At 42.4% G+C, this 268,647-nt stretch overlaps 7 protein-coding genes across 23 annotated transcripts; 3 read left to right on the top strand and 4 right to left on the bottom strand.

The window, feature by feature from the left end:
- Positions 1–5,390: 5,390 nt before the first annotated feature.
- Positions 5,391–30,097, top strand: LOC115150455 (uncharacterized). Of its 2 annotated transcripts, none has more exons than XM_029693767.1 (6): positions 5,391–5,631; positions 12,458–12,523; positions 12,743–12,781; positions 13,217–13,378; positions 13,681–13,764; positions 29,342–30,097. In XM_029693767.1, exons 1-6 carry the CDS (start codon positions 5,533–5,535, stop codon positions 29,999–30,001), a joined length of 1,110 nt encoding a protein of 369 aa, XP_029549627.1. In that variant the 5' UTR covers positions 5,391–5,532; the 3' UTR covers positions 30,002–30,097. The 2 variants fall into 2 exon arrangements, with proteins under 2 accessions (XP_029549627.1, XP_029549626.1); XM_029693766.1 differs by having other exon boundaries at positions 12,740–12,781.
- A 5,414-nt stretch (positions 30,098–35,511) lies between these two features.
- LOC115150454 (ras-related protein Rab-5B) lies at positions 35,512–40,151 on the bottom strand. Its single transcript, XM_029693765.1, has 6 exons — positions 40,046–40,151; positions 38,937–39,272; positions 38,501–38,652; positions 37,984–38,106; positions 37,779–37,872; positions 35,512–37,397 (listed from the first exon to the last, which is right to left on the bottom strand). The coding sequence occupies exons 2-6, from the start codon at positions 39,094–39,096 to the stop codon at positions 37,273–37,275; spliced, it is 654 nt and encodes a 217-aa protein (XP_029549625.1). The 5' UTR covers positions 39,097–39,272; positions 40,046–40,151; the 3' UTR covers positions 35,512–37,272.
- Positions 40,152–48,076: 7,925 nt separating this feature from the next.
- On the top strand, positions 48,077–173,463 carry LOC115150452 (nck-associated protein 5-like). 12 transcript variants are annotated; one of them, XM_029693754.1, is made up of 20 exons: positions 48,077–48,331; positions 88,493–88,694; positions 97,665–97,772; positions 99,757–99,894; positions 100,020–100,194; positions 100,386–100,589; positions 125,666–125,735; positions 135,824–135,860; positions 135,951–135,972; positions 141,797–141,931; positions 151,241–151,309; positions 151,500–151,538; positions 151,701–151,820; positions 158,019–158,123; positions 161,757–165,031; positions 165,288–165,456; positions 165,568–165,646; positions 165,749–166,036; positions 166,298–166,431; positions 170,276–173,463. In XM_029693754.1, exons 6-20 carry the CDS (start codon positions 100,497–100,499, stop codon positions 170,519–170,521), a joined length of 4,881 nt encoding a protein of 1,626 aa, XP_029549614.1. In that variant the 5' UTR covers positions 48,077–48,331; positions 88,493–88,694; positions 97,665–97,772; positions 99,757–99,894; positions 100,020–100,194; positions 100,386–100,496; the 3' UTR covers positions 170,522–173,463. The 12 variants fall into 12 exon arrangements, with proteins under 12 accessions (XP_029549614.1, XP_029549615.1, XP_029549613.1 ...); XM_029693755.1 differs by having other exon boundaries at positions 99,757–100,194; positions 165,315–165,456; XM_029693753.1 differs by having other exon boundaries at positions 99,757–100,194.
- Positions 173,464–186,980: 13,517 nt separating this feature from the next.
- Positions 186,981–189,910, top strand: LOC115149794 (ly6/PLAUR domain-containing protein 1-like). The gene is made up of 3 exons (XM_029692625.1): positions 186,981–187,660; positions 189,373–189,510; positions 189,681–189,910. The coding sequence occupies exons 1-3, from the start codon at positions 187,609–187,611 to the stop codon at positions 189,908–189,910; spliced, it is 420 nt and encodes a 139-aa protein (XP_029548485.1). The 5' UTR covers positions 186,981–187,608.
- A 1,035-nt stretch (positions 189,911–190,945) lies between these two features.
- On the bottom strand, positions 190,946–201,629 carry LOC115150451 (probable Bax inhibitor 1). Of its 3 annotated transcripts, none has more exons than XM_029693752.1 (10): positions 201,516–201,629; positions 199,895–199,993; positions 195,582–195,690; positions 195,227–195,347; positions 194,540–194,588; positions 194,347–194,444; positions 194,013–194,092; positions 193,737–193,837; positions 193,014–193,089; positions 190,946–192,729 (listed from the first exon to the last, which is right to left on the bottom strand). In XM_029693752.1, exons 2-10 carry the CDS (start codon positions 199,948–199,950, stop codon positions 192,706–192,708), a joined length of 714 nt encoding a protein of 237 aa, XP_029549612.1. In that variant the 5' UTR covers positions 199,951–199,993; positions 201,516–201,629; the 3' UTR covers positions 190,946–192,705. The 3 variants fall into 3 exon arrangements, with proteins under 3 accessions (XP_029549612.1, XP_029549610.1, XP_029549611.1); XM_029693750.1 differs by lacking the exon at positions 201,516–201,629 and adding an exon at positions 201,022–201,246; XM_029693751.1 differs by lacking the exon at positions 201,516–201,629 and adding an exon at positions 201,022–201,246 and having other exon boundaries at positions 190,946–192,726.
- Positions 201,630–204,778: 3,149 nt separating this feature from the next.
- On the bottom strand, positions 204,779–228,083 carry LOC115150449 (advillin). Of its 2 annotated transcripts, XM_029693748.1 has the most exons (21): positions 227,637–228,083; positions 227,095–227,217; positions 226,915–226,989; positions 215,055–215,251; positions 213,762–213,812; positions 212,526–212,634; positions 212,300–212,410; positions 211,026–211,231; positions 210,708–210,786; positions 210,494–210,592; positions 210,169–210,322; positions 208,486–208,586; positions 208,230–208,367; positions 207,945–208,103; positions 207,564–207,743; positions 207,132–207,283; positions 206,759–206,903; positions 206,362–206,550; positions 206,097–206,165; positions 205,667–205,777; positions 204,779–205,414 (listed from the first exon to the last, which is right to left on the bottom strand). In XM_029693748.1, the coding sequence occupies exons 2-21, from the start codon at positions 227,152–227,154 to the stop codon at positions 205,301–205,303; spliced, it is 2,499 nt and encodes an 832-aa protein (XP_029549608.1). In that variant the 5' UTR covers positions 227,155–227,217; positions 227,637–228,083; the 3' UTR covers positions 204,779–205,300. The 2 variants fall into 2 exon arrangements, with proteins under 2 accessions (XP_029549608.1, XP_029549609.1); XM_029693749.1 differs by lacking the exon at positions 213,762–213,812 and having other exon boundaries at positions 227,637–228,080.
- A 6,193-nt stretch (positions 228,084–234,276) lies between these two features.
- Positions 234,277–268,009, bottom strand: LOC115150448 (carboxy-terminal domain RNA polymerase II polypeptide A small phosphatase 2). 2 transcript variants are annotated; one of them, XM_029693746.1, is made up of 8 exons: positions 267,510–268,004; positions 253,863–254,014; positions 246,294–246,332; positions 244,302–244,403; positions 243,615–243,671; positions 237,003–237,095; positions 236,562–236,747; positions 234,277–236,302 (listed from the first exon to the last, which is right to left on the bottom strand). In XM_029693746.1, the coding sequence occupies exons 1-8, from the start codon at positions 267,568–267,570 to the stop codon at positions 236,177–236,179; spliced, it is 816 nt and encodes a 271-aa protein (XP_029549606.1). In that variant the 5' UTR covers positions 267,571–268,004; the 3' UTR covers positions 234,277–236,176. The 2 variants fall into 2 exon arrangements, with proteins under 2 accessions (XP_029549606.1, XP_029549607.1); XM_029693747.1 differs by lacking the exon at positions 246,294–246,332 and having other exon boundaries at positions 267,510–268,009.
- Positions 268,010–268,647: the final 638 nt, after the last annotated feature.

The following is a 268,647-nucleotide window of genomic DNA, read 5'->3' as shown; positions in this document are numbered from 1 at the left end:
GTAATGACATTAAAGGAGTAATGACATTAAGGGAGTAATGACATTAAGGGAGTAATGACATTAAGGGAGTAATGACATTAAGGAGTAATGACATTAAGGGAGTAATGACATTAAGGGAGTAATGACATTAAGGGAGTAATGACATTAAAGGAGTAATGACATTAAGGGAGTAATGACATTAAAGGAGTAATGACATTAAGGGATTAATGACATTAAGGGAGTAATGACATTAAGGGAGTAATGACATTAAAGGAGTAATGACATTAAGGGAGTAATGACATTAAGGGAGTAATGACATTAAGGGAGTAATGACATTAAAGGAGTAATGACATTAAGGGAGTAATGACATTAAGGGAGTAATGACATTAAGGGAGTAATGACATTAAGGGAGTAATATGCCCTTAGTTCTTTTTTTATTGAGAAAACTGGAAATATCTGTTTTAACAAAATGGTCAAGTAATGTGGGTCTGGCAATTAGTGATCTATCACTGACTTTTGTTGTAGCCTAAAAATTATGATTTGCTGTCAAGTCTTACCATATTTATCCAATAAGACAATCTATGATTACTTGAACCATTATGTGCATGGTCAGTGCATTAGGAACAACTGTTAGATTTAAATACAGTATCTCAATTTGACTGACAAATGCCAGTTGTCAATGTTTTGGTCTTTCTAAAGAATATTCCAAACTAGCAATGATGCTAATCAACCAAACCACATCAATCAATAAGTCAACTAATCAATCAATCTATATACTTTATGCATAATTCTTTTTAAATGAATCCCTTTTATTATTTTCTAAAGTCCTCATTTTCTCAATAAACATTCAAGTTATATTGTTACTCAATCCTGGAATACACAATTGATAATTATAACTTTAGTGAGGGCTCTATGTGAAGCCACACAATTGAACGTCTAAAGTAGGCTAACTTCAATTCACTTGTAAATGAAGTTCATTACCTCTGCCTGCCATAAAGAACTCCCAGCTATTACATGCTAAATTCTCTGAATCAATGTAATGACTCTTAATTAAGTTTGTGATTATCTCTGGCTAGTTCTTAATGTTAAGTATTGCACCACTTATGGTAATGACTTGTTCATCAGTTGAGTAGCCTGCCATGTAGTGTAGTGCAGAACTAGCTTACTACTGTCACCTACTGGTAGAATATACAGTTGCAGTTTTTTTGAACAAGGTATATTCACAATTTAGTAAGATTCCATATGGAAACGTATCCTTGGTAGAGCATATTCACCATAAGTCTTCTGTAGAATTTTGGATTTCTGACACTTTAAAGAATTCTATACAATAGGTAGAATTCTAATTGATATGTAATGGTGCCTAGTGGCACTTGTTTTAATGAATCCTAAATTAACCAACAAGTAATTGATAGATTAATACTTTAATTTTACCATGTACATTCTTTATAAATACATGGCCATTTCAATATCATGACATAAAGTGCTATCCAATTATTTTCCTCAAAACGGTCTCTGGTAATGTGAATGTATTTATTGGTTTGCATGCGAAAGTAGTAAAGGAGTCTGTGGGCCACTGTATTTCAGACTTCCACAAAAATTGGCACAGGTGAACTACACTGAATGTACAAAAGATAAAGAACGCCTGCTCTTTCCATGACATAGACTGGCACCTACTACCATACCTTGTTCAAAGGTACTTAAATCTTTTGTCTTGCCCATTCACCCTCTGAATGGCACACATACACAATCCATGTCTCAATTGTCTCGAGGCTTGAATCCACTTCAATCAGTGTAGATGAAAGGGAGGAGATAGGTTAAAGAAGGATTTTTAAGCATAGAGACAATTGAGACATGGATTGTGTGTGTGTGTGCCATTCAGAGGGTGAATGGGCAAGACAAAAGATTTAAGTGCCTTTGAACAAGGTATGGTAGTAGGTGCCAGGCGCACCAGTTTGTGTCAAGAACTGCAATGCTGCTGGGTTTGCTCAACAGTTTCCTGTGTGTATCAAGAATGGTCCACCACCCAGACAACTTGACACAACTGTGGGAAGCATTGGAGTCAACATGGGCCAGCATCCCTGTGGAACGCTTTCGACACCTTGTAGAGTCCATTCTCTGGCAAATTGAGGCTGTTCTGAGGGCAAAGGGGGGGGGGGGGGCAACTCAATATTAGGAAGGTGTTCCTAATGTTTGATATACTCAGTGTATAGTGGTGATTGAAAGTATCCACCTGCTCATTTAATAGCCTACATGATCAAACTAGTAACTATACCAGTGCTGCTCAAGCAGATACTGCTGCTGCGCAATTCCATGGTAACCGAATGATGCAGAGACTCAGATTTCTCACTTTAAAATGTCAAACAAAAACCAATGACTGCAAAGTTAAACCATACAACTCTATGAAGAAGGACTACTTTTAACAATTTCCACAGAAAATGTTACAAAAACACATTTACCTGAAGAACAGTGCAGAGTTAAAGTTTGGTACGGGCATTTCCATCAAAAAAGGATCCATGAGCACCAACATGTGAAGTTCATAGGAGTATATCAAATTGGCTGTCAAATGAAAGCGAACAGTCTATATTTTTGGGAAATGAAGGCATAGATATATTTTTCAACCATTTTCCATCTTAAAAAGTAAGCGTAACTGAAGGCTTTGATTTCTGGATAAACAGATGGAAAAGGGGTCTTATAAAACATCTACCAGAAAAACTCTTCAAAGGTATCAGAAATGCATCAAAACACAATAATGTTGACGTAAAGACCCCTACCAACTAATCTCAACACTAATATTTTGTTTTGGAGAAATTGTTAACCTTCTGTAAGTTGAAGAAATATTGTTTTAGTTACTGATTTTACTGATATCAAATTGATTTATGAATTATTAAGTGATCAAAGCTCGTAATTATGTTACCAAATTGGTAACAGAATTACCAAAATATCTGTAACGGAATTACTGCAAGTGAATTGGCTACAAAGGGAAATCATAATAGTCACAAACTACAGTTGGGTCACCTGCTATGATAATCCAGAGAATGCCAGGCTTTAATCAAAGTTTGATGACAAAATTTCCACATGAAGGACATCCGCACCACTTTCCTGTTCAAGTGAGCACAAAAATATATTGCATGCTTCTACATAAATGATGTAATATGCCAGGGAGATATGTATACTGTAGCTAAGAAAGTAATACTAAGTGTATGCTGTGTATTAAGCTGTTAGTAGTCTATGTGCCAACCCTAATCATTTCGTCCCGTTTCCCCTCCTAATTTTGCCTACTGTTTTGCTGCCAGACAAGGCTCCGCTGATAGCCAGGTGTAGCAGTGGTAAGGTGTTGGGATTGCTGTTGGGGCTCTGCTGTTGGGACAGCATTATGTAGGCCCTAACAGTGTATGGGCACTGTTTGTCACCGTTATAGTGCAATTAATGTATTGTTTAGTGTTGTGTAGTGGGTTTGCTGGCATGCATCTAAACATTTTTTTTTTTTTTTTGCCTCGCCAAGATTTACATGCTTAAGTCGCCACTGATCGATGCAGTATTTGGCTGTTTTGGCTTCTTCTTCTTCTTCTTCTTCTTCTTCTTCTTTGGTATTATGTAGGTCCACAAACAAATGTTATAGGTGCATGCCGCCACCTACTGTATTGTGAAAAAATTTGCCCTACCAACTAACCCTACACCCATTAAAACCTCATCACTATTCCACTACTTTGGTCCTGTCTGATCCTGCACCAGGCCAGCAGCCTGGGAGGACGGGACACTATCCTTCAAAACACCTTCTCTGCAGCTGTCACCACAACATCTATCCTCTGTGATTTGCATTCCATTCCTGCGATACAGTTGAGATCCATGGCCATAAATGCCAAAAAACAAACCGTATTCCTGTTATTCCAATCAATCTATTGACCTCGGCCTACTCACAGGGATCTTCTTAGAATCCTTCACCCTGGACCCATCTTCCTCTACTACTCTATACACTGCTCTGATTCTGGCAACCTCAACCTGACTTTCTCTCACAGGACACCTCTGATCCTCAGCACCATGGGTACCCCTTCAGTTTACACACAGCACTTTTTCTAACGATACTACACATTCCTTTTTCTCATGTCCTCCTGCACACTTCTCACATCTACGAATCACCCTCCTACACACTGCTGCCACATGACCATAAACTTGACACCTAAAACACCGTAATAGGTTCGGGGAAAAAGCTTTCACGGGATAACTGACACATCTTAACTTGACTTTATCTGGTAAAAACTCTGCATCAAAACTCGACAGTATCTTCTCTGTTTCACCACGCTCTCCACCGGGTCTGCGTCGCACCAAACGGCGGGCATCACAGACACCTGGAATCTTCAACTTCAGTTGACCCTCCTCAACACTTAACGCCACTCCAGTCCTTTCAACGGGGCCCTGCTCCGGAGAGGAAAGCAAGTCACAGTTCTTGTCCCCAGTTGCATGGTGCGGAGTGGACACTCCCTCTGGATGACAGAAACACAAAAAAATAACACGATTCCACCTCGAGTCACTTTCACCTACCCAACATTTCCCAACCTCTTCTCCACCTAACCTGACATCACATATGGATCAGCCAGAAGGCAAGCATCCATTCTCTCCAAAAAAAATCTCACTCCCACTGGGCAAAGAACATCTTTGTCACCATCAGGACAAGGCTCAAACTCTGTGTTCTTCACCACACCTGCCACCGCAGTGAATTCATCCTCACTCTCGTCATGTTAAATTTCCTGATGCAGCACTCCATATTCACTCTTAATATGTTCCACCTCCGTCTTGGCACTCCCCCACCATTGTAAAACCTTGGGCTCCCGAGTGGCGCAGCGGTCTAAGGCAGTGCTAGAGGTGTCACTACAGACTCCTGGTTCAATTCCAGGCTGTATCACAACCGGCTGTGGGAGTGCCATAGGGCGGTGCACAATTGGCCCAGTGTTGTTAGGGTTTGGCCAGGGTAGGCCGTCATTGTAAATAAGAATTTGTTCTTAACTGACTTGCCTAGTTAAATATAACATTTGGAAGCTATAGAAATTAATTTACTAATGTCTACATTTGTTTTTGCCATGTTTATTATATTACAGACACCTTAATGCATACTTATAAATGATATTATGTGAGCTAAACATTAAACAAATATGAAACATTTTCCTTCAAGTATAATTTTACTGTCTCCACTACAACAACAAAAATACTTGCATACATGTAATTTTGTCCTTGAAACATTAAAATGAAATACTGTAGAATTCCATTCATTTCTATGGAAGACTGCTTTTCTGAGGAGTGCCAATACAGCCGACCATAGGTTTCATAGCCTCAATGTCCAAAACATACTGTGGGGAACAGCAATCCAAGGTTTATGTACGTCATTGGGAGGCAACCCAGAGAAAAAAACATTCCGCCCACAATCTGGGCGTCAGTTCATTCTGTCGCGATCCCTTCATCCGCACAAAACAAAACATTACTCGTTGACTACAGTACTCATGTCATCTAGTTCTTAAGAAAATGATTTCTATTTTTTGTGTATCGTAGGTTACTATAAAAATGCATTCCGGGACTTTGGAAAGAATCGGGTCGCCGATAAAAAGGACGCTTTCTCGGGGAGTGAGTGAGGACGAGTCACTTCGCAACATTATCAAAGAGGTGAGCGTCGAACAATCACGTTGTGATTGAATATTGCGACATTTACAAGAGTCATGCAGTCTATTATCTGTAGGCTATTATCTACTTTTATAGAGTCTAATTTGACATTACTAGGCTACAGTCGAGAAGATTCATCCTCGAGCGTTACAGTAAGCCACTGCATGTGTTTTATATTTTTAAGATGTTTACTTTGTTTTTTTTACTCTTGTATAGCCTACTCATTTTCATTTAGACTCTCACCCCAATGTTACTGTAGCATTCGGTTTTACATTGTTTCAAGTTCACTGACAGAAAACGTTAACATTGTTACAATGACTTCCTTTCGAGCAGTGTTACATTGTAGGCAGCCTACCAACAACTAAATTGCCTTCAAATGGCTTTACGTTTAGCTAGTTACTTAAAACACCAGAGAAAAATGGCTTCTAATCTCTGACTAACCTTAGTGTCTCCCGTTAGGGCACAAGTAAAACAGAATGGCTACTTCGTTACAGTGTGCATAGAATAGGGACGACACATTGACATTGCATGACTAATGTAGTTAGAATTCAGTCATCAGTGGTTCATCATCAGTTTCTTTTTTTAATCATTGGTACAGTACAGTAAACTTACAGTCCATGAGAACTGGACCTAGAGGTTTGCCAAATTGTGTTGATATGTAGCCTAAGGGTAGGCAAAATCCATTTGAATTCAATCACTTTTTTGACAGCATCCCTTTTGATTTAAACAAAACATTCCATACATGTCTGTCCATGGAAGTGGTTAGAAAGTCGCTTTTTGGACCTGAATGACAAAACATTCACGAAATAAATGTGCTCAAAGTTGACCCATTTTGCATACCCCTCCATACCATAGACATCCATGTCTCCATTACTGGAAAAGATAATGGTTGAGTTTGATATAAATGTTTTCAAACTATTTTATTATTTATTGAAAAAAATGAATTTTAAACCTTTAATGTCAATTATCTAAACTGATTTCTGATTGTTTTCATATTCACATATGTTGTAGCTTAGACCCTATTTAACATCATTTGAGTTTGTTGTGCCTGCCATTGGTTGAGACACAACATGCTCTTGAATACAGGGTGGGTGGCATTTCAATCATAGAAATATAATTCATAGAATGGACCTATCCCTTCAGACCACTGCAATTTAGCTAGTACACCATTGAAATTGAATTAAAATTGTAACTTTTAATTATTACCACAAAGATGACCACCAGTCCATCCACTGTTGAATGTTAACTTAAATGGTAATGTGTATTCTATTATCTATATTTCTATGATTGCATTAGGTTTCCTATGGAGGATTGCCAGTATGATTTAAAACAAATATTCCCATTAAAGTCAACATTCTCATCTTTGCGGTACTATTTGAAAGTTTAAATTTCAATTGTATATTTGTATTTATTATGAATCCCCATTTAGCTGCTGCCAAAGCAGCAGCTACTCTTCCTGGGGTCCAGCAAAATGAAGGCAGTTTATATAATTTTAAAAACATTACAATACATTCACAGATTTCACAACACGCTGTGTGCCCTCAGGCCCCTACTCCACCACTGCCACATATCTACAGTACTAAATCCATGTCTACGTATAGTGCGTATGTTATCGTGTCTGTGCCAATGTTTGTGTTGCTTCACAGTCCCCGCTGTTCCATAAGGTGTTTTTTGTAACTGTTTTTTTAAATCTAATTTTACTGATTGCATCAGTTACCTGATGTGGAATAGAGTTCCATGTAGTCATGGCTCTATGTAGTCCTGTGTGCCTCCCATAGTCTGTTCTGGACTTGGGGATTGTGAAGAGACCTCTTGTGGGGTATGCATGTGTGTCCAGTAGTTTAGACAGACAGCTCGGTGCATTCAACATGTAAGTACCTCTCATAAATAGAAGTAGTGATGAAGTAATTCTCTCCACTTTAATCCAGGGGAGATTGAAATTAATATTATTAATATTAGCTCTCTGTGTACATCCAAGGGCCAGCCGTGCTGCCCTCTTCTGAGCCAATTGCAATTTTCCTACGTCCTTTTTTGTGGCACCTGACCACACGACTGAACAGTAGTCAAGGTGCGACAAAACTAGAGGCTGTAGGACTTGCCTTGTTGATAATGTTGTTAACAAGGCAGAGCATCGCTTTATTATAGACAGACTTCTCCCCATCTTAGCTACTACTGCATGTTTTGGCCATGAAAGTTTAATATCAGGGTTACTCCAAGCAGTTTAGTCATCTCAACTTGCTCAATTTCGATATTATTTATTACAAGATTTAGTTGAGGTTTAGGGTTTAGTGAGTGTTTTGTTCCAAATATAATGCTTTTAGTTTTAGAAATATTTAGGGATAACTTATTCCTGGCCACCCACCTTGGAACTAACTGCAGCTCTTTGTTGAGTGTTGCAGTCATTTCAGTCGCTGTAGTAGCTGATGTGTATAGTGCTGAGTCATCTGCATACATATTCACATTTTAGTAGATTTATCAGCCAAACCATGACACCCACCCTCTATTCAAGAGCATGTTGTCTCAACCGATGGCGGGCACAACACAAAAACCTTCAATTAGCTGTTCCAGGCGACTGTGTGATCACACTCTCCGTAGCCGACGTGTGTAAGACCTTTTAACAGGTCAACATACACAAGGCTGCGGGGCCAGATGGATTACCAGGACGTGTGCTCCGGGCATGTGCTGACCAACTGGCAGGTGTCTTCACTGACATTTCCAACATCTCCCTGATTGAGTCTGTAATACCAACATGTTTCAAGCAGACCACCATAGTCCCTGTGCCCAAGAACACAAAGGCAACCTGCCTAAATGACTACAGACCCGTAGCACTCACGTCTGTAACCATGAAGTGCTTTGAAAGGTTGGTAATGGCTCACATCAACACCATTATCCCAGAAACCCTAGACCCACTCCAATTTGCATACCGCCCAAACAGATCCACAGATGATGCAATCTCTATTGCACTCCACACAGCCCTTTCCCACCTGGACAAAAGGAACACCTATGTGAAAATACCGTTCATTGACAACAGCTCATTCAACACCATAGTGCCCTCAAAGCTCATCAATAAGCTAAGAACCCTGGGACTAAACACCTCCCTCTGCAACTGGATCCTGGACTTCCTGTCGGGCCGCCCCCAGGTGGTGAGGGTAGGTAGCAACACATCTGCCACACTGATCCTCAACACTGGAGCTCCCCAGTGGTGTGTGCTCAGTCCCCTCCTGTACTCCCTGTTCACCCATGACTGCACGGCCAGGCACAACTCCAACACCATCATTAAGTTTGCCGATGACACGACAGTGGTAGGCCTGATCAATGACGAGACAGCCTATAGGGAGGAAGTCAGACACCTGGCCGGGTGGTGACAGAATAACAACCTATCCCTCAACGTAACCAAGACTAAGGAGATTATTGTGGACTACAGGAAAAGGAGCACCGAGCACGCCCCCATTCTCATCGATGGGGCTGTAGTGGAGCAAGTTGAGAGCTTCAAGTTCCTTGGTGTCCACATCAACAACAAACTAGAATGATCCGAACACACCAAGACAGTCGTGAAGAGGGCACGACAAAGCCTATTCCCCCTCAGGAAACTAAAAAGATTTGGCATGGGTCATGAGATCCTCAAAAGGTTCTACAGCTGCAACATCGACAGCATCCTGACTGGTTGTATCACTGCCTGGTACGGCAACTGCTCGGCCTCTGACCGCAAAGCAATACAGAGGGTAGTGCGTACGGCCCAGTACATCACTGGGGCTAAGCTGCCTGCCATCCAGGACCTCTACACCAGGCGGTGTCAGAGGAAGGCCCTAAAAATTGTCAAAGACCCCAGCCACCCCAGTCATAGACTGTTCTCTCTACTACCGCATGGCAAGTGGTACCGGAGTGTCAAGTCTAGGACAAAAAGGCTTCTCAACAGTTTTTACCCCCAAGCCATAAGACTCCTGAACAGGTAATCAAATGGCTACCCGGACTATTTGCATTGTGTGCCCCCCCCCCCCCTCCCCAACCCCTCTTTTACGCTGCTGCTACTCTCTGTTTATCATATATGCATAGTCACTTTAACTATACATTCATGTACATACTACCTCAATTGGGCCGACCAACCAGTGCTCCCGCACAGTGGCTAACCGGGCTATCTGCATTGTGTCCCACCACCCACCACCCGCCAACCCCTCTTACGCTACTGCTACTCTCTATTCATCATATATGCATAGTCACTTTAACCATATGTACATACTAGCTCAATCAGCCTGACTAACCGGTGTCTGTATGTAGCCTCCCTACTTTTATAGCCTCGCTACTGTATATAGCCTGTCTTTTTACTGTTTTTTATTTCTTTACCTACCTATTGTTCACCTAATACCTTTTTTGCGCTATTGATTAGAGCCTGTAAGTAAGCATTTCACTGTAAGGTCTACACCTGTTGTATTCAGCGCACGTGACAAACTTTAATTTGAATTATGAAAAAAATAAGTTTACACATTTTTTTGAAAATTGTGGTTAAGGTAAAAAAGAAGACAATTTTCATCCGTTTATCTTTTCCAGTGATGAAGACATGTCTCATGGTATGGTGGGGTATGCAAAATGGGTCAACTTTAAGCATCTTTATCTCTTAAATGTTTGGCATTTAGGTCCAAAAAGTCATTTTCTGAGCACTTCTACAATGGGCAAATATGTATGGAACTTTTCGTTCAAATGAAAAAGGGGTGCTGTCAACCTAATTTTAATTCAAATGGATTTACCCATAGGCTATTATACAATTGCAATAGCCCACTCATTTGATTGCGCTTCATTCATGAATCCATCTGTAAAACAATCCTCTGGCATCATTGTCAATCCTTTCGCCGAAATGCTAATATTCATTAACAGTGGGTAGGCCACTCATTAGATTGACCATCACAGAAGACTTCATACCTTAGCAAGTGATAATTCCACATCAATCAGTGTAGATGAAGGGGAGGAGACAGGTTAAAGAAGGATTTTTAAGCCTTGAGACAGATTGTGTACAGTATGTGTGCCATTGAGGTTGAATGGATGAGACAATATTTAAGTCCCTTTGAACGGGGTATGGCAGTAGGTGCCAGGAGCACCGGTTTGTGTCAATCACTGCAACGCTGCTGGGTTTTTCATGCTTAAGTTTTCCATGTTATTCAATAAGGGTCCACCAACCAAAGGACATCCAGCCAACTTGTCACAACTGTGGGAAGCATTAGAGTCAACATGGGCCAGCATCAAGGTTTCCGTTAGGAAAATACGGCGCCGGGCAACGTGACTGGACAGATTTTAATTTGACGGACATTTGAGAAATTTGCCAGATACCCATATGCATTGGGTGCATAACGCGTTAGGGCGTCCACCCACTGTGCTCAAAATCACATTTGGATTATTGTAATTCATTTTAACAGAATAGAATTTAGCCTGTAAAGTTGAACATTGTTTTTGTACCAAAATTACAAGTTTTATTGAAAACGTTAGCCGTTGTGTCGTCATCCCTGCTATAAATTATATATTTGTATAATGTTATTTGCAAGAATTAACGTAGCAGGTTAGGAAAATTAGGTTAAGGTTAGCTAAAATGCAACAAAAAAACTGTGTCCCTTCTAGCCATGACCGGGCTGGCCTGCCCCACTCCCCCTGCGATTCAGCACCACAGCAGTGGAAAGAGGACACTCTTTGGTGTCTACAAAATGAAGAAATTATAAAACTGATGTTGGACAATCAAATTCGATATGTAAATAAACTAAATTCAGCTGGTTCATTGAGAGAGCTTATTTTACAATGCTCCTGTGAAACTAGGCCCGCGCCGTGCATTTATGAAAGCACGTGTCATGTGATATACATGGCTTATTGATAACAACTCTGTTTCCTACTGTAGACAGTTGGCTGCCTAGTGATTGTAACTGTCCGACGTAAATAGTTGGCAATGATGTTTAGTTTGCAAGTGCTACTGAAGAAGCGCAACTGAAATACACATCATTACTCTACTCCAGTCTATTAATCCATTCCATATCTTTATACTATACATGACACATGGGCGGCATTTGGTGATCTTGCCTATGGCTGTAGTATAACTGCTTGGACCAAGCGAGATGAACACAATAATTTGCTTCTAATTTACTTGCGTTTGCGGCGGACCTTGGTCTGCTCAAAGTGAGCTGTCAGGAATTCAAAACGGTCCAACTCCTTGGAGCAGCTTGCTATGCCCATCAGCCTTGTCACTTTGTCCTCAAGGCCGTTTTTACTCTGTTTTGGCGAAAGAATCCCCTCTTGGCAGGCACATTGGAAACGGGGATAATCAACACAATATTTGCCAATTTTCACCAGTCAGGATACACTTAGCTGAAGTCCCTTATGAGGACCTCGTGTCTTTTGCGTGAGTAAAAATAGAAACACACCCGACACTAATTTTCAAGCAGCGTGAGAATTTATTAGCCTATGAAGTATATTTGCCTTTGAAGTTGGAGTACGTTGACTTGTATTTCCATCAATGAATAAAAAACATGATTTTGCCATTTGGCCGGAAACAGTTTTATTTATAGGCATTTCATTTTATCTGCCAAAAGCCGGCATTTACCAGAACCTGACCAGCATCCCTGTGGAACGCTTTCGACATCTTGTAGAGTCAATGCCCCGATGAATTGAGGCTGTTCTGAGGGCAAAAGGGGGTGCAACTCAATATTAGGAAACTTTTCCTGTGTATACCAGCTGACTATGGGATGTGGGAACAATGTAAAAAGTATGCAAACAGTTATTCCCACATGCTTTGTAGACATTATTATTATTATTATTATTATGGCTCTGTCTGATATGTCTTTTGTTATTTTGTAAGACGGAGAGTTCGGCCAGGCGTCTGACACGCAGAGGGGGGACCCTCGAGAGGAGAAGTGGGAGTCAGGTATAATAAGAGCAATGGATGAAGCTACTGGTATTTAGTATGTGTCCCAAATGGCACCATATTCCCCACAGGGCAGCCCTACACTGATCTGACATTTAAACATGATTACCTCTGATTCTATCTGTGCTATGAACCATACTAAGATTATGCTAGAACTTGTTATTATATTACTTGTTTGAGTGTTGTTGACCTTTCTCTTTGTCTTGTTCCCTCCAGCAGTCTGAGGATCAAGAACTAATGATGGAACTCCCTGAGATGGTGATTATCTGCACAAGCTTTAAAAAAACATTCACAATACCTTTTCTCATATTTGATCAGTATAACCAGTTGTACTGGATGTCAAACCTTCTCACTGCCTGTGCTGCATATTCAGAGGGTGCATACTCTTTATGAAACTCCCACAAAATAACCCAGGAATAAAGAATTTAGCTCCAGTGCAATTATGTGTTGTTATGCCAGCCACTTGTTGCTGAAACCTGGTATGACTCAAATAAGGACCATAGACCAGCAATAGCTATCAAAACAATTACATTTCCATGAAGCAATATCCAACAGTTGAATATCAAATTACATGTTAATTATACCAGTATTGTTGTTAGTGTGACTAGATGAAGCTGCCCACTGCCATACCTGTGTTTGTTGGGAGCGCGATGACTAATTGGATCTTCCCACGGATATGCCTGTGTTTGTCAGCTTGATCTGCAGGCGAGCTACGACGAGATGTTGCAAGAGCTCCGTGGGCTGGAGCTGCAGCGGGAGACTGTGTTGTTCCAGGTGGACGTTTTGCACGACGCCCTGGAGGGGGCCGAGGAGATGCTGGCCGAGGCTCAGAGAGAGGCCAGCCATGCCACCATGGTACATACAGTAATACTCACTTGCAATGACTGAGATATGTGGTTGTCTTACCTACCTTAGTGAAATGCACTGACTGTAAGTCACTCTGGATAAGAGTGTCTACTAAATTACCAAAATCTAATGAACATGTAAAAAGATCCTGGAGGAGCAAAACAATGTTTATAGTAGAAACCCAGTAGGAATGTGCTATTTCCTGTGACCCAACTGTGGTTTTCCTACTGTTGAAGAATCACTGCTCTAAAACAATTCACAAACCTCAGCTGCATTGAGTCATAAATGGATGTGTCTTTCTGTATTTGTAGGAGTTGGAGCAAGCGAGAGAAGCCAACAGGAAGTTGGAGGACATGGTCAGCTCTCTGATGCAGGAGGTGGAGAGGCTAAAAGAGGTAATGAAGTATGAGGAGGAGGGGCTTACATAATCATACAGAGAGAGGCACGTACAGCAGGATTCCTGGTTTTGGACATATCCACGGCAGGTAGCCTTGCAGTTAAGAGTGTTGGGTCAATAACCTAAATGTTGCTGGATCTAATCCCTGAGCTGACTAGGTGAAAAAACAGTCTATGTGCTCTTGAGCAACCCTAATTGCTCCTGTAAGTCGCTCTGGATAAGAGCGTCTGCTAAATTACTAAAATGTAAAAATAAAGACTGACTAGTAGCTTCATGCCAGCTCTGGTTTATTGTGTATCTCTTTCCTTTGTCAGGGGAGTGTTCTCTCTTTCTCTCGGCTCTGTGCTTTGCTGAACTTGACAGAAAGAAGTGTTTCCACTGCTGGGAAATTTAAGCCTGGGGGACAACCTCCCACCATACCTGTTATTCTCAGTGTGTGTACATTACCCTTCCTAAAATAGGGCAATGTAAATGATTGATAGATATTTGTTCTGTCCCAAAGGATATGTTTGATAAAGGTGTTATGCTTGCTAGATGTTGACTAATGTCATGTGGAGTACATTTTGTGTTCTAATGAACAGCACATTTCATTTGGGGTTACATTTACATTATATTTTAACATTTACAATTTAGTAATTTAGTAGACGCTCTTATCCGGAGTGACTTAGTTCGTGTATTCATCTTAAAACAGCTAAGTGGGACAACCACATCACAGGCATAGTAAATACACTTTTCCTCAGAATAGCTATCAGCAAAGTCAGAGCTATCTGGTTGTTATCTGCTACTGAGGCTTGTGGCAGGTTAGAAGGGAGTTGTCTGTTTGCAATTAAATGGGATAATCCACCTCAAACCTACGAAAGTCCAGAGAGGGCATATGGGACAAAAATGTATTCCCTTGTTATGTCGATCACAATTTATTTATTTCATCGTCACTACATAACAAAAGTTGTTTTGTCGACCATGAGATGATTGACATTTAGGGCTCCCAAGTGGCGCAGCAGTCTAAGGCACTGCATCGGTGCTAGAGGCGTCACTACAGACCCTGGTTCGATTCCAGGCCTTCATTGTAAATAACAATTTGTTCTTAACTGACTTGCCTAGGTATTTAAAGGTTAAAAAATAACAAAAGTTGTTTTGTCTAGGTCAACTCTATAAATAGGAATGTACTTACTTAAGATAGATTGACAGTATGGTTGAGGCGGCAGAGCCCACGGTGGATCAGCTCATACGTTGTTATTGATTGCCACACTGATGGATGGTACATTTCATGCTTTCATTCGTGTTTGAGCTCAGTTTATAAATTAGAAGGTTGGCAAGCTAAATGTCCATTACCTTGCGCTAAGAGCTTGTGGGTGATTTAAGCCCTCAGGCTATATGCCAGGACCACAGCCAATCGCATGCAAGCAACAATGCAGCTAACTTGGCTGGCAAGGTAGTCTTGCTAGCTAGCTAGTTGTTTTTGCCGGTTGTTAGTTTGCATAACTGATATGTGTATAATTGTAAGGGACACTTCATGTTTTATGGATAATATAAAAATGTACAGAGTGGGTGAGCTCCATTCCTGACAGGCTGATCAGATTCAATAGCAGCCTCTGAGGTTGATATGTTAGGATTCTGCCTTGTAGGCTGTTTCATAAGTAAAGCTCCTTGCAGGCAGATTAACAGTCAGTGCATCATGTAGATGATCAAGAGTCGGTGTGCTCTATTCCTGACAGGCTGATCAGATTCAATAGCAGCCTCAGAGGCTGATGTCAGGATGCTCTATATATTGATAAACATCACATTGTATTTACCCCCCAAAAAGGAAATGTTAATTAGCGGCTTATGTGGCTATCATACAGAACTACAAATGCTCGTCTCAAGCTTCACGTCACTTACCATGGCCATGATGATCTGGACGAGACTGCCGAATCGAGGCAAAAGTAAGTTTATCTTGAGATTCTATCTAATGTTAGCTAAATATGGTAATTTATAATTTGTTTAAATGAAGAAGTCTGAACTGTATTGGGCAAGTAAAACATTTACACATACCTGATATCTAGCTAGCTAGCTCATGGTTAACTAGTTAGCAATATTAGCCTGGCTAGATAGCTACATTAGCAGTCTATTTGGCTAGCCATTTAAATGCATGAGAAGTTCACAAAAACGAGTTAAGCTTTCATAAGCCAACAGTTTAGCTTGCTACTGAACTAGCTAGCTAACTTAGTTTCACCATCTAACATTCTAGTTCATGTTTGTTTGTGTCTGTGGGTAGTACTTGCCTTGCAGCTATCCTAGCTAGCAGTATTATTTTGGTCTGGCTTTTTTAGAGGTTTCAGAGATGGACTGATTAGCATCCTAATCATTAGCAAGTGTATGTACTTTACTGCGAGGAAACATTGACCTGTTTGCTGTTTCCCTTCTAGACAGCATATCATTAGTATAGCTAGTAGGGAAGGTTATGTAACTTTATTTAGTCCTACCAACTATGGTGGGTTTTAAATGAATAGTTTTTTTAAGTGTGTGTGTGTGTGTGTGTGTGTGTGTGTGTGTGTGTGTGTGTGTGTGTGTATATATGTATATACACTTTTTACCCCTTTTTCTCCCAAATTTCGTAATATCCAATTGGTAGTTAGTCTTGTCCCCATCGCTGCAACTCCCATACGGACTCGTGCGAGGCGAAGGTTGAGAGCCATGCATCCTCGAAACACGATCCTGCCAAACCGCACTGCTTCTTGACACACTGCCCGCTTAACTCGGAAGCCGGCCGCACCAATGCGCCTGAGGAAACACCGTACAGCTGGCGACCAAAGTCCGCGTGCACTGCGCCCGGCCGCCACAAGGAGTCGCTAGAGCAAGATGGAACCAGGACATCCCAGCCGGCCAAACCCTCTTCTAACACGGACGATGCTGGGCCAATTGTGCGCTGCCTCATGGGTCTCCCTGTCACGGCCGGCTGCGACACAGCTCGGGATCGAACCTGGATCTGTAGTGACGCCTCTAGCACTGTGATGCAGTACCTTAGACTGCTGCTCCACTCTGAAGGCCCCTAAGTATAATTATTAACCTTATTTGCACCTTCTGTATTCCAGAATCAATAGGTCTTATCACTTCTCAACTAGGCAAGCTGTTTTGACCTGCTTTGGTCTGTTTCAGTCATTGCAGCAAGTCCTGAAGAGCAGGAGTGTGTGCGTGTGTGTGCGTGTGTGTGCGTGTGTGTGTGTGAAGGGTTTTGTCGCAGCCCAGCCCTAAGACCTGACTTAAATGATCAACATGACGAATCACAACGATAGGTTATGATTTGTAATCAGGCATGAGCTGGGCTGGAACAAAAGCTTATACACCCTCTTAAGTCATTATTCAGTACGGGTACAATTGGGGGGGGGGGGCAACGCGGCAGCTGCTAAGAAGAAGGTAGCAGCTGCGGACTAGAAGACTACAGCCAAGGCAGCACTGGTCCACACCTGCCCTGTCTATCGGGAAAGTAGTATTGGTTGGTACTGTATGTGCCTTTAGGTTCCTCTCCATCTGTAGGCTGTTGTACTGACCTGTGTGGTACAGTCTTTCATATGTGTAGTAGTGTGGCATCACATTGCTTAGTTTATCATTTGTGTCAACTTTGAATTCAATCTAAACCACAGATTAACTTCCTCCATTTTGTCTTTCACCTTTTATAGATGCAGACATGAAGACATTCAAGCAGCACTTTGAGAACAAGCATCCCAAGTCTCCAAAGGTCCCAGTACTGGTTGATGTGCAGGCCTAAGTGACCACACACTCAAATGGACCTACAGCTGGGATAAGATTCTTCCATCATTCACACATAGTATAAACCATATTGTCAACAAAATGTTGTCATCAATGCTTAAGTTGTATTGTGCATAGCTCAATTGGTGGAAATGCTGTGATCACTCATTGTCTTTAATTGTGATTCACAGACATAAATTGACCACGATTTGAATTCTGCAACTGAGACAGAATGATGTCGAGGGACCAGCTGAGACCCCATGTGTAACTGGACCTGGGCCGGATATTTGTGGCGACAACCTATAAGGGATGGAGAAGCACACCAGCACCCAACCTTATGTTTATTCCATGGCCAACCATCCCTCTAGCGACCCCTTAGTCCACACTGCCTTTTATGCCCCATGGTCCCTCAACTTTGGAACTCTCCATCTCATCTACCTTCACCCATTTTTCCTATGCTGCTTCCTTCACTCCTCCTGATTTGATAACATCTATACTCCGTAACACGTTTAAAAGTGTTGTGGTGTACTGTTTTTGCCAACTTTTTTTTACTCTGGTAATGCTGGCCTCCTGCTTATTCTGAGGTTCAGATTGAATGCAGTGGTAAATGTGCTGCTCACAATTGATAGCAACAACATTGACCTGTTAAGTTGACAAGAAAGCTGGTGATATAGTTTAGTTTCAGCATGTCTTCCTTGTTTTGAGTGTTTCTCATTCTGCTGGAGTTGACCTAGTATTTATATTAAACCTACCTTATGCATCCAGCTGTTTCTCCGTTTGTAACTCATCCACCAAAAATCACAATATGCTGTTTTACATTTTGTTATTTTTGCTGATCTAGTTTCTAAAATGGAAAAGCAGAAGAATCTGTGCACTCTCTGGTAGAAGAGCACCGTATGAACTATTATTACTATGTCCCAGGTTTGTGGCATTGATTAATATAATTACATCAAGTCAGATGTTTATATGTTTACAAGGCATATGTATGCATTGTTTGCTATTTTGATTTCTTTAAAACAATGTAATTGCTGGAGTTCAGGTGTTTGATGTGATTGATGGAGGACTAGGTGCATTCTTGTCAAATAAATATGCTTATTCATTCATGATTGTGGATACATTCTGCAATTAGTTAATCTGGCGTTGAATCTGCAACAGAAGATGTCAACAAGTTCTGAATTGCTTTAATACAGCAGTGCATTCTGACACCATACATTTAACCAGGTAAGCTAGTTGAGAACAAGTTCTCATTTACAACTGCGACCTGACCAAGATAAAGCAAAGCAGTGCGACACAAACAACTACAGAGTTACACATGGAATAAACAAGCGTACAGTCAATAACACAATAGAAAAAGAGTCTATATTCAGTGTGTGCAAATGGCGTGAGGAGGTAAGGCAATAAATAGGCCATAGTAGCGAAGGAATTACAGTTTAGTAAATTACCACTGGAGTTATCAATGAGCAGATGATGATGTGCAAGTAGAAATACTGGTGTGCAATGAGCAGCAAAGTAAATAAAAGCAATATGGGGATGAGGTAGGTAGATTGGGTGGGCTATTTACAGATGGGCTTTGTACAGCTGCAGCGATCAGACAGCTGATGTTTAAAGTTAGTGAGGGAAATATAAGTCTCCAGCTTCAGCGTTTTTTTTTTTTTGTTTTTTTTGTTTGTTTTTTTTTATTTATTTTTTTTTATAATTTTTTTTTTTTATATATATATATATTTTTTAGATTTTTTTTTAATTTATATTTTTTTTAAATTTGTAATTTTTTTTTTTTTTTTATATATATTATTTTTTTACATTTCTTATTTTTTTATTTTTTTGCAATTCGCTCCAGTCATTGGCAGCAGAGAACTGGAAGGAAAGGCGGCCAAAGCAGGTGTTGGCTTTGGGGATGATCAGTGAGATATACCTGCTGGAGCGCGTGCTACGGGTGGGTGTTGTTATCGTGACCAGTGAGCTGAGATAAGGCGGAGCTTTACCTAGCATAGACTTATAGATGACCTGGAGCCAGTTGGTCTGGCGACGAATATGTAGCGAGGAACAGCCGACTAGAGCATACAGGTGGCAGTGGTGGGTGGTATAAGGTGCTTTGGTGACAAAACAGGTGGCACTGTGATAGACTGCATCCAGTTTGCTGAGTAGAGTATTGGAAGCTATTTTGTTACTGACATCGCCGAAGTCGAGGATCGGTAGGATAGTCAGTTTTATGAGGGTATGTTTGGCGGCGTGAGTGAAGGAGGCTTAATTGCGAAATAGGAAGCCGATTCTATATTTAATTTTGGATTAGAGATGTTTAAAATGAGTGTGGAAGGAGAGTTTACAGTCTAGCCAGACACCTAGGTATTTGTAGTTGTCCACATATTCTAAGTCAGAACCGTCCAGAGTAGTGATGCTAGTCGGGTGGGCAGAGAACGGTTGAAAAGCATGCATTTGGTTTTACTAGTGTTTAAGATCAGTTGGAGGCCACGGAAGGAGTGTTGTATGGCATTGAAACTCGTTTGGAGGTTAGTTAACACAGTGTCCAAAGAAGGGCCAGATGTATACAGAATGGTGTCGTCTGCGTAGAGGTGGATCAGGGAATCACCCGCAGCAAGAGCGACATCGTTGATATATACAGAGAAAAGAGTCGGCCCGAGAATTGAACCCTGTGGTACCCCCATAGAGACTGCCAGAGGTCCGGACAACAGGCCCTCCGATTTGACACACTGAACTCTGTCTGAGAAGTAGTTGGTGAACCAGGCGAGGCAGTCATTTGAGAAACCAAGGCTGTTGAGTCTGCCAATAAGGATACAGTGATTGACAGAGTCGAAAGCCTTGGCCAGGTCGATGAAGACGGCTGCACAGTACTGTTTTTTATCGATGGAGGTTATGATATTGTTTAGTACCTTGAGCATGGCTGAGGTGCACCCATGACCAGCTCGGAAACCAGATTGTACAGCGGAGAAGGTACGGTGGGATTCAAAATGGTCAGTGATTTGTTTATTAACTTGGCTTTCGAAGACTTTAGAAATGCAGGGCAGGATGGATATAGATCTGTAACAGTTTGGGTCTAGAGTGTCTCCCCCTTTGAATAGGGGGATGACCGCGGCAGCTTTCCATTCTTTAGGGATCTCGGATGATACGAAAGAGAGGTTGAACAGACTGGTAAATAGGGGTTGCAACAATGGCGGCAGATAACTTTTGAAAGAGAGGGTCCAGATTGTCTAGCCCAGCTGATTTGTACGGGTCCAGGTTTTGCAGCTCTTCCAGAACATCAGCTGTCTGGATTTGGGTGAAGGAGAAGCTGGGGAGGCTTGGGCAAGTAGCTGCGGGGGGTGTGGGGCTGTTGGTTGGGGTAGCCAGGAGGGAAGCATGGCCAGCCGTAGAGAAATGCTTATTGAAATTCTCGATTATCGTGGATTTATCGGTGGTGACAGTGTTACCTAGCCTCAGTGCAGTGGGCAGCTGGGAGGAGGTGCCCTTATTCTCCATGGACTTTAGTGTTCCAAAACTTTTTGGAGTTAGAGCTACATGCAAATTTCTGTTTGAAAAAGCTAGCCTTTGCTTTCCTGACTGACTGCGTGTGTTGGTTCCTGATTTCCCTGAAAAGTTGCATATCGCGGGGACTATTCGATGCTAGTGCAGTCCGCCACAGGATGTTTTTTGTGCTGGTCGAGGGCAGTCAGGTCTGGAGTGAACCGAGGGCTATATCTGTTCTTAGTTCTACATTTTTTGAAAGGGGCATGCTTATTTAAGATGGTGAGGAAATTACTTTTAAAGAACAACCAGGCATCCTCGACTGACAGGATGAGGTCAATATCCTTCCAGGATTCCCGGGCCAGGTCGATTAGAAAGGCCTGTTTTAGGGAGCGTTTGACAGTGATGAGGGGTAGTCCTTTGACCGCGGACCCATAGCAGATGCAGGCATTGAGGCAGTGATCGCTGAGATCCTGATTGAAAACAGCAGAGGTGTATTTGGAGGGCAAGTTGGTCAGGATAATATCTATGAGGGTGCCCATGTTTACGGATTTAGGGTTGTACCTGGTGGGTTCCTTGATAATTTGTGTGAGATTGAGGGCATCTAGCTTAGATTGTAGGGCTGCCGGGGTGTTAAGCATATCCCAGTTTAGGTCACCTAGCAGTCACCTAGCAGAACGAACTCTGAAGATAGATGGGGTGCTTGCAAGGATTTGTAGTCTTGCATGATGTCTACTTTGATGATAATTACCATTTTCGAATCTGAGTTAATAGAGATGGATATATTTATAAAAGTTACGTTGTCCGATAAGTCTAAATCTCCATGAAAACATCACGGCAGGGAAGCCTACATGAAACACAGACCTTGTTTGAAGTGGTTCTGAAATCCCCTATGGAAAAAACGATTGGAACCATTTCTGTGTTTCACGGCTATGTTTTTATGGGTATTATGACACGTCCACTGTGGAGCTGCATAGAGCAGGATCAGGTATGCATCTGCCCATAAAGCACTTTGACAGCTAATCTGCCAGCAAGGAGCCTTGCCTATAAAACGGCCTGCAAGGCAGCATCCTGACTTATCAGCCTCTGAGGCTGAAATTGAATCTGATAAGCCTGTAGGGAATGGCGCTCACCCACTTAAAAATGTTATATCCACAAAACATTTAGTGTCCCTTAATTATACACATATCAGTTATGTAACGCAGCTAACAACCAGCATTGATAACGAGATCGCTTGCTTGCCAGCTAGCCAACAAGACTACCTAGCTTACGAGACTATCCCAGTTAGCTGCATTGTTTCTTGCGTGAGATTGGCTGTAGTCTTGCGGGCGTACACAGCCTGGGAGACCGCACTGCCTGTCACAGGCATTGTTCAGGGATTAAATGCCCCACAAGCTCATTTGTGATCAACGCAGCCACAGGGTTTCTTAACAAATTAATGGATGATCCGTGGTGCTTTAGATTTTCTTGCAATCTTGACAAAACTTTTAAATCAAATTATATTTGTCACATACACATGGTTAGGAGATGTTAATGCGAGTGTAGCGAAATGCTTGTGCTTCTAGTTCCGACAATGCATTAATATCCAACAAGTAATCTAACCTAACAATGTCACAACAATTACCTTATACACACAAGTGTAAAGGAATGAATAACAATATGTACATAAAAAAATATATGAATGAGTGATGGTATAGAACGGCATAGGCAAGATGCATTGGATGGTATAGAGTACAGTACATACATATGAGCAATGCAGGGTATGTAAACATATGAAGTGGCATTGTTTAAAGTGGCTAGTGATACATTTATTACATCAATTTTTCCATTATTAAAGTGGCTGGAGTTGAGTCAGTATGTTGGCAGCAGCCACTCAATGTTAGTGATGGCTGTTTAACAGTCTGATGGCCTTGAGATAGAAGCTGTTTTTCAGTCTCTCGGTCCCTGCTTTGATGCACCTGTACTGACCTCGCCTTCTGGATGATAGCGGGGTGAACATGCAGTGGCTCGGGTGGTTGTTGTCCTCGATGATCTTTTTGGCCTTCCTGTGACATCGGGTGGTGTAGGTGTCTTGGAGGGCAGGTAGTTTGCCCCCGGTGATGCGTTGTGCAGACCTCACTACCCTCTGGAGAGCCTTACGGTTATGGGCGGAGCATTTGCCGTACCAGGCGGTGATACAGCCCAACAGCCTGCTGAGGGTGAAGAGGCGCTGCTGCGCCTTCTTCTCCACGCTGTCTGTGTGGATGGCTCATTTCAGTTTGTCCGTGATGTGTACACCGAGGAACTTAAAACTTTCTACCCTCTCCACTACTGTCCCGTCGATGTGGATAGGGGGGTGCTCCCTCTGCTGTTTCCTGAAGTCCACGATCATCTCCTTTGTTTTGTTGAGTGTGAGATTATTTTCCTGACACCACACTCCGAGGGCCCTCACTCCTCCATGTAGGCCGTCTCGTCGTTGTTGGTAATCAAGCCTACCACTGTAGTGTCGTCTGCAAACTTGATGATTCAGTTGGAGGTGTGCATGGCTACACAGTCGTGGGTGAACAGGGAGTACAGGAGAGGGCTGAGAACGCACCCTTGTGGGGCCCCAGTGTTGAGGATCAGCGGGGTGGAGATGTTGTTACCTACCCTCACCACCTGGGGGCGGCCCGTCAGGAAGTCCAGGACCCAGTTGCACAGGGCGGGGTTGAGACCCAGGGTTTCGAGCTTGATGACGAGTTTGGAGGGTACTATGGTGTTAAATGCTGAGCTGTAGTCGATGAACAACATTCTCACATAGGTATTCCTCTTGTCCAGATGGGTTAGGGCAGTGTGCAGTGTGATTGCGCCGTCTGTGGACCTATTGGGGCTGTAAGCAAATTGGATTGGGTTTAGGGGGTCAGGTGGGGTGGAGGTGATATGGTTCTTGACTAGTCTCTCAAAGCACTTCATGATGACGGAGGTGAGTGCTACGGGGCGGTAGACATTTAGCTCAGTTACCTTAGCTTTCTTGGGAACAGGAACAATGGTGGTCCTCTTGAAGCATGTGGGGACAGCAGACTGGGATAAGGATTGATTGAATATGTCTGTAAACACACCAGCCAGCTGGTCTGTGCATGCTCTGAGGACGCGGCTGGGGATGCCATCTGGGCCTGCAGCCTTGCGAGGGTTGACACGTTTAAATGTTTTGCTCACGTCGGCTGCAGTGAAGGAGAGCCCACAGGTTTTGGTAGCGGGCCGTGTCAGTGGCACTGTATTGTCCTCAAAGCGAGCAAAGAAGTTTAGTCTGTCTGGGAGCAAGACATCCTGGTCCGCGACGGGGCTGGTTTTCCTTTTATAGTCCGTGATTGACTGTAGACCCTGCCACATACCTCTCGTGTCTGAGCCGTTGAATTGCGACTCTACTTTGTCTCTATACTGACGCTTAGCTTGTTTGATTGCCTTGCGGAGGGAATAGCTGCACTGTTTGTATTCGGTCATGTTTCTGGTCACCTTGCCCTGATTAAAAGCAGTGGTTTGCGCTTTCAGTTTTGCGCGAATGCTGCCATCAATCCACGGTTTATGGTTTGGGAATGTTTTAATAGACGCTGTGGATACGACATCGCCGATGCACTTGCTAATAAACCCGCTTACCGAATCAGCGTATTCATCAATGTTGTTGTTCGCCGCAATGCGGAACATATCCCAGTCCACGTGATTGAAGCAATCTTGAAGCGTGGAATTCGATTGGATGGACCAGCGTTGAACAGACCTGAGCGCGGGAGCTTCCTGTTTTACTTTCTGTCTATAGGCTGGAAGCAACAAAATGGAGTCGTGGTCAGCTTTTCCGAAAGGAGGGCGGGGTAGGGCCTTATATGCATTGTGGAAGTTAGAATAACAATGATCTAGGGTTCTGCCAGCCCTGGTAGCGCAATCGATATGCTGAAAGAATTTAGGGAGCCTTGTTTTCAGATTAGCCTTGTTAAAATCCCCAGCTACAATAAATGCAGCCTCAGGATATGTGGTTTCCAGTTTGCATAGAGTCAAATGAAGTTCGTTCAGGGCCATCGATGTGTCTGCTTGGGGGGGATATATGCGGCTGTGATTATAATTGAAGAGAATTTTCTAGGTAGATAATGCGATCGCCATTTGATTGTGAGGAATTCTATGTCAGGTGAACAGAAGGACTTGAGTACCTGTATGTTGTTACGATCACACCACATCTCGTGGCATACACCGCCGCCCTTCTTCTTACCAGAAAGATGCTTGTTTCTGTCAGCGCAATGCGTGAAGAAACCAGCTGGCTGTACCGACTCCGATAGCGTGTCTCGAGTGAGCCACGTTTCTGTGAAACAAAGAATTTACAGTCTCTGATGTCTCTCTGGAAGGCTTCCTTTGCACGGATTTCGACTACATTGTTGTCAAGAGACTGGACATTGGCGAGTAGTATGCTCGGGAGCGGTGCGCGATGTGCCCGTCTACGGAGCATGATCAGAAGACCGCTCCGTCTGCCCCTTCTACGGCGTCGTTGTGTTGGTTCGCCGGCTGGGATCCGATTTTATGTAGTGATTATGAGATAAATAAGTTGTAATCTCGACATAACTGATTTTATTTTCTGGACTTCCATACAAACCACATTGTTATGATTAACAATGTTAAACAGTGTTAAATAACAATAAGAAACGTCCTCTCACTGTCAACTGCATATATTTTCAGCAAACTTAACATGTGTAAATGTTTGTATGAACATAGGATTCAACAACTGAGACATAAACTGAAAAGGTTCCACAGACATGTGACTAACAGAAATGGAATAATGTGTCCCTGAACAAAGGGGGGGTCAAAATCAAAAGTAACAGTCAGTATCTGGTGTGGCCACCGGCTGCATTAAGTACTGCAGTGCATCTCCTCCTCATGGACTGCACCAGATTTGCCAGTTCTTGCTGTGAGATGTTACCCCACTCTTCCACCAAGGCACCTGCAAGTTCCCGGACATTTCTGGGGGGAATGGCCCTAGCCCTCACCCTCCGATCCAACAGGTCCCAGACGTGCTCAATGGGATTGAGATCCGGCTCTTCGCTGGCCATGGCAGAACACTGACATTCCTGTCCTGCAGGAAATCACGCACAGAACGAGCAGTATGGCTGGTGGCATTGTCAGGATGAGCCTGCAGGAAGGATACCACATGAGGGAAGAGGATGTCTTCCCTGTAACGCAGAGCGTTGAGATTGCCTGCAATGACAACAAGCTCAGTCCGATGATGCTGTGACACACTGCCCCAGACCATGACGGACCCTCCAACTCCAAATCGATCCAGAGTACAGGCCTCGGTGTAACGCTCATTCCTTCGACGATAAACGCGAATCCGACCATCACCCCTGGTGAGACAAAACCGTGACTCGTCAGTGAGAGCACTTTTTGCCAGTCCTGTCTGGTCCAGCGACAGTGGGTTTGTGCCCACAGGCGACGTTGTTGCCGGTGATGTCTGGTGGGGACCTGCCTTACAACAGGCCTACAAGCCCTCAGTCCAGCCTATCGCGGATAGTCTGAGCACTGATGGAGGGATTGTGCGTTACTGGTGTAACTCGGGCAGTTGTTGTTGCCATCCTGTCACTGTCCCACAGGTGTGATGTTCGGCTGTACCGATCCTGTGCAGGTGTTGTTACACATGGTCTGCCACTGCAAGGGCGATCAGCTGTCCGTCCTGTCTCCCTGTAGCGCTGTCTTAGGTGTCTCACAGTACAGACATTGCAATGTATTGCCCTGGCCACATCTGCCTCCTTGAGGCATGCCTAAGGCACATTCACGCAGTTGAGCAGGGACCCTGGGCATCTTTTTTTGTGTGTTTTTCAGAGTCAGTAGAAAGGCCTCTAGTGTCCTAAGTTTTCATAACTGTGACCTTAAATTGCCTACCGTCTGTAAGCTGTTAGTGTCTTAACAACCGTTCCACAGGTGCATGTTCATTAATTGTTTATGGTTCATTGAACAAGCATGGGAAACAGTGTTTAAACCCTTTACAATGAAGATCTGTGAAGTTATTTGGATTTGTACGAATTATCTTTGAAAGACAGGGTCTTGAAAAAGGGACGTTTCTTTTTTTGCTGAGTTTATGTGAAAACAATATTTTTTGTGAACAAGTTTCATTTTGTCATTATAGCAAGGGTGGTAGCAACCAATGATGTATATCAACCATGAATTGCTGATGCTACAGTATGTTTTGGCAAATGAGAAGCTTTGAAGTCACCAATCGGTCATATTGGCACTCCCCAGAAGAAGCAGTCGTCCATAGGATGAATGGAATTCTACAATATTTCAATTGAATGTTTCAAGGACAAATGTACATGCATTTTTGTTGTTGTAGTGGTGACAGTAGCATTACAACTTTGGACATTTTATTGTACTTTAAGGAAATTATACTTTAAGGAAAAAATATACTTTATGTTTAGCTCACATAATTCAATTTAAAAGTATGCATTAAGTTGTCTGTAATAGAAAAAATGTGGCAAAAACTAAATATTTCTTACTATGGTGGTGGGGGGGGTCAAAATGGAGGCACGCTGGCTTTAGAAAAGCGCCTCCTCTTTGTCATCTAGTAGCAACGTGAAAATGATTGTGGAAATATGTTGAACTACAAAACCCACAATAATTAGGTAGTTAGCTAGCAAATGTATCTACACACAATAATACCAAAGTCAATATTAGCATGTGAATTAGCTGGCTAACTGCACTATCAATTTAGGAATGTTATTTCACCGAGTTCAGCTCGCAGTTCCTCTCTGCCCAGAGCGAGTGCAGAGTATGTTGCTTTTCGGCTACTGTCCCAACGATCTTAACGCTAGGCTATCTGCCGCCCTTATAGAACTTTCCTACAAGATTTCCTGATTTCATAGATGGAAGTAAAATTTTACCCCCTGATAGAACATAGGTTTTCACCAAATTAAGGAGTTTCATGATTTTTATTTCTGGGGTTTTATTATCCCTTTAAAGCGCTAAGAAGTGCTAAACAATGTATTCTAGCTGGCAGTCTATATCCTCCTCACTTTAAGAAACCTCAGTAGATTTTCAAACAAATAAATATTTGCAGTGACTCAGAGACTTTGGTTGTAATAATTTGGTCATCTGATCATCAGCATGGTCTTGTGGTTGGGCAAGTCCAGTGTGACCCAAGACTGTGTGTGAGTGTCTTGTCAAATGGCATTGGCCTTGTACCCAGCACGAGCTCTGCCGTAGGATGGCTTGCCCACAGCCCACTTACTGACAGATATGCAGATGCTGTCTGTTTCAAATCAAATCAAATTTATTTATATAGCCCTTCGTATATCAGCTGAAATCTCAAAGTGCTGTACAGAAACCCAGCCTAAAACCCCAAACAGTAAGCAAAGCATGTGAAAGAAGCACGGTGGCTAGGAAAAACTCCCTAGGAAAAACTCCTGAGAAAGGCCAAAAACCTAGGAAGAAACCTAGAGAGGAACCAGGCTATGAGGGGTGGCCAGTCCTCTTCTGGCTGTGCCAGGTGGATATTATAACAGAACATGGTCAAGTTGTTAAAATGTTCATAAATGACCAGCATGGTCAAATAATAATAATCATAGTAGTTGTCGAGGGTGCAACAAGCACGTCCGGTGAACAGGTCAGGGTTCCGTAGCCGCAGGCAGAACAGTTGAAACTGGAGCAGCAGCATGGCCAGGTGGACTGGGGACAGCAAGGAGTCATCATGCGAGGTAGTCCCGAGGCATGGTCCTAGGGCTCAGGTCCTCCGAGAGAAAGAAAGAAAGAGAGAAAGAGAGAATTAGAGAGAGCATATTTAAATTCCTATTGTTTCCTATTGTAATCGGGAAACGGTAATGTGACAATTGGCCTGGCTACTTTCCCAGCCCATGCCTCAAACCTACGTTGAAGAAATACAGGTGAAGACAACGGGATTCTAATATCCCATAACTTTGCAACAATGGGACTAACTATGCTAGTTAACAACAGCGCTAGTAATTAGCAACGGCACTGGTCCGAGATTAATGACGACGTTGTCTTAACCTGTATATTTTCGACTTAGCCTCAAACCATGCAAATAGAGCTATGAATATATTGATAGTATAGCACAAGATGTACTACAGGCTATAAAATGTATTTGACAGAGATTTGGAGTCATTTGTAATAGTAACAGCCCAGACTGTGTAAGTCATTATAATACGACTGTTCTTGTTGAATTTGGTTTTCATATCACCCACTTCTAGCCTGGAGTGTCCTGTTGAAATGTTCATCTATTTTTACAGTATGAAAATCTAAATGTAAAGATCTGTGAGCTTCAAGATGTAACACCTGTCTGTTTCCCTGCTGTAATGAGGTCTGTACAGGGTTTGCATCCCTAATGGCGCCCTATATAGTGCACTATGTGAAAATGGTTAATATAGCTGTTATATCATCCTGTTCCACAGGAGAGGAAGACCATTCCAGCAGTACCAGTGTACACACTTGTCAAGGAGCAGGAGGAGGAGATGGCTAGACAACAAACACAAGATATGAAAATAAAAAAAGAAGCACAGGAACAAGTCAGTGATGCACCAAGGGATGAGGACAATTCTACCAAAGATGCGCCTCTCTCTATTATCCGATTGGACAGTGAGAGCCCCGGGCCCAACAACGGACTACCATTGGAGACCAGCGCTGGAGGACTGATCGCCGCCTCCTTCAAGGGGAGGGGGGAGCAGCCCTCTGACAGTCCAACCCGGCCCCCTCCTCTCCACGTCGCCCGGCTGTGGTCCTCTGTGGACTCTGAGGACATAGAAGAAGGGGCAGACGACAGCTTCACCAAGTTCACTAAGATGGTCAACAAGACCTTGGGACCGTTGATGCTGGGTAGCCAGACCCCAGGGAACAGTCAGGAGGAGAACAGGTGTGACATCTTTCCAGATAGGAACAACGACACAGACAGCATCAGCGCCTACGAGGATGCCTGCACTGACACGCCCGAGCTGGATGAGGAAGACGGGCCAAGGCTGCCCCATGATGAAGGATCCCCGGTGGATGATGATGAGGGAGAGCCGTCGAATGGCAACGATCCCAAGAACCCCAATGATTCTTGCATTCTGTCGTAAGAGCTGCAGAACTGTTATGGTACGAAAGGTCAAATGTGCTCTCACTCTGTCTGCCCTCTTGATAATATAATATATGCCATTTATCTTTTATCCAAAGCAACTTAGTCATGCGTGCATACCTTTTTTTACGTCTTGAAAAAGGGTTAAAAGAAATCTGTTCTTGGATCAGTGCGCTCATACAATCCATCGACACCAATTGTTTTTTTTAAATATATATATTTTAAATGTACCTTTTATTTATGCAGGTTATCTCATTGAGATAACATCTCTTTTCCAAGAGAGACCTGGTCCAATAGCAGCAGGGGGAACAACATTTCAGACAAAACAACTTACATACACTAACACATCATTAAACACAACTATAAACACACATACACTAACACAACATTAAACACAACTATAAACACACATGCAGTACAACAAAAACATTTTACATTAAAAACACGAAGGTCTTGACTAAAAACAGCTGCCCTAAAGACAATTACACTCTTCTATGATATATACATCGATCAAGTGTTTATAAAAGGGTAATGTCAACATTGGGAGTTGTCTTAGCACAATCCGGCACGGTGGAATTCCAGTAATGTCTACAGACGTCTCTTTAGTCAATCTTTCTCCCTTGGCATGACTTGCAAGGTTGCACTTACATGTTTAGTTTTCCTGCCGTTCGGCACAAAGGGCAGATTGCCTCCCTCTGTTTATTAGTGACTGATGACCACTTAAGAGTGTTTGCGTACACTGAACAATCAGATATGTTTCAGGACACACCACAGACCTCTAGCATTCTAAACAGTCAAATTATGTGATTTATAGATCACATACTGATAGCGCTGAGCGATTAACAAAAATGTTTAAGGTTCAATTATTTGAATTCCATTTCATTCAGTTTTTTTTCTATGAGCTCAATGCGCAGTTTCTCTAGAGATAAATCCGATCAAGCCGAACTGTGCGATCTAGTAGGGAGTTGTAGTTTCCAACAGGCCAATATTCTACTTAGTTTTGCGCAGAAATGTGGTAATTAACTACAATGACCATAATCCATTGTGCGCATACTTGGCCAGTCTGTGTGGGGCAGACACAGATGGAGAGAAGAGACAGAAGAACGTGTGATTGAGAGTGATAGAGCAGTTGCTTCGCGAGGTATCTCTATCTGAAAATACATGATCTAAGCGATTGATAGTTTGTATTCAGCAGTCATAAAAATATGCCTTATTTACTTTGAAGAACTACTAAAATAGTGATTTTGTCAGACGGCATATACAGCAGCTCTATAGAGATGAGATGATGACATGGAATGAAATAATAAAGTAATCAAATTAAACAAATGTAATATACACAACTGAAATATTTTTTTAAAGTAAAGTGATTAAATGATGGTTAATAAATGATAAGCAGTAATTGGCAGTCACTACCATCATGGGACTTTATTCATTGTTTTGTTCTGTGTTGCAGAATTCAATCCACATAGTGCATTTCATGTCTAAAGAAATGATCTAAACCAAAATCAAAAACCGTGATTCTTTTTTTATAGTCGAACCAAAACGACCTCAAAAAGCACTAATTGCTCAGCTCTATATACTTTAGAGTTGTGAGACGATTATAGCTGTTTTTGTGCTCTTATAAGATCAGATGCTGGCAAGATTGTAATCACAATAGCAGGCAGCCAAGGAGCTAGCTACTATACTACAGGGAATGTTTTTAGGGAATTTATGGTTATAAAACCATCATTGTTTCACGTCAACATTTATTTTATCTAAGAAGTACTTGGTGCCTTTCCTGCCTCACCTTAAGGCATTTTATAAATATGAAAGATGAACTTGAAAGATTGAATATGAATTTACTGATTTTAATCTAGCTTTAGTTATTATCAGACATCCATCATTTGAAGTTAGTATGATACTAGCATGATTGACAAAGGGAACAATCCATTTAATTGTAAAACTTTAATGATACCTGATAATATTTTCTATTTACACGTACAGTAACAGTACTGCATGCTACTCAGTGCTTTTAAGGTCATGCTTGCATGGTTGTAGTGAAACTACTGAATTGGGAGAAACTTTACATGTTATCTTTTTGTATCTGACATTGCTGGACAATATATCCTTTGTTTTTATTATTTTTCTACCCCTAACCATTAACACAAGACCTGATGATAATCTTTTGACTTGGAGTTGCTACCTATACATTTTCTTATGGCCTAAAATGAATCCCAAATGGCACCCTATTCTCTTTGTAGTGCCTTATTAAGGGAATATGGTGCCATTTGGGACGCATACTTTATCAACATTTCTGTCCATATTTGAAGCTAGCGAAGTCAAATGGAATTGATCTGTTTTCCAATCCTCACCTTTTGAAATTGGCTAAGTTTCCATGGCTACCTAGAAGTCTTTTTTACTGCGTGTGTAATATGAATGTGAACTTGGGTGCAAATCTTACACTGCCATCAACACTAGGTTTTGTGTATTGTTGGGGCTTTGTGTGTATCTCAAGTCAGAATGGAGCTCTTAGTGGAAGGGATGTGAAGTTAGGAATAAGATTTACATATGTTACTTTCTAACTTTGATACTTGTGATTTACATGTTTACTACTTCTATTCTGTTTCTGTTGCCTGAATTTCTGTTTCTGCTGGAGATACACTGAACAAAAATATAATCACAACATGCAACTATTTCAAAGATTTTACTGAGTTACAGTTCATATAAGGAAATCAGTCAATTGAAATACATTCATTAAGCCCTAATTTATGGATTTCACATGACTGTGCAAGGGTGCAGCTATGGGTGGGCATAGGCCAACCTACTTGGCAGCCAGGCCCACCCACTGGGGAGCCGGGCCCAGCCAATCAGAATGAGTTTTTCCCCATAAAAGGGCTTAATTACAGACAGAAATACTCCGTAGCTGATGTGGAGGTCCTGGACTAGCGTGGTTACACGTGGTATGCGGTTGTGAGGCCTGTTGGATGTACTGCCAAATTCTCTAAAACAACATTAGAGGCAGCTTATGGTAGAGACATTTTTATTATATTCTCTGGCAACAGCTCTGGTGGACACTGATGCAGTCAGCATGCCAATTGCACCCTCCCTCAAAATGAGACATATATGGCATTGTGTTGTGTGATAAAACTGCACATTTTAGAGTGGCCTTTCAATGTCCCCAGCACAAGGTGCACCTGTGTGTAATGATCATGCTGTTTAATCAGCGTATTGATATGCCACACCTGTCAAGTGGATGGATTATCTTGGCAAAGGAGAAAAGATCACTAACAGGGATATAAACAAATTTGTGCACAACATTTGAGAGAAATAAGCTTTTTGTGCGTATGGAACATTTCTGTGATTTTTTTTAATTTATTTCAGCTCATGAAACATGGAACCAACACTTTACATGCTGTGTTTATATTTTTGTTCAGTATGTACTTAAGGTTTCTAAACACGCAATACAGTACCTGTTATGTTGATGAACGGTTATGTGTCATATTTCTAATGCAACTTGTCACAATTTATCTTGAGAAACATTTAAGTATTTTCTGAAAAACTACTAATGTACAGTTGAAGTCGGAGGTTTACATACACCTTAGTAAAATACATTTAAACTCAATTTTTCACAATTCCTGACATTTAATCCACGAAAAAATTCCCTGTCTTAGGTCAGTTAGGATCACCACTTTATTTTAAGAATATGAAATGTCAGGATAATAGTTGAGAGTGATTTATTTCAACTTTTATTTCTTTCATCACATTCCCAGTGGGTCAGAAGTTAACATACACTCAATTAGTATTTGGTAGCATTGCCTATAAATTGTTTAACTTGGGTCAAACGTTTCGGGTAGCCTTCCACAACCTTCCCACAATAAGTTGGGTGAATTTTGTCCCATTCCTCTTGACAGAGCTGGTGTAACTGAGTCAGGTTTGTAGGCCTCCTTGCTCGCACACGCTTTTTCAGTTCTGCCCACAAAATTTCTATAGGATTGAGGTCAGGGCTTTGTGCTGGCCACTCCAATACCTTGACTTTGTTGTCTTTACGCCATTTTGACACAACTTTGGAAGTATGCTTGGGGTCACTGTCCATTTGGAAGACCCATTTGCGACCAAGCTTTCACTTCCTGACTGTTGTCTCGAGATGTTGCTTCAATATATCCACATAATTTTCCTACCTCATGATGCCATCTATTTTGTGAAGTGCACCAGTCCCTCCTGCAGCAAAGCACCCTCACAACATGATGCTGCCACCCCCGTGCTTCACGGTTGGAATGGTGTTCTTCGGCTTGCAAGCCTCCCCCTTTTTCCTCCAAACATAACAATGGTCATTATGGATTTTTGTTTCATCAGACCAGAGGACATTTCTCCAAGAAGTACGATCTTTGTCCCCATGTGCAGTTGCAAACCGTAGTCTGTCTTTTTTATGGCAGTTTTGGAGGAGTGGCTTCTTCCTTGCTGAGCGGCCTTTCAGGTTATGTCGATATAGGACTCGTTTTACTGTGGATGTAGATACTTTTGTACCTGTTTCCTCCAGCATCTTCACAAGGTCCTTTGTTGTTGTTCTGGGATTGATTTGCACTTTTCACCCCAAAGTACATTTATCTCAAGGAGACAGAACGCGTCTCCTGAGCGGTGTGACGGCTGCGTGGTCCCATGGTGTTTATACTTGCGTACTATTGTTTGTACAGATGAACGTGGTACCTTCAGGCATTTGGAAATTGCTCCCAAGGATGAATCAGACTTGTGGAGGTCTACAATTGTTTTTTCTGAGGTTTTGGCTGATTTCTTTTGATTTTCCCATGATGTCAAGCAAAGAGGCACTGAGTTTAAAGGTAGGCCTTGAAATACATCCACAGGTACACCTCCAATTGACTCAAATTGTCAATTAGCCTATCAGAAGCTTCTAAAGTCATGACATAATTTTCTGGAATTTTCCAAGCGGTTTAAAGGCAAAGTCAACTTAGTGTATGTAAACTTCTGACCCACTGGAATTGTGATACAGTGAATTATAAGTGAAATAATCTGTAAACAATTGTTGGAAAAATTACTTGTGTTATGCACAAAGTAGATGTTCTAACCGACTTGCCAAAACTATAGTTTGTTAACAAGAAATTTGTGGAGTGGTTGAAAAACAAGTTTTAATGACTCCAACCTAAGTGTATGTAAACTTCTGACTTCAACTGTATCTTTAATACAAAATGATTTCTATACTTGGCACAAATTGTGTGATACATTAGCAGAAGCATTCTACAGTAAGTTTGTACAACTAGTTTTGTGGTTTGCACTCGCATACAGGATTTGCTGCTAACCACTAGGTAGCCTAGTGGTTAGAGCGTTGGACTAGTAACCGAATGGTTGCAAGATTGAATCCCGGAGCTGACAAGGTAAAAATGTGTCGTTCTGCCCCTGAACAAGGCAGTTTACCCACTGTTCCCTGGTAGGCCGTCATTGAAAATAAGAATTTGTTCTTAACTGACTTGCCTAGTTAAATAAAAATCATATGACATGCTCTAAAATGGCACAAATAAATGTTTCACAAAAAAACAGCTTTATTCCTTCCTGAGTGGTAATGCTTATGCTTTATCATCATGTTTTCACCAAATAGTTATCTAATAAGAAATTGTATATATTTTTAGAATGAATTTCATTATTTTAAAGAAGAAATAGAGAAATGTGCAGGTGTATAAAATATTTCATCTTACAACATGTTATCACATCAATTATGTATTATCAAACTGCACATGTATAGACCAACAAACAATTAAAGATTAAAAAAGAAAGGCACTTATTTGTAAACATTTTAAAACAAGGCATTGAGACTGCGATATAGGATATGCATACATGGGCAATGCACATTGTTATAAAAAGCTTGATAATACAAGACTTGAAATGAGATCCAGTGGGCATATAGTGCCTGTTATGATGCTATATTGGAACACCATTAGACAAATATATACTTTGTGTTTATAAAACAATACACAGCCAGGGAATTCTATGAAACTATAACACAGTAATATTTGCAGTGAGCAATGCGTCTGTGGTAATTAAAACAGGACAGAAACAAGAGGCAAATCGGATAAAGGACATTGATTTTGTCAAACCACAAGAAATTATCTTCTCATTGTCTTAGTACCACTGTTTTTATCACCATCTCTATGCAATTGGCCAACAATTTTGTTCAACCATCACCGATGAACAGTCTGTAACATTAGGATTACCTGTACTGTACATGGTTCTATACATCCTATTTCTAACTGCAACATAGAAAACATTCCTATAGTACAGGCCAACTGAGTACACCTTAGTATTGCACGTTTATTAGTAGAGGAGATGTGGTGAGAAAAAAATAACTTACATTTGATGTCACTTCCTCTTTTAGGGACTACATAGTACTGGTGAGAGGCTCAGAAACTGTAAAGCAGAGCTGATAATATAAATGTCCAACTATGATAGAGAGGCAAATGAACATGGATAAAAGCAATTTGCTATGCAGTCATAGGAGGGACTGCTGGGCGCTTTGACCATGTGTTCTCAGAGAAATGATCTGTGTGCTTTGTGCAAACAGACATTTGGCCTCCGCCTCTGTTTTAATCGCTTTGGCCTAGTGTGACTGTACCGCCTGAAAGACCAATGTGATGTCACTTCCTGTTTGTGTCCTCAGATTGGCAGCATTTGCCAAGAACTTCATAACCCCACACCACGTGTTCAATAGGCCTTCGTTTCTAGCCTACTGGGAGAACTGCTGAGTGTAAACACCGAGATGGGACAATGCAGTCTGTATCTCAACATCATTTAATTTATTTTCATAATATCAAATAAACCCACGAAAATGTGGAAAGGTTAGAGGAGTGTTATGATAATAGCTAAGACTAAAGAGCATAAAGATCACGTACAGACCATACAGTAAGTGTATTTTATCTGGCTGGGTCAGTGGCTGTCCAGTAGTGCCGAGTTGACAAAAACATGTTGGGATGTGATAACCTTAATAGAAGTTCATCTTATTGTAGTGTGTGCTTTCCTCCCATTGATCTACATACACTGAGTATACAAAACATTAAGAACACCTGCTCTGTCCATGAAATAGCTTGACCAGTTGGGTGGGTGCAACTCAATATTAGGAAGGAGTTCCTAATGTTTTGTACACTCAGTGTATTTGTCCCTTATCATTCCTTTAATTCATTTGCATGCAACACTTCTCTCTTTTACGCTCCTTTCTTTTCTCTGGAAAATCTCTTTAAACTTCCCTCCTCCCTCAGATGTGAGCTTGCTTCTCTTCTCCCCCATCCCTCCTCAGTTTCCACAGCACTGGGCAGGGCTGGTCTGGGTAGGCTGTCTGAGGTCCACTGGAGGTCCTCCTCGAACCCCAGCACTGCCAGCTACTCCACCCAGTGGCTCACTCTTGGGCAGTTTCTTGGCTAGAAAAAAGAGAGACAACAAATCATGGTACTGTATATCAACATAGAGGACCACATAGAACAATTATAGTATGTGTTGCTTATAGTTGAGATGGAAACGGTATAAACAAGGAGATCGCTGCTCATATTTGGGTGTACAGTGAGGTTTTATCACCCTCTTGTGGATACAGAGGGACATTATCCCTTAGATGTGTCAAGGTAAGGAGTAAACTATCCTAGCAAAAACAAATTCTCCGTTAGGAATTGTGTTATGATGAGTTTTGACTGATAACGAGTACATAACATTAAATATGAAGCCCTCGAGAAAGAAAGTCAGTGTCATCTCCAACAGCCCATTTCAACACTATGAATTTGGATGATGGCGCGTCAGACGTGACTCACCTATGGCCAGGAAGAGGTTGTTGACATTCATGGCTGTCTTGGCAGAGGTCTCCATGAAGAGAAGACTGTTGTCAGCAGCATAACCCTGACCGTCCTGAAAAAACACCACAGACATACAGACCTGCTACACACAAACACATCACTGCACAAGCATTTGGCCATTATCTCGCTATCTTGGGTGTGAGGTATACACACAGGAGCCTACCGTATACTCCACCGCTCTGTTAGCAGACCAATCGGCTTTGTTGCCCGCTAAGGCTATCACCATGTTTGTACTGGCCTGTTTCTGGAGCTCGCTCACCCAGGCTTTGGCTCGTACAAAGGTCTCCTATCCAGAGAAGGAAATAAAGATGAGATATGGCCAGAATGAACAGGGAAGATATACTAGCCCGAAATGCATGTCCTTTTCAAACATCTGGCTCAAACCTCTGCACAAGTGGTATAGTGTAAATGTAGGATATTTGCGAAATTTAGGGCGAAATTTATGGCGAGAATAATTAACAGACGCTAAGCATTGTTGGTGAAAGACTTCACTACATATGAGTGGAAAAAGTGCGAGGAAGAGATGGGGAATTGAACAGGGAAAAGATAGGAGTCATTATGCAGGAAGGAGAAGGGCTGGACAGGAGGATTGTGAGAGTGGGGATGAGAGAGAGAGATAAAGGGGGAGATGGACCATTTGATAAAGGAGAGGGATATGTTATCATCTAAGATGTACATACTGTGTTGGTAATGTCATAGACCACTATGGCTGCCTGAGCTCCTCTGTAGTACATAGGTGCCAGGCTGTGGTAGCGTTCCTGACCAGCCGTGTCCCAGATCTCAAACTTCACCATGGCACTGTCCACACTCACCATCTGAGTCAGAAAGGCCGCTGAGCGAAGAGAACATGGGAGATGCTTTAGCCTACAAAATAGTAGTGAGAGGAGTTGATGGATACGTAGATTGAGGAAAAAGAAAACTTTGTGGGTCAGATAGAAAGAACGATAGAAGAAAAGTGTGCAAAATGTGAACAACTCTCTGGAAAATGTTATCATATGGACAAACAGAAAGGAGGAGGTCAGATGACCAGATGTAAAAGTCTGAAAAAAATGACCTGAAGAAGAAGTCATATTGGTCTACAGAGGAGAGTATTCTGGTGTATGGTTGGTACTCTACCCCCAATGGTGCTCTCCCCGAAGTCCTGGTACTGGCCTTTGACAAACTGCAGCAGCAGGCTGGACTTCCCCACTGATGTCTCCCCCAGTAGAACCAATTTAAACTGGCTCACCTTACTGGACTGGGGCTGGCCACTGGGTCGGGATGGGCGCACTGCCATCGGGGCTGTGTGTCCGTGAGGGGGTTGTTGGGGAAATTGAGGGTGGGGGGTGTTGAGAGTGGGGGGACAGAAGGAAAAGGAGGTTCAAGTGACAGCTGGAGAGAGGAGCAGTGTGCGGGGGGGGGGTACCCCTCTCAAGGACAATGGAACCCGTCTGCCAGATGTAAAATGGAAATCTATAAGACAAAAAAATACAAAAAAACAACAGATGTATCCCAGAATCTGGACTTTTATCATAAAGGAAACCTGTCACACAATCACCCATGAAACACATATTAAATCAAAATATATCTACACTCTAGTTTGCATGCTGCTGTAATCAGTTTTAATCTAGCGAATAGCCACTAGTAGTTAGGAAGCATTAAAAGCCTGGGCTACTTACTAAAACCTGATTTATAAAACCATCTCTTATTTGTTAACCTACAACTGAACAATGAGTGAAAATAAAAGGATTCAATAGCATCAATAATTACGTGGCAAATGTAGCAGACAATATCTTTCAAAACAGACTTTCTCTTCTTATCTTTCTGCAACACTGAGTTGACCATTAGGCTTATAGGTACCCCAGCCTGCCCTCGCCTCAAAGACTAATTTACGTTGACTATAGGCCCCACGTCGACCGCGGAGTCCAGGTTGGCTACCCCGCAACAATGTAACATGTTACTTACTATTCCCTACTAGGAATAGGCCTACAGATGGTTGGTTGACATAAAGCCTATATGCTATACATATTTAATAACCATTTAATAAGTTATCAACCCTCCCCCACTTCTACAGTCCACTCATTAGTGATAAACCCCATTCCTGTCCCTAGGTCATATACCGCAAGTCAACACGACCCCGTCCGTAAGGAATCTGTCGACAGCGCCCCAGAGTGGTCACATCAGAGCGTCGTTACACACAAAATAACTTCAGATTTTGTTTGTTTTAAATTGCATTGCGACTATACCTGGCAAATGTTGCTGTTTATCCTTTGTCTTTTTAGTTGAGATACAGACTGCGTTGTCCCATCTCGTAATTCCGGTGTTTTGGGGCGGTAACAGATTGACAGCTTTTTACCCAATTGTCTACTGGTAAAAGTCTATCCTTCCTCCACAGAAACTTTCGGGGAAGAGATGTAAGCTATTGAGTGCAAAGTAGTCTCGTCCTCCAGAGTAGTGTTCTGAAATGAACCCCCCAGAACAAAACTCCTATGGTCGAGGTAGTGAAGGTTTTGGTGGGCAAAAATTATAAAATGCTCTACAACAGAATAGATCTGAGCAGAATAGAATAAAATATCTATCAACTCTTACTCGCATCATAAACCTTTGTCATTTGAAACAGTTATCAAAATGCCATTACTTAATAGTGAACGAAAATGCTAGAACAGACTAGGACTATATCTGAGCATAATAAAATAGAAGAGCTACGCAAAATAGAGCTGAGCAAAGAATAGAATAGGCTAGATATGAGCAGAATAGAGCTGAGGATAGAAAATATATAATATAATTGCTTATTTTTGTCTTTTGACAGCAGTTGAAACTAAAAAATGCAAGTCCTTAATTTGTTTGTTATGATGTGGTAAGACAGTTGTAATAAACTGATAAAGGCATTAGGGGCAATATGCATTTAACAAATTACAAAGTGGACACCCCACCACTGTTCTGGTAAACAGCTGCCTGCTGGGACTGGAGAAATGTAACCACTCTCAAATCATGGGCAGAGCTATGGATAAAAGGGCAGACCATCCATGATATCAAAATTCTAGCTTTAACCATGTTTTCAGTCTCCACAGGGCTGGTTTACACTTACATTGTTTTCAAACAAATGAATAAGTTTATATTTTGGGTTCTGATGGGCTGCAACAGTAGAACTAAGCTTATGAGGCATCTATAAATTATATTCTTTAAGAATCAATGGGTACACTACTGGAACAGAACACCTACTCATTCAAGGGTTTTTCTTTATTTTTACTATTTTCTACATTGTAGAATTATAGTGAAGGCATCAAAACTATGAAATAACACATGGAATCATGTAGTAACCAAAAAAGTGTTAAACAAATCTAAATATATTTCACCCTTTGCCTTGATGACAGCTTTGCACACTCTTGGCATTCTCTCAACCAGCTTCACCTGGAATGCTTTTCCAACAGTCTTGAAGAAATTCCCACATATGCTGAGCACTTGTTAGCTGCTCTTCTTTCACTCTGCGGTCCGACTCATCCCAAACCATGTCAATTTGGTTGAGGTCGGGGGACTGTGGAGGCCAGGTCATTTGATGCAGCACTCCATCACTCTCCTTCTTGGTAAAATAGCCCTTACACAGCCTGGATGTGTGTTGGGTCATTGTCCTGTTGAAAAACAAATCATAGTCCCACTAAGCCCAAACCAGATTGGATGGCATATCGCTGCAGAATGCTGTGGTAGCCATGCTGGTTATGTGTGCCTTGAATTCAAAATAAATCACAGACAGTGTCAGCAGCAAAGCACCCCCACACGATAACATCTCCTCCTCCATGCTTCACGGTGGGAAATACAGATGCGGAGATCATCCGTTCACCCACACCGCGTCTCACAAAGACACCAAAAACCCCAAATCTCAAATTTGGACTCCATACCAAAGGACAAATTTCCACCGATCTAATGTCCATTGCTCAAGTTTCCTGGCCCAAGCAAGTCTCTTCTTCTTATTGGTGTCCTTTAGTAGTGGTTTCTTTGCAGCAATTCGACCATGAAGGCCTGATTCAGACAGTCTCCTCTGAACAGTTGATGTTGAGATGTATCTGTTACTTGAACTCTGTGAAGCATTTATTTGGGCTGCAATTTCTGAGGCTGGTAACTCTAATGAACTTATCCCCTGCAGCAGAGGTAACTCTGGGTCTTCCTTTCCTGTGGCGGTCCTCATGAGAGCCAGTTTCATCATTGCGCTTGATGGTTTTTGCAACTGCACTTGAAGAAACTTTAGAAATTCTTTAAATTTTCCATATCGACTGACCTTCATGTCTTAAAGTAATGACGTACTGTCGTTTCTCTTTGCTTATTTGAGCTGTTCTTGCCATAATATGGACTTGGTCTTTTACCAAATACAGCTATCTTCTGTAAACAAAACCATTCTTTGGTTTTGTTTAACTGGCCACTGTCATTTAACTTTGGTATTTAACTTCAGATGCCTACCTAGCATATTTGTAAATTAACATGTACAATGATGTCAGGACAGTGGAATGCACTGTAGTAGCACAATGTCCTACTTTCCTGAAGTCAGGTATTTTTAGGCCTCAGACAGGGGTAAGCGTTGACCCTGTCGCTCTGAGAGGAAGCCAGAATACAGTGTATCTGTTTCCTGTTTACGGAACCTTGGGACATCTGTCCTACTTATGGAAATCACCATTATAAACATCAACCACTACTCACATTGGATACTGTGAAAGACTGCTACTGTGTCCATCACAGCCTTACTGTGTTGCAAACCTGGGTACTGATAATATTTGAAATAATAAAAAATATTTTAGCTGTGCTTCATTTGATCTTGCCTGTTGCAATGGAACAATAAAAAAGTCTTAAAGGTAAAAACCCTGCCCACCTGGCACTCCAGGCAGGCTCAAAGCTTTTAAAAGATTTCAAATAGTATTTGAACTGAGGTCTGCAGTGATGTTGGTGTGCCGGAGCCTGTTCCCTTTTACGTCACATGAGGGCGCCTTAACAAAAACGGCTCAGGACTGTATCATTTCGACTCAGGACATATTGCATGCATACCACCCTGCATCCCACTGCTGGCTTGCTTCTGAAGCTAAGCAGGGTTGGTCCTGGTCAGTCCCTGGATGGGAGACCAGATGCTGCTGGAAGTGGTGTTGGAGGGCCAGTAGGAGGCACTCTTTCCTCTGGTATAAAAAATATCCCAATGCCCCAGGGCAGTGATTGGGGACACTGCCCTGTGTAGGGTGCTGTCTTTCAGATGGGATGTTAAATGGGTGTCCTGACTCTCTGAGGTCATTAAAGATCCCATGGCACTTATTGTCTGGACCAGTATGGAGAAAAAAATGTATGAAATGTATGCATTCACTACTGTAAGTTGCTCTAGATAAGAGCATCTGCTAAATGACGTAGGAGTGTTAACTCTAGTGTCCTGGCTAAATTCCCAAGCAGTCCCTCATACCATCATGGTCACCTAATCATCCCCAGCTTATGATTGGCTTTTTCATCCCCCTCCTCTCCCCTGTAACTATTCCCCAGGTCGTTGCTGTAAATGAGAACGTGTTCTCAGTCAACTTACCTGGTAAAATAAATAAATAAAATACAGAACTTGTTGTTAACAGTTGTTGTGAAAGTAAGCGGTATCTGGGAAGTTGATGTACTTCCCTTGTTTTTATTCCCTTGAGGTTGATTAGACACATATGCTGGGTAGTGTTTATTAGTGGTTATTCTGGAGATGAAAGGCTGCAGGATGGGAATAAGTGTGTCCTGTTATTATATGGGGAAAATGCCGTTAGGGACTAACTAGCCCAGTGGAGGCTGCTGAGGGGAGGACGGCTTATAATAATGGCTGGAATGGAGTCAATGGAGTGATATCAACCACATGGAAACCACGTGTTTGATGTGTTTGGTACCATTCCATTGTCTCCATTCCAGACATTATTATGAGCCATCCTCCCCTCAGCAGCCTCCACTGGACTAGCCATAATAAAAACCTTATCCTACCTCTTATATCTCCTCCATTTCTAACTCTCTCAAAGCAGTCAAGGGATGTAGCAAACTCCCTTGAGGCTTGAGTAGGTTCATAATGTACATGATATACAATTGTGCATCTACATCAAATCAAATTTTATTTGTCACATGCGCCGAAAACAACAGGTGTAGACCTTACAGTGAAATGCTTACTTACGAGCCCCTAACCAACAATGCAGTTAAAAAAAATACGGATAAGAATAAGAAATAAAAGTAACAAGTAATTTAGAGCAGCAGTAAAATAACAATAGCAAGACTATATATAGGGGGGCGGGGTTACCAGTACAGAGTCAATGTGCAGGGACACCAGTTAGTTGAGGTAGTATGTACATGTAGGTATAGTTATTAAAGTGACTATGCATAGATGATAACAACAGAGAGTAGCAGCGGTGTAAAAGAAGGGGGGGCAATGCAAATAGTCTGGGTAGCCATTTGATTAGATGTTCAGGAGTCTTATGGCTTGGGGGTAGAAGCTGTTTCGAAGCCTCTTGGACCTAGACTTGGCGCTTCGATACCACTTGCCATGCGGTAGCAGAGAGAACAGTCTATGACTAGGGTGGCTGGAGTCTTTGACTATTTTTAGGGCCTTCCTCTGACACCGCCTGGTATAGAGGTCCTGGAGGGCAGGAAGCTTGGCCCCAGGGATGTACTGGGCTGTTCACACTACCCTCTGTAGTGCCTTGCAGTCAGAGGCCAAGCACTTGCCATACCAGGCAGTGATGCGACCAGTCAGGATGCTCTCGATGGTGCAGCTTTAGAACCTTTTGAGGATCTGAGGACCCATGCCAAATCTTTTCAGTCTCCTGAGAGGGAATAGGTTTTGTTGTGCCCTCTTCACGACTGCCTTGGTGTGCTTGGACCATGTTAGTTTGTTGGTGATGTGGACACCAAGGAACTTGAAGCTCTCAACCTGCAGCCCTGTTGATGAGAATGGGGGTGTGCTTGGTCCTCATTTTCCTGTAGTCCACAATCATCTCCTTTGTCTTGATGACGTTGAGGGAGAGGTTGTTATCCTGGCACCACACGGCCAGGTCTCTGACCTCCTCCCTATAGGCTGTCTCGTCATTGTCCGATCAGGCCTACCACTGTTGTGTCATCTGCAAATTTAATGATGGTGTTGGAGTCGTGCAGTCATGAGTGAACAGGGAGTACAGGAGAGAGCTGAGCACGCACCTCTGAGGGTCACCTGTGTTGAGGATCAGCGTAGCAGATGTGTTGTTACCTACCCTTACGCAGCCCGTCAGGAAGTCCAGGATCCAGTTGCAGAGGGAGGTGTTTAGTCCCAGGGTCCTTAGCTTATTGATGAGCTTTGAGGGCACTATGGTGTTGAATGCTGAGCTGTAGTCAATGAACAGTATTCTCACATAGGTGTTCCTTTTGTCCAGGTGGGAAAGGGCTGTGTGGAGTGCAATAGAGATTGCATCATCTGTGGATCTGTTGGGGCGGTATGCAAATTGGAGTGGGTCTAGGGTTTCTGGGATAATGGTGTTGATGTGAGCCATGACCAGTCTTTCAAAGCAGTTCATGGCTACAGACGTGAGTGCTACGGGTGCTACGGGTCAGTAGTCATTTAGGTAGGTTACCTTAGTGTTCTTAGGCACAGGCACTATGGTGGTCTGCTTAAAACATGTTGGTATTGCAGACTCAGACAGGGAGAGGTTGAAAATGTCAGTGAAGACACTTGCCAGTTGGTCAGCGCATGCTCGCAGTACACGTCCTGGTAATCTGTCTGGCCCTGCGGCTTTGTGAATGTTGACCTGTTTTAAGGTCTTACTCACATCGGCTGCGGAGAGCGTGATCACACAGTCTCCCGGAACAGCTGGTGTTCCCATGCATGTTTCAGTTTTATTTGCCTCGAAGCGAGCATAGAAGTAGTTTAGCTCGTCTGGTAGGCTTGTGTCACTGGGCAACTAGCGGCTGTGCTTCCCTTTGTAGTCTGTAATGGTTTGCAGGCCCTGCCACATCCAACGAGCGTCAGAGCCAGTGTAGTACGATTTGATCTTTGTCCTGTATTGATGCTATTCCAGTTTGATGGTTCGTCGGAGGGCATAGCGGCATTTCTTATAAGCTTCCGGGTTCGAGTCCTACTCCTTGAAAGCTCTAGCTCTAGCTCAGTGCGGATGCTGCCTGTAATCTATGGCTTCTGGTTGGGGTTTGTACGTACGGTCACTGTGGGGACGACGTCATCGATGCACTTATTGATGAAGCCAGTGACTGATGTGGTGTACTCCTCAATGCCATCAGAGGAATCCCGGAACATATTCCAGTCTGTGCTAGCAAAACAGTCCTGTAGTTTAACATCTGCTTCATCTGACCACTTTTTTATTGATCTAGTCACTGGTGCTTCCTGCTTTAATTTTTGCTTGTAAGCAGGAATCAGGAGGATAGAATTATGGTCATATTTGCCAAATAGAGGGCGAGGGAGAGCTTTGTATGCATCTCTGTGTGTGGAGTATATGTGGTCCAGAATTTTTTTCTCTGTTTGCATATTTAATATGCTGATAGAAATTTGTAAAATGGATTTAAGTTTCCCTGCATTAAAGTCCCTGGCTACTAGGAGCGTCGCTTCTGGGTGAGCATTTTCTTGTTTGCTTATGGCGGAATACAGCTCATTCAATGCTGTCTTAGTGCCAGGCTCTGACTGTGGTGGTATGTAAAGAGCTACGAAAAATACAGATGAAAACTATCTAGGTAGGTAGTGTGGTCTACAGCTTGTCATCAGATACTCTACCTCAGGCGAGCAATAGCTTGAGACTTCCTTAGATATCGTGCACCAGGTGTTATTGACGAAAAGACATAGTCCGCCGCCCCTTGTCTTACCAGACGCTGGTGTTCTATCCTGCCGGTACAGTGTATAACCAGCCAGCTGTATGTTGATAGTGTCATCGTTCAGCCACAACTCTGTGATGCATAAGATATTACAGTTTTTAATGTCCCGTTGGTAGTTTAGTCTTCTGCGTAGGTCATCGATTTTATTCTCCAAAGATTGCACGTTTGGTAGCAGAATGAAAGGAAGTGGGGGTTTATTCGATTGTCTATGAATTCTCAGAAGGCAGCCCGCCCTTCGGCCCCTTTATCGCTGCCTCCTCTTCACGCAAATCATGGGGATCTGGGCCTGTTCCCGAGAAAGCAGTATATCCTTCGCGTCAGGCTCGTCAGACTCGTGAAAGGAAAAAAAGGATTCTGCCAGTCCGTGGTGAGTAACTGCAGTCCTGATGTCCAGAAGTTATTTCCGGTTATAAGAGATGGAAGCAGCAACATTATGTACAAAACAGTAAAAAAATAAGTTACAAACAACGCAAATAATTTGTTTTTAAATCACAATCGGTTGGGGACACGTAAAATGTCTGCCTTCCTCTCCAGCGCCATTTTAGTTCTATATGTGCACAGGGTCAAATGATCAAACCACAGACTTCTATTTGTCAAAAGTACGCTACCGTTCAAAGCTTTGGGGTCACTCAGAAATGTCATTGTTTTTGTATGCATTCACCACTGTAAGTCGCTCTGGATAAGAGTGTCTGCTAAATGACTAAAATGTAAATGTAAATGAAAGAAAAGCAAATTTTCTGTCTATTAAAATAACATAAAATTGAAATACAGAAATACAGTGTAGACATTGTTAATGTTGTAAATGAGTATTGAAGTTGGAAACGGCAGATTTTTTTATAGAATATCTACATAGGCGTACATAGGCCCATTATCAGCAACCATCACTCCTGAGTTCCAATGGCATGTTTTGTTAGCTAATCCAAGTTTATCATTTTAAAAGGCTAATTGATCATTAGAAAACCCTTTTGCAATTATGTTAGCACAGCTGAAAAATGTTGTCCTGATTAAAGAAGCAATAAAACTGGCCTGTTATTTTAATGGACAAATTTTTTGGATTTTCTTTCAAAAATGAGAACATTTCGAAGTGACCCAAAACTTTTGAACGGTAGTGTATGTCTGGAGGTTAGACACGGGAAATTACCTGGTAAAACAGATAATTACACGGTGGGAAATAAATCACAATGACTGGAGCACAGGACTTTCTTAGCATTTACCCCACTTGGATATCATCTCAAAGGGGACAAAATAGTATAGGCTAGTATGCTTTATAGTAGGCTGTAATAGAGTGTATATATAGTATAGGATAGTAGTCATGAATTTAGTATAACAACATAATATGCCACGGGAGGTACTGTAATTTTTTACATTTTTTAAATGGACTAAGATGGTTAGTTTTGGTTAGTTTTCCAAATAAGATAAGGACCACACGGACATTGGCTGCCCCAATGAGAGCGTGGGGACTCGGAGGCGAGAGCAATATAAAGCCATGACATCACATTTCCTGACGACCGCTTCCAAATGCGGAAAGATCTCGGAGAGTGACTTTTTTCAAGCTTGCTCCGTCCGAGGAAAATAATGAATGCAGCTTATTTTTTAAGCAATACGCATTCTCGCTTGACTTAAGTATGCATTTTAAGACGTGCCCTATTTAACGTTGGTGCTGCATTACTGTCCGTGTCTCTCCCTATGCACCATTTTTCTAGGTAAGTGAATGTTATTTTCACCACCGTGTACCGATGTGCTGTTTAGAAAAATACTTGCGAGTAGGGTCGTGGGACAAACCTTAGACTGGGTATTTTAATGTAATGAAGAACGTCGCAAACAATGGTGTGCAAACAGGTTTGTAGTAGGCTACCGATACTCCCATGTACTTGGCGGTGACTGTCGTACGTGGTGGCTATATGTAAACACAATGAACCGTTAACTGTTAATATGTGACGTTCATGTCGCTGCATTAATTTAAACGTGAGCATGAAACCGGTTAGTCAGCGAACACGAATTATCGCGCCCAGACCGTCATCACGATATTATCCCACATTAAAATCTTCTATGCATTGGACATCTCCTAAGATTTATTTCAATAACAAAAGGCCTATTAAATACCTAAACGTGTAGCATTTGCTATAGCCTAAGTGCATGTAAGTGCCATGTCAGTTTTGATAGGATACTGGTTGTCATTAGTAATACGTCGTTTGCTGTTTTTTGTTTTATTTTATTTTCTCATTATGGAACATGATACAAACTTGATCATTTTCTGAGGCTACATAACATGAAGGACTACATGGGTGGCAGGTAGCCTAGTGGTTAGAGCGTTGGACCAGTAACCGAAAGGTTGCTAGAAATCGAATCCGGAGCTGACAAGGTAAAAATCTGTCGTTCTTCCCCTGAACAAGGCAGTTAACCCACTGTTCCTAGGCTGTCATTGTAAATGAGAATTTGTTCTTAACTGACTTGCCTAGTTAAATAAGGTAAAATAAATAATAAATATAGGGCACAACATCTGCTCAAACTACCAGCCTTGATTCTCTCTATAGTTAGTACTCTAAGGCATGCCACATGTTATAAGTGTATCTGCCTTTACTTACACAGCTACATTTTTACACTGAACAAAAATATCAATGCAACATGTAAAATGTAGGTCCCATGTTTCATGAGCTGAAATAAAATATCCTAGAAATGTTCCATATGTTCAAAGCTTATTTCTCTCAAATTTTGTGCACAAATTTGTTTACATCCCTGTTAGTGAGCATTTCTCCTTTGCCAAGATAATCCATCCACCTGACAGGTGTGGCATATCAAGAAGCTGATTAAACGTCATGATCATTACACAGGTGCACCTTGTGCTGGGGACAAAAGTACACTAAAATGTTTGGTTTTGTCACACAATGCCACAGATGACAAGTTAAGGAGCATGCAATTGACATCCTGACTGCAGGAATGTCCACCAGAGCTGTTGCCAGAGAATTTGGTATTCATTTCTCTACCATAAGCCGCCTCCCAACGTCATTTTAGAGAATTTGGCAGTACGTCCAACCGGCCTCACAACCGCAGATCAGGTGTAACCACGCCTGCTCAGGACCTCCACATCTGGCTTCTTCACCTGCGGGATCGTCTGAGACCAGCCACCCGGACAGCTGATGAAACTGTGAGTTTGGACAACCTGAAGAATTTCTGCACAAACTGTCACAAACTGTCTCAGGGAAGCTCATCTGCGTGCTTATCGTCCTCACCAGGGTCTTGACCTGACTGCAGTTTGGCGTCATAACCGACTTCAGTGGGCAAATGCTCACCTTCTATGGTAGAGGTCGACCGACTTATGATTTTTCAACGCCGATAACGATTATTGGAGGACCAAAAAAAGCAGAAAGCGATTAAATCGGCAGATTTTTATATTTTTGTAATATTTTATATTTGTAATAATGACAATTACAACAATACTGAATGAACACTTATTTTAACTTAATATAATACATCAATAAAATAAATTTAGCCTCAAAAAAATTATGAAACATGTTCAATTTGGTTTAAATAATGCAAAAACAAAGTGTTGGAGAAGAAAGTAAAAGTGCAATATGTGCCATGTAAAAAAGCTAAGGTTTAAGTTCCTTGCTCAGAACATGAGAACATATAAAAGCTGGTGGTTCCTTTTAACATGAGTCTTCAATATTCCCAGGTAAGAAGTTTTAGGTTGTAGTTATTATAGGACTATTTCTCTCTATACGATTTGTATTTCATATACCTTTGACTATTGGATGTTCTTATAGGCACTTTAGTATTGCCAGTGTAACAGTATAGCTTCTGTCCCTCTCCTCGCCCCTACCTGGACTTGAACCAGGAACACATCGACAACAGCCACCCTCGACGCATCGTTACCCATGTAGAGCAAGGGGAACAACTACTCCAAGTCTCAGAGCGAGTGCCGTTTGAAACGGAACCGTTCCGTATTTTATCTAACGGGTGGCATCCCTAAGTCTAAATATTCCTGTTACATTGCACAACCTTCAATGTTATGTCATAATTACGTAAAATTCTGGCAAATTAGTTCGCAACGAGCCAGGCGGCCCAAACTGTTGCATATACCCTGACTCTGCGTGCAATGAACGCAAGAGAAGTGACACAATTTCACCTGGTTAATATTGCCTGCTAATCTGGATTTCTTTTAGCTAAATATGCAGGTTTAAAAATATACATTTACATTTAAGTCATTTAGCAGACGCTCTTATCCAGAGCGACTTACAAATCACCTTAAGATATCCAGTGGAACAACCACTTTACAATAGTGCATCTAAATCTTTCGGGGGGGGGGGGGGGTGAGAAGGATTACTTTATCCTATCCCAGGTATTCCTTAAAGAGGTGGTGTTTCAGGTGTCTCTGGAAGGTGGTGATTGACTCCGCTGTCCTGGCGTTGTGAGGGAGCTTGTTCCACCATTGGGGTGCCAGAGCAGCGAACAGTTTTGACTGGGCTGAGCGGGAGCTGTGCTTCTTCAGAGGTAGGGAGGCGAGCAGGCCAGAGGTGGATGAACGCAGTGCCCTTGTTTGGGTGTAGGGCCTGATCAGAGCCTGAAGGTACGGAGGTGCCGTTCCCCTCACAGCTCCGTAGGCAAGCAGCATGGACTTGTAGCGGATGCGAGCTTCAACTGGAAGCCAGTGGAGAGAGCGGGGGAGCGGGGTGACGTGAGAGAACTTGGGAAGGTTGAACACCAGACGGGCTGCGGCGTTCTGGATGAGTTGTAGGGGTTTAATGGCACAGGCAGGGAGCCCAGCCAACAGCGAGTTGCAGTAATCCAGACGGGAGGTGACAAGTGCCTGGACTAGGACCTGCGCCGCTTCCTGTGTGAGGCAGGGTCGTACTCTGCGAATGTTGTAGAGCATGAACCTACAGGATCGGGTCACCGCCTTGATGTTAGTGGAGAACGACAGGGTGTTGTCCAGGGTCACGCCAAGGTTCTTAGCACTCTGGGAGGAGGACACAAGGGAGTTGTCAACCGTGATGGCGAGATCATGGAACGGGCAGTCCTTCCCCGGGAGGAAGAGCAGCTCCGTCTTGCTGAGGTTCAGCTTGAGGTGGTGATCCGTCATCCACACTGATATGTCTGCCAGACATGCAGAGATGCGATTCGCCACCTGGTTATCAGAAGGGGGAAAGGAGAAGATTAATTGTGTGTCGTCTGCGTAGCAATGATAGGAGAGACCATGTGAGGATATGACCGAGCCAAGTGACTTGGTGTATAGTGAGAATAGGAGAGGGCCTAGAACAGAGCCCTGGGGGACACCAGTGGTGAGAGCACGTGGTGCGGAGACAGATTCTCGCCACGCCACCTGGTAGGAGCGACCTGTCAGGTAGGACGCAATCCAAGCGTGGGCCGCGCCGGAGATGCCCAGCTCGGAGAGGGTGGAGAGGAGGATCTGATGGTTCACGGTATCAAAGGCAGCAGATAGGTCTAGAAGGATGAGAGCAGAGGAGAGAGAGTTAGCTTTAGCAGTGCGGAGAGCCTCCGTGACACAGAGAAGAGCAGTCTCAGTTGAATGCCCAGTCTTGAAACCTGACTGATTAGGATCAAGAAGGTCATTCTGAGAGAGATAGCAGGAGAGCTGGCCAAGGACGGCACGTTCAAGAGTTTTGGAGAGAAAAGAAAGAAGGGATACTGGTCTGTAGTTGTTGATATCGGAGGGATCGAGTGTAGGTTTTTTCAGAAGGGGTGCGACTCTCGCTCTCTTGAAGACGGAAGGGACGTAGCCAGCGGTCAAGGATGAGTTGATGAGCGAGGTGAGGTAGGGGAGAAGGTCTCCGGAAATGGTCTGGAGAAGAGAGGAGGGGATAGGGTCAAGTGGGCAGGTTGTTGGGCGGCCGGCCGTCACGAGACGCGAGATTTCATCTGGAGAGAGAGGGGAGAAAGAGGTCAAAGCACAGGGTAGGGCAGTGTGAGCAGGACCAGCGGTGTCGTTTGGCTTAGCAAACGAGGATCGGATGTCATCAGCCTTCTTTTCAAAATGGTTGACGAAGTCATCCGCAGAGAGAGAGGAGGGGGGGGAGGAGGATTCAGGAGGGAGGGGAAGGTAGCAAAGAGCTTCCTAGGGTTAGAGGCAGATGCTTGGAATTTAGAGTGGTAGAAAGTGGCTTTAGCAGCAGAGACAGAAGAGGAAAATGTAGAGAGGAGGGCGTGAAAGGATGCCAGGTCCGCAGGGAGGCGAGTTTTCCTCCATTTCCGCTCGGCTGCCCGGAGCCCTGTTCTGTGAGCTCGCAGTGGTATATACTTCTGTGTATTGATTTTAAGAAAGGCATTGATGTTTATGGTTAGGTACAGTCGTGCAACGATTGTGCTTTTTTTCCCGCAAATGCGCTTTTGTTAAATCATGCCCCGTTTGGTGAAGTCGGCTGTCTTTGTTAGGAAGAAATAGTCTTCACAGTTTACAATGAGCCAGGCGGCCCAAACTGCTGCATATACCCTGACTCTGTTGCAAGAGAAGTGACACATTTTCGCTAGTTAAAAGAAATTCGTGTTATCAAGCAATATTAACTAAATATGCAGGTTTAAAAATATATACTTGTTTATTGATTTTAAGAAAGGCATTGATGTTTATGGTTAGGTACACATTGGAGCAATGTGTACCTAAGCGATTATATGCAACGCAGGACAGGCTAGATAAACTAGTAATATCATCAACCATGTGTAGTTAACTAGTGATTATGATTGATTGTTTTTTATAAGATAAGTTTAATGCTAGCTAGCAACTTATCTTGGCTTCTTACTGCATTCGCGTAACAGGCAGGCTCCTCGTGGAGTGCTTTGTAAAGCAGGTGGTTAGAGTGTTGGACTAGTTAATCGTAAGGTTGCAAGATTGAATCCCCGAGCTGACAAGGTAAAAATCTGTCGTTCTGCCCCTGAACAAGGCAGTTAACCCACCGTTCCTAGGCTGTCATTGAAAATAAGAATGTGTTCTTTAACTGACTTGCCTAGTTAAAAAAAAAAAAACGGCCAAATCGGCGTCCAAAAATACAGATTTCCAATTGTTATGACAACTTGAAATCGGCCCTAATTAATCGGCCATTCCGATTAATCGGTTGACCTCTAAGTACATCGACAACGTGGTCCCCAGAGTGACCGTATGTACATATCCTAACCAGAAGCCATGGATTACAGACAACATCCGCACCGAGCTAAAGGCTAGTGCTGCCTCTTTCAAGGAGCAGGACTCTAATGTGGATACTCATAAGAAATCTTGCTATGCCCTCTGACAAACCATCAAACAGTCAAAGTGTCAATACAAGACTAAGATTAAATCCTACTACACCGGTTCTGATGCTCGTCGGATGTGGCAGGGCTTGCAAGCTATTAGACTACAAAGTGAGACCCAGCCACGTGCTGCCCAGAGACGTGAGCCTACCAGACGGGCTAAATGCCTTTTTATGCACGCTTCGAGCAACACTGAAGCATGCATGAGAGCACTAGCTGTTCCAGACGACTCTGTGATCACGCTCTCTGTAGCCGACGTGAGCAAGACCTTTTTAAACAGGTCAACATTCACAAGGCCGTGGGGCCAGACGGATTACCAGGACGTGTACTCAAAGCATGCGTGGACCAACTGGCAAGTGTCTTCACTGACATTTTCAAAATCTCCCTGACAGTCTGTAATACATACATGTTTCAAGCAGACACCCATAGTCCCTGTGCCCAAGAACACAAAGGTAACCTTCCTAAATGACTACCGCCCCGTAGCACTCACGAAGTGCTTTGAAACGCTGGTCATGGTTCACATCAACACCATTATCCCTGAAACCCTAGACCCACTCCAATTCGCATTCCATCCCCAACAGAATGCTGTTAATTGACTACAGCTCAGCGTTCAACACCCTTGTGCCCACTAAGCTCATCACTAAGCTAAGGACCCTGGGACTAAACACCTCCCTCTGCAACTGGATCCTGGACTTCCTGACAGGCCACCCTCCAGGTGGTAAGGGTAGGCAACAACACATCTGCCCCTCGGGGTGCGTGCTTAGTCCCCTCCTGTACTTCCTGTTAACCCACGACTGCATGGCCAAGCACAACTCCAACAACATCATTAAGTTTGCTGACGACACAATGGTGGTAGGTCTGATCACTGACAATGATGAGACAGCCTATAGGGAGGTCAGAGATGGACAGTAACCTGTCCCTCAATGTGAGCAAGACAGAGGAGCTGATCATAGACTACAGGAAAAGGAGGGCCAAATACCCCCCATCCCATTCACATCGACAGGGCTGTAGTGGAGTGGGTCAAGAGCTTCAAGTTCTTTGGTGTCCACGTCATCAATGAACTATCATGGTACAAACACACCAAGGCAGTCGTGAAGAGGGCACGACAACGCCTATTCCCCCCTCAGGAGACTGAAAATATTTGGCATGGGTCCCCAGATCCTCAAAAAGAGGGTAGTGCGTGCGGCCCAGTACATCACTGGGGCCAAGCTTCCTGCCATCCAGGACCTCTATACTAGGTGGTGTTGGAGGAAAGCCCCAAAAATGGTAAAAGACTCCAGTCACCCAAGTCATAGACTGTTCTCTCTGCTACCGCATAGCAAGCGGTACCGGCGCACCAAGTCCAAAGGCTCCTTAACAGTTTGTACCCCCAAGCCATAAGACTGCTGAACAATTAACAAATGGCCACCTGGACTATTTGTATTGACTATGCATAGTCACTTTACCCCTACCTACATGTATCAATTACCTTGTGTAACCTGTACCCCTGCACATTGACTCGGTACTGGTACCCCCTGTATATACAGTGCATTTGGAAAATATATATACCCCTTCACTTTTTTGCTCCAGCTTTATTCTAAAATAATAAATAAATAAAGCTCAATCTATGGGGTATTCTGTGTAATGAGAAAGTGAAAACAGAATTTGTAAAAAGTTTTGCAAATGTATTAAAATAAAAAAAAACTGTCACACATTTTACATAAGTATTCAGACCCTTTGCTATGAGACTCAATTGAGTTCAGGTGCATCCTGTTTCCATTGATGTTTCTCCAACTTGATTTTAGTCCACCAAGGCACACACCTGTCTATATATGGTCCCACAGTTGACAGTGCATGTCACAGCAAAAAACCAAGCCTTGAGGTCGAAGGAATTGTCCGTAGAGCTCTGAGACAGGATTGTGTCGAGGCACAGATCTGGGGAAGGATACCAAACAATTTCTGCAGCATAGGTCCCCAAGAACACAGTGGCCTACATCATTCTTAAATGGAAGAAGTTTGGAATCACCAAGAATGTTGCTAGAGCTGGCCACCCGGCCAAACTGAGCAATCAGTAGAGAAGGGCCTTGGTCATTAAGGTGACCAAGAACCTGATGGTCAGTCTGCAGAGCTCCTCTGTGGAGATGGGAGAACCTTCCATAAGGAAAACCATCTCTGCAGCACTCCACCAATCAGACCTTTATGGTAGAGTGGCCAGATGGAAGCCACTCCTCAGTAAAAGGCACATGACAGCCCACTTGGAATTTGCCAAAAGGCACCTAAAGGACTCTCAGACCATGAGAAACCAGATTCTCTGGTCTGATGAAACCAAGATTGAACTCTTTGGCCTGAATGCCAAGTGTCATGTCTGGAGGAAATCTGGCACCATACTCAATTGTATGGTGGTGAAGTATGGTGGTGGCAGCATCATGCTGTGGGGATGTTTTTCAGCGGCAGGGATTGGGAGACTAGTCAGGATCGAGGGAAAGATGACCGGAGCAAAGTACAGAGAGATCCTTGATGAAAACCTGCTCAGGACCTCAAACTGGGGCAAGGTTGACCTTCCAACATGACAACGACCCTAAGCACACAGCCAAGACAACGCAGGAGTGGATTCGGGACTAGTCTCTGTCCTTGAGTGGCCCAGCCAGAGCCCAGACTTGAACCCAATCGAACATCTCTGGAGAGACCTGAAAATAGCTGTGCAGTGATGCTTCCCATCCAACCTGACAGCGCTTGAGGGGATCTGCAGAGAAGAATGGGAGAAACTCCCCAAATACAGATGTGCCAAGCTTGTAGCGTCATTCCAAGAAGACTTCAGGAGGCAATCGCTGCCAAAGGTGCTTCAACAAAGTACTGAGTAAAGGGTCTGAGTACTTGGGTAAATTTGATATTTCAGATTCACATGAAGCATGTGCACAACCACGTACACATGTGCGCGAGCTTGGCAAGTATACATGTATTTACATTGTGTGTGCATGCTGTATGTGATAGAAATCTGAACGCACTACCAGCTCCTTGACAAGTTGGATTAAAAATATTTTCCTGTTGATATTGTTGTACTTGGTACAGTAAGTACAAATTTAATTTTATTCAACATTCCAGCTTGTAGAAGACCTGAAGACCATTTCCACTTTACATATCATTGGTCAATAACCATAATTGGATTGATCAAAAGTGGAGTAACTCAAATGGTGATCTTGTGCTTGAATGATTTATACCTATATATTGATATAAGAAGTTCATAAATGTATTTACTTTGATATTTGCGCCGCTGATTAACTAAGTTAAACTTTTTTTTCCTGAGTTGGCGTGCAGCTACATTTCATAGACACTTTTAGATTCGCTAAGAGTGATTTACGTCTTGGTTTCATTAGGCCAACGAGAGGGCGTAGAGAGGAATTACAGAAGTCCATCTCTAAAGCCAAAAGTAATCCTTATAGTCATGTAGTTACAGTAACTCAACCAGGGTTTCCGTTAGCTGGTAATAGCCGGCTTTTGTCAGATTAAAATAGATAAGCCGATAAATAAAATTGGCGCCAGCCAATTGTCCAGGAGAAGAAAAAATCCCATTGCGAAATAATGCCTTTTAGCCTATTAATTGATGGGAATACTAGTCGATGGATATACACTACATGACCAAAAGTATGTGGACACCTGCTCGCCGAACATCTCATTCCAAAATCATGACCATTAATATGGAGTTGGTCCGTCCTTTGCTGCTATAACAGGCCTCCACTCTTCTGGGAAGGTTTTCCACTAGATGTTGGAACATTGCTGTGGGGACTTACTTCCATTTAGCAACAAGCATTCGTGAGGTCAAGCACTGATGTTGGGTGATTAGGCCTGGTTTGCAGTCTGCGTTCCAATTCATCCCAAAGGTGTTCGACGGGGTTGAGGTCAGGGCTCTGTGCAGGCCAGTCAAGTTCTTCCACACAGATCTCGACAAACCATTTTTGTATGGATCTCTCTTTGTGCACAGGGGCATTGTCATGGTGAAACAGGAAAGGGCCTTCCCCAAACTGTTGCCACAAAGTTGGAAGCACAGAATTGACTAGAATGTAATTGTATGCTGTAGCATTAAGATTTCCCTTCACTGGAACTAAGGTGCCTAAACCATGAAACAGCCCCAGACCATTATTCCTCCTCCACCAAACTTTTTCAGTTGGCACTATGCATTGGGACAGGTAGCGTTTTCCTGGCATCTGCCAAACCCAGATTCGTCCGTCGGACTGCCAGATGGTAAAGCGTGATTCATCACTCCAGAGAACGCATTTCCACTGCTCCAGTCTAATGGCAGCGAGCTTTACACCACTACAGCCAACACTTTCATAAAACTCCTAGTGAACAGTTATTGTGCTGACGTTGCTTCTAGAGGCAGTTTGGAACTCTGTAGCGAGTGTTGCAACCGAGGACAGATTATTTTTACCCCCTACGCACTTCAGTGGGCCTGTTCTATGAGCTTGTGTGGTATACCACTTCGCAGCTGAGCTGTTGTTGCTCCCAGACGTTTCCACTTCACAATAACACTTGCAGTTGACTGGGGCAGCTCTAGCAGGGCAGAAATTTCATGAACTGACTTGTTGGAAAGGTGGCATCTTATGACGGTGTAACGATTGGCGTCGGGTGATGAGGAAGCGGACCAAAACGCAGCTGGGAGCGAACACGTTTATTCTTACACTGAATTAAAAACGTACACGAAATCAAGAAAATGCCTGATCATTAACTGCTCAAACAAAAGAGACCACAACCCACAAACATCGTGGGGGGAAAGGAACTTAAATGTGATTCCCAATCAGACATAACTAGCGACAGCTGTCTGATTGGAAATCACCCCCGAGCCCAACATAGAAATAAACCACAAAGAAAGGCTATAACAAAACATAGAAAATAAATCATAGAAATACCACACCCTGACCAAAATAGCAGAGTTCCCCTGGTCAGGGCGTGACAGTACCCCCCCTCCAACGGTGCGTACTCCCGGCGCACCAACCTAAAGTCTATTAGGGGGGGGACCCGGGTGGGCGCCTCACCCTCGGTGGAGGCTCTGGCCCCGGGCGTGTTTCTCCCCCTGCCTCCACCCTAGCCCTACCCCTCTGGCCCGGACTGGACCACGGTGGAGCGGCATGCTCAGGCTCCGGAGCGGAGCCGCCGACCGGAACAGGACTGGTCACCGGTGGACCGGACACAGGCCGTGCCGGACTGTGGACACGCGCCGTGGGCCTGGTGCGGGGAACAGGGACGGGCCGGACAGGACCGGGGACACGCACCACCAGCCTGGTGCGGGGAGCAGGGACGGTCCGGACTGGCCTGGGGACACGCACCACCAGCCTGGTGCGGGGAGCAGGGACGGTCCGGACTGGCCTGGGGACACACACCACCAACCTGGTGCGGGGAGCAGGGACGGGCCGGACTGGACTGGGGACACGCACCACCGGCTTGGTGCGGGGAGCCGGGATGAGCCGGACAGGACTGTGGACACGCACCACTAACCTGGTGCGGGGAGCAGGGACGGGCCGGACTGGACTGGGGACACGCACCACTGGCTTGGTGCGGGGAGCAGGGACGGGCCGGACTGGACTGGGGACACGCACCACTGGCTTGGTGCGGGGAGTAGGAATGGGCCGGACAGGACTGGGGACACGCAACACTAACCTGGTGCGGGGAGCAGGGACGGGCCGGACTGGACTGGGAACACGCACCACTGGCTTGGTGCGGGGAGCAGGGACGGACTGGACTGGGGACACGCACCACTGGCTTGGTGCGGGGAGCAGGGACGGGCCGGACTGGACTGGGGACACACACCACTGGCTTGGTGCGGGGAGCAGGGATGGGCCGGACAGGACTGTGGACACGCACCACCAACCTGGTGCGGGGAGCAGGGACGGGCCGGACAGGACTGGGGACACGCACCACTGGCTTGGTGCGGGGAGCAGGAATGGGCCGGACAGGACTGGGGACGTCTGGCAGCTCGGGACAGTCTGGGCAGTCTGGCCCCTCCGGCAGTTCAGCGCAGTCTGGCCACTCCGGCAGTTCAGCGCAGTCTGGCCACTCCGACGACTGTTGACTGGCGGGCAGCTCCGACGACTGTTGACTGGCGGGCAGCTCCGACGACTGTTGACAGGCGGGCAGCTCCGACGACTGTTGACTGGCGGGCAGCTCCGACGACTGTTGACTGGCGAGGCTGGGTTCACGCACTTGAAGCCTGGTGCGTGGTGCTGGTACCGGATATATAGGACCATGGAGGCTTACTGGCGGTCTCGAGCTTAACCCTGGCATCGCCCTTTCTGGCTGAATGCCTGCTACCCCCTGGTAACTGCGGGGCGCTGGTATAGCGCGTACTGGCCTAAAAACACTTGGCCTCGCCATAACACCCATTACCCCGAAGCATAAGCCCTGTCCATTAACTGGCCTCCGAAAAGCAGTCCGGGGATTTGGCCTGGGGCTCCAAACTTGCCCCGCAAAACTCCCCTTGTGCCCCCCCCAAAAAATTATTGGGGAGGCCTCTCGAGTTTCCTCAACTCCTCGTTCCTCTGCTGCTTGGTCCTGGTTTGGTGGGTTGTTCTGTAACGATCGTCGCCTGGTGACGAGGAAGCGGACCAAAACGCAGCTGGGAGCGAACACATGTTTATTGAACACACTGGAATTAAACATGTACACAAAATCAAGAAAACTGTCGATACGTTATGTGCTCAAAACAAAGAGACAACAACCCACAAACATCGTGGGGGGAAAAGGAACTTAAATATGATTCCCCAATCAGAGGCAACTAGCGACAGCTGTCTGATTGGGAATCAACAGAACCCAACATAGAATTACGCCCCAAAGCAAGGCTATACCAAAAACATAGAAAATAAACTATAGAAATGCCACACCCTGACCAAAATAGAAGAGTTCACCTGGTCAGGGCGTGACAGACGGTGCCACGTTGAAAGTCACTGAGCTCTTCAGTAAGGCCGTTCTCTGCCAATGTTCAGCTATGGAGATTGCATGGCTGTGTGCTCAATTTTATACACCTATCAGCAACAGGTGTGACAAATGGCTGAATCCACTAATATGAAGGGGTGTCCACATACTTTTGTGTGTGTACATTTAACTGGTCATGCTTATTGGTCTATAGGTTAATTTGCAAAATGTAATTAAATTGGCAAGTGTGTGTGTGTGTGTGTGTGTGTGTGTGTGTGTGTGTGTAGTATTTATTTATCACGCATACAGATACAGCGCCTTTGAGTGGAAAATCTGTCAGACAGCACAAGAGCTCGTGTTGCAGCATCTTCTGGTGCATTCAAGACCACTGGAAACTCTGGAAAAATACAAGGTCAAATCATGTCAATGATCTTCAGGTCGGAAAGTCGGCGCTCTAGAAAGGGGCCTGAGTTCCCGGGTTGGATGACCGCAATGACAACAAAAATCCCAGTCGGCGCTTGTTTTTTCCCCATTTCCCACTTGTCTTGAACGCTCTGAAGTCGGAGATTTACAAGTTCTGAGTTGTTTTGAATGTGGCATCAGCACATCACACACCTTTGCAATGAGCTGGAGGCAGTAGGCTATGCATTCTGAAAACATATAGCCTACCTAATTGTTTGAAACTTCTGTGTTTTAATACATACTATATTATGAGACATGTCTTACCTTGCTTCAATTTACTTGTTTGCTCTCATCTCTTTCTAATGGAAATTTTCATCTCTCTCACATGAAACCACTCAGATGTGCAGTGCCCTTTTGATGTGTTTTCCGGCTAATTGCAACGAAGATTCGCACGTAGCCTACTGCCCTGTGTGCATTGCTGCGCTTATAATGTTAACACATAATAGTTTATCAACATTAAGCTAATTGTTCTGATCTGTTGCATCAGACTCATTGTTTTTCAAAGTAAAAAATTATAAAATGTAGCCTAGGCCTACTCGTTATATGAATTTGGGATCTAGCGTCCCACAACTGTCCCAGAGTCTGTTTGGAATGGGATATTTCTTTCTCCACAAGCTGACCGATAGAATAAGCAGCCTAAACTTTTCTACTAAAGTAGATTGGCACAGGCTAGTGATTTTACTGAGAAAGTAAATGTGGACAGTTATTCTGACATGTTCAAAGTGCACATCAGAATTTGATAACAAGTACCGCATATCGTTACATCCTCGACTTGCATGTTCTGTTAATATGAATTACCATATTCTGAGTATTGTGGGTGGACGCCCTAAACCGGTTACGCACCTAATGCATATGAGTCCGGTAAATTTCTCAAATGTCCAGTATATGAATGTTGCCGGTTAAATGTCCGGCGCCACGTTTTCCTAAGGGACACCCTGCTCTGAACCTTTTTAGGAGATCCAATCATGTACTGGCCAAGCGACGGGGAAGTCTGTTGATCTCAAAACTACCATCTGTGTTGGATGGAGTCATTTAGATGTGTAACATGGCTCAACTTGACCTGCTTTCGAGCCAGACTTGGTTCCTCTATTATGACTGCCAGCTTGGTTAAGTCCCAAAGGGCACCCTATTCCCTATATAGTGCACTACTTTTAATCAGGGCCCTAATGAAAATTAATGCACTAAATAGGGAATAGGGTGCCATTTGGGACACCATTGTTTTCAGATGGAATATCACCAGTAGATCCTCATACACAGTTATAGCGCCAACATGACCTTGTTAGAAAGCAATGTGTTTGATATGTAGGGTAAAGTGAGTATCTGACCAGTCTGTTGCGCAGGCTAATACTCAGACACCCCCCCCCCCACGCATCATTAGCTCCCCCACAGAAAAACTCAGGTTGCCGCGTTGCTAAGTATCACCCAATCGCTGGTTGCCTCTCAAACGATAAAGGGAATAAGAAATGAAAAAAATGAGAAAGCTATTTTAATGTGAGCTCCTTTTGATTTCGTCTCACTTTGATGTAAGTGTGGTTGTCAGGGCTGGGGCTTGCATTGCTATAAATGGGGAACATCTGGTGTGAGCACTATGGAGTGGCCCAACCCCCCCCCATCATGGCCTAGTGCTGTGTAATTTGTCAGTGTGCAGATCCAAACTAATTGGGGTTTCACTTTATTTTACAAGCCAGTTCTCTCAGTGCAATGTGACACATCTTAGAGTGCCTTAAAAGTAAAAACTTTCGTTCTACTAATAGTTTCAGCCCAACCAAATCGTCCTTCGTCAGTTTCCTTCACTGTTTTAAGATTGTTTTAGGGAGATTTATTTAGGCCGAAATCGGATCGTTTGGGTCAAGATGGTTTTGGTGTCTGATTTACAGTGCATTCGGAAAGTATTCAGGCCCCTTACCTTTTTCCACATTTTGATACGTTACAGCCTTATTCTGAAATGGATTAAATAAAAACAAATCCTCATCAATCTACAGAAATTGTATTTTATATAAGTATTCAGACCCTTTGCTGTGAGACTCCATTGAGCTCAGGTGCATCCTGTTTCCATTGATCTTCCTTGATGTTTCTACAACTTGTTTGGATTCAATTGATTGGGCATGATTTGGAAAGGCACACCTGTCTATATAAGGTCCCACAGTTGACAATGCAAGTCAGAGCAAAAACCAAGCCATGAGGTTGAAGGAATTGTCGGTAGAGCTCCGAGACATGATTGTGTCAAGGCACAGATCTGGGGAAGGGTACCAATACATTTCTGCAGCATTGAAGGTACCCAAGATCAGTGGCCTCCATTCTTAAATGGAGGAAGTTTTGAACCACCACGACTCTTCATAGAGCTGGCCACTCAGCCAAACTGAGCAATCGGGGGAGAAGGGCCTTGGTCAGGAAGGTGACCAAAAACCCGATGGTCACTCTGACAGAGCTCCAGTGTTCCTCTGTGGAGATGGGAGAACCTTCCAGAAGGACAACCATCTCTGCAGCACTCCACCAATCAGGCCTTTATGGTATTCGTGGCCAGATGGAAGCCACTCCTCAGTAAAAGGCACATGACAGCCCACTTGGAGTTTGCCAAAAGGCACCTAAAGGACTCTCAGACCATGAGAAACAAGATGCTCTGGTCTGGGCCTCTCGAGGGGCGCAGTGGTCTAAGGGACTGTGCTGTGCCACTAGAGATTCTGGGTTCGAGTCCTGGCTCTGTCACAGCCGGCCGCAACAGGGAGACCCATGGGGTGGCGTACAATTGGCCCAGCGTCGTCCGGGTTAGGGGAGGGTTTGGCCGGCAGGGATGTCCTTGTCCCATCGCGCACTAGCAACTCCTGTGCCGGGCGCAGTGCACGCTGACATGGTCGCCAGGTGCACGGTGTTTCCTCCGATACATTGGTGTGGCTGGCTTCCGGGTTAAGTGGGCATTGTGTGAAAAAACAGTGCGGCTTGATTGGGTTTCGGAGGATGCACGGCTCTCGACCTTCGCCTCTCCCGAGTCCATACGGGAGTTGCAGTGATGAGACAAGACTAACTACCAATTTGGATACCACGAAATTGGGTAGAAAAAGGGTTAAAAAAAAATATGCTCTGGTCTGATGAAACCAAGATTGAACTCTTTGGCCTGAATGCCAAGTGTCATGTCTGGAGGAAACCTGGCACCATCCCTACGGTGAAGCATGGTGGTGGCAGCATCCTACTGTGGGGATGTTTTTCAGCGGCAGGGACTGGGAGACTAGTCAGGATTGAAGGAAAGATGGACGGAGCAAAGTACAGAGATCCTTGATGAAAACCTGCTCCATTGTGCTCAGGACCTCAGACTGGGGTGACAGTTCACCTTCCAACAGGACAATGACCTTAAGCACACAGCCAAGACAACGCAGGAGTGGCTTCATGACAAGTCTCTGAATGTCGTTGAGTGGCACAACCAGGGCCCGGACTTGAACCCGATCGAGCATCTCTGGAGAGACGCTCCCTATCCAACCTGACAGAGCTTGAAAGGATTTGCAGAGAAGAATGGGAGGAACTCCCCAAATACGCTTGTGTCAAGCTTGTAATACTTGTCATGCTCAAGGCTGTAATCGCTGCCAACGGTGCTTCAACAAAGTACTGAGTAAAGGGTCTGAATACATATCCAAAACATTTGTCATTATGGGGTATTGTGTGTAGATTGAGGGAAAAACTAATACATTTCAGAATAAGGCTGTAACGTAACAAAATGTGGAAAAAGTCAAGGCGTCTGAATACTTTCCGAATGCACTGTATGTAATATTTAGTGTATTAAAACTGTCTGATCTGTGCTTGATCTCTACTGTCTGCTGTGATGTAGTCTCAGTGTCAGTTTATGCTGTATCATGCTGTATTTGGCTTTGTTTTGGGTCTTTAAGACAAGGTACTCCCACAGTCCGCTTAAATCATGTGCAGGATTTCAGCCAAATGCTCGGTCTCCATTTCTTTTTCTCTTTCCTCCTCTGTTCTTCCATTTGCTTCCATCGTTTTCCCACAATGCTATGTTCTAATGTTTCAGTCCTCCAGAGAATTGAATTGCAAAGAATCCATGTCTTAGTGGAATATATTGCCTTTTAATAATATAGGTTATTTGACCCCCTCTTTTTAAGGCAAAAACACCTTACTTGATTAGAGACATATAAACAATTTTCAATGTGACCTACTGTTTATGAAAAGAGATTGGGCAGACAGGAAACATAGGAGTGAAGTGTTATCCCATTATTTTGTTTAAATTATTAAATCACTTTAAAATGTTTTTCACAAATAAACAAAAAAAAACATTGAGCATGACATTAAGACAGACAGACATATCCTCCAACATTTAACTTTTTTTTAAAAATTTTAGTCATTTAGCAGACACTCTTATCCAGAGCGACTTACAGTAGTGAATGCATACATTTCATTTCATGCATTTAAAAAAAAAAAAAAATTTTTTTTTTTGTACTGGCCCCCCGTGGGAATCGAACCTACAACCCTGGTGTTGCACACACCATGCTGGCGTTGCAAACACCATGCTCTACCAACTGAGCCACAGGGAAGACCAACATAACACACACATACAGTCAAATAGTATGTCACAAGTTACAATACAGACCTAAATGGGTTCACAAGCATAAGTAATCACCTCCCAGTCTTAGAAACATGACAAATAAAACGCTTCTAGAATTCTACCAGTGATCTTAGCAAGTGTTTGTTCATAAGATGCTACCTCCAACATTGATTCTTTCCACTGTTTCAGAGTAGGAGTGGCACGACCTTTCCAAATTCTAAGGATTACTCTAGCTGCTGTAATGATACCAACAGTGATCAGTGCAAATTCCTCATTTGTTACATTAGGTAACCCTGTTCTGTCACCCAAGAGGCGTTGGAACGAAGACGTTGAGAAGACTTTGCAAATACAACCACACTTACAAATACACTACCGTTCAAAAGTTTGGGGTCACTTAGAAATGTTTTTGAAAGAAAAGCACATTTATTGTCCATTAAAATAACATCAAATTAATCAGAAAAACAGTGCAGACAGTTAATTTTGGAAATGACTATTGTAGCTGGAAACGGCAGATTTGTTTTAATGGAATATCTACATAGGCGTACAGAGGCCCATTATCAGCAACCATCACTCCTGTGTTCCAATGGCATGTTGTGTTTAGCTAATCCAAGTTTATCATTTTAAAAGCCTAATTGATCACAAGAAAACCCTTTTGCAATTATGTTAGCACAGCTGAACACTTGTGCAGATTAACTTCTTTGGGAACGGGGGGTAGTATTGAGTAGCTTGGATAAATAAGGTGCCCAGAGTAAACTTATTCTACTCAGGCACAGAAGCTAGAATATGCATACACAGATTTGGATAGAACACTCTATATAGTTTCCAAAACTGTTAAAATAATGTCTGAGTATAACAGAACTCATATGGCAGGCAAAAACCTGAGAAAAATCCAACCAGGAAGTGAGAATCTGAGGTTTGTAGTTTTTTTTAAGTGATTGCCTATCCAATATACTGTGTCTATGGGGTCAGATTGCACTTCCTAAGGCTTCCACTAGATGTCAGTCTTTAGAATGTTTCAGGCTTCTATTGTGAAAGGGGAGCGAATAAGAGCTGTTTTAACCAGTGGTCTGGCTGAAAGCATTGAGTTGTTTATCGCGCGAGCTGAGCGTGAGCTCCGTTCCCTTTCTAAAGACAAAGGAATTGTCCGGTTGGAAGATTATTGAAGATTTATGATAAAAACATCCTAAAGATTGATTATATACATCGTTTGACATGTTTCTACGAACTATAATGGAACTTTTTTTACTTTTCGTCTGGACTTTGTGAGCACGCCTTGTGCATTTGGATTACTGAATTAAACGCGCGAACAAAAAGGAGGTATCTGGACATAAAGATGAACTTTATTGAGCAAAACAAACATTTATTGTCTAACATGGAGACCTGGGAGTGCCATCAGATGAAGATCATCAAAGGTAAGTGATTTAATTTTAACGCTATTTCTGACTTGTGACCTCTCCTTGGTTGGAAAATGGCTGTATGGTTTTCTGTGGCTAGGCGCTGACCTTGCATAATCGCATGGTGTGCTTTTGCTGTAAAGCCTTTTTGAAATCAGACACTGTGGCTGGATTAACAAGAAGTTTATCTGTAAAATGGTGTATACTACTTGTATGTTTGAGGAATTTTAATTATGAGATTTGTTTGAATTTGGCGCCCTGCAATTTCACTGGCTGTTGGCGAGGTGGGACGCGTCCCACATATCCCAGAGAGGTTAAAGAAGCAATAAAACCGTCCTTTAGAGTAGTTGAGTATGTGGAGCATCAGCATTTGTGGGTTCGATTACAGGCTCAAAATGGCCAGAAACAAATAACTAACTTCTGAAACTCGTCAGTCTATTCTTGTTCTGCGAAATGAAGGCTATTCCATGTGAGAATGTCAATATACTTTTTATATTCTACAGGAAGGCTGTCCAGACCACGTGATTTCCCTGCTTTCATTGATAAAATGGCGGCTCTAACCTCTTCTGTTATAGTACAAGCCAGGTCCTCTACCTGGCTATCTGATAATCTAGGTAATTCTATACCAGACAAAAAAGCATCCATATCTATTGTGCTCACTGAACAGGAGGATGTATATAAATCTTAATTACATTGAAACACACTTTCTCTTTGGAGGAGATCACCATCTTATTGCCCTTCTTAACTGCTGGAATAATTTAATTAACCTTTTATTTAACTAAGCTAGTCAGTTAAGAACAAATTATTATTTTCAATGATGGCCTAGGAACAGTGGGTTAACTGCCTTGTTCAGGGGCAGAACGAATGTTAGAAGTGTTACGCATTTTTAGTTGTCTTGCTAGTAGCCTGCCTGTTTTCTCACCTCCCTCATAACTGGTTCAAAGTCTAAGCAGTGCATATTCTGCCTTTTTTTTGGTTATACATTTCATGCAACAAAAATTTCAATTTACAGTCAGTTTGAAATGTGCTATCTGTGAAATGTCTTGCCAAATCCCTTTCCAAACCACATATCTCGGTTTCTAATCTTTTTACTGCTTCAGCCCCTTCTCTCTTCTTTTTGGACGCATGTGCTATTATTTTCCCTCTAATATATGCATTAGAGGTTTCCCATACTGTGGAAGTATTTTGTTGAGCCTATGTTGATCTAAGATCATTGGCTAAATATCTCCTCTTGTAATAGCATGGTGTTGAGTCTAAATCTACCCTTCCTCACATTTTCAGAGTTTATTTTATTCACTGCTTTAGCACCCTCCGCCAACCCTGATATCCTAGCCGTGTCTGAGTCATGGCTTAGGAAGGCCACCAAAAATCCTGAAAATTCCATCCCTAACTAGAACATCTTCCGACAAGATAGAACTCCGCCCCCTTTGGCAGTTCTATCTACTGCAGAGTTCTGTCGTACTATCCAGGTCTGTGCCCAAACAATTCGAGCTTCTACTTTTAAAAATCCACCTTTCCAAAAACAAGTCTTTCACCGTTGCTGCTTGTTATAGGCCCCCAGCTGTACCCTGGACACCATATGTGAATTGCCCACTGCAAATCCGCACAAAGACTAAGGTTGAGTTATTGTAGGATTCGGGGAAGCTCCATATATCTCATCTCTCTTCTGTGGTGCCCAGTGTGATTGGCATTTCTCTTGTTGTGGTCTGGTGTGCTCAGCAGAGGGGAAGAGCGAGAATTGTAATTTTTTTGGTGTTTACTTGTGACTATGGCGTTTAATGTGTAGACGAGTTCATTCGCTTTCCATCAGAGGAACTGTTAGAATTATGTACTAAAGAACAGCTGTTGAAGATCACTGATCACTACCAGGTTGAAATTAGTGACAAATGTCCCCAAAAACATTTTGGCCTTCAATATCAACCTATCTGATGGAGAGTGGTATTCTTGAAGTTACCTCTGGGGCAGCCTGTGCCGAGGACTTAAAAAAAAATCATAATTGGCATTTAAACAGGATTTAGAGTGCTGCAACAAGAGCGGCTAGAGTTGCTTAGGGAAGGAAAGCTCTTAGGGGAAAGTTTGCTCTGGGAACGTGACCCAGATTTACCTAGGGGTCGCTCCTCTCTGTCGTGCCCTGGACTCATTTGATATTGTTGGAAACTTACGGTTGTTGCCAAAATTTAATGAGAAGGACCCTGAGATGTTCTTTTCGTTGGGAGCTTGTTGCTGACGCGCTCTCCCATGCGCCCTGTTCCTGAATGTCTATGTGACTGACCTTTTGTTTGGTATTGTCCTGTTCTGTCGCTCCGGTCTGTTCCCTTCTTGGGACGCAGGCTGGGCCATTGGGGACGCAGGCTGGGCCATTGGGGACGCAGGATGGGCCATTGGGGCAGTATTTTGTTGTGTTTATGTGTGATGTTCCAGGGTCCTTGTTGGTCCCTGGGTTTTATGGGGCGGAGTGTGACGACTCTCCCACTCTGTCTGCCGAATTCTCTCTATGCTCTTGTTTTCCTAAATTAGGATGTCGGTGGGTGGAGCTGGGAGGGTCGTCAGCGAAATGGGACACACCTGTCCCGGCATAAATACACCTTTTCCCCATTCATTGAGGAGACTCTCCATGCAGACACACTGTTTGATTTTGGTTGTGGCATTTTTGTGGCCGGTTTGTTTGCGTGCTTTGGCATCCTTCAACACTCATTATCACATCTATACACGCAACCACTCACACTACTGATTACTGACTACACACACCATTGTTTATTTGTACATAGGTTACCTCCGTTAATAAATATATATTTTGTTATTCCTTATCTCCACGTTGTCTCCCTTTTTTGTTACGGGCTTTGAGACGGTTTGTGACAATATCATTATGTAACTCTAATATAGCATGATCTGTGAGGGCAATAGGCCCAATCTTGCAATCAATCATATTATTAACCATGCAATTAGATATCAAGAAATCTATTCTGGAGTGTGTCTTATGACAGTGGGAGAAAAGGTGTTCTCTATCATTCGGATGGACTAATCTCCTTATGTCTGTAAGGCCCATATCTTCTGCTAGCATATGTATTGCAAGTCTATCCTTTGGCGTACCTGTATATGTACTTATATCAATCATATTGTCAATCACTTGGTTGAAGTCTCCAAGGACGATCTGCCACTCCATATTTCCTAGTATAACGTTGACCTCATGGAAAGAAATTGGGGTCCTCCTTGTTGGGAGCACACGTTTCATAATACTACCTTAATCCCATTTTATAAGCGCCTCAATGCAGATATGCCTGCCAAACAGTGTTGCTTCAACTTTACAAAATTAAGAATTTTCACCCCATTTTGTTTGGAATTAAAAAAGCTATGATAAACTTCTGCAACACAGCCTCCCCTAAATTTCAGTGCCTCTGTATCTGTTAAATGTGATTCCCGTATAAACACTATCTGCCTTTTTTATTTTAAATGTCAATCTTTCCTCTTCACTTGGTTACCACAACCATTTTATATTCCAAGAGATTGTTTACATAACCATTAGCCATATTTGCGCTGAGTAGTTATAGCCTGGGAAGTGGCCCATTTAACACGTGACAACCCTAATGAACGTCATATAACATTTCACTATATATATATATATATATATATATATATATATATATATATATATATATATATATATATATATATATATATATACATACATACACTTGAGCAGTACAATAAAACCGTGTTAATAAACATAGAAAACCAATCCCAAAATAAATCGCACCTAGGAACGTAACGTTGCTTCTCGATGATTCAATCATCACAGAACTGTCTTTGCTGCTGCAGAAGAACCTACAGTCTCAACTCAAAATGACTTATGGTCTGTGAGGTGCTTGAGAGCCAAGGCTAAATTGGCAACACTCCGCAGAGTCCCGCAAACACATAGGCTACCTTCATTTGTATAGAAAACAGCATACAATTCAACTTGTATTTTTACCTTGTCTCGTCTTTATCTAGTCTAAACACCTTGCTCTAGCAAGAATCTCTCTGCCTCCACATTGTCCTTGAAAAATAATTTTCTTTCCCTTCCAAGAAAAGAGCAGGGTCGCTGGGAATGCCCGTGTGTGTGTGCCTGACATTCTTCTCGGGTAGTTTCTTCTTGGACAGGTTTGGGGAAAAAAGACATCCGGCAGCCTTCCCACTGAACGCCACCCCTTTTATTTTGCCGCTATTAGTACCTTGTCCCGGGCTGTAGATTGTAGGAAGCGGATGAGAACTGTTCTCTGGGGCCTCTTCTCGCCAGGCATGGTTAAATTGCGATGGGTTTGTTCAATTTCGAATTCGTGCCTGTCATAAAATTCTTCTGCGGCGATTTTCTGCACACACAAGATTAGTCCACTGCCAGCCTCACTCCCCTCTTTCAGATTAACCAATCTCACCGTATTTCTCCTACTTCTGTACTCAAATTCTTCGACACAATTCCACAATATATCCAGCTTTTTCTCATGATTCTCATTACCCTTCTCCAGATGGGAGATGGCATCCTCGACTGTCGAAATCCGTCCTTCTGCCCCATCCATCCTCTTGTATCGCATCAACATTTTCCTTTAGCTCGGTATTTGTTTTTATCGTGGAGACATGGGATGCAACATCCAACTAAATCGTGTTCATCTGTCCCATTTTCTCAAATAGATCCTTCAGATTTACAGATTTCTCTGGGTTTACGTGTTTATCCATGTTTTGGTGGGGGGATTCGGGAGGATTTGCTGTTTGCTAGCCGATGTGGCCTTCTGTGAATACCGTGTGTTAGGCAGAAAGAAGTTTAGCGTGTGTCGACATTCCAATAGCACCACTTTTTAGCGAGATATTCCAAAATGTTTGTTCTTTATATTAAACTGTACTTCAGGTCAATATATTAAGATAAATGAAAGTGTATGCCGTTGAATTTCAGTATTTACATGTGGGTATTAGGAGCTCTCTAACGTGCTGCCAAATTTTTTTTTGATGCGGTCCCACGTGACTCGTTCTCATTATTGAATGCAAGGGTTGTACTTATTTAGGGTTGGCACTGTAATTGTATAACCGTGTAGCCTTACCGATGGTTATGGATGAAGGCCATGATTAAAATAACGGTCATAATCGTTCCAATATATTTACTTAAAAATATAATAATGTATCAATATAACCAATAAGTGTAAATTAACTAACAATTGTTTTTGTACCTTAATCCATCAAACTGTCTCCATCTCCTCCCTCCAATGTGCACTCTGTCCTTAAAAATGTGCTCACTTTTGTAACATCGACGTAGGGAGTCAGGAAGCAGGTGCAGTTAGTGAGTTTTAATATTAACGAACATAGGACGATACAAAACAAGAGCAACGCCTGACAAGGAAACATAACCAATACTACCTGAGGGTTGAATACAATGGAGTGCTGGATAAAGGGGGAGTAATCAGGGAAGTGATGAAGTCCAGGTGTGACTGATGAGGCGCAGGAGTGTGTAATGTTGGGTTGCCAGGACTGGTGGTTAGTAGACCGGCGAAGTCGCGTGCCGGAGAGCGGGAGTAGACATGACAGTTTTGTTGACGCTGTAATATGATCTTTATCTTTACTACCTTTAGCTGACTAAACTCCACAGTGAAGGACGTTTCTGATGAAATCAACCAATGGAGTGGAGCAGGGACCAGGCTTTGGAATTCAGCCCGGACTACATCGATTTTGCCCAAAATCAATAAAAAAAACGTTTTTATTGTGAAAAGCTAACCTTGTACCTATGTTTGTCCTCTGTAGTTGCATGCCTTTCTTTGGTTGCTGAAATTCATACTTTTTCAAATAACGTTATTCAAATACTGTACAACCACTGACTGTTTCCTTGTTGCAATTCAATTGGCACATGCATTTGCGCTGAGTTGCCATCTTAGAGCAACGTTAATGAGCAAACATTCGGTGGTTGTATTTGATTAACATTTATTGATAAAGTATGGATTTCAGCAAACAAAGGTAAAAGGTTAGCGTTTCATAATATTCTTATTTGAAAGTATTGATCTTGGCCGAATTGATGTAGTCTGAGCTGAATTCCACAATGCCTCGTCTCTCCTCCACTCCGTTGGAATTAATTAGAAACTTCCTTCACGTGGAGTTTAGTCAGCTATACTACCTTATGGATAGTGCTCTGGCTATACAAGATGCAAAAACAATGCTAAAAGCCACCATATCTACTGAATGAACCACCAAATGTCATTCTTGGTGTGTGGACATTTATAAATGAATGCGAATCCGAGACAAAGTGATGAAAACCGAAGTTGAAATCCATGCTAGGCTAGCAAGCGTAATATGTGTGCAACTGCTTGATTAACTTTTTACTGTGGTTGCTAGGGCTTGTCGCTATATTTAGCGAGCTTTTAGACCCCTCCAGCAACTTATTGGTAAGAGGTTAGTGACAAATTCGGCTACTTTTCAGGCTACCTTTGAGGAGTTTTGACACTGAGGATTTTTATAGCATTTAGGCAGAGACGCGAGAGGGGGTGAAAATGCTACATCGAGGACCGCAGTTGTAGCCTCTTACAAACCATCGGGATCTTGTGAAGCAGAATGGTAAACTTGTGAGAACAGGATGCTTCATATGAGGCTCTCGCAGTTGTACCTCAGCAAGCGTCGTCATTGCGGCAACGGCAAAACGTCATCTAGCGACTTCTTCTATCGACAAATCAAGGAGCCAATAGCGATTCTCACTGAAAAATAGTTGGCAACACTGGCTATAAACGGTGAAGGTGGACATTTGCCTGACAAATAATTCCATGACCGTCACAGCCCTATTTTGATTAACACCCAAGCATAAATACTCAGTATATATATATATATATATATATATATATATATATATATATATATATATATATATATATATACTGAGTTGAGATGCACCCCGTTTCTTTCCCTCAGAACAGCCTCAATTCGTCAATGCATGGATTCTACAAGGTGTCAAAAGCGTTCCACAGGGATGCTGGCCCATGTTGACTCCAATGCTTCCCACAGTTGTGTCAAGTTGGCTGGACGTCCTTTGGGTGGTGCACCATTCTTGATCCACACGGCAAACTGTTGCATGTGAGAAACCCAGCAGTGTTGCAGTTCTTTACACACTCAAACCTGTGCCCCTGGCACCTAATACTATTCCCTGTTCAAAGGCACTTACATCTTTTGTCTTGCCCATTCACCCTTTGCACGGCACACATACACAAGCCATGTCTCAAAGCTTAAAAATACTTCTTTAACCGGTCTCTTCCCCTTCATACACTGATTGAAGTGGCTCAATAAGGGGTCATAGCTTTCACCTGTATTCACCTGGTCAGTCTGTCATGGAAAGAGCAGCTGTTCTTAATGTTTTGTACATTCAGTGTATATTCTGTGAACTTTCACATGCCCATCACAGCTGGTTCTCCAGAGTGAAATTGGTTTCTATATTCTCTCCTCCTCTCCCTTATCTGCAACTCTTTTCTAATCCTGCTAAAATCCCAAATCCTGCTTAAGGGATCTGCCCCAGCCCTCGATGACAGCAGAAATAGCCCTCCCTGCCATGTGTTCAATGGCCTGGGTGGGATGAATGGAGTGAGTGGACTTTTTGTTGTTGTTCAAGAGGTTTATTCAAACCAATGCTTGATTTTCTTCTCATACTGAAGGCATGCGATAATGTCGACCTGTAGACTGTGTTTTGAAAGGGTTCTCTCTTCCAGTGTATGAATATGTATTCCAGAAATTCCAAACTGTTATAGGGTGTGTCCCAAATGGCACCCTATTCCCTACACAGTGCACTACTTTTAAACAACTCCGATCTCAAGTAGTGCACTATGTAGGGAACAGGGTGCCATTTGGGACGCACACTTGCTCACTATGTAGCGAACAGGGTGCCGTTTGGGATGCTCTCTCCGTCGACATGGTGGTCGCAATAATGTCAGCTGAACTGAGTGTTGTTGAGAGAAATGTTCCCCATGGGCTAGCTGCAGACAGATCGAACTTTGAGCCTCCTGTGCTAGCTTGAGAAATCCCACGCCAAAATGTAATGTCATCACCCCATCCTATGCATGTGGGATAGCAGAGCTTGATTTAACCACAGTGGTTGTTATCATTCAAAACATTGGTTACAGATTTTGTAAGTAAGTTGCAATAAAGAATGGTGTCTTATTAAACGTTCCAAGTGCACTGCATGTCTGTCTGCCAGGGCACTTTGTACACTGAATCATCTCTCTTGTCATGATTTCTAGTGAATGTGAGCAGGAATTTGAATTTGGCTTACAGCATGGTAATGTAATAGACTACATTTCTGACTTTATAGGAATGTGCTTTGTTTGGCTGTGACTCAATAAATCATCCTTATTATCCAGCAGCCATGTTGAATGAGCCATTCAATGAAACATCACATGCAATATCGCCACATCTGCTCTGCACATTTCCTTGACAACACATTTGAACGCGTGTTCTCAGTGACTATGGCCTGTTGGATATTTCATATGAAATCAATCAGCACATCCACTGGCTTTATCCATTTGATCTCACGTCTGGAATGTGGAAGCTGCATTATTGGAGGGTGGCAAGGCAATGGAGGTTTCCTGTGGTCAACTAGCAGGGAGGTGATATGAAAAACCAAAGCCTCTGATTACAACACTGTTTGCCTCCTAAATGGTACAATATTCCCTACATAGATCCATATGGGTCCTGGTCAAAAGTAGTGCACTATATATAGAGAATAGGGAGCCATTTGGGACGTAATTCAAGTGTCTCTGCCCAGCTCCATCACATGCCAGGTTACACATCATAACTAATGTATAGTGTATTTCAAAGGCTCTCTGCCCAGCTCTATCACGTCAGATTACACATCATAACTAATGTATATTTCATTCTTTCTCTGCTCTTCTTTTATTATTAGTGTGTCTTTCTCACCCTGGAGCTGCTGTGCTGTTACATAAGGCTGTGTGAAACACAAAGGGACCAGAGTTATTTATAGACAGGGTTTGTTCTTGATGTGCAGAAGGCACTGTGTGCGTCTGTGTTGACACCTTTTAGCACATCATCCTTTGATATTCATCATCACTAGGTGTGCAGTAGATGTGGTCATAAAGAGCCTTTGATCAGTTTTGTTTCTCTATGCGAGGAGCCTGTTTACCTCCCAATATGGCACCTTATTCCTTATATAGTGCACTGCTTTTGACCAGAGCCCTATAGGCCCATTTAAAAGTAGTCCACTACATAGGGAATAGGGTGCCATTTGGGACGCATTCCCTGTTTGTTAGGCTGCACATCGAGGACCGATATGATCTCTGTGTCTTCAGGATCCGTTGGCGACGTGCCGACACACATTCTTACGAGGAATGTCACAATGACAAAACCAAGTAACCTCTAGTTTATATATATAATAGTGAAGACATCAAAACTATGAAATAACACACATGGAATCATGTAGTGACCAAAATGTATTTGAGATTCTTCAAAGTAGCCACCCTTTGCCTTGATGACAGCTTTGCAAACTCTTGGCATTCTCTCAACCAGCTTCATGAGGTAGTCACCTGGAATGCATGTCAATTAACAGGCTGCCTTGTTAAAAGGTAATTTGTGGAATTCCTTTCCTTCTTAATGCGTTTGAGCCAATCAGTTGTGCTGTGACAAGGTAGGTGTGGTATACTGTAGATATCCCTATTTGGTAAAAGACCAAGTCCATATTATGGCAAGAACAGCTAAAATAAGCAAAGAGAAATGACAGTCCATTACTTTAAGACATGAAAGTCAGTCAATCCGGAATATTTCAAGACCTGTGTGAATCAGGCCTTCATGGTCGAATTGTTGCAAAGAAACCACTACTAAAGGACACCAATAAGATGAGACTTGCTTGGGCCAAGAAACATGATCAATGGACATTCGACTGATGGAAATCTGACCTTGGTCTGATTAATCCAAATTTGAGATTTTTGGTTCCAACCGCCGTGTCTTTGTGAGATGCAGAGTAGGTGAACGGATGATCTCCGCATGTGTGGTTCCCACCGTGAAGCATGTAGGAGGAGTGATGGTGTGGGGTCGCTTTGCTGGTGACACTGTCTGTGATTTTATTTAGAATTCAAGGCACACACAGCATGGCTTCCACAGCATTCTGTAGCGATACTCCATCCCATCCGGTTTGCGCTTAGTCCAACTATCATTTGTTTTTCAACAGGACAATGACCCAAAACACACCTCCAGGCTGTGTAAGGGCTATTTGACCAAAGAGAGCGATGGAGTGCTGCATCAGATGACCTGGCCTCCAGTCACCCGACCTCAACCAAATTGCGATGGTTTGGGATGAGTTGGATCGCAGAGTGACGGAAAAGCAGCCAACAAGTGCTCAGCATATGTGGGAACTCCTTCAAGACTGTTGGAAAAGCATTCCTCATGAAGATGGTTGAGAGAATGCCAGGAGTTTGCAAAGCAAAGGGTGGCTACTTTAAAGAATCAGAAACCTAAAATATATTTAGATTTAACACTTTTTTGGTAACTACATTATTCCATACAGTATGTGTAATTTCATTGTTTTGATGTCTTCATTATTATTCTACAATGTAGAAAATAGTACAAATAAAGAAAAACCCTTGACTCCATTTTGTTGCTCCCAGCCTATAGACAGAAACTAAAACAGGAAACGTCCGTGCTCAGGTCTGTTCAACGCTGGTCCGACCAATATGATTCCACGCTTCAAGATTGCTTCGGTCACGTGGACTGGGATATGTTCTGGATAGCGTCGAACAACAACATTGATGTTTACGCTAATTCGGTGAGCGATTTTATTAGCAAGTGCTTCGGTGATGTTGTACCCACGGCGACTATTAAAACCTTCCCCAACCAGAAACCGTGGATTGATGGCAGCATTTGCGCAAAACTGAAAGCGCAAACCACTGCTTTTAATCAGGGCCAGACGACCGGAAACATGACCGAATACAAACATTGTAGCTATTCCTTCCACAAGGCAATCAAACAAGCTAAGTGTCAGTATAGAGACAAAGTAGAGTCGCAATTCAACGGCTCAGACACGAGAGGTATGTGGCAGGGTCTACAGTCAATCACGGACTACAAAAGAAAACCAGCCCCGTCGCGGTCCCCGATGTCTTGCTCCCAGACAAACTAAACAACTTCTTTGCTCGCTTTGAGGACAATACGGTGCCACTGACACGGCCAGCTACCAAAACCTGTGGGCTCTCCTTCACCGCAGCCAACGTGAGTAAAACATATAAAAGTGTTAACCTTCGCAAGGCTGCCAGCCCAGACAGCATCCCTAGCCGTCTGAGCTAAACGACTATCGCCCCGTAGCACTCACTTCCGTCATCATGAAGTGCTTTGAGAGACTAGTCAAGGATCACATCACCTCCACCCTACCTGACACCCTAGACCCACTCCAATTTGCTTACCGCCGCAATAGGTCCACAGACGACGCAATCGCAATCACACTGCCCTAACCCATCTGGACAAGAGGAATACCTATGTAAGAATGCTGTTCATCGACTACAGCTCAGCATTTAACACCATAGTACCCTCAACTCGTCATTATGCTCGAGACCCTGGGTCTCGACCCCGCCCTGTGCAACTGGGTCCTCGACTTTCTGACGGGACGTCCCCAGGTGAAACAACATCTCCACCCCGCTGATTCTCAACACTGGGGCCCCACAAAGGTGCGTTCTCAGCCCTCTCCTGTACTCCCTGTTCTCCCATGACTGCGTGGCCATGCACTCCTCCAACTCAATCATCAAGTTTGCAGACGACACTACAGTGGTAGGCTTGATTACCAACAACGACGAGACGGTCTACAGGGAGGAGGTGAGGGCCCTCGGAGTGTGGTGTCAGGAAAATAACCTCACACTCAACGTCAACAAAACAAAGGAGATGATCGTGGACTTCAGGAAACAGCAGGGGGAGCACCCTCTATCGACGTGGAGAAGGTGGAAAGTTAAGTTCCTCGGCGTACACATCACTGACAATCTGAAATGGTCCACCTATGCAGACAACGTGGTGAAGAAGGCGCAACAGCGCCTCTTCAACCTCAGGAGGCTGAAGAAATTTGTCTTGTCACCAAAAACCCTCAAACTTTTACAGATGCACAATCAAGAGCATCCTGTCGGGCTGTATCACCACCTGGTACCGCAACTGCTCTGCCCACAACCGTAAGGCTCTCCAGAGGGTAGTGAGGTTAGCACAACGCATCACCAGGGGCAAACTACCTGCCCTCCAGGACACCTACACCACCCGATGTCACAGGAAGGCCAAAAAGATCATCAAGGACAACAACCACCCGAGCCACTGCCTGTTCACCCCGCTATCATCCAGAAGATGAGGTCAGTACAGGTGCATCAAAGCTGGGACCGAGAGACTGAAAAACAGCTTCTATCTCAAGGCCATCAGACTGTTAAACAGCCATCACTAACATTGAGTGGCTGCTGCCAAACATTTGACTAGTACTGTATTTTTTTTTACTTACTCTTGAAAGTTGTAATAGTAGAATGTGTAAGGTGCAATTTCGAAATTGGGTAGTGCATAATCAGACTTGTATACCTTAGAGCTATTTACAGCTAGATCAACTAGCCCATGTAATCTGTTTTTAGCTAGATTTTTTTAGTCCATAGATTTTTTTTTTGTAATGTCTTAATCACGTAAATATCACATGAATGCACATTAGACATGGCAAAATGTATAGAAATGCAAGAGAATTTGCTTTAACTGCAAAATGTTCTCTCTGCCAACAACAGGGGTTGTGAACAATTTGCATCATGAACAGTGCTTGTGCCCATAGACGTGGTGCGCGCAGGGTGGGGGGTGGTGAGATGTTGCCCAATGCTGACAGGGGGGCCTGAGTGAAAATGTTTGGGAATCCCTGGTTTAGTTGACACAATGCCCATAGAGGCCTCTTGGCTTCAGATGGTTTGACCTTCAGTGACCTTTTAAATAAACCCAGTGGTCAATCCCATTACATCTCAACATTTACAGTATGTGTGTCCCAAATGGCACTCCATTCCCAATGTAGTGTACTACTTTTGAGCAAGGCCCAAATGGGTGACATTTAGGACAGAACTTATATCTTCTGCTTGTCCAGAATGGCAGTGGTTTGATTAATCCTGCCAACAGATTGGTGGGCAAAGCAGTTTGTAATGCTGTTTGTAATGCACTGACAATGGCAGACTCAGAGTATTTTAACTAATTAACCCTGGCACAAGGAACCCACTGGAGATTTTTTACATTGGTATGGAGATGACACCATTTTAGATTTAATTCCATTTTGCCCATGTCCCCTCCTTAGTTACCCTCCGCCCGATACTGTGCTTGTCTGCAGTGTAAAATACCCCGTTCTCTGCAGAGCCATCCCTAATAAAAGAGTTGAACAGGAGCTCACAGCTGACATGAGAATATACACTGGCAGAAATGGCTCAGATGAATAAAGATGGTGACAGTATGAATATCACAGCCTCTTTGTGCCTCTGTTGACTAGGTTCTCAGTATGCTACAGTCAGGGGAAAAAAATAGAACATTTAGAGAGCCTTATCCAAGAGGCCAGGGATTAGTTGGGGAGTCTAGCTGATATGTAAACACGTGTGTGTGAAATCTATGTGCCTGATCAATGTGGTTGGTCTGAGGGGTGTTCCACATACAGTAGAGGATGGCTTCTAGCCACCATTCCTAATTTTCACAAAGCGGCAGGGATGAGGGAGGGGGGTGTTCGATACAACCTAACCCCCACTGATTTATTCACCGGTATAAAAGGCAGACAAGGTCACAGCAGATTTTATTTTGATTTGTGTGTTTTAAAGAAGCTGCTACTTGTCGATTTTCACATTCACTTTGACTTTGCTATGGCGGGTGGCAAGGAGGCACGTTTAAAAATGTAGCTGTTTGGCTCTAAAAAGCATCACGTTGTTAGATGCTACATATGGAGGGTGCATAATTACAGCTTTGTTGCCACTGCAGGTCTGGGCTGGGGTATATAAAGGGGTCATATACCCACATCTCGAAGTAATTACAAAGATCTTAGTGGGTTGATATTGCTAACATGGCTAGATGGCAGTCAACCGGCATATCTTTAACTTTTCTATAAGGGATTCAAATGAGATGAGTTCTCAACAGGCAACTCCTGCCCCAAAACAGAATAGTATAGAGCAGGGGTCTCCAACCTTTTCTAGCATGAGATCTACATAAAATGAAACCTGTTGTGAGCTACTCCATTTTCTTCTAGCTTTCAAATGGGCACATTCTTCTTCTTTCCCGACAACTCTTCACCAGGTCCTTAGTGTTCAAGAGAAAATAGTGTACTATGTTTTCTGTCAAGATACCTGGTAAAATAATGGTTAATTAACAACTCCCAAATTGTATTTTTATATTTTCCCAAAGTCACCTAAATTGTGTCACCATCTGGTTTTTATTTGTTATTAGTTTTACACTCAAAATTACAACTGTTCATAGAAACAACGAAACTGGATTTTCTGAGTCCATGTCAATGCTTAAATCACATCAGAAGAAACACTTTTGTTAGGCCTGGAATAAAACTAACAAATGTAGTAATTCCCCTTTTTAGTTTTTTAAAAATTGTTAATATCAAATTTTATTTGTCACATGCACCGAATACAACAGTGAAATGCTTACTTACAAGCCCTTAACCAACAATGCAGTTTAGTTTTCAGAAAATACCAAAAAGCAATAGCGGGGATATATACAAGGGGTACCGGTACAGAGTCAATGTGCGGGGTCACCGGTGTCGAGGTAATATGTAGGTAGAGTTATTAAAGTGACTATGCATAGATAATAACAGAGTAGCAGCAGTGTTCTGGGGGGGGGGCAATGCAAATAGTCTGGGTAGCCATTTGATTAGCTGTTCAGGAGTCTTATGGCTTGGGGGTAGAAGCTATTTAGGAGCCTCTTGGACCTAGACTTGGCGCTCCGGTACCGCTTGCCCTGCGGTAGCAGAGAGAACAGTCTATGACTAGGGTGGCTGGAGCCTTTGACAATTTTTAGGGCCTTCCTCTGACACTGCCTGGTGTAGAGGTCTTGGATGGCAGGAAGCTTGGGCCCGGTGATGTACTGGGCCATACGCCCTACCCTCTGTAGTGCCTTTTTTATTTCACCTTTATTTAACCAGGTAGGCCAGTTGAGAACAAGTTCTCATTTACAACTGTGACCTGACCAAGATAAAGCAAAGCAGTGCGACACAAAGCAGTGTTACACATGGAATAAACAAGTGTACAGTCAATAACACAATAAAAAAAGGTCTATATACAGTGTGTGCGAATGGCGTGAGGAGGTAAGGCAATAAATAGGCCATAGTAGCGAAGTAATTACAATTTAGCAAATTAACACTGGAGTGATAGATGAGCAGATGGTGATGTGCAAGTAGAAATACTGGTGTGCAAAATAGCAGAAAAGTAAATTAAAAGCAATATGGGGATGAGGTAGGTAGATTGGGTGGGCTATGTACAGCTGCAGCGATCGGTTAGCTGCTCACAGCTGATGTTTAAAGTTAGTGAGGGAAATATAAGTCTCCAGCTTTAGCGATTTTTGCAATTCGTTCCAGTCGTTGGCAGCAGAGAACTGGAAGGAAAGGCGGCCAAAGGAGGTGTTGGTTTTGGGGATGACCAGTGAGATATACCTGCTGGAGCGCGTGCTACGGGTGGGTGTTATTGTGACCAGTGAGTTGAGATAAGGCGGCGCTTTACCTAGCATAGACTTATAGATGACCTGGAGCCAGTGGGTCTGGAGACGAATATGTAGCGAGGACCAGCCGACTACAGCATACAGGTCGCAGTGGTTGCGATACCAGGCAGTGATGCAACTCGTCAGGATGCTCTCGATGGTGCAGCTGTAAAACCTTTTGAGGATCTGAGCACCCATGCCAAATCTCCTGAGGGGGAATAGGTGTTGTCCCCAATTCACGACTGTCTTGGTGTGCTTGGACCATGTTAGTTTGTTGGTGATGTGGACATCAATGAACTTAACTCTCAACCTGCTCCACTGCAGCCCCGTCGATGAGAGTGGGGGCGTGCTCGGGCCTCTTTTTCCTGTAGTCCACAATCATCTCCTTTATCTTGATCACATTAGGGAGAGGTTGTTGTCTTGGCACCACACGGCCAGGTGTCTGACCTCCCTATAGGCTGTCTCGTCGGTGATCAGGCCTACCACTGATGTGTCATCGGCAAACTTAATGATGGCGTTGGAGTCATGCCTGTCCATGCAGTCATGAGTGAACAGGGAGTACAGGAGGGGACTGAGCTCGCACCCCTGAGGGGCCCCCTGTTGAGTATAATCTACAGTAGCAAGTGGGGAATGTTAACCCACAAGACGGTTATCACATCAACTGGCTACACACTGAGTGACAGACAAACGTGCGCACCACACAGACTGACGGGGGCAATATTACGGGAAATTAATTGGCAGATATTGTCTTAGGTTTGGCTTTTTAAGCCAATAGTGGCTAACCAGGGGTGGGATAATGTTCTGTTGATTAGGTAGTAACTGGTAGCTTGCGGTGTCTGATACTTGTGAGATTTGTTTGACAGTTTGCGGTGAACCACGTCAAAATGACATGTATTTTCAGAATTGTTTGGCGAAATCCTCATAGGCTGGCTGCGAGCTACTGGTAGCTTGCGCCCGACCTGTTGGCGACCCCTGGTATAGAGTGACATAGGGATGCTTGAACTGTTGTTTCAGTGTTCTGTATGTGGGGTTTTTGGTCAGTCCTGGCAGAAGATGTTTACCTATGTCCTATGGAAACGGTGGAAAGAGTAGGTTGTCACAACAAGTCGACGCATGAGACACGCACAACATGCACACAGCCAACCATTTTGAACCCAACCTTCTGTCCCTCTAGGCTTCCTCTCTCATATTTTCTCTTCTCTTCCCATCTCATTCTCTCTCCTTACCCCTTTTCTCTAACTATGATTGCCATGGCTCCTCAGCAGCAAAGATTTTGTTTGGTATATTTTTGGGGGGGTTTGGGGTGTGTAGAAATATTAGGTAATTACTACTAAGAGCTGGGTGTAGATGACTGGAATCACTAGGGGAAGGAAGAACACACACACACACAGAGGAATGAGTTGCCAAATCTTCTTGAGACATCTCTACTAATTCACATACAATGTTGACGTCTACGTCTTTAGGAAATAAAAGCAGTGTGGCACTCAGTTTTTGACCAATCTTGATTATGCTCTGCCTTTGTTTTTTCCTGTTCACATTGTGACATTTTCATTGCAACTGTCTTGTAGGTCTTGTCAAACTAAGCATTTTATTTTGAACCTTTTCAGCCTTTAATTCCAACCAAACATAAACCCCTGCTGATCTAATCAATGTAGAACAGAAATATTTTTATGCCAGATCCATATCTGCCAACTGCCATAAGTCGTAGCATGCTTTTCAAAAATAAATATTTTCCTTCTATCATAATTCAATGCTTACAGAAATTGTGACTCTATGGCCTCCACTCATTGTGATGTATGTATGGAATGTCTGTTTCTGTCTGTGGCAGAATGAAAAGGGAAGGGTTGTCTGTCAGAGCACAGTGGTCTGGTAATCAAGGCCAAAGCATTCCCATAAGAAGATTACCAGCCTCTGGTTTCTCCCCTGCCTACCCCACCGTTAATACCAGGGTCTCTCTGCAAAAGGGGGTTACTGTGCTTTTAAAACAGGCCTGCTAATCCAGCCCACAAGCATTCACATAGTATAGATTATTACTTGCAGATGTGAGAGGAAAGCACTGTTTCTCCCTCCTCCACCCCTCCCCCTCTCCTGCCTCAATCATCCTGGTCAACAGTGTACAAGCGAAGGGAATGTTTGTATAGGTGTGTGCCATGACCTAACGGAGGGAAGGAAGGGTGGGGTGGGAGAGCAGTGCATTATGGGGAGTTCTCTGAGATATACACTCATTTCGGGGAGAAAATCCCTTCTTTGGCTCTATATTTGGTGGCATATACAAACGATAAATCATTGGTAGTCGTATAAACCACATTTAGAACTCTTTAAGATCACCTTTGATATCACAGTAAAAGTCTTCATCTGACAAAAAGTAGCCGTTTTGGCATATTTGCACATTTTGCGGCATGAATAAGGAAAAAAGCATAAACATTGGAAAAGCAGGTACAGTAAAAGCAAAAATGCCTTTTTCAATACATTTCCTAAGCACAGTTCATAAAAGCATCAACTGGGTGATGGAATTTGATTGTTACAGGAAAGGGGGACAGTGTGCTGACCAAACACAAATGTTATATAAACAGATGTTGGGAAATGTAAGATTGTATATTACTAGTCTAAAACCTTGTGATTCCAGTAGAGTTTTAGGCTTTTGCGGTTAGGAACAATAGCTGTGTTACACTAAGGCAAGCAGTTTTTGGGATGTGTGACCGACCGTTGAGCCCCACAGCATTTTAGCCCTGATATGACTGCTTGCTCAGAAACAACCAATTTTGATTTAGTTGACTTAGTGCACGCACACATTGCCTGCTCCACTACACCTTTTAATGCGAGTTGCAGGATTGTGACTTACCTTCACGTGTACACTTTCACACTCTTCAGACTGTGGGCTAAACACTGCAGAAACCACATGACATGACCCCACCTTTCTGTCATATCACCTTTTGATGCCTAGATGGATATGACAGAATGTGCGTATCAAACAGGACAGTGTTTCGAAACCTTTGGACGGGCAGTGTGTGTGTGTGTGTGTGAGCATCAGTGTGAGCGTGTCGGTGTGTGTGTTTCGTTGGGGGCTAGCTCAACCAGATTAAAGGGCATTGAAGCACACTCAATGCCAAGTTGCAAAGTCTTCCATGCAGATGTGCCCAGCTGTCTGTCCCTCTGTCAAGGTACTTCTCCCTCACTCTTTCTTGGGCCCTACCCTGACTCATTCACTCCCTCACTCTTTCTTGGGCCCTACCCTGACTCATTCACTCCTTCACTCTTTCTTGGGCCCTACCCTGACTCATTCACTCCCTCACTCTTTCTTGGGCCCTACCCTGACTCATTCACTCCTTCACCCTTTCTTGGGCCCTACCCTGACTCATTCACTCCTTCACTCTTTCTTGGGCCCTACCCTGACTCATTCACTCCTTCACTCTTTCTTGGGCCCTACCCTGACTCATTCACTCCTTCACTCTTTCTTGGGCCCTACCCTGACTCATTCACTTCTTCACTCTTTATTGGGCCTTACCCTGACTCATTCACTCCCTCACTCTTTCTTGGGCCTTACCCTGAATCATTCACTCCTTCACTCTTTCTTGGGCCCTACCCTGACTCATTCACTCTTTCACTCTTTCTTGGGCCTTACCCTGACTCATTCACTCCCTCACTCTTTCTTGGGCCTTACCCTGACTCATTCACTCCTTCACTCTTTCTTGGGCCCTACCCTGACTCATTCACTCTTTCACTCTTTCCCCTTTGGCTCTCTCAGACCATCTCTTTCTTGAATGCATATGTGTGTAAACACTGAGTATACAAAACAGTAAGAACACCTGCTCTTCCCATGACATAGACCGAACAGGTGAATCCAGGGGAAAGCTATGATCCCTTATTGATGCCACTTGTTAAATCTACTTCAACCAATGTAGATGAAGGGGAGGCGACAGGTTAAAGAAGGATTTTTAAGCCTTGAGACAATTGAGACATGGATTGTATATGTGTGTCATTCAGAGGGTGAATGGGCAATACAAAATATTTAAGTGCCTTTTGAACAAGGTATGGTAGTAGGTGCCAGGTGCACTGGTTTGTGTCAAGAACTGCAGCGCTGCTGGGTTTTCACGCTCAACCGTTTCCCTTGTGTATCAAGAATGGTCCACTACCCAACTCAATATTAGGAAGGTGTTCCTAATGTTTGGTATACTCAATGTATATGGAGTGCATGTAATGTTTTACATTTGGTCATAATCATAATGCAGATGCTCTAATTTAATGTAGGTGACAGTCAAAAAGTCATATGGTATCTTGTATCAGCCTTGGGAGAGTGGCAGAAACTGTCAGGAAAGCATTGATTCATTAAAATACCAAATGGTAAAGAGTGGGGATCAGTGACAACTTGACAAGTCTCTGGTGTTGCTGCAGGAATATAGGTCATAGAAGATGCTTGGGTACTTGATCATGCATTCATTGCCTACAGGGAAGAGTTGCGTTGGTGGCAGTGGGATGGAGATAAAGAGGCAGAGCCAGAGAGACACATTGGTTTACCAGATGGAGAAACTGGTGCTTGATAGCGAGACTATTCACAATCATGTTGTTTTGTATTTTTTACAACGGTAGAGAAGCTGTCAAAACTTATTATTATTATTATTATTATTATTATCATCATCTCTTTTGCCAGTTACACAGCCGACAGGGCATTTGAAGTTCCGCAACTGGTTTGCACGGTGATATTTCTTCAGGATGTGGATTCTCACAGGAAACGTGTGGAGTGAGGCAAAGCAATGTTCAAGAGCTTAGTGAAGTCTTTGGGCAATATGGAAATCCAGACGTGGAGGTTGCTAACTGGGACCACGTCTTTTTTTGGTCTCCTCTCAGGGTTTGGCTGGACACAGTGGCGCCACGGGTCAACCAGATGACCATAGCCAGCTAGCTCCTGGTGTCTCGAAGTTGGGTTCCTCGTCAAAGGTCTTGACTTGTCATGACCAAAGTGATCCTTTTTTTGTTTTTAAATTATGCGCTTTTGATCAGAGACGGACGACAGTGTCACCTTTGGTTTATTGATGAGGAGTGGAGGCAGAAGAGCCATTAGCTACTGGTAGAGATACATGAGCTTTGTGTTTGAAAGGCAACCATTGGATGTTGTTGTGGTTTCCTCCCCCGCAATAGTCTAAATCCAGCAGGCTCACACTCAGTTGACGTGAGTGTGTCAGGCTGAGGCGAAGTGTACTGGTCATGTCTTCCGATAAGCTGACTGACAGTATACCTAACTGTTGTATTGTATTGACTTTCCTTAAACAGGAACTGTATAGAAGATATTGATCAGCTGAGCAGTATGTGGTGTTGAATTAAATCATCTGAACTAATAATGCTCCAGGCTATGTCACTTCTTTGACTAAGAAAGAACAAAGGAAAGGAAAATTAATATTCAGAGATAAACATTCAAAACAGAGGTTTGCAAATTAAAGATGGCATTTCCACATCCTTGTGCAATGGTTCTTGGCAGTGATGGTAATTTATTTACATAGACATTCCTATTCAACTGTAATCATCAGAGCCTGAGGTATCGGCAACTTCCGTACCAAGAAATTATTGTCAGCGTTGAATATGCTACATTTATATCAATTCTGATGCCAGCAGGCTGCCTACTGCCTCACTTTATGGGAAATGCGCATTCTTCATAAATAGGCCATAGTGACTCATCTATCTCTCTTTGTCAACAGGATTCACACCCTGCATCTTCCCTCATCCCTGGTGATTCAACGCGTAATGTGATACTGGAACATCAGTGAGCCAGTGGCACCTGCTGGGAGAGTGGGATAGAGCATGGGATTGGCCCTCGGAGACAGGAACCACACTCTTATTCCTGAGGCTCCGACGTCTCTGGCCCCTTAAGGCACACAATAGACAGCGAGCAGCTCTGAGGTGAGTGGACTAATTGATGTGTCACTGCTATCTGCAATGCTTCCACTCTGCGTAAATGGGGAAATTAACTGTTAATAACAAGTGTATTACTGGGGGATAACCTTTTTGACGTTGCTTTTAGTGTAGTTGTCGTGATGTTGCACATTGTCATTGCTCCCTATAGAGAAAGTGGTCAATATGAGGGCAAGTTATTTGTTCAAATGGCATAAAGTGATTTGATGCAAAGTCCTCCCGAGGATCTGCCTTTTTACTGAAGTTGCTGGGAAATGACTGACAACACAGCTCTTAGCTCCCTCTGCAGATGCCTACTGGAAACGTTTTATTTGTATTGCTTTTAAATCTTTTTAAATAATTTTTATCTTATTAACACTTTGTTCTAGCTAGCTATTTGTGTAGGTAGCTATCAAGTAAACACAATGATATATGGTTCGTTGAAATTGGGGTTTAGAAAGAGTGCAATAGGAGCAATTTACAGCTAATATTGAGAAGTAGCTTTTCCTAGCTAGCTGATGTTGACCATTAGAATTAGAGGTCGACCGATTAATCGGAATGGCTGATTTAGTTAGGGGCGATTTTCAAGTTTTCATAACAATCGGTAACCGGCATTTTTGGACACCGATTGTGGCCGTTTTTTTTTTAACCATTATTTAACTAGGCAAGTAAGTTAAGAACACATTCTTATTTTCAATGACGGCCTAGGAATGGGAGTTAACTGCCTTGTTCAGGGGCAGAATTTTTACCTTGTCAGCTTGGGGATTCGATCTTGCAACCTTCTGGTTACAAGTCCAATGCTCTAACCACCTGCCTTACAATGTACTCCACGAGGAGCCTGCGTGCGTGTGCACTGCGTGTTACACGAGTGCAGCAAGAAGCCAAGGTAAGTTGCTAGCTAGCATTAAACTTATCTTATATAAAACTCTCAACCTTAACATAATCACTAGTTAACTACACATGGTTGATATTACTAGTTTATCTAGCGTGTCCTGCGTTGCATATAATCGATGGGGTGCCTGTTAATTTCTCATCGAATCACAGCCTACTTCTCCAAACGGGTGATGATTTAACAAGCGCATTCGCGAAAAAAGCACTGTCGTTGCACCAATGTGTACCTAACCATAAATATCAATGCCTTTCTTTAAAATCAATACACAAGTATATATTTTTAAACCTGCATATTTAGTTAATATTGCCTGCTAACATGACTTTCTTTTAACTAGATTGTGTCAATTCTCTTGCGTTCCGTGCAAGCAGTCATGGTATATGCAGCCGTTTGGGCCACCTGGCTCGTTGCGAACTGCGTGAAGACCATTTATTCATAACAAAGACCGTAATTAATTTGCCAGAATTGTACATAATTATGACATAACATTGAAGGTTATACAATGTAACAGCAATATTTAGACTTAGGGATGCCACCCGTTAGATAAAATACGGAAAGGTTCTGTATTTCACTGAAAGAATAAACGTTTTGTTTTCGAAATGATAGTTTCCCGATTTGACCATATTAATGACCTAAGGCCCGTATTTCTGTGTGTTATTATGTTATAATTAAGTCTATGAGTTGATATTTGTTAGAGCAGTCTGACTGAGCGGTGGTAGGCAGCAGCAGGCTCGTAAGCATTCATTCAAACAGCACTTTCGTGTGTTTGCCAGCAGCTCATCGTTGTGCTTCAAGCCTATCAACTCCCAAGATTAGGCTGGTGTAACCGATGTGAAATGGCTAGCTAGTTAGCGGGGTACGCGCTAATAGTGTTTCAATCGGTGACGGCACTCGCTCTGAGTCTTTGAAGTAGTTGTTCCCCTTGCTCTGCAAGGGCCGCGGCATTTGTGGAGCAATGGATAACGATGCTTCGAGGGTGGCTGTTTTCGATGTGTTCCTGGTTCGAGCCCAGGTAGGGGCGAGGAGAGGGACGGAAGCTATACTGTTACACTGGCAATACTAAAGTGCCTATAAGAACATCCAATAGTCAAAGGTATATGAAATACAAATGGTATAGAGAGAAATAGTCCTATAATAACTACAACCTAAAACTTCTTACCTGGGAATATTGAAGACTCATGTTAAAAGGAACCACCAGCTTTCATATGTTCTCATGTTCTGAGCAAGGCACTTAAAGGTTAGGTTTTTTAGATGGGACATATTGCACTTTTACTTTCTTCTCCAACACTTTGTTTTTGCATTATTTAAACCAAATTGAACATGTTTCGTTATTTATTTGAGGCTAAATTGATTTTATTGATGTATTATATTAAGTTAAAATAAGTGTTCATTCAGTATTGTTGTAATTGTCATTATTTCAAATAAATAAATATCGACCGATTTTAATCAGTATCGGCTTTTTATGGTCCTCCAATAATCGGTAGCAGCGTTTAAAAAATCATAAGATTGAGTGAAGGATAGAGCTTGGAAGTGGAGAAGGGAAAGAAACGGGAGTAATGGAGAGACCATCTGTTGATTTTAATTATTTTCCATTTGAGATTCTCCTTGATTAATTATTCAAGTATTCTTCAAAAGTATGCAGTTTTTTGCTCCCTCTGTCTTTATTTGCTCTTTTCTTTCTCTTCTCTCGTCTTTAAGGAGTATATTATTGCTCTGGGCGGTTTACTCTCTCCCATGTTAATTAATGGACACTATTGATGCCAAACGGCACTGTTCTGCTGCGGTTGTAATCTGCTGTGAGATTATTTAAATGCATGCGAGGAGGCTAATGTCTGGTTGGGGAAATGCTGTTTCATCAGCGGGATGGTCTATTTCTGCCGCCGTGGTTAAATTACTTTTTAATTTCCCTTTGATTTCATATACATCTCTGTGCAGGCTTCTGATCCACTCGGCTGTCCATTTGTCTGTGGTTCATTAATATATTTTCAATCCATTCTTGGATATCATGTTGAGTTCTTGGTTTTTATTCAAGAGGTTTTACTGTATCAACAAATTATTTTAACAATGTTTTTGTCGCAGTTTTGGAAAAGATGTTAAACTACTGGACAGAGTCTACTATCCGTCTTCCCTAACACCAGTAACGGGTGTAAACGGATATTTTGAAAAATGTCTTGTGTTTTAAGGACAAAATTTCAGACCAGGTGCTCTAACAGAGGTGGCACTTGCAGCCACACATGCCCGCTAACAACTGCTAGCCCCCCAGGATGGCACACATTCCAATGGAGAGAGGGAAGGGGTGGATGACTGTTTCTTTACACCATGGTGATCTGATTTTGGAAATTAAAATCTGGGAAATAGTTAACACATTTTTGCTATAGTCCTTTCAAATAGCCTACTTTTAGTCGTCATAACACAGGCTAGAAGAAGTAATCAATTTCTATCTAGTAAATGTCAAGTTTGGTAGCCTATGATGTTGCATGAAACACTTTCTGGCCATGGGCATGGTTCATGCAGTGGTTACAATGTATCACTGATCCCACGTTTGCCTGAACATTCAAGGTATGCGGCGAAGCCGCGGGGGCAAACAAGTTTGGTACAGGGACAGACAATATTTTTACAAATCTGATTGGATACAGTGTTTTGATTATTGAAATATCAGACACAGTTTAACGACAGTTTATTTTTTTTCTTTCTAAGGGCTAATAGGAACACCTCTAGCAGAGGACAGGCCATCAGAATCGGGGACATCTGGTCACCCTATTCTTCACCATCTTCAAAGTCAGCGAGATTAGGAAAATAAAAATGTATGCTAGGTGACCTAATGTGATATGAATTCAATACGCTTTGACTTGACTACCACACTTTTTGTCAAGTTGGTTTCTGTAGACATCGGTTAGGTCACGTTCAGTCTGTTGGTAGTCTAGTATAAGTTCTCTAACCCTAGGCAAAGATGATACTCAAAATATTACCATAAAAGACGAAGGAAGGAAAAACTTGCTTGTTATCAGACCTCCGTGACCTTATTATTTTCACATCCATATCCCATTAGAGGGTGTCTACTGTATGTGAAACTGTGCCCTGATTCTCCATAATGGCCGTCCCGGTGGGACACACTCTGAGCCCCTGGAGGGTCCCTGTAGCACATGCTACTCCTATTGTTTGGGTGTTCATGAGGATTAACGTCCTATGACAACTGATCTCACATTCCTCAACTCTCTGGGGAGTGTATGCATCTGTCTGTTTGAGTGTATACTATACACTGAGGGGGGAGTTGAGGGGTTTGTGTGTGTCTATGTATGCACGTTCGATAGTGTGTGCATATGTGTATGAGGGTGTCTGTCTCTTGCTGTACATTTATTATTTATATATATTTAGCAAAAAAAGAAACGTCCTCTCACTGTCAACTGTGTTTATTTTCAGCAAACTTTAACATGTGTAAATATTTGTATGAACATAAGATTCAACAACTGAGACATAAACTGAACAAGTTCCACAGACATGTGACGAACAGAAATTGAATAATGTTTCCCTGAACAAAGGGGGGGGGTCAAAATCAAAAGTAACAGTCAGTATCTGGTGTGGCCACCAGCTGCAGTGCATCTCCCCCTCATGGACTGCACCAGATGTGCCAGTTCTTGCTGTGAGATGTTACCCCACTCTTCCATCAAGACACCTGCAAGTTCCCGGACATTTCTGGGGGGAATGGCCCTAGCCCTCCGATCCAACAGGTCCCAGACGTGCTCAGTGGGATTGAGATCCGGGCTCTTCGCTGGCTATGGCAGAACGCTGACATTCCTGTCTTGAAGGAAATCACGCCATGAATGAGCAGTATGGCTGGTGGCATTGTCATGCTGGAGGGTCATGTCAGGATGAGCCTGCAGGAAGGGTACCACATGAGGGAGGAAGGAGGATGTCTTCCCTGTAACGCACAGCGTTGAGATTGCCTGCAATGACAACAAATTAAGTCCAATGATGCTGTGACACACCGCTCCAGACCATGACGGATCCTCCACCTCCAAATCGATCCTGCTCCAGAGTACAGGCCTCGGTGTAAAGCTCATTCCTTCGACGATAAACGTGAATCCGACCAGCACCCCTGGTGAGACAAAACCACCACTCATCAGTGAAGAGCACTTTTTGCCAGTCCTGTCTGGTCCAGCGACGGTGACGTTGTTGCCAGTGATGTCTGGTGAGGACCTGCCTTACAATAGGCCTACCAAAGCCCTCTGTCCAGCCTCTCTCACCCTACTACGGACAGTCTGAGCACTGATGGAGGGATTGTGCATTCCTGGTGTAACTCGGGCAGTTGTTGTTGCCATCCTGTACCTGTCCCGCAGGTGTGATGTCCGGATGTACCGATCCTGTGCAGGTGTTGTTACACGTGGTCTGCCACTGCGAGGACAATCAGCTGTCCGTCATATCTCCCTATAGCACTGTCTTAGGCGTCTCACAGTACGGACATGTGAGACAATGTATTGTCCTCATGCCTCCTTGCAGCATGCCTAAGGCATGTTCATGCAGATGAGCAGGGACCCTGGGCATCTTTCTTTTGGTGTTTTTCAGAGTCAGTAGAAAGGCCTCTTTAGTGTCCTAAGTTTTCATAACTGTGACCTTAATTGCCTACCGTCTGTAAGCTGTTAGTGTCTTAACAACCGTTCCACAGGTGCATGTTCATTAATTGTTTATGGTTCATTGAACAAGCATGGGAAACCGTGTTTAAACCCTTTACAATGAAGACCTGTGAAGTTATTTGGATTTTTACAAATTATCTTTGAAAGACAGGGTCATGAAAAATTGATGTTTATTTTTTTGTTGAGTTTATATTATTGTATGAGGTTGGAATAATATTGTGAAAATTATGATAATGCCATTTTAGTGTAAGAGCTGTTTGACAAAACCGGCCAAAATTTCAGCTCGTTTTGGTGGGATGAAGTTTTGGCCTACCTGGTGGCCCACCAGGCCCTAAATTGGTTAACAGACCAATAAGAGCGTTCCAAACCTCTCTGCCAATAACAGATCGTTTTCCCTTCCCCGATCAGACCACTCCCAGACAGTCCTAGCTAAATTCTTGCTTGGGAAATTGCTCTTTGCTAAGAAGCTATTTGTGTTTCTTTTTGACCATTTTAACTGAAAACAATAACAGTAAGGTACTTACTTAATTGTTACCCGGAAACGATTTGATACTGAGAAAAAAAACGGCTGCGTTGGACCTTTCTAAGGTGACACAGAGAGGGGTCAGGTATGCTTTCACACTGTCTGCTTGAATTCTGTGTGTGTGTGTGTGTGTGTGTGTGTGTGTGTGTGTGTGTGTGTGTCTATTACACATGAGGACTCCCTGGACACTAGCCCTCTGACATTTATACATTCACACCTCATTGTTCCGCTGCGTCCTCGTGAGTTATTGAGATATTTGATTGTTTGATTACATTCCACTTCACACAGGTGAGGTAGTCTGACCTAAATCAAGCTCACTGTTGGTCTTCAGGCGTGCCATCATTCACCATCCAACCTCGACCTGTTCTCACTTTTTGCTGTCCCTGTTTTAAGGAAAATGGTTGCCATTTCAAATGTCAATATGTTAGCTCTGTCTGTATGGGCTACTTTATCTGTGTGACTCCTGCGAATGGTGTGGCGAAGAGCAGGTTAATGTGGAGTAAACCTGATATAACACTATTAGGTGATAATCTAGGTCACGATCAGTCATTCATTCTGCTATGATGTAAGTGGACTAGTGACAGACTTAAACTGACAGTTCCTAAATGCCCGGAGTCATATGTGTGACAGTGTTTGTTTGTTGACAGAGATACACATACAGTGCTGATGAATGTGTGTGTGTCATCTGTGATGTATCATAGCCTGAGGTTAGGTGTATACAGTTAGTGAACTGTCATTTCGCTCCCGCTGCCCCCGGGTCAGAATTCACTCTACTCTACTGTTGTCCCGCTGGCCCTGGTGTCACACCCCCCACATGCAGTACAGTAATATCCCTCACCTCATAACGCACCCCCTAAACAAATTCCACCCCCACCCTGGTGTGGTCCAGTTAGTTTCGGTGTCAGGCTTTGCCCCCACACACAATTTACACACATGCCCCCCAATTCAGTCTCCACCAAAACGTGTGTAAATATTGGACTATAAATTGTGCCTTCCTGTATTATGGTAAAATGTTTATTTTACTGAGCCATTTACTTTGTTTCTGTTCTTGTTTTATTATTTCTTATTGTTGTTGCATTGTCGAGAAGGAACCTGCAAGTAAGCATTTGGTTGGATGGCGTATACTATGTGTATCCCGTACATATGATTACTAAAAACTTGAAAGTGTGGGTGGAGACACACGCAACGCATACACACAGTATGTACAGTGCTCCCCTTCCAGCTTCCCCCTTCCCTTTGATGTGTGGGGTGTTAATGGAGCCTCTCATATTTTAATTTATTTATTCATTCATACTCCCTCCCTAGGCAGGGATTTGAGTCCCTCCTCACCTCCCTCTCTTTTTCAAAATAACCAAACTGGAATCCAACCGACTGAATTGGCCAAAATTAAACAGCATGGTCCTGGCTGGTTTGGGCGCCTAATTGATACAGATATAATTACCACAAAAGCAAGAGATTTTTAATAAAGCACGTCTTCAAAACAGGCAGCGTGAAGGACACCCAAAATGTCCCTCTCTGGGGGTGGTCCTCAAAATGTGTGTTTGTTTAAGAGTCTAATGCAAAACCTTTTGGCATGTATCCACTATCATTCTCTCTTGAAATGAGCTAATACTTACCTGAAGAATTCTGAAAATCTTATTCTGGATGGTTGACTCTGTGTAAGAACATCTGCTAAATGAATAAATGTATGAAAAATAGCTACACAGGGGCATGTAGTCATACTTGTCATGACCGAGACACAGCCTCTGTGCACCAGAAACTCAGAAGAACAGCTGATACTACATTTGCTTAGATAGGAAAATACATTTAGACAGCTGATTTTGTATTATTATTTATCCAGGAAGTCCCATTGAGGTCAAAAGACCACTTTGACCTGGCCAAGTGGACAGCTCAATAAAAAAAACACACATGTAGATTACAATGTGAGTACTATATCAAAACTTCAGATTTTAACCAATCGAGCCTTACTTCCCATCGGTCTTCGAGGGGTCTAATAAACCACTCGAGGCGAAAGAAACGTCAGGACCTCCTTCGCCATTTATCAAAAAGTGGGACAGGCGAAGGTTAAGAGCCATGCGTCCTCTGAAACACAAGTCTTACTTCCCATCAGTCTTTGCGTGTTACCAGTCTAACAGAACAGAGGGTGTTCTTTAAAGCCAGACTCCGTGTCAGTTTGAAATCTGCTACATCCGCTTGTTTATATTAATTATTTATGTTAGGGTTAAAAAAACAAATGGAATGCGTTTGCGTCAGACGTACATTGCAAGGCATATCTGAATCATTGTACTCCCTGGTACACTGCTGCAACTGTCTTTTAGTAGTGACCTGATCAAATGGCAGACAAACGCCTGGTATCAACCGAAGAGAAAAAACCCTAACCGAAAATAACAAGATATTGGGAGGTCAAGAGTAAATTATCGGTGGCAGTTTTGAAAGGTGGCGGGAGCTCCGCAGTCAACTCCATCTTAGACGCAATGCATTTCTGCTGGGCAGTTATGCTTGACACTGACAGATACACCCACTTTCTTCCTTGTAGCTAACGTTAGCTGATGATGTGTTCATCAATGACTAGCCGGCAAAATAACCTAATTAAGCTAACTATTTAAGTAACGTCTACTTCTAACAGTGACACTTTTGAAACAAAGTAGTTGTAAATGGTTACAAAGTTGTTAGCTACCAGTACAAAGTGGTGTGCTTTGCACTGTTATTCTTTGCTAGCTAGCTACAATGAAACCACAGCTTTTTACACCAACTGTCAGTTTCTTACCGTTTGTGTGATGTGTAACATTACTGCCCAGCCTGGCTAGCTAGCTAACGTTATGTAAAAATTGAGCAACCCATTTACAAGGCCAGGATAGTTTGTCAAATAGTGTCTGTAATTTGGAGAATATGTGGTTGATATTGCAGCGGCAATACCTTTAGTATTTTCCTCATAGTTACCAGAAGGGAGTAAGATGTCCATCCACCCCTGCCAAAGATGGAGCATTCGAAGTGCATGCTGTCTAGCACATTGGAATTGCGTCAAGCTCGACTGTGTTGGCCAGGTAAGATAGCATGACTTCGAACTAATATTAGCCCAAAATTATTTTTTACTTGAATGCAGTTTTAACCTACGAGTGTCATTTATTTTAGTGGGCATGACTTTCTAAAAGAAGATCCTGATATATTCGTATCCATACATGACATGTAATCCATACATGACATGTAATTTAGAAAATGTGCAAAATATGAACATTTCATTCAAACATGTATATTCTGTTCACCTATGATACAATTTGGGACACTGATTACAGTCATTCTTTTTCACATACAGTGCATTCGGTAAAAAGTGTTCAGACCCCTTTTACTTGTTCCACATTTTGTTACTTTACAGCCTTATTCTAAAATGGATTTAAAAGAAATACTCAATCTACACAGAATACCCCATGATGACAAAGCAAAAACAGTTTTTTTGAAATGTTTGCAAATATGTTTTAAAATGTTTAAAAATAACTTATTTACATTCGTATTCAGACTCGAAATTGAGCTCGGGTGCATCCTGTTTCCATTGATCATCCTTTAGATGTTTCTACAACTTGATTGGAGTCCACCTGTGGTAAATTAGATTGATTGGACATGATTTGGAAAGGCACACACCTGTCTATATAAAGTCCCACAGTTGACAGTGCATGTCAGAGCAAAAACCAAGACATGAGGTGAAAGTAATTGAATGTAGAGCTCTGAGACAGGATTGGGACGGCACAGATCTGGGGAAGGGTACCATTTTTTTCCCGCAGCATTGAAAACAGTGGCCTCACTTAAATGGAAGAAGTTTGGAACCACCAAGACTCTTCCAATAGCTAGCCGTCCGGACAAACTGAGCAATCAAGGGAGAAGGGCCTTGGTCAGTGAGGTGACCAAGAACCTGATGGTCACTCTGACAAAGCTCCAGAGTTCTTCTATGGGAATGGGAGAACCTTCCAGAAGGACAACCATCTCTGTAACACTCCACAAGATTCTCAGGTCTGATGAAACCAATATTGAACTCTTTGGCCTGAATGCCAAGCGTCACATCTAGAGGAAACCAGGCACCGCTCAACACCTGGCCAATACTATCCCTACGGTGAAGCATGGTGGTGGCAGCGTCATGCTGGGGGATGTTTTTCAGCGGCAGGGACTGGGAGACTAGTCAGGATCGAGGGAAAGATGAACGGAGGAAAGTAGAGAGAGATCCTTGATGAAAATCTGCTCCAGAGCGCTCAGGCCCTCAGACTGGGGCAAAGGTTTATCTTCCAACAGGACAATGACCCTAAGCACACAGCCAAGACAACTTAGGAGTGGCTTTGGGACAAGTCTTTGAATGGCCTGGAATGGCCCATCCAGAGCCCGGACTTGAACCCGAATGAACATCTCTGGAGAGACCTGAAAGAGCTTGAGGGAATCTGCAGAGAAGAATGGGAGGAACTCCCCAAATACAGACGTGCCAAGCTTGTAGTGTCATACCCAAGAAGACTCGAAGGCTGTAATTGCTGCCAAAGGTGCTTCAACAAAGTACTGAGCAAAGGGTCTGAATAGTTATGTAAATGTGTTTTTTTTTTTTTTTTTGTATACATTTTTGCAAAATATTTTTTTTTTGTTGCTTTGTCATGATGTGTTATTGTGTGTACATTGAGGGAGGGGGGGAACGATTTAATCAATTTTAGAAAAAGGCTGTAACATAACAAAATGTGGAAAAAGTGAAGGGGTCTGAATACATTACGAATGCACTGTAAGTATGACCCAAATAAGTATTGGTGACACAGACACTGCCAGTATCATCAGTGTGGATCAGAATCAGTATAAACCATCTCATAAGCAGTGTGAAAGTACATTTCATTTTGTAGATTTTTGTTGTAGCTTTTTTGGTACTCCGAATTGTCTCCTACAACTACAGTATTTTAATCTGTAACAAATGGTCTAAAAGGATGACAGGCCTGTTTTAATTGCTATTAGAACTGTATGTGATTATCAACTCATGCACCCTTTTCATTATTCTGCTATGTTTTGTAGTATTGATTGGGTAGAGGACATCAGAAGAGGAAATGGAAGAGGATGTGTCATCAGTTGATAGTGGATCCCATCGGAAGAGGATGAGGAAGTGACATCGGAGGAGGACAGCTCTGACTATATCCCTCCTTTTTGTGTAAGGTAGGTCTCAAAACATGCTTTTTCCCTTTCTTTTTTTACATTGCAGACCTACTTAAAGATATATCCCCAAATACCTGGCTTTTAAGTACTGTAAATGTGTCATATATTTGTATATGTTTGATGAGACAACACACAAGGCTAACTGCAGAGCTGGAGGCATTCCAGAATCGCATTCTGATGTATGCCAGCAAGAGGTTTGCCTTCACACCACCCATATGAGGCCAGGACACGCCTGGCAGCATTGGACTATAATCAACATTGAGAGAGGCCTGCTCTGACGAACAAAGCTGGCAACAAGATGTGAGTGATTCCTGTTTCCCTGCCATTCTGGACACTCGCCTGTTGTGTACATGCAGACTATTATGTACATCTCCGGTCAGAACCAGAACCTGTCCATACTTGTTCAGTGCAGCAGGACATTTTACTGCCTTTATCTTGATATTGTTATACTAATTACTCTTACTTTGCTGTTCTGTGTTCTATACCCTCAGCTACTACAGAAAATATAGACCGTGTTTGCGAAGAAGACTCCAAAACCCTACAGTTAATTCCCTGAACTGCAAGCAGGTGTGGTCAGACAGAGGTTGGCATCCAATGTAGGAATGCCAAGGATCGTCCCTCATGTAGCCAGTGACCCAAGGAATCTTAGCCTTCTCCCTGACATTCCACCACCACACATCCAGGAGCTGGTTCAGGCACGTCAGCCGAGGGCTAAGTATGAGTGATAAGATAAAAAATAAATAGTGTTTTTAAAAAGTAGGGTCAAACAGATTGTTTCTAGATGTGTCTTTTCCTCCCCCTCCCTAGGGTCTGAACAGCTACAATGAATGGAAACCCTTATGTCCGCATGCGCACACACACACACACATAAGCACACATACACACTGAATACCAATAGCTAACAATTCGTTGCTATAGTTTCTTGTAAATAATAATCACAAATAACCACCATTATATTATTGTACAGTCCCCTCTACTCAATTAAATAGACCTCATTTGCTTATAAATAGCAATTGTACATAACCTCATGTTATTGAAAATGTATGTACAGTCCCCTCTACAAGGCCTCCCGAGTGGCGCAGAGGTCTATAAGGCAGTGCTAAAGGCATCACTACAGACCCAGGTTTGATCCCGGGCTGTATCACAACCAGCCGTGATCGGGAGTCCCATATGGCGGCACACAATTGGCCCAGCGCTGTCCGGGTTAGGGGAGGGTTTGGCCGGGGTAGGCCGTCATTGTAAATAAGAATTTCTTCTTAGCTGACTTGCCTAGTTAAATAAAGGTTAAATAACTTTTTTGATTAAAAAAAATCCACCTGTAAATATAAACTATATATACGAAAGTATGTGGACACCCCTTCAAATTAGTGGATTTGGCTATTTCAGCCAAGTGTATAAAATCAAGCACACAGCCATGCAATCTACATAGCAAACATTGGCAGTAGAATAGCCTTACTGAAGAGCTCAGTGACTTTCAACGTGGCATTGTCATAGGATGCCACCTTTCCAACAAGTCAGTTCGTCAGATTTCTGCCCTGCTAGAGCTTCCCTGGTCAACTGTAAGTGCTGTTATTGTGAAGCAGAATTGTCTAGGAGCAACAATGTCTCAGCCGCGAAGTGGTAGGCCACTCAAGCTCACAGAACGGGACCGCCGAGTGCTTAAACGCATAAACATCGCCTGACCTCGGTTGCAACACTCACTACCAAGTTCCAAACTGCCTCTGGAAGCAACGTAAGCACAAGAACTGTTAGTCGGGACCTTCATAAAATAGGTTTCCATGGCCGAACAGGCGCACACAAGCCTAAGATCACCATGTGCAATGCCAAGCGTCGGCTGGAATGGTGTAAAGCTTACCGCCATTGGACTCATTCTCAGGAGTGATGAATCACACTTCGCCATCTGGCAGTCCGACGGACAAATCTGGGTTTGGCTGAAGTCAGGAGAACTACCTGCCCAAATGCATAGTGGCAACTGTAAAGTTGTTTGTAGAGGAGGAACAATGGTCTGGGGCTGTTTTTCATGGTTCGGGCTAGGCCCCTTAGTTCCAGTGAAGGGAAATGTTATCGCTACATTACACAATGACATTCTAGACGAGTCTGTGCTTCCAACTTTGTGGCAAAAATTTGGGGAAGGCACTTTACTTTTTCAGCATGACAATGCCCCTGTGCACAAAGCGAGGTCCATACAGAAATGATTTGTTGAGATCGGTGTGGAAGACCTTGACTGGTCTGGACAGAGCCCTGACCTCAACCCAATCGAACACCTTTGGGATAAATTGGAATGCCGACTGAGAGCCAGGCCTAATTGCCCGGCATCAGTGCCCGACCTCACGAATGTTCCAACATCTAGTGGAAAGCCTTTCAAGAATAGTGGAGGCTGTTATAGCAGCAAAGGGGGGACCAACTCCATATTAATGCCCATGATTTTGGAATGAGACGTTCGACGAGCAGATGTCCACATACTTTTGGTCATGTAGTGTACCTGAAACTTTCACTCATGAATGTTGTCTTATGTCTAAATAAATCTAGTTACACACCTTCAAATTATTTGTTCTATAATTTTGTTTCATATAAACATTTAGCTATTTGTGGAATAAATAAATAATTTTGCACTTATGTACACTGACTTCGGTTGCCAGCTGTACGGTGTTTCCTCTGACACATTGGTGCGGCACAGCAAGCAGTGTGTCAAGAAGCAGTGCGGCTTGGCGGGGTCGTCTTTTGGAGGAAGCATGGCTCTCGACCTTCACCTCCTGAGTCCATACGGGAGTTGCAGCGATGGGACAATACTGTAACTACCAATTGGATATCATGAAAAACGGGTAAAAAGTAAAACAAAAAAGAATGGCAATAAGTCGATGGTAATATTATTTGCTTTAAATATTTCATAGAACTAGCTATGACTGATAGCTAGCTATCTAACTTAGCTACAACTATTGATAAATTAATATGGTCAATAGATATTAGCTATATTATGCGACGTGATCTGACATCTCTAACGTTAGCTCTTTGGATATTTATGTTGTGGAAGGAAGACTAATTTGCTAAGACAAATATATTCAAATGGTTTTGGAAATGCATGAAATGAAAACAAGCATCGTTTTATTATGACAAGCCTAAAATTGGCTAACTGTTAGATAGCTCGCCAGCTAGCTAGCAAGCAAACTGATTTAACCAGCTAGCTACTAGTAGCTGCCTTGTCTAGCCAACAGGCAGAACACAGCTAAACACTACAGAAAATGCAGAACAGGTTGGCAGTGATGGATTCTGGGTTCTGACTCCTAAAACTTGAAATAGGGTTAATTATCAGGTATCCTATTGAAATATTGAGTGCAATGGGTTAGAGAGGGTCTACACCAGAAGTTAATGATTATCTGTAGGAGGAAGGTATATGGTGGGTGCAATTAAGCTTTGAATGTGCAGGGAAAACGATCACATGTGGCAGCACTGATATGAGGAGTGAGCACTTTGGGGAAGAGGTCAGGTCAGATGAAGTGAGGAAGGTTTTGTCTAGCTACAGATGCAATGGCTGTTCAGATGTGTAGGAGACTCCGCATAGGACAAAGGGTTAAATATCATTGCTTGTGTGAATGTCTTTTGTCTGATGCAGCTGTATTGACCCAATGGTTTGGTTTAAGCTTTACTAATCGTCCGTGAGTTTTACTAGGTTAATTTAGACCCTAACAGCAGTAACTAGCTATTTTCCAGAACAGAACAAAGTGTAAAATATAATTGATAATAACATAAATTATTTATTGTTTTATTCCAAAAAGTACCCTTACCAGTGTCTTTGGTTATAGTCCGACTGGATTGACTGCAAGGCTAAATGGAACTACGGCAGAGTGACAGTTGAGTTGTAAACATCACTCCTTGTGTGAGCGAGGTTACATCTTGGCTACACTCGAGCCCTACGCATTCAAGTCGCCTGACTGAGAATTCAGCTGCAAAATGTAAACACACCTGAAGAGGGGAAAATTGAAAAAAGCACCAGTATTTCCAGTGCTGTGGCTTCAAAGCGCTGAATAAGTAAAATTAATACTTCACATTTTATTGGTCACATCCACATATTTAGCAGATGTTATTGCGGGTGTAGGGAAATGGTTGTGTTCCTAGCTCCAACAGTGCAGTAGTATCTAACAATTAACAACAATACACACAAATCTAAAGTAAAATAATGGAATTAAGAAATATATAAATATTAGGATGAGCAATGTGGCATTGACTAAAATACAGTAGAATAGAATACAATTGAAGTTGGAAGTTTACATACACTTAGGTTGGAGTCATTAACTTGTTTTTCCAACCACTCCACAAATTTCTTGTTAACAAACTATAGTTTTGGCAAGTCGCTTAGGGCATCTCCTTTGCATGACACAAGTCATTTTTCCAACAACTGTTTACAGACAGATTATTTCACTGTATCACACTTCCAGTGGGTCAGAAGTTTACATACACTAAGTTGACTGTGCCTTTTTTAAACAGCTTGGAAAATTCCAGAAAATGTCATGGCTTTAAAAGCTTCTGATAGGCTAATTGACATCATTTAAGTCAATTGGAGGTGTACCTGTGGATGTATTTCAAGGCCTACCTTCAAACTCAGTGCCTCTTTGCTTGACATCATGGGAAAATCAAAAGAAATCAGCCAAGACCTCAGAAAATAAATTGTAGACCTCCACAAGTCTGGTTCATCCTTGGGAGCAACTTCCAAACGCCTGAAGGTACCACGTTCATCTGTACAAACAATAGTATGCAAGTATAAACACCATGGGACCACGCAGCCATCATACCGCTCAGGAAGAAGACGCGTTCTGTCTCCTAGAGATGAACGTACTTTGATGCAAAAAGTGCAAATCAATCCCAGAACAACAGCAAAGGACCTTGTGAAGATGCTGGAGGAAATGGGCACAAAAGTATCTATATCCACAGCAAAACGAGTCCTATATTGACATAACCTGAAAGGCGCACTCAGCAAGGAAGAAGCCTGTGCTCCAAAACAGCCATATAAAAGCCAGACTACAATTTGCAACTGCACATGGGGACAAAGATCGTACTTTTTGGAGAAATATCCTCTGGTCTGATGAAACAAAATAGAACTGTTTGGCCATAATGGCCATCGTTATGTTTGGAGGAAAAAGGGGGAGGCTTGCAAGCCAAAGAACACCATCCCAACTGTGAAGCACGGGGGTGGTAGCATCATGTTGTGGGGGTGCTTTGCTGCAGGAGGGACTGGTGCACTTCACAAAATAGATGGCATCATGAGGTAGGAAAATGATGTGGATATATTGAAGCAACGTCTCAAGACATCAGTCAGGAAGTTAAAGCTTGGTCACAAATGGGTCTTCCAAATGGACAATGACCCCAAGCATACTTCCAAAATTGTGGCAAAATGCCTTAAGGACAACAAAGGCAAGGTATTGGAGTGGCCATCACAAAGCCCTGACCTCAATCCTATATAAAATTTGAGGGCAGAACTGAAAAGGCGTGTGCGAGCAAGGAGGCCTTCAAACCCGACTCAGTTACACCAGCTCTGTCAGGAGGAATGGGTCAAAATTCACCCAACCTATTGTGGGAAGCTTGTGGAAGGCTTCCCAAAACATTTGACCCAAGTTAAACAATTTAAAGGCAACGCTACCAAATACTAATTGAGTGTATGTAAATGTCTGACCCGCTGGGAATGTGATGAAAGAAATAAAAGCTGAATGAAATCCTCTCTCTTATTATTCTGACATTCTTAAAATAAAGGGGTGTTCCTAACTGACCTAAGACAGGGAATTGTTACTAGGATTAAATATCAGGAATTGTGAAACTGAGCTTAAATGTATTTGGCTAAGGTGTATGTAAACTTCCGACTTCAACTGTACATATGAAATGAGTAAAGCATTACAGTATGTAAACATTATTAAAGTGACCAGTGATTTCCATGTCTGTGTGTGTATATAGGGCAGCAGCCTCTAAGGTGCAGGGTTGAGTAACCAGGTGAAGCTGGGTAATGATGGCTATTTAACAGTCTGATGGCCTTGAGATAGAAGCAGTTTTTCAGTCTCTCGGTCCCAGCTTTGATGCACCTCTACTGACCTCGCCTTCTGAATGGTATCGGGGTGAACAGGCCGTGGCTTGGGTGGTTGATGTCCTTGATGATCTTTTTGGCCTTCCTTTGACATCGGGTGCTGTAGGTGTCCTGGAGGGCAGGTAGTTTGCCCCCGGTGATGTGTTGAGCAGACCGCACCACCCTCTGGAGAGCACTGCGTTTGTGGGCGGTGCAGTTGCCGTACCAGGTGGTGATTGTGTACGCTGTTGCGCCTTGTTCACCAAACTGTCTGTGTGGGTGGACCATTTCAGATTGTCAGTGATGTGTACGCCTTGGAACTTGAAGCTTTTCACCTTCTCCATTGCGGTCCCGTCGATGTGGATAGAGGCATGCGCCCTCTGCTGTGTCCTGAAGTTCACGATCAGCTCCTTCGTTTTGGTGATGTTGAGGGAGAGGTTATTTTCCTGGCACCACTCCGCCAGGGCCCTCACCTCCTCCCTGTAGGCTGTCTCGTCATTGTTGGTAATCAGGCCTACTACTGTTATGTCGTCTGCAAACTTGATGATTGAGTTGGAGGCCTGCATTGCCACGCAGTCATGGGTGAACAGGGAGTACGGGGGGGGGGTTGAGTTGAGGATCAGTGAAGTGGAGGTGTTTTTCATACCTTCTCCACCTGGGGACGGACCGTCAGGAAGTCCAGGACCCAGTTGCACAGGGTGGGGTTCAGACCAAGGGCCCCAAGCTTAATGATGAGCTTGGGAGGTACTATGGTGTTGATAGCTGAGCTATAGTCAATGAACAGCATTCTTACATATTTATTCCTTTTGCCCACATGGGATAGGGCAGTGCGATGGTGATTGCATAGTTTTTGGATCTTTTGGGGTGGTATGCAAATTGAAGTGGGTTTAGGGTGTAAGGTAGAGGTGATATTATCCTTAACTCGCCTCTCAAAGCACTTCAAAATGACTGAAGTGAGTGCTACGGGGCGATAGTCATTGAGTTCAGTTACCTTTGTTTTCTTGGGTACAGCAACAATGGTGGACATCTTGAAGCAAATTGAGACAACCGACTGGGATAGGGAGAAATTGAATATGTCCGTAAAGACTCCAGCCAGCTGGTCTGCACATGCTCTGAGGACGCGGCTAGGGATGCCGTCTGGGCCGACAACCTTGAGGGTTAACACGCTTAAATGTCTTACTCACGTTGGCCATGGAGAACGAGAGCCCACAGTCACTGTGTCCGTGTATATGTCAATGTTATTCTCAGAGGCTATCTGGAAAATATCCCAGTCCACGTGATCAAAACAATCATGGATTAATCAAAAGAAAGCATGGATTCCGATTGGTCAGAACAGCATTGAATAGAGCTTTTGAGCATTAGCAGCACGATTACTACAGTCAATGTGCTGATAGAAGTTTGGTAGCATTTTCCTCAAATTTGCTTTGTTATAATCCCCAGCGACAATAAATGCAGCCTCAGGATTTGTGGTTTTCAGTTTGCACAAAGTCTAGTGTAGCTGTCGTGGTATCGGCTTGAGGGGGAGACTATACACGGCTGTGATTATACCAAAAATAAGTATCTTGGGAGGTAATACGGTCCGCATTTGATTGTGAGGTATTCTAGGTCGGTGAACAAAAGGACTTGAGTTTCTGTACGTTGTCACAATCACACAATGAGTAGGTCATCATGAAACATACACCATCTCCTTCTTCCCGGAGAGTTCTTTATTCCTGTCTGCACGATGTATTGAGAACTCAGCTGGCTGTATGGACGGGGACAGTATATCCGGAGAGAGCCATGATTCCATGAAACAGATTGTTACAGTCCCCGATGTTTCTCTGGAAGGAGATCCTTGCCCTGAGCTTGTCTACTTTATTGTCCAGAGACCAAACATTAGTGAGTAATGTACTTGGAAGTGGTAGATGGTGTGCCTGCCTCCTGAGTCGGACTGGAAATCCACTCCGAATACCTCTTATCCGCCGGCAGCATCTTGGAGCAGCCTCTGGGATAAGTTAAATTGCCCTGGGGTGTACGAACAAAGGATCCAATTCGGGAAAGTCGTATTCCTGGATGTAATGCTGGTGAGTTACCGCTGCTCTGATATCCCAAAGTTATTTCCGGCTGTATGTACTAACACAAAAAAACATTCTGGGCCAATAATGTAACAAATAAAATAAATACTGCAACGTTGCTTAGGAGTTTGAAGCAGAGCTGCCATGTCTGTTGGCACCATCTTCTGACTCGTATTTGAGAGATATAAACCAAATTTAAAATTGCATTATTTTATTTTGCACTTACTGAGTCTGGCTTTAATGGAAGTGCCTCTAACATAACCCAGGTAGTCAGGCATTCCCCAGGGCAGCTGTCTTGGCCCCTTTTTTACTTTTTTCAATCTTTACTAATCACCTGCCTTTGGCACGTAGTAAAACCTGTGTGTTTATGTATGCTGATGATTCAACACTATACATGCCAGCTACCATAGCAAGTGAAATCACTGCAACACTTAACAAAGAGCTGCAGTCAGTTTTAGAATGGGTGGCAAGAAATAAGCTACTCCTAAATATTTCAAAAACCTAAAGCATTGTATTTGGACAAATCATTCACTAAACCTCAACTAAATCTTGTAATGAATGTGGAATTTGAGCAAGTTGTGGACACTAAACTGCTTGGTGTAACCTTTTGTAAATTTTGTAAACTTTTATGGTCAAAACATATTGATGCAACGGTAGCTAAGATGGGGAGAGGTCTGTTTGTAACATAGCACTGCTCTTCTTGACATCGCTATCAACAAACCGTCCTACAGGCCCTAGTTTTTTCACACCTGGACTACTGCATAGTCCTGGTCAAGTGGCACAAAGAAGAACAGAGGCAGATTACAGTTGGCCCAGAACAGAGCAGCTGTCACGCCCTGACCTGAGAGAATCGTTTTTCTCTGTTTGGTTAGGTCAGGGTGTGACATGGGGTGGGCATTCTATGTGTTGTATGTCTGTTGTTTTTGTATTTCTTTGTTTTGGGCCGAGTATGGTTCCTAATCAGAGGCAGCTGTCTATCGTTGTCTCTGATTAGGAATCATACTTAGGCAGCCTATTCTCCACCTGTGTTTGTGGGTTATTGTTATTTCTGTGTGTGTACTGCACAGTGCGTTAAGTTTCTTGCTGCGTACCTGTTTATTGTTTTGGTTTCGGTTTCCTTCAATAAAGATGTGGAATTACCGGCACGCTACGCCTTGGCTCCTATATGACAAGGAATTTGAAGACAGCACTCGTGACAGCAGCACAGCTGGCCCTTAAGCTAACATATTAATAACATGCATGTCAATATGTTCTGGCTCAAAGTAGAGGAGAGATTGACTGCATCACTACCCATCTTTGTAAGAGGTATTGAAATGCTGAAAGCACCGAGCCGTCTGTTCAAACGCCTAGCACACAGCTCAGACACCCATGCATACCCCTCAGCAGAGGTCTCTTCACAGTTCCCAAGTCCAGAACAGACTATGGGAAACGCACAGTACTACATAGAGCCATGACTACATGGAACTCTCTTCCACATCAAGTATCCCATGCAAGCACTAAAGTCAGATTTAAATACAGATCAAACTACACCTTATTGAACAGAATTGACTGTGAAGAGACGTACATGCGCACACACAATCTAACGCATGCACTCTACACCCACCTACGTTGTAATAGTGTTATATTGCTGTATAATGGATTTTATTGTAGATATATTGTACAGTGTGTGTAATAATGTGTTGTGTGATGTACTGTTTTATTTTTTATATAATCGCCTAAATCTTGTTTGGACCCCAGGATGAGTTGCTGCTTTGCAGCGAGAGCATGGTTAAATGAATGCTTTTATTGATTAATAAGCTATTATTAGGTTTCACACTGTAAACAGTGTTTGAGTACATGAATCCAAACGTGAACTTTTGCAACTCTGGAGGAGTAGTGTCGCTGATGGTTAGGGGGTTTGAATGAACAAGACCCAAGATCGGTGGTTTCTCCTACTGTAGTGTTCAGGTAGATGTACATACAGTACCAGTCAAAAGTTTGGACACACCTACACATTCAAGGGTTTTTCTTTATTTTGACTATTTTTTACATTGTAGAATAATAGTGGAGACATCAAAACTATGAAATATCACAACACAGATTCTTCAAAGTAGCCACCCTTTGCTTTGATGACAGCTTTGCACCCTCTTGGCATTCTCTCAACCAGCTTCATGAGGTAGTCACCCGAAATGCATTTCAATTAACAGGTGTGCCTTAAGTTCATTTGTGGAATTTCTTTCCTTCTTAATGCGTTTGAGCCAATCAGTTGTGTTGTGACAAGGTAGGGGTGGAATGCAGAAGATAGCCCTATTTGGTAAAAGACCAAGTCCATATTATGGCGAGAACAGAACAAATAAGCAAAGAGAAATGACAGTCCATCATTACTTTAAGACATAGTCATTCAATCTGAAAAATGTCAAGAACTTTTTAAGGTTTTTTTCAAGTGCAGTCGCAAAAACCATCAAGCGCTATGATGAAACTGGCTCTCGTGAGGACTGCCACAGGAAAGAGAGACACAGAGTTACCTCTGCTGTAGAGGATAAGTTCTTTAGAGTTAACTGCTCCTCAGATTGCAACCTAAATAAATGCTTCACAGAGTTCAAGTAACAGACACATCTCAACATCAATTGTTCAGAGGAGACTGCGTGAATCAGGCCTTCGTCATTGAAATCCTGCAAAGAAACCACTATTAAAGGACACCAATAATAAGAATAGACTTGCTTGGGCCAAGAAACACAAGCAATGGACATTAGACTGGTGGAAATCGATCCTTTGGTCTGATGAATCCAAATTTGAGATTTTTGGTTCCCACCACCGTGTCTTTGTGAGATGCAGAGTAGGTGACTGGTTGATCTCTGCCTGTGTGGTTCCCACCGTGAAGCTTGGAGGAGGTGGTGTGGAGGTGCTTTGCTGGTGACACTGTCTGTGATTTATTTAGAATTCAAGGCACACTTAACCAGCATGGCTACCACAGCATTCTGTAGTAATATGCCATCCCATCTGGTTTACGCTTAGTGGGACTATCATTTGTTTTTCAACAGGACAACCTCCAGGCTGTGTAAGGGCTACTTGACCAAGAAGGAGAGTGATGGATTGCTACATCAGATGACCTGGCCTCCACAATCACCCGACCTCAATGAGTCAGACCGCAGAGTGAAGGAAAAGCAGCCAACATGTGCTCAGCATATGTGGGAACTCCTTCAAGACTGTTGGAAAAGCATTCCTCATGAAGCTGGTTGAGAGAATTCCAAGTGTACAAAGCTGTCAAGGCAAAGGGTGGCTACTTTGAAGAATCTGAAATATAAAATATATTTTGATTTGTTTAACACTTTTGGTTAATACATGATTCCATGTGTTATTTCATATTTTTGATGTCTTCACTATTATTCTACAATGTAGAAAATAGTCTAAATAAAGAAAAACCCTTGAATGAGTAGGTATAATAAAACTTTTGATTTAGTAGATTTTGATCTAAAAAGGATAACTTTTGAAATGTTTTACTATTTTTTTTGTTGTTTAAAAAAAAATGAAAAATTTAATTCACTGAGGATTCCTGATTCCTCCTCTGAGGAGCGGCCAATGATGTACATCTACCGGATGTGCAACAACTATGTACTGTCTCTGTGTGAATTAGAGTTAGTGAAAATCTAGCTTTAGGCTGTTCAGCTTGAAACACCCTGTTCTGTTCATCTGTGAGATGCAGGAAGAGGGCCAATGTATAATTCAGATGGTAGATCTCTAATTGAGAGGGGAGCTGTAAACCCTCATTGATTTTGTCACCAGTGTCTGTGTCCTTGTTGGTCCCTGGAGGGTCTTCATTACACAAGGGCAGACAAGGCTGAACAGGGAGACTGACTGTGGGTGTTCGCATTGAAATACTTGTCTTGTAAGGTACACTATATATGCAAAAGTATGTGGACACCCCTTAAAATGAGTGGATTCAGCAATTTCAGCCACATCCGTTGCTGACAGGTGTATAAAATTGAGCACACAGCCATGCAATCTCCATAGTAACATTGGCAGTAGAATGGCCTTACTGAAGAGCTCAGTGACTTTCAACGTGGCACTGTCATAGGATGCCACTTTTCCAATAAGTCAGTTTGTCAAATTTCTGCCCTGCTAGAGCTGCCCAGTCAACTGTAAGTGCTGCTGTTGTGAAGTGGAAACGTCTAGGAGCAACACATGCTCACAGAACGGGACCCCCGAGTGTCCTCGGTTGCAACACTCACTAGCGAGTTCTAAACTGCCTCTGGAAGCAACGTCGCCACAATAACTGTTTGCTGGGAGTTCATGAAATGGGTTTCAGTGGATGAGCAGCTGCTCACAAGCCTAAGATCACCATGTGCAATGCCAAGTGTCGGCTGGAGTGGTGTAAAGCTCACCGCCATTGAACTCTGGAGCAGTGGAAATGCGTTCTCTGGAGTGATGAATCACGCTTCACCATCTGGCAGAGGGGAGTCATAGTGTCTTATTTATCAGATGACTGGCTTGATAACCCCCCCAGGGATGATGTGCCGGAGGGGAATCCCACCCCCTTGACTGGGAGACAGACAAAATCGATATCCCCCCAAGCAAAGACAAACTGTTCTGCGGTCAGTAGTAGTAGTAAAGGGATGCAAAAGGGAGCTATACTGTAGTACGAGAGAAGTGTAACGATTTCACTTTGCACAGTTGTATCACGCAAATGCACACGTGTTTAGTGCTGTACAAACATTATGATGAAACAAAATTTGCAGACGGATGTGTTTTTTTCAGTAACGTAATGAAGCAGTTGTGTGTTATTGTTACTGATGTTCATTCTAAGAACTGATGAGTCACCCGTTTTGGAGGAAATTTGCTGATATAGGCAGAAATATATTTAATTGTCGATTTCCATGATGAATGCCTCGTGCGTGGTAAGCTATAGAAATGCCGTCGACGGCGGCTGGTTAATGTGGCTGAACGCTTCAGTAATGATAGTGTTAGCGTGGGCTTGTCTGACTCATGTGGGTTGTGTCTGAACAAGTATATGGTAATGGAGCTTATACAGCCAACTACAGTGACTATCAGTGACTAGCGTAAGACCCAGAGCCACACCGTGAATGCATCCCATATATAGTGCAATACTGTTAACCTTGTCAAATGTAGTGCACTATAAAGAGAATAGGGTGCTATTTGACACGCAGCCTGTATGTTTCAGAGCCATATAGTTTTATTCGCCGCTCAGGCTAGGAACCCTTTAGCTTTACATGGCTAAATGTGTCTTTTCCATTAAGAGGCTATTCACTAGGGGCATCCCGAGTGGCACAGCGGTCTAAGGCACTGCATCTCAGGTCCTACTCCAGTCTAATCTTCAGCCGATTTATCATCTGGTTCACTTACAAAAGGCACATGTCAATAGGTGGTCCTCTGAAATGATAGTGTGAAGTTTGCACTTGTGTCTGAAAACGAGATTTTGCTTAAAACATATATTTTTTTGTGTACATTAATGTATTTTATATTAATGTATTTATATATCAGATATTGTTTTCCACCAGGAAAAGTTCAAATATAGCTGGAGTGTGTCTACAGTCTACTCTAACTGTCAACCATTTGCCCTGGGGTAGTGAGAGACGAACCACAATGCACAGTCGACAGCGAGGACCTTTGAGCATTATGACAACGCTAGTCACACGCGAACCATATACAGTAGGGGAGACAAAACATGCACTGTTTCAACTCTTCAAGAACAGAGAACCTTTTGAGTTTATAAACATATACTAGGTTGCTTCTTTTAACTACAGCGCACACAACGTAAAACATTCCATCTGACCACACTATCACCCTCTTCCTCTCCTCCAGAGTCCTCTCTCTCACCCTGAGAGGTGCTTTAGTCACGGGAGGAGGTTATGTACAGAATTCCACACACCAAGAAAGTCGTGAAGAGGGCACGACAATGCCTTTTCCCCCTCAGGAGACTGAAAAGATTTGTCATCGGTCCCCAGCTTCTCAAAAAGTTCTACAGTTGCACCATCGAGAGCATCCTTAATGGTTGCGTCACCGTCTGGTATGGCAACTGCTCGGCATCCGACTGTAAAGCACTACGGAGGATAGTGTGTACGGCCCAGTACATCACTGGGGCCAAGCTTCCTGCCATCCAGGACCTATATAATAATACTAGGCGGTATCAGAGAAAGGCCCCAAAAATTGTCAAAGACTCCAGTCATCCAAGTCATAGACTGATCTCTCTGCTACCACACGCACTGCAAGGGGTACCGGAGCGCCAAGTCTATGACCAAAAGTCTCCTTAATTAACAGCATGGTCCCCAAGCCATAAGACTGCTGAACAATTAATCAAATGGCTACCCGGACTATTTGCATTGACCCTAGTCTTTGTTTTTAAACTGCTGCTACTCGTTGTTTATTATCTATGCATAGTCACTTTACCCCTACCTACATGTACAAATTACCTCAACTAACCTGTACCCGCACACATTTACTAAGTACCAGTACCCCCTATTTATAGCCTCATTATTGTTTTTTTATTGTTACTTTTTTATTTATACATTTAAAAAAAAAAAAGTTTATTGCATTGTTGGTTAAAGGCTTGTAAGTAAGCATTTCACGGTAAGGTACCTGTTGTATTCGGCACATGTGACAAATACAATTTCATTTGAGGATCTTATCCACCACAGGGAAGGAGATGGATAGAGGGTAGTCTAAGAACAGCCATGCTCGAAGACATTACTTTCCCTCCCCTTTCTAATCCCAACATACCCCATAGACTGTAAATCAATGCAAAGATTCCAACCCACCCCTGCTGTCTGACAACAGGGCCAAAATAGGGTCACAGTAGAATAAATTGTCTTTAAAAGAAATTTAATATCTTTATATGAGTGTGAATGGGGGTGGTTTGTCTGTGTGGTATGACCGTTTATGTGAAAGGTAGATTCCAAACATTGAGTGCTGTAGTATTAATGTAAATTCCCTATTTGACATAGTTCCTTGTGGGGAGGAAGGGCAGTCATGGGGGTGGGTGGGTGTGACAGCAGCAGGGTAGGCCTAGGATAGCATCAATGAATAACCAGCATTCCAGATCTGTAATTAGGTTATGGTGCCGGGGGGGCTTTGGTGTGTGGGTGGTGGGTAGGTAGGCATGTTCCATGTTTAGGGGCTGGTGGTGGTGTGGGTGTTCCAGGCACTGACAGGCTGACAGTGTGTGGCTGTGACAGACAGACACATACACACTAAGGTAAAGATGGTGGCAGGCTGCCACCATCTTTACCTTTAGTGTGTAGTAGCCACCTGTCTTGGTGGGGAGGAAACATGTCTCTACACCAGAACATGTCTCTACACCAGTCTAATTCCGTCTCTGCACCCTCAGCGAATGGTCCATGGAAAATCATTCTGCGGCCGGTAGCTTATTCACCTTTCACCCCTCATCTATTTTTAACTGTTATTAGATTTCGCAGCCATATTTTAATAGATCTAAGGTTAAAGTAGCCTGGAGCTTGCTCAATAGATGAAAGACAGTTTAATCTACAATTGTAGAGTGTAGAAAACCTCCACTCCATGGCCTCTCTCCCTCAGTTTATAATTCCTCTTATTCCTCACAGAATAAAAACAGAAATGTTACATTACCGATTCACATTTAGGAACGCTCCACTTCCCCATTCAAGTCATTGTGCGTGACTTTATTAGACTGCAGCCTCTCTTTTTCAGGGGCTGGAAATCCTCTTAGCTGGCAGCCCCCTGTCCCGCTCAACTCAAAATGTGTGGATGGAGCTGGGCGGATGTACACTACGCTCCCCTCCCCAGGCTTTGTCTCTCGTGTGCTGGCCCTCGCTTCATTTCCGTCGCCAAACCCACTGGCTCCAGGTCATCTATAAGTCGTTGCTAGGTAAAGCCCCACCCACTGGTCACCATAGCAGCACCCACCCTTAGCACGCGCTCCAGCAGGTATATTTCACTGGTCATCCCCAAAGCCAATTCCTCCTTCGGCCGCCTTTTCTTCCAGTTCTCTGCTGCCAATGACTGGAACGAACTGCAAAAATTACTGAAGCTGGAGACTCATATCTCCCTCACTAACTTTAAGTACCAGCTGTTAGAGCAGCTCACAGATCACTGCACCTGTACATAGCCAATCTGTAAATAGCCCATCCAACTACCTCATCCCCATACTGTTATTTTATTTATTTTGCTCCTTTGTACCCCAGTACCGCTACTTGCACACTCATCTTCTGCACATCTATCACCTCAGTGTTTAATTTGCCATACTGTAATAATTTCACCACTATGGCCTATTTATTGCCTTACCTCCCTTATCCTACCTCATTTGCACACACTGTATATAGACTTTCTCTATTGTGTTATTGACTGTATGTTTGTTTATTAAATGTGTGACTCTGTGTTGTTGTTTTTGTCACACTGCTTTGCTTTATCTTGGCCAGGTCGCAGTTATAAATGAGAACTTGTTCTCAACTAGCCTACCTGGTTAAATAAAGGTGAGATAAAATAAAATTGTCAATAGCTAACCCCCTTTTCTTTCTTTGACTTCCCCCTTCCCTCCCTTCCTACTCCCCCTCAGCCAGCCAGCAGTTAGAGTTAATTCTGGGCTCAAGGAGAGGAGGAGGAGGAGGAGCAGCGCACAGGGGCTTGTCCACAACTGTTGTAGTTGGCAGGGTTTGTCTATGAGTGGAGGAGGGCCTGTCTCTCTCGCTCTCCTCTCTCTCTCTCTTTCACTTTACCTCTTCTCTCAATTGCATGCTCTTATGTGCTTTAGCGCTGGCTAGTGTTCTCTGTCTCTCTCGGCTAGGTCTCTGGAACAATGGCAGTCGCTACTGCAGACACGCACAATAGGTTAACATTGCTACTGCTGCATTGCTACTGCTGATGGCCCTGACGTCTCAGCACTGAGCCTCAGATAGCGAGAGATCTAGAAACGCCACACATCCCCTCTCCTCCTCCTGCTCCTCCTCTCTGGGTGAGAACAGAGGGAGAGAGGCTGTCACTGCAGCACGAGGCTGGCCCAGCTGACACGGTGACTGGAGCAGTGGCTGCCTGGCAGAGGCATTCTGTGCTGTGGATATTATCTCATTCCTGTACGTAGGGTTTATTCCATATTGATCCCAGGCATTCCCCAGTGGAGGAACAGGAGCTCTGGAACGTCTAGTGACCTATGAGGTGATGATGGGGAAGGTGGGCGATGAACTGGGAGAAAGGAGGGAGAGACTAACGTGTAGTTTTGGTTGCAATTTTTTGTGTGTGAGAGTATTTTATTGTGTATTTTCGGAAGAGGATGGCATAGTGTACATCGTGTGTACTTCTGTGTTAATGTGCATTTGTGTATGTGTTTATTAGATTGTTCTAGAACATTTTTGTATACAGCAAAAACCTTTCCCTGTACTCGTATACATGAGTGCTTTTATTTGCTTTGTTGTTTTTTCTCTGTGCGTCTAATTTTGTCAGCGGGCTGCAAAACCTGGTTGGCAGGTTTTTGCCTGGGTTTTGTGGTGGGTGGGGATCAGAATCTCTGTACATGATGAGGGGGAGCAGGATGGTATGCAGAACAGCTGGGCTGCTGTGGAGAGGGGCGGGCATGAGGGGTCGCTCATTGGCATGGATCAGCTACTAGCCCCTAATACTCAATTTGGCGTAGTCATAACCAGACGCCCTCAGGGGGACTAATCCATCTTTGGGTCGGTGGAAAGGGGGCACTGCAGGCTTCATTTGATATTGCTGCTCTACTTAGTCAGCAGCGTGATATTATACTGTGTGTAAGTAGTGTCAACAAAGCTTCAAGCAACTGTTTATAGAGTAGAGTTGGCTTGGGCATGCTTAGCGTACACTACAGGCACATGGTACATTATAATAAGTACAGCTCTGATATCACTGTACTTAGAGAAAATATGGGCAAAACAGTGAATAAAAGGAGGGTCCTATACCAATTATCACCATAAAGCATTGACTAGAGTCAGAATAACCTGGAGTTTGGGGTGAAACAGTGTCCTGCTCTAGCATTCTGTTTGTTTTACATGGTCAAGCTTTATATCATATTTCCATATTAATATTTATCTTTGGTTAAACAAACGATCCAGTGATTTTGAAGTGTTGTGGGTGCCTCCATACTGCTTAACTGTAATAAGCCCTGGGGAAGTGGTACTCTGGTGTATTGACACAAGGCTTAGCAATGAGAGTAGTGTTGTGTGCGTGTTTGTTCATGTGCGCATATAGTTAGTATGTGCCTCAAACTCCTCCAGAATGAAGTGTTTTGAACACTGGATTTTCCTCCGTCCTCACTAGGTATTGAGTGTGCTGATTTTTACTAGTATTGCTTGCTGTTTTCTCATACTGAGAGAGGTTCACATTAAAAACAGAGATTTTAATGGACAAGCTCTGGTCTCTTCAAAGTGACCAGGAAGAAACATGGAGTTCTTGTTAATGCGTTTGTGTGAGAGCCAGTCCACAGTATTTGATCTTGTTTCAGGAGTCCTCTAAGCATGCGGTATTCATGCCAATTGGCTGGCCAGTGTTGGTATATATGCCATGCATTTGGATGTGATCAAAGAGCTAGACATCTCATCCTAACTGTGACTTTGATGACACGTCTGTGACTGTGTTGTCAGCAGAGTTTGATTCATGCCAACTAACTTTGTCATGTGCCTCAACAAACAGCCAACCAACCTTCACAGAGACCGAAGGGCTCAAAATAAAGTAAAAACCTAACACCATGATGAGAATGGTGAATTTACAAGACTCTCACGAAGCCTCTAAAATGTCCTGTATCTTAATGTCTCCTCTAGGACACAGTGAGTCCTCCACTAAAATGCAGACAGATGCTGTTTCTGTTGATAAGCCAGTCTGAAGTATGAGGTTATCTGTCTCCTTAATGACCGGCTGGGATTTTATAGCTCCTCAGCAGCCCCAGCGTAAGTTCTGTTCCGCTACGCTCTGTCTGGTGACTTTGCTGACTACTGCAATGTCACAGCACTGAGTCAGTCAGAGATAGATTGTAACTCTCAGAGGAGATCAAACTCTTAGGAGTTTGAGGTAAAGTTGATCAAGATGGTGGCGCTTTAGACTTGGCTGGCTAGTTTGGTGCGTTCCAAATGGGACCCTATTCCCTATATAGTGCACTACTTTTGACCAGGGCCCATAGGGGTCTGGTCTTAATGTGTGCACTATAAAGGGAATAGGGTGCTGCATCCTAAGTGAGTCTGCTCTGTGTCTGGCTGAGGTCTGAGAAACATGGATGTGGGGGTTGTCTGTCTGTTCTGCCGAGTTGGCCAAAATGATTGCGAAGGGGGGTTGATGAGTGATGTCTGATGGCTCTTTGATAAGCTTGTAATTCTTTGTTAATGTTGGCCTCTGTATTTTGTTTAACGATGGAAAAGATTTAGTGTACATGTTATCCAAACTTTGCAGTTCACCCTGTGATTTATAACAAACTGGCACAGCTCTTTTATTGGAGTAGTGATGCACAGTTTTCTTAAAATGCTTGCATAGCTTTTTCTCTGTAGCTGTACCCCACGGACTCAGTTCTATGCCCTTTCCACGAGTTTTTCCCATTGCCATGACCAATCAATTTCAACAAATGGTGGTTTGTTTTGGAGAATGTGCAGATTCTTACCCTGCCATGTTCAAAGGGCCCTTGGATCAAATGTATTATTGTTTGATTGATTGATTGTTTAATCTGCTCTATTTTGAACCCCTATAAGCACCAGATTTTTTTTGTAACGCACAGCTAAGATCACTCCCCCTCCCTTTCCACCCACCCGGCACTCGATTAATTAACATTTGCATATATTTGAGTTCTTTTGATGAGCTAATTATGGTGGAATGGGACTTATCATGCATGTGAATGTGGATTAATATTCAAGTTTCTGTGATCGTACCCTAACCTAGTCTTTGGGGAAAGGAGAGATCCCAAACCGGGATGGGTAGGGTAGGGGGCTGGGGGGGATGGGGGCTCTTGGCAAGAGCATAGAAATGCCCCAAGGGTAGAATTATTTTTGATTGCGTTCAGACGGGTAGACTATCCACCCCCACAACCTCCCCCTCCTTCTCCATCTATATATGGGTCTGTCTCCATCTTTCTTTCTTTCTCCTAATTCTCTCATGCCACCTTTCTATCCACTGTCATCTAGGGCTGGGCGATATGACCTAAAACTCATATCTCCATTTTTTATAACTTATGGGCAATTCACGATATACATCAACATTTAAAAAAAATATTTTCTTTAAATAAGCTTTGTTGAACAGTTAAAGGTCAAATACACTGTATTTAAAACAGTCAGCAATAATCTAATGAATTCAGAGTTCGTGAAATTATACCTAGGCTGGATATATATGCCTTCCACAACCAAAAGACCCACTAATCATTTCATTATTTTATCAAAATTATTATACCTGCTTCTTTTTTGCAATAATCACTGATCTGGCTTTCAGGTCTGTTTTATAAAAATGTACTTTTTGTAAAAAAAAATTATAGAAACATGCATAATGCACATCCAATAATAATGTAGCAGGCATTATAGAAAATATATTTATAAAACACAGACTAAACAGCTAGTATAACAACCTTTATTTGACTTAAATGCTGCTAGCCATACGTGGTACCGTAATGCGAGCGCGACAAACTGCGCATACATTTTCCAGAATGAACGTTCGTTTGTACATCCGTTTTAGTAGTGTCTGCTCGAAATTTGAGGAGTTGAAACAAACCGGGTATTGTTCGAAAAGTTAGCAGTCAAATAATGTCTCCATGTGTTTCGGTGTCCATATGACCGATTCTGTTGGACCAAACCTCAAATGCAAATAGCGAGTTGAAACCGTTTGTCAGAGAGGAAGAAGTAATCGCTCATCTTTGTCGTTGTGAGAGGTAGGGGGAGGTGCTTAGGAGAAAGAGGCCAAGCGAGAGGTTTTACCCTCACCTAAATCTGTCCAAAATATGCCCAATGCGCTTATTTTGAACCTTGTCGCCTACCTTCCCGGCTTTGGGACAACGACTCCCATTGTTAGGGTGGAGACATGAGCATCTCGTCATTATATAGATCTCTGATGTAAATGAGAAGGTGCAGAGCACAGAAGGAGTGAACGAGACGAAACCAAAAAGACAACATGAGAACAAGCGGACATAAACCCTCATGAAAACAAAAAAAAATTATTTAGCGATACAGGCATTTGGAATATTGCGCTAAAACATACATTCGAATGAATTCGATATATCGCCCAGCCCTACTGTCATCCTCTCTGTGTATATCTCTTTCGCTTCCTCTATGCCTCTTTCTTTTTTTGTGTCGACTCCACATACCCACTCTCTCCAAAAAAACCTTCGAGCCTCCATCTGTGAGGCCAACTCCTGGCAGACAATTACCCTCCCTGACACTCATCCTGAAAGAATGTCCTGCCCGCCTGCCTGCCTTACCCCCCTTACCAGCCTCCAGGTGCACAGTGACAGAGTGGTTTTAGACTGTCTAGCCCAGTGCTGCTGATGCTGCTGGTGAAGGCAGGCCTCATAGGTCTGGCCCTCATTCCCATGCATTGTCAGCTGACGCCTCAGGGCATATTATCATTGCAGTGATTCACAGGATCACAGCATTGAAATCAGCCCATACATAGTCTTGTTCAACAGCCATGTGTGTTGGGAAAAACTGGCATAGCCCAACCCTTGTAATTGTTGTCTGTATTTGCCAGATGCAGACACACCGTAGACTTTACCTTGTAGATTAGATTAAATATATGTAGAGCCCACTGTAGATAGAGGTTATTGGGTTATCTACTGCAAGATAGCATTCTGCTGCATAGATATATCAATACTATTCAATTATGTTATTAGCATCTTTGCATCATCTATTTTGATATTGATGTGTTGGATTATCTCGATTAGGTTTGAAGGGAGACAGCCAGAGTTGATCAAACTATTTTATTTACCTTATCTTTCTCTCTGCCCCAAACAGAAGGCATTCCCCTAACATGGGTGTGACTGCTTAATAGTACTGTATGCCGCTGCATGTGTGGTGGGAGGCAGCAGCAGCTGATGTCGAGTCTGAGACAAGTTGTGAGGAGCTCCTCTGAAGCACCTGTTTGGTGGTGTGAAAACTTCCATCCCACCTGGCAGCCCTGCCTGTCTGTGCTCTCTATAGAGGGAAACCCTGGGTGGATATGGAAGATGCTCTCAAGTGCTAATCTAATTCTGGGAAGGGTTGACATGATTTAACAGGATTAAGTATTGGACCCTGAAGAGGTCTGGGAGTCCAGCGGGGCTGGGATGGGATGGGGAACTGTCTGTCAGAAGTGATGTGGGACAGACGGTGAGAGGAACACGGTCTGGAGAGGGGGAGTGGATAAAAATACTTGACAAGCATCTTTCATTGCAGAGTTTTTATTTTTTTGTCTTCCTTTGTTTCTCTCCTCGCTTTTCACACTGGTCTATCAGCTTTCACTCTGGTGATGAATCAGCTTTTTGCTTTCAATCGGTAACATAAGCTTCCATATTTGGCAATGCTTTCTTGCCACAAATTCCTCTTTTCTGACGTGTGAACGCTGTGCATTACATCGGGCCGTCACCTAAACATCTGATCCACTCCCAATGAGATCTCAAACCGCAACCACATCTTTAAACTTACCACCCCACATAACCATTAGTTCACTATCCACTTTGAATTTTGCCCTGCAGGTAAAGTGCAAACCCTGAGCTTTGAGTTAGTTAGGTACGGCTTTTACAGGGTTCGAGCTAATGTGAAACAATGCATTGTAGTGTCCTGCTTTACCATCTGCGATACTATTAGCTTCACGTATACAAACCTGCTGTGATTTACGCTCTGCAGTGTGTCTGTTGTTCCACCGACCAAAACATAGTGGGAAATGGGCGAGAGCTTTATTGCTATAAGGTTTTTATTTGGAAAAGGTTACTCAAACTAAACCTGGATAAAATGGTTAAAGATGTAGCACTTATCTGGTGATTTGGAAATGCCAGAGAAGACCAGCTTAACGGATGGATCAGTTAAGTGAACCTAATATCACATAGTGTCTCGTGTTTGTAGCTTGATTTCAGTTATTTATCTGCCGGGTTGGATAAAGGATGTCGTGTATGTTTATATGGCTAATATAGGGCACTGTAAATGTCAATGATGTGGACTGGCTGTGATAGGCTGTTTTTGGTGAGTCTTGTTTCATATGTTAAATGCCACATGCTCTGGCAAACACTCAACGAGGATGGCTGCAAAGATGGTGAAAATATTAGGGCTGTCCCTGAAAAGAAAATCTTGGTCGAGCGTGTATTTTTCTATGTTTGAATAAAGTCAACTATATGTAGGCTACTGAGCTTGTCTGATGCTTTAAGCACTGAGATTTAAAATTGAAGACACACAAGTTACTAAAGAGGGAGCCAGAGATCAATATAGCCAAACCAGAAGGAAAAAATCTGTTCCCGACTCTCCTCCCTCTGCAGATTCTGCCGTTAGGCTATACAGTTGAAGTCGGAAGTTTACATACACCTTAGCTAAATACATTTAAACTCAGTTTTTTACAATTACTAACATTTAATCCGAGTAAAAATTCCCCATTTTAGGTCAGTTAGGATCACCACTTTATTTTAAGAATGTGAAATGTCAGAATAATAGTAGAGAATTTCATTCAGCTTTTATTTCTTTCATCACATTCCCAAAGGGTCAGAAGTTTACATACACTCAATTAGTATTTGGTAGCATTGCCTTTAAATTGTTTAACTTGGGTCAAATGTTTCGGGTAGCCTTCCACAAGCTTCCCACAATAAGTTGGGTGAATTTTGGCCCATTCCTCCTGACAGAGCTGGTGTAACTGAGTCGGGTATGTAGGCCTTGCACGCACACGCTTTTTCAGTTCTGTCCACAAATTGTCTATAGGATTGAGGTCAGGGCTTTGTGATGGCCACTCCAATACCTTGACTTTGTTATCCTTAAGCCATTTTGCCACAACTTTGGAAGTATGCTTGGGGTCATTTTCCATTTGGAAGACCCATTTGTGACCAAGCTTTAACTTCCTGACTGATGTCTTGAGATGTTACTTCAATATATCCACATCATTTTCCTTTCCTCATGATGCCATCTATTTTGTGAAGTGCACCAGTCCCTCCTGCAGCAAAGCACCCCCCACAACATGATGCTGCCACCCCCGTGCTTCACAGTTGGGATGGTGTCCTTCGGCTTGCAAGCCTCCCCGTTTTTCCTCCAAACATAACAATGGTCATTATGGCCAAACAGTTCTATTTTTGTTTCATCAGACCAGAGGACATTTCTCCAAAAAGTACGATCTTTGTCCCCATGTGCAGTTGCAAACCGTAGTTTGGGTTTTTTATGGCAGTTTTGGAGCAGTGGCTTCTTCCTTGCTGAGCGGCCTTTCAGGTTGTCGATATAGGACTCGTTTTACTTTGGATATAGATACTTTTGTACCTGTTTCCTCCAGCATCTTTACAAGGTCCTTTGTGGAGTGGTGACATTGACATTTGTGGAGTGGTTGAAAAACAAGTTAATGACTCCAACCTAAATGTATGTAAACTTTCGACTTCAACTGTACCAGCGGTCGGCAACCTTTTCCATTTGGAGTGCAGTTATCGTACCATTTCTACTGATCTGCGTGCAAGTTATGAGTTTCATATGCATATTTTCGTGGAACAGTTTAATTTAATTTAAAATATAAAAAACATTGCAGCCCACAGGTAGAAAATATCCTGATGAAAACAAATATCCTATAAATCACATTGGCTACTCAGGACCTGTCTACAAGGAATAGCTGTAGGCGATTCTCCCAAGGTATAAAATGTAATCAGGTAGGTCTATTTTCTGACGTTTCCACCAGATCAGAGCATGCATTTTTTTCCCCCTTTCATGCTGAGTGGTTATCAAAAGGGAGAGAGCTGGAAACATTTTTCAAATGGGCTACATTGACAAACTATTGTCATTCTCAATGGATGTAAAAACAGACTTTGTTTACTTGTTGTTTGAGGCAAAGAAAAAATAACTTTGAGAAGCTTTGCAGTGATGGGGAGTTAAGACAATCAGAAATAGTATCAGATAATCAACCGTGCACATTTATAGGCCTACATTTGCATGCAGGCCAGGTAGCTTATGCCTACATTTACATGCAGGCCAGGTAGCTTATGCCTACTTCAGTGCAGAATCAGGTGCGTGTCCTTACTCAAGATTGACAGGAGTGCTTCAAACAAAAGACCAATTAATAAATTGACAACTTGTAAATGGAATGAAATAAATCAAAACTGTTTACTCACAAGTGTAGCCTAGGTTGTGCGCTCGGCAAAAAACGTGTCCACTCCTACAATGACAACGGTAAGACTAACAATAAAATATTGAATGCATTAACAGAAATTACCGTAACCAAACAGACAGATGAGAAATGATGGTAATTAAAGGTAAATGTACTACTGGTGATACTGGTGTGCCATCCCCACGGCCTCTGCAATGGATTAGTCCACTATTTTTATATATTTGTCACTGCTATACTAAAAGATCTGTCGACCAACAGCATATCTACCAAACAATCAACCAGTTGACTAAATGGGATCAGCCCTAGAAAATAGGTTTTGCTTTTTTGTGACACAATTTAATGCAATGCTTGACCTTTGGGGAATTACAATGTTGTTTTGGTGTGTCTTGTCTTTTAGGTAAGATGTTAAACTAAATTATTTACCATGGGAATACTGTGAGACTAACATTTAGTCTTTTTGTGTGTTTCTCAGGTAAATTGCGGAGTGGGGCTGAACGGCATCATTACTGACCTTTCTGCACATTGTTTAGCCAGCCTCACTGGTGGGTACCCCCTCCTACACACGTACACCAGTGGTGGTGGGTGCCATTTAGGATTAGGGAGGAGGATTTTTTTTAATGAGCATGGCCTTATTTCTATTACAGCATATTGGATGAATGTCATTCCTATTCCGTTCACGCCGCTCAATGTAACATTGATAGGTTTAATTTTCCCTATACCCATCATGAGGTTGCAACAGCCTCCGAATTAAAGTTTACAACGTAGGTGCACAGACAGTGACAGATTCATTACATGCCTTACACAATCTTGCCTGCATCTAGCTGATCTAGGGTGTAATCATTAGTCCAACAGTTGAACGAGAGTTTCTATTAGACAAATTCAGGTATATTTATCCCAGTGGTGGTCAGTGCCGTTTAAGATGAGGGAGGAAGATAATTTTTTTAATGAGCATGGCCTTATTTCTATTACAGCATATTGGATGAATGCCATTCATATTCCATTCACCCAGTTAAATGTAACAGCGATAGGTTTAGGCTATTACATTTTCCCTGTACCCATCATGAGGTTGCTACAACCTAGCCTATGAATGAAAGTTTACAACGTAGGTGCACACAGGTCGAGAGAAATTTGAGGTGACCGACACATGGACAATACTGCCTTGCACACTCTTGCCTGCATCTAGCTGATATAGGGTGTAATCATACTCCAACAGTTGCAAGCGAGAGTTTCTATAGGACAAATTCAGGTATGTTTATCCCCATTTGTTTCAGTTTAAGAAACATTTTTCAACAGAATCGGTGGGAATGAATACACCCCTGATCACACATAAACACAGTTCTCTTTCATAACAGCCACATTGTATTCCTTCTCGCAACTATGCACGCTCCTCCTCTCATTTTTCCCCTTCGTCACGTGTGGACGTCAATGCACTACACATCAGCTATATGTGACCAGGCGAAAAAACCTTTCCAAGCCAAACCATATCATAACTCTTACACACAGCCTACATCATTGTCATCATATTAGCTAAAGTAACATCATAGACAACATAGCTAATAGAACTAACACTTTAGTGAACCTGCTACAATAATGCAGTAATGTTAGTGTACAGTCATTAACCTCTCTTGGGCAGGTGGGATGCTAGCGTCCCACCCACGGTTCACACTATTCAACAGCCAGTGAAAAATCAGAGCACCAAATTCAAAACCACAAAATGTCATAATTCAAAGTTCTCAAACATACGACTCTTTTACACCATTTTAAAGATACACGTCTCCTTAATATAACCACGTTGTCCGATTTCAAAAAGGCTTTATGGCGAAAGCATGAAGTTATATTATGTTAGGACAGTTCCAACACAAGAAAAGCCACACAGCCATTTTCCTAGCAAGGACAGGCATCACAAATACCAGAAATTCAGCTAAAATTATGCACTAACCTTTGACGATCTTCATCAGATGACACTCCTAGGACATCATGTTACACAATACATGCATTTTTTGTTCGATCAAGTTGATATTTATATCCAAAAACAGCCTTTTACATTGGCGCGTGACGTTCAGAAAATATTTTGCCTCCAATACTGCCGGTGAATCAGCACAACAATTTACATTTACATTACATTACATTACATTTAAGTCATTTAGCAGATGCTCTTATCCAGAGCGACTTACAAATTGGTGCATTCACCTTATGATATCCAGTGGAACAACCACTTTACAATAGTGCATCTAAATCTTTTAAGGGGGGGGTGAGAAGGATTACTTTATCCTATCCCAGGTATTCCTTAAAGAGGTGGGGTTTCAGGTGTCTCCGGAAGGTGGTGATTGACTCCACTGTCCTGGCGTCGTGAGGGAGCTTGTTCCATCATTGGGGTGCCAGAGCAGCGAACAGTTTTGACTGGGCTGAGCGGGAACTGTGCTTCCTCAGAGGTAGGGAGGCGAGCAGGCCAGAGGTGGATGAACGCAGTGCCCTTGTTTGGGTGTAGGGACTGATCAGAGCCTGAAGGTACGGAGGTGCCGTTCCCCTCACAGCTCCGTAGGCAAGCACCATGGTCTTGTAGCGGATGCGAGCTTCAACTGGAAGCCAGTGGAGAGAGCGGAGGAGCGGGGTGACCTGAGAGAACTTGGGAAGGTTGAACACCAGACGGGCTGCGGCGTTCTGGATGAGTTGTAGGGGTTTAATGGCACAGGCAGGGAGCCCAGCCAACAGCGAGTTGCAGTAATCCAGACGGGAGATGACAAGTGCCTGGATTAGGACCTGCGCCGCTTCCTGTGTGAGGTAGGGTCGTACTCTGCGAATGTTGTAGAGCATGAACCTACAGGATCGGGTCACCGCCTTGATGTTAGTGGAGAACGACAGGTTGTTGTCCAGGATCACGCCAAGGTTCTTAGCACTCTGGGAGGAGGACACAAGGGAGTTGTCAACCGTGATGGCGAGATCATGGAACGGGCAGTCCTTCCCCGGGAGGAAGAGCAGCTCCGTCTTGCTGAGGTTCAGCTTGAGGTGGTGATCCGTCATCCACACTGATATGTCTGCCAGACATGCAGAGATGCGATTCGCCGCCTGGTTATCAGAAGGGGGAAAGGAGAAGATTAATTGTGTGTCGTCTGCATAGCAATGATAGGAGAGACCATGTGAGGATATGACAGAGCCAAGTGACTTGGTGTATAGCGAGAATAGGAGAGGGCCTAGAACAGAGCCCTGGGGGACACCAGTGGTGAGAGCGCGTGGTGCGGAGACAGATTCTCGCCACGCCACCTGGTAGGAGCGACCTGTCAGGTAGGACACAATCCAAGCGTGGGCCGCGCCGGAGATGCCCAACTCGGAGAGGGTGGAGAGGAGGATCTGATGGTTCACAGTATCAAAGGCAGCAGATAGGTCTAGAAGGATGAGAGCAGAGGAGAGAGAGTTAGCTTTAGCAGTGCGGAGAGCCTCCGTGACACAGAGAAGAGCAGTCTCAGTTGAATGCCCAGTCTTGAAACCTGACTGATTAGGATCAAGAAGGTCATTCTGAGAGAGATAGCAGGAGAGCTGGCCAAGGACAGCACGTTCAAGAGTTTTGGAGAGAAAAGAAAGAAGGGATACTGGTCTGTAGTTGACATCGGAGGGATCGAGTGTAGGTTTTTTCAGAAGGGGTGCAACTCTCGCTCTCTTGAAGACGGAAGGGACGTAGCCAGCGGTCAAGGATGAGTTGATGAGCGAGGTGAGGTAGGGGAGAAGGTCTCCGGAAATGGTCTGGAGAAGAGAGGAGGGGATAGGGTCAAGTGGGCAGGTTGTTGGGCGGCCGGCCGTCACAAGACGCGAGATTTCATCTGGAGAGAGAGGGGAGAAAGAGGTCAAAGCACAGGGTAGGGCAGTGTGAGCAGGACCAGCGGTGTCGTTTGACTTAGCAAACGAGGATCGGATATCGTCAACCTTCTTTTCAAAATGGTTGACGAAGTCATCTGCAGAGAGGGGGGAGGGGGAGGAGGATTCAGGAGGGAGGAGAAGGTAGCAAAGAGCTTCCTAGGGTTAGAGGCAGATGCTTGGAATTTAGAGTGGTAGAAAGTGGCTTTAGCAGCAGAGACAGAAGAGGAGAATGTAGAGAGGAGGGAGTGAAAGGATGCCAGGTCCGCAGGGAGGCGAGTTTTCCTCCATTTCCGCTCGGCTGCCCGGAGCCCTGTTCTGTGAGCTCGCAGTGAGTCGTCGAGCCACGGAGCAGGAGGGGAGGACCGAGCCGGCCTGGAGGATAGGGGACAGAGAAAATCAAAGGATGCAGAAAGGGAGGAGAGGAGGGTTGAGGAGGCAGAATCAGGAGATAGGTTGGAGAAGGTTTGAGCAGAGGGAAGAGATGATAGGATGGAAGAGGAGAGAGTAGCGGGAGAGAGAGAGCGAAGGTTGGGACGGCGCAATACCATCCGAGTAGGGGCAGAGTGAGAAGTGTTGGATGAGAGCGAGAGGGAAAAGGATACAAGGTAGTGGTCGGAGACTTGGAGGGGAGATGCAATGAGATTAGTGGAAGAACAGCATCTAGTAAAGATGAGGTCAAGCGTATTGCCTGCCTTGTGAGTAGGGGGGGAAGGTGAGAGGGTGAGGTCAAAAGAGGAGAGGAGTGGAAAGAAGGAGGCAGAGAGGAATGAGTCAAAGGTAGACGTGGGGAGGTTAAAGTCACCCAGAACTGTGAGAGGTGAGCCATCCTCAGGAAAGGAACTTATCAAGGCGTCAAGCTCATTGATGAACTCTCCAAGGGAACCTGGAGGGCGATAAATGATAAGGATGTTAAGCTTGAAAGGGCTGGTAACTGTGACAGCATGGAATTCAAATGAGGAGATAGACAGATGGGTCAGGGGAGAAAGAGAGAATGTCCACTTGGGAGAGATGAGGATTCCAGTGCCACCACCCCGCTGGCTCGATGCTCTAGGGGTATGCGAGAACACGAGGGCAGACGAGGAGAGAACAGTAGGAGTAGCAGTGTTATCTGTGGTAATCCATGTTTCCGTCAGCGCCAGGAAGTCTAGGGACTGGAGGGTAGCATAGGCTGAGATGAACTCAGCCTTGTTGGCCGCAGACCGGCAGTTCCAGAGGCTGCCGGAGACCTGGAACTCCACGTGGGTTGTGCGCGCTGGGACCACCAGGTTAGAGTGGCAGCGGCCACGCGGTGTGAAGCGTTTGTATGGCCTGTGCAGAGGGGAGAGAACAGGGATAGACAGACACATAGTTGACAAGCTACAGAAGAGGCTACGCTAATGCAAAGGAGATTGGAATGACAAGTGGACTACACGTCTCGAATGTTCAGAAAGTTAAGCTTACGTTGCAAAAATCTTATTGACTAAAATGACAAATGATACAGTACTGCTGGCTGGTGGAGTAGGCTAGCTAGCAGTGGCTGCGTTGTTGACTTTGTTAGAACGTGTAGCTGGCTAGGTAACCTCGATAGTTTCAGTACTACACCTTGTCATGATACAAAAGCAACTTTGTAGCTAGCTAACATAACACTAATCAAGACTTTCCTTTGTAATGTATTTAGTTTCTACAGTGCTGCTCGTCGGTAATAGTTGTCTACTTTTGGAAAAATGGCGTCGCGGGGGACGGAAATAGCTGGCTAGCTAACCTCGATAATTACTAAACTACACAATTATCAAGCTATGACAAAGACAACTATGTAGCTAGCTAGCTGACACTGCACTAGTCAGATCGTTCCGTTGTAATGTATTAGTATCTACAGCGCTGCTAGTCGGTAACGGTTGGCTAACTAGCAGTGGGTTTGATGATGACGAAGTCTGGAGTCTGGACAACGGCGTCGCGGCTGGCTAGCTAACCTCGATAATTACTCTAAACTACACAATTATCTTAGATACAAAGACAGCAAAGACAACTATGTAGCTAGCTAACTAACACTAACACTAAACTAATCAAGTCGTTCCGTTGTAATTTAATAGTTTCTACAGTGCTGCTAGTCAGTAGAAGTTAGCTAGTTGGCTAGCTAGCAGTGTTGACTAGCTAGCTAGCCGTGTTGACTACGTTAGGACGAAAATAGCTAACCTCAATAATACTCTAATTACTCTAAACTACACAATTATCTTTGATACAAAGACGGCTATTTAGCTAGCTAAGAAAAATTGCTCAGATCAAACAAATCAAACCGTTGTAATGTAATGAAGTGTAATATTACCTGTGGAGCGAAGCAAAGACTAATATCTGATTTGTTGTTGAACAGCTGACCTGAAGATGGCCCTGACTGCGGAGACTAAGAGCTGGATGAATTTACAAAATTTACAAAAATACTCATCATAAACGTTGATAAAATATTAAACTGTTATTCAAAGAATTATAGATGAACATTTCCTTTATGCAACCGCTGTGACAGATTTCAAAAAAGCTTCACGGGGAAAGCACACTTTGCAATTATCTGAGTACTGCGCTCAGAAAAATACACTTGGCAATACAGATACCCGCCATTTTGGAGTCATCTAAAATCATAAATAGCATTAGAAATATTCACTTACCTTTGATGATCTTCATCAGAAGGCACTTCCAGGATCCCAGGTCCACAATAAATGTTGTTTTGTTCGATAAAGTCCATAATTTATGTCCAAATAACTCCTTGTTGTTTCCGCATTCAGTAAGCTACGTCAAATGTAGGAAGCGCGGCCAAAATGTCACGACGAAAAGTCAAAAAAAGTTATATTTACGTTCGTTCAAACATGTCAAACGTTGTATAGCATCAATCTTTAGGGCCTTTTTAACTTAGAACTTCAATAATATTCCAACCAGACGATTCCAGTGTCTTGAAAAACGTTTTGGAACACAGCTAACTCTCACGTGAATGCGCGCCAATGAACTCCATGTGCTTTCCTGAGTCAACAACTTCCAACTTCCTCTGTTTGCTCTCTGTTCATCATAGACGCCTCAAACAACTTTCTAAAGACTGTTGACATCTAGTGGAAGCCTTAGGAAGTGCAAAATGAACCCTAAGTCACTGTGTTCGATAGGCAATGACTTGAAAGGACTACAAGCACCAGACTTCCCACTTCCTGGTTAGATTTTTCTCAGGTTTTTGCCTGCCATATGAGTTCTGTTATACTCAAAGACACCATTCAAACAGTTTTAGAAACTTCAGAGTGTTTTCTATCCACATCTACTAATAATATGCATATTCTAGTTCCTGGGCCCGAGTAGAAGGCTGTTTAATTTGGGTACGTTTTTCATCCGGCCGTGAAAATAATGCCCTCTACCCTAGAGAAGTTAAGCCGTTTTGCACTTAAACCCACGGGCCACGGTGGCAATAAATTAGTAAAACCAAAAGCTTACCTTAACACTGGAACTCTTCCAAGTTGTGTTGGATAGTCATAGCCAGCTAGCTAACATAGCATCCCTCTGTCTGAGCAGGGTGTTTGAGTAGGCTAAACTAGATGGCTGCATTTGCTAGCTAAGTGAAACTGAAAGTGAAAAGAAATGTGACCATCTTGCTTCTTCTTCATTTTGGAAGAAATTAATTTGTTAACTGTTCAACTATTGTCTTTCTCTCTTTGAGTCAACTACTCACCACATGTTATGCACTGCAGTGCTAGCTAGCTGTATCTTGTGCTTTCAGTACTAGATTCATGCTCTGATCCTTTGATTGGGTGGACATGTCAGTTCATGCTGCTCATAATTACTGTAAGTCTATGGAAGGGGATGAGAACCATGAGCCTCCTAGGTTTTGTATTGAAGTCAATGTACCTATGGTGCTACCCTACAAAGTGATGTTGAGCCTACTGTAGACCTTCATTGCAAAATATGATGTTTTAATCAATTATTTGGTGACATGATTATATTTAGTATAGTTTTATCTAAAAAGGATAACTTTAAGTGTTTTACTAATTAAAAAAAAAATCACTGATGAGGATGGTCCTCCCCTTCCTCCTATGAGGAGCCTCCACTGACATGCACACGTTCACCACCATGAGTCTATTTGACTGAATCTACTAAGTCTATTTGAGTTATTCTTCTCTTTTCTCTCTCTCTCTCTCTCTCTCTCTCTCTCTCTCTCTCTCTCTCTCTCTCTCTCTCTCTCTCTCTCTCTCTCTCTCTCTCTCTCTCTCTCTCTCTCTCTCTCTCTCTCTCTCTCTCTCTCTCTGTGTATATATATATATCTACACATACATATATATCTACACATACATATATATACACACACACACACACATACATATATATATGTGTGTGTGTATGTGTATATATATATATATATATGACAGTGGAGAGGAGACAGGAGAGATTGAGAGTCAGAAGGGTAGTGGGCCTGATTCGAATCCATGACTACTCTGGTAGGATATACAATACATGTCTGCTGGGGTCCACGGCAGTAATCGCTGAACCCCACCGGCCATATCGATTTATATTCTTAGCTGAATTAAAACCCAAAACCTAAGCTCTCTCAAGTCAGTCAGACATCCATCACAAAATAAGAAGGGAACAGAGCACTGATCTGCGTAAAGATAGGAAAGGTGAAGGACGGTTAGGGAAAGGATGGGAAAAGGGGATGGACGGATGGGAAAAGGGGAAGGAACTGTAGCTCAGTTAGTAGAGCATGGCTCTTGCAAAGCCAGGATATTGGGTTTGATTCCCGGGATCACCCATATGTAACAAATGTATGCATGCAAATGGCATATATTTCTAATTTATAAAATGTCTGTTCCTTGGTGAAAATGGCTTGGTGAAAATAAGCACCTACCTACCCAAGTCTGGATATACAACTGCCCTGTTTATTTTGGATTCTCAGAAAGAGGGATACATGGGAGAGGAGAAGGCTGCAGCGCCATCAATGTATTGATCCAAGCCGGTGTGTGGCACAAATCACATGTCCCTGAGAATACTTTATCTGTTTGGCCTAGACAGTGTGCGTCCCAAATGGCACCCTACTCCTTATAATAGTGCATCTTCAGACTCAGGCATGCAGCCTCGTGTTCTCTTTGATCCTTCCTTACATTAATCCCCTGTTCAAAGACTCCATTACCTCAGCTCTAAACAGCTGCATTGGACAATAAACCAACAATTCATGTGTTCTCCATCGTCATTAAGCTTTTTGTGACTTGTTCTAACATATTATTGGCATAAATATGGCTTTGTATTGCAACACCCACAAGTCTTGTTGGGTCGTTCCATGAAATCAGTCCCTTTTGGGTAGTGTAATTTGGTGGTGGTGGTGGTGGTGGTGGGGGGGGGGGGGAGAGAATCTTCGCATAATTTTAACATTGTAATTTTCCATCTCAAGAGGTTACATTTAAAAAATTACTATAGTAAGTGCCTTTTAAGTGCCAAATAAAGTATCAGAGTTGACAGGCTGATTTAATTTTCAAGGCCCAATGCAGCCATTTTTAATTCAATATCATATGATTTCTGGGTAACAATTAAGTACTTTACTGTTATAGATTTAAATGAAAATGGACAAACCTATTTCTCAAACAAGACATTTGCTAGGACTGTCTAGGAGTGGTTTGAGTGGGGAGGGGGAAACTAAAAACTAGCTATTATTGGCAGAGAGGCTTGGAACAAAAATGTTTTATTGGTCTATTAACCAATTTACCGCATGGCGATGTCACCATGGAAAGCCAAAACCACCACCCATGCGAACCTGCTGATTAGAAGCTCCTGTGTATATTGTATTTTCAAGCAGTAACTATCGGAAAATAACACGTACACTTTTACAATGTGTGTTTCATCAGCTGTTGTACAATATGATACAAAACACAGAAATACAATATGATACAAAATGCAGGAAAAATGCATTTTGACTGCACTGGGCCTTTAAATCAGCCATAAATCACCTTGTGACAGGGGGAATGGAAGCTTGTTTTGTGTAACAGGGAGGGGCAGTTGAATGCAAACTTCACAAAAAAACGTTTATTGCTTAAACATTTCTAGCGTGTCTATCTATGGGTAACAGGGTTGACAGGTGTTATGCTCGACCTGTTCAGTTGTCCCATCACAAAACACCAGAAACTTGCCAAAAAGAGTAGAACCAGCTCACTTGCTTTTACACTATGATTTGACTATTAGATGTTCAATGTTTCTTTTGGGAATTTTTCGAAAGGAATCATTTCACCATATTAAAACTAGTGTTAATTTTATGTAACAGGGTTGACCTTAAAATGAGTTTTTTTTACCTAATAAAATGAATAACTAATCACATGAAATAAATAATAATCTTCAGAAATTACTTTGTTAAAGCAACAAAAGGAACTTTATAACTTGGACAAATGTTGGGGTTAACCGAGTTAAAATCTTCCTAGACATCAGAGTGCAGAGGGACATGCCAGAATTTTTGCACATTAGCAAGTCTGTATTCATGATTTATTGGATTTTCTATGTTGTACACTCAAAAATGTGGGGTTCAACAAGGGTTCTTCTAAGTTCCTCAAAGTTCTTCGAAGAACCCCATAGGAGGTGGGGTTCATCGAGGAACCTCCTTAGTTGGTGGGCGTTCTTGCAGGAACCTAACTGCCCAACTGAAACATTTAGATTTGAAAGGACAGCAGGCGCAGGCACTTAACTGAAAAATCTCCTCAGTTTAAGGTAAGGTTTGTCCCTTGTATGACCTATATTTATATTGTTTTATGATGACACCATCTATCTTTTTATATTTGTGACAATCTTTCTAAAACAGAAAATGGACACAATTCAATGGATATCAATCAACAGAGGTAAGAATATGTAGGCTATGAGAACATGTTGAGGCTAGCTGTATTGCGTGCAGGTGATTGAACTGCTCACTTTTGTGTCTGTATCTGCAGGTGTACGAGGAGGCATAAAAAGGTATGTAAGTAGGTATTGGTATGTAATGCAGATCACATTTACCATCCTCCTCCCTTACCTCTTCAGTGAATATCCCATAGGCATTATGGACAAGGTATGTGTATGAACCATTATCAAAACAGTTTTTTTTTATTCACATTCACCACAAAAAGTTATGAATTCTGTCGTGCATCTTTTGTTAATCATCTATATAATGACTTTTTGGGGGGAATTCCCAGACTTTACCCTTCCTACACCTGAATATAACAGGAAACCTGTTCAATCACCATGCACTGCAAAATCATTCTGGCTATGGATACGGAGAACATCACCACATTAACATCAACACGACAGAGGATATACCAGTTGGACTTGGGGCTCTGCTTTGAGTTTACCTCATATTTAGATTTTTTTTATTCTGCTTTGCCACTAAAATCATAATAAACACTGAGAACTAAAATATTGTCATTGTTATATGTATTATTATTAATAATAATAATAGGGGATGGGGGGGTAGTTCAAAAATGAATCCCAAAAGGTTCTTCAAAAGGTTCTTCAAAAGGTTCTTTGAGGATCCATTAAAAGGGGTTCTATGACAACCCGTTTAAAGGGTTCTCGGAAGAACTTATAAGGGTTCCCCCACAGTTTCAATTTGAAGAACCCCTAAAGGATACTCAAGGAACCTTTTCTTTTTAGAGCGTAGATATTAAAGGGCACTTCATTAAATATAACAGGCTTTTAAAATTCAATATTGGTGCACAATTTCTACTCAAAATATCAAAGGGATGCAAAAGGGACTCATTTCGTAAGAAAGCTATTTGAAATAAGGCTTTACCATCACTAATGTAAATCCCATACAGGCCAGAAGAGGGCTGTCTACCCCACATACTTCACTCTTCAGATCCTTCTGCCAGTACTGAATAGGTCATTTTGGATGGGCAGAGAAAGAGGTTAGATAAGGGTGGAATATGCTTTAATTTACCGCCCATCATCTGGATACAATAGAGCGATTGGTTTATGTCCTGAGGGAGCGGGCCTTCCCACTAAAGCACAAGACTGGGGAGGAGAAAAGGCGGAAAATTCTAAGTGAGATCCTTGGTACTCTGACGTCACCCCATTGAAGTTGAAATTTAAAACGGTTAGGGCTGGGGTTAGGGTTGAGGGTATGGATGTCCCAAGGAACTCGCTTAGCATCAACCAAGAAAAGACACAAATGTTATATTTTTTAACATCAAAGTAGGGCCTAAATTTAGAGCTAGGACTAGACTAGGAAGTGTTAGGGAATCAAAAGGACAGTCTTCCTCTATTCCATTAAAATATATATATTATTTGTTTGTATGTGTTTTTAGGTCTATTGTTTTCATAATTCCCATTCGACATTCATTACATATCCCTAACTGAAGCCCTGTTAATGTTCTTTCTACTGAATACCTTTATTGTTTTCCTTATCAATGGTTATGTTACATGAGACCTCACCTTTACAAGGATAGTGATCGATGGCTTAGAAATAAAGGACTCTGAAGCCTTTGATGGACACGGTCTTAGCCTCGTACGTACCATCCTGATCTCAAGAGCTTACATTCTGTTTTGTTACAGATCTGTGTAGCGAAACAGAATGTACGTTTGTGAGATCAGGATGATTCATACGAGGCTGAGTCTGGCGACTTTGTAAAACCACAGAGCTTCTGATGCAACAAGCGATGAGTCTCGGCGCCTCTCGCTCAGCCATGGTCGACCTGGAGAGCAAAATAAACTGTAATGTCTAGACGACCATCCCCTGCTTCATTCATGTGATCGCCATACGTGTGCTCAGAGGTGTTAAAATAGATACGTAAAGCTTTTTATAATTCAGCCTCCGCGTTCTTCATTTAAATCTCAGTTTATCCTCTTTTCATTGTCACTATCACTATTGAAAACAGTCGCCGTTACCAAAAGCAGAGTGAGTGGAAAGGTGAAATGTAGTTGAAAATATAAAAGCCTCTTTTTAATTATCACCCTGGAAAGAGTGTAAAACCATGACAAATCCCCATGAGATGTTGTTATTGTGTGGAGTGACATTATTACCAACTGTGTCCCCAACCTCTCTCTTACTATGGTAACAGTGTTCCAGACCATGTCCCCAATACTAAGCTCCGGGTTGACGTTTCCCTCTAGGTATAGGTCCCCTCTCCCAATGCTAACCTTAAAGGGGCAATCAGCAGTTGTTAATCCATTTCTGGACTTATAATTTAATTATATGTATCCATCGATTCTTGAATAATATTACTTATAAATGCTTCATGATCTTAGTTCAACTGTCGTACCCCATCAGAACCCAAAATACAAGCTTGTTTTACTCCAATGTTTGGAAACAAAGTAAATGTAAACAAACACTGCCTCAAAATATGGTTAAAACTATTTTTATATCATGGATGGTCAGTCCTTCATCCATAGAAAAACAATGGCAGGCAGTACGCTTTGTTCTTTTTTCAACAGCTGATTGCCCCATTCACCCCTTAGCTGGAAAATGTTAAAGGATTAGCTTCTAGGAGCAACTTCACCCAATGCCAGGTATTCCCAAACTGGGGTAGGGTGAAGGGGAACGCGCAATGCTGTCGGGGGTACGCCAAATAAAAATGAGATTCACATTTTTATTTTTATTTTTTTCTTCACATTTTCAAACAGTCCATTTATATTTTCCAACGGGGCTATACATTTGAGTGAGGTTTTTTTAACGCCTGAGTAGCCTCGTTTCACTGCCAAAAATAACATTTAACCACCTAGTGTTCAGCGAAATAACAACACAATGTCAAATACAGGTAGCCTAGTCAAATAATTAACATCCAGTCACATTCTGTTAAAGGTCCACAAAGCAAACACATCCCTGGGGGGGTCGTCTTTTCAGTTCGCTGCAGCTAGCGACTGGAACGAGCTGCAACAAACACTCAAACTGGATGGTTTTATCTCAATCTCTTCATTCAAAGACTCAACCATGGACACTCTTACTGACAGTTGTGGCTGCTTTGCATGATGTACTGTTGTCTCTACCTTCTTGCCCTTTGTGCTGTTGTCTGCGTGCCCTTTGTGCTGTTGTCTGTGCCCAATATTGTTGGTAGCAGCACAAAACATGGTACAATGTTGTGTTCCTACCATGTTGTGTTGTCATGTGTTGTTGCCTTGCTATGTTGTTGTCTTAGGCCAATCTTTATGTAGTGTTGTCTCTCTTGTCATGATGTGTGTTTTGTCCTATTTTTATTTATTTATTTATTTTGTAAGTCCCCGCAGGAGGTCTTTTGGCTTTTGTTAGGTCGTCATTGTAAATAAGAATTTGTTCTTAAAAAACTTCTTAGGGCTAGGCGTCCCACTAGCGGGACAATTTCCGGTGAAACTGGAGGGCGCGCAATTCAAATAAATAATCATAAGAATTATGGATATTAAACATGTAGGTACATACAAGTGTCTTATATCAGTTGAAAGCTTAAATTCTTGTTAATCTAACTACACTGTCCGATTTACAGTAGCCATTACAGCGAAAGCATGCCATGAGATTGTTTGAGGACGGCGCCCCACATCAAAATATATTTCCACCGGCACAGGTTTCATAAATTCACAAACAGCGATTAAATATTCACTTACCTTTGAAAATCTTCCCCTGATTTGTCATCCAAAGGGTCCCAGCTATAACATGTAGAGTCGTTTTGTTAGATAAAATCCTTCTTTATATCCCTAAAAGTCAGTTTAGTTGGCGCCATTGTTTTGAATAATCCACTCGTTCAACATGCAGAGAAAGGAATCCAAAAATCTATCGCTAAACTTTGTTAAAACAAGTCAAAATACGTTTCTATTGACTCCTCAGATACCCTAAAATGTAATCAAACTATAATATTTCATACGGAAAGAAGTATGTTCAATAGAAAACCGATATTAGCAGGTGCGTCTTGTCTTCCTTGGGAGCCCAAACACGAATTTCCAATAGTGTGTCCTAGTACTAAAACTCCTTATTCTTACTCGTTTTAGAAGAAACCAGCCTCAAACCTTGAACATAGAGTGCTGACACCCTGTGGAAGCCAATGGAATTGCATACTGGGAGCTAGATTTCATTATTTCCCTATACTTTCCATTGTAAGAGCATGGGCTCTCAAAAAAAATAAATCTGGTTGGTTTTTCTTTGGATTTTCTCCTACCATATCTATTGTGTTATAGTCTCCTACATTATTTTAACATTTCTACAAACTTCAAAGTGTTTTCTTTCCAATGGTACCAATTATATGCATACCCTGGCTTCAGGGCCTGTGCAACAGGCAGTTAACCTTGGGCACGTCACTCAGGTGGAAATTGAGAAAGAAGGACCCTAGCCTGAAGATTTATTTTAATTTAATTTTAACTGACTTGCTTGGTTAAATAAACAAAATTAACCGTTACTCTCTCGTGGGAATTCCACTAACGGCCCCGTATGAAGCCAAACGTAGCTGCTGCTCATGTTCTGTACTGATGCTGCAAAAGCCATGACAGGGAGACATAGTGGAGTGGTAACGCGAGTGCAGGCAGTTGCTCTTGACGCAACTTGGGTACACTGCAGCATCCACCGAGAAGCTCTTGCTACCAAGGGAATGCCTGACAGCTTGAAAGACGTTTTGGACACTTTGTTAAAGCAAGGCCCCTGAACTCTCGTGTATTTTCTGCACTGCAATGATATGGGCAGCGACCATGTAACGCTTTTACAACATACAACATGTGCTGGTTATAAAGAGGCAAAGTATTGACATGTTTTTTTAAATTGAGAGACGGCTTAAAGTTTATTTTACTGACCATCATTTTCACTTGTCTGACCGTTTCTCACACGACTGGCCTATCTGGGTGATGTTTTTTCTCGCCTGAATGATCTGAATCTAGGATTACAAGGACTCTCCGTAACTATATTCAATGTGCAGGACAAAATTGAGGCTATGATTAAGAAGTTGGCGCTCTTCTCTGTCTGCATTAACAAGGACAACACACAGGTCTTTCCATCATTGAATTATATTTTTGTGTGCAAATTAACTCATGCTTACGGACAATGTCAAATGTGATATAGCGAAGCACCTGAGTGAGCTGGGTGCGCAATTACGCAGGTACTTTCCTGAAACGGATGACACAAACAACTGGATTCGTTATCCCTTTCATGCCCTGCCTCCAGTCCACTTACTGATATCTGAACAAGAGAGCGTCATTGAAATTGCAACAAGCGGTTCTGTGAAAATTGAATTTAATCAGAAGCCATTGCCAGATTTCTGGATTGGGCTGCGCTCAGAGTATCCTGCCTTGGCAAATTGTGCTGTTAAGACACTGATGCCTTTTGCAACCACGTACCTATGTGAGAGTGGATTCTCGGCCCTCACTAGCAAAACTAAATACAGGCACAGACTGTGTGTGGAAAATGATTTGAGACTGAGACTCTCTCCAATACAACACAACATTGCAGAGTTATGTGCATCCTTTCAAGCACACCCTTCTCATTAACCTGTGGTGAGGTATTCACAAATTTCGATGAACAAATAAGGTTTTATATGTAAGATGGTTAAATAAAGAGCAAAAGTATTGATTATTATTTGTGCCCTGGTCCTATAAGAGCTCTTTATCACTTCCCACGAGCTGGGTTGTGACAAAAACACTCACTCATTCTTATGTTTAATAAATGTATCGTATAGTGTCTGTGGCAGGCTTACAATGATGGCAAAAAACATTTGAGAGTGCGCTGCCCCTGGTGCTAGAGGGGCTATGCAGCTGGAGGTTGAATATTTGGAGGGGTACGGGACTCTAAAAAGTTTGGGAACCACTGCCCTACACCATTACTAACCGTAACCCTGACGTCCTTTCTGCACCGCAGGTGGTGATGGAGTCTGAGGAGCCAGAGCTGAGGGAGTGTGATGAAGCCTTTGAGTCAGATGAAGGCAATGTGGAGTCTTACCTGGAAGAGCCAGAGAGCAGCAGGGAGCTCCTGGAGAGGCTCAAGGAGCTGGAGGTGAGGCCCAGGGAGGGGGAATACAGGGCTCGTCTAGGCTATATCTCATTTTGTCTTTCTTTGATTCCTCGCACCCTGTCTCCTCACCTCCTTATCAACTGTATTGGAGGAGAAGGTTCAAGGTCCCTCCCCTCTGACCTTCTTCTTCAATGGGTTTTGAGAAGGAGACAAGAAGAGGATTAATTAAGAAAGAGCTCAAGTCTTGACCCCTGGAGCTGTTGACCCTCTGGGTACACGCCTTTTCTCATTTGGGCAAAAGTCCGTCTTCCACCCTCTCTCCTCCGTCCTATCTTCTTCGTGACCCAGAAACCGATAAGTGGTCGAGGAGAGTGTCAATTAGGCGAACGGAAGAGTGTCTTCCCCTCCTCGATGGCCACTTTTCATCAAGGATAGTCATGTGCATCCTACCAGAGTGCTTCACCGAAGAGTTTTGAAATCTGCCATACCCCCTTTGAATTCGTTTTTGTTTTGTCGGAGGAGAATAGCATGCATACATTTAAAAACAATATGCTACTTATTGTTTTATCTATAAAATGTCTTGCGCAGCTAACTTCCTTTGTTTTTATCACTTTACACATTTATATTGGGATCCACCCCTGTAAAAGTAATTTTCCTGAGTGAAAATTCATTCAACACATTGGCATACAGTCTGGTGAACTTGGATTGGTCCTGAATTGGTCCAGAATAATAACGATGCTTAAAACAGTCACTCAATATTACATCACCCAGTACTTTTGAATGATCTGCAAGTGGAAGAGTCTCATTTTCGTCCATGTTCCTTCCTTGCCGCCTCTCCTCGATTACCTTTGATATTTTTCAAAAGGAGGCAAGAGAGGACACAGGAGTTGAGCAAATCCAGTTGAGAAAACACCCTGGAGACTGAGAGCTGCATCAGACAAAGCAATCAATGAAAACGAATAACCGTTTGCAACATTTGATTGATGCAGTTGGTTGTTTTGACTGATAGCTGCACCTGTCAAAACGATCACCTGCTTCAGTCCAAACAACCAAACTCAATCAAATAATTAAAGTATTTGATTAATCCTAGGGATGGAGCAGCCATGATACTATTTACTATTAATATCATCACTAGTACTTTATTATTAATGTTAGTAGAATTTGTATTTCACTATTTCAAAATGTATGCCAATTTGATAGATGTGAACCTGAAACAAGTGTCTCAGTGTAGGAGTGGATCAGGATCAGTTTTGCCTTTTCGGTCATAATGAATAAGATTACATGGACTGGGAGGACCTCCTAGATCAGCACTCCTACTCTCTGAGACTCTTGATACATACAGACCATGATTTCATGGCTATGCATCTGACTGTATCATAGTCCACCAGGTGTCTCCCTCCTCCTGTGAAAGAAGCAGTTTTGAGTCTATCATGGCAAGTGAATATGTCATTTTATATGCTGAATGATGGTATTGGATTTGAATGGTTTTGTCAGTCAAGGATCATTTCACTAATTAAAAATGTTTGTTTCTTCTGGTGATTAGGGTATTTTGGAAGGGATGTTTGGCGAGTCGGGGGCCACTTCGTATGACTTGCATCCACTCTCCTTTCAGCTTAGTACCGAGACAGATATCCAGTGCTTAGTTTGTAAATCGGGAGGTGCCGGAAGAAAAAGTGATCGCGAGAGGGGGGTAAACTGGGGAGTTCTGAGGTACCGGAAAGCATGAAAAAAAAGAAATCACCTTTCTAATAAAGCATTGCATACAAATCATCACATATGCATAGTAGAGTAGAGGCACTTACAGAAGTTGCACACATGGGGGAAAAAATGTGTGGCCTAGGGTCTGGGAAATTTTAGGCCTTTTTATAAACACATTTAGTGCAATTCTACATCATTTTACATGACTGGAGACTTTAGCATAATATTTTTTTAATGCCGCTGTCACAGATTAAGTCGTATGGGAGAGAGAAGGACCAAGGCGCAGCGGAAGTGTGGACACTCATTCTTTTAATTGGTAAAAGGCAAAGCATCCACCGGAAAACAAAACAATAAATGATACTCACACCATGGACAGTCTCACAGGCTATGCAAACGCAGTGCAAGAACAACCACCCACAACCCCAAAGAAAAACATACACACCTATATAGGACTTCCAATCAAAGGCAACTATACACACCTGCCTTCAATTGGAAGTCCCAATCATCCACACAAACATTCCCAACACAAACATGCCACGTCCTGACCCCAAAACTAAAACACTAGCTCCATCTGCTGGTCAGGACGTGACAGTACCCCCCCCTCAAGGTGCAGTCCCCGGAATGCACCTACCAACAGAAAAACACCAACAAAAACCCCATAAACAATAACCCCTAAACAATAAGGGAGGGAAGGGAGGGAGGGTGGCTGCCATCACCGACGGCACTGTGCTACACCCTCCCTCCCCAACCCACCTATCCTGGAGGTGGCTCAGGTGCAAGCCGTTCCTGGCTGTCGGGGCAGTCTGGCAGCTCGGGGCGGTCTGGGCAGTCTGGCAGCTCGGGACGGTCTGGGCAGTCTGGCAGCTCGGGACGGTCTGGGCAGTCTGGCAGCTAGGGGGCAGTCTGGCAGCTCGGGACGGTCTGGGCAGTCTGGCAGCTCGGGACGGTCTGGGCAGTCTGGCAGCTCGGGACGGTCTGGGCAGTCTGGCAGCTCGGGACGGTCTGGGCAGTCTGGCAGCTCGGGACGGTCTGGGCAGTCTGGCAGCTCGGGCCGGTCTGGGCAGTCTGGCAGCTCGGGACGGTCTGGGCAGTCTGGCAGCTCGGGACAGTCTGGGCAGGTCTGGCGCTCCGTGACAGTTCATGGGCAGTCTGGGCCGCTCCGGCAGTTCAGGGCAAGTCTGGCCGCTCCGGCAGTTCAGGGCAGTCTGGCCGCTCCGGCGACTGTTCAGGCATGGCGGGCAGCTCCGACGACTGTTGACTGGCGGGCAGCTCCGACGACTGTTGACTGGCGGGCAGCTCCGACGACTGTTGACTGGCGGCAGCTCCGACGACTGTTGACTGGCGGGCAGCTCCGACGACTGTTGACTGGCGGGCAGCTCCGACGACTGTTGACTGGCGGGCAGCTCCGACGACTGTTGACTGGCGGGCAGCTCCGACGACTGTTGACTGGCGGGCAGCTCCGACGACTGTTGACTGGCGGGCAGCTCCGACGACTGTTGACTGGCGGGCAGCTCCGACGACTGTTGACTGGCGGGCAGCTCCGACGACTGTTGACTGGCGGGCAGCTCCGGTGACTGTTGACTGGCGGGCAGCTCCGACGACTGTTGACTGGCGGGCAGCTCCGGCGACTGTTGACTGGCGGGCAGCTCCGACGACTGTTGACTGGCGGGCAGCTCCGACGACTGTTGACTGGCGGGCAGCTCTGACGACTGTTGACTGGCGGGCAGCTCCTGCCCCGTCACACAGCCCTTGTGCCCCCCCCCTAAAAAATTATTGGGGGTGCCTCTCGGTCTCCCAGTCCTCGCCAGCCTTCTTCCGCTGCTTGGTCCTGTGTCGGTGGGTGGTTCTGTCACAGAATAAGTCGTACGGGAGAGAGAAGGACCAAGGCGCAGCGGAAGTGTGGACACTCATTCTTTTAATTGGTAAAAGGCAAAGCATCCACCGGAAAACAAAACAATAAATGATACTCACACCATGGACAGTCTCACAGGCTATGCAAACGCAGTGCAAGAACAACCACCCACAACCCCAAAGAAAAACATACACACCTATATAGGACTTCCAATCAAAGGCAACTATACACACCTGCCTTCAATTGGAAGTCCCAATCATCCACACAAACATTCCCAACACAAACATGGCACGTCCTGACCCCAAAACTAAAACACTAGCTCCATCTGCTGGTCAGGACGTGACAGCCGCGTTCAAAACAACTGGGAAGTCGAAGCTGGGAAATCGCCGACTTCAGTGCATTCAAGACAACTGGGAAATTGAGAACTAGCTCTGACTGGGAAAATTTGTTTTTAATGGTCATCCAACTCGGAATTCCAAGTGGGGAACTTTGGCCTCTTTCTAGAGATCAGACTTTCCGACCTGAAGATCACTGACGTCATGATTCAACCTCGTTTTTTCAGAGTTGCCAGTTGTCTTGAAAGCACCATAATACTGCACAAGTGATCGAAATGACAGGCTACTTTGACACTGACAAACTGAGAATCTGAGATCAATAAAAACGACCTTTGTCTTGAATCCATCAATAGCCTAGGCCTAGCTGTGTGGAGACATATTGTAGGATACAATCTGAGGAGGAAATTATAGTCCTAAAAATGCTTTCCAGTTTCACTGACTCACCCAATGATGTGCAGCTCATTCGCTGGTGATGGCTGATGCGCTCCTGACAAAAGAGTAATATTGCAGATAGATTGTAGCTTACATCAATGTAATTGTCTGCATAATTTCCAATCCCCCATATATTTTTGGGTAAATATATACAGTAACAGTCAAAAGTTTGGACACACCTACTCATTCCAGGGTTTTTCTTTATTTTTACTATTTTCTACATTGTAGAATAATAGTGAAGACATCAAAACTATGAAATAACACATATGGAATCATGTAGTAACCAAAAAAGTGGTTACCTCATGAAGCTCGTTGAGAGAATGCCAAGAGTGTACAAAGCTGTCATCAAGGCAAAGGGTGGCTACTTTGAAGAGTCTGAAATATATATATTATATTTTGATTTGTTTAACAATTGTTTGGTTACTACATGATTCCATATGTTATTTCATAGTTTTGATGTCTTCATTATTATTCTACAATGTAGAAAATAGTACAAATAAAGAAAATCTCTTGAATGAGTAGGCGTGTCCAAACGTTTGACTGGTATTGTGTATATATAAAAAAAATCTTGGGTATCTTAATTTCCACAATTAACAAATAATATGTGTAATAATGTAGGCAGTTCATGTGAAGGATTGTTACATATAACCAGGATTTCCATTACAAAATGTACCTTTTTGGCAAGTAATTATTATTTTAGCAAACAATTATTGTGATTCATCCTATATTGTCCCTAACATAATTACCCCATAGCAACAGATATGGGACACACACACACACACACACTCATACACACTTCCCACCCTTCCCCCACAAACAACCACAAGCTCAGATGTTCAACAGTTGTTCCATCCTTGAGCCCAACTCAAGAAAGGACTTGATGTGCAAATGCATATACAGTTGTAGCTGTTTGAGATGGCATGCAAAATTGAGCAAGAATGGTCAGATTTGATTAACCAATGTAAAGTCCTAGGTGATGGAGCTCAGATATACCCCCTTCCCCTGAAACACACACGCTGGTCCTCCGTTGTGACCATTTTCCCAAGCATCTCTGTGCAGTCAGACATTTTATTATTTGGTGCCACCAGGGCCACAATTTGCCCCCTCTCTGATTTGTCTGAGTGTGACCCCCTCCCCATGGGTTACTGCAGCTAGTGTTGCCAGCACTGCCACTACCTGGGTGGGGTCACCCCACCGGAATCCTCACCGGCTAGGTACAAGGTTGTCAAGGTTCTCATTAGTAGCTTTGAGAAATTCCTTGTATATTATGCTCACCCAGGCCTCTCGAATGGCACTGCGGTCTAAGGAACTGCATCGCAGTGCTAGAGGCGTCACTACAGATCCGGGTTCGTTCCCAGGATGTGTCGCAGCAGGCTGCGACCGGGAGACCCATGAGATGGCACACAATTGGCCCAGTGTCGTCCGGGTTAGGGGAGGATTTGGCCGGCCGAGATGTCCTTGTCCCATTGCGCTGTAACGACTCCTGTGGCGGGCCGGGCGCATGCACGCTGACACGGTCGCCAGTTGGACGGTGTTTCCTCCGACACATTGGTGCGGCTGGCTTTCGGGTTAAGCAAGCAGTGTGTCAAGAAGCAGTGTGGCTTGGCAGGGTCGTGTTTCGGAGGACGCATGGCTCTCGACCTTTGCCTCTCCCGAGTCCGTATGGGAGTTGCAGCAATGGGACAAGACTGTAACAACCAAATTGGGGAGAAAAGGGGGTATGAAATTATTTCAAAATATTATGCTCTCCCATCAGGGGGCTTTGGCTACGTAAGTCCAACCCTGGCAGGCTCAGAACCTTCAGAGGGTGGTGCTGATTTAGTAGGTCTCTGAATAGAATTAACGAAGAGGCAACTCGAATGAACTTTGATCCTGTTTATTCAAATTTTTACATTGCAAATAGTGACAATTCTTTTTCATGCCACGAGAGCTACCGGATCCAGCCAAGTAGGTTTCGGAATGAAACAGTCCAAAACAAAACAGAGGTGCAGGATCCGGCTCAAATTAAGCACTGCGGATGTCACGCGACTGAATAACCTGCAGCTTCTCTTAGGCCTTTGCTTTATAAAGCGATCTAAAAGGCTCTTCTATTAGAGCCTTAAGTGCCTGTGTTAATTCTCCTAACTCAGCACAATGGACCCTTGCGGCACTTTTTCAGGTGTTGTGAAAAATGTTTGTCTCCCAGCTCTCCTGGCCATCATCTCCTGAGCCCTAGTGGCAGAATGAGAGGTGGGAAAGAAAGTGCTTTAAAACACTTTTCTCAGAGCACCTGTTTGAAAATAGTGTTTAGTGTTTATAATCATGCCACTGTGATGGAGAGGGCTCTTAATGTTACTGTGGTTAAATTCCCTCGGCTGAGGCCTTACAGCACTTATGTTGCAGAATCAGGCCAAGGTCCTCTGCCTTTGCCAGCCCACACTTTGTATAGAGGACACTATTGAAACGTAATACACATATTGCTCTCAGATTGGATAGGTGAGTGACAGATTGAGTTTCACACGTGACATTAGGATCACACACATACATGAACACACATGAACACACACACAGTCAATTCCATACACACACTCTACGAAGATGAATGTCACACACTCTCCCTGTCCCTACTGTATACACATGCAAACACCTTCACCCTTAGCGCAGCTGCGTATTGATGTGTGAATCAGGCTGTAATTACTGCTGCGTCTCTTCCCTGTGCTGGAGTTTCTCTGGGTAATATCTCTGTAAATATATTCATTGTGATCATCTTGTTCTGCTCACTGAGGGCCCCACCACGCTCAAATCAGAGGCAGAACCAAATCTCAATAAGATTATACAATGACCTGGTAGGTGCTACAGGTCACTGACCACCAAAACGGAATGTTTTTAAAACCGTTTTTCCCCCCGCAGCAGTCAGAACCTTGAACTCCATTCACTAGCCCCCCCACCCCCTCCCTATGGCTGCTCTAGGTATCCCAGACTTTATGGATTGTTGATATTTAGGAATTGTGGTGATGCTATTCTAGCTGATTGGCACATTTGTGAATGTAAATCCTGTATATGTCAGTGGAGGCTGCTGAGGGAGGACGACTCATAATAATTGCTGGAACAGAGCGAATGAAATGGCATCAAACGAAACCATGTGTTTGATGTATTTGATAGCATTCCACTGATTCCTCTCCAGCCATTACCACGAACCCGTCCTCACCAATTAAGGTGCCACCAACCTCCTGTGGTATACATTAAATGAATGTGGGTGAATGTTTGTTGTATGAGGTGAGACTGGGATATATATATATATATATATCCCAGTCTCACCTCATACAACAAACATATATATATATATATATATATATATATATATATATGTAAATTAGTCACTTCAGAGCTACAGTACTGTAAACAAATACCACCAACCTCGGTTGCATGGCAATAAAGTATCTTGTTTACAATGGTGTAAAGTACTTAAATAAAAATACTTTAAAGTACAACTGAAGTAGGTTTTGGGGGAATCTGTACTTTACTTTTTATATTTTTGACAACTTTTACTTCACTCCTAAAGAAAATGATGTACTTTTTACTCCATACATTTTCCCTGACACCGAAATGCTTAGCAGGACAGGAAAATGGTCCAATTCACGCAGTTATCAAGAGAACCTCCTTGGTCATCCCTACTGCCTCTGATCTGGCGGACTCACTAAACACAAATGCTTAATTTGTAAATTATGTCTGAGTGTTGGAGCATGCCCCTGGATAGCCATAAAAAAAAGAGATAATTGTGACGTCTGTATTTCTTAATATAAGGAATTTTAAATGATTTATACTTTACTTTTGATAATTAAGTATATTTAAAACCAACTACTTTTAGACTTTTACTCAAGTAGTATTTTACTAGGTGACTTCCATTTTTACTTTGAGGTATCTTTACTTTTACTCAAGTATGACAATTCGGTACTTTTTCCACCTCTGCATGTTTATCTCTTTAGGAGGTAGGCTATCCACAGTCCAAACTGAAAATCTTAGAAACAATGTTGCATCTGAACTGAACTGGCTTGACTTGCCCACACACTCCCTCTTTCTATCTTACACACACACACATACCCTCCACTTGAGAATGCAATGATTTCTGACTAAGCGACAGTCATCGAGCCTCAAGCTAGACTGTTTGATTCCTATTCTACTTCGAAACCTCGTAGACAAGCAAATCGAAAACTCTGTTTTCTCTGCTCGGTTGCGATGGGAATCGATAGTGCCAAAATAATTTGGTCTCCTGTCCTCCTTTTCCCCTCACCATCCACCATTCCCTGATCATTGAACACTTGGGCCCATCACAGCTTCTGTGACGCACTGTAGAGGGAGCGTTAAATGTGTGACTGCTGTTTTGATGTGCAATCACTGGTGGCTTAGGTGCCTCTGTTTCTATGAAGACATGTTTTGTTCTTTCGCACCTTCTCTCCCTCTATTGCATCACTCCCTTTTTATTCCAATCAGCACGTTGTTCTTTCTCATTCCTCCTACTAACTCTCTGCGTCTTGTCTCTGTTTCCCTCCTATTTCAATCTTTCAGAATTGATCTCTCCTCCCCTTTGTTTCAGTCCCCCCATCACACCTTTGATTTCATAGTTGCCGTGTTGACACGTTCCCGCCTTTGATCATGGCGAATAAGACATTGGCAGGATTCTCTTTTTAATGAGTTCACCAGTTTACACCTATTACAGCAAGGATATTTATCTATATTTTTTATAAACGGTCCATGTTCAGATGTATCAAACCCCTTTGGAGATCTACCTAATCTTTTGCTCTTTCGTTTATTCTTTCGTATTGTCAAATTCTCCATGGGGACGATTGTGAAATCAACTGATTTGTTCATTCTCGGCCACAAAGAAGCTTGCTCTTCTAGGTGTAGACATTGAAATGCACTGTGATCATATGAGACGGGTGGGGATGAATCTCCCGCGGTTGATCTTTGTGGTCAAATTTATGCTTTCGATAGATGTATGTAATTGGACTCTCTCTCTTTTCTCTAATGTCTCTGTCCTTTCTCTCTCCTTTGTAGGCTGAGAATTCAGCCCTGGCCCTTGCGAATGAAAGCCAGAGAGAAGCCTATGAAAGGTGTCTGGATGAGGTGAGTTTCATATAGAGAAGGAGAAGGTCATCCTGACAGTGTCACACTATGTTTTGTCTGTCTCTGTAACCACTACATAAGTTCTCAGCTTTTATACACTGCTAAGTTTACTACTCTTAAGACTCCAAAATCATTCTCCATTTGTGACCAAAGACTGTAGTAAAGATGACTTTAATTCTATCTTTTTCAGGTGGCCAACCACGTGGTACAGGCCCTTCTGAATCAAAAGGTAAGACATAGTTCATGAAGACGAATCGATGACGTTCAGACTCAACAGTCTAACAAGATAATGAGCAGTTATTTTACACAACAAGTTTAGTGCGTGCGTGCGTGCGTGCGCGTGTAAATGGGAAGGTTTGATGATTTGTTTTGTGTGTGTGTTTTGTTCTAGGACCTGCGGGAGGAGTGTATTAAGCTGAAGATGCGTGTGTTTGACCTGGAGAGACAGAACAAAACCCTGACTGAGCTCTTTGCCCAGAAACTACACCCCCAGGCCAGCCATCTGCAACAGGTACAGGATGTGTTCTGTGTGTGTGTGTGTGTGTGTGTTCATGAAATAGATTTCTCTGTGAAGATTTAGAAATTACGCATAAATTAACAAGTTGCTTTTCATTTTGTTTCAATTGCTTAGTTTTTGCAAAACTGTAATGAATTTGACAAGATAAAGGATAATTAGGCATGACTTAATTATCCGCCGAAATTGTTGCATCCCCTATTACTAGCCTATTCAACCTCTCTTTCGTATCGTCTGAGATCCCCAAAGATTGGAAAGCTGCCGCGGTCATCCCCCTCTTCAAAGGGGAGACACTCTAGACCCAAACTGCTACAGACCTATATCTATCCTACCCTGCCTTTCTAAGGTCTTCGAAAGCTAAGTTAACAAACAGACCACCGACCATTTCGAATCCCACCGTACCTTCTCCGCTATGCAATCTGGTTTCCGAGCTGGTCATGGGTGCACCTCAGCCACGCTCAAGGTCCTAAACGATATCATAACCGCCATTGATAAGAGACAATACTGTGCAGCCGTATTCATCGCCAAGGCTTTCGACTCTGTCAATCACCACATTCTTATCGGCAGACTCAACAGCATTGGTTTCTCAAATGACTGCCTCGCCTGGTTCACCAACTACTTCTCTGATAGAGTTCAGTGTGTCAAATCTGAGGGTCTGTTGTCCGGACCTCTGGCAGTCTCTATGGGGGTGCCACAGGGTTCAATTCTCGGGCCGACTCTCTTCTCTGTATACATTAATGATGTCACTCTTGCTGCTGGTGATTCTCTGATCCACCTCTACGCAGACGACACCATTCTGTATACTTCTGGCCCTTCTTTGGACACTGTGTTAACTAACCTCCAGACGAGCTTTAATGCCATACAACTCTCCTTCAGTGGCCTCCAACTGCTCTTAAATGCAAGTAAAACTGAATGCATGCTCTTCAACCGATCGCTGCCCACACCCGCCCGCCTGTCTAGCATCACTACTCTGGACGGTTTTGACTTAGAATATGTGGACAACTACAAATACCTAGGTGTCTGGTTAGACTGTAAACTCTCCTTCCAGACTCACATCAAACATCTCCAATCCAAAGTTAAATCTAGAATCAGCTTCCTATTTCGCAACAAAGAATCCTTCACTCATGCTGCCAAACATAGCCTCGTAAACCTGACTATCCTACCAATCCTTGACTTCGGCGATGTCCTTTACAAAATAGCCTCCAACACTCTAATCAGCAAATTGGATGCAGTCTATCACAGTGCAATCCGTTTTGTCATCAAAGCCCCATATACTACCCACCACTGCGACCTGTATTCTCTCGTTAGCTGGCCCTCGCTTCATATTCGCCGCCAAACCCACTGGCTCCAGGTCATCTATAAGTCTTTGCTAGGTAAAGCCCCGCCTTATCTCAGCTCACTGTTCACCATAGCAGCACCCACCCTTAGAACGCGCTCCAGCAGGTATATTTCACTGGTCACCCCCAAAGCCAATTCCTCATTTGGCTGCCTATCCTTCCAGTGCTCTGCTGCCAATGACTGGAACAAACTGCAAAAATCACTGAAGCTGGAGTCTCATATCTCCCTCACTAACTTTAAGCACCAGCTGTCAGAGCAGCTCACAGATCACTGCACCTGTACATAGCCCATCTGGAAAAAGCCCATCCAACTACCTAATTCCCATACTGTTATTTATTTTATTTATTTTGCTCCTTTGCACCCCAGTATCTCTACTTGCATCTAGCACTCCAGTGTTTAATTGCCATATTGTAATTATTTTTCCACAATGGCCTATTTATTGCCTTACCTCCCTTATCCTACCTCATTTGCACACACTGTACAGTTGAAGTCGGAAGTTTACATACACTTAGTTTGGAGTCATTAAAACGTTTTTCAACCACTCCACAAATGTCTTGTTAACAAACTATAGTTTTGGCAAGTCGGTTAGGACATCTACTTTGTGCATGACACAAGTAAGTTTTCCAACAACTGGTTACAGACAGATTATTTCACTTACAATTCACTGTATCACAATTCCAGTGCGTCAGAAGTTTACATACACCAAGTTGACTGTGCCTTTAAACAGCTTAGAAAATTCCAGAAAATTATGTCATGGCTTTAGATGCATATGATAGGCTAATTGACATAATTTGAGTCAATTGGAGGTGTACCTATGGATGTATTTCAAGGCCTACCTTCATGCTCAGTGCCTCTTTGCTTGACATCATGGGAAAATCAGCCAAAAATGATAGACCTCCACAAGTCTAGTTCATCCTTGGGAGCAATTTCCAAACGGCTGAAGTAGAGGTCGACCGATTATGATTTTTCAACACCGATACCGATTATTGGAGGACCCCCCCAAAAAAAGGCCGCTGCCGATTAATCGGCCGATTTTTTATTTTTTTTTTACAACTATATATATATATTTTTTATATTATTTGTAATAATGACAATTACAACAATACTGAATTAACATTTATTTTAACTTAATATAATACATAAATACTATCAATTTAGCCTCAAATAAATAATGAAACATGTTCAATTTGGTTTAAATAATGCAAAAACAAAGTGTTGGAGAAGAAAGTAAAAGTGCAATATGTGCCATGTAAAAAAGCTAACGTTTAAGTTCCTTGCTCAGAACATGAGAACATATGAAAGCTGGTGGTTCCTTTTAACATGAGTCTTCAATATTCCCAGGTAAGAAGTTTTAGGTTGTAGTTATTATAGGACTATTTCTCTCTATACGATTTGTATTTCATATACCTTTGACTATTGGATGTTCTTATAGGCACTTTAGTATTGCCAGTGTAACAGTATAGCTTCCGTCCCTCTCCTCGCTCCTACCTGGGCTCGAACCAGGAACACATCGACAACAGCCACCCTCGAAGCAGCGTTACCCATGTAGAGCAAGGGGAACAACTGCTCCAAGTCTCAGAGCGAGTGACGTTTGAAACGCTATTAGCGCGCACCCGCTAACTAGCTAGCCATTTCACATTGGTTACACCAGCCTAATCTTGGGAGTTGATAGGCTTGAAGTCATAAACAGTGCAATGCTTGAAGAATTGCGAAGAGCTGCTGGCAAAACGCACGAAGGTGCTGTTTGAATGAATGCTTACGAGCCTGCTGCTGCCTACCATCGCTCAGTCAGACTGCTCTATCAAATATCAAATCATAGACTTAATTATAACATAATAACACACAGAAATAGGAGCCTTTGGTCATTAATATGGTCGAATCTGGAAACTATCATTTCGAAAACGAAATGTTTATTATTTCAGTGAAATATGGAACCGTTCCGTATTTTATCTAACGGGTGGCATCCCTAAGTCTAAATATTCCTGTTACATTGCACAACCTTCAATGTTATGTCATAATTATGTACAATTCTGGCAAATTAATTACGGCCTTTGTTAGGAATAAATGGACTTCACACAGTCCGCAATGAGCCAGGCGGCCCAAACTGCTGTATATACCCTGACTGCTTGCACGGAACGCTAGAGAAGTGACACAAATTCATGTTAGCAGGCAATATTAACTAAATATGCAGGTTTAAAAATATATACTTGTGTATTGATTTTAAAGAAAGGCATTGATGTTTATGGTTAGGTACATTGGTGCAACGACAGTGCTTTTTTCGCAAATGTGCTTGTTAAATCATCACCCGTTTGTCGAAGTAGGCTGTGATTCGATGAGAAATTAACAGGCACCGCATCGATTATATGCAACGCAGGACACGTTAGATAAACTAGTAATATTATCAACCATGTGTAGTTAACTAGTGATTATGTTAAGATTGATCGTTTTTTATAAGATAAGTTTAATGCTAGCTAGCAACTTACCTTGGCTTCTTGCTGCCCTCGCGTAACAGGTAGTCAGCCTGCCATGCAAGCTCCTCGTGGAGTGCAATGTAAGGCAGGTGGTTAGAGCGTTGGACTAGTAACCGGAAGGTTGCAAAAACGAATCCCCCCTGAACAAGGCAGTTAACCCCCGTTCCTAGGCCGTCATTGAAAATAAGAATGTGTTCTTTATTTAACTAGGCAAGTCAGATTAAGGTTAAATAAAAATCTCAGCAGGGGATTCTAAAACCCTGTAGCGGTTTTGTCCTTGGTTTCTTTCAACAAGGCCAAAATGGACAGAGTAAGAGCTCCAAGAAGCTTTCAGGTTCCAACCTATAGTCTATTTTACAATTGATATTAGATATCAGTTTAGGTTAATAAATCCAAAGAACAGCAAGGCATCATAGTCCTCGTTGTGATATTTCAATCTCACATCTATCTGACTATATCAACACAGAATAGATCACTACTCACTATGGAGGATATGTGATAGAATTCTAAAACTAGCCTTCACATAACAGTTCCACATTTCACCTTGACAACAATCACCTAAGCAACAACAGTAATGAGATCAGCGTGACAGAGATGTGGGAGAACTCCTCATCTCCCTACCAAATGAAAGCAGATTACCTCAGAAACACCGTTCTTATTAAGTAGTAAACAGAAACAGGATGACACATAGGACCATACTTTGATCGTGTTCTGAATATAATCATAATGAACAGGAGACAAGCAAGGCAGAAAAGAGATTCTCCCTCTCCCCCAGTGGTTTAGATATGCATGTCACACACACACAGGCAAAAATGAGTCTCTCCAATTTGATGGGATAGACGTTATTTTCTTTGTGGGCATTCTGATGTGAGGAAAGATAGAAAAAAACATTCATATCCAAATTCTCATTAACAGCCCAAAATGATCCGTGAGCCAACGGACAGACTTAAATCCATTCTTTGGTCACACTTTTAACAACAGTCTGTCAGTACTCATTTTTATTTATTTTATTTTTATTTCACCTATATTGAACCAGGTAGACTAGTTGAGAACAAGTTCTTATTTAAAACTGCGACCTGGCCAAGATAAAGCAAAGCAGTGTGACAAACAACATAGTTACACATGGAATAAACAAACAGTCAATAATACAGTGGAAAAAGTCTATATACAGTTGAAGTTGGAAGTTTACATACACCTTAGCCAAATACATTTAAACTCAGTTTTTCACAATTCCTGACATTTAATCCTAGTAAAAATTCCCTGCCTTAGGTCAGTTAGGATCACCACTTTATTTGAAGAATGTGAAATGTCAGAATAATAGCAGAGAGAACTATTTATTTCATATTGTATTTCTTTCATCACATTCCCAGTGGGTCAGAAGTTTACAAACACTCAATTAGTATTTGGTAGCATTGCCTTTAAATTGTTTAACTGGGGTCAAATTTTATTTCACCTTTATTTAACTAGGCAAGTCAATTAAGAACAAATTCTTATTTTACAATGACGGCCTACCCCGGACTCCCTATCACAGGCAGTTGTTATACAGCCAGGGATCGAACCAGGGTCTGTAGTGACGTCTCTAGCACTGAGATGCAGTGCCTTAGACCGCTGCACCACTCGGGAGCTTAAAGATGATTATACAACGACTCTGAAGTTTCCGTGAATTTGGCTTCAAAAGAACAGATGCAGAGATCATCTTGTCTTTGATAAAGATGTTCAGTGACCTTGGTCATCATTTTTCTTCTTCTTTGAAGTGTATGACACTTGGCACCTCTCTCTCCCACGCCACCCATCTCTATCCCTTTCCCTCCCTCTCTTTTTTTCACCTCTTTGTTTACACCAACTCCCTCTCTCTATCTTCTATTAGTATTTCACCCACTCCACGGCAGAGGGGATAGGAGAGAGGAGCCATCTGCTGCAGAAATATCAATACAGCATTTCATCTAAAATAAATTGCCTTGTAATTCACAGGAGGGCAAAGTGGCACATTCTATTACTGTAAATGGAAACTGTCCCCAACTCCCCCAACCCCCTTCTTCCCCATGCCTCCGTTTTTCTGTATTCTTCAGTTGCTTTCTTTGCCTCTCTTACCTGTGAGGGGAAAAAACCTTCTCCCCTCACATGCGGAGTGAATGCCTCTTCCCCCTCCATCACCTTTCTTTGTGATGAATTTTATAAGGAAACCTGATGCCATCTCAATGCCGAAGCACTTTAATTACTCAGCGCTAGGATAGGAATGAAAAGAGGCTGGCCCGCTCCGGTAATGCCATTTTCTCTGTCTATTAGGAGGCAGGTTAAAGGAAATCAGGAGAGGGTGCAAAGAATGACAATAGTCGATATGGTGCCGTTACTGATATTCTTCTTTCTCTGTTCTCTCCCATTCCAGTTGCAGTTGGTGTCTGTCTCAGAGCACAGCACAGAGCCCAGCACAGAGCCCCTGACCATGGACAATGACAAGTTGCTGGTGTCCAAAAACCAGGGGGAACTCGAGGTGAGCAGCTAGCCCACACACAAACCTTAACCCCCAACTAAAACTTCACTGTGACTATAGAATTACAAATGTATATATGTAGGATATATATACACTGAGTATACCAAACATTAGGAACAAGAACACCTTCCTAATATTGAGTTGCACCCCCCACAGGGATGCTTGCCCATGTTGGCTCCAATGCTTCCCACAGTTGGGTCAAGTTGGCTGGATGTCCTTTGGGTGGTGGACCATTCTTGATACACACAGGAAACTGTTGAGCGTGAAAACCCCAGCAGCATTGCAGTTCTTGTCACAAACCGGTGCACCTGGCACCTATTACCATACTTTGATCAAAGGCACTTAAATATTTTGTCTCGTCCATTCACCATCTGAATGGCACACATACACAATCCATGTCTCAATTGTCTCAAGGCTTAAAAATCTTTCTTTAACCTGTCTGCTCCCCTTCCTCTACACTGATTGAAGTGGATTTAACAAGTGACCTCAATAAGGGATCATGGCTTTCACCTGGATTCAGTTCTTAATGTTTTGTATACTCAGTGTATAACACACATATATGAATTACAGGATCTCTATGACTGTGACCTTTAACCCAGATCTCAAAGCCAATCGTAAACCCCATTCCACTATCACATAGGAGACTGTCACAATGTCAGTCACCCCTCTGTGCCACCTTATGCAGCTCAGCAAAGTCATATTTGGTTTACCTCTGCTTCACCAGCTTTGGACCCCTGCTGTTAGTAATCACAATGTTGATTTTCATACTTGTATGTTCCAAGGAGGTCCCCCAAGTCCGGAATTCCCATTCCCAGTATCAATTGAAGCACAAATCAATATAATTTAAAGGGGTTTGGCTTGCTCAATGTTCTAGCGCCACCATTCAAATCAAATCAAATCAAATTTATTTATATAGCCCTTCGTACATCAGCTGAAATCTCAAAGTGCTGTACAGAAACCCAGCCTAAAACCCCAAACAGCAAGCAATGCATGTGAAAGAAGCACGGTGGCTGGGAAAAACTCCCAAGGAAAAACTCCTGAGAAAGGCCAAAAACCTAGGAAGAAACCTAGAGAGGAACCAGGCTATGAGGGGTGGCCAGTCCTCTTCTGGCTGTGCCGGGTGGATATTATAACAGAACATGGTCAAGATGTTAAAATGTTCGTAAATGACCAGCATGGTCAAATAATAATAATCATAGTAATTGTCGAGGGTGCAACAAGCACGTCCGGTGAAATTTTCTGCTGTGAAAGTTCCACCTGTTTTTCCCCTCCGCTCACCTAAGTACCCCTAACGGCTCTCACCGAGCCCCTCTAATGTTCTCAAAATAGGCTGCTGTAATCACTGCCCGATGAGCAGCACTAGACTCCTGCTGACAAATGACTGAGAAACAAGTGGAAGAAAGGAAAGAGGGAGAACCAGTCATTTCAACACTGAGGGAAACTGATTGGTTTTTCATTGTCAGGCAGGGACAGAGGTGTCAAATTGAATATAGATTTTTGTTTCCCTCTGAACAAACACTCAACCTATGCACTCCTTTCTCTCCCTTTATTTCCATCAGACCTCCTTGGTTTCTCTCTGGCCCCAGGTCTCAAAGCAACCTAGCCATCATCCCATAGTCTTCAGATTGCATTTTGTATATACCCTTCATATATCCCTGGGGTGTTACACAAGAGTGTAGTGAGGGGGAGATTTTGGGTCAATTTATAGTTAACGCAATAACCCTTTAGTGAACCCATTAACACTAACCTGTGAAGTCCACTGTTGAAATGCTGCTTTAGAATGTAAAGGCTCTCACAGGAATAATGGGAGCTGAAAAAGTGTTATTTAGCTTCATCTCAATCCAAATGCTATTTCTTCTCTCCAGAGCTTTGGATAACCAGCTAATGTAATGCAGAAGCCCCTTGTCTCTGTGGTCTTAATGAACCATGGGTAGAGTAGATACATTTATTGACTGACTGAATCCAATACAGTTCAGCTCCCCACATCCTCAGCTAAGCTCTGCACTGCTCCCAACTCCCCCTAGCTCCACTGATCCAGGTGCAGCTCTCATCCAGATTGTATATACAGTGCCCTGAAAAAGCGTTTGTCCCCTTTCTGATTTTCTTTTTTTCATATATATTTTTTTGACCCTGAATGTTATCAGATCTTCAACCAAAATCTAATATTAGATAAATAACCCAAAAATGTGATACTTTTTTCATTTATTTAATAATCAAATGTATGCAACACCCAATGTGAAAAAGTTATCTTCTGTTCTCTATCCATGGAATTAGTCCTCTGCGCCATGTTTTTTTTTACCAATACCATTTCAAAGGAAACAAGCACTCATTAAGATCAGGTGTGGCCAATTAGTGGGCACAGTCAACACACTTAACAAGATAGAGGATGGAGAGTTTTGTTGATGCTGAGAATGGAATGTATATGTTTTTAAATAACATTCTTAGAACATTCTCTGAACGTTAAAGGTTTTCTTGTGGTTTTTATGGGACATTTTCTTAACGTTCTCGAAGTACTGAAATTCCCACAGAAGAACGTTGTTTGTGTTAACATTCTTGGAACAATTTGAGAACATTCCCAATGCCAAACCAGTTAGAGAATGTTCATAGAGCGTTACCTAAATGTGAATGAAATGTAACCATGTTTTTAGGAATCGTTCTGTTAAAGTAATGAAATAACAAAACAAAACAACAACAAAAAAAAATATATATATTTTTTTTTTTTTTGTAAAGTTCTATAAATGTGCTGAGAATGTTCCAAAGCCACTATCTTGCACCATTCCCAGAAAGTTGTGGGAAGGTTGTATGTAGAATAACCATATGACAACCACACTTTCACCAAGCTCTAAGAAACATATGGTTCTCTGAATGTTATGTGCTAGGTGGGTGGCTACTCACACTCAGAGGGAAGACAGCCAAGCAGCTAATGGAAGAGTTATTTCTGATTTCTGCACAGGATGGGAGCGATTTTTATCAGGACGGGACTGTAAAGTTCCGTGGTTATAGAACTGTTGCGGGATTAGGATAGTACGTGGGGGGGGAAATAATTTTCACTCCTGTGTCGACCTCTAATTGCCACCTTTCAGGAAGAGGTAATGAGGAGGGCGGAAGAGAGCAGAATACATTTTCTCACTGATTACAGAATTAATTGCATCTTTAATTAAAGATAAAGACCGCTTCCTAAGGTTGGCAGGCCATGTGTAACCAAAGTAGCTTCAGTCGCCTCTCCACTCTTCTCTCCTTCCCAATCTGTCGTTCATTTAGTCCTCCCACTGTCAGGACTAGGGCGCTCAGAATTCTCAGGATGTCCTCTGTTGCTGTGACATAGTCATTGGTGACTTGGACTGTTAACTTGAAACAAGTACATTCACTTAAAACATGAGTTGCAGGCCCTCTCAAAAAGTCATTACTTATCCAAGAAAAAACAGAGTAAAAAGGAACCTCCACAATCGAGTGTCCGCATGAAATCAAGGCATATAACTCCTGGTGCACTGTGCATGCAATGTGTTAGATGTTGGAGGCATTGTGCACTTCTTCAGATTGCAGCCGTACTGTACTTAACTTGAAGTGTTGTTCTTAGTTTGTTGTTTGATGAAGATGTAACAAAGTTCCATCCTGATGTCCTTGTTAATGCAGAGCAATGGGGATCGCACACAGAACGGGTCAGCCGCATCGGCCCGGGCCCCTGCCACCTCCATGGAGGCCTTGTCTCCATTTTTCAAGAAGAAAGCACACATCCTAGAGGTCCTACGCAAGCTGGAGGAGTCAGACCCACTCAAGTTCCACCCCTCCTCCTGCCTGTCCCCCCACCATGACCTGGGCCAGGCGCTGGTCTCCATGGAGAGAGACCAGATATCCCTGATGTCCTCTGAGGCGTTACCTGCCCCACAGCGCCTGGTGGCACACTCATTGTCACGCTGCCGCCACTCCAGCTCTGACTCGGACTTTCACGATTATGCCAATGGAGAAGGGGCTCTCCAGGAGGACCATGCCCAGCATCAGCAACAACAACACGGGGGCTGTCAGTCCTGCCACATACTCTCCCAGAAGAGCAGCCTGGACAGCCTGCTGAAGTGTGCCCAGGGCCACGGTGCCTCACACCAGGCCAGAGTGGAGATCCTTAACAGGCATGCCTGTGCAGAGGACCAGGGGGCATCGGCACAGAGCACAAGCCCTCCCCAGGCAGCGGCTGTTTCCCACCTCCTCTCTGCTGACAGCACAAACCAGTGCTACATGCACAAAACAGCTTTGGACTTTCTAGAGCGCACTCCAGAAGGTCTGGGTTCTTCTGATCCTTTCCTCTCCTTGCTAATCCAAGCCAACCTCAACGGGATGCTAGGGCAGGAGCCCAGGAAGTTACAAAAACACACAGACAAGCATCCGTTCGGCAAACCTCCGCCTCGGGCGGAGGTACAGCCCTCTCACGGTGAGGATATAAAGCACATAAAGGCTGTCATGACAACATCGCAGAGCCAGAACGAGGACAGTCCGGAAGAGTGCTGCTACCTGGAAGTAGAGGCAGCGGCGCACAATGTGAACAACAGCCTGCACTCTTCTACCTCACACACAGACCATGTTGAGACGGAACCAGGGTATTCCAAGGAGCAGGAAGTGAGTGATCAGATCTGCAACGGGCTCTACTTCTCCTCCAATGAAACGTCTGTCTCCAAGAAGGTGGCGGTGGAATCTTACTCTCCAGCCCCAGTGCCTGAGAGGAACAGCTCAGCTCAGGCCCTGCCTCCCTCTGGGAAGAGCAAGCTTGCACTCAGCCCCACCTCTCCCTCCTCAGGTCTGAGTGAAGTCAAGTCCTCCCCTATCTCCTCCCCGTCCCGGCTGCTCAAGTTCCTGAAGAGCCCTCCGGGGATCAACCAGGCACAACCAGGCAACCCCCTCCGTCTAAGTCCCCAGCTCACCCGCAGCTCCAAGATCCCCTGCAGGAACAACAACAACTATGAGGTGTACCACTCTCCCGTCCTGACCCGCAAAGCCACCACCACGGAGCGGGAGAAGCAGCCATCTTCATCCTCCTCCAAAACAGACCCCTACCCTGCCACACACTCCGCCCCCACCTCCCCACCCAAATCAGAGGACATTGTGGACCCCCCTCCCATGGCCAAGGAGATTGCTTTCAGCAGCCACTTTGCGCCCAAACCCAGTGTCAGCACAAAGGCCCCCCCCTCCACCTCCTCTCATGCACAAAGGGGCTCTCAGAAGGTGCCCCAATACGAGAATGTCTGCCCCTCAGATGGGACACCCCAGTTCCTGGAGGGTCTTAAGACGTCCCAGTACCTCCGTTACCCCCAACCCGAGGGTCCTGTAGAGAAGCAGTGTCGGCAAGATGAGAACAACCTCAGCCCCCCGTCTTCACAACACCCTGACTCGTCCCCAGGGACGGCTGACCAGGACTTCTCTGACCAGGACACTGACTCAGAAAGCCCCGTCTGGCACAAGCCAAACCAACACTTCAGCCTCCCCTCCTCGTCCTCCTCCGCCGCCAGTAAAGCACACAGTAGTCACCCCTACTCCAGCATGAGGGACAGGCACCAGGAGCACCGTGCAGCTCCGGAGCCCAGCCAACAGAACTGTGAACCTGCCCAGCCAACCCAGTCTTCAGCCAGGCGAGGTGACCCCAAGAGACTGGTGCAGGGCAATCCCCAGAGTGAGTCCAGTCACCACCCCTTCAAAGAGCGCCTGGCTGCTTTGGGGAAACTGAAGAGCACAGAAGATCTGCCAGTAGGTGCACAGTCCGTGGACAAGAAGGATGCACAAAGTAACCTAGGTAAACCACCCACCAACAATATTGAGAAAAGCAAGACCGCTGAAAGGCAAGGTGAGAGAACTGGAGCAGAGCTGCACAGAAATCAGAAATCCACTGATTCCCTGGATGGGAAGCCCTACCCCAAAACCAGCCTCGGCAGTCACACTAAGGTGATAGGTCCAATACATGAATCGGGCACCAAATCCTCAGCCACCCCATCATTGATACCCAAGGGAGAGCAGGAGACACCGTTTTCTCCCAGGATATATGTAGCAAAAGCAGAGGGTCCAAAGATCAAGATGGGCACATCATCCTCCAACACAGAGACTCCTCCAGTGGTGCGGAGCTATGGCAAATGCCCCATCACCCAGAGCCACCACAGTAAAACTACCCCCAGCCCACTAAACAGCCCCACTAAAGTCCTGTCAAAGTCCCCTTCAAAGGTTGGTCAAGCTTCCTCTTATCCCAGAGGGGTCAAACCCATTCCTGAGGACCGTGCCCTGGCTCAGAGAAACCCACTTCGGCCGGAGGACAAAACCAAGCTCCCGGCCGGCAAGAAGAAGACCTTTGGCCATGCAGAGAGCTTCCCGCCTCCTCCTCCTCTGCCACCGCGGCCGTCTACTGAAGCCATCGCAAAAGAGGACAAAAAGCCGTACTCGTCTGGCCCACCCATGCTCCAGTCTGCCATTGAGCAGAAGGTAATGCGTGGCATCGAGGAAAACATGCTGAAGCTGCAGGACCGTGGCCAGGTGGCCGAGCCAAAGCAGAAGGCCTCCAATGGCATCGCCAGCTGGTTCGGCCTGAGGAAGAGCAAGCTGCCCGCCCTCAGCCGCAAACCGGAAGTGTCCAAGTTCAAGATCAACATGTCCTCATCTCTTTCGTCATCGTCTGCCTCTGGCGGAGGGGCTAAGGACCCTAAGACAGGTGGTCCCCAGAAGGTGGTGGAGAGCCTGAACATCTCCAAGCTGATGGAGAAGGCAGAGGACCTGCGGAAGGCGCTGGAAGAGGAGCGGGCATATGTGAACAGGGTCGGGATGGACCGCTCTGGCAGAGGCCACTCTTGTGAGGTGGTGATGGACCAGGCCCAGGGCCAACTGTCACTCATGTACAGAGGAATGACCGCAGAGAACTTCATGCAGCAGCTCCTCAACAGGTAATAATGATATGTATTCCTAACTAACCTGATCATTTACCTGAGAATTAATTACATACATCCAAACCCTGTCTAGGATATATTAGACTGGGGCTGTCAGTGTACTAAATTTGTGATCATAAGATAATGATAAAACTTGGCCAGAGGGTAAACTCTTTCTCGTATGATTTATATCTGATCAAATTGGATTTGTAAATGGAGTTTAAGTCGAAAGCTAGTTCCCCTATGAGTTTGTTGTAACGTCTTCCTTCTTAAGTCCCTCGACGTCTTGTTCTGGAAACAGGGTGGAAGAGAGGGGAGCTATACCTACCACCTTTGGAATGACACACAGACGCCTCTCCTTTGACTCTAAGAGGTCGCGGCCCAACTTCAGTCACCAGAGGAACGGGATCAGCCACACCAAGAGCAGGGATGAGATGGACCAGGTAAACTCTTTTCTCTCTGTCGTATTCCTCTGATACACTATAGAAAGATGAATAAACTACACATGTAGTGTCAGTGATATATATGATTGTCATTAACCCTTGCTGTTTCAGGGTTCAGTTATGATCGGCAAGGATGAGGTCACATCAGAAGAGAGCTTGGCAGAGTCCATTAGTTCTCAGCACTTTACAGGTGAAAGTAGTATGCTGCTGAGTCATAATAATGCCAGTCGTCTATTTTCTTTGAGTAGCTCTGACTCTGGTCTTACTTGATTGTTCCTTCCTCACTGTTTAGGTTCTGGGGCCTCCATGCGCACCCTCGACAGTGGCATCGGCACGTTCCCCATGCCAGACTACGCCAGTAGCATGGCAGGGAAGAGCATCCCTAAGGGGAAGCCACAGGGAGAGCAAGGGTTTTCTTGCTCCCAGGGGAAACATGGGGCCATGATGAAGGTTCCGCGTAAGGCCCATACACTGGAGAGAGAGCTGTCATCTCTGGACGAAGTCAACCCGTTTGTCCTGTATGGCTCAGGGCTGGAGGGAAAAGGTACCAACATGCACCTGTCCAGTACAATCCACGAGGGTAAGCTTGGACTTTGTATTACCATAGGACTTGTTGTGTTCCCATGTAGACCATTTCAATGCTGACATTTTACAAAGAATTGTTTAAATATGGAGAAAGTTCATATTTTATCAGTTGTGTTAATATAATGATAAATCCTGCAAAACCAATATTTTGTGGCTCATTAAAACTGAACCAACTATACACACAAGCTTAAACCTTCAACAAAACACCTGAGGTACACTTTCTTTTCCATTTTGAATTTAATTTGCTCTTATGCAGACATAGATGCCTATGGAGCTCATATGCAAAATCCCATCACCAAGAACTGGACCTTTCCCAATCTGAAAGGCTCTGCGGGAGCCACTGATGTTTACCTGGATGTGCAGGGAGACCTGGGGACCCCATCCAGAAGGGTGAGTAAGTCAGAGAATCATCTCCATCCTAATGAGAACTTTCGAAGAAGACCACATCCATTTACTCTGTGCTGACATGCAACATCTTTTTCATCTAAGTTCAAATGATGAAAGCGCAGCTCTTTATTCATATTTTAAGAGATAAGGCTGATAGGGGCCTTGATTACTGTCGCCTGTCAGTTGTCATCCCTTGTCAGCACTTAAGACCAGAGTCCCATTAGCATTGTGAGTGAGGTGAGTGAGGTGAGTGAGGTGAGTGAGGTGAGTGAGTGAGTGAGGTGAGTGAGGTGAGTGAGGTGAGTGAGTGAGTGAGTGAGTGAGTGAGTGAGTGAGTGAGTGAGTGAGTGAGTGAGTGAGTGAGTGAGTGAGTGAGTGAGTGAGTGAGTGAGAGCTCCTGCCTTTTCTCGGGTATGGGGGTGTTGCCTTGAAAACGAGAGGGAGAATGGGTTTTGACTAACTTGTTTTTGACTCTCTCCCTTTGAATGGGCTGCGTTAATGGCAGACTGGAACTGAAATGGACAGAAAGTCCACAGCTTTTAATGCCAAGTTCTCCCTTTTTTTGAGAAATTTGAAGTTTATTGAGGGGAAAGAGTGCACAAAGAAATATGTGCATTTTAACAGCAGCAGTGTTTCCATCAAACTGGCTTGTTACGAATGAAGACCTGTGCGTAATGATGTAGTGCACATAAGTATAACTCGCATAACTTTTAATTTACAGAATTAAAAAACTGAAGTTATATTTGTTTCCATCCCATTTGGCATAAAAAGTCCTGCGAAAACAGCAAATGTGCCCAATTGGCACAGGTACTCTAGCAAACAGCTCATTGATACAGTGTAGAGGGTACATGATGAGATTATGAATAAAAGCTAATCATTTTAATTTGTCAATTAGCAGCTAAGCACCGATCATCATGTCACCAGCATACAAATGAACCCTTTACAGTGGCAGTAGGCAGATTTGGGCACTAATAAGCGCCTAAATTGGAATGTAGTGGCTGTACAGTAACATGCTATACATGACATCAGAGTTCTGGCTCTGCACTTCACAGCACTGTATGGGTTTTTCCTGGCAGCCGTTGTGAACTTGAGCACCGTGCGCGACAACAAGTTGCCCCCATCCCTCTCGGTAATTGGGCAACTTTTGCAACAACAAAAAAATATGTCTGTGTGCGGGAAATGTTAATTAAGATGACTCAATGTATTTTGAAAGATAAATACAAGCAAGCCAAAGACCCGTGAGTCCAAATGTGTACTTCACATTTCCAAATCATAAAACTCCTATACCTATACAGTGTCAAATGTTTATGATCACTATGTCTAATGTACAGTTACAAGATGACATGTCGTCATACCCTGGGTTGTTCTGAACAGAATGAGTCTGTTTGGTTAAGAGAATCTGCTGCAGCACACAAACCTGAATGCACACGACTCCTTTCTATACCCACCAACATTACCATCTGTTTCTCTGAACTGCCTTGTGAAGCCTAACACTGTAAGATCATGTTTTATAACTTAGTTAGTCATGTTGGAAATAGAACAACCTTTCAAATCATGCCCACCTGACCCAGATTGCTATTTATAATGGACTGTTTTTGGATTGCGTAAACAACAACAGTAATTGTGTGATGGCGGGGGTACAGGGTTGTCTTCAAAATGAAACAACTACAAGTGTGCTTGCTCTAGATCCTTAACGGCACCACTTAGGAGAGCTAAAAACAAAACAAAAGTACCTTATAGTTGAAGACTTCTTTGAGTCATTAAAGTGCATTGAAATGACGTAGAAACTGTACACAGTTTGGAGAGGTGTGGCCACTTGGAGACGCCAGTTAGTCCTCTCACTCAAACCCTTGTCATTTTTTGTCTTATGTTGGACCTAACCCACATTTTCCAGGAATAGTCTTATCATGCTACTGAATGTATCCAGAGTATTTATAAACAAATGGGGCAAAGTACAGTAAATGTAAAAGGAATATAAAATCAATTGTGTAATTTTTGGATTCAGTCTTTCAAGTGAACTGCTGTATTCGTACCTTTTGATCTAATAATTTTCCCATTATCTCCAAACTGTCCCTTTCAATTGCTAACATGGTTATGCATTTCATATTTCTTCTATAAGAAACATTTCAATGTAGCCCTATCCATATAGGCCAATTCTCACGAGTGTAAAGGGTTAAAGCCTTCGATATTTATTGGAAAGGAACATCAAACTTATCACCGTGCACATTCACCACCCTGTGAAATTCAGCAGAACTTATTTAATCGGTAGCCTAATAAACTGTGCATGCTTTTCCATGTCGTAGTGAGAGGAACACACAAAAAAGCATTGCATGACTGCAAATGACCCCCGATATGATGGTTGTTATATCAACAATTGCAAAATCAACAATATTCTATCCCAAAAAAACTGTTTTCACTACCATTTTGTCACATGATCTATTTCACAGACAAAAAAATTATCCACCCTTGTCAAATGTATTTATACTGAACAAAAATATCAATGCAACATGTAAAGTGTAGGTCCCATGTTTCATGAGCTGAAATAAAATATCCTAGAAATGTTCCATATGTTCAAAGCTTATTTCTCTCAAATTTTGTGCACAAATTTGTTTACATCCCTGTTAGTGAGCATTTCTCCTTTGCCAAGATAATCCATCCACCTGACAGGTGTGGCATATCAAGAAGCTGATTTAACAGCATGATCATTACACACATGCACCTTGTGCTGGGAACAATAAAAGGCCACTCTAAAATGTGTAGTTTTGTCACACAACACAATGCCACAGATGTCTCAAGTTTTGAGGGAGCATGCAATTGGCATGTTGACTGCAGGAATGTCCACCAGAGCGGTTGCCAGAGAATTTTATGTTAATTTATCTACCGTAAGCCGCCTCCAACGTTGTATTAGAGAATTTAGCATTACGTCCAATCGGCCTCAAAACCGCAGACCACGTGTAACCATGGACTCCCACATGAGACCAGCCACCCGGACAGCTGATGAAACTGAGGAGTTGACTGATTTCCTTATATGAACTGTAACTCAGAAAAAAATGTTGGAATTGATGCATGTTGCATTTATATTTTGTTCAGTATAGTTTTGTTGACATTTAGGAAAGTTTACCAACAACGTCTGTTTCCATTAGGCCTGTTGTGAGGTTTTTTTTATTCAACAGGTACTTTACTCGCATAAAAATGGTTGAATGGAAGCATGGTTACAGACTGTCGTGGAAATTACCACCAGGGACACCTGAAGTCAATATTAAATGAATCATTCTTTATTATCAGAAAGCTGGGGAGGTTCCAACAAACTTAATGCACCAAGTAGTGCACGTCTGTCAGAAGCTCCCCTGGGGCAGTCCCGTTAGTTCTCTTATACTGCTTACACAGACAAGTTATATTTGCATGATTTAGCTTATTTATCATTCATAATTTATTATTCATTAACATTTGCATCATGTATGTGACCAACCAATACCCCAATACGAGGCTTCTTCTCTCCAAGCTGAGACCTTGAAACTGAGACACCCCTTTCGGTCCTCAAAACAATGTTCTGGGCATACTGCAAAATTGCATTATCAATCAATCACTTGCATGAACCCAGTCGAATTGGTTATTAGGAAAGCACAAACATAACATTTTCCTTCACATGACAAAAGCATTTCTTGAAGTCACAGATATAAATGCAACGGTGCACGTGTTGCCCTAGAACCTGTTAAATCTCACGTCGTCCTAAAATAACTAACTATAGCATCATTCTGTCCCCCTGTCCCTCCCTACCATCCATATCCTCCCCTATTCCCATCCACCCTCCCCCTTCTTCATGTGCCCACCTTTCCTCTCCCCCAAGAGTTTGAAACAGTGTGCCCCCCAGCGCCCCCTGGCCACTGACCCAGGCAGCCTCCCCCTGCCACTCCAGACAGGGCTCAGCCGGCGGGGTAAGGGGCGGACGCCCAGCACCTCGGAGGTAGGGAAGGACGGAGGGCTGGAGCTGGTGAAGGAGAGACCAGAGGACCTCCTGTCCCTGAGAGAGACGCCTGAATCCCTCAGTGACTCCCTCTACGACAGCCTGTCCTCCTGTGGCAGCCAGGGCTAGGACCCAGGGACAGATAGGGGAGCAGAGGGAGAGATGGACCAACCGACACCCTTTAAATCACGGCTAATGATGCACGTCCATCCCTCCTTGTAATGGTGGCCCAGCCCATAAGGCAGACCAAGTTGAAGTACCTCCTTCCCTCTTCCACACATACCGCTCTCTCTGCTGACCCTGTCTACTTTGCTGAGATTCTGTTAGTACTGCTGGAAAACTCACCCTCAGGTTGACTGATGTTCACACACATCATTTGTGGAACTAGACTGAGAATTGGGCACTGTTGTTCTCCAAGCAACAAGCATCTGACGACAGACCAGCTCAACTCAAATGTACACACACACACACACACACTGACGAGACGCATGGGAAAATAACACCTCGTTCGAGACAGCCACACGATCACCATGGTCTGGATAATCACCATGGTCTGGAGAATTGTTGTTAAATAATTGAACCGGGCTCCTGAGGTCAGCCCCAAGAAGTGGCTGGTATCGGGTTTTTCAAGTCTGTCCTGGATGTGGACATGTTTCAGTCGTGGAAAACTGGGCAGCCATTAATGCCAGAAAACAACCACATTTTACTGCCCACTAAATGTGTCGCAATGTGGGGATCGACTATAATAGACTTCCCTGTTTTCAGTTATGTTCTTTTTTTAACTGTTGTGCTTTGTTAGATGTTATATATCATGTAATTTTAAGTTAAATAAAAAAAAGTGTGGGTATGAATGGAAGGATGTGAGTGAGACTTATTGCATGGTCTCCACACTAGCTATTACCATGTCAATGAGCTTCTGACAGGAGAAAACAAGTTCACACTTTCTCTGAAGCTGCCATATAGTGTACTGTTTCACAACCTACTGTAACACGTGTGACGTAACAGAGAGTGGCAGATCATGACAACAGCCATTATATTACACTTATGACCAGACATTACCTAGTAGTGTGTGTTATGTACAATGAAATGCGAAGAATCTCAACCAAGAGTAAAATGTTTTACATGTGTTTGATCCATTATCAGACTGTTTTACGTAGTGAAACATTTGTCAGGAATAATGCCATTATAACAGCATTATATAGGCAGCCTGTGACTGCGCCATTAACAATGAAGTTCTAAACTGAGCTGCTATTTAATACTGCTGAAAGAGTAAATAAGTAATACGATCCATCCACCTTTGATATACTATAAACTGAGTTGGCATACATGAGCAAGGATTCAATTCAAGACGCGTTAAAGAACAGCGTACTTTAACAGACTTTTTAAAGGTCATTTGTGCTTAACCTGACATGCACAGTCTATGTGAATGTCTGGGGACAATGCCTTTAAAAGGCGCATTGTCGGCTGTTTAGTCCACTGCTCTATAACGCACCCTGCCAAAAATCTCGTTTGGCACAGGTTCCATATTTATCCTGCCAGAAACGACTGAACCGATAACTCTACTTTGTCTAAAACGCTCCACTAAAGCAAAAAGATGTAGGTCTTCCTTGTGAAGAAGTAAGGATCCAGCCCCACTGAACATAGAGTAGTTGCTTACTTCTGCAATATGGGCCAATATTTGCCTTTAACAGGCACAGACAGGCACGCATTCAATCAATTTACGTTGTACAATTAAAGCAAAATGTCTGTGCAATAGGAATGTTAAAGACATGGATCATTGTTCGATCACCACTGCAGATGCTACACCATGATGTACACACAAGTGTTTTGGTAGGCTTACAGATATTTGTTGCAGGAGGAAGAGTATTGTTTCTAAACACATTTAGAATTCGTAAGAATCAGAGGTTATCCTAATGGAGAAGTGCTGTATTTAAATGTATTTCCTAAAGTGCACTACTCTGGTTAAAAGTAGCGCTATATAGGAAATGTGGTTCCATTTGGATTGCACCCCTTGTTTAAACGCCCACTTCAGAACAGCACCAAGAGACACTAAGAAGGACATGGACTCCTCCCTCCCTCCCAGACCATGTACTTGTTTATGTCCTCATAAGTAGTTCTATCCGCTTCATAACTCCCCACAAACTTCTTCAGGGATAAGACATCCTTGTGCTTCCAAACTCTGCGCTTTCAGAAGCATGTGATCTTTCCAAACTGACATGGATTTGACTTTTCTCGAGTTTAAATTTTTTCATAATCCCACTTTGAACATTGCTTGTCCTTCAGCTCCCCCCTCCCCCCCTCTGCGTTAACAAAATAACTACTGTGTTATACCATGGAAATGGAGATCTGACTGTTACTGTATATACACTTCTCTGTGAGAACAGATAGCTTTGAGTTGAAGCGGTTGTCTTCCAGAATATCTGCTGCCATTCCACCCTTTCAACCCCATCTGAATCATGGCTAAATGAAAACAAGTGTGTGACATGAAGCCCATTCTCTTTTACAATCATCTCATAATAAAAATGTTTCCATGGGACATATTTAACACACAATCATTTTGTCTTGGAGTACTGTGTTCTACATTGCAGCCAAACCATATACAACTAAATAATAACTAACCAACTACAGTACTTCAGATGGTAGCATTTTTCATTCCATTGGAAGTAACTGGGAGATCCATAGGTAGCTACATGTTAACACCATGGTAACACACGTCATCTATCTGCAGGGAAGCCTTTATGGACTCACTCTGTCAGTCAAACATGGGTCTTAGCAACACCATACACCTTAACTATGGCTATGCTGACCAGGATGGAGTGGCGTTGAGGTGAAATCTTTACTTAATATGTTTGCTTTATGGACTCATCATTTATCTCACTTCATTCGAAGAGATTGTTGCAGCTCTATCTATTTGTTGTATTTATTTATTTATTTTTGAGGGCAAATCATAATCAATTAACTTTTTGTTATTGTTGATGTTGTTGACATTGTTGTTATAGACGTTTTTATTCTGATACCCATTATTTTTGTACTATACTCTTCTTATTTAATTAAAGTTATTTCCCATGAGAGGTCTGTGTTTGGTGTTCTGTTTCCTGGTGTATTCTCATTTTATTACTCTGATTTTGTAAATAGTATTTCAAGTTGTTATGTATATACCATGTATATATACCACTCAAATAAAGCCATAAACCGTAATCTATTTTATCAAGGTTGTAAAAACAAAATGATGATGATTATGTTCATTTATGGCTCTAAACAAATGCAAGAACCCAACAAATAAAAATCTCTCTGAGCTCGCTTGCCATTCTTAATTTATTAATTCAAGGCTCTTGATTGAACGCCTCTTTCTAAAAGCTCGCAATATCCATGAAACATCAGAGCATGCTATGATTTTGAAACAAACAAGACTCTCTTGCTGTTTCAGTACTCTGCAAATGCAATACTCTGGATTTAGAGTTAGGGTTATGCCAAATTTGGGTTGAGGCTAGAGTTCAGGTTAAACCAGGTTGTGGACATGAAGCTAGGGTTGTGTTAAGGCTAGGGTTCGTGTTGAACCGGGTGTAGACATGAAGCTAGGGTTGTGTTATAAGGCTAGGGTTCGTGTTGAACCGGGTGTAGACATGAAGCTAGGGTTGTGTTAAGGCTAGGGTTCGTGTTGAACCGGGTGTAGACATGAAGCTAGGGTTGTGTTATAAGGCTAGGGTTCGTGTTGAACCGGGTGTAGACATGAAGCTAGGGTTGTGTTATAAGGCTAGGGTTCGTGTTGAACCGGGTGTAGACATGAAGCTAGGGTTGTGTTAAGGCTAGGGTTCGTGTTGAACCGGGTGTAGACATGAAGCTAGGGTTGTGTTATAAGGCTAGGGTTCGTGTTGAACCGGGTGTAGACATGAAGCTAGGGTTGTGTTATAAGGCTAGGGTTCGTGTTGAACCGGGTGTAGACATGAAGCTAGGGTTGTGTTATAAGGCTAGGGTTCGTGTTGAACCGGGTGTAGACATGAAGCTAGGGTTGTGTTAAGGCTAGGGTTCGTGTTGAACCGGGTGTAGACATGAAGCTAGGGTTGTGTTATAAGGCTAGGGTTCGTGTTGAACCGGGTGTAGACATGAAGCTAGGGTTGTGTTAAGGCTAGGGTTCGTGTTGAACCGGGTGTAGACATGAAGCTAGGGTTGTGTTATAAGGCTAGGGTTCGTGTTGAACCGGGTGTAGACATGAAGCTAGGGTTGTGTTAAGGCTAGGGTTCGTGTTGAACCGGGTGTAGACATGAAGCTAGGGTTGTGTTAAGGCTAGGGTTCGTGTTGAACCGGGTGTAGACATGAAGCTAGGATTGTGTTATAAGGCTAGGGTTCGTGTTGAACCGGGTGTAGACGTGAAGCTAGGGTTGTGTTAAGGCTAGGGTTCGTGTTGAACCGGGTGTAGACATGATGCTAGGGTTGTGTTATAAGGCTAGGGTTCGTGTTGAACCGGGTGTAGACATGAAGCTAGGGTTGTGTTATAAGGCTAGGGTTCGTGTTGAACCGGGTGTAGACATGAAGCTAGGATTGTGTTAAGGCTAGGGTTCGTGTTGAACCGGGTGTAGACATGAAGCTAGGGTTGTGTTATAAGGCTAGGGTTCGTGTTGAACCGGGTGTAGACATGAAGCTAGGATTGTGTTAAGGCTAGGGTTCGTGTTGAACCGGGTGTAGACATGAAGCTAGGGTTGTGTTATAAGGCTAGGGTTCGTGTTGAACCGGGTGTAGACATGAAGCTAGGGTTGTGTTATAAGGCTAGGGTTCGTGTTGAACCGGGTGTAGACATGAAGCTAGGGTTGTGTTATAAGGCTAGGGTTCATGTTGAACCGGGTGTAGACATGAAGCTAGGGTTGTGTTATAAGGCTAGGGTTCGTGTTGAACCGGGTGTAGACATGAAGCTAGGGTTGTGTTAAGGCTAGGGTTCGTGTTGAACCGGGTGTAGACATGAAGCTAGGGTGTGTTATAAGGCTAGGGTTCGTGTTGAACCGGGTGTAGACATGAAGCTAGGGTTGTGTTATAAGGCTAGGGTTTGTGTTGAACCGGGTGTAGACATGATGCTAGGGTTGTGTTATAAGGCTAGGGTTCGTGTTGAACCGGGTGTAGACATGAAGCTAGGGTTGTGTTAAGGCTAGGGTTCGTGTTGAACCGGGTGTAGACATGAAGCTAGGGTTGTGTTATAAGGCTAGGGTTCGTGTTGAACCGGGTGTAGACATGAAGCTAGGGTTGTGTTATAAGGCTAGGGTTCGTGTTGAACCGGGTGTAGACATGAAGCTAGGGTTGTGTTATAAGGCTAGGGTTCGTGTTGAACCGGGTGTAGACATGAAGCTAGGGTTGTGTTAAGGCTAGGGTTCATGTTGAACCGGGTGTAGACATGAAGCTAGGGTTGTGTTAAGGCTAGGGTTAGTGTTTAACCGGGTGTAGACATGAAGCTAGGTTTGTGTTATAAGGCTAGGGTTCGTGTTGAACCGGGTGTAGACATGAAGCTAGGGTTGTGTTATAAGGCTAGGGTTCGTGTTGAACCGGGTGTAGACATGAAGCTAGGGTTGTGTTAAGGCTAGGGTTCGTGTTGAACCGGGTGTAGACATGAAGCTAGGGTTGTGTTATAAGGCTAGGGTTCGTGTTTAACCGGGTGTAGACATGAAGCTAGGATTGTGTTAAGGCTAGGGTTCGTGTTGAACCGGGTGTAGACATGAAGCTAGGGTTGTGTTATAAGGCTAGGGTTCGTGTTGAACCAGGTGTAGACATGAAGCTAGGATTGTGTTAAGGCTAGGGTTCGTGTTGAACCGGGTGTAGACATGAAGCTAGGGTTGTGTTATAAGGCTAGGGTTCGTGTTGAACCGGGTGTAGACATGAAGCTAGGGTTGTGTTATAAGGCTAGGGTTCGTGTTGAACCGGGTGTAGACATGAAGCTAGGGTTGTGTTATAAGGCTAGGGTTCGTGTTGAACCGGGTGTAGACATGAAGCTAGGGTTGTGTTATAAGGCTAGGGTTTGTGTTGAACCGGGTGTAGACATGAAGCTAGGATGTGTTATAAGGCTAGGGTTCGTGTTGAACCGGGTGTAGACATGAAGCTAGGGTTGTGTTATAAGGCTAGGGTTCGTGTTGAACCGGGTGTAGACATGAAGCTAGGGTGTGTAATAAGGCTAGGGTTCGTGTTGAACCGGGTGTAGACATGAAGCTAGGGTTGTGTTATAAGGCTAGGGTTCGTGTTGAACCGGGTGTAGACATGAAGCTAGGGTTGTGTTATAAGGCTAGGGTTCGTGTTGAACCGGGTGTAGACATGAAGCTAGAGTTGTGTTATAAGGCTAGGGTTCGTGTTGAACCGGGTGTAGACATGAAGCTAGGCTTGTGTTAAGGCTAGGGTTCGTGTTGAACCGGGTGTAGACATGAAGCTAGGGTTGTGTTATAAGGCTAGGGTTCGTGTTGAACCGGGTGTAGACATGAAGCTAGGGTTGTGTTAAGGCTAGGGTTAGTGTTTAACCGAGTGTAGACATGAAGCTAGGGTTGTGTTATAAGGCTAGGGTTCGTGTTGAACCGGTGTAGACATGAAGCTAGGGTTGTGTTATAAGGCTAGGGTTCGTGTTGAACCGGGTGTAGACATGAAGCTAGGCTTGTGTTAAGGCTAGGTTTCGTGTTGAACCGGGTGTAGACATGAAGCTAGGGTTGTGTTATAAGGCTAGGGTTCGTGTTGAACCGGGTGTAGACATGAAGCTAGGGTTGTGTTAAGGCTAGGGTTCGTGTTGAACCGGGTGTAGACATGAAGCTAGGGTTGTGTTAAGGCTAGGGTTCGTGTTGAACCGGGTGTAGACATGAAGCTAGGGTTGTGTTATAAGGCTAGGGTTCATGTTGAACCGGGTGTAGACATGAAGCTAGGGTTGTGTTAAGGCTAGGGTTCGTGTTGAACCGGGTGTAGACATGAAGCTAGGGTTGTGTTATAAGGCTAGGGTTCGTGTTGAACCGGGTGTAGACATGAAGTTAGGGTTGTGTTATAAGGCTAGGGTTCGTGTTGAACCGGGTGTAGACATGAAGCTAGGGTTGTGTTAAGGCTAGGGTTCATGTTGAACCGGGTGTAGACGTGAAGCTAGGGTTGTGTTAAGGCTAGGGTTCGTGTTGAACCGGGTGTAGACATGAAGCTAGGGTTGTGTTATAAGGCTAGGGTTCGTGTTGAACCGGGTGTAGACATGAAGCTAGGGTTGTGTTATAAGGCTAGGGTTCATGTTGAACCGGGTGTAGACATGAAGCTAGGGTTGTGTTAATAAGGCTAGGGTTCGTGTTGAACCGGGTGTAGACATGAAGCTAGGATTGTGTTAAGGCTAGGGTTCGTGTTGAACCGGGTGTAGACATGAAGCTAGTTTTGTGTTATAAGGCTAGGGTTCGTGTTGAACCGGGTGTAGACATGAAGCTAGGGTTGTGTTATAAGGCTAGGGTTCGTGTTGAACCGGGTGTAGACATGAAGCTAGGGTTGTGTTAAGGCTAGGGTTCGTGTTGAACCGGGTGTAGACATGAAGCTAGGGTTGTGTTAAGGCTAGGGTTCGTGTTGAACCGGGTGTAGACATGAAGCTAGGGTTGTGTTAAGGCTAGGGTTCGTGTTGAACCGGGTGTAGACATGAAGCTAGGGTTGTGTTATAAGGCTAGGGTTTGTGTTGAACCGGGTGTAGACATGAAGCTAGGGTTGTGTTATAAGGCTAGGGTTCGTGTTGAACCGGGTGTAGACATGAAGCTAGGATTGTGTTATAAGGCTAGGGTTCGTGTTGAACCGGGTGTAGACATGAAGCTAGGGTTGTGTTATAAGGCTAGGGTTTGTGTTGACCCGGGTGTAGACATGAAGCTAGGGTTGTGTTATAAGGCTAGGGTTCGTGTTGAACCGGGTGTAGACGTGAAGCTAGGGTTGTGTTAAGGCTAGGGTTCATGTTGAATCGGGTGTAGACATGAAGCTAGGGTTGTGTTAAGGCTAGGGTTCGTGTTGAACCGGGTGTAGACATGAAGCTAGGGTTGTGTTAAGGCTAGGGTTCGTGTTTAACCGGGTGTAGACATGAAGCTAGGGTTGTGTTATAAGGCTAGGGTTCGTGTTGAACCGGGTGTAGACATGAAGCTAGGGTTTCTTTCAGAGGGAGGGTATATTACTGGAAATTTTACCAGTAAACTACTTTTTATTTTTACTTTTTATTGTATTTTATCAGATGACATCTAGTGGTCTTTTTGGGTAATTCAGATTATCACAGGTGTCTAATGTGTGGCCTTATCCCATGTAAAATATATTAAATAATCAAATAAGATGATTTTACATTATCCTAAATACAAACCATCAACTTGGTGAATACCAGTGGTGTTTTAATGAGAGTTTCAGAATGAAATGTCCTTGATATACTTTTTTTACACAGTAATTTATTAGACTGTCAATATCTTTGTTGTAAATGTTTTAGCTCCGAACTAGTGGCAATTGTGAAAAAAGTCAATCGTTGGAATATTTGCAGAGTTAATAGAAAAGAATGCCATTGTTGATTAGATGCTTTTTTTCATTAATTAAGCTATTTTCTCTTGAACCATATGGTCTATCCACCAGACACTCATGGACAATAATGGACACATAATTTTGGTAATTTATACTTGAATAATTTATCATAGATTGACATAGATTACCAAAATTAAAAGTAATTAATAATACAAATAAAATGTTATTTATTACCAAAATTACAGAATAGTTGATACATTTGGTAAATTACTGGTAGCTTTGCAACCCAATTTAGGTTTAAACTGGGATGTGGACATGAAGCTAAGGGAGTGAATGTTATTTATAATAAGGGTTACATGGACAAAATCGGACCTCTCTGAAATGAAAATGGATGGCCCTCCCTTCAACATAATATATTTGACCCAAATGCTTGAAAAAACAAGTGACCCTCCCCTATGCCCAAAATAATACTTAAAACAAAGGGGATAGTAGACATGTCTACCGTTTACCCTCACTTCTTGAACAGATCAGAACCTTAGATATGCAGTTTTAGAAACTGTTCCTGTAAGCATTACATGGTAACGCAGGAATTTTGATAGCGCACAAGGCTACGGGCCAGAAGATTGTGGGTTCGCAGATCACCGTGGACAAGAGTAAGGGTGGAAAGATCTCCTTTATAGTAAAAATGTTGCATGAATCTATCATCGTAGCATATTTGCAGGTCAGAGAAACATTTCATGCAATTTTACATATTAGCAGAATCTTTTTTAATATCACAAATTAGGCCTATGTGTTCATCTTATCATATTTCTCCAATGCCAAATCAGTGTGTCTTGACTGCAACAAAACTCCCTGTTCGCAAATCATTTAATCTGAGATGTCATTAGGAATCTGAGCATGGAACTTTCAAAAGTTAGGCCTAACTTTCTACCCCAGGCAGAGTAGGCCTACCGAGTGCAGAAAAATGTAAGCTTTAACTGCTGGCTACTCTTCTTCTGTGGTTTAACCCAATAAGAGAAGGTGTTTCCCTAAAAGCTGTCTGGGTTTAAACATCTTCTATTGTACAGAAAGTGAATAGCTTAATCAATTGATAGTGACATAATTAGATTACTTCCCGAGCAAAGTTTATTTTTTGTCTCCTTTGGCTATAGAAGGTTGTAGCTCAGCCTCTGCATGTCATCGGAGTCACGTCTTTCCTGGATGTTTTACAGCTTGTTTCTAGTATAAAGCATCGTGGACCAAAGCACTGTTAGTTTTATTTTCTTCAAAATCTTGAAATAACAAGGGGTAGGCCTGTGCTTTTTGCCATTTTCTATTAATTAAAGGTAGGCCTTCTCATACCCCCTCAATTCCAGTCTTGGTTTAAACAGCCCTTCACTGACAGATGTATGCTTTTTAAAGAGTGCATGGTGGGTGGAGGAATTGACCGACAAATCCATGGCTATAGTAGCTAATAGCCTAATTTTGTCTGTCAAACAGGTAGGCCAACCTCTTATTTCTTAAATAGTAGAAATAGGCTCCAACACAAAGTCCTCTTGTTGTTAGTAAAGTCTAATTAAAATGAAGATGATTGATATGAGCTGTCCATTTCTGATTGATTGTGCCGCAGCTGCTGCTTCAAGTTTCAGCACCACAACGTGAAGTCAATAACTGATAATTACATAATGGGCAAGAAACATATTGTTTTTAATCAAATCAATTATAGTAGTAGCCAGCGCCCAAAGTTAAACTCAGTTCCTTCTTATCTTCGCTCTCCTTCTCACAGTGAACAGAACCCAGGCTATAGGGTAGTCCGCACGCAAGGCCAAATCACACATTTATTTTGGTAAGAAACCTTTGACTCATCCTAAACTGCAGCTGAACACTGTATGCTGGAAATACTTGGTTTGTTATTTTAACTAAAATATAAGCAATCTTTGTTAAACATAAATACCGAACTTGTTTTTGTATGGATTCTGCGACGCGGTTAGCTTTTAAAAGCTAGGACTGCTATTTCTTGTCCCGGAATCCCTCTTAACTGACAGGTTCAAATCTGCAAAGAAAGAGCTGCTAGCCTATCTAAGCAGCTAACGTTTGCCATCAAGCTAACAAAGTTATTCCTAGATTAGTTTTCCAATGGAGCCCTCTTTGTCTGGAGAAGTAAATGAACGGTTCCAGCGCTGTAGGAGCTGTATCTACTACGCTTTGTTTCAGGACAAACCAGACCACTGTGTTCCAGCGCTGTAGGAGCTGTATCTACTACGCTTTGTTTCAGGACAAACTGGATCGCACAGAGTTCCAATGCGGCAATTGTTTGCTTGCCGAGGATTAAAGGCTTGAGGTGGCTTCCTTGATCACGCAGGTTGCCAGCCTACGTAGACAGTGGAAGCCAAAGGCAGCGGCCTCCCGCAAAGCAGTCTACACTCCCAACGAGAGGCCCGGAGTGGATACAAACAACTAATAGTTTCGCCGCCCTGGAGCCTGATCTTCCTGCACCTTTGTCGCTGCGTGTACCTGTGTCTGGAGCTTGATCTTCCTGCACCTATGTCGCTGCGTGTACCTGTGTCTGGAGCTTGATCTTCCTGCACCTATGTCGCTGCGTGTACCTGTGTCTGGAGCTTGATCTTCCTGCACCTATGTCGCTGCGTGTACCTGTGTCTGCGGCCGCTGTGCCTACTCGTACTCCTTCCCCTATGATTTTGAAGTCTACGTCGGCAACCTTCCCTCCCTGCTCTGTATCGAGCGGGGCTTCTCCATCTGTCGGAGACCTGCACCATCCTGTGAAGTGTGGGAGTGGGCGGATTTCCCCGTCCTTCTCGCCTGCTGTGATTTTGGGCAGCTCCATGGTAAGAAATGTGAATGTTCCTGGTGCAAAAACAATGTCCTATCCCTGAGCTTGAGTAAATGACATTACTAAGCTGCTCCCTAATGTACTGCGATAGGACATGGACATTGATTCTATCGTAGTCTATGTGGGTTTTAATGACATTATGAAGGGCAGCTCTGAACAGTTGAAACTGGATTTCAAAGAGCTGATTGACTCTCTGCTAGACACTAATAAAAGACCCGTCATATTTGGCCCTGTGCCCTCTCTGAATCATGGCATTGAATGCTTTAGCAGGATTCTTTCTCTTCACAACTGGCTACATGATTATTGCAGCTAAATGTGTGTAACTTTTGTTGACAATTTCTATACCTTTTGGAAACACGTTTTATAAGGAAGATGGCATCCACCCAAATCATTTGGGTTCCTGGATCCTTTCACAGCATTATAAGGTTGCGTTGAAACAATGACTTATCAATGACCCAAGCACAGCTCAGTTAATCTCTACCATTGTGTCGCTGAGTCATCATAATGCTTTAGCAAATGTACATTATACCAGGGGCATTGGTAGACACAATGTAAGTAACCTAATGTATGTCCCTCTAACTGCCCTTAATGCCTCTGTTGATCCTACAGCTATTGTATGCAGCAATCATGTGCCTATGAACCAGATTTATGCTGTTAGCACTGAGGCGGCATGCCCTAGTAGGAAGTCAACTGTGTGCAGCTCACCCTGCAATGTGGAAAGCTGCTATAGACCACCAAGTGCTAACAGTCAGTATCTGGATAACATGTGAAATGCTTGATAATGTATGTGATATCAACAGAGGTATGTTTTCTGGGTGATTTAAATATTGACTGGCTTTCATCAAGTTGCCCACTCAAGAAAAAGCTTCAAACTGTAACCAGTGCCTGCAACCTGGTTCAGGTTATCAGCCAACCTACCAGGGTAGTTAAACAGCACAGGAGTGAAATATTCAACATGTATTGATCACATCTTTACTAATGCTACAGAAATGTGCTTGAAAGCACTATCCAGATCCATCGGATGTAGCGATCACAATATAGTAGCTATATCTAGGAAAACCAAAGTTCCAAAGGCTGGGCCTAATATAGTGTTTAAGAGGTCATACACATCCAAGTATATCCAATTTTGAGTTCCGTAAAGTGAGTGTGAGGCGAGGTGAAAAAAGTATTATTGTCTATCAACAATGACAAGCCACTGGGGTCTGACAACTTGGATGGAAAATTACTGAGGATAATAGCAGATGATAATTCCACTCCAATTTGCCATGTCTTCAGTTGAAGCCTACTGGAAAGTATGTGCCCTCAGGCCTGGAGGGAAGCAAAAGTCATTCATTCCACTACCTAAGAATAGTAAAGCCCCCTTTACTGGCTCAAATAACCAACCAATCAGCCTGTTACCAACCCTTAGTAAAGTTTTGGAAAAAATTGTCTTTGACCAGATAAAATGCTATTTTACAGTAAACAAGTTGACAACAGTTTCTTAGCACGCTTATAGGGAAAGACAATCAACAAGCACAGCACTTATACAAATGACTGATGATTAGCTGAGAGAAATTGGTGATAAAAAGATTGTGGGGGCTGTTTTCTTAGACTTCAGACTTTTTTGGTTACTACATGATTCCATATGTGTTATTTCATAGTTTTGATGTCTTCACTATTATTCTACAATGTAGAAAATAATACAAATAAAGAAAAACCCTGGAATGAGTAGGTGTGTCCAAACGTTTGACTGGTACTGTATGTGTTATGACTTTACACCCCCTGCTATATTGTGGATAAAGAGTTACCTGTCTAACAAAACACAGAGGGCGTTCTTTAATGGAAGCCTCTCCAACACAATCCAGATATAATCAGGAATTCCCCAGGGCAGCTGTCTAGGCCTCTTAATTTTTTCAATTTTTACTAACGACATGCCACTGGCTTTGAGTAAAGCATGTATGCGGATGACTCAGCACTATACACATCAGCTACTACAGCGACTGAAATGACTGCAACACTTAACAAAGAGCTGCAGTTAGTTTCAGAATGGGTGGCTAGGAATACGTTTCCTAAATATTTCAAAAACTAAAAGCATTCTATTTGGGACAAATCATTCACTAAACCCTAAGCCTCAACTAAATCTTGTAATAAATAATGTGGAAATTGAGCAAATTGAGGTGACTAAACTTCTTGGAGTAACCCTTGATTGTAAACTGTCATGGTCAAAACATATTGATACAACAGTAGCTAAGATGGGGAGAAGTCTGTCCATAATAAAGCGCTGCTCTACCTTTTTAACAGCACTATCAACAAGGCAGGTCCTACAGGCTCTAGTTTTGTCACACCTGGACTACTGTTCAGTCGTGTGGTCAGGTGCCACAAAGAGGGACTTAGGAAAATTGCAATTGGCTCAGAACAGGGCAGGGCGGAGAGCAAACATTAATAATGTCAATATCTCCTGGCTCAATGTGGAGGAGAGTTTGACTTCATCACTACTTGTATTTGTGAGAGGCATTGACATGTTGAAAGCACCAAGCTGTCTGTTTAAATGACTAGCACACAGCTCAGACACCCATGCATACCCCACAAGACATGCCATCAGAGGTCTCTTCAAAGTCCCCAAGTCCAGAACAGACTATGGGATGTGCACAGTACTACATAGACCCATGACTACATGGAACTCTATTCCACATCAGGTAAATGATGCAAGCAGTAGAATCAGATTTAAAAAACAGATACAAATACACTTTATGGAACAGCGGGGACTGTGAAGCAACAAACATAGGCACAGACACATGCATACACACACATGATAACATACGCACTATACACACACTATCTTGACAGCAGCTAATGTGGATCCATAATAGATACAAATACAAATTGCCAAAAATAACTTTGCTCTGTGCTTCTCCGAGCACGCACTTTGTAGCCTATAGGCTATGGCTCATTTGATTGAGACCACACTAAGTAGCCTATAGGCACACTTGATACTGCGCACCCAGCGGAGAATCAGAGATGAGGGACATCGATTTATAGCCTAATAAGCAGTGCTTGACTTGGGCAGGGACTCACTGGAGCGGAGTACCGGCACCTCAAATATTCTACTGCTTGAGCTCCTGTTCCTCTTATAGAATATTAGCTCAAAAGTTTTGTGGAGCTCCTGCACCTAAATATAAACAGTACCAGAACCCAAATTGAGTATCGGTACCTATTTTAGTTTAAGTCAAGCACTGCTAATAAGCAACTCATTCTAAAACACTAAGAAATATTGAAATATTGATGAACTGGGAAAACCACAGAACGTTGCCTGTAGTTATGGCATTGAAGGGGTACTGTTACAAGAGTATGAATGGAAAATGCTGCCCGTAGCCTTCTGCTCGCATACCCTCTCTCCTGCTGAGAGAAGACATGCCCAGATAGAGAGGTAGTGCTTGGCATCAGTTTGGGCTTGTGAGAAGTTCTCACGTTACCTGTGCGGCCTGGAGTCGATAAGCGATTGCTTATCAGAATGATGAGGTTCAGCCCCAAAGCTAAATATACACCAGGCAAAACGCTGCTCATTGCCGACACAATCTCAAGACACCCGTCGGTCCGCCGTGAGATCTCAGACCTGGAAGAAGAGGTCGCAGCCTTTGAAGCTTCACCAGATTGCGCAAGCAAACAGTGAAGATGAGGAAATACAGACAGCACTGAAGTACACAAGGCATGGATGGCCGAAGCACATCAAAACAGTTCCTGAGACAATCAAGACCTATTTTAGCAAGCAAGGGTTCCTAAGTGAATCCGATGGGCTACTGCACGGAGAGAATCATGATTCCAAAGGTCCTGAGAAGCGAGATTCTCAGCAAGATCCACGAGGGTCACCAGGGCCTCACAAAGTGCAGAGAACATGCTTGACTTTGTGTGGTGGCGACACATAGTGACACCGATTGTGGCTACAGGCTGTAGCCCAGAACAGCTACTCATGGGTCGTCAGTTACGGACAACGCGTCCAAACCTAGCGAAGAACCTATAACCTATGTGACCAGACTTGAAGAAGGTTGCCAAGCAAGACACTGAGGCAAAAACATCCTACAGGACCTACTAAAACAGGCGTCATGGAGCCAGACCCCTGCCACCGTTACAGCTGGGTGACTTCGTGCTCGTGAAGCTCGACCAAGACAAAACAACAGTGAAAGGTCAAGCTGAACAGGCCAGATCATACATTGTGGATACTGAGCGTGGCGAGTTCAGGAGAAACCGGAGACACCTCCAAGCTACTCCTGAGGACAAACACCACACAATGGAAACCCCACAAGGGGTCTGATGTTCTAGTGGAATGTCTGCCATCTGCTACCCCAGAACCAGAGTTGGAAGCAAACCACACTGGTGATCCTCCAACCACACCAAAAACCCTTAGGTCTACAGAGTCACCAAAAGTTACCGGGGCAACCTGTGAAGAGACCCGTCAGATACCGGTCAAAAAAACAAGGAAAGAAAAGAAACACTGACAGTGAAATGGACAATTGAAGAAAGGTTGAATGTTGGGACTTTTATTTCGGGTTAAGTTTAGGTTAGGGAAGTGTTAGCTAAAAGGGTTAAGGTTAGGGGAAGGGTTAGCTAACATGCTAAGTAGTTGCAATGTAACTAAAAAGTAGTAAGTAGTTGAAAAGTTGCTAATTAGTTAAATGCTAAAGTTGTCCGTGATGACATTCGAACTCGCAACCTTTGACTTGCTAGACGTTTGCATTTGTGTTATGCTTGAGCTGAAAATGTCGTCTGAGGCTTCTTATGGAGGGTGCAATGCGAAGTCGGTGGAGGCATGCAGAGGCCAAATCAAGCTCCTTACTGCATCACCGTGCGCCTCTCAAATTTTGTAACAATGCAGAGGGCTCAGTATAGCTCCGCATTGACATGATTGGTTGACGGTAGTTGGTGGTGGGAGGTCCAGTATAAGAGCCAATTTATGTTTGATTTGAAAAAATGGTCGGCGGTGCTGTATGGATGGTGTGATGCGTTCGAGGAGGCACGCAGAGGCCAAATTGAGCTCCATACAGTATCGCCGTGCTTCTCTCAAATGTTGTAACAATGTGGAGGGCAATAGCGCTGCGTTGACATGATTGGTTGACAGTAGGTGAGGGCGGGACGTCCTGTATAAACACAAACTCACTTCCTTGACAACTAACTTCATTCACAACAGCTCTGTGCTGCTCGGCGAAGTGCCAGAAGTATGAATGCCCTGACTTCTGCATAGGCAGTGTCACCCTAAATGCAGCAAACAGATTGACCATGAAGCGCCTTTCAACACAAACTCGCTTCCTTGACAACTTCCTTCACAATAGCTCTGCTCCACTAAGCGCAAGAAGTATGAAAGCCCTGACGTCTTTTTGGCTGTATCACAGTAAATTATATACGGCCATTTCAGACGTCGGATTCGTCATGCAGAGCCCTACAAAATGTAGGAGCTGCACATCGCGATGCAGTACAGAGCACAATTTGGCCTCTGCATGCCTCTGGAAGCTTCGCAATTGCGTCACACCCTCCAAATGGAGTCTCCGGACACATTTACAGATCAAGCATACATGTGCTCTTAATCCTTCTGTAGGGCCCATTGCGACCAGCACTAGCAGGTCAATGTACGACTAAAATGAACGAGTCACTCAGAAAAATGACTCATGACTCTCGAGTCAGTAAAAAGAGTTGTTCAAAGCGAACGAATCGTTTGCGAATTGTACATCACTACACACAGCACTCTGAGATTGATTGCCCACAAGAGCGCACTCACCACATCAAAGTTAGGAAACGCAAGCCCACCCACTGGAACCAATTTCGGCTACTGAACGCTTACTGGTGATATTACTGCTTCCACTATACTTTATCAGGCGTGAATTAAAGTCGAGGCTAACCTTACACTTGCGTAATATTTTTTGGAGACAAAGTAACCTTTTGATGGAGTTTATGGAAGATGCAATCGTTTGTTCTCCTCGCTTCTCTATGTGGATGCGTCCTCTGCTCAGGTACATATCTACTGTTTCTCTTTTGTACATTTCAGTGTAGGTTTATTTATATTATGTATAATATTTGCAATCCCCAGTATTGATTAATTTCTCAATTATTGCCTCGGTGCCCTAAAATCTCTCAAATTAAGAATATAGCCTTTACGCGTGGGAAGGCTTCTCACAGATCTATTTTATTTTACTTTCTAAACTAAAATGTAGGCTAAATATGTATGCAATCGTTTTAAATTTAAACTAACCATGCACAATTACGAACATTGACAGAAGTGAATGATTTATTTAAATTATTTTTCCTTGAAGTCTGAGACAACCTGTCATAAACACAAAATCATGAAACCAGTCTCTGTCATTTAGACAGACGCATGAATCATTTCTGCTCCAACAGCATTAGCCTATAGTTAGACCAGTTAATCTCTTTGTTTGAAATATGGATAATGCAATAATAATACTGTATGTGTGGCCACTTTGGATTATTCTTTATGGCAGATGACCCTACAGACAGACAGACAGACAGACAGACAGATCAATGTAGAACCATGCATATAGGATGCAATCACACAGAAAAATAGTAATACAATTTCAAAATAGTGGAGCTGTATAGAGATATGTGTTTTACAAAGTGCTGCTATAATGTAGTTCATGAGTTGCAAGCAATACCCATCAGATCATGCTGGCATAACAGATTGCAGCAGCCTCTGCTACCTTTGGATGCCGTCTACCATAGCACCATTCCTTTTACCACTGGTGACAGTTTTAATACTCACCGCTACATCCTGTATCAAAAGGTTGGCTGGCCCTCATTAAAGTACCGTAGATCAACTCATTACTCTCTTTTTGTTTAAAAAACCCTACTACACAAGCTTCCAATTTACCTAACTTCGTTATTAAAGTTTAAAAAAACATGAGAAACCAAAACCCGCTCACAGGATTGGTTAACTCTTGACGTTCCTCGGGTTTCCGCCGAAATACGTAATTTTTGTTTTGTTTTAATCCACCTGATTGCTGGAACCAATTACAAAATACACTACAATTGGATGCTCTGATAACACTTGGGCAATTTAAAATATTAATTGGGGAACTATTTGCTGAGGAATGTGGCTGTTTTTCTTGATTGTTTGTTGTACTGTATTTCGTTTGTTTTTATGTATGTGTAGGTCTCCGTTCCGAAAGAGACCGTGGTCTCATTGGTGACACCCTGTTTAAATAAATGTAAAATAAATAAACATCAATCCAGCCCAGATAGTCAGAGGACGAACAACAGATCAACTCCAAACATCTCTGTTGAACAGTAGCTGGGTGACTACTGATTGCCAAGGATTCTTAATACTAATGCTTCTCTCTGTATAGGGGCAGTGATTGGAAAGCTTTCAAACTTGAAGGTGCATGTGATGATCTCCCCCTTTTTTGCTGAGACAGTGGTCATAATAATATGGTGTTAAAACGAGAAACACTGTAATTTAAAAAGCAGTGGCTGTGGCATTTTTAGAGGGTTTAAACCCATGCTAATTGAAAAGGGCACTAGCCAATGGTCATGTCTATGTATTAGAGAAGGAATAGAGGCATCAGCAGAAGGAAATGGCTCCCTCTTCTGGATATTCTGCACTGCATTTATCTCCATGGACGTTGCTTGGCAACACGAATGCGCTTCCATGTTGTATTGCACCATAACTAGCTGTTTCCTTCCATGTATTTTAAGCATGCGTGTGTGTCAGGCTGGCCTTTTCAGATGCAGTGTTACCACTGTGAAGAGACTCTGTTGGACAATGACTGTTCAGCTCCAAAGTTCATTGTCAACTGCACAGCAAACATCCAGAATGCCTGTCAGAAGGAGGTGATTGTGGGTGAAAATGGTGAGCCTGGTGGACTTTTTTTGCTGTCAAGTCGGAATCCATTCTAGTAGGGTTAATAGTAATATAAAAAATAAAAAAATGTTTTACAATAACAAAATTGCACCCTTTGACATGTGTAACGCTTGGCCAAGGCTTTGATGTCTCAGTGTTCTCTCTCTCCCTCTCTCCAGGTGTGTCCTACAGGAAGACCTGTGCCTCTTTCTCCACCTGTCTGATCGTATCAGCAGGGTATCAGTCCTTCTGCGTCCCGGGTCGGGTGGGCTCTGTCTGCATCAGCTGCTGTAACACCCCCCTCTGCAACGGACCCCGCCCCCCCAGGATTTCCCTGGCCCCCACCCATCCTCCCACCAGACCCACTACCCTCCTCATCATCACTGTTGCCATGGGAACACTTCCCTGATGTGGACACTAGTATTGGCTGGATTGGACAGAAGGTTCTCAGGTGTGGAGGTGCCTTGCGTTGGAGCCAACAGACACTGCCCTGAGAGATGACTGGAAAAAACTGTCTACTGTGGACAGAGATTCTACAATCTACCAACAGGGCTGACTGACACATGGCTCCATTGACCAAAAAGAGTGACAAAAACATGAGAAATTAGGAGGGGGGGGGGGGTGTCTACAAAGATAACATATATAATTGTTTTAAGATGCTCATACCATGGATCATTAAGCAATTTGATTTTGAACTTTAGGACCACTGTATGTATCAACAAATATTTCAAAAACTAAATATTGAATTTGGCCTTTACTACTGTAGCCCATAGAAACACATTGAATAACACATTCATACATGGCAAAAAAAGACAGTCTGAAAATAAATCATAAGGAATATGGTTAAAGTGTCTGTCCTAATATCTAGGAGATATATATATATATATATATTTTTGTACATATTTAACCGCTTTTTTTGTTGCCACAAAACTACCTCCATTCATTTGTATGTGTTACCTTGAGACAAGTCCCGTGACACTTGTGGGTGTTGTAGAGCAAATTCGCATTTTAGTTTGTTGTCCAAACAGTTTGGACGGTAGAGACAGAAGTTGCCACATCGGAGGTACTGACTTCAGGCGAGTCCCACGGGACTCTTTCCTGAGAGTGGTCATAATAGTTAAAGGCCAAACTGTTAGGATGCTACAGAGGTTTTTGTGAGAATACCAATTTTTGGGATGTCTCCTGGTCTAACAGTCCTGTAGCCACTTTCCACCGCAGATTTGGAAGGCTGATGTGGTGGATTGAGACGCAGCCCATGCAACAAAAAAAATCTCTATCTTAAACTGACATATTTTGATGTGGATTTTTTTATCATGTTAATTAGATTGATGCACAGGTGCGTCAATAGACTAAGGATTAAAAACCCATAGGGATGGGTGTGATACTTTGCAACCCATAACATTTTTTTTTATAATGAACATAAATTACAAGTCCCATTGAGTTAAACTATTTTAACACATATTTATTCTTACATTAATTTAGCAGATTTACAACAGCAATTCCTGGAAAAGCAAAAGTTTTCACAGTATAAGAGAGCAGTCATTTCATTTTTGAAACCGTAAAATCCTCAGATGAAAAGTAATAGGTGATCGTTTGGTAAACCTGTATTGTTATTGGCACTTCTAAGAAAATAAAGCCTTGAGGTGCATAGCAGGGAGGATCTTTGACTGCCAGATAGATCTGTTCAATTTCATTCAACCAATGTTGAAAACCTAAGGAATGTGACCCATATCAGAATGGAAACCATTAATTTCCCTGCATCTTGATTCCCCTCAACATCAAGGAAGAAACATTTGTAACAGCTCATCCTTTAGCCAAGGACGCAGAATTAATGGGTAGAAGAGGACTAGTTCTGACTGGTAATTGGATGCTATGCCATGTGCTTCAGTGACTAGTTAGTTTGGAATAGTTTGGATATGGCAGAAATGCCATACCTTCTCAATTAATCCCATAACCCCTGTCACAAGAGATTACTTCTCAATTAAACTAAGTGCACCTTGTAAATCAATTTTGTTACTCCTGGACATTCCATTAAGATGAGTGGGATTTATTTATTTCATTTCACCTCAATACATAAAATAAAATCCATAGCACATGAAACAGGTTCTCTACTGTTCACCTGTTTCAAGCACTGAATCTTTTTTAGTAGGGGAAAGACAGAACAAGCTTGACAAAATAAATATCTGGAAAAAGATATTACACTTCAACACAAGTCTATCAATAGATATCACTTTCTAGACACCATAGCGGACAACACCACCAGCAATTACCATACAACTCCTATAGCAATCATTTTTTATGTTGATTGAGGTGCTTTGGGCCAGGTCTGGATATTTAACATGATTAAAATCCTCGAACGCAATCGTTTGCATCTTATAAAAAACTCTGAGAACATCCCCTAAATGACAAAATAAAAATACTGATGTAAGAGCATCCTGACTTTGAGAAAGACAACGCCTTAAATGAAACCAGTAAATTACTCTGATCAGTTAACGGCCATTAAAAAAAAAAAAAATCTTCGAAAGGGATTGTACTGTAACAGAAGTAGTCATATTTATTATACCGGTATGCTAATAACAATGATAAACCATGTAAATGACCACCCTACGAACTCATGTTCTTCATCACAACGCTGAAATCCTGCGATGTCATCGTTATGAGACGAATATGGTGTGGAGGTGGGGGGGTATTTAAGTGGCAGAATTCCCAACTGGACAGATAATATTCACAGAATTATCATCCTCTTTGCAGTAAATGTATCCATTTCCATGACATTTACAGCTGCTGAAGCGGTCCCACAAATGCAAACTGTTATTGTACTTATCAGTAGGTATATAAAAAGTGGCCTTTTTTAATAATTTGAGGCATTGTTCACATGGAAAAGAAAAAAATGATAATTGTCTCCTCAACACTTGTTACCACACAATGTGAAAATAACTATCAAAATAAGTCTGTGTTAATTACTTCACAAAGCAACTACACAGTCCCTTCAAAATGGGACTTCTAGACCTTTACATTAAAGCTCAAATACATCAAACCTTATGCCAAAGTCAAATTCCAAATGCAACCAATCGATTCCTAAAAATTAAGACAATATACCAAAGAACAAAATCAAATCATGGTCTAAATAATGAATAATAATCAAGCAGTTAAGGCGAATGTACCAGAAGCAATTCCAGGTCACAGATCTTTCCTCCACTTAATTTACTTCTTCTTCTTGTTGTCCTGCTAAGTAAATAACATATTTACAATACAGCTCTACATAAAACAGACAAATTCTCACCTAACCTCAAACCATTATTAACCTGGCAGTGCAAAGTACAAGATTACTACAAGGTACAATATGCTGGTTAATCATACATAGTATTTAAGATGCTTTCTGGTCCTATGTGCATGTTATTAGATTGTTTAAAACATAGCAATGTGTATAAGAGTTAGTGGAAATATAGTATAGTTGGTATACTACATTAAAATAAATGCACTGTGTTAGAGCACCCTTGCCAATATTGTACCTTCTCATTCATGGCCAGAATAACCATTAGCTTCCTGAAGATGGTCACAAAGTCCAAGAAGAGATCCACAGAGTGCCTTCAATAGGGTGAAGAGAGAAAAGAGTTAACAAATATCTTCTAAAGCACTTGAAAAGTTAATTGTAAAAGAGCCAAGCTATTGACACATTCTACATAATACCAAGTCCGTAGCAATTGCATTGTATACTCTACGTTTTACTGTGTTAGATAAGGAAAGATTGCATGTATACCCTACTCTGTTTTACTGTGTTAGATAAGGAAAGATCGCATGTATACCCTACTCTGTTTTACTGTGTTAGAAAAGGAAAGATTGCATGTATACCCTACTCTGTTTTACTGTGTTAGATAAGGAAAGATTGCATGTATACCCTACTTTGTTTTACTGTGTTAGATAAGGAAAGATTGCATGTATACCCTACTCTGTTTTACTGTGTTAGATAAGGAAAGATTGCATGTATACCCTACTCTGTTTTACTGTGTTAGATAAGGAAAGATTGCATGTATACCCTACTCTGTTTTACTGTGTTAGATAAGGAAAGATTGCATGTATACCCTACTCTGTTTTACTGTGTTAGATAAGGAAAGATTGCATGGCCTGACAGACACACCCACGCACGTTTCTAAATTCCAGATCACAATGGCAAAAGACTGTTTCAACAACTAGTCCCCCACCCTCTTCACCAGGTCCAGAGAGTGCAGTCTTACCAGATGTAGTCTTTGTCTCCCATCTCAGCCTTCTCAATGATGAGTTGAGTGTCAAACAGCACAAATCCACACATGATGGCCAGGCCAAGGTATATGTGAGCCTACACACACAAAAACAGAAATGCTTGATTGGTGAAAATGACAACTAGCACACATTCTGTAAGTCATACTATAACTAAGTCCATGAAGAGTAGTGTTGGACAGCACTGTGTATAATATTATTATTATTATTCAAAACAATGCAAACATGACTATAGTGGGTTGTTTTCCTCTTACCTTGAATAACATGACAGACCCCAAGAACATGTTGAGGAAAGAGACCAGGAGCAGGATGGACAATCCGGACGTCAGAGTACCTGAAAGGCAGACATGGGATATTTTAATTTAGTAACATTTATTTTGTACAACACTACAGTTTCACTAAAACCGGAGTGGTTAGTTTCAGTCCCTTAATAAAAAATGTAAACATAAAACTCCAGGACACTGGTAATGACTAGACTATTTTCTCCATGTATCTGACCTAGTAGCACGTCAAGCTGTACGAGTTTACGTTCTATAGTTTCAATTCCTTTACATTACACAATGTGGTTAGCAGCACACAACACTTTACCCCAGAGGAAGAGGAAGCTCCTACGCTGGGCATAGAGAGCACTCAGTGTGAAGCACACAAAGATGATGGAGGTCCCCAGGAAGGCTGTAACTATGATGCTGGTTGGAGAAGGAGAGCAGATATGAGAAACATTTAGAAAAAACCTTCAGTCAAAAGGAAACTAGCTACTTACAGATCATTATTGTCATTTTACCTTGGGTTAATAGAGATTATGTAATCCATGGTTGGGCCCAAACCAACACCTGGAATGGAGAAAAAAAATAACATAAATCAGCAGCACATGACCATTAGAATAGCTAAAAATACATAGGCTGCGTTCAGATTCTCTACCCTTCTTTGGAAGTGTGCACTCATACCCTCCCCCTCAAGGATCTATTAAAAGGAATGGACTGGTGTAAGGAATATGGTGGCAACTCCTTCCAGCCATGTTTGCACCAATCCAAAGCTTTTAAAATGCATGAGGGTGAGTGAACAAGTACACACACACACACTGTGTAGGCCCTTTTCTGACAGCGCTATGAGGCAGATGAGGTTACCTGTCAAGTAACCTTGGTTAACCCAGAAGTAAAGTCTTGTGTAATTGGGCAGCTGCTCAATTAAGTTCTGGGTCCATAGGTGTTAAGAGAAGGGATCAAGAGATGCAAAAACAAAGAGCGGAAGCGGAACGAGGAGCTCCACCCTCTTTGCAAGTTACGGGCTGAATGTCCCCTCCCCTTCCGAAAAATGCTAACACCTGCGAAATCATGACTGTCCAAATAACCAGTGACGGATAACCCAAACAACGAAACTACTGCTGCTCGTTATCCTACGCGTCCTATTCCTTCCCGACAGATTCTACGTTACCAGTTATATTTACGTAGATCTGTCCACAAGAGATTACCTATGAAGAAGGCAAAGCCAGAGAGGATGGCCAGTCTCTTCTTCTCCGTCTGAGGGCAGTGGGGGGTCATCGTCAGCCAGACCATCATGGCCAGGGAGCCCAACATGGTCAACAGCCCACCCTAATGGACATAAAACACACAGCAACAGTTATAATGTAATAAGATAAATGGTGATTGTCAATCACCAGTTAATGCAAAATATTACCACACAATCATATGTTATATGGCCCTCTTTTGTGAAATCTACCCCCAACTCCACACACACACTTAAGCGTTCTTAATAGTTACAACACACTAATAGAGTGCTTCAGTTTGGTTGTACTTGTTCCTATGGCTACCACCATCTCCGTTTACCTGGAATAGTCTGGTGATGACGTGGACGTAGGCTCCAGCTGCAGCCACAAACATGCACAGGGCCAGGCTGGAGTAGACATTCTTCAGGTGCAGCTGAGTGGAGCGGGAGCTGAGACAGAAGGGAGAGTTGTACTGTATGAGGAACACACCGACACACACACACAAAAAAATAAAGGGAACACTTAAACAACACACCCTAGATCTGAATGAAAGAAATAATCTTATTAAATACTTTTTTCTTTACATAGTTGAATGTGCTGACAACAAAATCACACAAAAAAGAATCAATGGAAATCCAATTTATCAACCCATGGAGGTCTGGATTTGGAGTCACACTCAAAATTAAAGTGGAAAACCACACTACAGGCTGATCCAACTTTGATGTAATGTCCTTAAAACAAGTCAAAATGAGGCTCAGTAGTGTGTGTGGCCTCCACGTGCCTGTATAACCTCCCTACAACGCCTGGGCATGCTCCTGATGAGGTGGCGGATGGTCTCCTGAGGGATCTCCTCCCAGACCTGGACTAAAGCATCTGCCAACTCCTGGACAGTCTGTGGTGCAACGTGGCGTTGGTGGATGTTGCAGGCAGCAGAACGTTCTCCACGGCGTCTCCAGACTCTGTCACGTCTGTCACGTGCTCAGTGTGAACCTGCTTTCATCTGTGAAGAGCACAGGGCGCCAGTGGCGAATTTGCCAATCTTGGTGTTCTCTGGCAAATGCCAAACGTCCTGCACGGTGTTGGGCTGTAAGCACAACCCCCACCTGTGGACGTCGGGCCCTCATACCACCCTCATGGAGTCTGTTTCTGACCATTTGAGCAGACACATGCACATTTGTGGCCTGCTGGAGGTCATTTTGCAGGGCTCTGGCAGTGCTTCTCCTGCTCCTCCTTGCACAAAGGCGGAAGTAGCGGTCCTGCTGCTGGGTTGTTTCCCTCCTACGGCCTCCTCCACGTCTCCTGATGTACTGGCCTGTCTCCTGGTAGCGCCTCCATGCTCAGGACACTACGCTGACAGACACAGCAAACCTTCTTGCCACAGCTCGCATTGATGTGCCATCCTGGATGAGCTGCACTACCTGAGCCACTTGTGTGGGTTGTAGACTCCGTCTCATGCTACCACTAGAGTGAAAGCACCGCCAGCATTCAAAAGTGACCAAAACATCAGCCAGGAAGCATAGGAACTGAGAAGTGGTCTGTGGTCCCCACCTGCAGAACCACTCCTTTATTGGGGGTGTCTTGCTAATTGCCTATAATTTCCACCTGTTGTCTATTCCATTTACACAACAGCATGTGAAATTTATTGTCAATCAGTGTTGCTTCCTAAGTGGACAGTTTGATTTCACAGAAGTGTGATTGACTTGGAGTTACATTGTGTTGTTTAAGTGTTCCCTTAATTTTTTTGAGCAGTGTACATACATACACACACACACACACACACACACACACACACACACACAGTTGAAGTCGGAAGTTTACATACACCTTAGCCAAATACATTTAAACTCAGTTTCACAATTCCTGACGTTTAATCATAGTAAAAAGTCCCTGTTTTAGGTCAGTTAGGATCACCACTTTATTTTAAGAATGTGAAATATCAGAATAATAGTAGAGAGAATTATTTATTTCAGCTTTTATTTCTTGCCTCACATTCCCAGTGGGTCAGAAGTTTACATACACGCAATTAGTATTTGGTAGCATTGCCTTTAAATTGTTTAACTTGGGTCAAATGTTTCGGGTAGCCTTCCACAACCTTCCCACAATAAGTTGGGTGAATTTTGTCCCATTCCTCCTGACAGAGCTGGTGTAACTGAGTCAAGTTTGTAGGCCTCCTTGCTCGCACACGTTTTTTCAGTTCTGCCCACAAATGTTCTATTGGATTGAGGTCAGGGCTTTGTGATGGCCACTCCAATACCTTGACTTTGTTGTCCTTAAGCCATTTTGCCACAACTTTGGAAGTATGCTTGGGGTTATTTTCCATTTGGAAGACCCATTTGCGACCAAGCTTTAACTTCCTGACTGATGTCTTGAGATGTTGCTTCAATATATCCACATCATTTTCCTACCTCATGATGCCATCTATTTTGTGAAGTGCACCAGTCCCTCCTGCAGTAAAACACCCCCACAACAAGATGCTGCCAGCCCCGTGCTTCACGGTTGGGAAGGTATTCTTCAGCTTGCAAGCATCCCCCTTTTTCCTCCAAACATAACAATGGTCATTATGGCCAAACAGTTCTATTTCTCCATTAGCAGTTGCAAACCGTAGTCTGGCTTTTTTTTAATGGCGGTTTTGGAGCAGTGGCTTCTTCCTTGCTGAGCGGCCTTTCAAGTTATGTCGATATTGGACTCATTTTACTGTGGATGTAGATACTTTTGTACCCGTTTCCTCCAGCATCTTCCCAAGGTCCATTGCTGTTGTTCTGGGATTGATTTGCACTTTTCGCACCAAAGTACATTCATCTCTAGGAGACAGAACGCGTCTCCTTCCTGAGCGGTACGACGGCTGCATGGTCCCATGGTGTTTTTACTTGCATACTATTGTTTGTACAGATGAATGTGGTACCTGCAGGAGTTTGGAAATTGCTCTCAAGGATGAACCAGACTTGTGGAGGTCTACAATGTTTTTTTCTGAGGTCTTGGCTGATTTCTTTTGATTTTCCCATGATGTCAAGCAAAGAGGCACTGAGTTTGAAGGTAGGCCTTGAAATACATCCACAGGTACACCTCCAATTGACTCAAATCAGAAGCGTCTAAAGCCATGATAATATTTTCTGGAATTTTCCAAGCTGTTTAAAGGCACAGTCTACATACACTAAATTGACTTCTGACCCACTGGAATTGTGATACAGTGAATTATAAGTGAAATAATCTGTCTGTAAACAATTGTTGGAAAAAATTACTTGTGTCATGCGCAAAGTAGATGTCCTAACAGACTTTGCAAAACTATAGTTTGTTAACAAGAAATGTGTGAACTAGTTGAAAAATTAGTTTTAATGACTCCAACCAAAGTATGTAAACTTCCGACTTCAACTGTATATACATGCACATATCTCTTAATCTTCTCTATGTCTCTCATGTCTCAGGCAGAGTTGCAAAGAAAAAGCCATATCCCAGACTGGCCAATAAAAAGAAAAGATTAAGATGGTCAAAAGAACAGACACTGGACAGAGGAACTCTGCCTAGAAGGCCAGCATCCCGGAGTCGCCTCTTCACTGTTAACGTTGAGACTGATGTTTTGCGGGTACTATTTAATAAAGCTGCCAGTTGAGGACTTGTGAGGTGTCTGTTTCTCAAACTAGACAGTCTAATGTACTTGTCCTCTAGCTCAGTTGTGCACCGGGGCATCCCACTCCTCTTTCTATTCTGGTTAGAGGCAGTTTGCGTTGTTCTATGAAGGGAGTAGTACACAGCGTTGTACGAGATTTTCAGTTTCTTGCATGGAATAGCCTTCATTTCTCAGAACAAGAATAGACTGACAAGTTTCAGAAGAAAGTTCTTTGTTTCTGGCCATTTTGAGCCTGTAATCAAACCCACAAATATTGATGCTCCAAATACTCAAGTAGTCTAAAGAAGGACAGTTTTATTGCTTCTTTAATCAGGACAACAGTTTTCAGCTGTGCTAACAATTGCAAAAAGGTTTTCTAATGATCAATTAGCCTTTTAAAATGATAAACTTGGATTAGCTAACACAACGCATTATTGTAACACATGAGTGAAGGTTGCTGATAAATGGGCCTATGTACGCCTATGTACATATCCCATAAAAAAAACAGCTGTTTCCAGCTACAATGGTCATTTACAACATTAACAATGTCTACACTGCATTTCTGATCAATTTGATGTTATTGTAATGGACAAAAATTTTTAAATAAAATGTGTTTCTTTCAAAAACAAAGGACATTTCTAAGTGACCCCAAACGTTTAAACGGTAGTGCACATCACATGCAACACCCACAAAACCTAACATCAACAGATTAATTGATCTATCACTACACCCAACCCACCCACTCAGAATCAGGTATGCTTGTAGCCTGAGTGGAACAGGAGGTGAGATCAAGGGGAGAGTTTTTATTGTATGAGGAACAGGTTTAGCTCTACAGAAAATGTATTTCAACATAAAATGTCCAACTCATCTAGTCATATTGTAATTTAGTAACACAGCAATGCCTGCAACAGCAGCAAAGCCTGTTAGTGACCAGTACAGACTGCTTCTGTTCAATGACTGACTCATGATGACGACACTAATGATGCCAGTAAGTCTCCTTAATGTTGTCAGATAGTGCATGGAAATAATAAACCAAGCAAGTTACTTACATTTGGGAAAATTTAAAAAGGGAATCAAAATGTATATTTCGATCAAACATGTTCATCTTGTCTGGACTTGGTTGGACCCTGTCCCTGGAGTAAAATTTCCTGAAACAAAACATATGTGATGGACATTAGGCATTACTGTTGATTAGTACAGTAATGGCTTGAAATAAAACAGCCTTCTTAATTAAGAAAAACTTTTACTAGCTATATGTCCTGGAATGAAAGTGAAAAGAATGTCTGGCTGAATCACACGAGCCAAAAGTACTTTTTTCACTTCATTCTTTATATTATGGATCACATACTTGGGCAGATCAAATAGACAGCTAACGTTAACTGTGTGGGTCTGAAATTGAACGAATGTAGCCTCCTCTTATGCAAAGCAATAATTAGTGTTTTGATTAGCCTGGCATTACGAAGGTATTGTATGGGGTTTAGCTTTTCACTGACTTGGTTGTAAAGGATTGTGGGTAAGGGGCTTCCTGAGTTCAATTATTATACAGCACTCGGTCTCACCATGACCATATCTGGCTACGTTTCAGATTTACTTAGCTACTGTAGCAACAGTTGCTTACCGATAACTAACACACAGCTACTGTTCGCTAATACACCTTGGCCAAAATCCCCGAGGGTAACAAACTATGACGGGCAATTAGGCCTACAGTAAACAAATAGTCAATACTTTTGTCAAACGTAATGAAACATTGTCGTAATCGCACACGAGTCGACAATTGACCAGTTACATCAGGCCACATACGCACTGATTCAAAATGACAGTTGCCATGTTCATTTACTAGTCTGAACTAGGAAACTCGGAATTGTACGACTTGCCAACTGTTTAAACGTGGCACGAGTATAACTACAACCAGTAAGCAAGTCGTACATTTCCGAGTTCCGACTAGTACATGAACGCGGCAAGTTATTTTAGTGGTGGAAGAGGATAGAGGAAGCTAACTAACTCATTTCAGATTACATTGTTAATGTATCTAGCTATTTAATGTAATCGTAAACTAAGATTGCTAGCGATTAGATGCTCCCAAACAGATGGCTAGTTGAAGGGGGCGCTGTAATGATAGCCAGACGTCTAATGCCAGCACGCTATCCTAGCTAACTTGGCTAACGAAGGCCCTTACCCAATCATGCGTAACGCAAACAAACTTAGCTTGTTCCCCGTTTCGTGTAAGGTTAACTTCACTCCGATGAATTACAGTTGCCCATTGTAATATAGCTAACCAAAAACCTTCAAATAAAAACCAGGTAACAGGATAACGTTAGATCATTTTTATGGATAAATAAAATGTGAGTAGAAAGTCAACCATTTAACGTTAGCTAGCCAACATTGGCCGTGTTCGAGAGCATCAAAAACGTAATGTAGCATGGGCGAATTGACTGACAGAGCTACACATTTTAATGGGCAGTTATTTAGATCAGTCAGTAGGTAGCCGCCTGCACTGTTGGCTGCGATGTCGAACAAGCCCACTAACTAGCTAGTTTATGTTAGCATCGACATTGGCTAACGACGTTTTCCCTTCTCTGGCTTTTCATTATCAGACGTCAAAACGAACATAAGAGCAGGTGTCGTTTACAACTTTCTGGATAGCTGCATTTTATATATAATACAAATTACCTGATGGTGATATTTGCACAACGATCAGCAACAGATAGATTTTTAGATAGCTAACGAAAGGCAAGCTGTTTCCACACATGAGCCAGATATTTCACTGAAAGTACAAGTGTGAAGCATCCGGTTGGCGTTTCCGCTCATTACCAAATATGGCGATAAGAGGAAGCCCAGTGGGAGAAGATGGAGTGAGATGGATTTTGGTCGGAATTATGCAAAGGTTCTCATCAATGAAACATTTGATCTCAATAACGTTTACTTTTGCCAAAACTAGAATCTGTTACGAACAGAGTGGACTGAGTTTTGTAGATTTTAACCTTTGCAAAAGTTTATTTAAAAATTGCGTTGTTTAGCGTTCTATCAAATACATGCGTGCTTGGCTCTACCCTCTATGACTTATTTGTTCTCATTTGAAACGACATGCTGTGGTCTATCTTGAGTAGAACAATCTTGCAGCTTCTTTACATACATTAGCCAGAGCTACTCCTTTCTCTAATATCAATTCAATTTCAATTTAAGGGCTTTATTGGCATGGGAAACATATGGAAACATTGCCAAAGCAAGTGAAGTAGATAATAAACAAAAGTGAAATAAACAATACAAATGAACAGTAAACATTAAACTCACAGAAGTTCCAAAATAATAAAGACATTTCAAATGTCACATTATGTCTATATACAGTGTTGTAACGATGTGCAAATAGTACAACATGGAAAATAAATAAACATAAATAGTTGATGTATTTGCAATGGTATTTGTTCTTCGCTGGTTGCCCTTGTGGCAACAGGTCACAAATCTTGCTTCTGTGATGGCACACTGTGGATTTCACCCAGTAGATATTGGAGTTTATCAAATTTGGGTTTGTTTTTGAATTCTTTGTGGATCTGTGTAATCTAAGGGAAATGTGTGTCTCTAATATGGTCATACATTTGGTAGGAAGTTAGGAAGTGCAGCTCAGTTTCCACCTCATTTTGTGAGCAGTGTGCACATAGCCTGTCTTCTCTTGAGAGCCAGCTTTCTCAATAGCAAGGCTATGCTCACTGAGTCTGTACATAGTCAAAGCTTTCCTTAAGTTTGGGTCAGTCACAGTGGTCAGGTATTCTGCCACTGTGTACTCTCTGTTTAGGGCCAAATAGCATTCTAGTTTGCTCAGTTTTTTGTTAATTCTTTCCAATGTGTCAAGTAATTATCTTTTAGTTTTCTCTTGATTTGGTTGGATCTAATTGTGTTGCTGTCCTGGGGCTCTGTGGGGTCTGTTTGTGTTTGTGAACAGAGTCCCAGGACCAGCTTGCTTAAGGGACTCTTATCCAGGTCCCTCTCTCTGTAGGTGATGGCTTTGTTATGGAAGGTTTGGGAATCTCTTCCTTTCAGGTGGTTGTAGATTTTAACGGCTCTTTTCAGGATTTTGATCATTAGCGGGTATCGGCCTAATTCTGCTCTGCATGTATTATTTGGTGTTTAACGTTGTACACAGAGGATATTTTTGCAGAATTCTGCATGCAGAGTCTCAATTTGGTGTTTGTCCCATTTTGTGAATTCTTGGTTGGTGAGCGGATCCCAGACCTCATGAAGGGCAATGAATTCTATAACTGATTCAAGTATTTTTTAGCCAGATCCTAATTAGTATGTCAAATTTTATGTTCCTTTTGATGGCATAGAAGGCCCTTCTTGCCTTGTCTCAGCTCGTTCACAGCTTTGTGGAAGTTACCTGTGGCGCTGATGTTTAGGCCGAGGTATGTATAGTTTTTTGTGTTATCTAGGGCAACGGTGTCGAGATGGAATTTGTATTTGCGGTCCTGGCAACTGGACCTTTTTTGAAACCCTTATTTTAGTCTTACTGAGATTTACTGTCAGGGCCCAGATCTGACAGAATCTGTGCAGAAGACCTAGGTGCTGCTGTAGGCCCTCCTTGGTTGGGGACAGAAGCACCAGATCATCAGCAAACAGTAGACATTTGACTTCAGATTCTAGTAGGATGAGGCTGGGTGCTGCAGACTGTTCTAATGCCCTCGCCAATTCGTTTAGCCTTCCCTGTAGCTCAGTTGGTAGAGCATGGTGTTTGCAACGCCAGGGTTGTGGGTTTGATTCCCACGGGGGGCCAGCACAGGAAAAAAAAAAAAATGTATGAAATGTATGCATTCACTACTGTAAGTCGCTCTGGATAAGAGCGTCTGCTAAATGACTAAAATGTAAATGTAAATATATATGTTGAAGAGGGTGAAGCTTAAGCTGCATCCCTGTCTCACCCCACGGCCCTGTGGGAAGAAATGTGTGTGTTTTTGTCCATTTTTACAGTACACTTGTTTGTGTACATGGATTTTATAATGTCGTATGTTTTTCCCCCAACACCACTTTCCATCAATTTGTATAGCAGACCCTTTGTCAATTAGGGTGTGCAGGGTGAATACGTGGTCTGTCGTACAGTAATTTGGTAAAAAGCCAATTTGACATTTGCTCAGTACATTGTTTTCACTGAGGAATTGTACGAGTCTGCTTTTAATGATAATGCAGAGGATTTTCCCGAGGTTGCTGTTGACGCATATCCCATGGTAGTTATTGGGGTCAAATTTGTCTCCACTTTTGTGGATTGGGGTGATCAGTCCTTGGTTCCAAATATTGGGGAAGGTGCCAGAGCTAATGATGATGTTAAAGAGTTTAAGTATAGCCAATGGAATTTGTGGTTTGTATATTTTATAATTTCATTGAGGATACCATCAACACCACAGGCCTTTTTGGGTTGTAGGGTTTGCATTTTGTCCTGTAGTTCATTCAATGTAATTGGAGAATCCAGTGGGTTCTTTAATAGTTGATTCTAAGATTTGTATTTGATCATGTATATGTTTTTGCTGTTTGTTCTTTGTTATTGGGCCACAAAGCTTGGAGAAGTAGTTTACCCATACATCTCCATTTTGGATAGATAATTCTTCGTGTTGTTGTTTGTTTAGTGTTTTCCAATTTTCCCAGAAGTGGTTAGAGTCTATGGAGTCTTCAATTACATTGAGTTGATTTCTAACAGTGCTGTTCCTTCTTTTTCCATAGTGTATTTCTGTATCTCTGCTTTAGATTCTGTTGTTGTTTCAATGTGTACGTAACTATAGGGGACGTCGTGACGTCATAGGAATAGACATGCCCCGAATATAGTGCAACAACATGGTATAAAGGTTGCATGCATTGAACACAACACACCTCCAAAAATGTCTGGTAATAAAAATAGTTTGCCATAAAATATATATTCAGGACTCAAAACAATTCAATCACAGTTATGCATGTTTGATTTTGACATTATTAACAACAATTTATTGAAGATGGATTAGGAGAAAGATAATTACACCAAGAAATCAAGACCCTGAAAGCCTCTTGTGAACTACATGCATGAAACACACATAACAATGATAGACATCTCCCCTGTTTTAATTTGTATATTGAGTCCTACCATACCATATTACAATCAACAAAACGACAGGATATATGGTAGTTGTGCGTGGTCCGAAGAGGCAATAATATAATCATTGAGAATACACACATTGATGTTTTTATTAGATTGATTGTATTTAACATGGATGTTTGATTGAGAGGTAGACATGTACAATCAAAATATTTTTTTAATGCACAAAACATTAAATATCTCAGTTAATGCCTTCTGACGTCCATTGAATTTATGACAGACTTTGAAATTAGAACAAAATAATAAGACACAAACTAAAAGTCATGTTGGAACAAGGTACAATTAGTATGCTTTGCAAATTTAAACATCTGGAAATTGATGCAAAATTATGAGAGATTCAGTCCCCTTAAAATAAGCCTTTGCCTTTTTTAATGCTCAGCTGCTTCCATAGAGGCAGGCTGGCAAACAGGTTTTTAGACATTCCAAATATGGCACTGAAGTCTGAGTCTGAGAGATGTTTCTGGACGACAGAGGAGGGAGAGAGAGAAGAAGGAGACCATTTACATTTTTCAAGGCAACATTCAAGTGTAAAGAATACATTTGTCAAGACACTTAAAACAAGTTGTACTACACCGTAACTCATAGTAGCGTATTGAGGAGAGAATCTACTTTTCACACTTTAAAAACTACCAATGAATACAGCATCTGAGTGTATCAGTGTGGCAGTACTTTGAACACTAGTCACGTCATTATAGCAGCTCAGTACACCTACCTCCTTTTGGGTGGGTTCGACACCCTTAGGCAGCTCATTGGCTAGTTTGTTGATCAGGTCCTTTGGTGGGTAAGACTGGAAGTTCTTCTTGGTCTCAACACCATTCTGCTCCTGAGAGGCAAAGATTAGATTCAGGAGTTTGTCTGACAATTCTTTTTTACACAACGGCTGCCGAGGCATAATGGATGTGTAATAATTTTTGTCCAGACAAACTAAACAATCAGTTGTATCACAACCAAAGTGGGTTGTAAATCTGTTGTATGGCCTGAGTGTGTACAGGGCCAATACAATTGAGGTATCGCTTAGTCTATTGGGTTGAGTTCACAGCAAGGTTAGGTCAATTGATTGATGGATCCAGCTCATCATTTTCTCAATCCCTCTCTTTACACCAAGTTTTGGTGAATGTATAGATAAATAAAATTGTGCTTACATTTGTGATCCTTATGAGGAATGTCACCTCCCCCAACTCTTTCTTCAGCTCTTCGTAAGTTTTCCCTCCCTAACACAACAAATGTGTGTACAGTATTATTGATGGAATCTATTAACTTAAACAGTTGTGTACAATTTTTGACACACACACACACACACACACACTCGCGCACACAAGCACACACACACACACGCACAAACACACAGACATACACACACACAGGCCGAGAGTTCATCTGGAAGAGAAGGAGATCACTTGCACTCACGCTCCATTTGGAGGGGTCCCAGGCGGTGAACCAGCCGGTGAAGGTGGGGGGTTCGTACCCCTGCTTGATGAGGAGGATGGGGGTGTCAGGGTCCCGGGACCCTGGGTGGGTTCGCAGGTACTCCTGACTGGTGACCACAGCCTCCTTCTTCTCCAACTCATTGGCCTCATTCCCTACCCAGAGGAAAACCTGGATGCAACATGATCAGATATCTGATGACGGTTCACAAATGTAATATAAAATATAAAACTATACAAAATAAAGTAAGCTTTATGTGACATCGCTTTGATTGCAGACCTATTACCTTTTTGTTAGTATAATGTTTTATAATTGTGTGATTTACTTTATACCAATTTGGTTAACATTGCAAGTTGTGTTTTAACAATACACACTGTACCTGGTCCCACGTGTCTAGCAGCATGACATCATCCTCGCTGAGGTCATCCTGTGTGAACTGGGTCACCTCGGTAACGATGAAACGGCCAGTCTTATTGGAGCATTCAAAGAGACGCTGCTGATGATCCAGAGCAGCCTGCTGTAGTCTTTCAGAGACAAGAAACACACACACACAAATCTAAATACACCAAACTGTTTACTTGAAATCCAACATATCTAGCACAGTGATTCACATCAATCCACATGGATTAGGATTGCAATCACTTCACTAACGTAATACAGCTGCTCCAATTGACATTATATGAAAGAATATTTGGTTGAAATACAGATAATGGCAAGGTAACATACTGCCATACTTTATGACAGTTTATTACCTCTTGTCGTTGGCATAAGGGGCCTTCCCTCCAAGTAAATCCCAGAATTCAACAGGCTCCTGACCCTCCACCACGATCTCCTCAGCAGTTGAGTGCTGTCCAATTACAGAACTGACCTCCTTAGCCATGGCTCTCTCATCCCCACTTGATCCCTGCCAATCAGAGAGAGACTATTAGACAGAATGTTGTACCATCTCTATATCTCTGTGTCTGCGTCCCAAATGGCACCCTATTCCCTACACCCCTCAAACTCAACTCTAGACCTCGAAGCATGTTCTACTTCATTTTTTTCATTGTTCCCCTTCAGTCAGGGACTGATTTTGATCTGTGACACCAGGTGTGTGCAATTAATTATCTGGTAGAACAGAAAACCAGCAGGCTCCACACCTGGTATCCACACCTGGATATACCTATTTATCCTCCCTACAGTACCTTGCCACACCACAGGTGGATCCCGGACTGGCTCCTCAGCAGAAAGACATCGTTTGAGTTGAGCGAGGCTGCCAGGGCCGGCACCTCGATGGCTTTGGTGTTGGAGGCGTCAGAACCGTGGACCTGGAACAATCTGATGGGTGGCTCTGGGTCAGATGTCCCTTTTCTGGAGGTACCACCCTGAGGAACAGAAGATGAGGAGAGCAGGTCAGGTTTGATTTAAATATGTTGTAATAAATTACTTCATGGTTTGAAATCCTAAATCAGCCTATAATCACGGATAAACAAAAGACAATCCATTGATCTCAGAAAATGAAAACCAGTTTCACAATTCTTAAATTGTATCATTGTACCATTAAATCAAAAACAAAACTGTCTCACCTCAAATATAACCATTTTACCCTTGAACATGGCCATGAAGTGTCTGGGTTCCTTGCCCATGGTGATCCTTACTTGTACAGGCTGGTCACCATACTTTTGATCCAGGGCCACGGCCTGGAAGGCAGATGCCGCTATCTCATCCTGAGAGGCATGACGCCCCTGAAAAAAAATATTAACTGTAATGATGATGTATTTAGGTCTAAAGTAATGCAATTTTATTGCCATGTTATTACAAATAAATGGATGAACCTTCATGCGTTCTACAATGGCAGTAAGCTCCTTTACCTGCCACATGTAAAGGAGGTAGTTGAGCTTGTTGTGGACCTCATAAGTGTAGAGCACCAGGTAGCAGTCTCCTCCATAGAAGAAGCCATGCCACTGGGGTTCCACTGGGACCAGCTCCAGGTCCTCGATACGCCACACCTGCATGTGTCACAGAGAGTGAATGAAATATCCACAAGGAACAAACAGTGAGTCAAATGACCGAGAGATATCTTGGAACAAATTACATAAATCAGAGTTAATGTTTTTGTGAGTTTACCTGCACTTGGCCAGTGCCATCATCCACCATGCGCTCCTGTGCTGCTACATCTGGCATCACATGCATCCGTGTGGCATCAAACTTCTCCTGAGTGACGTTGGCTAAGGTATATATGTATACAGTATTAGTCAAACGTTTGGACACACCTACTCATTCTTTATTTTTATTATTTTCTACATTGTAGAATAATAGTGAATACATCAAAACTATGAAATAACACTTATATAACAATCATATAAAACTATGAAATAACATTTATAATAACACACAACCAAAAAAGTGTTAAACAAATCTAAATATATATTATATTTGAGATTCTTCAAAGTAGCCACCCTTGCCTTGATGATAGCTTTGCCTTGAACACTTTTTTGGTTACTACATGATTCCATATGTGTTATTTCATTGTGTTGATGTCTTCACTATTATTATACAATGTAGACATAGTGGCTCAGTTGGTAGAGCATGGTGTTTGCAATGCCAGCGTGGTGTGTGCAACGCCAGGGTTGTGGGTTCGATTCCCACGGGGGGCCAGTACAAAAAAATGCATGAAACGAAATGTATGTATTCACTACTGTATGTCACTCTGGATAAGAGCGTCTGCTAAATGACTAAAATGTAAATGTAATAAAAAACCTTGAACGAGTAGGTGTGTCCAAACGTATTACTGGTACTGAATATATACACCACCGTTCAAAAGTTTGGGGTCACTTAGAAATGTCCTTGTTTTTTAAAGAAAAGCACATTTTTTGTCCATTAAAATAACATAAAGTTAATCAGAAATACAGTATAGACATTGTTAATGTTGTAAATGACTAATGTAGCTGGAAATGGCTGATTTTTTATGCAATTTTCGCACCAAACTACGTACATCTCTAGGAGACAGAACGCGTCTCCTTCCTGAGCGGTATGACGGCTGCTTGGTCCCATGGTGTTTATACTTGTGTACTATTGTTTGAACAGATGAACGTGATACCTTCAGGCGTTTGGAAATTGCTCCCAAGGATGAACCAAACTTGTGGAGGTCTACAATTTTTTTTCTGAGGTCTTGGCTGATTTCTTTTGATTTTCCCATGATGTCAAGCAAAGAGGCACAGAATTTGAAGGTAGGCCTTGAAAAACATCCACAGGTACACCTCCAATTGACTCAAATGATGTCAATTAGCCTATCAGAAGCTTCTAAAGCCATGACACCATTCTCTGGAATTTTCCAAGCAGTTTAAAGGCACAGTCAACTTAGTGTATGTAAACTTCTGACCCACTGGAATTGTGATACAGTGAATTATAAGTGAAATAATCTGTCTGTAAACAATTGTTGGAAAAATTACTTGTGTCATGCACAAGGTACATGTCCTAACTGACTTGCCAAAACTACAGTTTGTTAACAAGAAATTTGTGGAGTGGTTGAAAAACGAGTTTTAATGACTCCAACCTAAGTGTATGTAAACTTCTGACTTCAACTATACATATATATATATATATATATATATATAAAGTAACAACGGTGTTGAATCACAAAATAAAGACAAACACAAAGTGAGGAATTAGATACTAAAGATAGTATTTTCCAAGCACTCATGTCAGACATACATTCAAAAGGGGGAAAGGTAGTCACTTAAAGACAATACCTTTTATCCCATTTCTAGCTATTGATTTGGATCTGGTACCTAACATAGAAACACATACCCACTCTCCCCACATTGTGTGTTTTCCCCAGGCCTACAGTCTGCTCCTTCACACTCCAGCTCTGGAACAGCTGCTTAAAGAGGGCAGACTCTGCCCCATCATTCACTGTCTCCACATTGGTGGTGGTGGGGTAGTTCTTCAGCTTAATGAACTCCTGTTCACAGAGGAAGGAGACAGATTCAGTGCATTCCCATCAGATACTGCAACTGGTTACTTGGCACACGAAACTCAAGCTGCCACTCTGGCTGATTTTCTGTTACAAAAAGAGGAAACAAAAAGAAGATACCATACAGTATGTACAGTATGTGTGATCTCTTATACCCACCAAAGCTCTGGACATGGCAGCCTGTCTCTCTGCCTTGTTGGCTTGCTTCCCCTTCCACACAAAGATCTTCACCCCTCCCTGGTCTAGGAAATAACAGTCCTGGAGAAAGATTAAGTCACATGAGCTAATGTCTATAACTGGGAACCCACAACTCTTCATAATGCTTATATCAAATGATGTCCGACTTGTACAATTTTCTGCTCTGCAGACTTACATCATGATTTAACATGTCCTGAACCAGTGGCCTAGTGGCAACTTCTATGACTTTCATCTGGCCCTCAGCATCAGACACACTGTTGGGGAAAGGACATACTTACTAATGACTAAGTATGATTTTAGCCTGAGTGCCAGTCATGCTATCATGCCAACTTCTTGTATCTTATTTCATGCCAAACATGGCTTGGACTAGGCTAACTATGATTCAGAATGAGTTTTAAACTTATTGGAGTTAACTTTTTTTGCAATAAATGCCTGACACAATCCAAACAGGCAAAAATACAGGACATCTGGACATGGGCCCTTAGCCACTCACTGGTACAGAGTAAGCTGCGCTTTCTGTTGTTGGTCAGCTATTTCATCAGGCGTTCCACTGGGCAGCTTGGAGGTCCGTTGCCCCAGGATGCTAGTCAGGATGTCCATCAGTTTAGAGGAATTTGCCTCTGCTTCCCCCTCTATCACCCCTATCTCTGTCCGACCCCCTCGCTCCCTGTCCCGAATGTCTTTAGCCAGCAGCATGCCCTAAAAGTCACAGAATGTAAAGTTAGAGATGTCGTTCCATGAAAAGAGTGCATGTTGCGTCCCTTTGATATTTTCAGTAGAAATTGTTCACCAATATTGCATTTTAAAAGTCTGTTAAATTAAACGAAGTGCCCTTTAATATATACCACCTGGAGAATTCGATAAATCCGATTTTTTTTATATGAATTAAGGCTTATAAAGTGCAACATTTCTGCATTTGTACATGTCCCTCCATCAACCCTGTGTCACTTTTAGGGAGATTTCAACCCACTTCAACCCACCAAACACTTTCCCAAGTTTCATCATCATTGTGAAGCCCAAGTTATTTACTTGATTTGCCAAAGTAATTTCTGAAGATTATTTATTTCATGTGATTAGTGGTTCAATTTATGTCTCTCCCTCTTTTAAGGTCAACCCTGTTACAATAACTGCATTTTTATTGAGTTTTCAATCCTTTTTTTCCAAAAGAAACATTGAACATCTAATAGTCAAATCATAGTGTAAACGCAAGTGAGCTGGTTCTACTCTTTTTGGCAATTTTCTGGTGTTTTGTGATGGGACAACTGAACAGGTCGAGCATAACACCTGTCAACCCTGTTACCCATAGATAGACACGCTAGAAATGTTTTAGCAATAAACATTTTTTTGTGAAGTTTGCATTCAACTGCCACTCTCTGTTGCACACAACAAGCTTCCATCCCCCTGTCACAATGGGATTTATGTCTGATCTAAGATGAAATCATCAACCCGGTTATGGTCAACCCTGTTACTTTATTTGGCACTTAATAAGCACTTATTATAATATTTTTGGTGGAATAACCCAGAGGTACGTGATTGAGTTACTGTGATTCTAATCTAAAGTGTTGATTCTAATGTGTTTCTACTAGGGGTCTCTTCAGCCAATCTTTAGGGGAGTGGATTTCACTTCAACCACTCTTGGTTTATTGAGCTACCAATGTGGAATTAGCTTCATCGTGTCAGTGATTGGAGGTATGTGTAATAAGATTACATTGACTTCACTGTTGATACACTCCTTGAGAACAGCAATTGCACAGATCGTTACCGTACCTTGAGCCTCTCCTGTCTGTTGCTCTCTGGTCCATTCCACTGAATGATGGTTTTACCACAGTCCAAGAGAAAGACATCCCCAAGATTGAAGCTTTTCCAGCTCATCTCTACCTACAGTGTGGGCAAAATTGTGCCAGATACATTGCAAGTTAATTTTCAAGCATTTTCAGCGGCACTTCCTGTTGTGTTACACAGAATGAAATCCCCCTGTATCTGTGTTTCTCACCTCCATGGCGCTGACCCTTTTCTTCCCTTTCACATGCAGCAGTCTCTGGATGTCATAACTGTTGGTCTCTATGTGTTTCATTCCTGATGCCACCCCACCCTTCTTATAGCTGTAGGAGACAGAGAGGTAAGTAGGCTATAAAATCAATTTCTCTTGGTTTTATTACAGTGTAATGTCTGTATTGCGTGCACAAAATACATTGTGTTTTTAGTGACGTTGAAATAAGAGCTTTTGCTCAATAATCAAATCTGTATGGGTGGGTACACTAATCACCATTGATAACTATGCTCCTTTGCCTAACCTACACCCACAGAAGAATTACCCACAGTGCTTCAGAATAAGATCAGAATGGGAATACTGAACAGAGTATAACGATGAGATTGTTTGATTGCTCTCTCTCTCGCTATATATGTGTGTATATATATATATATATATATATATATATATATATATATATATATATAAATTATATGTACAGTGCCTTGCAAAAGTATCCATCCCCCTTAGCGTTTTTCCTATTTTGTTGCATTACAACCTGTAATTTAAATGGATATTTATTTGGATTTCATGTAATGGACATACACAAAATAGTCCAAATTGGTGAAGTGAAATGAAAAAAATAACTTGTTTAAAAAAATTATACAAAATTAAAAACAGAAAAGTGGTGTGTGCATATGTACTCACCCCCTTTGCTGTAAAGCCCCAAAATAAGATCTGGTGCAACCAATTACCTTCAGAAGTCACATAATTAGTTAAATAAAGTCCGCCTGTGTGCAGTCTAAGTGTCACATGATCTGTCACATGATCTCAGTATATATATACCTGTTCTGAAAGGCCCCAGAGTCTGCAACACCACTAAGCAAGGGGCACCACCAAGCAAGCGTCACCATGAAGACCAAGGAGCTCTCCAAACAAGTCAGGGACAAAGTTGTGGAGCAGTACAGCTCAGGGTTGGGTTATAAAATAATATCAGTAACTTTGAACATCCCACGAGCACCATTAAATCCATTATTAAAAATGGAAAGAATATGGCACCACAACAAACCTGCCAAGAGAGGGCCGCCCACCAAAGCTCACGGACCAGGCAAGGAGGGCATTAATCAGAGAGGCAACAATGTCACGGCTGTTTGAAAGAGCGGACCAAGATGCAGTGTTTTCGTAGTTCCACATGTTTTATTTAAATCAGTGAAACCGAATGCAACAATTAACACTTTAAGTAAATACAAAACAACAAACCGTGACGCTGGAGGAACATAAACCTCACGAAGAACAATCACCCACAAACACCTGTGGGACAAACCTAAACTTAAATCGGACCTCCAATTAGAGACAACGACAACCTGCCTACTCTAATTGGAGGTCATGCCAAATAACACCAACATAGAAATACAAACCTAGAACCAAAACATAGACATACAAAAACCAGACAAACACCCCCTGTCACGCCCTGACCTACTCTACCATAGAAAATAACCACTCACTATGGTCAGGACGTGACAAACAAAGACACCAAAGATAACCCTGAAGGAGCTGCAAAGCTTCACAGTGGAGATTGGATATATATACCATAGGACCACTTTTAGCCGTACACTCCACAGAGCTGGGCTTTACGGAAGAGTGGCCATAAAAAAAGCCATTGTTTAAAAAAAATTAAAAATAAGCAAACATGTTTGATGTTCGCCAAAAGGCATGTGGGAGACTCCCCAAACATATGGAAGACTGTACTCTGGTCAGATGAGACTAAAATTGAGCTTTTTGGCCATCAAGGAAAATGCTATGTCTGGCGCAAACCCAACACCTCTCATCACCCCGAGAACACCATCCCCACAGTGATGCATGGTGGTGGCAGCATCATGCTGTGGGGATGTTTTTCATCGGCAGGGACTGGGAAACTGGTCAGAATTGAAGGAATGATGGATGGCGCTAAATACAGGGAAATACTTGAGGGAAACCTGTTTCAGTCTTCCAGAGATTTGAGACTGGGACGGAGGTTCACCTTCCAGTAGGACAATGACCCTAAGCATAATGCTAAAGCAACACTTGAGTGGTTTAAGGGGAAACATTTAAATGTCTTGGAATGGCCTGGTCAAAGCCCAGACCTCAATCCAATTGAGAATCTGTGGTATGACTAAAAGATTGCTGTAAACCAACGGAACCCATCCAACTTGAAGGGGCTGGAGCAGTTTGCCTTGAAGAATGGGCAAAAATCCCAGTGGCTAGATGTGCCAAGCTTATAGATACATACCCCGGGACTTGCAGCTGTAATTGCTGCAAAAGGTGGCTCTACAAAGTATTGACTTTGGGGGGGGGGTGAATAGGTATGCACCCTCAAGTTTTCTGTTTTTTTGTCTTATTTGTCATTTGTTTCACAAGAAAAAATATTTTGCATCTTCAAAGTGGTAGGCATGTTGTGTAAGTCAAATGATACAAACCCCCCCAAAAATCTATTTTAATTCCAGGTTGTAAGGCAACAAAATAGAAAAAAATCCAAGGGCGTGAATACTTTCGCAAGCCACTGTATATACTTACATGACCCCTTGTTTGAAGTATCCCCGGAAGGCATCCGACTCATGGTTCTGGGCCTCGCGGTGCTGGATGGGCCCTGATCCCAGGAACTCATCCAGCTGGATGGTGTAGACTGCGGCCGCACCCTGTTCATCCTGACTGGACTGGGAGCCGATCCAGTAGTGGATGTCATAGGTCAGAGAGCTGCCCACTTTCTGGGTCTGAGACAGACAGGGGGAGATAAAGAGAGAGAGAGATCAATATGCCCCCCTAAACACAACTACAACAAAACAACCAACAAAAACGGGTCACAACTCCTGCAGCTCTGTTGCACGCTGGGTCTGTACATAGTCAATGATAGGCTTCGAGGGAACTACATCTGTAGGTACACCTATAGCTCATCTCTTGGCAGTAATACTGCAGGCTACTTTATCACTGACCTTAACCCAGAGTTTCTCAAAGCGTTCACAGTTAGCCCACTGACAACCCTATCAGATCACAGCAAAATCACAATCTACTTGAAGAGAGCAATACTCAACCATGAGGCATCGAAGCCGAAAAAACTGCATGCTATTGAGAAATGCTATCGATGGAAGGAGGTTAGTGTATGTAACCGATGTGAAATGGCTAGTTAGTTAGCGGTGGTGCACGCTAATAGCGTTTCAATTAGTGACGTCACTCGCTCTGAGACCTGAAGTGGTTGTTCCCCTTGCGTTGCAAGGGCCGCGGCTTTTGTGGCGCGATGGGTAACGATGCTTCGTGGGTGTCAGTTGTCGATGTGTGCAAGGGTCCCTGGTTCGAGCCCAGGTTGGGGCGAAGAGAGGGACGGAACCTACACTGTTACATGTAGATACCTACCAAAAAACAATTGGCCAAAAACAAAGCCAATCACCCCTAGAGAACTTCCTGGACAAAATGTTTCCCTGCAATAGTGAAGGTGTAAACTTAGAAGTAGGAAGCCTGAACAATATATTTGACCTATCAGCTAACACATCACATTTTAATTCAGGCAGAAAACCTAAGAAAACTAACAACAATGAGAAATGGCTTAATGAAGAGCTATCTATTCAAAATTGAGATGTATGGATAAACCACTTCTCCAACCTTTTCAGCAATATAACGCAATTTCTAACATTTCATAAAAACTGTTTTCACTTTGTCATTATGGGGTATTGTATGTAGATTGATGAGAGAAAAATACAAGTTAATCAAATTTAGAATAATACAAAGAATAAGAGCAAAAATCAGCTATTAAAGACTACCAGAACCCACTGGATTCTCCAATTACATTGGATGAGCTACAGGACAAATACAGACCCTCCAACCCAAAAAGGCCTGTGGTGTTAATGGTATACTAAACAAAATGATAAAATATACAGACCACAAATTCAAATAGGCTATTCTTAAACTCTCCAACATTATTCTTAGGTCTGGCATATTCCCCAATTTTTGGAACCAAAGTCTGATCACCACATGCCACAAAAGTGGAGACAAATTTCACCCCAATAATTACTGTGGAATCTGTGTCAACAGCAATCTCAGAAAAATCCTCTGCAGTATCATCAACAGCAGTCTCCAACATTTCCTCAGTGAAAACAATGTCCTGAGCAAATGTCAAATTGGCTTCTTACCAAAAAAACATACGACAGACCACGTACACAGTGCATTTGGAAAGTATTCAGACCCCTTGACTTTTCCACATTTTGTTACATTACAGCCTTATTCTAAAATTGATTAAATTGTATTTTTCTCTCATCAATCTACATACAATACCCCATAATGACAAAGTGAAAACAGTTTTTTTGAAATGTTAGAAATGTTAAAAAACAGAAATATCTTATTTACATAAGTATTCAGACCCTTTGCTATGAGACTCGAAATTGAGCTTAGGTGCATCCTGTTTCCATTGATCATCCTTGAGATGTTTCTACAACTTGATTGGTGTCCACCTGTGGTAAATTCAATTGATTGGAAATTATTTGGAAAGGCACACACCTGTCTATATAAGGTCCCACAGTTGAGAATGCATGTCAGAGCAAAAACCAAGCCATGAGGTCGAAGGAATTGAATTTACCACAGGTGGACTCCAATCAAGTTGTAGAAACATCTCAAGGATGATGAATGGAAACAGGATGCACCTGAGCTCAATTTCAAGTCTCATAGCAAAGGGTCTAAATACTTATGTAAATAACGTATCTGTTGTTTTTTGTAAATAAATTTGCAAACATTTCTAAAAACCGATTTTTCATTTTCATTATGCGGTATTGTGTGTAGAAGGATGAGGATTTATTATTTATTTCATCCATTTTAGAATACGGCTGTAACAAAATGTGGGAAAAGTGAAGGGGTACACCCTGCACACAATTATTGACAAACAAAACAAAAAAGTATTTTCATGCTTTGTTGATTTCAAGCTTTTAATTCATTTTGGCATGAGGGTCTGCTATACAAATTGATGGAAAGCGGTATTGGGGGAAAAACATGTGACAATATAAAATCAATGTACGCATCGATTGCGATCAATGGTTGACCTCCAAGTAATTCATATTCGATCACCAAACATTTCTGTAAAAAACAACACTGATAAACCTTTGCGTTCATATTATATATATTTTTCGTTTAGCACTGTTGGCGGTAGATGCATTTGATTCAGCAGCCCTAGCACCTGGAAGGCAAAGTGTTCCCATTTTGAACCATTTCATGTGTCTGAAGGTAGAACTCTGCATACTCGGCAGGCCCAGATAGCAAATCAAGTGCACTATAGGCTTACTGCTGGCCAATCAGATAGCTCACATCACCGTGTCTGCACAGTTTCCTCGAGCCATAGGCTGTAAAAAGAAGCCTCGAGCGCACAGCAATGTTGCTCATGTGAGATTTCAAAACCATGACTAGAGAGAGACTAAATGAATACAGCAAAGAGCTGCTGTTTTTATAAGTAAGTTCATGTTTAAATTGTTATTCAGCACGTAAACACTTAGTTCAACACTTTTATAGGCCATAAAATGTGCGTTCTCTGTACTTCCACTTACGTTACTACCAGCAGTTCAGCAATGAATGAGTATAGCAAAGTGTTTCGTTTAAGCTTGCGTTGTTATTATTAGCGCCTTGTGTCTTTTTTAATATCAAGGAATATTTCACTTTCTCATAGGAGTAACATGAGGCAGAAATAATGCAGTGCGACTTAACCTCTCTCGGGTATGTGGGACGTCCCACCTAGTCAACAGCCAGTGGAATCGAGTGGCGCGATATTCAAAAACCTTAAAAATGCTATCACTTCAATTTCTCAAACATATTACTATTTTACACCATTTTAAAGACAAGACTCTCGTTAATCTAACCACATTGTCCGATTTCAAAAAGGCTTTACAACGAAAGCAAAACATTAGATTATGTCAGGAGAGTACCCAGCCAGAAATAATCAGACACCCATTTTTCAAGCTAGCATATGTCACAAAAACCAACACCACAGCTAAATGCAGCACTAACCTTTGATGATCTTCATCAGATGACACTCCTAGGACATTATGTTATACAATACATGCATGTTTTGTTCAATCAAGTTCATATTTATATCAAAAACCAGCTTTTTACATTAGCATGTGACGTTCAGAACTAGCATACCCACCGAAAACTTCCGGTGAATTTACTAAATTACTTACGATAAACGTTCACAAAAAACATAACAATTATTTAAAGAATTATAGATACCGAACTCCTTTATGCAATCGCGGTGTCAGATTTTAAAATAGCTTTTCGGCAAAAGCACATTTTGCAATATTCTGAGTAGATAGCTCGCCATCACGGGCTAGCTAATTTGACTCCCACCAAGTTTGGCGTTCACTAAACTCAGAATTACTATAAGAAAAATTGGATTACCTTTGCAGTTCTTCGTCAGAATGCACTCCCAGGACTTCTACTTCAACCACAAATGTTGTTTTGGTTCAAAATAATCCATAGTTATGTTCAAATATCCTCTGTTTTGTCCGTGCGTTCAGGTCCCTATCCGAACGGTGACGCGCGGATGCATGTCGTGACAAAAAATTTCAAAATATTCCATTACCGTACTTCGAAGCATGTCAAACGCTGTTTGAAATCAATTTTTATGCGATTTGTCTCGTAAAATAGCAATAATATTCCGACCTGGAGACGTTGTTTTCGTTCAAAGACTGAAATAAGAAAATGGTGTCTTCACGTGCATGCGCTCGCCCGTGTCATTGTTCTCAGATCAACCACTATCCAAATGCGCTACTGTTTTTCAGCCAGGGACTGCAGAGTCATCATTCCCCGTTCTGGCGCCTTCTGAGAGCCTATGGGAGCCTTAGAAAATGTCACGTTACAGCAGAGATCCTCTGTTTTCGATAAAGAGGCTATAGAAGGCCAAGAAATGGTCAGAGAGGGCACTTCCTGTATAGAATCTTCTCAGGTTTTGGCCTGCCATATGAGTTCTGTTATACTCACAGACACCATTCAAACAGTTTTAGAAACTTTAGTGTGTTTTCTATCCAAATCAAACAATTATATGCATATTCTAGTTTCTGGGCAGGAGTAATAACCAGATTAAATCGGGTACGTTTTTTATCCGGACGTGAAAATACTGCCCCCTACCCAAGAGAGGTTAAGTTTTGCCATCAGCTGGAAGACTGTATCCAGCTGACAGTGAGGCAGGAGAGAGGCAGCTTCACCGCTGCACTCCCTCCCTCCTCTCAGATGCAGGCCATTAGTGCAGTAAAATAAAATAAAAAGCTAATTATTATGCACACTCAGCTGTGCCTCTCAAGTAATACAATAAATTGTCTATTACTAGTGTGATCATATACCTACAATTGTTTTATATAATTTCCAAATGATCTGAGAAGAACAAGATTGGCAGGGAAATTCAAGCATAGCCAATACGCAGTGATACTGTATTGGGCCTATAGCCTACTGTACAAAGCTCATAGCTACAGAACTGTTTTTAATAGGTTAATGTTGCATAGGCTTATGTTTTGAAAAATATCTGAGCGGTAGATGTTGGCTTGCTTTTGGACTCAGAAAGTGTTCTTGACTCAGAAAAGGTTGATGACCACTGCGCTAGACCACACAAATAAGTATACCTACCTTGGCCTAAACCAGGGGCCCAACTTTGGTTTTAAAAGTAGGGGGGGACATAATTACTATTATTATATATTTTTTATCCAGTCGGATAAACACTCCAAACAGCCTACCCGACCACTCGGAGGCGTCCGCATGGTCCTAAATCACACCGCTGCCTCGTTTTGTATCACATTCCAATGATAAAACTGGGGGGGGGGCATGTGAAAGTTGAGCTCCTGGCCTAAACACATTGCTTGACTTCGGCCAGAGCAGTACAGAGCGCCATACCGGCACTTCAAAGTTTAGGGGAACTGCGTACCACCTCCTCTATAAAACAAAGTAGTCTATCGCCGGGCCCAGATTCACACACAGGCAAAAAATTATTGATCGAAGTGGAATGAAGGCGGGATCTGCATTGAATAGCAATGGAGAGTAGGCATTCATTTCCTGATTCCGTTTTGTTCAACTTTATTTTCTGCTAGTCTGTGAATCTGTGCATGACAGTAAACTGTTCGAAATTGCACATGCATCCTGAATGCACATGATGCGCTGTTCCAAGTTGTCAAATTAGGGATTGTAAAGTCATGAAAAGTCCTAGAAATGAGTTTAATAATTTTTGTTATGTAATTCATAAAGGCCCATTTTTAAATTGGAATGATGCTTCAGTGCCTGTCTGTGTGTGCTGTTTGTATGCCAGTGCGAGTGGGCCGTTGCCTGAGAAAGAGCGCGACATTTCAGCAGAAGGTATAAAATAATTACAGGCAAGTCTAACTAGATAGCCAATTCAAAACATAACTTGTAGAAATGATCTTGCTATAGCTAACTAAGCATTAATGTCGTTGTCACATTCCACCACCACTATAGAGCCTAAATAAATCTGTACTGTTGGAAAGTTGGGATTCCCCTCTATTAAACAGTAGCCAAATTTGCGACAATGTAAAATAAATATTTGAAGAATAGTCTAATTGACAAATAACATGCTGTGCATAGATCTCCCCCAAAACATGAATATTATAGCCTTATATATAAATATGTCTAGTTAGATACCTGGCTTTGAAGTAGCTTACTTTATCCATTTGATCCCTGATTCATTGAATGAGGGAATCATTTTAGAAAGACAAAAGTATTTTGTTGTAATGTTGCAATATTTTATATCAAGGGTGGTAACCATCCTCCAGGATAGCTACTGGGTGTGCAGGCTTTTGTTCAAGCCCTGGTCTAACCACATTGTAGTCAAAACAGGAGCTGCTCAACAGGGCCTTGATAAGTACATTTGGGTGTTTCGAGGCTGGATCAAAAAGCCTCCTCACCCAGGAGCTCTCCAGATTGACGGTTGGCCACATGTTGACAACATGTGACTAACTGGAGTTCTACTTCGTTGGGGGTTAAGTGCCTTGATCAAGGGCACAATGGCAGGAGATGGTAAGTCTACATGGGATCAGACACAGCAGCTATCCAGTGTCAATAATGCTTACTTTTCATGTACGGTATAATAATAGTCATGAAAATGCGGTTACAAATCATGGAGAAGTAATGGAAAATGTGTATAAACCATTAACAGTAAATAATCAGGTCTCTATAGCATAATGTAATTTGTGAATTTCGGTGAACATAGTCTAATGAACCAACTTGGAAAAAGACAGCTCCTGCACTTCTTTCATCCCAAGTCAAGCATTACTTAAACATCAACACTACAGGTAACTTCCACAAGGCTGTGAATGATCTAAGAGACAAGGCAAGAAAGGCTTTCTACGCCATCAAAAGGAACATAAAACTCGACATTGCAATTAGGGTCTGGCTAAAAATACTTGAATCAGTTATAGAACCCCTTGCTCTCTGGTTGTGAGGTCTAGGGGTCCACTAACCAACCAAGAATTCACAAAATTTGAAAAAACACCCAATTTAGACGCTGCATGCAGAATTCTGCAAAAATGTAGTTAGTGTACAACGCAAAACTCCGAACAATGCAGAGCATAATTAGGACTATATCCGGTAGTTATCCAAATCCAGAATAGAGATGTTAAATTGTACAACCACCTAAAACAAACCGATGCCCAAACATTCCATGACAAAGCCCTCCAATAGAGAGAGATGAACCTAGAGAAGAGTCCCCTCAGCCAGCTGGTTCTGGGGCTCTGTTCACAAACACAAACAGACCCCACAGAGCTCCAGGACAATTAAACAAAAGTGAGAATTAGACCCAACCAAATTATGAGAAAGCAAAAAGAGAACTATTTGACAAACTGGAAAGAATTAACCAAAAAACAGCAAATTGGAATGCTATCTGGCCCTAAACAGAGAGTAGACAGTGGCAGAACACCTGACCTCTGTGACTGACCCAAAATTAAAGAACATCGTTGCTATTGAGCGAGGCCGTCATAGCTCTCGAGAGAAGACAGGCTATGTGCACACTGGCCGCAAAATGTGGTGGAAACTGAGCTGAACTTCCTGCCAAATGCATGACCCCATTAGAGATACGTATTTCTCACAGATCACACAGACCCACAAAGAATTTGAAAACAAATAAAACATTGATAAACTCCCATATTTGTTTGGCAAAATACCACAATGTGCAATCACAGCATCAAGATGTGTGGCCCGTAGCCATGAGAAAAGGGCAACCAGTGGAGCAGAAACAACATTGTAAATACCACCAATACTTATCTGTTTATTTATCTTCCCTACTATTCCTACTACAACTATTTGCACATTGCTAAAACACTATACATAGTTGATAATATAACACTTGCAATGTCTTTATCATTTTGAAACCTTTATGAGTGCAATGTTTACTGTTCATTTCTAATAATTGTTTGTTGATGTTTTGTGTCTTCTCACTTTTGTTTATTGTTTACTACCCTTGCTTTCTCAATGTAAACATGTTTCCCATGTAAATAAAGCCCCATTGAATTGAGCGAGAGAGAGAGCGAGAGAGATAGATCCACTGCCTTTAGAAAGTATTTACACCCCTTGACTTTTTCCACATTTTGTTGTGTTACAACCTGAAACTAAAATGAATTAAATTGAGATTTTGTGTCACTGGCCTACACACAATACCCCATAATGTCAAAGTTGAATTATGTTTTTATCTAAAATGTCTTCAACCCCTTTGTTATTGCAAGTCACATAATAGGTTGCATGGACTCACTCTATGTGCAATAATGGTGTTTAACATGATCTGTACCCCACACATACAATTATCTGTAAGGTCCCTCAGTCGAGCAGTGAATTTCAAACACAGATTCAACCACAAAGACCAGGAAGGTTTTCCAATGTCTCGCAAAGAAGGGCACCTATTGGTAGATAGGTAAAAATACAAAAAACAAACATTGAATATCCCTTTGAGCATGGTGAAGTTATTAATGACACTTTGGATGGTGTATCAATACACCTAGTCACTAAAAATATACAGGCATCCTTCCTAACTTAGTTGCCGGAGAGGAAGGAAACCACTCAGGGATTTCACCACTAGCCAATGGTGACAGTTACAGAGTTTAATGGCTGATAGGAGAAAACTGAGGATGGATCAACAACATTGTAGTTATTCCACAACACTAACCTAAATGACAGCGTGAAAAGAAGTAGACCTGTACAGAATAAAAAAATATTCCAAAACATGCATCCTGTTTGCAATAAGGCACGAAAGTAAAACGGCAAAAAATTTGGCAAAGAAATTAACTTTATATCCTGAATACAAAGTGTTATGTTTGGGGCAAATCCAACACATGACTGAGTACCACGCTTCATATTTTCAAGCATGGTGCTGGCTGCATCATGTTATGGGTATGCTTGTCATCTGCAAGGACTAGGAATTATTATTTTTTAGATACAAATAAACAGAATAGAACTAAGCACAGGCAAAATCCTAGAGGAAAACCTGGTTCACTCTGCTTTCCAACAGACACTGGGAGACAAGTTTACTTTTCAGCAGGACAAAAAACTAAAATGCAAGGCAAAATATACACTGGAGTTGCTTACCAAGACGACATTGAATGTTCCTGAGTGGCCTAGTTACAGTTTTGACTTAAATCGGCTTGAAAGCTATGTCAAGATTTGAAAATGGCTGTCTAGCAATTATCAACAACCAACTGATAGGGCTTGAAGAGACTTTCCCAGAAAGACTCACAGATTCTAACATGTATTGACTCAGGGGGTTGAATAGTTATGTAATCAAGATAATGTATATTAGTATTTTATTTTTCATAATTTTGTTTTACCAATATTAGAATTTTTGTGTAGATCATTGACAAAAAATTACCATTAAATCCATTTTAATCTTGTAACACAACAACATGTGGAAAAAGTCATGGGGTGTGAATACTTTCTGAAGGCACTGTAGATAGATAGACAGAGAGACAGATAGGGAGAGGGTGGAGATGGGGGAGATAGAAAGAAGAGGAGGTAGAGGCAGACAGACAAACAAACAAACAGAGAGAGATAGAAAGAGGAAGCATCACAAAGAGCATTTTGTGACTCACAGGACTTCAAACCAGGACCAATGGTATATAGCCGTTAGCAAGCAAATACTGTCACCACTATGATAATCATGCAAAACAGACTCCAAAGCAAACACACTGATTCCCTCCAGGGCATTAATAACATGCAGTGCCTAGTGAAAGTCTACACACCCTATGCACAGTCTTCACATTTTGCTGCCTTAAAATGTAATCTAAAAATTGATTAAATGTGTGTGTGTGGGGTGGGGTGGGGGGGTTCCCTACAGATCAACACAACATTTTCAAAGTTTAAAGGAAGTTATAGAAAATGTAAAAAAAATAATGTCTGGATTGCGTATGTTTTCACACCCCAGAGTTAAAAAAAATCCCATAGGGCGGCGCACAATTGGCCCAGCGTCGTCCGGGTTTGGACTGGGTAGGCCGTCATTGTAAATAAGAATGCATTCTTAACTGACTTGTCTAGTCAATATGTGGTTAAATAAATGTAAAAAAGAAAAATCTTGGTGGAAGCACTTTTGGCAGCCATTACAGCTGTGAATCATTTAGAAAATGGTTCTACCAACATTTAGGGCAATATATCCATTGTTTTTGTCAAAATTGCTCAATCACATTACATTTGGTTGGGAATCATTGATGGACTGCAATATTCAAACTTTGTTTCAGATTTTTCAAGCAGATTGAAGCCAGGACTGAGACTGGACCGTTCAGAAACACGTAACACCACTTTGAAAGCCATTCTGGTGTGTCTTTGGCATTAACATTGGTGTAATTGTCTTGCTGTAAAATAAAACTCTATCCCAGGGTATTCCGAAGGCTGAGGCTGGTTTTCCTCTAACTTTTTACCTGGGATTTGCTCTTTTCATATTTATTTTGAAAAGACAAACTCCTCAGTTCCTGCCGATGACAAGCATACATATAACATGATGCTGCCACCACAATACTTGAAAATAGAGAGGGTTTCCCTCTGTAATGTGTTGTATTGGATTTGACCCAAACCTGTAGTTTTTTTATTTAATGTATTCGTTGTGTTGTCTTGCAGTATTGCATAACATCCTTGTTGCAAACAGAATGGATGATTTGGAGTGGATGTTTTACTTTATCATACAGGCTAGTAATATGGAGTGAATGCAATGTTGTGGATCCCTTTGTATTTTCAAGAATTGTGGTGGCAGCATCATGTTATGGGTATGCTTGTCACTGGCAGGGACTGGGGAGTTTGTCAGGATCAAAATAAATATGAACGGAGCAAAGCCCAGGTAAAAAGTTGAGAGGAAAACCTGCCGTAGTCTTCTGAAAACCTAACCTTGGGTTTTATATTTCTGCAGGACAATTACACATATGTTAATGTGAAGACACACCAGAATGGCTTACCAAGAGGAGTTGAGTGTTCCTAAATGGTCCAGTCTCAGTCCCGACTTAAATCTATTTAAAAAATCTGAGACAAGGATTAAATATTGCTTTCCATCAATGATTCCCAAGCAAATTTATTGAGCTTGACCAGTTTTGACAAAAATGATGGATATATGTTGCTCTAAGAGTTGTGCAAAGTTAGTAGAATTATTCACAGCTGTAATGGCTGCCAAAGGTGCTTTCACCAAGTATTAACTCTAGCATGTGAAGACATAGTCATTCAAGAAATCTTAGGGTTTTTTGAGTTAATTTGGAAATGATTCTATAGCTTTCTTTCACTTTGAAAATGTTGAGTAGGCCTCCCGAGTGGTGCAGCGGTCTGCAGTGCAGTGCTAAAGGCGTCACTACAGATCTGGGTTCAATCCCGGGCTGTGTTGCAGCCGGCTGTGACCGGGAGACCCATGAGGCAGGGCACAATTAGCCCAGCGTTGTCCAGGTTAGGGAGTGTTTGGCCGGCTGGGATGTACTTGTCCCATCGCGCTCTAGCGAATCCTGTGGTGGGCCGGGCACTTGCACGCTGACGCGATTGCCAGTTGTACTGTGTTTTCTCCAACACGTTGTTGCAGCTGGCTTCCGGCTTAAGCGAGCAGTGTGTCAAAAAGCAGGGCGGCTTGGTAGGGTCGTGTTTCAGAGGACGCATGGCTCTCGACCTTCGCCTCTCCCGAGTCCGTACGGGAGTTGAAGCAATGAGACAAGACTGTAACTACCAATTGGATATCATAAAAAAAGGGGTAAAAAGTACCAGAATTTTTTTGGGGAGAAGTTGTGTATATCTGTAGAGGGGAAAAAAATATTGAATCCCTTTTAGATTACATTTTAAGACAGAAAAATGTGAAGAGGGGTGTGTAGACTTTCACTAGGCATTGTAAATCAGAACTCCCTCATTCAACAAATGAATGTGCTGACATAACATCCCTGATGAGTATCATGGCCCCGAGACTCACAGAGAGTAGGATGTAGCAGTCGCCCTCGTAGAAGTTGCCATGTGATTTTTCAGGGACCTGCACCAGCTCCATTTTCTGTGAGGACAAAGAAATGCAGATGTCTGTCTTTTTCACAACTGACTTTGTGAAATCCACACCCTGATCATTTTCAAAGAATACACTGACTGACAGCTGCCTTACCTCAATTCGCCAGATTATAATCCCAGGATTGTGGGTTACTGCTCTGAATGTGTACTCCATGTTTCTCAGATAAAGGCAATCTCAATCTATGTTGGAAAGTTCCTTGGACCTGATTTTTGGACCCTGGAAGAAGGAGTATTTCTGTAACCACTGAACCAAATTGCATTATCTGACACAGGAGGTTATTGAGATGGATATTAAAAAGGACTTCAATATCAATTTCAGGATTACTGGAGGTTTACTGCAGAACGAATGTATTTGCATCAAAAAATGGGTGTTGTCGGAAGAAGAGGGAGAAGCATTCAAAAGCACTGCGTTGCCATTGACATCCACTATTATACATTAGATTGTCAATGTCACAAAGTTCCCAACATACTGTGACCTTTACTGTTCACAACATACTGTGAACTTTACTGTTCTGATGGTCAAAGCTGTGTATACCTATATCGATCCAGCCATAAAATATCCTAATTCTCTTCTCTCAATACACACGATGAAACTCAGAAATCACAGAGGGCAGATATGATCAAGTCAAACAGTACCTGGAGTTGCTGTTGCAGAGGTAGAAGACAAGGGTGTACAGCTAGAAAGTTACTTGCTTGATTGTAGGAGTAAGTGTCTCTGTGTGTGTCTGGATGGTTCTTCTGTTGACTCAAGGTTGGACACAGCAGTACATCCCCAGGTGAGTACCAGAGGATTTAGGATTGTCACTGGGGCATCAAAGCATTCTTCTTCTCCTCTTCCTCCTCCTGGCCCTTGGACCCTGGGAGATTTGCCTGAGTTTGCATGTTCCAGGACCTCTCCTATCGCTCCATCCAATCGCTGATTAGAGAAAAGGAAAGATACACAAATCAGCAGGGAAATGAGAGAGCAGACACGACTCATATTCAAAAGACCCACGGGCTGAAAGGACACATTAGTGATAGTGGAGGTGGGAGGAAAGGGGGAGAGGAGGTGTAGAAAGAAAGGGAGGGAGGGGGAGTAATAAATAACCCTCCCTTTGCCAGGAAATGCATCTGGCTGTATGAGGAAGGAAGCCACAGAGCTATAGATGTTTTGATAAATGTTGCACTGCACAATGGACTATTGATGCTGTAATGTAGTTGCTGCCTATAATAACTAGGCATTAGAAGGTCCTCCCCAGTAGAGGGTATACTGTAGGAGAGGTCCTAAGAGTCATACATAGTAGAGGCCTATACTGTAGGAGAGGTCCTAAGAGTCATACATAGTAGAGGCCTATACTGTAGGAGAGGTCCTAAGAGTCATACATAGTAGAGGCCTATACTGTAGGAGAGGTCCTAAGAGTCATACCTAGTAGAGGCCTATACTGTAGGAGAGATCCTAAGAGTCATACATAGTAGAGGCCTATACTGTAGGAGAGGTCCTAAGAGTCATACCTAGTAGAGGCCTATACTGTGGAGAGGTCCTAAGAGCCATCTCCAGTAGAGGGTATACTGTAGGAGAGGTCCTAAGAGTCATACCTAGTAGATGCCTATACTGTAGGAGAGGTCCTAAGAGTCATACATAGTAGATGCCTATACTGTGGAGAGGTCCTAAGAGCCATCTCCAGTAGAGGGTATACTGTAGGAGAGGTCCTAAGAGTCATACCTAGTAGAGGCCTATATTGTGGAGAGGTCCTAAGAGCCATACCTAGTAGAGGCCTATACTGTGGAGAGGTCCTAAGAGCCATCTCCAGTAGAGGGTATACTGTAGGAGAGGTCCTAAGAGTCATACCTAGTAGAGGCCTATACTGTGGAGAGGTCCTAAGAGCCATACCTAGTAGATGCCTATACTGTAGGATAGGTCCTAAGAGTCATACATAGTAGAGGCCTATACTGTAGGAGAACCCCTAAGAGTCATACATAGTAGAGGCCAATACTGTGGAGAGGTCCTAAGAGCCATCTCCAGTAGAGGCCTATACTGTAGGAGAGGTCCTAAGAGTCATACCTAGTAGATGCCTATACTGTAGGAGAGGTCCTACGAGTCATACATAGTAGAGGCCTATACTGTAGGAGAGGTCCTAAGAGTCATACATAGTAGAGGCCTATACTGTGGAGAGGTCCTAAGAGTCATACCTAGTAGAGGCCTATACTGTAGGAGAGGTCCTAAGAGTCATACCTAGTAGATGCCTATACTGTAGGAGAGATCCTAAGAGTCATACATAGTAGAGGCCTATACTGTAGGAGAGGTCCTAAGAGTCATACATAGTAGAGGCCTATACTGTAGGAGAGATCCTAAGAGTCATACCTAGTAGAGGCCTATACTGTAGGAGAGGTCCTAAGAGTCATACATAGTAGAGGCCTATACTGTAGGAGAGATCCTAAGAGTCATACATAGTAAAGGCCTATACTGTAGGAGAGGTCCTAAGAGTCATACCTAGTAGAGGCCTATACTGTGGAGAGGTCCTAAGAGCCATCTCCAGTAGAGGGTATACTGTAGGAGAGGTCCTAAGAGTCATACCTAGTAGATGCCTATACTGTAGGAGAGGTCCTAAGAGTCATACATAGTAGATGCCTATACTGTGGAGAGGTCCTAAGAGCCATCTCCAGTAGAGGGTATACTGTAGGAGAGGTCCTAAGAGTCATACCTAGTAGAGGCCTATATTGTGGAGAGGTCCTAAGAGCCATACCTAGTAGAGGCCTATACTGTGGAGAGGTCCTAAGAGCCATCTCCAGTAGAGGGTATACTGTAGGAGAGGTCCTAAGAGTCATACCTAGTAGAGGCCTATACTGTGGAGAGGTCCTAAGAGCCATACCTAGTAGATGCCTATACTGTAGGATAGGTCCTAAGAGTCATACATAGTAGAGGCCTATACTGTAGGAGAACCCCTAAGAGTCATACATAGTAGAGGCCAATACTGTGGAGAGGTCCTAAGAGCCATCTCCAGTAGAGGCCTATACTGTAGGAGAGGTCCTAAGAGTCATACCTAGTAGATGCCTATACTGTAGGAGAGGTCCTACGAGTCATACATAGTAGAGGCCTATACTGTAGGAGAGGTCCTAAGAGTCATACATAGTAGAGGCCTATACTGTGGAGAGGTCCTAAGAGTCATACCTAGTAGAGGCCTATACTGTAGGAGAGGTCCTAAGAGTCATACCTAGTAGATGCCTATACTGTAGGAGAGATCCTAAGAGTCATACATAGTAGAGGCCTATACTGTAGGAGAGGTCCTAAGAGTCATACATAGTAGAGGCCTATACTGTAGGAGAGATCCTAAGAGTCATACCTAGTAGAGGCCTATACTGTAGGAGAGGTCCTAAGAGTCATACATAGTAGAGGCCTATACTGTAGGAGAGATCCTAAGAGTCATACATAGTAAAGGCCTATACTGTAGGAGAGGTCCTAAGAGTCATACATTGTAGAGGCCTATACTGTAGGAGAGGTCCTAAGAGTCATACATAGTAGATGCCTATACTGTAGGAGAGGTCCTAAGAGTCATACCTAGTAGAGGCCTATACTGTGGAGAGGTCCTAAGAGCCATCTCCAGTAGAGGGTATACTGTAGGAGAGGTCCTAAGAGTCAAACATAGTAGAGGCCTATACTGTAGGAGAGGTCCTAAGAGTCATACATAGGACCTCTCCTACAGTATAGGCCTCTACTATGTATGACTCTTAGGACCTCTCCTACAGTATAGGCCTCTACTATGTATGACTCTTAGGACCTCTCCTACAGTATAGGCCTCTACTAAGAGTCATACATAGTAGAGGCCTATACTGTGGAGAGGTCCTAAGAGTCATACCTAGTAGAGGCCTATACTGTGGAGAGGTCCTAAGAGCCATCTCCAGTAGAGGCCTATACTGTGGAGAGGTCCTAAGAGCCATCTCCAGTAGAGGCCTATACTGTGGAGAGGTCCTAAGAGCCATCTCCAGTAGAGGGTATACTGTAGGAGAGAATCTCACATGATGACACAGAGCTACGTGACACTCACTTTACACTGATTATGTTTCAAATGGCGTTATTGATTTTTAGAATGCTCTCACTGGATGTCCTTAAAGCCAAATCTAGCTGCACTCTAGAAGTACAGGTAACTGCCAAAATAAAGGAAAAAACTAAATAATAAAGTGTACACTGAGTGCACAAAACATTTGGAACACCTTAATATTGAGTTGCACCCCCTTTTGCCATCAGAACGGACTCAATTCGTCAGGGCATGGACTCTACAAGGGGTCAAACGCGTTCCACAGGGATGCTTCCCACAGTTGTGTCAAGATGGCTGGATGTCCTTTGACCATTCTTGATACACACAACAAACTTTTGTCTTGCCCATTCACCCTCTGAATGGCACATATACACAATCCATATCTCAATTGTCTCAAGGCTTAACAAGGCTCCCTTCATCTACACTGATTGAGGTGGATTTAACAAGTGACATCAAGAAGGGATCACAGCTTTCACCTGGAGTCACCTGGTCCGTCTATATGATGGAAAGAGCTATTTTGTACACTCAGGGTATTTTAATAGGGCGTTGGGACACCACGAGCCAGAACAGCTTCAATGCACCTTGGTATAGATTCTAGAAGTGTCTGGAACTCTGTTGGAGGGATGATGCACCATTCTTCCACGAGAAATTCCCTAATTTGGTGACTTGTTGATTGTGGTGGAAAACACTCTCAGGCACCACTCCAGAATCTCCCATAATCTCCCATTGGGTTGAGATCTGGTGACTGAGACGGCCATGGCATATGGTTCACATCGTTTTCATGATTATCAAGCCATTCAGTGGCCACTCATGCCCTGTGGATGGGGCATTGTCATCCTATGGGGGCATAACCATGGTAGCCAGTATGGTCTGTATAGCATTTTTATACATGACCCTAAGCATGATGGGATGTTAATTGCTTAATTAACTCAGGAACTACACCTGTGTGGAATTCCCTACTTTCAATATACTTTGTATCACTCATTTACTCAAGTGTTTCCATTATTTTGGCAGTTAACTGTAGCTTTCCATGAAATCTGATAGTTCATGCCAGACGTACATACCCGTACATATTCAATCAAATAAGCCTCATGTAACAAATTAGCAATTACATTTTTTGTTTACCAAATTTGACACTCATTGACCTCCATACAAAAATTCCTCACTTCGTAGGCTTATTTTCATGGACAGATTTTGGGCGGACTAAAACCTCTCGCGTCATCACTCCCTCTCTGCTATTGCCCAAAATGTAACATGGCCACTGATTCTTAACACATGTTCATCACATATCATGATGTCATAATGTAATGAATGTCCCTAAATGCCTTGATTTCATTCCAAATGAAACCCTATTCACTACATAGTGCACTACTGCTGACCACTGCCACTATGGGCCATAGTCAAAAAAGTGCACTATATAGAGAAAACGGTGCCATTTGGGATGCCCCTCTGAATTTGACTTTCTGATTCAACTATATTATTTGTGGAATGCAAATCTGTGTGATTAGGAATCATGAGGTCTAATGTTTGCTGCTCTCTGGACATGGACACAAATGCACTACAGTAGACACACATGCACTAATCAATGTTTTTATTCCATCTTTGAAAAACAACTTTCAGAATTGCTAATTTAACAAAAAAGCCAAAATATAATGCAGGAGTCTTATGTTTGTTTGATAAAATAGCTGTAAAAACAGTATTTTGAACTCCAGACGTGCACGATAGTAATGTTTTATAATTTTTGCATTATACTGTATGTATTACTGCATAGTTTCTACGCAAAATTTGAAGTTTGTTCATTGTACACAACCTGACCCAACCCCACAATCAACCCAACAGAGTCCAGTTAACAAAAAACTAAAATGGAGAAATGATTTTATCCAAACAGATATCTCATTCATCACTTATCAGAAGAATACTAGACTGGTCACCATGACAATCTATCCAATAGATTGATCAATATATACATAAAAACAATGCTGCATTAATCGATTGTACCCTCGGACTCATGTTTCATTTTGTTCCGATTGGTTGGGGTCTAAGAATCCATACAGGAAGTAAGCCAACTGAACACTGAAAATAGATCTCCATATTTTGCAAAGGCCAAAATATTTAAAATTGGAATAATTCATTTCCAAAACAAGAGAACACCGAAAGCTTTTTAGAGCTACATTTCTATCCATTCTTTGCTTTTAATATTTCAAAAATATTGTGACTTTGTATACATATGGCTTTCATATAAAAAAATAATAATAATTACAAAGAATTCTCTTGATAAGTCACCAAATTCTTTTTTTTTAACAGGTGGACTGTTTAGGACAATCTATTTCAAATACATTTCTCTCCAGTTCTTTACATTCTTTCTTTCCAGGACTTTATTTTCTCAAAGTGTTGTATGAGTAAGATAAAATCAATAGTATGATAATTATCCTAGCATCATTCAGATGCTTAGCGATCATGAAATCTTGTATTTCTCACTAACAGTAAACTATATTTGAAACAAACACAGGACATGTCTGATGTCGCTTTGGTTGAGGGCCATAAGCATCCCTTTAATGGGCGTTACATATTAACTCGCAATCAGGGACGACCGTTAACTCCTTCCGAAACAGTTATCCAAAACATTACTAATTAGGGTTCGACACGTCACCTCTGATGTGAATGTCAATATATTTCATTACATGTAGTCATTTCATGTCAGCAGACATTATGACTGAATATACCAGGTATCATGTGTGGGCCTCTAACCTAAATCACCATTACTGACAATTAAGTGATGCATGTTTAAAGCAACAAGACTGGTTCTTTCAACTAGAAGAAGGGAAAGTGAAGCAGAAAACGCTTTAATAGAAATTTGTGAATATTTGGTCCCCGCCCCGCCCCCCCTCCCCTCCAACCCACCCACCTCCACAAAATAAAAGCGTTGAGCTTTCGTAAAAATGAATGTCTAACACCCACTTTACCTTTAGTGTTTCAGACATAACAATAAGACAGTCAGGTCATGCTCTGTGCACCCTCTACCACCCACCACCAGAAGAGACAACTTAACGTCCCATACAGCACTACTATATAGGGAATATAGTGCTATTTGGGACACAGCCAGAGATTAAAATGCTTACAAATATCTAAAGAACATAAACTATAGATTGGGAGACATGGAGTAGGCCTAAACGGACATATTTCTCTGACAGTATGGGTGTGGGGTCCACAACATCATAACACACGGCCCCTTCTTTGAAATCAAATGAAACAGTGGAGTAGAATTACTTGGTAAAGAGTTTTATGGATACTCAATTTCAGCCAAATACGAGAGACAGGGTAACAGTTACAAAATTGTAAAATATAAAATGGGGATGGAGACCCTTCGTGCTTTATTCCAAAGCTTCTATTGCAGAAAGAAACCTTAGGCACTTCATAGTGTAATAGTATGAGAAGGCGCTTTATCTTGTGAATAAAACCACAAAACAAATCTCTTTGGGATGCAGTGACTAGTCTGGCTTGGGCATGTCTGTGTGTGCTAAATTACAACTTGAGCAGTAGAACATCTCTTGCTAAATCCATCCAGTTTATGGCACCACAAAACCGCTGCCACCCCACAATGTGTACAACACCTGAGATATGGCAGTGAGTACCGTAGACCTTCTAGAACAGGCAATAACGCAAAGATCATTTATCAGACATACTTTTAAGTCTCAGTAATGTAGAAACATCTCACCAAAAATATAATACATTTTTAAATAATGACTTGGCAAAGTATGGAGAAAGGGCTAAAGGTGGGGGCTAAACTAGTGTGCATTGTGTTCACTCTTAGCAGCTTATACAAGTCCCCCAAGCTAACCAAATAATATGGCACCCAGAAGGCTTGACACAAAATGTGAATAATTTTAAAACAAGGCCTTGGTTTATCCACTATGGCATCCTTAGAAGACTAAATACCAGCAGAGAATCACTCCAAATTTGCAACACGAAGTCTAAATCAGTCTGTTCATTTAAAAGTATATATATATATTATATATAGTTGAGGTGAATCAGCTCAAGTATCCTGTACCTGATGCATCTCAGGGTGAATTGGCATAAAGGCAGGGTTTGTTACACCACTGCATTTACACAATGGGTGTGACCCCTTGGATTGTAATGATCCCTATTGGCTGAGGATATCTTCAGCAAATGAGAATGGAGGATTTCATGTAACTACAACATACAGAGGCTGTTAATGTATGGCTGTTCTTCCTCAACATCCCAGACATTACAAAATTCATCATCTGTACTTCTAACCAACATATCCAACATTTAAAAGACATCTTAAAAATGTATAGAAAAGCGTAAAGATTGAAAAAGAACAACCATTTTCTACAAGGAACAAAGCTTTTTTCCTTCTTTAAAAACCCAACAAAAACAGATTTAATTATTTTGTTCTTATACAGAAGGCACAAAGATGGAGATCCCTTGCTCCCCATGTAAGGTCTGGTCAAATGAGGTCATATCATCTTATGTACTGTCATGTCTAGTTATGTCATGACGGCCTTGGATCAGAAAAACCATCTGTTCAACTTCCAAAATGAATTTCCTGAAGGAATCAATCCATTCAGGAGAGAAAAGTCCTTAAAAACATCCTTTATAGAGGCTGTTGTACTAAGAAATTGAAATTAAATCACTATGTGGATTTTGTCGTTTCCTTACAATGCTTTAGAGTCCTTCGTCAACGTGTTTCTACTGAGATTATTGTCGAAGCAGAGAGGTGAAGTGCAGAGTACATTGTTTTGTGTCACAATTAGTGCTATAAAATCAAAGTCTTGTTTTTGGAGAAACAAAGACCTGGCCAGTCAGTTTGAATGATTGGAGTAATAGTATGTGATTGAGTTCCAATTTTAAAATGAGAAAAGAATGAGCCACTTTGCATTGTGTTTGTTGGATTGTTTCCAGAACAGCAGTTTTGCAGCACCAGCTAACATACTGAGAAGGAGGACAGTAGGAGCTGTGGACAGCTGTCCAAACACACAGTTCAGGGGCCAAACATTAAACACACCGCCGAGTGTGTCTAGGATACTAACACCGCACACAGAGTGCGTGTATGTAAGTAAGGTTTTGGCTTTTTCCGTCAGTTGATGGGTGTGGTCTGGCTGAGAGGGGGAGGTTCTGGCTTGTCAGAGGGGGCGTGTCGTGTCAGGGGGCTCGTAGCTGCTGCAGCTTGGCATAGACGTCATCCGCCTCACTCAGCTCCTCAAAGACGGGTAGGAGGCTCAGCAGCTCAGTATCCTCCAGGTCGTCAAACCAGGACACCACAGGCACCTGAGGACACACACAATCAGAATAAAGCATTTACATTTTAGAGAAGGCTATGAATGAAGGAAAGACCCTTTCCTGCCACTCTGCAGTTGGGAAACATTGATTTCCACAGTTTAGACAAAACACACATTCAGAAAATAAAATTGGCATCATCAAATAGCTTAAAACAGGGAGATCACCTCAGTGATTCAACATTGGGACAGGACAGTAAGTCCTTTGGAGTACAGCTCAGAGAAAGATTGGGCTAGGCAGCAGCACTCACAGCATTCTCAGGATGGAAGATGTAGGAGGCGGGGGAGTTGTCCAGGATAAGGGTCTTGTTGAGCTGGCGGCCCAGGCGGCTCAGGTCCTTGACGTAGCAGCCCTGGTGGAACACACAGGACTCCCGAAAGAGACGCGTCCCGAACACACCACACTGATCCAGCAGGTCTGTCACTGGGTCTGCATACTGCAGGGGAGACGGGGGAAGGAGGGAGAAGAGAAGGGGGTTAAGGCATAAAGATAGAAACAGAAAGGTAGAGGGCCAGGCACAGATGTAGGACAGAGAGTAGTGTGTAAGGGGAGAGTGGTATGTTGGGTGGTAGACGACTGAACATAGCTGGAATTGCTACTTTTTCCAACAGGCATATATCACCACCACCAGGGGGAGCAAATGGAATAAATACCAGTTAATTCTCCAAATCAACAGTAAAAGCAATGTTACCTTCGCAAGACTTGCAGTGAAGAGAACACACTCAAACAGCTCTCCCATCCTCTGGAGGAACTGGTCTACATGTGGCCTCTTCAGGACGTAAACCTGGGACACATCACAGCACGGCTATAAGCATCTGGCTAGGAGAATCAAGTACAGCTATCTAACAGCGACCATCTATGAACACTAGTCTATGGACTAACTGACTGGAGCAACTACACACACAACTCCAGTCCCTAAGGACCACAGTATCTATTGATCTTCAATCTGATCAACCTTATTTACTGGCTAGTGACAAGTCTACTCACCTGGCTTAAAAAGGCTAATGTTTTGGATAATTGAAAAGGCAACAGTGGGGGGGAAAAACAGAGGCTGGTGAGCACAAGTGGATCCATCTTTCATCCACTCAACAAACTGGTTCAACATTTCAGAAAATAATAGAACGTGAACATAAAAAACATAACAGAACATGAATGTTAAAATAAGGGTTAGAAATGAGGCCTGCCTCCTGGTTTGGTTTGCCTGTTCTTTCCTTCTCATTCCGTCTGTGGGTTAGGGAAAGCGTGCAAGTGTCTGTATGTGTGGTTGTCCCAGAGGGCCATGTTGGAAGAGGTCAGCCGCCTCCTGAAACAAGTAATCGAGAATAGGCCGTGCTGGTGGGAACCAGCCTATCCTGGATTACTTGAACCAGGCTGAGGCCAGGGAGCTGTGGTCAGTGTCCCAGGATGAGGAGGTCGGAGTGGGGAGAGGGAGGCCTCGCTGATCCTTGGCTTAACTGTACTATACAGCTTTAAAATTTAGTATATTCATCTTTGACCAAGGAAGAGAACACATTTATACAACAAACGTTCCATTTACAAATGACTTTTGTTTTCAAAAGTTATTTCATGTATTCATTTTAAAAAAGTGTTACATTTCAGAAGCAGTAGTGCTACTCCAATGGGCTGCAAAGTATAAAAATAACCACAGGGAGGCTGATTATTTGGCATTGACATACACAGCCGTTTAAAATATTGGAGTCAATTAGCAATGTCCTTGTTTTTGAAAGAAAAGCACATTTTTTGTCCATTAAAACAACATCAAATTGATTGGAAATACAGTGTAGACACTGTTAATGTTGTAAATGACTATTGTCAAACGGGAATGTTTTCATGTAATATCTACATAGGCGTACAGAGGCCCGTTATCAGCAACCATCACTCCTGTGTTCCAATGGCATGTTGTGTTAGCTAATCCAAGTTTAGCATTTTAACCTCTAGGGGCTATGTGGGACACAAGCGTGCCACCCCTGGTACACCCTATCAACAACAGGTGAAATATCAAGAGCGCCAAATTTGAAAACAATTAAATGTCAAAATTCAAATTTCTCAAAACATACAACTATCTTACACCCTTTGAAAGATAAACATCTCCTTAATCTAACCACGTTGTCCGATTTCAAAAAGGCTTTACGGCGAAAGCATAAAGTTAGATTATGTTAGGAGAGTACATTGACAATAGCTGTGTGTAATGTTTTGTCAATTCAAAGACAGGCGTCACCAAAAGCAGAAAACCAGCTAAAATTATGCACTAACCTTTGACAATCTCCATCAGATGACACTCCTAGGACATTGTGTTAGACAATACATGCATTTTTAGTTCTATCAAGTTCATATTTATATCCAAAAACAGCGTTTTACTATGGCGTTGATGTTCAGGAAATCATTTCCCTCCAATAACCGGCAGTCAAATCAGCACAACAAATTAAATAATTACTATTCGAAAACAGTGGTAAAATATTATATTGTCATTCAAAGAATTATAGATGTACATCTCTTGAACGCAACCGGCTTGCCAGATTTAAAAATAACCTTACTGGGAAATCACACGTTGCAATAATCTGAGCACTGCGCCCAGAAAAATACACTTTGCGATACAGACTAATCGCCATGTTGGAGAGATCTAAAATCGAAAATACTATGTAAATAATCCATTAGCTTTGATTCTCTTCATCAGATGTCACTTCCAGGAATCCCAGGTCCATAACGAATGTAGTTTTGTTCGAAAAAGCTCATAAATTATGTCCAAAAAGCTCCGTGTTGTTAGCACATGATCTATGCCCGCCGGACTTCACTTCATGAACGAGGCGGAAAAAAATATTTAGGTTCGTTCAAACGTTGTATAGCATAAATCATTAGTGCCTTTTTTAACCAGAACATGAATAATATTCAAGACGGACGATTGCATTCTCTTTTAAAACGTATTGGAACGAGAGTACCCAACATGAACTCGCGCGCCAGAGTCTAATCGGCCATCACCGTTCCATGGCTCTTGTTCGGTCAGATCTCACAGTAGAAGACTCAAAACACTTTGTAAAGACTGGTGACATCTAGTGGAAGCCATAGGAAGTGCTCAAAGATTAATAAGCCCCTGTGTGTTTCAATGGCATAGGCTTAAAGGTAATTCAACACATCAGGTATCCACTTCCTGTCAGAATTTGTCTCAGGGTTTTGACTGCCATATGAGTTCTGTTATACTTACAGACACCATTCAAACAGTTTTAGAAAATTCAGAGTGTTTTCTATCCAAACCTGAACAATAATATGCATATTCTAGCTTCTGAGTTGATGTAGGAGGCAGTTAAAAATGGGCACATATTTTTTTCAAAATTCTCAATACTGCCCCCTAGCCCTAAGAAGTTTTAAAGGCTAATTGATCATTAGAAAACCCTTTTAAAATTATGAAAACTGTTGTCCTGATGAAAGAAGCAATAAAACTGGCCTTCTTTAGACTAGTTGAGAATCTGGAGCATCAGCATTTATGGGTTCGACTACAGGCTCAAAATGGCCAGAAACAAAGAACTTTCTTCTGAAATCGTCAGTCTATTCTTGTTCTGAGAAATGAAGGCTATTCCATGCGAGAATTTGCCAAGAAACTGAAGATCTCGTACAACGCTGTGTACTACTCCCTTCACAGAACAGCGCAAACTGGCTCTAACCAGAATAGAAAGAGTGGGAGGCCCCAGTGCACAACTGAGCAAGAGGACAAGTACATTAAAGTGTCTAGTTTGAGAAACAGACGCCTCACAAGCCTTCAACTGGCAGCGTCATTAAATAGTACCCGCAAAACACCAGTCTCAACGTCAACAGTGAAGAGGCGACTCCGGGATGCTGACCTTCTAGGCAGAGTTCCTCAGTCCAGTGTCTGTGTTCTTTTGCCATCTTAATCTTTTCTTTTCATTGGCCAGTCTGAGATTAGGCTTTTTCTTTGCAACTCTGCCTAGAAGGCGAGCATCCCGGAGTCGCCTCTTAACTGTCCTCCATTGGAACACAGGAGTGATGGTTGCTGATAATGGGACTCTGTATGCCTATGTAGATATTCCATAATTAAAAAAAAAAAAAAAAGCAGTTTCCAGCTACAATAGTCATTTACAACATTAACAATGTCTACACTGTATTTCTGAGCAATTTGAAGTTATTTTAATGGACAAATGTGCTTTTCTTTCAAAAACAAGGACAATTCTAAGTGACCCAAAACTTTTGAACGGTAGTGTGCGTACACACAGACACACACACACACTCTACCAGTCAAACGTTTGGACACCTAATCATTCAACGGTTTATCTTTATTTTTTACAATTTTATACACTGTAGAATAATAGTGAAGACATCAAAACTATAAATTAACATATGTATTCATGTAGTAAGCAGATAAGTGTTAAAGAAATCTAAATATATTTTATATTTGAGATTCTTCAAAGTAGCCACCCTTGCCTTGATGACAGTTTTACATGCTCTTGGCATTCTCTGAACCAGCTTCATGAGGTAGTCACCTGGAATGCATTTCAATTAACAGGTGTGCCTTGTTAATTTGTGGAATTTCTATCCTTAATGCGTTTGAGCCAGTTGTGTTGTGACAAGGTAGAGGTGGTATACAGAAGATAGCCCTATTTGGTAAAAGACCAAAGGTCAGTCAACATGGAACATTTCAAGAACTTTGAAGGTTTCTTTAAGTGCAGTCGCAAAAACCATCAAGCGCTATGATGAAACTGGCTCTCATGAGGACCGTCACACGAAAGGACGACCCAGAGTTACCTCAGCTGCAGAGGATAAGTTCATGAGAGTTACGAGCCTCAGAAATCACAGATCAAATAAATTCTTCAGAGTTCAAGTAACAGACATCTCAACATCAACTGTTCAGAGGAGACTGCGTGAATCAGGCCTTCATCATTGAATTTCTGCAAAGAAACCACTATTACAGGACACCAATAAGAAGAAGAGACTTGCTTGGGCCAAGAAATTCATGCTGTCCTTTGGTCTGAGGAGTCCAAATTTGAGATTTTTGGTTCCAACCACTGTGTCTTCGTGACACGCAGAGTAGGTGAACGGATGATCTCCACTTGTGTGGTTCCCACCATGAAGCATGGAGGAGGTGATGTGATAGTGCTTTGCTGGTGACACTGTCAGTGATTTATGTTGAATTTAAGGCACACTTAACCGATACGTCATCCCATCTGGTTTGCGCTTAGTGGGACTATCATTTGTTTTTCAACAGGACAATGACCCAACACACCTCCAGGCTGTGTAAGGGCCATTTGACCAAGAACGAGAGTGATGGAATGCTGCATCAGATGACCTGGCCTCCACAACCCAATTGAGATGGTTTGGGATGAGTTGGACCGCAGAGTGAAGGAAAAGCAGCCAACAAGTGCTCAGCATATGTGGGAACCCCTTCAAGACTGTTGGAAAAGCATTCCAGGTGAAGCTGGTTGAGAGAATGCCAAGAGTGTGCAAAGCTGTCATGGCAAATGGTGGCTACTTTAAAGAATTTAACAGTTTTTTGGTTACTACATGATTCCATATATGTTATTTCATAGTTTTGATGTCTTCTAATATTCAACAACGTAGAAAATATTAAAAATGAAGAAAAACACTTGAATGAGTAGATGTGTCTAAACTTTTGACTGGTACCACACACACACACACACACACACACATATACAGTTGAAGTCAGAAGTTTACATACACTTAGGTTGGAGTCATTAAAACTCGTTTTTCAACCACTCCACAAATTTCTTGTTAACAAACTATATAGTTTTGGAAAGTCGGTTAGGACATCTACTTTGAGCATGACAAGTCATTTTTCCAACAATTGTTTACAGACAGATTATTTCACTTATAATTCACTGTATCACAATTTCAGTGGGTCAGAAGTTTACATACACTAAGTTGACTGTGATTATGTCATGCTTTAGAAGCTTCTGATAGGCTAATTGACATCATTTGAGTCAATTGGAGGTGTACCTGTGGATGTATTTCAAGGCCTACCTTCAAACTCAGTGCCTCTTTGCTTGACATCATGGGAAAATCAAAAGAAATCAGCCAAGACCTCAGAAAAAAACATTGTAGACCTCCACAAGTCTGGTTCATCCTTGTGAGCAATTTCCAAACGCCTGCAGGTACCACAATCATCTGTACAAACAATAGTATGCAAGTATAAACACCATGGGACCACGCAGCCGTCGTACCGCTCAGGAAGGAGACATGTTCTGTCTCCTAGAGATGAACGTACTTTGGTGCGAAAAGTGCACATCAATCCCAGAATAACAGCAAAGGACCTTGTGAAGATGCTGGAGGAAACAGGTACAAAAGTATCTATATCCACAGTAAAACGAGTCCTATATCGACATAACCTGAAAGGCCGCTAAGCAAGGAAGAAGCCACTGCTCCAAAACCGCCATAAAAAAAGCCAAACTACGGTTTACAACTGCACATGGAGAAATGTCCTCTGGTCTGATGAAACAAAAATAGAACTGTTTGGCCATAATGACCATCGTTATGTTTGGAGGAAAAAGGGGGAGGCTTGCAACCTGAAGAACACCATGCCAACTGTGAAGCATGGGGGTGGCAGCATCATGTTGCGGGGGTGTTTTACTGCAGGAGGGACTGGTGCATTTCACAAAATAGATGGCATCCTGAGGAAGAAAAATTATGTGGATATATTGAAACAACATCTAAAGACATCAGTCAGGAAGTTAAGCTTGGTCGCAAATGTGTCTTCCAAATGGACAATGACCCCAAGCACACTTCCAAAGTTGTGGAAAAAGGTATTTGAGTGGCCATCACAAAGCCCTGACGTCAATCCCATAGAAAATTTGTGGGCAGAACTGAAAAAGTATGTGCGAGCAAGGATGCCTACAAACCTGACTCAGTTACACCAGCTCTGTCAGGAGGAATGGACCAAAATGCACCCAACTTATTGTGGGAAGCTTATGGAAGGCTACCCGAAACATTTGACCCAAGTTAAACCATTTAAAGGCAATGCTACCAAATACTAATTGAGTGTATGTAAACTTCTGACCCACTGGGAATGTGAGGAAAGAAATAAAAGTTGAAATAAATCATTCTCTCAACTATTATCCTGACATTTCACATTCCTAAAATAAAGTGGTGATCCTAACTGACCTAAAACAGGGAATTTTTACTAGGATTAAATGTCAGGAATTGTGAAAAACTGAGTTTAAATGTATTTTGCTAAGGTGTATGTAAACTTCCGACTTCAACTGTACACCTATCTATACACACACACACACACACCTCTATCTATACACACACGTGTGTTGATCTAAATGCCATTGTCAGTTACCTGGTGTGTTGTTCCTTCAATCTCCACAGGTACAATGAAGTCAGCATTACTGATAGGCTACAGCATTAGGAGAAGACAACCGTTTATCATCAGTTTTCAGATAAAATATAATCAGTTGCAGTGACACACGCAAAAGACAAACATATACATTAACAGAAAAAGTTAGATATTCTGATTAGGAGATGCATCTAAAAGCATAGCAAAGTTTTAAATAAGGAAAAAACTAACCCTCCCACCCGCTCAACTAACCCTCCCACCATCCAAATCATGCCTTGTTATGAGAAACATGTTAACTATGGGGAACGTGGACAACAATGATTTGTCTGCCAGTGACCATTGATTTGTTGATTAAATGTGTTGACAGCATCAGCAGCTCCCGTTTCACAGCCAGTGTAAAGAGCTACCTGATCCAGCTAACAGCTGTCCATTACCACTTACAGTCTAATAGTGGGATATAGAAGTGAGACTGGACACAAACAAAGAGGACTAGCCGATCAAACGATTACAGCTTGTTGTTGCAAATGAGTAAAGTAAGAGCTATGGATCATGCTATTATATATAATCAACTGCCCTGGCCTGCATAGGATCAAAACAAGATGTCTTCGAATTCTTGGTACGTGGTGAGATAATAGGTCAAATAATGTTTTCTAATAGCACTGTTTCTTCTTAACAGTGTATGTGTATTACCTTGAAGGAGCTGTGCACCAATGTCTCATCCAGGTCAATGACCACACAGATCTTGCCCTCATCCTGGGAGGTTACCTCGGGCAGTAGACTTGTCCCTGGAACCTGAGAGGAGCGGAACAGGGGAAGGGTAGGAAGAGAGTAGAGAAGTAGAAGATAAAGGAGTAGTAGAGGAGGAGGAGTAGAGTAGTAGAGGAGGACAATTAGAGGAGGAGTAGAGGGTAGAAGAGTAGAGGAGGGTAGAAGATTAGAGGAGTAGAGGAGGAGTAAAGGATGAGTAGAGGAGGATAGAAGATTAGGAGTAGAGGAGGAGTAAAGGATGAGTAGAGGAGGATAGAAGATTAGGAGTAGAGGAGGAGTAAAGGATGAGTAGAGGAGGATAGAAGATTAGAGGAGTAGAGGATGAGTAGAGGAGGATAGAAGATTAGAGGAGTATAGAAGGAGTAAAGGATGAGTAGAGGAGGATAGGAGATTAGAGTAAAGGAGGAGTAGAGGATGAGTAGAGGAGGTTAGAAGATTAGAGGAGTATAGGAGTAGAGGATGAGTAGAGGAGAATAGAAGATTAGAGTATAGGAGGAGTAAAGGATGAGTAGAGGAGGATAGAAGATTAGAGTAGAGGAGGAGTAGAGGAGGTTAGAAGATTAGAGGAGGTTAGAAGAGTATAGGAGGAGTAAAGGATGAGTAGAGGAGGTTAGAGGATTAGAGGAGGGTAGAAGAGTATAGGAATATAGGAGGAGTATGAGGGTAGAAGATTAGAGGAGGAGTAGAGGAGGGTAGAAGAGTATAGGAGTAGAGGAGGGTAGAAGAGTATAGGACGAGTAGAGGAGGGTAGAAGATTAGAGGAGGGTAGAAGAGTATAGGAGGAGTAGAGGAGGGTAGAAGAGTATAGGAGGAGTAGAGGAGGGTAGAAGATTAGATGAGGAATAGAGGAGGAGTAGAAGAGTATAGGAGGAGTAGAGGAGGGTAGAAGAGTATAGGAGGAGTAGAGGAGGGTAGAAGAGTATAGGAGTAGAGGAGAGAGGATGATAAAAAGTGTAGAAGAGTGGGTAGAGGCAGAGTAGAGGTGGGTAGAGTCAGGGTAGAGGTGGGTAAAGGCAGGGTAGAGGTGGGTAGAGTCAGGGTAGAGGTGGGTAGAGTCAGGGTAGAGGTGGGTAAAGGCAGGGTAGAGGTGGGTAGTGACTTTTCCCCTACAATTTAAATGAAAGATGACACGCCCCACACTTAAAGCTGCAAGACATAATTTTTTGGGAGACCTGACCAAATTCACATAGAAAGGTCTGTCATTCTCATTGAAAGCATGTCTAAGAAGTGGTAGATCTGTACTATGTGCGCTATTTCTATGCTTCCCTTACGTTTTTGCATCATTTACATTCGGTTTTGTACACCAGCTTCAAACAGCTGAAAATACAATATTATTGGTTATGGAAAATATATTTCACAGCAGTTAAAAATGGTACAATGATTCTCTACACAATGAATGCTTGTTTTGTCACAAAATTAGAATAGTTTGCCTCATTTCAGTTTATCAACCAGGAAATGGCATCTTCAATGAAATATTCCAGAGGGAATCTATCATCTATTGACCAGGAACCTCCGGTGCGATTCTATACAGGAATCACATTTTTCCAGTTAGGAAAACCTTTTAGTTTGAGAATGAAGGGTTCAATGTGAGTTCCAAAATAATAACCTATCTACAGTAACAAATGGGTCATCTAAATATGTTAATGTATTTGGTCCTAGTGTATATAATTAGCCCATACACATTACAATGTTAGACACGTATCCTATTGCACAATGCACACTGTCCTGTAAAAGTGAATTAATTTCCCTTTCCACCCCAAATACAATAGCTTAACTGTAACATGTCTGAAGAAAATGGATCAAAACACAGAAATGTCAGTTACAATACATAGCATCATACCAAATGTGACAGTTTAACCTAAGCCCATTGTCTCTACTCCCACAAAAACCACAGTGATATTGTCCTTTACGTACTTGATGAAACTGGTAGCGAAGGTTTTGAAGTAGATCAAGCTAAACAGAGAGATGAAAGACAGTTAAAGGGAAATTTCACAATTTCTCTACTTCATATTCATCATCTCCAGTACCAGCCCAACTAGTGAAAATGGCATGTTTCTATATTTTGTAGTAAGAAAGTGAGGAAGATAAGGGTTTCCAATGACAAAAACCAATTAGTAAGCAATACCTACTCATAATTGGTTAAAATCACAGATGATGTCATTGAAACAATTATCTTCCTCTCTTTCTTACTACAAAACATAGAAACGCACACTTGTCACATGATGTTGGGGTGGTGCTGGAGATGAATATGCATTAACTATACAGAACAAAAATATTAAAATGCAACATAAAACAATTAAATATTTTACTGAGTTACAGTTCATAAGGAATTCAGTCAATGGAAATAAATGAATAATGCCCTAATCTATGGATTTCACATGACTGGGAATACAGATATGAATCTGTTGGTCACAGATACCTTAAAAAAATGTAAGGGTGTGGATCAGAAAACCAGTCAGTATCTGGTGTGACCACCATTTGCCTCATGCAGCGTGACACATATCCTTCGCATAGAGTTGATCAGGCTGTTAATTGTGGCCTGTGGAATGTTTTCCCACTCCTCAATGGCTATGTGAAGTTGCTGGATATTGGTGGGAACTGGAACACGTCGTGCACGTTGATCCAGAGCATCCCAAACATGCTCAACGGGTGACATGTCTGGTGAGTATGCAGGCCATGGAAGAACTGGGACATTTTCAGCTTCCAGGAATTGTGTACAGCATAATCATGCTGAAACATGAGGTGATGGCGGCGGATGAATGACACGACAATGGGCCTCAGGATCTCGTCATGGTGCATTCAAATTGCCATCGAATAAATGCAATTGGGTTCATTGTCTGTAGCTTTTGCCTGCCCATACCATAACCCCACCATGGGGCACTCTGTTCACAACGTTGACATCAACAAACCATTCGCCAACACGACGCCATACACTTGGTCTGCAGTTATGAGATCGGTTGGAAGTACTGCCAAATTCTCTAAAACGACGTTGGAGGCGGCTTATGGTAGAGAAATGAATCTAGCAACAGCTCTGGTGGACATTCCTGCAGTCAACACGCCAATTGCACACCCCCTAAACTTTTTGTGGCATTGTGTTGTGTGACAAAACTGAACATTTTAGTGGCCTTTTATTGTCCCCAGCACAAGGTGAACCTGTGTAATGATCATGCTGATAATCAGCTTCTTGATATGACACCTGTTATGTGGATGGATTATCTTGGCAAAGGAGAAATGCTCACTAACAGGTATGTAAACAAGTTTGTGCACAATTTGAGATAAGCTTTTTGTGCGTATGGAAAATTGTTGGGATCTTTTATTTCAGCTCATAAAACATGGGAAGGAAAAGGTTATGTTACGGAGAAAATGTGCCTAATATCTGCAGCCAAAATATTTTACTCAGTATAAATGTGCTGCCGCCTACAAGGTGCTTATCTTATTCTAAACCTAGCCATTCTCTCTATGAACACTTTGGACAGAAGAACAGTGAGGTCCACACAGTCATGTTAACCTATATGATAAAGTAAAACATAACAGATAGCTTGGTGTTTATTTATTTTTGACTAATGATTAATGTGTTTGGTAAATGGTTGAAGCATCATTAGTCAAAGGCATAAGCTTAGTTAAAACCTCTACGGGATCGGTGTCCCTATACCGGGACGGTTGAGCTAACGTGCGCTAATGTGATTAGCATGACGTTGTAAGTAACAGCAAACTTTCCAGGATATAGACATGTCTTATATGTGCAGAAAACTTAAATTCTTGTTAATCTAACTGCACTGTCCAATTTACAGTAGCTATTACAGTGAAGAAAATACCATGACATTGTTTGAGGAGTGCACAACAACAAAACGTTTACCACGGCAACTGGTTTGATACATTCACCTCTGAAGGTAAATAATGTACTTACATTCAGTAATCTTGCTCTGATTTGTCATCCTGAGGGTCCCAGAGATAATGTAATTTATCAAACAAACATATGCTACTTTTTTATAGTCAAGTGTAGGAACTGGGTTCTACAGTTTGAACCCCTGCTGTCTCTGGCTCCACACCCAACCCGCCCAGCCTTCTAGATGTGTCTAAGTTAGTGTATAAGCTAATGATCCATCATGTATGACATTCCTGGGAGCGTGTAAACTTAAATGTTGTATTACCATATCATTTTTGTATGTTCTCTATAGTTATGTACTTGGAAATGTATCAATTGACCAATTCGGTACATTTGGGCAGACTTGATACAAAATATTGTCCAGTATTGCAATGCTTCACTGGATCAATCTTTAACTTTGCACACACACTGCTCCCATCTAGTGGCCAAAATCTAAATTGCGCCTAAACTGCAATATTATATTATGGCCTTTCTCTTGCATTTCAAAGATGGAACATTTTTTTTTATAGAAAACGCATGTTTTTTTTGTATTATCTTTTACCAGATCTAATGTGTTATATTCTCCTACACTAATTGCATATTTCCACAAACTTCAAAGTGTTAACTTTCAAATGGTATCAAGCATATGCATATCCTTGCTTCAGGTCCTGAGCTACAGGCAGTTAGATTTGGGTATGTCATTTTAGGCAGAAATTGAAAAAAAGGGTTTGATCCCTTAACACAGGGCAGAGTTTGATCTGTTAGCCTAAGTCTAAATAGCTCACATTTAAATGCCCATTCACCAACATGCTAACTAAAACAGTGTCATCAATATACTGTGGATCTGTGAAGTGTGGTGGTAAACCTACCTTTCAACTACGAGAAAACACTTGCATTTGAATAATTTAATTGTCTTTATCGCCAACGTCTATCTTGGCCCAATTAAATCCATAATACTTTGAACTGGGGATGGAGTAAATGATTGTGATGTTCATGAGCAGTCGGACATCTGAACATGGTGTGGGGACATGAGTAATTAAGCCAAGTGGAACTGTAATTCAGAGAATCACAGATATTAATCTGCAGGGTAATGACATGGGACATGTCCCAAATGGCACCCTTTTCTCAATATAGTGCACTACTTTTGACTAGAGCCCTATGGGCCCTGGTCTAAACTAGTGCACTATATCAAGAATATGGTGCCATTTGGGACACAGCCATGCTTACCCAAATACTAGTGTTGTACCATATAAATCAGGTCAGCTCTAATTACATTAATAGAGCCATCATGAATCAGAGTCATATTAGGCCCATTAGCCATCTTATCTTGTAATTACATGGTGCATCTAGACTACTGAACAACGTGAGTGCAGATTTAAGAAGACAGCAGCACACAATCTGAGACGATAAGAATGTAAAAGATAGTCAAATGTATCAGTCAGGGAGAAGTTATATAAATCTCCATCCAGCCTTTATTCTCCATTTACTCCGAATTATCTCAAATAACTTACCTCAAATGAAAACTTTTAATGGGACATGCCACTTAAGACCAATTCTGATATAAAATCACATTATTACTAGCCACAACCTCTTGGACAGAAGTTGGTCTACTACACTAATGCTAGGTCTTTCTATAAAGTACTCAGCCAGTCTAACTTACTTTTAGGAAGTGTGTCCGGTGTTAACAGCTGTCTAGGTTGAAGATAAAAAGGTTAAGAGAAAGTAATAACTCCATGCAAAAGTGTTCGAAAATAAACAACTTTATTGGACCAGCGCTGGAGAAGAAAAAAATACACTGCTCAAAAAAATAAAGGGAACACTTAAACAACACAATGTAACTCCAAGTCAATCACACTTCTGTGAAATCAAACTGTCCACTTAGGAAGCAACACTGATTGACAATACATTTCAGATGCTGTTGTGCAAATGGAATAGACAACAGGTGGAAATTATAGGCAATTAGCAAGACACCCCCAATAAAGGAGTGGTTCTGCAGGTGGTAACCACAGACCACTTCTCAGTTCCTATGCTTCCTGGCTGATGTTTGGTCACTTTTGAATGCTGGCGGTGCTTTCACTCTAGTGGTAGCATGAGACGGAGTCTACAACCCACACAAGTGGCTCAGGTAGTGCAGCTCATCCAGGATGGCACATCAATGCGAGCTGTGGCAAGAAGGTTTGCTGTGTCTGTCAGCGTAGTGTCCAGAGCACGGAGGCGGTACCAGGAGACAGGCCAGTACATCAGGAGACGTGGAGGAGGCCGTAGGAGGGCAACAACCCAGCAGCAGGACCGTTACCTCCGCCTTTGTGCAAGGAGGAGCAGGAGGAGCACTGCCAGAGCCCTGCAAAATGACCTCCAGCAGGCCACAAATGTGCATGTGTCTGCTCAAACGGTCAGAAACAGACTCCATGAGGGTGGTATGAGGGCCCGACGTCCACAGGTGGGGGTTGTGCTTACAGCCCAACACCGTGCAGGACGTTTGGCATTTGCCAGAGAACACCAAGATTGGCAAATTCGCCACTGGCGCCCTGTGCTCTTCACAGATGAAAGCAGGTTCACAATGAGCACGTGACAGACGTGACAGAGTCTGGAGACGCCGTGGAGAACGTTCTGCTGCCTGCAACATCCTCCAGCATGACCGGTTTGGCGGTGGGTCAGTCATGGTGTGGGGTGGCATTTTTTGGGGGGGCCGCACAGTCCTCCATGTGCTCGCCAGAGGTAGCCTGACTGCCATTAGGTACCGAGATGAGATCCTCAGACCCCTTGTGAGACCATATGCTGGTGCGGTTGGCCCTGGGTTCCTCCTAATGCAAGACAATGCTAGACCTCATGTGGCTGGAGTGTGTCAGTAGTTCCTGCAAGAGGAAGGCATTGATGCTATGGACTGGCCTGCCCGTTCCCCAGACCTGAATCCAATTGAGCACATCTGGGACATCATGTCTCGCTCCATCCACCAACGCCATGTTGCACCACAGACTGTCCAGGAGTTGGCGGATGCTTTAGTCCAGGTCTGGGAGGAGATCCCTCAGGAGACCATCCGCCACCTCATCAGGAGCATGCCCAGGCATTGTAAGGAGGTCATACAGGCACGTGGAGGCCACACACACTGCTGAGCCTCATTTTGACTTGTTTTAAGGACATTACATCAAAGTTGGATCAGCCTGTAGTGTGGTTTTCCACTTTAATTTTGAGTGTGACTCCAAATCCAGACCTCCATGGGTTGATAAATTGGATTTCCATTGATTATTTTTGTATGATTTTGTTGTCAGCACATTCAACTATGTAAAGAAAAAAGTATTTAATAAGATTATTTCTTTCATTCAGATCTAGGATGTGTTGTTTAAGTGTTCCCTTTATTTTTTTGAGCAGTATATATACAAATAGACATACACTGAACAAAAATAAACACAACAATTTCTTTCCTGAGTTACAGGTCATTTAAGGAAATCAGTCAATTTAAATAAATTAGGCCTTGATCAATAGATTTCACATGACTGGACTGGAGCCCTGTAATATAAATACTCCTCAGTACCCCACCCCCAACCCCCCTCAGATAATCCCACAGGTGAAGAAGCCGGATGTGGAGGCCCACGTGGTCTGCGGTTGTGAGGCCGGTTGGACGTACAGCCAAATTCTCTAAAACAACGTTGGAGGCGGCTTATGGTATAGAAATTAACAATCAATTCTCTGGCAACAGCTCTGGTGGACATTCCTGCAGTCAGAATGTCAATTGCACGCTCCCTAAAAACTTGATATATCTGTGGGATTGGGTTGTCTGACAAAACTGCACATTTTAATGGCCTTTTATTGTCCACATCACAAGGTGCACCGGTGTAATGATCATGCTGTTTAACCAGCTTCTTGATATGCCACACCAGTCAGGTGGATGGATTATCTTGGCAAAGGAGAAATGCTCACAAACAGGGATGTAAACAAATTTGTGCACAAAATTTGAGAGAAATAACCTTTTTGTGCGTCTAGAACATTTCTGGGATTTTTTATTTCAGTTCATGAAACATGGGACCAACACCTTACATGTTGCGTTTATATTAGGTATGTTAGCGGTTTACCGTTATCGGTTCGCTGACGAAAACACATTTGACCAGTCATGGCTACCAGTCTATAGTGTAATTTGCATAATTTTGTATAATTAAATTGGCTCGTGTGTATTTTTGTTAGTCGTCATGCATTCTTATTTATCACACGCGCACAGCATGCAGAGCCTAGTTTGAGGAGTGGAATAGTCTACCACCTGTCAGACAGTGCAAGAGTAGCTCAAAAAGTCTAAGCTAATGGAGTGAAACCTGCATTTGTAAGCCCAGTCATTGCACAACAATTTAAATGCAATCGCGTGGTGGCCACGGTTAAAAGGAGCTATTTTTTACTCTCAATTTCAACTCATTAAAGCACGCCTCCCATTCGCCATTCGGGTGTATAGACTATAGCCTGCCTACCATTGACTATGAGAGCGTCACCCACCACTTTGGAATGTGAGCTTGAGGCAGTATAATTGTTTGAAACCTGAATGTTTCACTTTATTTCAAATGAGGCATGTCTTACCTTGCTTCAAAGTAGCCTTGCAAAAACCATCTACAAACATGGAGGCAATTATTCTCTAAGACTTCCTCATGCCATTAACCAGCATTTCTCTCCTGTTCTATTGGTTTTCATGTCAACTTTCTTTCGTTGTACGGAAGCCCAAGGCACAATCCTAGTCATATTAGCAACCTATCATAGTTGTTGCTTTAAGATTCCCCCTATTTCCAAGTTTCTAACAGAGATTTTAATCTGTCACAACTGCTCACATTATGTTTAGAATAGTGTTTTCTAATTGCATTTTGGCCAATGTTTGAAAATGATTTTATTAGCTGCTTCATTACAGGAGTTGCATGTTCAATAATAGGTTATAGCCTTTGAACTGTAAGACGATCGGCTTGCTATTGTTGCATGTTTCCATTAAGCTCTTCATGAAAAATGTCTGGTCCATGTATGCATGCATAGTATCAGCGAGGAAGAGGCAAAGCGAGATATTTCACTTTTGCCAAAATCTGTCCAAAATAAGCCTGATACGTTTCTATGGGCTTATTTTGTGCCTAAGCTTGTCGCCTGCCTTCCCACCTTGGGCCGACTCCCGTTGTTAGGGCGGAAACATAAGCATCTTGTCATTATATACAGATCTCTAATAGTATTTTCTGTTGGTAAGGTCACTTAACAGTTTTATTAAATGTAACTGTTTGTTGACCGCTTAATGAGGGTCTGTTAGTCATTTGCATCCTTAATTTATATTTTTGTTCAGTGAATATTAATATAAAAATATTATTTTCCACTTTGATGGAGAACTAACACAATCGTAGTGAATTTCAGCTAACTACTCAGCAAACACATTGCCTAACTGTTTTACTGTCGTTCTATTCAGAATTTTAAATGAATTATCTACAGCCACTTTACTACTTGATTTCCCCATTGCAGGTCACGGTTTCAATGCTAATCCTGTAGAATCAGCAACAGTGCTGGTCTAACCCTGTCACATGGAATTATTACGTTGTCTTAACTCGCATTTTTTCGACCTATGCGGCTCTGAACCACTGGAGTGGCTGGCTGACTGGCGGTTGTGTTACCTTGTCGATCGTCCCATTGTCCTCAGGAGGGAGTAGAGTATCCTGGGCAGGGGGTGGAGGCTGAGGGGCATCCTGTGCTCGGAGGCAACAGAAAAGCGCTTTGAAGATATTCCGGCTCCGAGGTTTCTTTGGGGAAGATTTGTTCACCTGGCCTAGGGAGAGAAGGAACAAACTAATATTAACACATGGAGAAATGTGTAAATAAACTCATGGAAGGTGAAACCCCATATGGGCCATCCCAAACCTAGACTAATAAGAGATAGTGCTGTTATATGGGATTAAAGGACAAAAATGTAATCCCCTACAACCTCCCCCTTACCCCTAAACAGACATCTCTGGGACTACATTCATTTGCACTCTTGAGTCTTCCAGTCAATCTCAAATCAGTAACAAACACCCACAACAAGTAGGCCTACAATAACTGACACCCCTAATTGGTACCGATCCCTTTATCACCCTCTAATAGAGGTCGACCGATTAATCGGAATGGCCGATCAATTAGGGCCGATTTCAAGTTTTCATAACAATCGGTAATCGGTATTTTTGGCCACCGATTTGCCGATTTTTTATTTTTACACCTTTATTTAACTAGGCAAGTCAGATTAAGAACACATTCTTATTTTCAATGATGGCCTAGGAACGGGGGTTAACTGCCTTGTTCAGGGGGGATTCGTTTTTGCAACCTTCCGGTTACTAGTCCAACGCTCTAACCACCTGCCTTACATTGCACTCCACGAGGAGCCTGCATGGCAGGCTGACTACCTGTTACGCGAGGGCAGCAAGAAGCCAAGGTAAGTTGCTAGCTAGCATTAACTTATCTTATAAAAAATGATCAATCTTAACATAATCACTAGTTAACTACACATGGTTGATGATATTACTAGTTTATCTAACGGGTCCTGCGTTGCATATAATCGATGCGGTGCCTGTTCATTTCTCATCGAATCACAGCCTACTTCGACAAACGGGTGATTGTTTAACAAGCTCATTTGCGAAAAAAGCACTGTCGTTGCACCAATGTACCTAACCATAAACATCAATGCCTTTCTTTAAAATCAATACACAAGTATATATTTTTAAACCTGCATATTTAGTTAATATTGCCTGTTAACATTAAATTGTGTCACTGCTCTTGCGTTCTTAGCCTGGCTTGTTGCGAACTAATTTGTCAGAATTTTATGTAATTATGACATACCATTGAAGGTTGTGCAATGTAACAGGAATATTTAGACTTAGGGATGCCACCCGTTAGATAAAATACGGACCGGTTCCATATTTCACTGAAAGAAAAAAACTTTGGGTTTTCGAGATGATAGTTTCCGGATTCGACCATATTAATGACCTAAGGCTCATATTTCTGTGTGTTTATTATATTATAATTAAGTCTATGATTTGATAGAGCAGTCTGACTGAGCGGTGGTAGGCACCAGCAGGCTCGTAAGCATTCATTCAAACAGCACTTTTGTGCGTTTTGCCAGCAGCTCTTCGCAATGCATTGCACTGTTTATGACTTCAAGCCTGTCAACTCAAAGATTAGGCTGGTGTAACCGATGTGAAATGGCTAGCTAGTTAGCGGGTGCACGCTAATAGCGTTTCAAACGTCACTCGCTCTGAGACTTGGAATAGTTGTTCCCCTTGCTCTACATGGGTAACGCTGCTTCGAGGGTGGCTGTTGTCGATGTGTTCCTGGTTCGAGCCCAGGTAGGAGCGAGGAGAGGGACAGAAGCTATACTGTTACACTGGCAATACTAAAGTGCCTATAAGAACAGCCAATAGCCAAAAGGTATGTGAAATACAAATCGTATAGAAAGAAATATTCCTATAAAAACTAAAACCTAAAACGTTTTACCTGGGAATATAGAAGACTCATGTTAAAAGGAACCACCAGCTTTCATATGTTCTCATGTTCTGAGCAAGGCACTTAAACGTTAGGTTTTTTAGATGGGACATATTGCACTTTTACTTTCTTCTCCAACACTTTGTTTTTGCATTATTTAAACCAAATTGAACATGTTTCATTATTTATTTGAGGCTAAATTGATTTTATTGATGTATTATATTAAGTTAAAATAAGTGTTCATTCAGTATTGTTGTAATTGTCATTAATACAAATAAATAAAAATAAATGTTAAAAAAAAAATTCAACAAAATTTTTTTTTTTTAAATATATAAAAAGGACTACGGCAAATCTGTGTCCAGGAAACCGCCCTGGCCATAATGTGCCTTCCGTATCCCTCTCTAGAGGAGAATCCTGTTTCCACTAGAATAGATCCATCAGGCCTGGTCTTTACCAGGGCTAATAGATCAGAGCAGAGAGGAAACTGATCATGCTCTCTGTATGGGTCTATTTCTGCATAGCCACAGTTCACCGGGCCTGATAGAAGAGGAGGGAGTCAGCTCCATTTACACACTCAGGCATCAGAGGCACAAGAGAACATAAAAACTGACTAACTCACAAAAAGCACCCTATTGCCCATGTAGTGCACTATGGGCCCTGGTCAAAGGTAGAGCACTAAATAGGGAATAGGGGGCCATTTGGGACGCAGACAGACTCAAGAGGAGGCTACAGTCAACAAGCGCTGACAAACATATAAAAGGTGTAATATGTAGAAATCGCTCTGCCATTTCCTCATTGCTAAAATTCTAAGTTTTCCTTATTTCAGTTTGTGACAAAAAAAGGCAATGCATAGTTAAGAGAATAATTGTACCATCTAAACCGCTGTGAAATGTATTATCAATAAATAAAAATATTGTATTTTCAGCTGTTTGAAGTTGGTGTACAAAACTGAAAGTAAAAGTGGCTTAAACGAAACCGGAAGCATAGAAATAGAGCACATAGAACAGATCTACTGCTTCTTAGACTTGGTTTGAATGACATCTGTAACTCACATTTCTATGTGAATTTGGTCAGGTCACCCAAAAAGTTAGATATTGCAGCTTTAATGACAGTTAATGTATTTTATTAGACAAATGCCGACATTGCTATTAATAGTGACTATACCAGGCGGTAGGGTTGGGCAGTATCCAGATTTTCACATCGTCATACCGTCCTTCTCTCATTTCGGGATTTACGGCTTAGTACACAAGGGGGTGCCAGAAAAAAGACCATTGGGCGTCTATTACCTGAATGCTAACAGAATTAGCACAAATAATACAGAATTTCTATGGAGGCTGCTAGCTAAATAAACTAAAATAAACAAATTCCAAAGACAGGCAATCCAGCTCACAAAGGTATGCATGTATAGGAGCTACGAAATGTCATTTTTGGTGAGTTTGGACATTTACAAGCGAATGTGAATGAGAGATTGTGGAAATTGACAAAGTTTTAAAACATGCGTTTCTGAAGGAAGAACAGTAGCGTGTACACACTGTCTGTGTGGAGTGTGGGAGTTCTTAGGGCAAAGGCCCTGCCGGCTCAGCTCCTAGCTCCGAGAAGATTGGGAGGAGCAGAGCGGAGAAAAAAAAAAACAAGGAAATCAAGCTGCAGTGGCAGCTGTACAGAGAACTCATCCAAAGGGCTTTGAAGTCTCAAACACAGCAGAAAGCTAACAATATGATGCCCAGCCACCTTACTAATTCAGCCATTTAATTAAATAACTAGCAAGTTAAACTTAGGGGTCACAAACGCAGAATTCTTTGTTTTTCACACAGGAAATAAAATGTTAAAACGCTACAGAACTATCGTGACGCGTTTTGTAAACACAGATCTAAAATGCTTCTTATTGTGATTTCTGATTGGCATCAAACTAATTTTTCTCCACTCGCATGAGAATTCACAAACAAGCATTCCATCAGCACCCTGTCTGATGTGTAGCTACTTTCTCCGGTACTTTTCTTCAGTGTAATGCCGGATTAACTTTAAGCAAAACATTAGGAAATGTAGCTTGCTACACTCTTTCTATGATAAACATTAGAAATAATGTGACCATGCATTGTTTTTATAAAAAAATAACTTGCTTTTTCATTGTAAGCTTATTTACTTGTGTGGCTGTCAGCCAAATAGAATTACACTTTCATCTGATGACAATTAAGCCATTTCCTGCCGAATGTGTAGCACTTTGAACTATAGTTGCATGTCCCTGATCACTCTATTGAAAACACTTTCAATATAGAAACGCAGCAACCCCTGTTGGACTCACCTGATCCCGCTTTCTCTGGTTGTGCCATTTACAAACAAACAGGTCTCAACTGTTCTGGAGAACTACGGTAAGCTTCATAATGTAAAATAACGTGATAGGTGAAATGAAGAACGTGATCTGCTTTATCTCCTAACGTATTGCACAAGTTCACTGCAGGTATTAACTTAAAGTAGCTACAAATATTAACACGTATTGAAAAACCTTCGCATGGCTATTTCCATACCCGGTATACCGCCCAAGCCTACCAGAAGGTGTAAGAGGAAAGCCCCAAAAAATTGTCCGACTCCAGCCACCCAAGCCAGAATGTTCTCTCTGATACAGCATGGCAGGTGGTACCAGTGCACCAAGTCTGGAACCAACAGGACCCTGAACAGCTTCTACCCCCAAGCCATAAGACTTTAAAACAAGACTGCTAAATAGCTAATCAAATAGCTACCTGATTTTGTTGTACAAAGTATTACACTGACACCTCAACACACACTACATACGCACGCACACATACACTGACGCCACACCCCCCCACTTTCACACTCACCACATACATTGCTGCTACTGTCTATCCTGTTGCCTAGTCACTTTACCCCTACTTACAGTACATAGCTACCTCAATTACCTTGTACCTCTGCACTTTGACTCAGAACAGGTACTCTCTGTATATAGCCATGATTTTTTACTAATTATTTTTATTTGTTATTCATTGAGTATTTGTCGTCACTATTTCTATATATATTTTTTTTATCTTAAACTCTGCATTGTTGGAAAAGAACCCTTAAGTAAGCATTTCACTTTTAGTCTACACCTGTGGTCTACAAAGCATGTGACAAATAACATTCGATTTTGATTTGTTTTACTCTGCACCAAAAACAGGCTAGAATTGAAGTTGTTGAGTACGCCAGCTCTCTGAGCGCAGCTACTCCAGTTAGGAGAGGAGATAAAAAGATGAGTAATTTGTCATTCAAATATATTTAACATGCTCCCTCCTGGATGAGGTGAACACGTGTACACACACTTTGATGTGAATGCCAAGCAGTTTGAGAATGGTCCTCTCACTTATCAGAGTTAAATGATTCCTGAAGTTTCAATAGGCCACATGGTTGGTATGAATGTAAACAGTGCGGGTGTGGTGTGAGGGAGGGAGGCAGTGGGGAGTCACAGCTAGGCGCTACTAGCCACTATCTTAATTGAAGACTACAATCTTGTTGCTTGCCCTCATTACGCACGCCATGTATCTCTAAGTGGAACACTTAAGTGTAACATTTCTCCACTTATAGAGATAGTAAGCACATGAAGCATGGAAATGTAGACTAAACATATTAGATAGACTATTATAAAATAGGATAGATCCACCTGAAACAGGAGCTAGTCGATTTTAAACTCATGTCTGTGTAGTATTCTTTAGCCGACATATCACTCCCACTTTGTGATACAAATTCAGTTAATACTTTCCCCGTTCTTTATTGTAACCATTTTCTGTTCTCTGCCTAGTTTAGGTTAAAGATGCTACACCTAGAATTTCTCTGAATCCCGCTCCCCACGCAAACCTAGGTGAATTGCAACACTAGGCTGCATTCAAAACAAATTCTCCCCCCTCCCCTGCATCCCATTTACATTTAACATTGCGGACTCATGCTTGAGCCTTTTACTTTCAGTTTTTGTCCACCAGCTTCAGCTGTAAAAACTATATTTTTTGTAATTGAAAATATATTTCACAGCGATTTAGATGATGCAAGGATTCCATACACTATTCAGTGCTTGTTTTCTCAGATTAAGCTAACTGAAATTGAGCGAACAGTGTAGCAACCAGGAAATTACATAGCAATTTCAACATTGGCGCTTGATCCGATTTCCACTAGATAACACAGACAAGGGCAAAACAGCTTTCCCATTTTTCCCAAATTAGTAGGCGAATATCACAGCCAACCACAACACTGGCGGGTAAGTAACACTGAAACACAATCATTTCACTATTACTGCAGATATATTATGGACATTTTCTGAAATTACAATGTTATTGTTTTTGAAATCCTGTGTAGCATATCATACTTTTGGACTTTGACACAGCAGGCCTAGCCTATCTATCAGTAGATTTGGATTTCCCAAATAAACTCATCAACCTAGTTTTATCGGACATATTCTCAACTACAGGCATGAAGCTGCTGCAAAGTACACTTCCTGTTCTACACTGGAACTGGGTTCAACTTCACAACTGAAACTCATCCTACTGTCACTGTCCTGTCTGTTCCCTACAGCGTACATGACTACTGACAATGCTGTCATAAGCATGTTATGTCTCCAATCTTACCTTTTCATAACAGCCGGTCTAGTGTTTGAAAATGTTGAATGGATACTTTTACAGCCATGAGTGACAAAACCAAGCTTTCAAGTAGGGCTGGGCGATATATCAAATTAATTAGATTAATTAAAATGTATGTTTTTGCACGGTATTCCAAATGCCTGTATAACAAGAATAAAAAAATAATAATAATAACATTTTTAAATGAGTGTTTATGTCTGCATATTCTCATGTTGTCTTTTTGGTCTTGTCTCCTTTGCTCCATTCTGTGCATTCTCTCTGACAAGCGGTTTTAACTCTGTTTGGCCCAACAGAAAATCGGTCATATGGACACTGAAAGACATTATTTTACTGTAATAGAAGAGTAGTTAACCTTTCTAACGATACCCTTTGTCTCAACTCCTCAAATTGCATACAGAGCAGACTACTAAAACAGGAGTATCAATGAAAATTGATTCTGGAAAATTCATGCTCAGTTTGTTGCTAGCTGTCTTGTCTGTTTTATAAATGTGCAACAAGCATAAAACAATTATATGGAATTGGCAACTCGTTCGCATTCTGAGAAATAAGGTAGGCCACTTGATTTCAGCATCTGAACAAAGTGAAGAGGCTAGCATGCTGTTCAAAAAGTTGGAGACGGACAGAAGGGTGTGCTCATAACAACTCAACAGTTCTACCTTGTTAGCTAGCACATAGATCCAAGTTGGCTAAACTTGAAATATAAAGATTAGCTGGCACATGGGCTTGTGCTTATGAGATTGTTTAGGAGACCTGGGTTAATTTTCTATCATGTCTGCTACAAAAAAAGTAAGTCATCATTAGCAAATGTGCATTATGCATGGTTCAGGTTAAATGTACAACAAAAATTGCATTTTCATAGACAAGATTTGAAAGCCAGATCAGTGAATATTGCAAAAAGCAGGTTAAACAGTTTTGATAAATTAAAGTATTATTAGAAGGTTTATATTTATAGCCCAGGTATAATTTCACAAGCCCTGAATTCATTAGACGATTGCTGACGGGTTTGAAATGCAGTGTATTTGACCCTTAATTGTACAACAAAGCTTATTTAGAGCTTTTTATCCGATAGATAGCTAGCTCGAAACTAGTAAAAGCATTCCAACAAAAACAGTGATCATGATGACCTCAGACCAAACATGAGAAGTTAGACAATCACAGTACCGTGCTCTCATCGCAAACTGAAAACAAGTCTGTGTCAACCAGAATGTTTCACACACAGAGGAATCAAATCATTCCACACAGCCTTATCTTGAAGTGTAACTATCCCCCTAAGCCATACCCCAATAACAGAAGGAATTTACTCCGACATTTCTTATCCCCCCTGCTCAACATGCCATCCTCCAATGTAGCATTGTGGTATGCCTACATTGCTAAGAAACAAACTTCCCCGTCTTTGCCTGTGAGATGTAGGCCTATCTGTGCAGGAGAACAAAGGAAGGAGAGTTGATGATAACGCGCAATAACATCCACCCACCCACAAGAGCTCAAGACAATCTGAAAAACAAACACGGATTTTCCCATCTGGACCAGGCAGGGCCTTTAATCCGGATCAGAGACAGAGCATAAAAAACACACAATGCCTTCATATCAGCTGCACCATCTCATTTCAGGCTTTTGAATGTTTATCCTTGTCTTTTGGGGTCCTAAAGACAGTGTAGTTACACTGTGGTATGTCTGTGTTATACTTTTAACATATGGGTAGGATACAGGGTAGGGGTGAAGTTATCTGAAATACACAAATATGCTCATCATATATAGCCATCATGACCATCTTTCCTGTCTGTGGCATTAACCAGATCTTATGTTGACTGTCTGTATTGCTTAGCAAAATTAACAAAAGTTTGTTTTTTAAAAAGCAGGGTGTTAGATGATCCGACAAACAATGGACGCTATGCAGAATTCTAAAAAAAAAACGAAATACTGTATGTTATGATATTTATACGATATGAGCCCAAATGTAAATCAACTGCCATGCTAAGAACATTCAAATCTGAGGGACAGCCCCTTTTGTGAAATCCGCGTGTTCATTTGCTCTTTGCGATGGGTATTCTTCAACGTAAGATTGATGTAACATTGTATTGCCAAGAAGTATGGGAAAGTCATGATGGCATGTTTCACGGTAGAGGTCTGCGTGGGACTGATTTGTTCTTTCTGCTATCGCTGGACCTGCAGCTTTTCATACCGCACCCTCCCGCACTGGCTGGCTTTCTGTCCGACTCCCACCCTCTACCGCAAGAACTGGTCCTTAACCCAACCGCAGTCCCGCAATTTTATTTGAAGCTTATGTAAGGCAGCTCACTTGCCAGGCATGGTCCCATCAATTTTGCACCCTATAGGCAATATCAAAATGCGCAAAAATAACCTAGGAAATAGGTTAAATTACCAGAGATTCTCACACGGCCCATTATTAGGCTATCGAATCAATATTTATTGAAAATGAAAAGGTGCAACATTCACTCACTATGATAGCCTGTGCGCTCATTACACCTTTTCCTTTTAAAATGATCAAATGTTTTGACTGCAACTCAACTCACGTTGGTTGAGCACCCTCCACCTCTTTCCATTATCAATATTTATTTACAGAAACTGTAGTTAACTATAGTCTAATCATATTTAAGTAAATTTCCTTGGAAAGATACATGCCACATGATTCTCCGTCCATGCATTGGCACTAGGCAGTCTACTTTATTTCAATGAGACCACACATACACTAGGCGCACTTGATCTTGCATGCCCAACTAGAAGAGGAGAGATAGGCTTCTGAACTTGAAGCAGCGAATTCTGAGTGTGTGTATAATGCAACAAAGATGTGCTTTTCATACAATAGATTGGCCTAAGCTAAACACATACAAAGCAGAAAGACGACCATTTCACAAAAACTTTCTTATCCCAAAGTTGTCTGAAGACTCCCTGCTCCCACCCGCAGCATGACAAATGCTGACTGCGCAGCAAAGATCTCCGCGTCCAGCGGAAACGCAGCCCGTTAATTTCACGGACATCTTTTGACTGAAATAAGGTCAAATGTTTTTCCTTCGCTTCTGTCATTCAAATATTTTGAGACACGAAAAAGAAACATAGCAGATTACAAATTAGAGCTTTGTAACTACGTTTTCATGTATGGGGTTGTCAGGGATTGGTCCAAATTAATGTCACAACCCCCTTTCTATGACGAGTTCTAGCTTGCTAGCTGTGTGGGAGTGCCTGACGCCATTCACTTAGGCAACGAGCCGGGCGAGAGGCAGCGTGGCATTGGCTGTATTGTGCCAGCTGCGAATTTTGTGATTGATGATTTTATTCTTTCAATTAAAAACTAGCAGAATTCAGTGGTCACAGCGATACAATTGATAAGAACATAGCCATACTAACCAAAAATAGAACCAACACTTTACAGGTTGGGTTTATATGTTTGAGCTGAAATAAGATAGACATTTTCCATATGCGCAGAAAGCTTATTTCTCTCATATTTTTGTACATCCCTTTTAGAGAGCATTTCTCCTTTACCAAGATAATCCATCCACCTGACAGGTGTGGCATATCAAGAAGCAGATTAAATGGGATAATCATTACACAGGTGCACCTTGTGCTGGGGACAATAAAAGGCCACTAAAATGTGCAGTTTTGTCAGACAACCCAATGCCAAGCATGCTGACTGCAGGAATGTCCACCAGAGCTGTTGACAGAGAATTGAACGTTCATTTCTCTATGTCAGTATATTCAACCGGCCTCACAACCGCAGACAATGTGTAACCAACGCCAGCCCAGGACCTCCACATCAGGCTTCTTCACCCTCCAGCATAGTCTATCACCAGCCACCCGGACAGCTGATGAAACTGTGGGTTTGCACAACCGAATAATTTCTGCACAAACTGTCAGAAATGTCTCAGGGAAGCGCATTTGCATACTAACCAGGGTCTTGACCTGACTGCAGTTCAGAGTCATAACCAACTTCAGTGGGCAAATGCTCACCTTCAATAGACACTGGCACGCTGAAGAAGTGTGCTCTTCACAGATGAAACCCGGTTTCAACTGCACCGGGCAGATGTGGGGACAAGAGGTTTGCTGATGTCAACGTTGTGAACAGAGGGCCCCGTGGTGGTGGGGTAATAATATGGGTAGGCATAAGCTACGGACAAGGATAACAATTGCATTTTAGCGATGGCAATTTGAATGCACAGATACCGCGACGAGCTCCTGAGGCCCACTGTCATGCCATTCATCCACCGCCATCACCTCATGTTTCAGTATGCTAATGCACGGCATCATGTCGCAAGAATCTGTACACAATTCCTGGAAGCTGAAAATGTCCCAGTTCTTCCATAGCCTGCATACTCAACCGGCCATGTCTCATGACTGAGCAAGTATGGGATGCTCTGGATTGACGTGGACGACAGCATGTTCCAGTTCCCGCCAATATCCAGCAACTTCGCACCGCCATTGAAGAGGAATGGGACAACATTCCACAGGCCATAATCAACAGCCTGATCAATTCTATGCAAAGGAAACGTGTCGTGCCGCATGAGGCAAATGAAACACCAGATACTGACTGGCTTTCTGATACACACCCCTACTTTTTTAAAAACATTTTTAAAGGTATGTGACCAACAGATGCATTTAGGTATTCCCAATCATGTGAATTCCATAGATTAGCGCATAATGAATTTATTTCAATAGATTAACTTCCTTATATTAACATGTTACGCAGTTTAATCTTTTTGAAATAGTTGCGTTTATTTTTCTTCAGTATAAATTCCAGTGAATTGAAATTGTGTCCCATCTATCCTTCTGTGCAGCTGCCTAGCAGGCAGCTCACTTTCTCTTCTGAGCCTAGGCTAATTATTTGCTCAAAATGGTGCCATTCATCTTATCACCAGAGTAACTCATCAAAACCAAAAATAACATTACAATGTAACCCAACTCAGTTGTAGGCTTACCTTAGAAGTAAGCTGTAATTAGACTAGTAGCCTTCTATGCTACAGTTCAGACTTAGTCAGAAGTGTGTGTATGTGTTAGGCAATGTGTGGTGATGCTGAAAAGTCTGTTTGGGGGGAGGGCTGTGTGGTGTGTGTGTATGCAGGTGGCACAGGGTTAGGTGTATTATTTGGCACTTTGGCCTAATCAGTTAAGCTACTGAATACAGCCTAACAGTTACTACCGTCATTTCCGGACTATTGAGCGCACCTGAATATAAGCCGCACCCACTGAATTAAAAAATATATATTATTTTGAACATAAATAAGCCGTACATGTCTATAAGCCGCAGATGCCTACCGGTACATTGAAACAAATGAACTTTACACAGGCTTTAACAAAACACGGCGTGGAACAAAAAATTAAAAATTAGCAGTAAGCTTTAGTTGTCTTTTTTGCACTGAGTCAATTCTTCACGCTGCTGTTTCCAACGTCTTATCATCGACTCATTAAGACCAAGCTCCCGTGCAGCAGCTCTATTTCCTTTTCCAACAGCCAGATCAATCGCCTTCAACTTGAAAGCTGCATCATATGCATTTCTCCGTGTCTTTGCCATGATGAGGATGACAAAATGACTACCGTAATCAAAATGGTGGGAAGTTTGAGAGCGCTCGATTTAATCTAAACAGTAAACAAAAAAGTTGCTTGACCTTAACCCGTTCGGCAATTTCATTGGTCTAATGAAAGCTTCATGCCTGCAAAAAACAGCACGTCACAGAATGTGTTTTTTGGGAGAAAAAAAATTGGAAAGCGGGAAAAATCCATATATTAGCCGTGTCATTGTTTAAGCCGCGAGGTTCAAAGCGTGGGAAAAAAGTTGCGGCTTATAGTCCGGAAATAACGGTAATTGGTCAAAATAATCATTTTTGTTCATTATTACTTAATCCCAATTGGATGTACTCTGTTACCATCCCCGGCAAAACATCAATATATGTTAACAATATGACCACCTTACTTTAAATGAGTGGGCTTAACATGCTGTATTTTTCCAATTCCTTACAAAGTAATTACCATATTAAGTAACTAATTTGCATAAATAGTATAAATATATTTGTATTACTATTTCATAAATTGCTACAAACTCAGTTTTGCATAAAGATCTGTTAATAATATAACCACCCTAGCTTAAATTAGTCATAAATTACTGTAATATCACATTTTAATTTAATAAATGTTCCTTTAATTTGGATCATCTCTGTGTTCTACATCAGCCCTGAAAATGTTATAATAATATAACCACCATATCTTGAGACACTGACCAAAATGTGTTGAATTTACAAATCCAGACAGGTGATTAGGTGCCATTACTGACAAGGGATTAACATTGACCTTTTCCAATAACTTGAAAATAAGATCTCAGCAATGGTAAATCCTATCATCAAGAAATAGTGTTCTATGTTATAAGAAGCTTCTCTATAAAACATGGAATAGAAAGTAGAACACCAGAGCCAAAGTTTTATTTTGTCCCCTAACACCCTAATAAAAGGAGTCTACTTTGACAGATATTTGCATGACAGTCCATGAATGAAGATTGTAGTTACATCCATGCCAAAAGAAAATTATTTATACAAACTGAACTGACAAATTGCAAACAAAGTATGCAATCTGTGACTGTCTGGACAAATAAAACGATCAGGCACGTTCCAGACATTACAGTACTTCCAAAACGGTCAACACTTGTGTTTCACAGCTTTTCAATTATACAAATATTTAAAATCTATGGAGTGTCTGGCTGACAATATAGGCTAGAATCGATGGTTTGCATAATATTAGCCAACAAGACAGTTGTTGTTAGTAAGTTTGCGGTTAAAACAAACAAAAAAACTGTATCCAGATGTTCCCTATCCCATGTTCTGTTATCGTCTGCGCAGGAATAGCACTAACTCGCTACGTTATATTATTTGACTCGCGCGCTGAATGTAAAATGGACACCCACACAGTGGCTAATCTGATTCAGTACAACCAGCAGTTGGGATATCTCCAGTCCATAACCCAAATGTCCGAAACATATTCAACAGAAACCTAAATAAAATGTTGTTCACATGACAAAACCAAATCAAACCTGTCCTTACATTAATTAGACTGGCATGTAGCTATTAGCATGCTACTAGCTTAGTAGCAGCCGCTTGATTGCTAGCTAGCCGTTGGCTAGCTAGTGTCCGAGTCAGTTTGAACAAGATTATATTTAAAAGTGATCACACTGCGCCAATAAACCCGAGGATTTACCTGTCTTGGACGGCAGTTGACTATCTTCTTTCTGCACTTGAGTGATAATAGAACTTTCCATCTAACAAATGCACAGCCCCTCAAAGTCCAATCCGTTCCCCCAATTCGCAGGTAGCTACTTTCAACATTCAGCTAGCTGGTTAGCAATTGCGCTTTCCAAACCGTTGGTATCCTAAAATATTTAGATAAAAAACGGTTTTTCTCGTGGCAATTGCAGCTAGCTGCCGCTATCTTTCCACGTTCAAGCTACCCAATTTGTCTCATGCATTTAACACGAAGTATATTATTGTAACGCGAAGGTCCCCTCTGACAACTAGCTAACACTAGGCAAGTCCCCGCTATTGCTCCAACATGGAGAATCCAGGATAAAAAAGCAAAACAACTGAGGGGAAATGGCAGGTGCCGGTTTCAAGTTCCCCTTACTACTGATAAACAACCCTGGCGACCATAATCTCCAATAAGAAAACGGAAAATATATTGGTCAAATAATTGATTAACTTGGTCCAAAGAAAGAATAGGTGTGTCTGATTAATAATGGATTGTTTTCGTTTATCGAATGCTTTGTTTTTTCTCTTCTGGGGATTTCAGGGGCGCCTTGAAACTGCTCGTCGTCGCGGATTGGATCTCGTAGAAGTGGGAGTACCACAGGCATTCTTCTCAAACCGCTTCGTCCTGAGCGCATTCCTGTGTGGTTAGTGCTATCTAGAATCCATTGGAACGTCCCTACTCTGAACCAACCCTTACCCTAACCTTAACCATTTTAAATTAAATTTATATTCAACATTGGACGTCCCAAGGATCCCGAATAGCATCGATTTGTGTTCGCTCATAGCCTCATCAAATATACTGTATTATCGATATAGCATGCAAAACGTGTTTAATATCCTAAACTTATTTATTTCATTGCATATTTACATGCTGAATATTATTCCAAATGCTATTTATTTATTTTACAGTAAATGTATGTATATGACGTAGTAGACCTATGTGGTTGAAGCCTATAGGCCTATTGACAAAATGATCACCAACTATCTGCAGCTACGGAGAACAAAGGAATAAATGACGACCATGTGAAACATTTGAACTAAAGACTATAAAGGCAGCATACTTTTTCGTTTTGACCATGTGCATCACCAAT

This window comes from Salmo trutta, chromosome 16 (genome assembly GCF_901001165.1).
Source record: "Salmo trutta chromosome 16, fSalTru1.1, whole genome shotgun sequence".
Taxonomy (NCBI): Eukaryota; Metazoa; Chordata; class Actinopteri; order Salmoniformes; family Salmonidae; genus Salmo; species Salmo trutta.
Note: the sequence above shows the minus strand (reverse complement) of the source record. Positions and strands in the feature narration are given on the sequence as shown.

Coding starts and splice junctions, on each gene's coding strand:
- LOC115150455 (XM_029693766.1), top strand. CDS start 5,533: ATGCATTCCGGGACTTTGGAAAGAATCGGGTCGCCGATAAAAAGGACG. Junction 5,632..12,457: donor TTCGCAACATTATCAAAGAG/GTGAGCGTCGAA, acceptor TTATTTTGTAAG/ACGGAGAGTTCGGCCAGGCG. Junction 12,782..13,216: donor TGATGGAACTCCCTGAGATG/GTGATTATCTGC, acceptor TGTGTTTGTCAG/CTTGATCTGCAGGCGAGCTA.
- LOC115150454 (XM_029693765.1), bottom strand. CDS start 39,096: ATGGCAGTGCGCCCATCCCGACCCAGTGGCCAGCCCCAGTCCAGTAAG. Junction 38,653..38,936: donor CGGGGAGAGCACCATTGGGG/GTAGAGTACCAA, acceptor CTCTTCGCTCAG/CGGCCTTTCTGACTCAGATG. Junction 37,873..37,983: donor ACAGAGCGGTGGAGTATACG/GTAGGCTCCTGT, acceptor GTGTTTTTTCAG/GACGGTCAGGGTTATGCTGC.
- LOC115150452 (XM_029693754.1), top strand. CDS start 100,497: ATGCCAAGGATCGTCCCTCATGTAGCCAGTGACCCAAGGAATCTTAGC. Junction 100,590..125,665: donor ACATCCAGGAGCTGGTTCAG/GCACGTCAGCCG, acceptor TGTGTTTCTCAG/GTAAATTGCGGAGTGGGGCT. Junction 166,037..166,297: donor GTCCAGTACAATCCACGAGG/GTAAGCTTGGAC, acceptor GCTCTTATGCAG/ACATAGATGCCTATGGAGCT.
- LOC115149794 (XM_029692625.1), top strand. CDS start 187,609: ATGCAATCGTTTGTTCTCCTCGCTTCTCTATGTGGATGCGTCCTCTGC. Junction 187,661..189,372: donor TGGATGCGTCCTCTGCTCAG/GTACATATCTAC, acceptor CGTGTGTGTCAG/GCTGGCCTTTTCAGATGCAG. Junction 189,511..189,680: donor GGTGATTGTGGGTGAAAATG/GTGAGCCTGGTG, acceptor CCCTCTCTCCAG/GTGTGTCCTACAGGAAGACC.
- LOC115150451 (XM_029693750.1), bottom strand. Junction 195,691..199,894: donor CTTTTTAAATTTTCCCAAAT/GTAAGTAACTTG, acceptor CTTCTGTCTCAG/CTCCCGCTCCACTCAGCTGC. Junction 194,445..194,539: donor ATAATCTCTATTAACCCAAG/GTAAAATGACAA, acceptor TTCTCCAACCAG/CATCATAGTTACAGCCTTCC.
- LOC115150449 (XM_029693748.1), bottom strand. CDS start 227,154: ATGGAGTACACATTCAGAGCAGTAACCCACAATCCTGGGATTATAATC. Junction 210,787..211,025: donor GCGCAGCTTACTCTGTACCA/GTGAGTGGCTAA, acceptor TTTCCCCAACAG/TGTGTCTGATGCTGAGGGCC. Junction 206,166..206,361: donor GGGACCCCTCCAAATGGAGC/GTGAGTGCAAGT, acceptor TTGTTGTGTTAG/GGAGGGAAAACTTACGAAGA.
- LOC115150448 (XM_029693746.1), bottom strand. CDS start 267,570: ATGGAAAGTTCTATTATCACTCAAGTGCAGAAAGAAGATAGTCAACTG. Junction 254,015..267,509: donor TCAACTGCCGTCCAAGACAG/GTAAATCCTCGG, acceptor TTCTCTCCCTAG/GCCAGGTGAACAAATCTTCC. Junction 236,303..236,561: donor TCTTCCATCCTGAGAATGCT/GTGAGTGCTGCT, acceptor GTGTGTCCTCAG/GTGCCTGTGGTGTCCTGGTT.